At 34.2% G+C, this 243,831-nt stretch overlaps 7 protein-coding genes and 2 pseudogenes across 12 annotated transcripts; 3 read left to right on the forward strand and 6 right to left on the reverse strand.

The window, feature by feature from the left end:
• Positions 1 to 920: 920 nt before the first annotated feature.
• On the forward strand, positions 921 to 43,500 carry LOC306877060 (thioredoxin domain-containing protein 6-like). The gene is made up of 20 exons (XM_079428589.1): positions 921 to 1,096; positions 1,236 to 1,293; positions 1,946 to 2,049; positions 2,140 to 2,211; positions 3,820 to 3,936; positions 4,832 to 4,910; positions 4,996 to 5,078; positions 5,306 to 5,398; positions 5,516 to 5,670; positions 6,845 to 7,053; positions 8,403 to 8,547; positions 9,640 to 9,747; positions 9,879 to 10,024; positions 10,598 to 10,742; positions 10,831 to 11,087; positions 11,927 to 12,022; positions 12,307 to 12,408; positions 14,850 to 14,957; positions 15,579 to 15,632; positions 43,394 to 43,500. The coding sequence occupies exons 1-19, from the start codon at positions 1,064 to 1,066 to the stop codon at positions 15,596 to 15,598; spliced, it is 2,130 nt and encodes a 709-aa protein (XP_079284715.1). The 5' UTR covers positions 921 to 1,063; the 3' UTR covers positions 15,599 to 15,632; positions 43,394 to 43,500.
• A 157-nt stretch (positions 43,501 to 43,657) lies between these two features.
• On the reverse strand, positions 43,658 to 51,792 carry LOC306877454 (SWI/SNF-related matrix-associated actin-dependent regulator of chromatin subfamily A-like protein 1; annotated as a pseudogene). The gene is made up of 11 exons: positions 51,778 to 51,792; positions 51,564 to 51,722; positions 50,142 to 50,424; positions 49,574 to 49,624; positions 49,131 to 49,469; positions 48,037 to 48,205; positions 47,677 to 47,827; positions 46,310 to 46,473; positions 45,532 to 45,597; positions 44,995 to 45,122; positions 43,658 to 43,744 (listed from the first exon to the last, which is right to left on the reverse strand). The product of its transcript is annotated as an SWI/SNF-related matrix-associated actin-dependent regulator of chromatin subfamily A-like protein 1 (transcript).
• A 520-nt stretch (positions 51,793 to 52,312) lies between these two features.
• On the forward strand, positions 52,313 to 73,220 carry LOC306876929 (E3 ubiquitin-protein ligase MARCHF4-like; the record flags this gene model as incomplete). Its single annotated transcript, XM_079428383.1, has 4 exons — positions 52,313 to 52,633; positions 67,556 to 67,711; positions 68,402 to 68,594; positions 72,769 to 73,220. 4 exons carry the CDS (start codon positions 52,313 to 52,315, stop codon positions 73,218 to 73,220), a joined length of 1,122 nt encoding a protein of 373 aa, XP_079284509.1.
• Positions 73,221 to 78,383: 5,163 nt separating this feature from the next.
• LOC306877455 (X-ray repair cross-complementing protein 5-like) lies at positions 78,384 to 95,526 on the reverse strand (annotated as a pseudogene). The gene is made up of 19 exons: positions 95,509 to 95,526; positions 94,570 to 94,664; positions 93,845 to 94,018; positions 92,763 to 92,958; positions 91,972 to 92,086; positions 91,765 to 91,903; positions 90,003 to 90,086; positions 89,560 to 89,643; positions 88,845 to 88,977; positions 88,670 to 88,760; positions 87,956 to 88,086; positions 87,273 to 87,469; positions 86,087 to 86,164; positions 85,163 to 85,197; positions 84,762 to 84,871; positions 82,901 to 82,997; positions 82,802 to 82,830; positions 82,186 to 82,260; positions 78,384 to 78,521 (listed from the first exon to the last, which is right to left on the reverse strand). The product of its transcript is annotated as an X-ray repair cross-complementing protein 5-like (transcript).
• Positions 95,527 to 96,204: 678 nt separating this feature from the next.
• LOC306877018 (transmembrane protein 169-like) lies at positions 96,205 to 101,648 on the reverse strand. Its single transcript, XM_079428533.1, has 3 exons — positions 101,548 to 101,648; positions 99,984 to 100,328; positions 96,205 to 98,872 (listed from the first exon to the last, which is right to left on the reverse strand). Exons 2-3 carry the CDS (start codon positions 100,243 to 100,245, stop codon positions 98,265 to 98,267), a joined length of 870 nt encoding a protein of 289 aa, XP_079284659.1. The 5' UTR covers positions 100,246 to 100,328; positions 101,548 to 101,648; the 3' UTR covers positions 96,205 to 98,264.
• Positions 101,649 to 102,340: 692 nt separating this feature from the next.
• Positions 102,341 to 107,621, forward strand: LOC306876598 (uncharacterized protein). Of its 2 annotated transcripts, none has more exons than XM_079427896.1 (14): positions 102,341 to 102,563; positions 102,652 to 102,708; positions 102,816 to 102,942; positions 103,014 to 103,103; positions 103,564 to 103,751; positions 103,866 to 103,899; positions 103,970 to 104,054; positions 104,180 to 104,315; positions 104,407 to 104,453; positions 105,104 to 105,288; positions 105,820 to 105,952; positions 106,036 to 106,077; positions 106,162 to 106,192; positions 106,564 to 107,621. In XM_079427896.1, exons 1-14 carry the CDS (start codon positions 102,515 to 102,517, stop codon positions 106,707 to 106,709), a joined length of 1,350 nt encoding a protein of 449 aa, XP_079284022.1. In that variant the 5' UTR covers positions 102,341 to 102,514; the 3' UTR covers positions 106,710 to 107,621. The 2 variants fall into 2 exon arrangements, with proteins under 2 accessions (XP_079284022.1, XP_079284023.1); XM_079427897.1 differs by having other exon boundaries at positions 102,353 to 102,563; positions 104,009 to 104,054; positions 106,564 to 106,960.
• Positions 107,622 to 109,143: 1,522 nt separating this feature from the next.
• LOC306876570 (ATP-dependent 6-phosphofructokinase, liver type-like) lies at positions 109,144 to 133,010 on the reverse strand. The gene is made up of 22 exons (XM_079427860.1): positions 132,922 to 133,010; positions 131,083 to 131,156; positions 129,276 to 129,353; positions 126,879 to 127,068; positions 123,453 to 123,618; positions 121,002 to 121,046; positions 119,968 to 120,076; positions 119,185 to 119,280; positions 118,623 to 118,715; positions 118,397 to 118,522; positions 117,156 to 117,220; positions 116,973 to 117,036; positions 115,752 to 115,898; positions 114,719 to 114,789; positions 114,551 to 114,638; positions 114,220 to 114,372; positions 113,002 to 113,166; positions 112,845 to 112,906; positions 111,768 to 111,879; positions 111,290 to 111,389; positions 110,959 to 111,064; positions 109,144 to 109,337 (listed from the first exon to the last, which is right to left on the reverse strand). The coding sequence occupies exons 1-22, from the start codon at positions 133,001 to 133,003 to the stop codon at positions 109,190 to 109,192; spliced, it is 2,340 nt and encodes a 779-aa protein (XP_079283986.1). The 5' UTR covers positions 133,004 to 133,010; the 3' UTR covers positions 109,144 to 109,189.
• Positions 133,011 to 137,522: 4,512 nt separating this feature from the next.
• On the reverse strand, positions 137,523 to 200,520 carry LOC306877275 (mitogen-activated protein kinase kinase kinase 13-like). Of its 3 annotated transcripts, none has more exons than XM_079428936.1 (16): positions 200,438 to 200,520; positions 182,082 to 182,156; positions 154,273 to 154,966; positions 151,443 to 151,629; positions 151,170 to 151,361; positions 150,624 to 150,782; positions 150,129 to 150,287; positions 149,262 to 149,370; positions 147,955 to 148,064; positions 147,748 to 147,864; positions 145,907 to 146,050; positions 144,388 to 144,610; positions 141,832 to 142,308; positions 140,540 to 140,610; positions 140,092 to 140,383; positions 137,523 to 138,578 (listed from the first exon to the last, which is right to left on the reverse strand). In XM_079428936.1, the coding sequence occupies exons 3-16, from the start codon at positions 154,886 to 154,888 to the stop codon at positions 138,477 to 138,479; spliced, it is 2,958 nt and encodes a 985-aa protein (XP_079285062.1). In that variant the 5' UTR covers positions 154,889 to 154,966; positions 182,082 to 182,156; positions 200,438 to 200,520; the 3' UTR covers positions 137,523 to 138,476. The 3 variants fall into 3 exon arrangements, with proteins under 3 accessions (XP_079285062.1, XP_079285061.1, XP_079285060.1); XM_079428935.1 differs by having other exon boundaries at positions 138,348 to 138,578; positions 151,443 to 151,626; XM_079428934.1 differs by lacking the exons at positions 182,082 to 182,156; positions 200,438 to 200,520 and adding an exon at positions 175,275 to 175,350 and having other exon boundaries at positions 138,348 to 138,578; positions 154,273 to 154,945.
• A 3,346-nt stretch (positions 200,521 to 203,866) lies between these two features.
• Positions 203,867 to 239,344, reverse strand: LOC306877456 (transient receptor potential cation channel subfamily M member 2; the record flags this gene model as incomplete). Its single annotated transcript, XM_079429223.1, has 32 exons — positions 203,867 to 203,992; positions 205,182 to 205,298; positions 205,667 to 205,768; positions 206,241 to 206,319; positions 206,516 to 206,602; positions 206,706 to 206,735; positions 207,762 to 207,814; positions 207,896 to 208,044; positions 208,746 to 208,833; positions 208,968 to 209,055; positions 211,816 to 211,948; positions 212,697 to 212,878; positions 214,615 to 214,795; positions 216,109 to 216,280; positions 216,541 to 216,679; positions 217,686 to 217,804; positions 218,391 to 218,616; positions 219,575 to 219,682; positions 219,915 to 220,027; positions 222,551 to 222,696; positions 222,778 to 222,913; positions 223,434 to 223,574; positions 224,464 to 224,793; positions 225,572 to 225,693; positions 230,189 to 230,291; positions 233,193 to 233,393; positions 233,474 to 233,535; positions 234,854 to 235,034; positions 235,290 to 235,456; positions 236,410 to 236,590; positions 237,386 to 237,554; positions 239,178 to 239,344. 32 exons carry the CDS (start codon positions 239,342 to 239,344, stop codon positions 203,867 to 203,869), a joined length of 4,398 nt encoding a protein of 1,465 aa, XP_079285349.1.
• Between the last annotated feature and the right edge of the window lie 4,487 nt (positions 239,345 to 243,831).

Genomic DNA, 243,831 nt, shown 5'->3' on the forward strand with positions numbered 1-243,831 from the left:
ATATTTGCACACATAAATGAAAAAGGTCAGATTTCTGTAGAACTAATCAACTGAAAGTGTTTTAAATTACAGTTTTAAATATTTTAATCTCATACATTTGCTTGTTCCACAGCTAGTCATATTTTAACCATCTTCATACTTTAGAAATGAGTAATTATTTTCATAATGAACAGATTTATTTTTTTAATAAATGCATTTTGAAAATACGATAAAATTAAATAGATTTAATAATAATTAATAAACTTTTTTGAGGGAAGAAATCATTAAATATGCATCACATAGTAAGTTTATTACTTTATGTTTAAACTGTGTAGGCTGGGAAACAGTGAAAAGACAACAATATATCTAATTAAGGGTGAAATGTACTTAACTGTCATGAAAATAAATGTCTAAAAATATATAGGTTCTTAAACATGCTTTAAAATAAAAAGATTGCAAATAAATTTTCTTCATGCAAAATATAGCCTGATGTTTTTCTGTGATTTTGGGTGAAATGTGACCTGGACCTGATATTGTGTGTAATATGTATCTTATTTTCTTTATATATATTGTAACCAGATGAGCTATCTCCTGCCAGATATGATGGATATGAGACACACATCTTGAGTCTGTTGTTTAATATGTCTGGCATCTGCATCGTTTGCTGTTGTTGAAGCTGAATGTGTTCCTGGAGCAGCTTTATGATGGAGGAATGCACAACTCTTCATAACAACCACATCACAAACTAGCATGAAGTCATGAAGCACCAACATAAACTTTCAGTGCCATGGATTTAGCGTTCAGTATCATCATCACAGCACATATTTCTGTAAGTGAGTTATCTGACAGCTAGCACTGAGAATAAAACATCCAACCTGCAGTACACGTACCGTCCAGCAGATGGCGGCGGTGACACGCTGAATAAACGGTTGCTGGGCGACGAGGACGCGAAACAGTGCTGCTGCGCATGCGCTGATACTGTCCGGCGCTGAAACTTTGGAAATAAAAACAACGAATTAGCGATCTCATAATTACATTATTAGCTAAGCAAGGCGTTATTTGTTGTTCTTAAAAAGGCATTTCTATGGCTGGTAAAAAGAAGGAGATCAGTTTACAGGTGTGTAGCACGAAACCTGTAATCAGTGTGTGACTGTAATGAGGGGAAAGGCTCTGAGTCTGACTGTAGTTTTATGGTTTGTTTACTTTGTGTGACAAATATATAATCACTGAAAACTCTTCAAAACTTTTAAATGCAGGTAAATATCAATAATGATGATCAATGGAGTGAAGTTTTGGCAACGAAAGGGTTAATAGGTGAGTGAATCTATCTATCTATCTATCTATCTATCTATCTATCTATCTATCTATCTATCTATCTATCTATCTATCTATCTATCTATCATCTGTCAGTCAGTCATCTATCTATCTATCTATCTATCTATCTATCTATCTATCTATCTATCTATCTATCTATCTATCTATCTATCTATCTGTCTGTCTGTCTGTCTGTCTGTCTGTCTGTCTGTCTGTCTGTCTGTCTGTCTGTCTATCTATCTATCTATCTATCTATCGTCTGTCTGTCAGTCATCTATCTGTCTGTCTGTCGTCTGTCTGTCTGTCTGTCTGTCTGTCTGTCTGTCTGTCTGTCTATCTATCTATCTATCGTCTGTCTGTCGTCTGTCTGTCTGTCTGTCTGTCTGTCTGTCTGTCTGTCTGTCTATCTATCTATCTATCTATCATCTGTCTGTCTGTCTGTCTGTCTGTCTGTCTGTCTGTCTATCTATCTGTCTATCTATCTGTCTGTCTGCTTTGTACACAGAAAACTGTTTCAACATCTGTGCTGCACAGTTTTCTGTCTCATTACTCTCTGCTGGTCTGTCTGTCTGGTTTATTATTTGTCAAGCAGAGATGCAGAAGTCTGTAAGTACAGTCTGAGTTTAGCTGTGGTGATTGTTGTGTGTGTCAGTGGTGGATGTGTACCAGCAGTGGTGTGGACCCTGCCGCGCCGTCGTCAGTCTCTTTAGAAAAATCAAGAATGAGCTGGGAGACGAGCTGCTGCATTTTGCCACGGTAAGATAAGCCGCTCTGGAGATTAGATTGCACACAAACAATCATTCTAAATGTCGACATTTCTGTCACGCCGTCTTATCATCCCTGCAGGCTGAGGCTGATGGGATTGAAGCTCTGGAGAAGTACAGAGGGAAGTGTGAGCCCACCTTTCTCTTTTATGCGGTGGGTCTGAAACTGAATGCAAGTTAAAATAAGCAAATAATACATGGGTACGTGTCGCAAAACCTGTTAAGGAAACAAAGAAAAATGTCACTCCAAAATAAATTAACAAAAGAAGAAAACATATTTTGCATATAGACAAAGTTGACTACAATCAAATGTCATGCATTATTCAGCATAGTGCAAAATTATATACAATTCAGCACTTTTTACCCAAATCTCATTACTGTGATGTGATGAAACTATTAATATATATCATTTAAATATATATCATTTAAATTGTAAAGTATTTATGTATCATAGAGGTATCAGTTGCACTGCTATTAATTTATGCTGATATAAATAAAATACTGTTTTAAAGCAATAAGAATTTAATGAGAGTTAAAATAATTGTAATTATTTAAAAACAAATTCAATAGTAAAACATACCGTGCATTATAATAATTTACATTTGGGGAAAAATTGTGCTGGAAATAATGGGAAACAATACAAAAATAAATAAATAAAATAGTCCTAAAGCTATTGAAGCTTGAGCCACAGGAGGAAAACAAATTAAAAAAGGTAATTATGTTTTCTTATCTCATAATTCTGTCAGATATGAACTTAAACAGATATAAACTTGCAATTGCAAGGGAAAAAAATGGAATAGTAAGATAAAAAAAATCTGTGTATCATTCGTTCACTCGTTTTGGTATTTAATATTGAAAGTAGAAAAATTAGAAAACGGCTCCTTTTTTTCATTTCATTTTCATTTTTAATTAGTTTTCTGCTGATTGGTCAGCCGAAGATCAAACCGTGCCGTCATCAGTTCTTCTGCAGTTTTGCGCGGTAGAGCAATAGTCCTCCGCTGCTGCAGGTGTATGGATTGTACTACAGTCATATTTTCATGTATAATTTATAATTTCATGACGATAAAGTTCCCAGGACTATTTTTAAAAATATTTTTATTAAGTCTCTCCATTGTTCCAAAGACTCTAGTTCTCAACTGAATGTGCAGGAGAAGCATTACTAAATTTGGCCAAAGAAAACCTGTTGAAATCAACATTTGTCTATATTAATTTGTGCATTTTTCAAATGTTTATTAAAAGTACAAAAATAAATAAAAAAAAATCTGAAAAGAAGTCAATATTTTACCTTTTCGTGAAAAATTTTGTGTGTACGGTTCTAATTTCAATTTTGGTTTTCAGCATAGTAGTTAAAAATACTATAACCATTCTTTATTCATGTTTTTCGTCTGGGTTAAAAAACGAAAAATGAATGGACGCAAAAGTGCACGGACCTACACGGATTAAACAAGTCATCAAGTTTCATTTTTTATTCCATGGTGAAAAAAAAAACAGAATTGTGTGAGATAGAAACTCAGAATTCCGAGAAAAGTTAGAACTGTGAGATGTAAACTCGCAATTTAAAGAAAAAAAGTCAGAATTCTTAGATAAAAAGTTGCAATTACCTTATGTATAATTTGATTCGGTGGTTGTGGAAATAAGCTTCAATGGAAAACAGGCTTAATTTTGAAATATGTGTTGTTGTGAAAGGGACATGTTCCTGTGAGATGGTGTTCACACCTCATCTGTTTGCTGTACATGATGGGCTGGTTTTGTCATGTTGTAGGGTGGGCAGCTGGTGTCTGTTCTGCGGGGGCCAAACACTCCTCTCCTGCAGAGGGTGATACAGGAAGAGCTAAACAAAGAGAAGAACGTCCTAGAACACGGGGCGGCACGCAGGGCGGTGAGTTACTCCACACATCTGCCTTCATCATTACTGTGTGGACAACAGAGGATGCCTAAATCTGGACGAAAAAAGATTTGGGATGAAATCATGGAAATGTAGTCCACTATGATGCATATTATGTATTGCAAATGTCTTGACTCCACAGCCAACAGAGCAATATTGTCTTTACTGTTCCAATACTTATGGAGGGAACTGTATGTTACCCTGGACCACAAAACCAGTCATAAGCGTCAATTTTCTGAAATTGAGATTTATACATCATCTGAAAGATGAATAAATAATAGTTTGTTAGGATCGGACATTATTTGGCTGAGATACAACTATTTGAAATCCTGGAATCTGAGGGTGCAAAAAAATCAAAATACTCAGAAAATCACCTTTAAAGTTGTCAAATTAAGTTTTTAGTAATGCATATTACTAATCAAAAATTAAGTTTTGATACATTTAGGGTAGGAAATTTACAAAATATCTTCATGGAACATGATTTTTACTTAATATCCCAATGATTTTTGGCATTAAAGAAAAATCGATAATTTTGACCCATGCAATGTATTTTTGGCTATTGCTGCAAATATATCCCAGCGACTTATGACTGGTTTTGTGCTCCAGGGTCATATATATATATATATATATATATATATATATATATATATATATATATATCAGAAATAATTATCACTTATTGTTATGGATCTTTTAAACCATATAATAAATATAATTATTATTATTTAATTAAATATAATTTAATTTATTAATTTATTTTAATAATAGAATTTAATTATATATTGTAATATTATTATTAAAATATTACACATCAGTAATAATGATCACTTAAGGATTTTTTAAACAAGTAACATCATGAAAGAGATTTGATTTTTTCATGTCACTCCAGGTGACAGATGAAGATTTAACTGAGGAAGAAGAGGTGAATGATGATATTAAGGATCAACCACATGATGAAGATATGACTGGTAATGATTTTCCTTCATTAAACATCATGCTTCGTTGTATTTGTCCTGTTGGCTGAATTTACCTGCTCTGGTTTGTGTTGCTTAGTTCCTGTTAAAAAGTCTTGCACAGTGGCGATAATAAAGCCGGATGTGGTGGCACACGGCAAAGCAGATGAGATTATGATGAAGGTAAGAACTCAGTTTAAGGCATAAATGAGCCCAAAAATAAAAGTTCTGTCATTATTTTTTCACAATCAGTCTTATGAAACCTGAAAGTCTGGAACAATATGAAGGTGAAAAAAATGAACTTGCATTTTTTTATAAATTTAAGTTGCTTATATTCATTTGGTATTTTACCCTTTGCACAAGGATAAAGAGCTAAACTATTTATTTCCGAATGCATATTTTGATTCTAGATTCAGGATGCAGGTTTTGTGATTTTGGCCCATGAGGAGAGAACGCTGAGTGAAGCAGAAGCTCAAGACTTCTATCAACACAAAGCCACAGAGGTAAAATGAAAAATATGTCTAAAAATAGCACGTTTTTGAATGTTTTTGCTGATGGTGTGTAATGGCAGAATGCCAGTGTGTCATGTGAAGTGTGTGTGCTTGTGTGTGTTCTTCCAGCCTTACTTTCAGGAGCTCATCCAGTTTATGTCGAGCGGCCCGTCGCATGTCCTGGTCATTTCTAAGACGGAGGGCTGTGAGGACGTCATCCCAGCCTGGCGGGAATTCATCGGTCCACCGGATGCCGAAGAGGCCAGGAGGACGCAGCCGGAGAGGTACTTGATTCCCAGGAAAAGAAATATATAGACTTTATGTGGGATATGACACATGAACATAAGCAGTCCCTTTGACATTTCCATTATGGTAATTAATTTTAAAATTAATTAATTTAATTGTTTAAATCAAAATAGATAGATAAAATAAAATTAACTGAACCAGAATAAAATTTAAGCTGAAGTACAGTACTTAAAATATCTAATACTGAAATAAAAAAAGCTAAATAGAAATATAAAAAAAACTAATAAAACTGACAAAAGCACATAACAAAATTACTAATAAAAACTAAAACTAAAATATAAAAACAGATGCTAATATAAAATAAAATATTTATAAATAGGTATATTTAATAGTATACAAGTTTCATTTTATTAAGATGAACAATATATATATATATATATATATATATATAAAATAAAAAATGTACACATAGAAGCTAATTTAAAATAATCATAAATAATGTATACTATAGTATATAATTAGTACTAAAATAATAAAACATTTATAAACAGATTTATATATATATATATAAAATCTATTTATTATGTATTAATTAATCAATTATATAAAAATCAAGATGTAACAGGATTTGATAAATAATTTGGGGCAAATAATTTTGTTATATAATAATAAATTAATGATGCATATTATATAATAAATAATATATATATATATACATATATCATAATTTACTTAAATTACAATTAAATAAATTATAATACATGTGATTTATAAAAAACAACAACAACCAAGTCTTGTATTTTAAACAAGTTATTAATTACAAAAAAAAAGAAATTATTATAATAAAACTTCCTGTAAAACTCTCAAAATGTAGTTGTGTCAGTCATACATAATAGCATGGTCTCTCTGCGTAGGTCTAACATAGAGTCTCAGTGATTCCCTGATGTGTGTATAATGTAATTCTGTAATTAAATATAATCTAAAAGTGATATGAGGGCGTTGCGTTGTCGTTCCATATTGTGCTCACAGATTTGAGCTCTAACAGTTATAGCACAACACATCCTGTGTGGACTCTTGCCTCCCTCCCTCTGCCCTGGCCGAGAACCAGCAGTGAGACCATCTGCTCTTCTCTTTCTCTGCTTCTCCACCCTTCCATCCATCCATCCATCCTTCCTTCCCTGCTCTCCTCTCTGGCCTCTCTGTGTTCTTCAGCTTGCGGGCTCAGTACGGCACCGAGACTCTTTTGAACGCTCTACACGGCAGCAGCGACAGCGAGCAGGCCAGCAGGGAGCTGGCGTTCTTCTTCCCCCACTTCAGGATGGCGATGGCGGACTCGGGCTCGGAGCGGGCCGGGCCGGAACAGGAGCATGTGGAGAGGACGCTGGCGCTCATCCGCCCAGACGCTGCCAGGGAAAACAGAGGCATGTGCCAACATTACGTTTACACACGCAGACAGATACTCCTGCTTTCAATGAGTGCTTTAAACTAAACTAACTAACTCACAGACTGCCTCTTAAAAGTTTGGACACACTTGACTCAGTTAATTTCTAATGAACTTGATATGCAGCCACAATGAAACACTTTGACATTTATTGATTACTACATCATTCCCATACATCCATTTCAGTGTTATTTTATGAGTATTACTATATTATAGTATTATAATTTGCATTAATTCTTAAAATATTTATTTTTAAATATATTTTATATAATTATAATGTTTTAAGCTTTTTTTATTTTCAGTTTTCATTTTAATTTTAGTTTAGGTTTTATTAATTTTGTTGTGTGCTTTTTCCATTTTTTTATATTATATATATATATACATATATATATATATATATATATATATATATATATATTATATATTTATTATTTACATTTTAGCATTATTCTAGCATTAGTTGCAAGCTATCATTTGTATTAATAAAATATTTATAAATATTTTAATATTTTAAATATTATATTTTATATAAATATTAATGTTAAAGTGTTATAAGATTATTTTAGTATATTTTTAGTTTTCATTTTAATTATAAGTGCTTTTGCCATTTTTGTAAGTTTTTTTAATATATATATTTCTTTGGCTTTACTTTTATTTCAATGTTGTTTTAGTATTATTTACAGTATATGCTATTTTAAATTGTATTAATAAAATATTTATTAATACGTCATTCATATTTTAAATATAATATTTTATATAATATTAATGTTTTAAGCATTTATATTTAATTTTCGGTTTTAATTAAATTTTAGCAATATAATGTGCTTTTGCAAGTTTTAATAGATTTTCTAAATATTTCTATTCAGTATTATTTTTATTTCAGTGTTATTTTAGTATTATTTATATGCTATTATAATTTGTATTAATTTATAAAATATTTATTAATATTTAAAATATAATCTTTTATATAAATATTGTAAGCTTTTATTTGTTATTTTCAGTTTTCATTTTAATTTTAGCTTAGACGTTAGTAAATTTGTAATGTGCTTTTGCCAATTTTATTAGTTTTATTTCTATTTCTAGTTATTTCTATTAAGCTTAATTTTTATTTTAGTTTTAGCAACATTTGTAATTTTTCATTAACATTTTTAATATTAACATTTAGTTTTTGTTAACAATAACAACAATGTTCCATTTGTGTTATTTTGTAGTTTTGATGACTTTACTGTTATTCCACAATGTATCTAATCTTTTGACTGCTAGTGCAGGGAGATTAAGCTGGAGCTCTTACGGTCAGGGAGAGGGAGTAAAGTGTAGATGTGTTTGTAGAGGAGATTCAGGGCCGGATCCATGAAGCAGGATTCACAGTGGCCATGCAGAGAGAGGTCATGCTGTCTGAGGATCAGGTCAGGCAGTTCTACAGCGATCATCTGGAGCAGGAATACTTCCCCAGCCTGCTGGAGAGCATGACCAGGTGAGCGATCGCATTCATCACACATCTGATGCTGTGGAAAAACCACAAGGGGCTGTGCCGAGTCAAGCGGTTAATTACTTAAAACAGCAGCAACCGTGATATGATAAATCATGCCAGTTTTCAACATATACAGTACAAGCATGCATTATTAATAATCATTTGAATTATTGCCAAGCAATGTAGCTTGTGTAATTTTATAATGGTTTCAGAACCAGTCAGAACCTTTCAGACTCATCCAATCATGCTCTCTGCTTAAAGGGACAGTTCACCAAAAAAAAATTATTCTGTCATCATGTACAAACCCTCATGTTGTTTGAATTTCTTTAGTCTGCTGAATGGCTACCAGCAACTGTGGCTAACCAAACCAACCAAATGAAATGCATTTTATAATTATTAAGGCCAGTTTGGATGTCAAAACATGGATATTATCGTTACCTAAATTTTTTTTACAAAGAAAATCAAAATGAGTGTTAAATTATAGTATCATTACTTAAAATAAATGTTACCTGAAATGTTCTTAAATATATATATATATATATATATATATATACATACACACACACACACACACACACACAAATATATATATATATATATATATATATATATATATACTGTATCATTTTTGTTACTTAAAATATATGTAGTATTTCAGCAACATTCCTCACTTTTGTTTCAACTAAAACTAAATCAACTAAAGCTAATATATAAAAAGTAATAAATACTATATATATATATATATATATAAAAAAAAACTAAATTATTAAAAGTTTAAAATTACAGTTCAAACTAAATATAACAATATAATCTAATTCAAAATATTAACTACAACTACAATAGTATCAATGATACAGAAACAAATCTTGTGTCAAAATAAGAATTATTAATATAATTATTATATATATAATATAGCATTCATTCTGAATTATGAATGTTGTTTTATCAAATCTGAAGAGGATGGTAAAAGAACAAGTGATTTATATCTTCAATTTAAGCTTAATTGTAATCTTAGCTACACAATTTCTAATTGCATGAAAATACTGTGTAAATGACGTGAAGAGTGTCATGAAGAGTCTCTGCTGTCGTTCACAGCGGGCCTGTGTTAGCATTAGCTCTAGTGAAGGAGCGAGCCGTGGAACACTGGAGGAACATCCTGGGACCCAAAGACCCCATCCAGGCTAAGAACGAGCAACCTGACAGGTAAACTGAGGTTTATAATAGTTTGATTTCTTCAGGACATTTCCCTCATTTGCTCAAATCAGTGTGTTATTGTATGCCATATGTTTATTTATAGTAATGTGTTTAATGGTCAGTGTGTGGTTCTGATGTAGTCTGCGAGCCCAGTTTTCCTGCGGGAGCTCCAGCATTAATCAGCTTCACGGCAGCGGAAGCTCAGACGAGGCGGAGAGGGAGATCGGCTTCTTCTTCCCACCGGAGGACACGCTCGCTGTCATCAAACCAGACACTGAACACAAGGGTATCACATCAGCAGTCACCCCGAACACAGACCAAAGAGTGGAGAGGGATATTAGCTGTGTGTTTGAGCTGTGCAGTTCAAACTCATGCTTTTAAAACAACTGTATCACAGCAGCGCTGACACGACGGCAGAAGACCGAAAGTTTTAGCTTTTAGTTCTGTGTAAATTAAATAGTGTATCAACACACTGTGAGGAAAAAGGAGGTCGTGAGTGGTGAAACAGACAGCAAGACAAGACAAAATATAATTCATTATCAACATGTAAGAAACAAGGCAAATTTGGGATGCAAATATGATGCCAGCTACAATTTGAAAGTTGAATCGATGCCAATGGGAGATTTAATTTTGTTTTAAGTTTTAAAAAGAAGAATTTATAAATAGAAAATAGAAAGTCCAAAAGACTTTTGCAACATTATTAATGTCACTTTTGATCAATTTAATGCTGATAAATAAGTGTTAATCTCTTACTTTATTAAAATCTTACTGACCCCAGACTTACAAATGTAGTGTATATAAAATGAAAATGTAAGTATATTAATAACAAGAAACTCACAGTTTATTTGGCTCATATCAGAGGAAATCCTGGAGGAGATTCGGGCCAGAGGATTCACCATCTCCCGTCTGAAGGACACGGTTCTGGGCAGAGAGATGGCAGAAGAGTTTTATAAAGAGCACCGGGACAAACCCTTCTTCAGTCAGCTGGTGGATTATATGTGTCGGTGAGTTCACCATTAAACGTGACTTAACTGAGCTGGAAGGCTTCATGCAGAACACAGGTAAGATAAAACATGGTTTATTTCTCTGCAGCGGCCCGTGTACGATGATGGTTCTGACGAGGGAGAACGCGGTGGAGGAGTGGAGGGCGGCCATGGGCCCCACGGACCCCAGTGAGGCGAGACAAGCGGCCCCGGGGTCTCTGAGAGCACGCTTCGCTAAAGACATGCTGGAGAACGCCGTTCACGGATCCTCCAACACTCAACACGCGGACCAGAAGATACAGTTCCTCTTCGGCGACATCAGCTCTGAGAACGTGGTCATCGACGGCGCTGCTTCTCCTGCATTAGGTGCCTCCTCCATCTGTAAAGATAAATGTTCTAATACAAGTGTTTTCATCTGGGGATAAAATGCACTTTATATTTACATAATATAACAGGGTTTCTGCAAGTTTTATGAAGGTAAATTTAGGACTTTTAAGACCTTTTTAAGACCAATTAAAGACAATTTAAGGAATAAACTGAAGGGAACACAATTTTTTTCAATAAAGAACACAATAAGTTGCATTACCAGCACTTTAAAGTTTGAAACTTCAACTTCAAACTAATCTCCATTACTTTTTACAAAAAATAGCTGAAATAGAATATGGAACTTTACTTTTTGTGTGATCACAGGGTAATGTTCTTCCTCAGTAGCTTTGTCTTGTTTTCCTGTGCAGATGTCTAAAACTTCTTTGATCAAGGCAGATGCAAGAATGACATATGATAAGAAGTCTTGTTTTCTGAGAAATACATCAAAATGAACTGAGTTTATGTTGAAAAAAGGGACAAATATCTGCCATCTGCAACTTTTCATATCCCATTTGCAGATATTTGTTCTTGTTTTAAACGTAAACTCACTTAATTTTGTTCAGTTTCTCAAAATACAAGCCTTCATATAGTAATTTAGCATCTCAAGTAAATGGGTCTTGATTTAAGAATGTTTAGATATTTGAATTGAAAAATAAAGCAATAACACTGAGATAGTATTTTTTTTTGTTTTTGCTTTTTTGTAGTGCATGCAACATTGAATGCCATGACGTTATGAATTCCAATTTGTAAAAGGGCGAATTAAATTTTTAAATCTTTATGTGTGTATATAGATATATGTATTTAAGAATAACATTTAATGAATGTCCTGCTATCTACAGACACAGAAGAGAGCTTTGCAGAGCTAAAGAATCTACAAGCTTCAAGATCTCCATCATTTAATGACCTGAAGAACCAGACAGAGCCGAGCTCAACAGGTTTAAAACTGAACAAACTAGTCCAAACATATAAACTGTCAATATTCACCCTCATGTTTCTCCAAGCACATACTCTCATATTTGCCCATCACTATGAGCTGTCACTGCATATACAGAATGAACAGGTGAATAAATAATAACAGAAGATTTAAGGTCAACTGTTCCTTTAGTCCAGGGTTTCCTAAACAGAGATTCAAGAGTTGATGAAAAGCTAATGAAATGGATCATTTCAAAAGTCACATGTAAACACAAAAGTCAGCATTCCCCTTCCTCTCCATATCCAGAAGGAGCTGAAGAAATGAAGCCTGAGACGACAGAGAGTCACCCAGCATCCTCTGATGAGACCGAAGCACTAGAGACGTCCACATCCAGCCCGCAGGATGCAGGTCTTTATCTCAATGACTCGTCATGTACAAGTCAAGAACCCAATGGAATCGAATGGATAGTTAAAATAAGTAAATTAGGCTGCACAATTAATCGAAATCAAACTGAAATCACAATATAGCTGTAACGTAATATTAATATGGAATTTAAAGAAATAGTTTAATTTAGCTCAAAGGGAATCATTTATGATTTTATAGGGAATTTTGAACAGACTCACTGTTACGGCGATTCACTGAATGAGCCGTATAACAAACTCTGCACTGATATTAAAATATAGTGAAAACACTATTAAACAGCACAGTAGCAAGATCGGCGGATTAAGACATTAACTTGTGAGCACAAAACACAAGATACTTCTCTTTTCAATATAAATAAGATTTTATTTGGTAAACCTAAGACAAACTGATCTAACATGAACACAAGCATTCACACGGAAAGAGAGAAAGTAAGGAAAGGATGAGTTTAAGAGAATGGAAATGTGAAATCCCAAGTTTACAGCAATATGTTCAATTGCATAGACCTGAACAACCATCAATCACTTATTTAACCCTCGCTTTGAGTTTCTCAGTGAGGCTAAAATTGATATTATAGACACCAATTCAGTTAGAACCTGGAGGTGTTACTTGCTTGCTTTGCCTGTGTTAAGGGGTTTGCTTTGTGTCGTCGTCTTTGCAGACAGTGCCTGATTGGCTGGAAGTTCAGTAGTCTTTGAAGTGAGGTCTTGGGCGTTGGCTGAAAATGCAGAGTTGGTCTGGTTGAAGTTTGAAGCGAGGGCAGTCGGAGCTGAACTTTGCATCAAACTTACATTAGAACACGAAACTCCACGGAAAGAAAAGAAACTAAAGTAAAAGAATAAAAATAAAAGGAGGTAATGAGACTAGGTGGTTTTCTTCTCATTGTGGTAGCAGCTGGCACGTGGGCCAGAGCACGCTCAAAGAGCAGCGTCAAAACGCGGTGGCAAAAGAGAAGAAGAGGAGAGAGAGAGACTAAGAGGACCAAGAGAGCATTTTTAAGAAGAAGAGAGAGTTTGATGGTGTCCTGAGTTTTTAAACTCGGCTTTCAGACCGTCCCATCTGGACGTCTTGATCAATTAGATACTGTCCTTGCTCGGGGTATTGCTTTGTTTCTCCACCCCATCAATAAATCAACATGTTATCTGTTCAGTCAGAGGTCCGAACTTTACAGGTTCTTGCAAAGTATACTTTTGAACATGATTTCTATAACAAGACTATGATACATTTGACAAAGAATTGATTGGAAGAAACATTTAAAGCATGAACTCATACATACCAAACACGCATAGGAATCCTTCAGCTATTCAATAATGATTAAAAAGACATACATAATATTTGATTAAAACATGATAGTCTAATATGTTGGTTACAAACATAATATTGGGTTCTGCATAGAAATGTCATTTTAGGATGATTTTATGTGCATATGAAAAAGACAGTCTTTGTATAGTTCTATGGAGAACGAAGGCATGTTCTTTAGACAAATGAATTTTGGTTTGGTCTGTCTTCTGTGTCGGGGAGAAGTCAGTCTAAGGAAGCTCGTGACTTCCAGCCTGGAACACGTGATGGCCATCTCTTTGACCATCAGTCTTGATTATTTGCAACAAATTTGATGGTCTCCTTCCTGAATTGGAATTATCAATAAGTGTTCTTTTGTCTCAAGGTTGTAAGCTGTTCTGTGAATAAGTTGGTTAGTTTGCTTGCTTCAGACTAGTGGTGCCAGAATCTAATTTATGACATTGTCCTGTTTCCTTGGGGTCTCTCTGAATTCCAGCTCCTCAGGTTTCAATGTTCTGATGCATCTTAAATGAGTCTGATTCAGTCTCTGATATTCTACATAGCCCAGCGTGATTATCAAATCAAAGATCGTGATTTATTTAAATAAACATATAGCCTGGCCTGGTGCACTGCATTTCACTTCATTTACTTAAAATCTCAAGGTTTTGAATGTTTGAAAATGAAGAATTAATATTGTAACTTGCAGTGTAAAATAAATACTGTTAAAATGTTTTTATTTTTATTTTACATTACAATTATAGTTTACAACAGTAATACAAGTCTGTCTTAATTTTTAGAGGTCAAATTAATAATAATAGGCCTAATAATAATTATAATAGTACGAAAATAATAAAGATATACATTTTTGGCCGAGTCATGCAGCCCTATATATAAATAATATTAAAAAATAAAACTATTTAAGCTTTTTATGTTTACTTGTATGTCATGTAATCATTAACGAACCTCAGAGAATCATAAACCATGTGTCATTAAATTATTGAAGTATTAACTTCTGAAATAAAAATGTCAGACGGGACTTTTTTAACATCTAAGGGGCTCATCTGACAAAAAAGTTTGAGAGTCTCCGCTTTAGTCTATTAACTAGAAGTGAAAAAAGTCACACTAAAGTCAGCATTCCCCATCTTTTCCAGATCCAGAAGCTGCTGAAGAAATGAAGCCTGAGACGACAGAGAGTCACCCAGCATCCTCTGATGAGACCGAAGCACTAGAGACGCCCACATCCAGCCCACAGGACGCAGGTCTTTATCTCAATGACTCGTTTATACACTGATCCTTCAGACATGAGACTAAATCTGTTTCCACTTTGGACATTAATGGTTAAATATTAAGGGAACATTTATAAAATCAAAGTCCGCCTTCAAACATGAAGGTCCATATTTCAGAAATCACAGGCTCTGGTGAGGTTTATGATCCTAATTTTTTTTTAACTATAATACTCTACATCAGCCCCGTCACCCGTTGTAAAGAAATAGATTTTCAGGTCATTTCACTCATTTTAAATAGGTCCTCTATTAATAGCTATCAAAACCAGAAAACACAATGGCTTATGCACTTTAATACACAAATGAATGTGATCAGACTTCAGAGTATTTTTATCTGGTGGTGTTGATGCATTGAGGTACAGCAGGGAACACTGAAAGAAAATGGAAGCAGCAGCTTGTTGGATTCAAACATAAATAAGACGGATTAATCAGAAATAATTCCTTGGTGAATTAGCGTTTGTTTATTTCAGCTCTGAATTGTTTTTGGTCTCATGTCTTAAGATTCAGTGATCTGTTAGACAAAAATCAATGACGTTGTACTGGAATTACAAATAAACTTTATTACTTGTGATGTAAAGTTTGTATTCTGTATTTCAGGGGATCAGGAAAATGAGTGAAATCTGTACAATCATCTGTCAAAGACGAATACAGGTAAAAAAAACATTCATGAGAACCAGTATTACTGTAATTAAAAAAACAGTGTAATCTGATTCACAAGCAAATGACTCGGTGACAGATTCATTAAAAGAATCAGTTCATACAAGAATCAGTCTTAAACTGAGGCAATTCAGCTGTTTGTAAGTGTTGCTATACTAGTCGAGTTTTTGCATTTTTACATTTTTGTTTAAGGGTTAATCATTTTTTGTCTGTGTTGTTTGTTATTTTTATTAGTTTCGATTTTTTATGTCTATATAGTTTTATTAGGTTGTAGTATATTTAGGGCCCAAGCCAGTAAGGCGCAGGGCCCTATTGTTCTTCTAAGGATTATTAGGGCCCAAGCCAGTAAGGCGCAGGGCCCTATTGTTCTTCTAAGGATTATTATTTTTTTTTTTTTTTTTTTTTTTTTTTTTTTATTTCAATCATCCGGGCACTTTTGGGGGCCTTAACGTGCCCGAAAACTCTCGAAAATTGGCACGCACATTGGAACCTGCGGCCATTAGGACGCCGCTGAGGCTGGGACCCGGGCGTGGCACAGGGGCTCTACGGCGCCCCCTGGAAAATTGTCAGAAAACTTGATGTATAGCTCACACATACTTGCACGTATTCATATGAAACTCGGTACACATATAGAACTCATTGAGCTGAACAACTTCCGCGCAGCATGTCATAGGCTCCGCCCAACAGGAAGTCGGCTATTCAGGGCTGTTTAAAAAGCGCATGCTCTGGAATTTGATATACTCCTCTGAGGATTTCCATACGATTGCCACCAAACTCGGTGAACATGATCTCAAGACATTGGGGACGCTAAATTGCGAAGATATTTTTGATATGTCGAACGGTTTGCCCGTGGCGAGGCGATGAAGTTATGGCGAAAAATGAGACCCAGGAAATGCCTAATAACGTCCACATACATTGTATGATGTTGATCAAACTTCAGTGATTTGTTCGTTGTATGATGCCGATCGGATAGATGTGACTATAATGACTGAAAGTTATAGCGCCACCAACTGGCTGCAGGAAGTGTGTCGTTTTCAAAATGCTTTGAATTCAGCATCTTATTTTTACTCGATTTGCTTCAAACTTCACCAGAATAATGTCAAAACACGGCCGATGTAAAACTGTGAAGGCAATATTGATATCTAAACTTATGTTGCCATGGCAACGTGTCAAAGTTGAAAATTCGTTTCTGGTGATTTTGAGGCAGATAACATGTTTAGAATGTCATGAAACTCAACACACATATGAGTATTAATGATAGTTAGACACTGGAAAAAGCTCATAAACGGGCGTGGAAGAGGCACTCTTTAGCGCCACCTTTTGTCAAAAATGGGGGGGTTAGTTTTAGCTACAGACACCAAACTTGGTACATAAATTGTTCTTATTAATCCGGACAACTTTCTAATTTACAGTCATTAGCTACGACCAACAGGAAGTCGGCTATATTTATTTTAATGTGGGTTTTTTTTTAAAACGGGCTGTAAACAAATTAATACTCCTCCAAGCAGAAACACGGAAATCACACGAAACATTTTTTATCATGATGCCAAAATACTGAAGATGCTAAATTGCGGACGGATTTAGGATATCTTGAACGATGATTTAATGGCAATTTATTAAAGTTACAGTAAAAAAGATAATTTTTATTTTTTTTTATCTTTTAAGAGCAGCTTCCAAACACTTCATAAAAAATTACATACACAGAACAATACAGTCTGAGAATATGTGATTAATTTCATGAATTTACAATACACTATGCTTAGGAGAAAATTTAAAAACTATCAGAGAGTTGATATAATGCTTCTGAGTGAGAGGTCCTGTCAGCCTGCAGCTGAGTGAGGGGTGGGGGTGGGGTGGGCTGTGAGTGACTGTGTGAGTGACTGTGTGGATTGAGGCAGTGGGTGAGAGAGAGAAAGAGAGAGAGAGGGTCTGTTTTTTTAAAATCTTTAAAAAATGCTTATAAATCATTAAAGATTTTGATAACACTTTATAATAAGGTCTCAATTCTTAACATTAGGAAATGCATTAATTAACGTGAACTAACAATGAAAAATATATTTTTACAGCATGTTAATTCTTCCATGATAGTATGAACTAACAAAGAACTTTTTTTTTAAAGCATTTATTAATCTTTTTAATGTTAGAAAAATAATCATGTTCAAAAGATTAACTTTAAAATGTAATAATATATAAACACATTTTGGAATTAATATTCATCAACATTAAATGGTATATAATTATTAATGATTATATATATATAATGATAGCTACAGACACCAAACTCGGTACATAAATTGTTCTTATTAATCCGGACAACTTTCTAATTTACAGTCATTAGCTACGACCAACAGGAAATCGGCTATTTTTTTTTTTATGTGTTTTTTTTTTTTTTTAAACGGGCTGTAAACAAATTCATACTCCTCCCAAGCAGAAACCAACAATTCACACCAAACATTTTTTCACATGCTTCCAAGATACTGAAGATACTACATTGCGGACGGATTTAGGATATCTTGAACGGTGATTTAATGGCAATTTATTAAAGTCACAGTAAAAAATAACACTTTTCTTTTTTTTTATCTTTTAAGAGCAGCTTCAAAACACTTCATAAAAAATTACATACACAGAACAATACAGTCTGAGGATATGTTATTAATTCCATGAATTTACAATACACTATACAGAGGAGAACATTTTCAAACTTATCAGAGTTCTCCTGTCTCTGTGCTTCTAATGTGTGCGGTAGGTGACTGGGTGGGTGACTGACTGTGTGAGTTCAGTGAGTGTGGAGGGAGAGAGAGAGAGAGAGAGAGAAAGAGAGAGAGAGAGAGAGGGTCTGTTTAAACTTCTCAATAAAATCCTTAAAAAATGCTTATAAAGCATTAAAGGTTTTGATAACACTTTATAATTAAGTCTCATTTGTTAACAGTAGGGAATGCATTAATTAACATGAACTAACAATGAAAAATGTATTTTTTACAGCATGTTAATTCTTCATTGATAGTATGAACTTACAATGAACTAACAATGAACAAAATATTTTTAATATTAGAAAAATAGTCATGTTCAAAAAATAAAACTTTAAAATGTAATAATATATTAACACATTTTGGAATTGATTTTGATAAACATTAAATGGTATATATTTATTAATGATGTAAATTAACAACAGTTAAATAATGTTGTTTTTTAACATTGGTTAATTCACAAATAACATTAAATATTAACAATATATTTTTTACTTTATTAATTTGTGTTAGAAAAAATTATTCATGTTAGTTAATGGAAAAATAAATCATTAAAAAAAGCTTATAAATCATTAAAACCTTTGGTAACTATAATAATTTCTCATTTGTTAGCATTAGTAAATGCATTAACTAACATCAACTACCAATGAAAAATATATTTTCACAGAATTTAAAGTTTTATATGTTGTTCTGTGTGTGTGTGTTTCACTGAGTTGATGGTTTGGATTAACCCTTTAATTGCCGTATCCCTTAAAACCAAACTGCCAGAGGGTTACTGTGATGCTTGTGCTCGCTGGGCACCGTTTTATCGATGCCACCGGGGTGGCGTATGCTGACGGCTTGGGCCCGTCATCGCTGCTCGCAGCTATATTTAGGGCCCAAGCCAGTAAGGCGCAGGGCCCTATTGTTCTTCTAAGGATTATTATTAGGGCCCAAGCCAGTAAGGCGCAGGGCCCTATTGTTCTTCTAAGGATTATTATTTTTTTTTTTTTTATTTTTTTTTTTATTTTTTATTTCAATCATCCGGGCACTTTTGGGGGCCTTAACGTGCCCGAAAACTCTCGAAAATTGGCACGCACATTGGAACCTGCGGCCATTAGGACGCCGCTGAGGCTGGGACCCGGGCGTGGCACAGGGGCTCTACGGCGCCCCCTGGAAAATTGTCAGAAAGCTTGATGTATAGCTCACACATACTTGCACGTATTCATATGAAACTTGGTACACATATAGAACTCATTGAGCTGAACAACTTCCGCGCAGCATGTCATAGGCTCCGCCCAACAGGAAGTCGGCTATTCAGGGCTGTTTAAAAAGCGCATGCTCTGGAATTTGATATACTCCTCTGAGGATTTCCATACGATTGCCACCAAACTCGGTGAACATGATCTCAAGACATTGGGGACGCTAAATTGCGAAGATATTTTTGATATGTCGAACGGTTTGCCCGTGGCGAGGCGATGAAGTTATGGCGAAAAATGAGACCCAGGAAATGCCTAATAACGTCCACATACATTGTATGATGTAGATCAAACTCCAGTGGTTTGTTCGTTGTATGATGCCGATCGGATAGATGTGACTATTATGACTGAAAGTTATAGCGCCACCAACTGGCTGCAGGAAGTGTGTCGTTTTCAAAATGATTTGAATTCAGCATCTTATTTTTACTCGATTTGCTTCAAACTTCACCAGAATAATGTCAAAACACGGCCGATGTAAAACTGTGAAGGGAATATTGATATCTAAAATTATGTTGCCATGGCAACGTGTCAAAGTTGAAAATTCGTTTCTGGTGATTTTGAGGCAGATAACATGTTTAGAATGTCATGAAACTCAACACACATATCCATTTTAATGATAGTTAGACACTGGAAAAAGCTCATAAACGGGCGTGGAAGAGGCACTCTATAGCGCCACCTTTTGTCAAAAATGGGGGGGTTAGTTTTAGCTACAGACACCAAACTCGGTACATAAATTGTTCTTATTAATCCGGACAACTTTCTAATTTACAGTCATTAGCTACGACCAACAGGACGTCGGCTATATTTATTTTAATGTGGGTTTTTTTTTAAAACGGGCTGTAAACAAATTCATACTCCTCAAAGCAGAAACACGTAAATCACACCAAACATTTTTTCTCATGATGCCAAAATACTGAAGATGCTAAATTGCGGACGGATTTAGGATATCTTGAACGATGATTTAATGGCAATTTATTAAAGTTACAGTAAAAAATAGATTTTTTTTTTTTTTTTATCTTTTAAGAGCAGCTTCCAAACACTTCATAAAAAATTACATACACAGAACAATACAGTCTGACGATATGTGATTAATTTCATGAATTTACAATACACTATGCAGAGGAGAAAATTTAAAAACTATCAGGCAGTTGTTACAATGCTTCTATGAGTGAGAGTTCACTGTCAGCCTGCAGCTGAGTGAGGGGGTGGGGGTGGGGTGGGGTGGGGTGTGAGTGACTGTGTGGATTGAGGAGCTGGGTGAGAGAGAGAAAGAGAGAGAGGGTCTGTTTTTTTTAAATCTTTAAAAAATGCTTATAAAGCATTAAAGGTTTTCATAACACTTTATAATTAAGTCTCATTTGTTAACAGTAGGGAATGCATTAATTAACATGAACTAACAATGAAAAATATAATTTTTTACAGCATGTTAATTCTTCATTGATAGTATGAACTTACAATGAACTAACAATGAACAAAATATTTTTAATGTTAGAAAAATAGTCATGTTCAAAAGAGAAACTTTAAAATTTAATAATATATTAACACATTTTGGAATTAATATTGATCAACATTAAATGGAATATAATTATTAATGATTATATATATATAATGATAGCTACAGACACCAAACTTGGTACATAAATTGTTCAACAACTTTCGGACAACTTTCTAATTTACAGACATTAGCTACGACCAACAGGAAGCCGGCTTTTTTTTTTTATGTGTTTTTTTTTTTCAAAACGGGCTGTAAACAAATTCATACACCTCCAAGCAGAAACCACAAATTCACACAAAACACAGAACAAGACAGTCTGAGGATATGTGATTAATTCCATGAATTTACAGTACACTATGGCGAGAAGAAAATTTTAAAACTTATCAGAGATATCCTGTCACTGTGCTTCTAATGTGTGCGGTGGGTGACTGGGTGAGTGACTGACTGTGTGAGTTCAGTGAGTGTGGAGGGGGAGAGAGAGAGAGAGAGAGAGAGAGAGAGTCTGTTTAAACTTCTCAATAAAATCCTTAAAAAATGCTTATAAAGCATTAAAGGTTTTGATAACACTTTATAATTGAGTCTCATTTGTTAACAGTAGGGAATGCATTAATTAACATGAACTAACAATGAAAAATATATTTTTTAAAGCATGTTAATTCTTCATTGATAGTATGAACTTACAATGAACTAACAATGAACAAAATATTTTTAATATTAGAAAAATAGTCATGTTCAAAAGATAAAACTTTAAAATTTAATATATTAACACATTTTGGAATTGATTTTAAACATTAAAACATTGATTTCAACATTAAATGGTATATATTTATTAATGATGTAAATTAACAACAGTTAAATAATGTTGTTTTTTAACATTGGTTAATTCACAAATAACATTAAATATTAACAATATATTTTTTACTTTATTCATTTGTGTTAGAAAAAATTATTCATTTTAGTTAATGGAAAAATAAATCATTAAAAAATGCTTATAAATCATTAAAACCTTTGGTAACTATAATAATTTCTCATTTGTTAGCATTAGTAAATGCATTAACTAACATCAACTACCAATGAAAAATATATTTTCACAGAATTTAAAGTTTTATATGTTGTTCTGTGTGTGTGTGTTTCACAGAGTTGATGGTTTGGATTAACCCTTTAATTGCCGTATCCCTTAAAACCAAACTGCCAGAGGGTTACTGTGATGCTTGTGCTCGCTGGGCACCGTTTTATCGATGCCACCGGGGTGGCGTATGCTGACGGCTTGGGCCCGTCATCGCTGCTCGCAGCTATATTTATTATTTTTTTTTTTTTTTTTTTTTTTTTTTTTTTATTTTTTATTTCAATCATCCGGGCACTTTTGGGGGCCTTAACGTGCCCGAAAACTCTCGAAAATTGGCACGCACGTTGGAACCTGCGGCCATTAGGACGCCGCTGAGGCTGGGACCCGGGCGTGGCACAGGGGCTCTACGGCGCCCCCTGGAAAATTGTCAGAAAGCTTGATGTATAGCTCACACATACTTGCACGTATTCATATGAAACTCGGTACACATATAGAACTCATTGAGCCGAACAACTTCCGCGCAGCATGTCATAGGCTCCGCCCAACAGGAAGTCGGCTATTCAGGGCTGTTTAAAAAGCGCATGCTCTGGAATTTGATATACTCCTCTGAGGATTTCCATACGATTGCCACCAAACTCGGTGAACATGATCTCAAGACATTGGGGACGCTAAATTGCGAAGATATTTTTGATATGTCGAACGGTTTGCCCGTGGCGAGGCGATGAAGTTATGGCGAAAAATGAGACCCAGGAAATGCCTAATAACGTCCACATACATTGTATGATGTTGATCAAACTCCAGTGGTTTGTTCGTTGTATGATGCCGATCGGATAGATGTGACTATTATGACTGAAAGTTATAGCGCCACCAACTGGCTGCAGGAAGTGTGTCGTTTTCAAAATTATTTGAATTCAGCATCTTATTTTTACTCGATTTGCTTCAAACTTCACCAGAATAATGTCAAAACACGGCCGATGTAAAACTGTGAAGGGAATATTGATATCTAAAATTATGTTGCCATGGCAACGTGTCAAAGTTGAAAATTCGTTTCTGGTGATTTTGAGGCAGATAACATGTTTAGAATGTCATGAAACTCAACACACATATCCATTTTAATGATAGTTAGACACTGGAAAAACCTCATAAACGGGCGTGGAAGAGGCACTCTATAGCGCCACCTTTTGTCAAAAATGGGGGGGTTAGTTTTAGCTACAGACACCAAACTCGGTACATAAATTGTTCTTATTAATCCGGACAACTTTCTAATTTACAGTCATTAGCTACGACCAACAGGACGTCGGCTATATTTATTTTAATGTAGGTTTTTTTTTAAAACGGGCTGTAAACAAATTCATACTCCTCAAAGCAGAAACACGTAAATCACACCAAACATTTTTTCTCATGATGCCAAAATACTGAAGATGCTAAATTGCGGACGGATTTAGGATATCTTGAACGATGATTTAATGGCAATTTATTAAAGTTACAGTAAAAAAGAGATTTTTTTTTTTTTTTTATCTTTTAAGAGCAGCTTCCAAACACTTCATAAAAAATTACATACACAGAACAATACAGTCTGAGGATATGTGATTAATTTCATGAATTTACAATACACTATGCAGAGGAGAAAATTTAAAAACTATCAGACAGTTGTTACAATGCTTCTATGAGTGAGAGTTCCCTGTCAGCCTGCAGCTGAGTGAGGGGGTGGGGGTGGGGTGTGAGTGACTGTGTGAGTGACTGTGTGGATTGAGGAGCTGGGTGAGAGAGAGAAAGAGAGAGAGGGTCTGTTTTTTTTAAATCTTTAAAAAATGCTTATAAAGCATTAAAGGTTTTCATAACACTTTATAATTAAGTCTCAATTGTTAACAGTAGGGAATGCATTAATTAACATGAACTAACAATGAAAAATATAATTTTTTACAGCATGTTAATTCTTCATTGATAGTATGAACTTACAATGAACTAACAATGAACAAAATATTTTTAATGTTAGAAAAATAGTCATGTTCAAAAGAGAAACTTTAAAATTTAATAATATATTAACACATTTTGGAATTAATATTGATCAACATTAAATGGAATATAATTATTAATGATTATATATATATAATGATAGCTACAGACACCAAACTTGGTACATAAATTGTCCACATTAAGCCGGACAACTTTCTAATTTACAGACATTAGCTACGACCAACAGGAAGTCGGCTTTTTTTTTTTTATGTGTTTTTTTTTTTCAAAACGGGCTGTAAACAAATTCATACACCTCCAAGCAGAAACCACAAATTCACACCAAACACAGAACAAGACAGTCTGAGGATATGTGATTAATTCCATGAATTTACAGTACACTATGGCGAGAAGAAAATTTTAAAACTTATCAGAGATATCCTGTCACTGTGCTTCTAATGTGTGCGGTAGGTGACTGGGTGAGTGACTGACTGTGTGAGTTCAGTGAGTGTGGAGGGGGAGAGAGAGAGAGAGAGAGAGAGAGAGAGAGAGAGTCTGTTTAAACTTCTCAATAAAATCCTTAAAAAATGCTTAAAGCATTAAAGGTTTTGATAACACTTTATAATTGAGTCTCATTTGTTAACAGTAGGGAATGCATTAATTAACATGAACTAACAATGAAAAATATATTTTTTAAAGCATGTTAATTCTTCATTGATAGTATGAACTTACAATGAGCTAACAATGAACATAATATTTTTAATATTAGAAAAATAGTCATGTTCAAAAGATAAAACTTTAAAATTTAATATATTAACACATTTTGGAATTGATTTTAAACATTAAAACATTGATTTCAACATTAAATGGTATATATTTATTAATGATGTAAATTAACAACAGTTAAATAATGTTGTTTTTTAACATTGGTTAATTCACAAATAACATTAAATATTAACAATATATTTTTTACTTTATTCATTTGTGTTAGAAAAAATTATTCATTTTAGTTAATGGAAAAATAAATCATTAAAAAATGCTTATAAATCATTAAAACCTTTGGTAACTATAATAATTTCTCATTTGTTAGCATTAGTAAATGCATTAACTAACATCAACTACCAATGAAAAATATATTTTCATAGAATTTAAAGTTTTATATGTTGTTCTGTGTGTGTGTGTTTCACAGAGTTGATGGTTTGGATTAACCCTTTAATTGCCGTATCCCTTAAAACCAAACTGCCAGAGGGTTACTGTGATGCTTGTGCTCGCTGGGCACCGTTTTATCGATGCCACCGGGGTGGCGTATGCTGACGGCTTGGGCCCGTCATCGCTGCTCGCAGCTATATTGAATCATTGTTCCCCTATGAATTTTTTTTTAATTTCAACTATCCGGGGGGTTTTGGGGGCCTTAACGTGCCCGAAAACTCTTGAAAATTGGCACGCACATTGGAACCTGCGGCCATTAGGACGCCGCTGAGGCTGGGACCCGGGCGTGGCACAGGGGCTCTACGGCGCCCCCTGGAAAATTGTCAGAAAACTTGATGTATAGCTCACACATACTTGCACGTATTCATATGAAACTCGGTACACATATAGAACTCATTGAGCTGAACAACTTTCACGCTGCATGTCTTAGGCTCCGCCCAACAGGAAGTCGGCTATTCAGGGCTGTTTAAAAAGCGCATGCTCTGGAATTTGATATACTCCTCTGAGGATTTCCATACGATTGCCACCAAACTCGGTGAACATGATCTCAGGACATTGGGGACGCTAAATTGCGAAGATATTTTTGATATGTCGAACGGTTTGCCCGTGGCGAGGCGATGAAGTTATGGCGAAAAATGAGACCCAGGAAATGCCTAATAACGTCCACATACATTGTATGATGTAGATCAAACTTCAGTGATTTGTTCGTTGTATGATGCCGATCGGATAGATGTGACTATTATGACTGAAAGTTATAGCGCCACCAACTGGCTGCAGGAAGTGTGTCGTTTTCAAAATGCTTTGAATTCAGCATCTTCTTTTACCTCGATTTGCTTCAAACTTCACCAGAATAATGTCAAAACACGGCCGATGTAAAACTGTGAAGGGAATATTGATATCTAAAATTATGTTGCCATGGCAACGTGTCAAAGTTGAAAATTCGTTTCTGGTGATTTTGAGGCAGATAACATGTTTAGAATGTCATGAAACTCAACACACATATCAGTATTAATGATAGTTAGACACTGGAAAAAGCTCATAAACGGGCGTGGAAGAGACACTCTATAGCGCCACCTTTTGTCAAAAATGAGGGGGTTAGTTTTAGCTACAGACACCAAACTCGGTATATAAATTGTTCTAATTAATCCGGACAACTTTCTAATTTACAGTCATTAGCTACGACCAACAGGAAGTCGGCTATATTTATTTTAATGTGGGTTTTTTTAATCATGATGCCAAAATACTGAAGATGCTAAATTGCGGACGGATTTAGGATATCTTGAACGATGATTTAATGGCAATTTATTAAAGTTACAGTAAAAAAGATAATTTTTTTTTTTTTTTATCTTTTAAGAGCAGCTTCCAAACACTTCATAAAAAATTACATACACAGAACAATACAGTCTGAGGATATGTGATTAATTTCATGAATTTACAATACACTATGCTTAGGAGAAAATTTAAAAACTATCAGAGAGCTCTTAGACTGCTGAGTGAGAGCTCCCTGCCAGCCTGCAGCTGAGTGAGGGGTGGGGGTGGGGTGGGGTGTGAGTGACTGTGTGAGTGACTGTGTGGATTGAGGAGCTGGGTGAGAGAGAGAAAGAGAGAGAGGGTCTGTTTTTTAAAATCTTTAAAAAATGCTTATAAATCATTAAATAAGGTCTCAATTCTTAACATTAGGAAATGCATTAATTAACGTGAACTAACAATGAAAAATATATTTTTACAGCATGTTAATTCTTCCATGATAGTATGAACTAACAAAGAACAATTTTTTTAAAGCATTTATTAATCTTTTTAATGTTAGAAAAATAGTCATGTTCAAAAGATAAACTTTAAAATGTAATAATATATTAACACATTTTGGAATTAATATTGATCAACATTAAATGGTATATAATTATTAATGTTTATATATATATAATGATAGCTACAGACACCAAACTCGGTACATAAATTGTTCTTATTAATCCGGACAACTTTCTAATTTACAGTCATTAGCTACGACCAACAGGAAGTCGGCTATATTTATTTTAATGTGGGTTTTTTTTTAAAACGGGCTGTAAACAAATTCATACTCCTCCAAACAGAAACACGTAAATCACACCAAACATTTTTTCTTATGATGCCAAAATACTGAAGATGCTAAATTGCGGACGGATTTAGGATATCTTGAACGATGATTTAATGGCAATTTATTAAAGTTACAGTAAAAAAGAGAAAACTTTTCTTTTCTTTTTTTCTTTTAAGAGCAGCTTCCAAACACTTCATAAAAAATTACATACACAGAACAATACAGTCTGAGGATATGTGATTAATTTCATGAATTTACAATACACTATGCTTAGGAGAAAATTTAAAAACTATCAGAGTTCTCCTGTCTCTGTGCTTCTAATGTTTGCGGTAGGTGACTGGGTGAGTGACTGACTGTGTGAGTTCAGTGAGTGTGGAGGGGGAGAGAGAGAGAGACAGGGTCTGTTTAAACATCTCAATAAAATCCTTAAAAAATGCTTATAAAGCATTAAAGGTTTTGATAACACTTTATAATTAAGTCTCATTTGTTAACAGTAGGGAATGCATTAATTAACATGAACTAACAATGAAATATATATTTTACAGTATGTTAATTCTTCATTGATAGTATGAACTTACAATGAACTAACAATGAACAAAATATTTTTTATATTAGAAAAATAGTCATGTTCAAAAGATAAAACTTTAAAATTTAATAATATATTAACACATTTTGGAATTGATTTTGATCAACATTAAATGGTATATATTTATTAATGATGTAAATTAACAACAGTTAAATAATGTTGTTTTTTAACATTGGTTAATTCACAAATAACATTAAATATTAACAATATATTTTTTACTTTATTAATTTGTGTTAGAAAAAATTATTCATGTTAGTTAATGGAAAAATAAATAATTAAAAAATGCTTATAAATCATTAAAAGCTTTGGTAACTATAATAATTTCTCATTTGTTAGCATTAGTAAATGCATTAACTAACATCAACTACCAATGAAAAATAAATTTTCACAGAATTTAAAGTTTTATATGTTCTGTGTGTGTTTCACAGAGTTGATGGTTTGGATTAACCCTTTAATTGCCGTATCCCTTAAAACCAAACTGCCAGAGGGTTACTGTGATGCTTGTGCTCGCTGGGCACCGTTTTATCGATGCCACCGGGGTGGCGTATGCTGACGGCTTGGGCCCGTCATCGCTGCTCGCAGCTATATTTATTATTTTTTTTTTTTTTTTTTTTTTTATTATTTTTTATTTCGACTATCCGGGTACTTTTGGGGGCCTTAACGTGCCCGAAAACTCTTGAAAATTGGCACACACATTGGAACCTGCGGCCATTAGGACGCCGCTGAGGCTGGGACCCGGGCGTGGCACAGGGGCTCTACGGCGCCCCCTGCAAAATTGTCAGAAAGCTTGATGTATAGCTCACACATACTTGCACGTATTCATATGAAACTCGGTACACATATAGAACTCATTGAGCCGAACAACTTCCGTGCAGCATGTCTTAGGCTCCGCCCAACAGGAAGTCGGCTATTCAGGGCTGTTTAAAAAGCGCATGCTCTGGAATTTGATATACTCCTCTGAGGATTTCCATACGATTGCCACCAAACTCGGTGAACATGATCTCAAGACATTGGGGACGCTAAATTGCGAAGATATTTTTGATATGTCGAACGGTTTGCCCGTGGCGAGGCGATGAAGTTATGGCGAAAAATGAGACCCAGGAAATGCCTAATAACGTCCACATACATTGTATGATGTAGATCAAACTTCAGAGATTTGTTCGTTGTATGATGCCGATCGGATAGATGTGACTATTATGACTGAAAGTTATAGCGCCACCAACTGGCTGCAGGAAGTGTGTCGTTTTCAAAATGCTTTGAATTCAGCATCTTATTTTTACTCGATTTGCTTCAAACTTCACCAGAATAATGTCAAAACACGGCCGATGTAAAACTGTGAAGGGAATATTGATATCTAAAATTGTGTTGCCATGGCAACGTGTCAAAGTTGAAAATTCGTTTCTGGTGATTTTGAGGCAGATAACATGTTTAGAATGTCATGAAACTCAACACACATATCCATTTTAATGATAGTTAGAAACTGGAAAAAGCTCATAAACGGGCGTGGAAGAGGCACTCTATAGCGCCACCTTTTGTCAAAAATGGGGGGGTTAGTTTTAGCTACAGACACCAAACTCGGTACATAAATTGTTCTTATTAATCCGGACAACTTTCTAATTTACAGTCATTAGCTACGACCAACAGGAAGTCGGCTATATTTATTTTAATGTGGGTTTTTTTTTTAAACGGGCTGTAAACAAATTCATACTCCTCCAAACAGAAACACGGAAATCACACCAAACATTTTTTCTCATGATGCCAAAATACTGATGATGCTAAATTGCGGACGGATTTAGGATATCTTGAACGATGATTTAATGGAAATTTATTAAAGTTACAGTAAACAAGAAAAAACATTTTTTTTTTTATCTTTTAAGAGCAGCTTCCAAACACTTCATAAAAAATTACATACACAGAACAATACAGTCTGAGGTTATGGGATTAATTTCATGAATTTACAATACACTATGCGGAGGAGAAAATTTAAAAACTATCAGAGCTGCTTTTGAGTGAGAGCTCCCTGCCAGCCTGCCTCTGAGTGAGAGCTCCCTGTCACTGCTGCTGAGTGAGGGGTGGGGGTGGGCTGTGAGTGACTGTGTGAGTGACTGTGTGGATTGAGTGTGGATTGAGCCAGTGGGTGAGAGAGAGAAAGAGAGAGAGGGTCTGTTTTTTAAAATCTTAAAAAAATGCTTATAAATCATTAAAGATTTTGATAACACTTTATAATAAGGTCTCATTTCTTAACATTAGGAAATGCATTAATTAACGTGAACTAACAATGAAAAATATATTTTTACAGCATGTTAATTCTTCCATGATAGTATGAAATAACAAAGAGCAATTTTTTTTAAAGCATTTATTAATCTTTTTAATGTTAGAAAAATAGTCATGTTCAAAAGATAAACTTTAAAATTTAATAATATATTAACACATTTTGGAATTAATATTGATCAACATTAAATGGTATATAATTATTAATTTGTATATATATATATATATATATGATAGCTACAGACACCAAACTCGGTATATAAATTGTTCTTATTAATCCGGACAACTTTCTAATTTACAGTCATTAGCTACGACCAACAGGAAGTCGGCTATATTTATTTTAATGTGTGTGTTTTTTTTTTTAAACGGGCTGTAAACAAATTCATACTCCTCCAATCAGAAACACGGAAATCACACCAAACATTTTTTGTCATGATGCCAAAATACTGATGATGCTAAATTGCGGACGGATTTAGGATATCTTGAACGATGATTTAATGGAAATTTATTAAAGTTACAGTAAAAAAGAACACTTTTTTTTTTTTTATCTTTTAAGAGCAGCTTCCAAACACTTCATAAAAAATTACATACACAGAACAAGACAGTCTGAGGATATGTGATTATTTCATGAATTTACAATACACTATGGCGAAAAGAAAATTTTCAAACTTATCAGAGTTCTCCTGTCTCTGTGCTTCTAATGTGTGCGGTAGGTGACTGGGTGGGTGACTGACTGTGTGAGTTTAGTGAGTGTGGAGGGGGAGGGGGAGAGAAAGAGAGCGAGAGAGAGGGTCTGTTTAAACTTCTCAATAAAATCCTTAAAAAATGCTTATAAAGCATTAAAGGTTTTGATAACACTTTATAATAAGGTCTCATTTCTTAACATTAGGAAATGCATTAATTAACGTGAACTAACAATGAAAAATATATTTTTACAGCATGTTAATTCTTCCAGGATAGTATGAACTAACAAAGAACAATTTTTTTTTAAAGCATTTATTAATCTTTTTAATGTTAGAAAAATAGTCATGTTCAAAAGATAAACTTTAAAATTTAATAATATATTAACACATTTTGGAATTAATATTGAACAACATTAAATGGTATATAATTATTAATGTTTATATATATATATATATAATGATAGCTACAGACACCAAACTCGGTACATAAATTGTTCTTATTAATCCGGACAACTTTCTAATTTACAGTCATTAGCTACGACCAACAGGAAGTCGGCTATATTTATTTTAATGTGGGTTTTTTTTAAACAGGCTGTAAACAAATTCATACTCCTTCAAGCAGAAACACAGAAATCACACCAAACATTTTTTCTCATGATGCCAAAATACTGAAGATGCTAAATTGTGGACGGATTTAGGATATCTTGAACGATGATTTAATGGCAATTTATTAAAGTTACAGAAAAAAGAGAACTTTTTTTTTTTTATCTTTTAAGAGCAGCTTCCAAACACTTCATAAAAAATTACATACACAGAACAATACAGTCTGAGGATATGTGATTAATTTCATGAATTTACAATACACTATGGAGAGGAGAAAATTTAAAAACTATCAGAGAGTTGATATACTGCTTCTGAGTGAGAGCTCCCTGCCAGCCTGCATCTGAGTGAGGGGTGGGGTGGGGTGGGCTGTGAGTGACTGTGTGAGTGACTGTGTGGATTGAGGCAGTGGGTGAGAGAGAGAAAGAGAGAGAGAGGGTCTGTTTTTTAAAATCTTTAAAAAATGCTTATAAATCATTAAAGATTTTGATAACACTTTATAATAAGGTCTCAATTCTTAACAGTAGGAAATGCATTAATTAACGTGAACTAACAATGAAAAATATATTTTTACAGCATGTTAATTCTTCCATGATAGTATGAACTAACAAAGAACATTTTTTTTAAAAGCATTTATTAATCTTTAATGTTAGAAAAATAGTCATGTTTAAAAGATAAACTTTAAAATTTAATAACATATTAACACATTTTGGAATTAATATTGAACAACATTAAATGGTATATAATTATTAATGATTATATATATATATATATATATATATATATATATATATATATATATATATATATATATATATATATAATGATAGCTACAGACACCAAACTCGGTACATAAATTGTTCTTATTAATCCGGACAACTTTCTAATTTACAGTCATTAGCTACGACCAACAGGAAGTCTGCTATATTTATTTTAATGTGGGTTTTTTGTTTTTTTAAACGGGCTGTAAACAAATTCATACTCCTCCAAACAGAAACACGGAAATCACACCAAACATTTTTTGTCATGACGCCAAAATACTGAAGATGCTAAATTGCGGACGGATTTACGATATCTTGAACGGTGTTTTAATGGCAATTTATTAAAGTTACAGAAAAGAGAGAAAACTTTTTTTTTTTTTATCTTTTAAGAGCAGCTTCCAAACACTTCAAAAAAAAATTACATACACAGAACAATACAGTGTGAGGATATGTGCTTAATTTCATGAATTTACAATACACTATGCGGAGGAGAAAAATTAAAAACTTAGAGATCTCCTGTCACTGTGCTTCTAATGTGTGCGGTGGGTGACTGGGTGAGTGACTGACTGTGTGAGTTCAGTGAGTGTGGAGGGGGAGAGAGAGAGAGAAAGAGAGAGAGAGAAAGAGAGAGAGAGAGAGAGGGTCTGTTTAAACTTCTCAATAAAATCCTTAAAAAATGCTTATAAAGCATTAAAGGTTTTGATAACACTTTATAATTAAGTCTCATTTGTTAACAGTAGGGAATGCATTAATTAACATGTACTAACAATGAAAAATATATTTTTTACAGCATGTTAATTCTTCATTGATAGTATGAACTTACAATGAGCTAACAATGAACATAATATTTTTAATATTAGAAAAATAGTCATGCTCAAAAGATAAAACTTTAAAATTTAATAATATATTAACACATTTTGGAATTGATTTTGATAAACATTAAATGGTATATAATTATTAATGATGTAAATTAACAACAGTTAAATAATGTTGTTTTTAACATTGGTTAATTCACAAATAACATTAAATATTAACAATATATTTGTTACTTTATTCATTTGTGTTAGAAAAAATTATTCATGTTAGTTAATGGAAAAATAAATCATTAAAAAATGCTTATAAATCATTAAAACCTTTGGTAACTATAATAATTTCTCATTTGTTAACATTAGTAAATGCATTAACTAACATCAACTACCAATGAAAAATATATTTTCACAGAATTTAAAGATTTATATGTTGTTCTGTGTGTGTTTCACAGAGTTGATGGTTTGGATTAACCCTTTAATTGCCGTATCCCTTAAAACCAAACTGCCAGAGGGTTACTGTGATGCTTGTGCTCGCTGGGCACCGTTTTATCGATGCCACCGGGGTGGCGTATGCTGACGGCTTGGGCCCGTCATCGCTGCTCGCAGCTATATTTTTTTTTTTTTTTATTTTTTTTTTTATTTTTTATTTCAATCATCCGGGCACTTTTGGGGGCCTTAACGTGCCCGAAAACTCTCGAAAATTGGCACGCACATTGGAACCTGCGGCCATTAGGACGCCGCTGAGGCTGGGACCCGGGCGTGGCACAGGGGCTCTACGGCGCCCCCTGGAAAATTGTCAGAAAACACGATGTATAGCTCACACATACTTGCACGTATTCATATGAAACTCGGTACACATATAGAACTCATTGAGCCGAACAACTTCCGCACAGCATGTCTTAGGCTCCGCCCAACAGGAAGTCGGCTATTCAGGGCTGTTTAAAAAGCGCATGCTCTGGAATTTGATATACTCCTCTGAGGATTTCCATACGATTGCCACCAAACTCGGTGAACATGATCTCAAGACATTGGGGACGCTAAATTGCGAAGATATTTTTGATATGTCGAACGGTTTGCCCGTGGCGAGGCGATGAAGTTATGGCGAAAAATGAGACCCAGGAAATGCCTAATAACGTCCACATACATTGTATGATGTAGATCAAACTTCAGTGATTTGTTCGTTGTATGATGCCGATCGGATAGATGTGACTATTATGACTGAAAGTTATAGCGCCACCAACTGGCTGCAGGAAGTGTGTCGTTTTCAAAATGCTTTGAATTCAGCATCTTCTTTTTACTCGATTTGCTTCAAACTTCACCAGAATAATGTCAAAACACGGCCGATGTAAAACTGTGAAGGGAATATTGATATCTAAAATTATGTTGCCATGGCAACGTGTCAAAGTTGAAAATTCGTTTCTGGTGATTTTGAGGCAGATAACATGTTTAGAATGTCATGAAACTCAACACACATATCCATTTTAATGATAGTTAGACACTGGAAAAAGCTCATAAACGGGCGTGGAAGAGGCACTCTATAGCGCCACCTTTTGTCAAAAATTGGGGGGTTAGTTTTAGCTACAGACCCCAAACTCGGTACATAAATTGTTCTAATTAATCCGGACAACTTTCTAATTTACAGTCATTAGCTACGACCAACAGGAAGTCGGCTATATTTATTTTAATGTGGGTTTTTTTTAAAAACGGGCTGTAAACAAATTAATACTCCTCCAAGCAGAAACACGGAAATCACACCAAACATTTTTTATCATGATGCCAAAATACTGAAGATGCTAAATTGCGGACGTATTTAGGATATCTTGAACGATGATTTAATGGCAATTTATTAAAGTTACAGTAAAAAAGATATATATATTTTTTTTGTATCTTTTAAGAGAAGCTTCCAAACACTTCATAAAAAATTACATACACAGAACAATACAGTCTGAGAATATGTGATTAATTTCATGAATTTACAATACACTATGCTTAGGAGAAAATTTAAAAACTATCAGAGCTGCTTTTGAGTGAGAGCTCCCTGCCAGCCTGCCTCTGAGTGAGAGCTCCTGTCACTGCAGCTGAGTGAGGGGTGGGGGTGGGGTGGGGTGTGAGTGACTGTGTGGATTGAGGAGCTGGGTGAGAGAGAGAAAGAGAGAGAGAGGGTCTGTTTTTTAAAATCTTTAAAAAATGCTTATAAATCATTAAATAAGGTCTCAATTCTTAACATTAGGAAATGCATTAATTAACGTGAACTAACAATGACAAATATATTTTTACAGCATGTTAATTCTTCCATGATAGTATGAACTAACAAAGAACAATTTTTTTAAAGCATTTATTAATCTTTTTAATGTTAGAAAAATAGTCATGTTCAAAAGATAAACTTTAAAATGTAATAATATATTAACACATTTTGGAATTAATATTGATCAACATTAAATGGTATATAATTATTAATGTTTATATATATATATATATATATAATGATAGCTACAGACACCAAACTCGGTACATAAATTGTTCTTATTAATCCGGACAACTTTCTAATTTACAGTCATTAGCTACGACCAACAGGAAGTCGGCTATATTTATTTTAATGTGGGTTTTGTTTTTAAACGGGCTGTAAACAAATTCATGCTCCTCCAAACAGAAACACGTAAATCACACCAAACATTTTTTCTTATGATGCCAAAATACTGAAGATGCTAAATTGCGGACGGATTTAGGATATCTTGAACGATGATTTAATGGCAATTTATTAAAGTTACAGTAAAAAAGAGAAAACTTTTCTTTTTTTTTTTCTTTTAAGAGCAGCTTCCAAACACTTCATAAAAAATTACATACACAGAACAATACAGTCTGAGGATATGTGATTAATTTCATGAATTTACAATACACTATGCGGAGGAGAAAATTTAAAAACTATCAGAGATGTCCTGTCTCTGTGCTTCTAATGTTTGCGGTGGGTGACTGACTGTGTGAGTTCAGTGAGTGTGGAGGGGGAGAGAGAGAGGGAGAGAGAGAGAGGGTCTGTTTAAACATCTCAATAAAATCCTTAAAAAATGCTTATAAAGCATTAAAGGTTTTGATAACACTTTATAATTAAGTCTCATTTGTTAACAGTAGGGAATGCATTAATTAACATGAACTAACAATGAAAAATATATTTTTTACAGCATGTTAATTCTTCATTGATAGTATGAACTTACAATGAACTAACAATGAACAAAATATTTGTAATATTAGAAAAATAGTCATGTTCAAAAGATAAAACATTAAAATGTAATAATATATTAACACATTTTGGAATTGATTTTGATCAACATTAAATGGTATATATTTATTAATGATGTAAATTAACAACAGTTAAATAATGTTGTTTTTTAACATTGGTTAATTCACAAATAACATTAAATATTAACAATATATTTTTTACTTTATTCATTTGTGTTAGAAAAAATTATTCATGTTAGTTAATGGAAAAATAAATCATTAAAAAATGCTTATAAATCATTAAAACCTTTGGTAACTATAATAATTTCTCATTTGTTAGCATTAGTAAATGCATTAACTAACATCAACTACCAATGAAAAATATATTTTCACAGAATTTAAAGTTTTATATGTTGTTCTGTGTGTGTGTGTTTCACAGAGTTGATGGTTTGGAATAACCCTTTAATTGCCGTATCCCTTAAAATCAAACTGCCAGAGGGTTACTGTAATGCTTGTGCTCGCTGGGCACCGTTTTATCGATGCCACCGGGGTGGCGTATGCTGACGGCTTGGGCCCGTCATCGCTGCTCGCAGCTATATTTATTTTTTTTTTTTTTTTTATTTTTTTTTATTTTTTTTTTTTTTATTTCAATCATCCGGGCACTTTTGGGGGCCTTAACGTGCCCGAAAACTCTCGAAAATTGGCACGCACATTGGAACCTGCGGCCATTAGGACGCCGCTGAGGCTGGGACCCGGGCGTGGCACAGGGGCTCTACGGCGCCCCCTGGAAAATTGTCAGAAAACTTGATGTATAGCTCACACATACTTGCACGTATTCATATGAAACTCGGTACACATATAGAACTCATTGAGCTGAACAACTTCCGCACAGCATGTCTTAGGCTCCGCCCAACAGGAAGTCGGCTATTCAGGGCTGTTTAAAAAGCGCATGCTCTGGAATTTGATATACTCCTCTGAGGATTTCCATACGATTGCCACCAAACTAGGTGAACATGATCTCAAGACATTGGGGACACTAAATTGCGAAGATATTTTTGATATGTCGAACGGTTTGCCCGTGGCGAGGCGATGAAGTTATGGCGAAAAATGAGACCCAGGAAATGCCTAATAACGTCCACATACATTGTATGATGTAGATCAAACTTCAGTGATTTGTTCGTTGTATGATGCCGATCGGATAGATGTGACTATTATGACTGAAAGTTATAGCGCCACCAACTGGCTGCAGGAAGTGTGTCGTTTTCAAAATGCTTTGAATTCAGCATCTTCTTTTACCTCGATTTGCTTCAAACTTCACCAGAATAATGTCAAAACACGGCCGATGTAAAACTGTGAAGGGAATATTGATATCTAAAATTATGTTGCCATGGCAACGTGTCAAAGTTGAAAATTCGTTTCTGGTGATTTTGAGGCAGATAACATGTTTAGAATGTCATGAAACTCAACACACATATCAGTATTAATGATAGTTAGACACTGGAAAAAGCTCATAAACGGGCGTGGAAGAGACACTCTATAGCGCCACCTTTTGTCAAAAATGAGGGGGTTAGTTTTAGCTACAGACACCAAACTCGGTACATAAATTGTTCTAATTAATCCGGACAACTTTCTAATTTACAGTCATTAGCTACGACCAACAGGAAGTCGGCTATATTTATTTTAATGTGGGTTTTTTTTAAAAACGGGCTGTAAACAAATTAATACTCCTCCAAGCAGAAACACGGAAATCACACCAAACATTTTTTATCATGATGCCAAAATACTGAAGATGCTAAATTGCGGACGGATTTAGGATATCTTGAACGATGATTTAATGGCAATTTATTAAAGTTACAGTAAAAAATATATATATATTTTTTTTTTATCTTTTAAGAGCAGCTTCCAAACACTTCATAAAAAATTACATACACAGAACAATACAGTCTGAGGATATGTGATTAATTTCATGAATTTACAATACACTATGCTTAGGAGAAAATTTAAAAACTATCAGAGAGCTCTTAGACTGCTGAGTGAGAGCTCCCTGCCAGCCTGCATCTGAGTGAGGGGTGGGGGTGGGGTGGGGTGTGAGTGACTGTGTGAGTGACTGTGTGGATTGAGGAGCTGGGTGAGAGAGAGAAAGAGAGAGAGGGTCTGTTTTTTAAAATCTTTAAAAAATGCTTATAAATCATTAAATAAGGTCTCAATTCTTAACATTAGGAAATGCATTAATTAACGTGAACTAACAATGAAAAATATATTTTTACAGCATGTTAATTCTTCCATGATAGTATGAACTAACAAAGAACAATTTTTTTAAAGCATTTATTAATCTTTTTAATGTTAGAAAAATAGTCATGTTCAAAAGATAAACTTTAAAATGTAATAATATATTAACACATTTTGGAATTAATATTGATCAACATTAAATGGTATATAATTATTAATGTTTATATATATATAATGATAGCTACAGACACCAAACTCGGTACATAAATTGTTCTTATTAATTCGGACAACTTTCTAATTTACAGTCATTAGCTACGACCAACAGGAAGTCGGCTATATTTATTTTAATGTGGGTTTTGTTTTTAAACAGGCTGTAAACAAATTCATACTCCTCCAAACAGAAACACGTAAATCACACCAACCATTTTTTCTTATGATGCCAAAATACTGAAGATGCTAAATTGCGGACGGATTTAGGATATCTTGAACGATGATTTAATGGCAATTTATTAAAGTTACAGTAAAAAAGAGAAAACTTTTCTTTTCTTTTTTTCTTTTAAGAGCAGCTTCCAAACACTTCATAAAAAATTACATACACAGAACAATACAGTCTGAGGATATGTGATTAATTTCATGAATTTACAATACACTATGCGGAGGAGAAAATTTAAAAACTATCAGAGTTCTCCTGTCTCTGTGCTTCTAATGTTTGCGGTAGGTGACTGGGTGGGTGACTGACTGTGTGAGTTCAGTGAGTGTGGAGGGGGAGAGAGAGAGGGAGAGAGAGAGAGAGAGGGTCTGTTTAAACATCTCAATAAAATCCTTAAAAAATGCTTATAAAGCATTAAAGGTTTTGATAACACTTTATAATTAAGTCTCATTTGTTAACAGTAGGGAATGCATTAATTAACATGAACTAACAATGAAATATATTTTTTACAGCATGTTAATTCTTCATTGTAAGTATGAACTTACAATGAACTAACAATGAACAAAATATTTTTTATATTAGAAAAATAGTCATGTTCAAAAGATAAAACTTTAAAATTTAATAATATATTAACACATTTTGGAATTGATTTTGATCAACATTAAATGGTATATATTTATTAATGATGTAAATTAACAACAGTTAAATAATGTTGTTTTTTAACATTGGTTAATTCACAAATAACATTAAATATTAACAATATATTTTTTACTTTATTAATTTGTGTTAGAAAAAATTATTCATGTTAGTTAATGGAAAAATAAATCATTAAAAAATGCTTATAAATCATTAAAAGCTTTGGTAACTATAATAATTTCTCATTTGTTAGCATTAGTAAATGCATTAACTAACATCAACTACCAATGAAAAATAAATTTTCACAGAATTTAAAGTTTTATATGTTCTGTGTGTGTGTGTGTTTCACAGAGTTGATGGTTTGGATTAACCCTTTAATTGCCGTATCCCTTAAAACCAAACTGCCAGAAGGTTACTGTAATGTGTGTGCTCGCTGGGCACCGTTTTATCGATGCCACCGGGGTGGCGTATGCTGACGGCTTGGGCCCGTCATCGCTGCTCGCAGCTATATTTATTTATTTATTTTTTTTTTTTTTTTTTTTTTTTTTTTTTTTTTTTTTATTTCAATCATCCGGGCACTTTTGGGGGCCTTAACGTGCCCGAAAACTCTCGAAAATCGGCACGCACATTGGAACCTGCGGCCATTAGGACGCCGCTGAGGCTGGGACCCGGGCGTGGCACAGGGGCTCTACGGCGCCCCCTGGAAAATTGTCAGAAAGCTTGATGTATAGCTCACACATACTTGCACGTATTCATATGAAACTCGGTACACATATAGAACTCATTGAGCCGAACAACTTCCGCGCAGCATGTCATAGGCTCCGCCCAACAGGAAGTCGGCTATTCAGGGCTGTTTAAAAAGCGCATGCTCTGGAATTTGATATACTCCTCTGAGGATTTCCATACGATTGCCACCAAACTCGGTGAACATGATCTCAAGACATTGGGGACGCTAAATTGCGAAGATATTTTTGATATGTCGAACGGTTTGCCCGTGGCGAGGCGATGAAGTTATGGCGAAAAATGAGACCCAGGAAATGCCTAATAACGTCCACATACATTGTATGATGTTGATCAAACTCCAGTGGTTTGTTCGTTGTATGATGCCGATCGGATAGATGTGACTATTATGACTGAAAGTTATAGCGCCACCAACTGGCTGCAGGAAGTGTGTCGTTTTCAAAATTATTTGAATTCAGCATCTTATTTTTACTCGATTTGCTTCAAACTTCACCAGAATAATGTCAAAACACGGCCGATGTAAAACTGTGAAGGGAATATTGATATCTAAAATTATGTTGCCATGGCAACGTGTCAAAGTTGAAAATTCGTTTCTGGTGATTTTGAGGCAGATAACATGTTTAGAATGTCATGAAACTCAACACACATATCCATTTTAATGATAGTTAGACACTGGAAAAACCTCATAAACGGGCGTGGAAGAGGCACTCTATAGCGCCACCTTTTGTCAAAAATGGGGGGGTTAGTTTTAGCTACAGACACCAAACTCGGTACATAAATTGTTCTTATTAATCCGGACAACTTTCTAATTTACAGTCATTAGCTACGACCAACAGGACGTCGGCTATATTTATTTTAATGTGGGTTTTTTTTTAAAACGGGCTGTAAACAAATTCATACTCCTCAAAGCAGAAACACGTAAATCACACCAAACATTTTTTCTCATGATGCCAAAATACTGAAGATGCTAAATTGCGGACGGATTTAGGATATCTTGAACGATGATTTAATGGCAATTTATTAAAGTTACAGTAAAAAAGAGATTTTTTTTTTTTTTTTTTCTTTTAAGAGCAGCTTCCAAACACTTCATAAAAAATTACATACACAGAACAATACAGTCTGAGGATATGTGATTAATTTCATGAATTTACAATACACTATGCAGAGGAGAAAATTTAAAAACTATCAGACAGTTGTTACAATGCTTCTATGAGTGAGAGGTCCCTGTCAGCCTGCAGCTGAGTGAGGGGGTGGGGGTGGGGTGTGAGTGACTGTGTGGATTGAGGAGCTGGGTGAGAGAGAGAAAGAGAGAGAGGGTCTGTTTTTTTTAAATCTTTAAAAAATGCTTATAAAGCATTAAAGGTTTTCATAACACTTTATAATTAAGTCTCAATTGTTAACAGTAGGGAATGCATTAATTAACATGAACTAACAATGAAAAATATAATTTTTTACAGCATGTTAATTCTTCATTGATAGTATGAACTTACAATGAACTAACAATGAACAAAATATTTTTAATGTTAGAAAAATAGTCATGTTCAAAAGAGAAACTTTAAAATTTAATAATATATTAACACATTTTGGAATTAATATTGATCAACATTAAATGGAATATAATTATTAATGATTATATATATATAATGATAGCTACAGACACCAAACTTGGTACATAAATTGTTCACATTAAGCCGGACAACTTTCTAATTTACAGACATTAGCTACGACCAACAGGAAGTCGGCTTTTTTTTTTTTATGTGTTTTTTTTTTTCAAAACGGGCTGTAAACAAATTCATACACCTCCAAGCAGAAACCACAAATTCACACCAAACACAGAACAAGACAGTCTGAGGATATGTGATTAATTCCATGAATTTACAGTACACTATGGCGAGAAGAAAATTTTAAAACTTATCAGAGATATCCTGTCACTGTGCTTCTAATGTGTGCGGTAGGTGACTGGGTGAGTGACTGACTGTGTGAGTTCAGTGAGTGTGGAGGGGGAGAGAGAGAGAGAGAGAGAGAGAGAGAGAGAGAGAGAGAGAGAGAGAGAGAGAGAGAGAGAGTCTGTTTAAACTTCTCAATAAAATCCTTAAAAAATGCTTAAAGCATTAAAGGTTTTGATAACACTTTATAATTGAGTCTCATTTGTTAACAGTAGGGAATGCATTAATTAACATGAACTAACAATGAAAAATATATTTTTTAAAGCATGTTAATTCTTCATTGATAGTATGAACTTACAATGAGCTAACAATGAACATAATATTTTTAATATTAGAAAAATAGTCATGTTCAAAAGATAAAACTTTAAAATTTAATATATTAACACATTTTGGAATTGATTTTAAACATTAAAACATTGATTTCAACATTAAATGGTATATATTTATTAATGATGTAAATTAACAACAGTTAAATAATGTTGTTTTTTAACATTGGTTAATTCACAAATAACATTAAATATTAACAATATATTTTTTACTTTATTCATTTGTGTTAGAAAAAATTATTCATTTTAGTTAATGGAAAAATAAATCATTAAAAAATGCTTATAAATCATTAAAACCTTTGGTAACTATAATAATTTCTCATTTGTTAGCATTAGTAAATGCATTAACTAACATCAACTACCAATGAAAAATATATTTTCACAGAATTTAAAGTTTTATATGTTGTTCTGTGTGTGTGTGTTTCACAGAGTTGATGGTTTGGATTAACCCTTTAATTGCCGTATCCCTTAAAACCAAACTGCCAGAGGGTTACTGTGATGCTTGTGCTCGCTGGGCACCGTTTTATCGATGCCACCGGGGTGGCGTATGCTGACGGCTTGGGCCCGTCATCGCTGCTCGCAGCTATATTTAGTTTTAGTTATTTTAGCACTTCAACTTAAAGACTAAATGAAAATAATCAACTAGCTGAAATAAAAAGAGTTGAATTTTTTAAAATATTTTATTTCAATAAATGTTTATTTAAAGCCTGTGTTTTTTTGTTTGGTTTGTGTTCTCCATCAGTTTGGATCTGAAGGCGTCTGGATGTAAATCAGCCAGTGATTTCTTCAGTCAAACATCTTGTGTGAATCATTTACATCCTCTTGGGAATTAAAGGCTCTGAAAACATTCGTCGTTTTTTACTTTTTTAATACTTAGTGAAAGGCTGATCAGTTTGGTTGAAACTGACAAAGGTATCAGTCATTTTTAGGCTTTATTTAGTTATTTCTTTGTCACAAACAAACAAAAAAACAAGTCCAGTGATTGGTTTTCAAAGCAACTGAAATCTTACTGATCTTGATCAACTAAAGCAAGCATCTCCTCCTCATCAAAGGACCTCTGGAACATCTCAGTGATGGTCAGATGATGAGGGTCCTGACAAACATGGGGAAAAAACACTTTTTACACATTTCTCCAGCAATTACAGATGTGCAATCATAATAATAACTATTCAGTATTTATGTATTTATGCACAGTATTTATGCACAATTTGACCAAAATTGTTTGATTACTTATCAATATGGCTATGACTAATGATAATAATAATAAGAAGAGTATTCTAATTATTACCAAATAAAAAATAACTAAAAAATATGAAATATTACTGTTTTAATATTTCACAGTAAAAGTGAGTATTTAATGAAAAATAATATAATTTAAAAAAAATGCTTTTTCTGAATGTCAATTTACTAGTGCTGCAATATTTCGGGGAAAAAAATATAATTTAGATTTTTCTGATTAAAATTGCAACTGTCATTTAAAAAAAGGAAATTCTAGGTTTGCTGTGTTTGTTTGTAGTGTTGCATAGTTTCACCATAATGTTTTTACTGTATATCTATGTAGCTATAAAATAACAATAACATTTATAATAATAATAATATTATTTATTATCTTAATTATAATTAAAATAATTATATAACTATATAATAAATATTTAATTATATTTAGATATACAATGTTTTTATATAATAATATATAAATAATTAATAATAATAATTATATAGAATAATTATACAGAATAATAATATTTATATATAAAAATGTTTTTCTAAATAAAATATAAAAATTACTACATAAAATAAGAACTTAAATTACTGTTGTAATATTTCAAACAGTATTCAGAAAGTATATAAAATAAATTATATAATAATAATAATATGCATTTTGTTATGAAAATATTAATTGTATTATTTAATAATAATATTTTATTTTATATTACAGCTGTAATATTATAATAATGGCTTTCTTAATTGCTTAATTTCAAACGTTAAACCAACTTGTATTTAGATGGAAAAGCACAGGGAGTGCTTAAAGCTTCTTTTCTGTTGATAAGCACTTCTCAATACAATGGCTGGCCCATGTTAGGGTCCCAAACGCATGTTAAAGCGGCTCAAACTCACAGCTGATGCAGAGATGGAGTTTGTGTAGACTTTTACTGTGAACAGAGTCTCTCTGAGACACTGAAATCACCAGCAGATCTTCTCTGTGAAAAACACAGCTCATATATATATTTAATCAAATCACAGTCTTTACAATTTAATAATTGCAAGTCTTATCATAATCTCAGTTTTATTTCAGTTAAGCGTGCACCCCTACACGGTACACTTGTGTATAGGTGGACCAACCTGTTTGGCATCACTGTAGCGTGTGCCAAAGTCATGGAAGCGTGCCTCACAGCCAGGATCTGAGTGTAGAGCTCAGCAGGTCTGGACATGGCAGGCGTTCCCGACAGCAGGATCACTCTCTTAGCAGTCTATTAGCACCACACAGACATTTAATTAGCAGCATTAACAACACCGAAAACAATCAGTCTTCATATAAAATATATCAGTAAGTTGCAAAACCCAAATCATGTATGTGATCAGCTAAAGTCAAATATGAACAAAACCTAAAGCACCCACTATTGTTCTGCAAAACAAAAATTTGACTTTTATTTCATTTCATACAATTAAAATTACAATAATAATAATATCTTCGACTGTGTTATTTTCTTGGCCTTCAAAACTTAAACCTTTGGTTTTCTGGGATTTTTGAGACACAGCCATTGTCTGTGAATTCAAGACAGACTTCAAACTTTAATAACACAGGATAGGATAAACTAAACAGGGTTTTAAACTTCAACGCTATGAATGATGCCTAAAATATTGCCTCAATCAGCAAACCTTCAGCAGAGGAAGAGCCGCCCGACAGCGAGCCCTTTTCATGTTCTTTAGGAAGTGAGACTCGTCCTGTACAACAAACAAACAAACAAACAAACAAACAAGAAAAGGAGAATTCAATTCACATCCTGCGACTGGATCCTTGATATTTGAAGGTTATACACTGCTAGGTGGTAGCATTTTTTAAAGTTTTTGAGAGAAGTCTCTTTTGTTCATCAAAGCTGCATTTATTTAAAAATACAGTAAAAACACTAATATTATAAAATATTATTAGAATTTAAATTAACTGTTTTCTATGTGAATATATCTCAAAATGTAATTTACTGCTGTGATCAAAGCTGAATTTTCAGCATCATTACTCCAGTCTTCACACAATCCTTCAGAAATCATTGCTTCCTTAATGAATAAAAATATTAATTAAAAAACTATATATGCATCTTAATTATCCTAAACTAAAAAGACAGATAAACATCAGTACTTTTTCTTATCGGTGTGGCACAAAATGAGTGAATTTTATGATTACGTATAACTAAGGTCAGTAAATATTTTATTCCATAATAAGTGAATATGATGTGAGCATTCAAATATTTTCAAAAACTTTTTCAGACATTTACAAGTGAAGAAAATTAGTTTGCCATAAGAGTTTTGCTATATCTGGGACTGCATGGCATACACAACATCACACACTGCATTAGTTACACAAAAAGCTGGACTCTTGGACTCTTATCTTACTAACTTCAGTAAGTGAGAGTGGTTAGAGAACAAGTTTGCATGCTCTCACCATAATGATGACACTGAAAGGGCTGGACGGCTGCTGTTTGTCCATCTTGTTGAGCAGGTCGTAGCTGATGATGTTGATGAGGCCGGAGCGAAGGCTGTCCCTCTGCCTGTAACCACCACATTAATGCTGTCGGCTCTGACAGATGGCAGCCATCGGCGGAAAGCCTGAGGGAAAAGAGCGAGAATTCACTTTGTCTTGAGGGCCTTTTTCACATTTGTCTTTCAAGCTCTTTTGAGGAGGGTTGAGTCGTGTGACTAAAGCTTGCAGAGGAACGCTGGAAAATCTTCACTATTTCCCTTTAAACTTTAAAATGCACCCTCACGAATCCCTGCCGGGAAACAAGAGAATGTGTCCTTCCTCAAGGGTGCAGAGATGGAATTAATAAATCAGATTTCACATCATGTAGCCGTTAAAAAAGTACTTGCAAAAACTGGCGACTGGTGTTTTTCAAAAGAAAAAAAAACCCAGATGCCATTTATTTTCAATAGCAAAATATGTGCAAAAAATATTTTTTTGGTTGTTGCATATTTTAGTGTCCACAACCTTGACAAAAGCTGCTTTATAAACTACCACTGACATTACTAAATTAAAAAAAAAGAAAAAAAGATCAAGGTTACAATATTTACAAAAGTACAACGATTATGAACTATTGTTATGCAGAAAACAAGCAACAAGTTACTTAAACAGCATGAAAGTGTTTTCTAATTCACTTTTCTAATTATCTAACATACTGAAATGCAAGAAAAGTCATATTTAATATAATGTATAAAGTTTATTAGGCCTTAGTTAAACACGTGACTGTCAATTTCTTTATTAAAAAGTCACAAAAATATAGTTAATTCTGAATCTCAGCCGAAAATAGTTTTGGACCCAGTATTATCAAAAGTCTGGTGTCTTTTTGAAAGAAATTAATACTTTTATTCAGCAAGGTTGCATTAATTTGATCAAATGTGACAAAGACATTTATAATGTTCTATTTCAAATAAATGCTATTCTTTTGAACTTCTCATTCATCAATGAATCCTGAAACAAACGTATCATGGTTTTTGCAAAAATATAATTATTTTTTCATAACACTGATAATAATCAGAAATGTTTCTTGAGTATATTAGAATGATTTCTGAAGGATCATGTGACACTGAAGACTGGAGTATTGATGCTGAAAATTCAGCTTTAAATCATAGGAATAAATTGCACTTTACAATTCAATAAAATAGAAAACATTTCACTGTTTTTACCATATTTTAGATCAAATAAATGCAGTCTTGGTGAGCAAAAACATTAAAAAAAAAATGTACCGACCCCAAACTTTTGAATGATGGCATGCATCCTTATAAAAACATCCCTCTAAAAGAAAGTGTGTTTACCTCAGCCCATGTGAAGCGCACTGAGGACGGAGCGACCACCAGCAGAGGCCCCTCACTCCTGTAGCAGGCAGCGATGCAGATGGCCTGAACCGTCTTTCCCAGACCCATATCATCTGCCAGCAGCAAACGGCCCTCTCTGGACACTGCAAAACTGACACATCACATTATATGTGCATTCATGCATTTTATGCATTTGGCAGACACTTTTATCCAAAGTGACTTACATCGAATTCAAAGTTTACGTGTTTATCAGTTCACGCATTTCCTGGAAATCAAATCCATGACCTTGGCATTGCTACCAAACACCAACTAACTGTCTATCTAACCAAAACCATTAAAACGGCGGTAATGGAGACCTACTTGAAGGGCATGAGGCTGCGTGTGAGCTGTGGATCCAGGTGTGAGAGATCGGCCTCAGGAGGGACTGGAGCTCTGGACTCGCTCTTCTCAAACTGAGAGGAGAAGGACAGCAGCACAGCAGGAGGTAAAGGCTCGATCTCCACCATAGGCAGTTCATTCAGTTCCACCACTAGACACAAGACATCATGATCAACTGCATATTATGTACTGCATTTTTTGTGTGAGAATTGCAGGAAAAAAGAGTCACATTTTATTATGATGTTCAGAAATACAGAAAAATAACAGTAAATAAAACAAAATGTTGACGAACATTATAAACACTATCATATGGAAGCTGTTTTCCACCACGGAAAAACAAAAAATGAAGGTAATTGCCACTATTTATCTCACAATGTAGACTTGCAACGCTGCCACAGTTCTTCTGTCTCTAGTCTGTCTCAGTTTGTTCTGTTTCTTCATGTCATTCCAGACAGACTGGATGATGATCAGATCAGATCTCTGTGTGGAGCACTGACTGCTGTCAGAAAAAAATCTCACTGGATTATCACAATTAATGGGAATGTTTGGAAATGTAAACAGATATTTCCTACTGATACACTACAGCAAAAGAAAGAAATAACTGACTTAAAGGGTTACTCCACCCCAAAATTAAAATTTAGTCATTAATCACGTACCCCCATGTCGTTCCAAACCCGTAAAAAGCTTAGTTGGTCTTCGGAACACAATTTAAGACATTTTAGATGAAAACCAGGAGGTTTGTGACTGTCCCATTGACTGCATAGTAAATTGCACTGCCAAGGCCCAGAATAAGTATAAAAGTATAAAACACATCGTCAGAATAGTCCATCTGCCATCAGTGGTTCAACCGTAACGTTATGAAGCTACGAGAATACTTTTTGTGCGCAAAGAAAAAAATTTGTGAGGTGTGGCCGACACAGAACATCGTACGCAGTTGGAAGATATGACGATGTGTTTCATACTTTTCTGGACCTCGACAGTGGTAATTGTTTGGCAGTCAATGGGACAGTCACAAACCTCCCAGTTTTAATTCAAAATATTTTAAATTGTGTTCCAAAGACGAATTAAGCTTTTACGGGGTTTGGAAAAACCATTTTTAGATGCTGAAAATACTAATGTTCTAATAATTCTGGCCACCACTGTATTATACTCACCATAATTTTTGGATGGCATTTTCTTGAAGATATCAATAACATCGGCCTGGTATCCAATATCCACCTCCAACCGACAGCGAGACACTAAAACGCACTTCCCCTTTACTGTGGCACCTGGTTTCTGCCAACCCTGACAGAGCCTCATCAGAGCTGCCAGGGCTGCTACATCTTTGGGTCGACTGGTGGATGCTGAAATATTCAGCCCTTCCATCCCATCCAGAGGTTTGAGAGAGACGGAGGGGAGACTCGCTGCCTGCTCCACTGAAACACAAGCAAACTCCATTACATCCTGTGCAATAGGAAACAGTAGTATTTTTGCACACAATCACTGCTTGAGTATGTTAAGTAACGTTTTGACGACATACTCAGCATCTGGTAGTCCTCAAGGCTAAAGTTCCACATCTTTGTAGCGGGATCTGTGATAAACGACAAATGCATAAATATTATAGGCCAGCAGCTGTTTTCCTTTAAAGCAATAGTTCATCCAAAAATGAAAATTTGCTAAAAATGAACTCACCCTCAGGCCATCCAAGATGTAGAGGAGTTTGTTTCTTCATGTGAACAGATTTGGAGAAATGTAGCATTCCATCATTTGTTGGATCCTTTGCAGTGAATGGGTGTCATTAGAATTTGTTTCTTAGCTTTTCACTTCACAAGACATTAACTGATGGACTGGAGTGGTGTGGATTATTGTGATGTTTTATCAGCTGTTTGGACTCTCATTCTGATGGCACCCATTCACTGCAGAGCATCCATTGATGAAACACTGATGTAACGCTACATTTCTCCAAATCTGATGAAGAAACACACTCATCTACATCTTGGATGACCTGTACATTTTCATATAATTTTTATTTTTGGTATTCGTTTAGCACACATATGCACACTAAACTCTCTGTAAATAATGACAGCAGATACGGTGTCTGTACTCACCATAGTTCTTAGAGGGAATGCTTTTGAATGCAGTGATGAGGTCCGCATGGTAGCCGACCTCCACTCGGAAACGATTTTCCGAGTGTGACACGCATTTCCCTTTCACGGACACCGCTGGCTTCTTTGCAGGGACACTTCCTCCTGCTTCAGGGAGTTTAGCTGGGCGCTTTTCTCCTGTGGGCGGTTTGCTTGACTGTCCATAAAAGCTATGAGTTGCAGATGCAGTATTGGGCGTTGGAGGTTCTGTCTTTGTACAGGGTCCTTTGGTGTCTATGAGCTGAGTCTGCAAAGATAAGACAAAGACCCATTATATCACTCTTTGTACTATATATATATATATATATATATATATATATATATATATATATATATATATTACGCATTATATTACACACAATAGTACATGTATAATGCTTTTATGTATAATTCAGTTTAATAATAGCAATTCTGTGCAAAAATATGCTAAATTTAATATGCTGAAAACTTAAAACCACAGAATATTTCAAAACAGATAAAGTGAATTTTCCAATAACATGGCTGTATGTTATTAATATTAATAATGCATTTTTGGTTGTAGTCAACGGTCTAGTGATTGACAGATAAATCAGACATGCTCATATGTGATTATTTTAAAGTTATAGCAGGGCAGAAATAAAACAATAATTGAAATAAAATCTGTCATTTGTTTAATAATATGTAAAATGATATTTACATATTCTTTTTTAGAAATCTAAAAAAGCTTTTTATTTGCAAATTATCAGAGGACATAATGCATGTAGTATATAGTAGTATGTAGTACAGCAATGTTTGATCATGTTGATCATTTTGAGGTCTTAGAAATTTGTGTATCAAATATGATATGAAAAATGAAATATGAAAAATGCATTATTAGTATGAAAAATAAATGAAAATGCACTTTATTTTCAAATATTAAAATGTTATAGTTTTAAGTAAATATTTTATTTGAAAAAAGTTTTTAGAGGTTTTTAGAGACTCGCTCAAGGGTATCATTTGCTAGTAAAGTTTAGGTCTATAATATACCGCAAAACACGATGACACAAATATAATGAACGTGAAATAATTCCGTGCAACTTTGGCACCTTATTTCTATCCTGTTCATTTTCTTGTTGCTGCAAATTATTAAAGTTACACAGTTCACTCACCAGACTGATGGGCAACTTCAAGCCCAGAGTCATCTCTCTCTCTCTCTCTCTCTGCCTCTCTCTCTCTCTCTCTCTCTCTCACTCTCTCTCTCTGCCTCTCTCTCTCTCTCTCTCTCATTCTGCCTCTCTCTCTCTCGTTCTTTCTCTCTCTCTCACTCTCTCTCTCTGCCTCTCACTCTCTCTCTCTCTCTTTCTCTCTCTGTCTCTCTCGTTCGCTGTCCCGGGGAACACAGTGCTGAAACCGCCGCATCAGCCACACCGAGTCACCGTCCATCGGATTACACATCCCCGATGAACTGTCCCGAGGAATCACGCGAACACGACCCGAAAAACAGAACAGCATTAGCTCACGACGCGACCGAAGACATGCGGCGTCCGCACGAAGAAGCATCACCTGCAGAAACGCCTGGACGCGGACCTGTGTGATTTCACGCCACTGAGGGATGCTTTAACACATGTGGCATGCGACTTACTTTGCAGGAGGACATCTAGATCCCAAACCCAATGGAATTAATCGATCTTATGGCTTCTGACACCTGTTTAATGCCTTTTCGTTATTTTTTTTACCTAATTCAGAATGCAATATAGACGTGCACTTAAATATTTAACAAAAGCATCTGTTTCTCCATTTAACTTGCAATCGATTTTAAGTCAAGTCACCTTTATTTATAGGCTACAGCGCTTTATACAATACTGATTGAGTCAGAGAAGCAGCTCAGCTCTCTTCCAATAGTGTCTGAGCAATCATTCAAAGCAAGTCAAAGGCGACAGCGGCGAGGAACCAGCTCCATCGGTGACAGAATGGAGAAAAACCTTTAAGATACATTCCAAAAGTGCAATGAACTTAATGCAGGTTGCGACTTTAATGCATCACTTAAGTTTAACTTGTGTCGGAATACAATGTCTTTCACGCATTCGCTCTTCACAGCCTAAAAACTAACAGGGAGCCCGTAAACCTGCGCTAGTTGATCCAGGACAGTGCCGATTCTCCCCGTTCTTGGATGAAGCATGCTGAAGAGCCGCTGTTGCGTTCTCTTCAGTGACCTCAAGGTGTTTCTGCTCGGGCCACAGGCTCCTACAAACCCCATGAGCGGACAAACGGCCAGAATCAGCCCGTTTGCCTCGGATAACAACAATACGTTACGAGCCCACCGGCTCCGGCACTGGAGTACCCCGTCCACAGAGGACGCTGAGACGGCTGCAGACGGACCCTGGACCGGCGCCGCGGCGGAAGAGCTCCCCAAGGACCGGTGGGATGACAGATTCTCCTTCATCAGCTATGCAGAAGGAACCCCGGTGTGCAGGATATGCTTCCAGGGGCCGGAACAGGTAGAAACCAGCACTATAAAGTAAACCAATGCATATGATAAACGTGACCCTGGAGCACTAAAGCAGTCATAAGTAGCACAGGTATATTTGTAGCAACAGCCAACAATGGGTCAAAATTAATGATTTTTCTTTTATGCCAAAAACAATTAGGATATCAAGTAAAGATCATGTTCCATGAAGATATTTAGGACATTTCCTACCGTAAATATATCAAAACTTAATTTTTGATTACTAATGTGCATTGCTAAGAACTTCATTTGGACAACTTTAAAGGTGATTTTCTCAATATTTTGATTGTTTGCACCCTCAGATTCCAGATTTCTATCCTAACAAACCATACATAAATGGGAAGCTTGTTTATTCAACTCTCAGATGATGTATAAATCTCAATTTCAAAAAATTTACCCAGGGTCACAAATGAGGTCATAAACCATATAGCCTACTTAAACGTTTTAATTTGGTTCCATGAAACTTATTTATGTGTTAACTACACAATTATATTGAGTAAAGGAACAACTCATCAATTTGTAGTCCTATCCATCTTTTAAAGTAACAGTGGGCATGCCATTTGTAACCTGAATGTGCAAGATTTCCGGTGTCATTTAATCCGGTGTTATTTTACCTGTACAAAAACAGTCCTTTATGCTGCTTGATATAGCAAATTGTTATCTTGTCATATTATTTTAATTTATTACCGCATTCATAAACAAGTTTTACCCTTGACCAACGCTATTCTTCTAGCCATTAATACATTGGAAGTCTCGCATATTCACAGAAAAATTGCTTACTTCCACGTTGTAAAATAAAGTGGATATAACCATGAAAATAAAATAAAACAAATAAGCAGCCTTTTTTGTTGGTATTTTGGGTTTTTGTAGCAAGTTTCCATTTTTGCAGAAAATTATGAACTTCGGAAAAACAAATATTATTGGTGTTCCTTTTACAAAAATAGGCTCCTATTGAAGTCTTTCTACTTCAAAAACCTCCTTAAAATGTAAATTCTAATTAAATATTAATGAGCTAAAGCCAATTGGCCACTCCCCCAAGCACAATCAGATAAAATTTATGGTGTACTCTAGTAGTTTGACATAAAATAATCTATGTTAAAAGTACATTATTATTTAGTAAAATTGAAAAAAAAATTTTTTTTTTAATTAATCAGTGCAATTTGCACAAAAATCATTTTCAAGATTTAAAACATTCAAGATAACGAAGCTCTCAGTTGGCTGAATGATCAAACTTTAATGCCAGTGAAAGTTTTAAACAGGATTCTCATACCTTTGACCAATGAATTTCAATAACACGTTTTAATGATTTATTATATTTATTTTTAATTAAATCATTTATTTTTTCCAATTTAATTTCAATGACTTACCCGGTTGTAATTTTATAGATACATTTTTATCCGTGCATAACTAAAAGCTCTTATTCTCTACTCTCCAGAAATGTTTATGACTTTTAAAGATTTTATTCATTTCCATAAATCCTGTTTGAATTAACCTCATTATTTTAAGGTCACGGCCCTGCAAATGGCAACGGAGTATTTACTTTTCGTAATGCGCCTTGTTTTAGCAGGATAACTGAGCAGGCCTCATAAATTATTCATGATGATATGCAAATTGTTTCCACTTCAAAAACCTTGCACCGTCTTCACCCAAAGGGAAGGTGATTCACCAGAATTTACAACAGAACAACATTTATTTCACACTTGTTTCACGGATACATTTGAGCTTGGGCCAAGTCAGAGTAAATGAAAAACTCTGTGTGATATAGCAGTGAGTGAGTTGATAAACCGTGCTAAATAACTCCCATGTTACCTGAGATGATCCTCACCTGCACTGAAAGAAGGAAACCTGAGGCGAGTCGACAGAGAGGGATCGACTTTCCTCCTCAGGGGGTTATAAGCAAAGAGCAAATACCTTTAAACACTAGTTACAGAGTAGACCGGTGCTAGTTTTCACACAACTATAAGATACATTGTAAAAAAAAGATTTTTCAAAGTTGTAAACAAAGTACATTTTACAAGAAAATATAATTTCACATAACTTGGTGCTTAATTGTGAAATTTACTTGCAATTTCTGAGTGAAAATTGTTTCCAAGTAAATACACCAATTTTATTAATGTAGAGGATAGATTTCATAATTTATTTGACATAAAACAATTTTCACTCATAAATTGCTTTTAAATTGCACAAATAATTACAAAGAAACAGCAAGTAATGCAAAAACGTTTTTAAGTAGAAACACTGAAATAGTACTTTCTTGTTAAACATACACCAATTATTTCTTTTATTTACAATTTCGAAAAATAATTTCACTGAAAAAAAAAACGGTGTAGAAAGTTTTCACTCAGAAATTGCTAGTAAATGTCACAAGTATTAAAAAAAGAAATACAAGTAACACATTAAATTAAACATATATCAAGGAAAAAAACTTATATTTTACTGTAACTAATTCTATTTGTACTCCAATACATTTTATTTACAACTTTGAAAAATAATTTTTTACAGTGTATATTAAAATTTGCTTTTCTAAAGCTCAAAATACGCTTTCTAATGTCACATTTCCACTGTAATGGGGCACGTTGTCACAGTGGAAACATACCGTTAGAAAGCTTATTTTATGCATTTAACAAAAGGTCAAAGTGTGTTAAATGAACTGCATCTCTTTTTCCTTGACAATAACAGCAGAAATGTTCAGCATCTGTGTTTATGAATCAGAGAAAGCTCCTCCGAGGCACTTAGTGTTTTTAATAACCGCTCCATAATGACACAATTTGAATTCAGATTGAAACAAACCCATTGTGCTCACACAATTATAAGATTGCTGCCCCAAAGCGAGCAGCGTGATGTCTTGGAGAAGCTCTGCTGTAAGTGTAAAGAGCAGAAATGTGAGCGCAGGAGAACCCGAGGGGCTGATTTCAGATGATTGTTCCAGTTAGACAGTGATCAGATCTTCTCTCTTGTGCTTTTTGTGCGCCGAGATGAAGCAGAACTGATGTCTTACAGATACTACATGATGGAAAGACGTGTCTAGATGAAGGGCAGAGCTTTGATTTTCTGTCTTTTGTTGCTGTCTGATTGATTCATGCCTGTTTTCTGCTGATTCAGCAGGCTGTAGTTCAATGGCGCTGTGAAAACATCCTGTTTAAATGTGTAACACTGAGTAATAGCACTCGGTAATGTTCTGCTGCATCTCTCAGACGTCTTTGACTGGTGTTTTGTTTCAAAATGTAATTATTGTTCTTGAAGTATCAGGTCACATTGCATTAACTAGACATCTCTGTCTTCACAAATGCATCTCGACTAGATCTGGAAAGCACAAGAAATGACTTCTGGTTCAATGCAAGTTCAGCTCTAAAGCATTTACAGTTTGCTTCAAAAGATTTAAACATCATACTGTAGATGTTCAATTTGAAATAGTGTAGTTATTAGTACCTTGTCTGTGTAAACCTTTACCTCAAACCTCAATGTCACGATAACAAAACGCTAATACACTGTTTTGTACTGGAAAAGGACAAAAGAGATTCTTAAATGTAGATAGATTTACTTGAAGTCTTGTCTTTTGAAAAATGTACCAAATTTAAAGGAATCGTTCAACCAAAATGAAAATTTACTGAAAATGTACATGTCAAGGCATCCAAGATGTGGATGAATTTGTTTCTTCATCAGATTTGGAGAAATGTAGCATTGCATCAGCAAAGGATCCTCTGGGTGCCGTCAGAATGAGAGTCCAAACAGCTGATAAAAACATCACAATAATCCACACCACTCCAGTCCATCAGTTAACGTCTTGAGAAGCCAGAAGCTGCATGTTTATAAGATGCAAATAAATCATTAAGCAAAATCTGTACAGATCAAAAAACAAACATGTTGGTGGATTTTAATGTGAGAGCCAACAGGAGATGACTTTTTCACTGGAGGAAGCGTTAATACAGATTATGTATTTTAGCCAGAAGAAACGATTTACATTTAAATCGTCTTCATGATGGATTTGTTTCTTACAAATACACAGGTTTTCACCTCTTAAGACATTAATTGCTGGACTGGAGTGCTGTGGATTATTGTGATGTTTTTTGTTCAGTTGTTTGGACTCTAAAAACCTTTTGATACTTTTTTTCAGAAAACAAAATGTAAAATCTTAAGTCATTTTGCTTTTAGGTAAAAGTATCAGATGTTTGTGCTTGAAAACAAGACAAAAATACTGAAGAAAAAAGCATTTTTGAAGTGTAAAGCCAGTAATGTTTACAATATGCATGAGGATAGAGACTGCTTACATTCAGCAAACCAGTGAGGTCTATAATACCTGGAAAGTGCGATCCATTAGCTTTCTTATTTTGTAGTTTTTTGGTTGGCATATGATCCCTCAGAAGTGTGCAACCAGCTGCTGCTCTTTTTTTTAATGTAGTTTCAGCATCTTCCAGCACCTCATCAGACGTTCATGCATCTAGAAAGTAGCCTCACTTTGGAAAGAACAATGCAGACACTTTAAGTGTCAAAATAAATACAAGTTTTTACTAAATAATTAATGTACAAAACACAAGCTTTACATTTCTGCTTTTTGAAACCCTCTGGAAAACTGGCTTTGTGCATTACTGTAACGGTGAGTTTTGCTTCTTTTTTTTTTTTTAAATATGACTTGTGTTGAACCCAGAAAATTGCTTTCATCTAGTGAAGTGATCAAGTAGTGAAGCTTCTCTGCTGTTTCACCTCAGCTTTGTAGACCTGCAGAGACACAGATTCAGATGAGAGAGAATCAGTCTGCTGTTGAGATCCCTGTAGTATTACGTGCCTCACGCACGCTCGTACCCCAGAGAGCCTCAGCTTGAGCATCTGTACTGCCATTTTAGCAGACGAAGAGATTTATGAGGAAGCCAGGGAAGAGTTTAGCTGTGTTTGAGAAGCAGAGAAACATGTTGAGTGTTCTTCCTTCATTTACAACAACAACAAGTGTTCATGACAAATTGTAGAAACAGTTAGATAGATACAGTCACAGTCCAAAAATGAAAATGCTGAAAGTCTACTAATCCCTGGCCATCCAAGATGTAGATGAGTTTGTTCTTCATGGGAACAGATTTGGAGAAATGTAGCATTGCATCATCAATGGATGCTCTGCAGTGAATGGGTGCCGTCAGAACGAGAGTCCAAACAGCTGATACAAACATCACAATAATCCACACCACTCCAGTCCATCAGTTAATGTCTTCAGAAGACAAAAGAAACAAATCCATCATTAAAACATTTTTGACTTCAAACCAGTGTTTCCGACTAAATTATGAGTCCATTATCCATAACGCTTTCTCCAGTGAAAAGGTTGTCTGGTCTGAATCAGGAGAGAAATCTGCACACTGTTAACAAGCCAAAAACAGTCCAAAAGCTCTAATCAAATATGTGGGTGGATGTTGATGTGAGAGACAACAGGAGATGGACTTTATTACTGGAGGAAGCATTATTATAGCCTTAATGATGGATTTGTTTCTTACAAACATGCAGCTTTTCACAAGATGTTAATTGATGGACTGGAGTGGTGTGGATTATTGTGATGTTTTTATCAGCTGTTTGGACTCTCATTCTGACGGCACCCATTCACTGCAGAGCATCCACTGGTGAGCAATCCACATTTCTCATCTACATCTTGGATGGCCTGAGAGTGAGGACATTTTAAGCCAATTTTCAATTTTGGGTGAGCTATTCCTTTAAGGCACTACAACAAAAAATACAAGGACCAAAATCCCATTTTTGTAATTTTAGTCCACGCATACGGTTGATTGATGAAATAAAGAGCTTCAGAAGCAGCATGAAGACAAACGGCCAGCACAGTTCTTCTGGATGCCTTTATGGCTGCACCGGATAAGGACGCATTATTTTGCATGCCGTAATCCTGTGGAGGCACGGCTCTGTGCATTCACAATAACACAGGTCTACACTCCACTTCTCTGCCACGTTACATTCACATCACACTGAATGGAGGCCCAAATACTCAATGTCCCTCCAGCAAGCCAATGATGGAAAATGCTATTTCAGAACAGCTTACGGCTGCGCTTATGTGCCACCTTTTGTTGTTCGGTACATTCGTGCATCATTAAGAGTCAAAGGCAGCCCCTTTCCTGGCATATATTTTGTTATTTACGACAGATTCAATTCATTTTGCCTCTTTAGAGCAGCGGGAATGTTGCTGAAAAGTGGAAGTGGTTTGTAAACCTGAGTGCCGGGCTTTCAAAGGGCCTGTAATAAGTATAAATGTGAAGGACGCACATAGTTCAGGTTTCTTTGTTGCTGTTATGTAGAGTTTTCCTTTTATTTCACGAAAACCAGCATTTAATCTAGACAAGGTATGGCAAACTAGATATTTTTACAATTTGGTGTTTGCATGTGGAAAAGTTGTTTCTATAGCTTGCATCAACTCAGGACACGAAATCTGGTCTAATCCTGATGTTTTAATTCACATGGAACCTAATAAGGACTCAGTCTGACACATTTAGTAAAATGACCTACTTACCATCAATCGGGAAAGTAGGTCTGATATGGATATCTCCATATGGATTACTGCACTCGGCACTTTCTGTGAACAGAGTACTAATGATCAGTGCAAAAACCAGCTTAACCTTCAAATGTTCATCATCAGCCACAAGAGGTCAAACTACAGTAAATATTGTTTATTTTATATACTATATATATATATATATAGTGTAAAAATTTATATATACGTATATTTACAATATATAATTCAATATATAAATTAAATACATATAATAAAAACCATTAAAAAAAATATGTATCTACAATGTATATACTATTTTTTAATATTTATATACACACAATTTTATAAATACATAAGTAAAAGTATTAGTAGTAATCACAGGCTAATTTCATTTTAGTTGATTATAGATAATTAAACATCTAATAGTTCTCTTAAAAAAATGTAAATTATAAAATAACTTATAATTTTTGCTTCATGAAACGTAATGGGACACCAGACTTTGGAAAGTCTAGAGCAGTTCAAATGCAACTTTCAACCTGCCTCTAAATAGACATAAAAATGCAGCTTTTATCAAACAAGCTAAAGCGCGTCACATTTCTGACAGGAGTGGCTGTTTTTAATCTTGCCAGATAATTTAATTTAAAGAGTGTCAATCAGTGACACGGTTTCTCTCTTTCTTTGAAGTCTAGCTGAGAATCCCCCTCGAGTCTCCCTCCACCCGGCACCGTCTCAGATGTTTATTTATTTCTGAGTCATACTTATTCATAATTCAGAGCGGCACACGCCTGACACAGTTTTAGAGGGGAGTTACAATCTGACTAAGGTACTTTGGGTTCTGCAGACCCGTGCCGCACACTAACCATGACATGCTTTTTCAAGCTAAATGGCTGTTTCTCACAGGAATGCATTAGAGCCGCCAACCTTTCTGATATGAAGTGCCATTTTTTTTCTTATTTGATCACGCTTTCAGCTGCTCTCGGATCTGTTTAACACATCTGAATGTGTTTAAATACATTTTGTAGATTTATATCAAGTCTAAAGCTGCATAACTCAAATGAAACATTAAAAATGACCATTTTTAATGCTCTTCTGCAGCTCTCTTGTAAGTTCAATCCTTCTTTAATGAAAGAAATATTACTACTCTGAAGTTGGATATATATAGTACATTCATATAGTAATCACATACAGTACACTCATGTAAAGCCATCTAGTGTACAGTATCACTTTACAATAAGGTTCATTAGTTCACATTAGTAAACATGAACTAAGAATGAACAATACTTCTACAACATTTATTAATCTTAATGTTCATTTCAGTATTTACTAATGCATTATTAAAATCACGAGTTTTGTTTTTTTAACATTAGTTAATGCCCTATGAACTAACATGAACAATTCTATTTTTATTATCTAACATTAACAAATATTAATAAATAGTGTAATAAATGTATTGTTAATTGTTTGTTCATGTTACTTAATACATTAACTAATGTTAACAAATGTCACCTTATTGTAAAGTGTTACCTAGTATACTATACAATATATAACATTGTATACATTCAACTATGAGTACTATATGAATGTAATATATATCCAACTTTAATTAGTAATATTTATTTCATTAAAGATGGGTTGAACTTGTTAAAGTTGTACATATATGCACATTATACATTACATTACACATTATAAGGAACCATTTTTGAATGCTCTGCTCTACAACAACTCAAATAAGTTCAACCATTCTTTAATGAAATAAATATTACTAATTAAACTAATTACTACATTACTAATTATATATATATATATACACACACACACACACACACACACACACACGCACACTGTATATACACAGTGCTTTTGCCCCCTTCCTGGGTTTTTTTCCCCATTTTTTTGCATATTTGTCAAACTTGAATGATTCAGATCATCAAACTATTTTAACAAAGATAACCCGAGTAAATACAAAATGCAGTTTTGAAATAATGATTTCATTAATTAAGGTAAAAAAGCTGTCCAAACCTGCCTGGCACTACGTTAAAAAGTAATTGCCCCCTAAATCTAACAACTGGTTGTGCCACCCTTTGCAGAAACAACTGCAATCAAGTGTTTGCGATAACTGGCAATGAGTCTTTCACATCGCTGTGGAGGAATTTTGGCCCACTCTTCTTTGCAGAATTGTTTTAATTCAGCCTCATTGGAGGGTTTTCGAGCATGAATGGACTGTTTAAGTCATGCCACAGCATCTCAATCGGATTTACATCTCAAAAAATTAGAATATCATGAATTTTTTTTTTTTTGTCACTCATTTCAGAAAGTGAAACCCATATATTATATAGATTCTTTACACAAAGAGTGAAATATTTCAAGCCTTTATTTCTTGAAATTTTGATGATTATGGCTTACAGATAATGAAAACCCAAAATTCAGTGTCTCAGAAAATTAGAATATTACATAAGATCAATAAAAAAAAAGGATATTTTAAACAGAAATGTCAGGCTTCTGAAAGGTATGTTCATTTCTATGAACTCAATACTTGTTAGGGCCTCCTTTTGCATGAATTACTGCATCAATGCGGCGTGGCATGGAGGCAATCAGCCTGTGGCACTGCTCAGGTGTAATGGAAGCCCAGGTTGCTTTGATAGCGGCCTTCAGGTCATCTGCATTGTTGGGTCTGGTGTCTCTCATCTTCCTCTTGACAATACCCTATAGATTCTCTACAGGGTTCAGGTCAGGCGAGTTTGCTGGCCAATCAAGCGCAGTAACACCACGGCCATTGAACCAGCTTTTGGTACCTTTGGCAGTGTGGGCAGGTGCCAAGTCCTGCTGGAAAATGAAATCAGCATCTCCATAAAGCTTGTCAGCAGAAGGAAGCATAAAGTGCTTAAAATCTCCTGGTACGGCTGCGTTGACTGTGGACTTGATAAAACACAGTGGACCAACACCAGCAGATGACATGGCAGCCCAAATCATCTCTGACTGTGGAAACTTCAGACTGGACTTCAAGCAACATGGATTCTGTGCCTCTCCACTCTTCCTCCTGACTCTGGGACCTTGATTTCCAAATGAAATGCAAAATTTACTTTCATCTGAAAAGAAGACTTTGGACCACTGAGCAACAGTCCAGTTCTTTTTCTCCACAGCCCAGGTAAGATGCTTCTGATGTTGTCTCTGGTTCAGAAGTGGCTTGGTAGCCCTTTTCCTGAAGACGTCTGAGCGTGGAGACTCTTGATCCACTGACTCCAGCTTCAGTCCACTCCTTGTGAAGCTCTCCCAAGTGTTTGAATCAGCTTTGCTTGACAGTATTCTCAAGCTTGCGGTCTGTTGCTTGTGTACCTTTTCCTACCAAAATTCTTCCTTCCAGTCAACTTTGCATTTAATATGCTTTGATACAGCACTCTGTAAACAGCCACAGCTTTCAGTAATGACCCTCTGTGACTTACCCTCTTTGTGGAGGGCGTCAATGTTCGACTTCTGGATCGTTGCCAAGTCAGCAGTCTTCTCCATTATTGTGGTTTCAAAGAACAAGAGATACCCGGAATTAATATTGTAGAGATGGTCATTAATTGAAACTCAAACGTAAATATTCTAATATTTTGAGATACTGATTTTTGATTTTCATGAGCTGTAAGCTCTAATCATCAAAATTAAAACAAAAAACTTTTGAAATGTTTTACTTTACATGTAATGAATCTAAAATATATGAAAGTTTCACTTTTTGAAATAAGTTCCAAAAAAAATATTCATGATATTCAAATTTTTTGAGATGTACCTGTAAGTCCAGACTTTGACTTGGCCACTCCAAAACCTTAATTTTGTTTTTCTTCAGCCATTCAGAGGTGGACTTGCTGGTGTGTTTGGGATCATTGTCCTGCTGCATATCCCAATGCAAAGCAGCCCCAGACCATCACACTACCACCACCATGTTTGACTGTTGGTATGATGTTCTATTTATGAAATGCTGTGTTGGTTTTACGCCAGATGTAACGGGACACAAAAAGTTAAACTTTTGTCTCATCAGCCCACAGAATATTTGCCCAAACGTCTTGGAGATAATCAAGATATATTTTGGCAAATGTGAGACGAGCCTTATGGTAGGCTTGCCACTCCTGGGAAGGTTCACCACTGTTCCAAGTTTTCTCCATTTGAGGATAATGGCTCTGACCGTGGTTCGCTGGAGTCCCAAAGCCTTAGAAATGGCTTTATAACCCTTTCCAGACTGATACATGTCAACTATTTTGTTTCTCATCTGTTCTTAAATTTCTTTAGATTGCGGCATGATGTGTTGCTCTTTAAGCATGCTTCACTTTGTCAGACAGCTTCTATTTAAGTGATCTCTTGATTCAACAGGTCTGGCAATAATCAGGCTTGGGTTTGGCTAGTGAAATTTAACTCAGCTTTCTAAAATAATGTGGTTAATCACAGCTCTTTCATGATTTAACAGAAGGGGGAAATTAATTTTTCACGTAGCCCAGGTAGATTTGGGCAGCTTTTTTCCCTTAATAAAATAAAATATAATTTAAAAACTGCATTTTGTATTTACTTGCATTATCTTTGTGTAATATTAAAATGTGTTTGAAGATCTGAATCTTTTAAATATGACAAATATGCAAAAAAAATTAAAAAAACAAACAAAAAAAAAAAACAGGAAGGGGCAAAGACCTTTTCAAAGCAAATGTTGGCTGCATGATTGTTTATATTTTGAAAAAATGTAAACTATTGTATTGCGTTGCTCTATAAAGTTGGATATACATCACACTTTCTCTCATTATGCTGTTATCACCAAATCTTGGATTCAATCTTTTTTTCAACTTGTTTTCTTTCAATTTGCTGGAGTACAACATGAGGGACAGAATAGCTGACACTGTCCAAAAGAGAGTGACGCCACTTCATTAACAATGAATTCAGATCGCTTCGGTTCACATTACATGCATTTACTGAACGTTTGGTTGTCACTACTACGAAATGAACAGCATTAAACTCTTTATCTGCAGTGTGGCTCTCGGTGGAGAAAGTGAAACAGATTGTCACAGTTGTAATGGCCGTCTGATTTGTGCCCTGAGAAGACGGAGGTGGATTAGGCTGCAGGTTTGGACGTGCTCCCCGTCTCCTCCTGTGCCGTCCTCCTCCCATTGGCTGTTCCTGCTCTCCTCATACTGTCCGGCCAACTCGCTCCCACTAAGTCCATCTGCAGACAGGCCTGTGTCTGTACCAACACTCCCTTTCTATTTCCTCTCGACGCTGTGACGGAGGTAGCGCTCTTCTTGGCTGAAGGAGCAACGGGGTCGTGTTTATGTAATACTCACGTTAAGTTGAGCTCGAGGCGGCTTTTACTGAGAGCTCCACTCAAGAAGCACGGATGAGATTTCTTGACTATTTTGATTGTTTGTCCCAGACAGCAATGAGATTAATGGAGAATTTTAGGTCTTCTCAGATGTTTCTCCTGAGGAAAAACCAGAAATCTCATGCTATTCCTCCAGAGATCTTGAGACAATGTCTCAAACTGTGTTCAGATTTGGCAAGACACCAAAGTCTGCTTTAAAAAGTCAGAGATCTCAATTTAAACTCAAATATTTCTCATAAATGTATCCAAAGATCAAATAATCTGAGCTGCTATCCATTATATGCTATTTTTCCCAACTTTATGGGTAATAAAGTTAATACTTTAAAGAAACAGATGTCAGCTGTCTCAATATGAACTCAAACATTTCTCATCAAATGTTGCTATCCTCATTCGGTGAGAGCTACTGGCTCATTTGTCTATAAATTTCAGAGATGAAGTTAATACTTTACTGAAACTTGTCTGAGGACTCCATTAAGTCTCTTGAGCTCTAAAAGATCAACCAATGAGCAATAACATTTTCCTCTAGGAGACAGAGGAAAGAATGAGATCTCATTTGTTTCTCTTCGACAGCAAAGAGATTATTGGAGACCAAATTGAGTCTCCTGCTTATCAGATGTTTCTCCTGAGGAAAAAGACCCCAGTAATCTCAATATAGTCTCAAACGGTGCTCAGATTTACCATAATACCAAAGTCTGCAATCAAAAATCAGAAATCTCAATATGAGCACAAATATTTCTCATCAAATCTTCTAAGGCCATGCTATTGTCATCAGTTTTAAAGTTCATTGTATGCTCAGAGGTTGCTCATTCATTGCTCAGGAGACAAAATGGAGTGTCCAGACATGTTTTATTCAAGTATCAACTTTGTCTCAGATGCTTCTCTGAAGAGTCAATACAAATATTTGTCAATTTGTGTCGATTTGCATATCTCCTAATTACAGGGAGACACTGCAGGCAAAAACACTGTTTGTACATGCACCTGTCAAGCTTGAGATTTTGGGCTGTTTTTTCAGACTAGTGGAAAGAAAACATCCAGAAGACACTGTTAAGTGTTTCTTTTATAGCACTTTATTTATCTGTGTCAATAGATTTCAATTACAATACATATTTTTAAAGGCCCTTTTGTCAAAATGAGTTTTTTCTCCTACACTGAGCCATAAATCTCCACTTCAGTAGCACTTACACACACATTTTTTATTCCTGTCTATATCCTGAAGGTTTCAGAGGGATTTGTTCATATATAATTTGTTTGATTATATACATTTTATTCCCCCCCAAAATTGTGGAAAATATATTGTTTTCTGTCTGTTCTAAGTATTTTCTGAATTATGGAGTGACAAAAATGAGATACCCAAAATGAAACAAAATTACCCCCCCCCCCCCAAATTTTGAAACTGACTTCATCAGGTGTTCCAATTTTTGTTCTAGAAATGAATGCAAATTAGTGCATATTTAATTAAATAATGCCTCATTTGCATATTTAAACCTAACATTTTAGAAAACTTGTAATACAAAAAATGTTGGCAATTATCAGTGTAATCAATCAACTGGGTAAATAAGGCGATAACTATTAGTTTTTTTTTATCCTGTTCACCTGCAGTGTCTTTTAAGTTGATAAATGAAACATAACTGAGAGACTCCATTATGTATCCTGAGCTTTGAATGAGCAAACTCTGAGCAATAACACCCAGAGCATTAATGCATCAGTTTAACCTCAGCTGATCTGATCTGTGTTTTCGGGTTTGGACATGAGAAACGGTTTTGAAACGTTTAACTCGCACTCTGTGCTCGAAGGTGAGCGCTCACACTGCGCCGCACCTGTTCCTGTGTCTGCTCCTCAGTTACACCTCACAGACACGTCTACATCCATCCGCTTTCCATTAACGCTGTCATCTACACGCAGCACAGCAGAATATTACACACACAACACTCACAACAGCACAGTCCAGGAGCAAATATACTACACTACACACACTAGAGGCTCTGGTCCAAAACACAGAGAGCTGCCTACTGACAAAAACCAGATTCAACCAGCCTAAATTGGTTTGCCGGGATAGTGTTGCTTAACTTATGCCAGAATACTCCAATAAGCATACATACAGACATACATTAATATTGAGCAGAACAGTCCATTTATAATGAGACTGAATAGTATTATCGTAGTGAATTATTTATTTATTTTTATAAAAAATAAATCAAATAAACAAGCGGTGCATAGAAATTGTTCAGTGACAAAAGCACTTTTCCAAGCATTAAATCCCATCCCAACACAACAATCTCAAATGCAGACGAGAAATAAAATAAATAAATACAGCGATTTCATAAAAAAAAATGAAAAGTACATTAAAATATTTCAAAAAATTATATTATACTTATATGCTAATTTTGTGCTTCAAGATTTGGTTTCTTATTTTTTATTATTATCATCATTTTAGTTGTGCTTCTTCATATCTTTCAGGATCCTTTGAATAGAAATGGATTTCTTAAAAGAAAAAGAAAAGTTAGTTTACTGTGATTCTCAGAGCTTCTGATGATCCAGTAAGCAGCAGTTTACCGTATATAGTGCAATTAAAACGCCACTCTGAATGAATGTTGGACTTTAGTTCTTTTTTTCTATTTAATATTCATACAGTGTCCATGAGGAAGATAAATTATTTTTTCTGAAATTGTCAATTCACACACTTCATTTTTCATTATGCCCAAACTGTCTTCTAAAAACCAAGATAAAACATTGAATAAGTGCTTGTTTTTGGAAAAAGTGTAGAGAACAAAAGCTTTTTAAAAATACGTTTACAGCAAACAAAAGAAATAAGTAACACCACAATTAACCCTATAAAGTCTACTTTGTCATATTTGATGCATGAATTTCTAAGACATGTTATTGGAGATATAGAGTGACAACTGATGTTTATATGCATTTTGAGTAGTCTGTTATAAAGATCTTATTGATTTACATTACAAACATAAGAATTTCATCACTTTTTGGTCATATAAATATCAGCATCTGCACCAAATTGCATATTTTTGCTTAAATATGCCTCTGAAGAAATATGAGGTGATTTTCCCTCCTCAAATATGAGCTCCAACTTGTGTGTGTTTCAGGGTGAGCTGCTGAGCCCGTGTCGCTGCAGCGGCTCCGTTCGAAGCACTCATCAGCCGTGTCTCATCAAGTGGATCAGTGAGAGAGGCTCGTGGACCTGTGAACTCTGCTACTACAAGTATCAGGTGATCGCCATCAGCACCAAGAACCCGCTGCAGGTACAACTCCTCAAACCAAGCCGAGATGCAACATTAGGAATTTAAATATTCTATTAATAATTCTTTTACTTTTGAGGAAGATCCCTTTAATGTGTGCTAAGCACATACTACCATTCAAAAGTCACCAGGCCTACATTTATTTGATCAAAACTACAATAAAAACAGTAATAATGTGAAATATTATTACAATTCGGAAAAGTTATTTTATATTTGAATGTATTTTAAAAATCTAATTTATTTCTGTGATCAAAGCTGAATTTTCAGCATCATTACTGCAGTCTTCAGTGTCACATGATCTTCAGAAATCATTCTAATATACTGATTTACTGCTCAACAAACATTTCTGATTATTATCAATGTTGAAAACAGCTGTGCTGTGTAATATTTTTGCCGAAAATGGTAATATATTTCATTTCAGGATTCCTTGATGAGTAGAAACATTAAAAGAACAGCATTTATTTGAAATAGAAATATTTTGTTACATTATAAATGTCTTTACTGTCACTTTTGATCAATTTAATGCATCGTAGCTGAAAAAAGGTATTAAATAATTGACTGAACACAAACTTTTGAATGGTAGTGCACTAAACAAAATCAATAGTGCATGTAATAGTGGTCGTACTATATATTTTTTAACTGAAGTGCCCTGAAAAAACCTGCTCTCTCTGTCTCTTTTGTGTTTTAATGAAGTGGCAAGCGATTTCGCTCACCGTCATAGAGAAGGTCCAGATAGCGGCGGCGATCTTGGGTTCGCTCTTCCTCATCGCCAGTATCTCGTGGCTGGTGTGGTCGTCTCTCAGCCCTTCGGCCAAGTGGCAACGGCAAGACTTGCTCTTCCAGATCTGTTACGGGATGTACGGCTTCATGGATGTCGTCTGTATCGGTATGTACAGTTTGTTTGGGGTCAGAGGTTAAGTTAGGTTCATTGTATGTTCAGTCAGAATGAGTCTTTTATGTCATTTTCTTTACTGCTTGTTTTACTGGGAAAGAAAGTTTACATTCTGAAAGTTACAGTATGTTTTCTTAATACAATGAATACATTTAAGTTCACAGAAAAGTTCTTCAGAGAAATCCACAGAAAGTATGTGTGTTTAAAAGCAGAAATCCTTGACATACTGTGTCTGTAATGAATTGCATTTAATCACAAAAACCCAACATACCTCAAATGATCTTCTGTGCTTCACAATGCAGTGACCATGAGTCCAACGCAGCAGGATTCAAATCTAAGGGGAAAATATGCATAATATGAAAAAAATCATATTATGCATGAATATGTAATACCAACTAGTTAATGTTAACTACTTCCATTTCAATGACGGACTCACATCAGGTTTATTATTATTCACTAAAACCATAAAATATAATTTTGGTACTTAAAACCAAATAAAACTAAATAACAAAAGTACTAAAATAACTGAAACTAAACTAAGATTAATAATAATAAAAAAAAAACCTATATAGACATTATTTCATAAATATGATAAAAACACCAAAATTAAAAAAATTGTTAAAGAAAATATATAAAAATTTAATTCAAAATATTAACAAAAACTGTAATATTATATCAATGATACTAACATAACACGGACTCACATGAATGACTATAAAGCATCACCGAAAATTAGAAATAACTCTCCTCACAGATTTGATGAAATACTAACTCATTTAGTCACACAAACACATATATATGAGCGTAAACAGAAAAATCTAAAGAATCTTTTAATAAATGATTCGGTTTGTGTGTCTTTGTGCAAACGGCTATTAAAACATGTGACACAGAAGGAGAGATTGTTTGTGTCACATTCAGTCTCAGTCATTATAGCTGAATACTGGATCTAAAGCAGTAGTTCCCTAAGGAAGGGAAACAAATTCTGAAAGATTACTGGAATATTTTACAAGAAAATACTCCAGTCCAGCAATTAACATCTTGTGAAGCCAAAACTGTGTTTGTAAGAAACAATTTTTTTTTACTTTAAACCGTTAAACCATCTAGCTTGAATGTGAGTCCATAATAACGTTCCTCTGGTGAAAAAGTGTTCTGGTCTGAATCAGGAGAAAAATCTGCACAGATCAAGCACCGTTTACAAGCCAAAACAGTCAAAATAAAGTTAGTAAAGAGGTCAGGAGGAGTCATCAACCTTCTGCACAGGACATATGAGGACACAAACATCTCAGAGCACTGGACAAACACACAGAGAGAAAGAGCTTCAAGTAATGAGGAACCAGAACAGACACAGCCGTCTACCTCCATTAATATTACCTCCAGTCTAAACTTAGATGGAAACAGGCATAAATCAGAGAAAAACTCCAGGAGCTTGGATTAGTGTTTCTTCAAACAGAACCACGGATGAGATACCCAGAGCTCAACACTCATACGCCTGGATCCAGAGATTTATGAGTCATTAGTATGAAATAATACATGCGCTGGGTTCATTCTGCCATCATACTCTTACTAACGTTATACTGAGCACAGTATGCAAACAGTACTCACATCACATGCTACATTAGCTGTTATTTTAACACCTCTTTCTTGATATAAATATGTGTTTGTGGTCATGTAACAACAATGTAGCAAACTGCCACTTGAAATTTAATTGTGCATATTGCATACCGTTATATACACCTTGAAATATGCTAATATTTAATTCCAAACACAACCTTCAAGAATCATTCAGCTTTCACTGAGCAAAAACGAAAAGAATGCAATGGACTGTTGCAAAATTACTGTAGACTTAGTAGATACAGACATTTTAGAAACAGATCTTTGGCCTTATTCGTCACTAACAGAACTAGTATATAGTTATAGTATGTGGTTTTGATTTTACACCACTGCAATAATGTGCATTTTCAGTTGTCTATAGTCTTAAAGTAGTCACTTCATTGAATTTTTTTAATATCATCTTCCTGAGGTTCAATTATAATGTTAGTAAAGGTTTTTGCATTTAGATTTCACCACGAAGTATAAGACAAACAAAAAAACATTTATGACTTTTTATCTTTCAATTTTTTTCTTGCAGTTCTGAGAAGAAAGTGAAAATTGTGAAATATAAACTAATAGTATAAAGAAATAAAGAATTGCGAGATATAAACTCAGAATTGCGAAATAACTCAGTCTGAATTGCAACATATAAACTCAGAATTGCAAAATAACTCAGAATTGCAAAATAACTCAGAATTGTGATAAAACTAGAATTGTGAGATATAAACTCAGAATTGTGAGATAAAGCTCAGAATTGTGACAAACTCAGAATTTCGAGATATAAACTAGAATCGCGACATATAAACTCAGAATTGTGAGATAAAGCTCAGAATTGTGACAAACTCAGAATTTCGAGATATAAACTAGAATCGCGACATATAAACTCAGAATTGCAAAATAACTCAGAATTTCGAGATATAAACTAGAATCGCGACATATTAACTCAGAATTGAGAAATAACTCAGAATTTCGAGATATAAACTAGAATTGCGACATATTAACTCAGAATTGAGAAATAACTCAGAATTTCGAGATATAAACTAGAATTGCGACATATAAACTCAGAATTGCAAAATAACTCAGAATTTCGAGATATAAACTAGAATGGCGACATATAAACTCAGAATTGCAAAATAACTCAGAATTTCGAGATATAAACTAGAATTGCGACATATTAACTCAGAATTGAGAAATAACTCAGAATTTCGAGATATAAACTAGAATCGCGACATATAAACTCAGAATTGAGAAATAACTCAGAATTTCGAGATATAAACTAGAATCGCGACATATAAACTCAGAATTGCAAAATAACTCAGAATTTCGAGATATAAACTCAGAATTGCAAAATAACTCAGAATTTCGAGATATAAACTAGAATTGCGACATATTAACTCAGAATTGAGAAATAACTCAGAATTTCGAGATATAAACTAGAATTGCGACATATAAACTCAGAATTGCAAAATAACTCAGAATTTCGAGATATAAACTAGAATTGCGACATATAAACTCAGAATTGCAAAATAACTCAGAATTTCGAGATATAAACTAGAATTGCGACATATAAACTCAGAATTGCAAAATAACTCAGAATTTCGAGATATAAACTAGAATTGCGACATATAAACTCAGAATTGCAAAATAACTCAGAATTTCGAGATATAAACTAGAATCGCGACATATAAACTCAGAATTGCAAAATAACTCAGAATTTCGAGATATAAACTAGAATCGCGACATATTAACTCAGAATTGAGAAATAACTCAGAATTTCGAGATATAAACTAGAATTGCGACATATAAACTCAGAATTGCAAAATAACTCAGAATTTCGAGATATAAACTAGAATTGCGACATATAAACTCAGAATTGCAAAATAACTCAGAATTTCGAGATATAAACTAGAATTGCGACATATAAACTCAGAATTGCAAAATAACTCAGAATTTCGAGATATAAACTAGAATTGCGACATATAAACTCAGAATTGCAAAATAACTCAGAATTTCGAGATATAAACTAGAATCGCGACATATAAACTCAGAATTGCAAAATAACTCAGAATTTCGAGATATAAACTAGAATTGCGACATATTAACTCAGAATTGCAAAATAACTCAGAATTTCGAGATATAAACTAGAATTGTGCGATATAAACTCAGAATTGTGAGATAAAGCTCAGAATTGCAAGATATAAACCAGAATTGTGAGATATATACTCAGAATTGTGAGATAAAGCTCAGAATTGCAAAATAATTCAAAATTGCGATATAAACTAGAATTATGAGATATAAAATAGAATTGTGAGATATAAGCTCAGAATTGTGAGATATATACTTAGAATTGTGAGATAAAGCTCAGAATTGCAAAATAATTCAGAATTGCGATATAAACTAGAATTATGAGATATAAAATAGAATTGTGAGATATTAACTCAGAATTGCAAGATATAAGATAAGATTTAAAAAGACACTTTACCATTTAAGCAAGCTTCCATATAACTCAAGAAGTATTGGAATCATCAAAACGTTGCAGAAACTTACAGTAACCTGAATGAATCTCTCTTCTCCGCAGCTCTAATCGTCCACGAGGGCCCGTCCGTTTTCCGTATATTCCACCGCTGGCAGGCCGTCAATCAGCAGTGGAAAGTGTTAAACTACGACAAGAAGCGAGACAGCGAGGAGCTGAAGAATAATGAGGAGAGGGCACGTTCGCTGCTCCACCAGAGGGATCCGTCAGGAGCGGACGTCTCTCCTCCACCGTCTTCACTCATGGCTGCTGCTGGGACGCCGGCGCTCGACGGGACCGACGTCATGACAAACACAAACACCACAGCTGCAGCGCAAGACTCCTACCAGACTGACGCTCTCGCTGACGGGCCGCCTTTACCGGACCAGCACTGTCCCTATAATCTCCTGCATTTACTGAGTCATCTACGGCCGCACGAGCCACGCAGCCCAGCCAGCAACATCAGCACAAACACCACTAAACCTAGAGAAGTGGTTATGAGAGTCACCACCGTCTGACTGGAGGCCTTACGATGGGACCCTCGAACTCTTTTCAGCACAGAGACTAGAAGCACAGCCTTGGAACTGTTGGATTATTTATGACTTATAACAAACAATGTGGGTTTTTAATTGCATATTCTGAGATATAAAAAGCAGGTTGGACAGCTGATGAATTTAAAGGGACAGTTCACCCAAAAATGGACATTCTGTCATTCTTTGATGTTCCGAACATGTATGATGTCATTTTATTTCCTGAGGAACACAAAAGGAGAATTTATGAAGAATCTTAAAGCATACAACAACAACAACTGATAGTGATCAAGGTCAAGCTCCAAAAGCACCACAAAAGCATCATAAAAATGGCCTTTTATTCTGAATTTGTGTTCTACAGTAAAAATAAAATTTTTAGTATCATTGATATGCTATTATACTTTCTTTTCTGTTTGAATTTTAGTTCAAAGTTTTAAGAATTTTGTTGTGTGTTTTTGTCAACTTTATTAGTTTTTGTGTTTTTTAGTAGTTTTATTTAATTTTTAATTGTAGTTATTTTAGTACTTCAATATAAACTAAACATTCATATATTGAGTTATTTAAGAAATTCTGTATTTTTTCAATTTTGTTTTGTCATTTTTATTATTTTGAAAAATATATCTATAAATAAGTTTTAATTTAATTTCTATTTCAGTACTTAAAGTTTAACTAAATAAAAATTTAAAATGTTGCCTTGGCAACTAACTGAAATAAAATATATTTTAAAATTTTATTTTATTCCAGTTTATTCCATGTTTATTTTATTTCAGGTAACTAAATATTTTTAGTTTGTTTTAGTTTTAAATAAGGATAATAACCTTGCTTGAAACAAAAACAAAAATTTAAACTAAAATTAAAACATTTTCGTAACATAAAATAAATGTTAACTGAAATAAAATATAATATAATAAATATTAAAAAATGTTATTTCAGATAGTTGCCAAGTGAACATTTCTCACTTTAATTTAGTTTAGCTTGAAGAAGTACAATAATAACTATAACTGAAACTTAAATAATAATAAATGAAAACTATAAAGACAAAAAAAAAAACTACTAAAAATGACAAAAACACAACAAAATTACTCAAGGTTGAATTAAAATGAATAGAAATTAAAAACATTTTCAAAAAACTATAATATGATACTAAAATAACACCTTATTTTTGTTTTTGGGTGAACTATTCCTTTAAACAAACACTTGTTTTACACAATATTTACTCAAAACAAATTTTTTCATAAAAATATCTGAAAACAGAACTGCACAATCCATTGAAAAGGCTGATGGTATTTAAATGAAATGATGAATGTGTTTACAGTAACGTTACTGGCGCCGCCACAGAAACGTCAAACGGAGCCCATGACCCTTTCACTGTCCATAAATAATGAGTGACAGCTGTCAGTCATCACACAGACAGATGGACAGCAGCTCAATCAGTCGAAAAGCGCTTTTTCTCTGTTCCTCTCATGCCTGCTGGTAATGCACGTTTTCATATTCACAACCTTTGTGAGGATATCAATCATCTCAAATCAGATGACATGGACGTCCTGCAATCATTGCCCCCTTGAGCACTTAAAGTCAACATGAAATCAATTAATTCTATTTATTTTCATAATACAAATACGTCTACTGTGCACAAATAATTAGTGGACTTTATTCTAAATAAAACATGTTTGTCTCTTTAATGTTTCATCAAAATGTAATAACCTGCTCTGCCTCTGGAAAAAGTTTCCTTGACATCGTTTATTATTTTTCAGCCCCGCCAACAAGCTAATTCTTGAATATTTTCTCATAATAATGAGATGTTATGTTGTTAAAACTATATATTTTCTAGTAATAACAAGTTGCCATGTCATTAAATCAACATTTTTCTTTTTAAAAAACATTCTCGTAATAATGAGATTTTCTAGTAATATCGAGATGCTGCCATTAAAACATTTTCTCATAATAATGTTTTGTCACTAAGATATTTTTCTTGTTAAAGTAACAGATTTGATCAAAATAAGATGTTATTAAACCAATATGTTAACAACATTTCTCGTTAAAATGACATTTTCTCGTAATATGTTGTCATTTTTTTTGTAATAATGAGATGTTATGAAATTTAAACAATATATTTTTTTAATAATATCAAGTAACAAAATAACAACAAATAAAATGTTTTTTTATTTAATAAAATTGAATAAATATATAATTTGTTTATGACAGCATCTTGTTATTACAAGACATTATGTCATTTTAACAAGAGAAATGGTGTTTAAACAACATAATGAATAAATATATAGTTTTAATGGCATAAAATATCATTATTGCAACATAATTGATAAAAATTGGAAAGAATAGTATGTATGTGGTAGCAATGCACCACCGTAGCAAACAGTGTTTCATGTTGACTTTAACACCAGGAGGACTGTCCCTTCAATTAATGTAAGCAAATTACAAATACCTATAAAATTATCTGTTCAACCCACAGATAAACAGCTGATCTGAATTCAAAGGTCAGACATTGTGGGTTTGATTATTAAAGGACTAGTTCACTCAACATTTGTCATCATTTACTCTCCCTCATGTTATTTTCTTTCTTTTTCTGTGGGAAAAAAACAAAAACAGAATGTGGAAGCTGATTTTTAAGGTTCATAAAAAGGTGATTTATAGCACAAAAGACCAAAAAAGCCATAAAAGTATTAGGAAAGTCCACAGAAAATGTGCACAAATGAGTAAATGATGACAGAGTTGTCATTTTGGGGTGAATTGTTATTTTATGTCCCTGCTTACTTCTGCAGTTTACTTGTTTTGTCATTATATATTTCTATCAAATATATCGACTTCAACATGGTGTGCTGAGATCCATATTTTTGTCATGTTGCCATTTCATATCTACAGAAATAAAATGAATATATGAAATGACAAACATCAGCATGAAGCTTTTACTAAAAGATTACTCAGAAGTGTCTGAAGTCAGATATGATGGAGTCTAGAGGAAGGTTTGAGCCGTCTCAGTACCTGTAGGACGTCAGATAACGCTGAGCGCTGAATAATTCAGTCCATCAGAGGAGTTAAAATAACAGTCGAGCAGCGTTCATCAGACCTCCTTTCCAATAACCAGCATCTTTCAAAATAAAAGCAGACATGGGTCAGTGTCAAGGTTACTGAACTAAACTTAAACCAGTAAAAGAAACATTTTTGTTACTTGAAATAAAACAAACATTAACTGAAATGAAGTCAAACAAAAAACATAAACGTTTAGTTTAAGTCGAAATACTAAAATAACTAAAACTAAAACTGAAATAAAATTACTAAAAAAGCTAAACGTAATACAAATGAAAATAAAAATGAATCCAAAATACTTATAAAAACTATGAAATATATATATATTCATAAAATGACAAAAACAATAAAACTTTGTAAAATGAAAACAAAAATATTCTTCAAAATGAATTTTTATTTAGTTTAAGTAATAAAAGTCAAATAAATTAATAAAATAAAAACTAATAAAAAGCTACAAATATTACAAATGAACAAAACCTCATATAAAACGAAGGACAGCTTGTGAAATACTCTATGATGTAATAAGCTCCGCCTCTGCAGAAGAAGATCATGCCTGCTTTGATTCATGCAAGAGCAGCAAACTCGTTTAAGCAGAAACCAAACGATAAACTTTATTTAACTTTATTTTTAATGAAGATCCAGACCACGTCAGTAAGAACTTGGTCCTTTGTTCACTTCATTTTACCGTGGATTCGTTTACAAACTTACTTAACATTGTAAGAGGACCTCAGAGAACAGGGTCCACTTAAAATGAATTTTTTTTCTTTCTGGAAAACTAACCAATGATGATACGGACTGACGAACTCCGCCTGAAACACACAAATATTCATCCAATCAAATGCTCTCTAGAATGAGATCTGCATAAGTAGCAATCCATGCCACACGGAAGAGTTTTATTAACAAAAAACAAACAAAAAACACAGAAATCCACATTAAATTTTCATATTGCATCACATATTCTCTGTTTAAATTGCATCATTATTACTGTAGAATGATTTCATCAAAGCTGACCTGGTATTCTGGTAAAAACATCAGGTACTGTATCAAAAACTGCTTCATTTCAGACCTGAGGAGAAGTTTGAAAGACCCGACTGTAAGACTAGTGATGCATAACAGAGTCAGCACAGACCCGTTTCCTCCAGAAGTGTCTTTCCCATTCGTTTTCTCCAGGGATTTTTATTTATTTTTTAATAAAGAGTTCAAAGCCATGAACCAAACCAACCAGCTTCAGATGAATCACATTACAAACCTGATTTAAAGCAAAAAAGTGCATGAAAAAATTATAAAAGACTATTTTTTACAAATTCCGTGATGCGTTGCAAATGAAATTTCTATAGTGTTTTATACAATACAAATAGTTTTTAAGCAGCTTCACAGTAATAAACAGGAAAATAACAGTGTTCATGTTGTGAAATTAATCAGTTATGAAAAATTATATTTCAACTCTAAAGCAGCTCTACCAAAGACAATGTTATTATTCAACTCAATTCAGTTCAATGTTGATTCAATGCTGTTCAATATTCATGTTTTTACTTTATATATATATATATATATATATATATATAATAAATTACAAGCAGACATTGGTCAATGTCAAAGTTATTATACTAAAACTTAAAAAAAAACTTGTTTCTTGAAATAAAATAAACATTAACTGATTCGTTTCATTTAGTTTAACTTGATGTACTAAAATAACTAAAACTGATATATATATCAGATATACAGATATATATATAAAAACTTTAACAATGTATAATGGACACAGAAAATATATTTTGAAAGACTTTTGTTTCATTGGAGGCACATTATGATCATTTACTTCTAATTTAGGTTTGCACTTTTTGTATCTATTTCTATTTTCACATATTTTTATAAAAAAAAGTGTATATGTATGTGTAATAAGCTTAAAGTGAATGGGTAGACTTGTGGCTTCTACAGAAGCATATATCATCACTGAAGAAGTCTGTCTTGAAAGCTTTATATATTACTTTTAATAATCAAAGTCTCTCTGGAAAACAATGAATGGGGTTTTACCTGAGTAACAGAAGCATTGTGCTCTTCTGACACACACAGATCTGAAATACAGTGATCAGAAAAGCATGACATTCATTCCTCTTGTCTGGAGTCTCCTTTTATCTTCCCTCTCGCTATAGAGCTGGAAAGGGAAAAGCTAGTCGGATTGCTGCCCGGATCCTGTTTGAAGTCTGAAATGACAGTCATTACAGGTTGCTGCAGTTTTTCAATCTGGAAACATCAGAATGGAGCGTCAGACATGAGTGCTTTGAGCTCTGACACCCGTAACACACAGAAACCATTCCAGTCAGGTTCACCGTCTGAAAACATCACAGATCGGCAGGATTGCTGTATCATCATTACATATTATTTTACATTCTCACAAAATAATTCGCACTCAAATGTCACAAGTGGCATATTTGGTTGTTTATTTTGACACCAGTTTGAACATCATGTTAGGAAGTCTATTCAGGCAGGTTTTTATCACTTAAGAAATATTTCCATGGTGAGACACTTTTTATGTTTTAAGGACACAGAGAAGCTTATTCATGCTTTTATAATGTCTCGTCTTGATTGCAATACACACATATTAGGGCTGCACGATGACAACAAAAATAAATTGTCCATTTTTTAAATATGAACTTGTGATTATTATAGCTTTTTACCATCGACTGAAGCAACTGCATGCCATATTTTATATACAAATAAAAGCTTAATAAAAAATTGTATTACTTTTCTAAGGCATCAAAACCTCATGTCAAATATACATGGGTTTGGTTTCTTCTTTAAATTAAAAAAAAAAGTAAAAATATGCATGATATTATAACATTATACAAAAACTCAAATTAAACTAAGATAACTTGTACAAAGAAAAAAAACATCTTATAAGCATGCAGAATAATGTACAGGTACGCTGACTTGTTTTGTTTTGATATTGCACCTTTGAATGATTACATACTTGTGACATCTGTAACTATAACCACAATTAGAAATTTGATTAGTCGCGCAGCCCTAATATATATATATATATTACATTATATAAGAACTATACAATAACAATAAAAATACATAATATAAAGATATCTCAACATATAATAAAAATGTATTTTTACATTTTATATATTATTATACAGCGGTGGCCAGAATGATTACAACACTAGTATTTTCAGCAGCTAAAAATGGTTTTAAGTCAGTTATTTCTATCTTTTGCTGTAGTGTGTCAGGAGGAAATATCAGTTTATATCTCCAAACATTCATTCTGCCATTAATTATAATAATCCAGTGAGATTTTTGTCTGACAGCAGCCAGTGCTCCACACAGAGATCTGATCTGATCATCATCCAGTCTGTCTGGAATGACATGAAGAAACAGAACAAACTGAGACAGACTCAATCCAGATGAACTGTGGCAACATCTCCAAGATGCTTCGACAAACCTACCTGCTAAACTATACAGTACTGTTATAAGTTTTAGGCACTTGTGTAAAATTCTGTAAAATAAGCATGCTGTCATATGTAGATTTTCTGTATCAACTGACAATTACACTAAATTAAATCAACATTTGGCAGCTTATAGGTGCACTTGCATGTAGTTTCTCAGGGAGCTTTGCAGGTAGGTTTCTTGAAGCATCTTGGAGACGCTGCCACAGTTCTTCTAAAAGTAGGCTACATTCTCAACATTAGCAATAATTTTAACTTGAGGTATAGCTTACCCGTTGGGACGAAAGTTCGTCATATCGATCAAAAACCAAACATTTCATCGATAAACACTGCCAGTATGCTTACCCTGGTTTTACCCCGCTGTCTGTCTGTCTCTGTGTATTTTGGCAAGTCTTCAAATTTGGGCTGCAATTCTGTAACGGAATCTGAATTGGTTTTTCACAGCTAAAGAGCCACTGGCACAGCTACTACAGTAACCACACCTCCAAAAGAGATTTTGAAATAGTATAACAAAAATATTTCCGGAAAAAATTGCCTACCCGAGCTTTAACTTCCCATTTCCTGTGTGAGTGAAAAAAATCAATTCATTACGCTGTGATCAGTGCTGAGGATGTTTTACACGGTGATCTTTTGTTTAACAACCATCACGCTTTTCCTATCAGTCAATTACTTTTGCCTCACAAATTCATTAACATAATACAAAACTCATTGTCATTATTTTAAGAGGTCTCTATTGTAAGAGGATAAAAGCATTTGCTAAATGCATAAATGTAAATGTGTGTTTTTTTACATTTAAAATATAATTTTTTTGTAAATTTCTGTATTAACAAAATAAAAATAAATTAATTAATTCACTCTGGACATGATGGTAAAATAACAGTTTTTGCATTAAATATAAATTCTTAATGGTTTTAAAATTATTAGTGAATAATAAATATATATAAATGTAATGCAAATGTATTACACTAATGAAACATCACTATTAGGATTAATGGGAATAACACAAACACACACACACACACACACACTCTGGATGTGACAGCAATGAATATCATAGGTTTGCATTAAAAATAAATAAAAAAATCTTAACGATTCTATAGAAAATATCACAACATAATAAAGTAAAATATATGACTTATTATTAAAAATCTAAATGGTTCTAAAAAAAATTAAATAAAAATATGTATATGCAAATGCATTACAGTAATAAAAATTACCATTTAGAATAATTGTAATTACAAAAAAAATTAAAATATAATAATATTTAAATAAATTAATGAATCTAAAAAAACTATCCCTATATAATGAATAAAAATATATTACTTTTATATTTTTTCTTTTGATTTTGTTGTGAAATGTGACCTGGTGATTCGCCTCATCACTGTTCTCAATCATCAGTATTATCATTCCGTCTCATTTATTTGGACCCTACACGTCTCGTATCTTCGTAACAGTTGTGTGAAGCAGGTTTATGGGAGCCTGCAGCTCGAGCTCGACCCAGGAGACAGCGGCGTGAAACTGCAGCGTGTGCGTTTTCAGAAATCCGGGGGAGGATTGAGACGCAGCAAACTGAGATCATCAGCCCCCAAAGACACGCCACAATTTATCAAACCCTCAACGGCAGGCTGACATGAAAAACCAGGGTTTCTGAGCGTGGATTATGAACGTGAGCGTATCAAACGTCCTGACAGATCCCTCCCAGCTGATTAATGATGGCACGTCACATAATATATATATATATATATATATTTTTTTTTTTTTGCACAAAAAAAGAAAAGATTTTAAATAAAACGTGTGTAATAAACAAACATATAATATAATGTAATATAAATGCAATATAGTAATGAAAATCACCATTGGAAATAATAGTAAATACTAAAATAAATTATAAAAATAATAAGAAGACTAAATAAATCAATAAAAACTCTGGGATCCTGGATACCCAGGAGGATGGTAAATTAATTTAGTAGTACAGTAGGTTATTTTATCTCTAATGTGCTCAAAATGTGATCCCCTCACCCCAGGACTAAATGGAACTGTAATCAAGGATTTAGTTTTTTATTTTATTTTACTTTTATTTGATATTCTGTATAAAGTACATGGACATTTATTTTCCTTTAGAAAATCCAACAAATACAGACTGTGCAACATTCAAGTAATCAAACTGGAGCAACATAATCATGCCAAGTACAAAAGAATCTGATTTAGAGAAGCACTTGAACTTTTTTGGGGAGATTTGTGTTTCATTAATAAACGCAGCGTTGCATGCGCTGGATGGACGCAGGTGTTGAAGACAACCGCTTTACATCATGTCCAGCTGAATCAAAAAACAGTCGACAACTTAACATGTTGCCAAAAGTAAAGGTCTGAAATCTGTACTAAAGTATAAAGGATTCACAAACATAATAAATGATGTGCTTGTCATTGAAACAACCAATCAAGCATGAAACACTCACCAGATCATCCACATCTCCAGTGTCCTCCTGCGCTGGAGCCGCCTGCACTTCCTCTTTCTGCTCAAACGCCAGGAACTAAAACAGCAAACACAGGGTTAAACGACAATAACACACACACTTACCTCGACATGTAAAACAGATGTCAAATCAAACACAAAAAAAAAAAAGAGATTGGCAACGTATTGACTCTGTGGCCATCAAAGATGTAGATGAGTTTGTTCCTTCATGGGAACAGATTTGGAGAAATGTAGCATTACATCAGTGTCTCAGCAATGGATGCTCTGCAGTGAATGGGTGCCGTCAGAACTGTGATGTTTTTATCAGCTGTTTGGACTCTCATTCTGACGGCACCCATTCACTGCAGAGCATCCATTGCTGAGACACTGATGCAATGATACATTTCTCCAAATCTGATGAAGAAACAAACTCAAACTCAAAATATACATCTTGGATGACCTGAGGGTGAGGACATTCTCAGCAAATTTTCCGTTTTTGGTGAACTATTCTTTTAATTAGTTAAATTAAAATAAAAATATTTCAAATGAACTTCTTAAAACTTGTAAGCTGTAGACTATAGACGGCTGCAAGTACCTGGTTTGCATCTTGTTTCGTCCACTTCATCTTTGCTAATCAGCGTCAGAGCATCTGAAAACAAAAGCGCATGTTGAAAGCATGAAGTCTTCAGCTCAACATGAGCAGAAGTCCTGTTCTTTACCTTGAACGAGCAGATCCCAGAACTCCTGAAGATTCCTGTCAGGAACGCTCCTCTTCAGGGACTGCAAGTAGCTGTTGAACAGCTCTGCGTTTCCGCTCTGATGCAGTAAGGTGCAGGTGGCAGGTGCAGTAAGAAGTGTGTAAGCAAATGCATCAACTCTCTGAGCTCATACTCAGTCATTAAAAATCAGCATTAAAATATCTAATGCTGATATCACACCGTGTACATGCAACATCTGTTGCAAAAACAGTGTTTATTTACACCTGTCTCAGGTGATCATATTACAAGTTTTCATGATCAAATAGTAACCACTGCTGTTATTAATTAAAATTACGTTTCTATAATTTATATGTAAACATAAGACTTAATTTTTTTATGAAAATTAAAAATGTTAAACTAAAATAAGCTGAAATACTAAAATATATAATATAAAAAATATATATAATATAAGAAATATAATATAATATAAAAAATATATAATTTTTTTAAATAAATAAATAATGTATATATATATATATATATATATATATATATATATATTATATACATTCACATTTAAATCAATTTAATGTTTATATTTAATATATAATTAACATTTCTATCATTTATGTGTAAACTTAAAACTTAGTAAATTAAATGAAAATTAAATGTAAACTAAAATAAGCTGAAGGACTAAAATTAATATTAATATATAAAATGAAAATAAATAAATTAAAGCTACATAGAAATAATAAAAAATTACACCTGAAATTTAAACAGAAAAATTGTAATCTTTACTTAATGTCCTAATGATTTTTGGCTTAAAAGAAAAATGTATAATTTTGACCCATACATGTATTGTTGGCTATTGCTACAAATATACCCGTGCTACTTAAGACTGGTTTTGTGCTCAAGGGTCACATTTGTCTACCACAATCTCTACCAGTCGACACGTATATGCTGGAAGTCATGTACGTCTCATTGGTTTCATAGGTAGCTATCTTCTGAGGGAGCATCATCACCGAACCTCATATGTGACCCTGGAGCACAAAACCAGTCTTAAGTCGCTGGGGTTTATTTGTAGCAATAAATACATTGTATGGGTGAAAATTATAAATTTTTCTTTTAAGCCAAAAATCATTAGGATATTAAATAAAGATCATGTTCCATGAAGATTTTTTGTAAATGTCTTACCGTAAAATATATCACAACTTCATTTTTTATTAGTAATATGCATTGCTAAGGACTTAATCTGGACAACTTTAAAAGGCAATTTTCTCAATATTTGATTTTTTTGCACCCTCAGATTCCAGATTTTCAAATAGCTGTATCTCGGCCAAATATTGTCCTATCCTAACAAACCATACAACAATGGGAAGATTATTTATTCAGCTTTCAGATTATGTATAAATCTCAATTTCAAAAAAATTGACACTTAAGACTGGTTTTGTAGTCTAGGGTCACAAATGTCAGTAATTTGGACGCTCTATATATAGTTTACTTACACAAAGTGTAAACAACTGATTTGAAAAGAGTCTAATGTTGACATGTTGCTATGCTAATGACACTTTAATAAGAATTAAAAATACATATTCTCAGCATTTCTTTTGACTTGTTCACAAACTTATTAAATTATTATGAGTTTGCCTTTGCAAATGTGATTACTCCTCAAAAACTGGTCCAAAATCAGGAGAGCACTAAAATCCTGTCTAGGTAGGCAGCTCACTATGCTTTGGACCGGAGCCTCAGACTCCAGCTGAGCTCAGATCGTCTGAAATGAATCCTAACATCCTCCCGCAGCGTGTTTTTCCTAGCGACCTGCAAAAACTACTGATCCTTAAGTGATCCCTGATTGGATGCGGAGGTTTAATTGAGAGCTTACCGATACGGACTGATCCCTGAAGGCCTGGATACAGTCGAAGCTCTTCTTGTAGAACTCGGGGCTCCTGTTGCCCAGCAACTGCTCAATCCTGTGGGTCAGCTGCTGGCACGCTGTCAAGGTTACAAAACAATGATTATCAAAGCCACCGCGCTAATAACAAAACCTGCAGCTGACATTCAGAAACACCACGAGTCATTTAACGCAGAGCGACTATTCAATGTCTCAGAGACTGCTTTCAATCTTCATCAAGGCCTTGCAGACGTGCCAGGTGAGGTAATAGCTCATTTACATTGCAGCATGTTTAATACCTGACACTTTTGTGAAGGTTGAGGAATGAGAGTGTCAAACTGCACAATCAAATCTCACCCTGATCGAAAGAAACGGTCTTCTGTCGAATCAACGCGCAGAAATCTCAGACTGGATAGACGCTGCCAACCTGAAAGAGAGAGCGTCTGTTAAACTGCGATACTTCATACGGTACTGAAGTCAGCCTGAATGCATGTTCCTGGTCTTATTGTGCTCATCTTACTGTAAATAACTCTGAAACTACTTTTTCTGCTAATGCATGATGGAAAAAGTATATTTTTCCATTTTTAATATATCCTTTTCACTCTGAAATACATCATGTTGTGTACAAAATGGATTCTGAAAGGCATTTTGCATTGACTTTAAGACTTAATTGTTTTATACATTTTAAGGGAAAGCATTAAAAAATGATTTAAATACATAATTTTGTATAATAAAAGCATACAGTACACTACCATTCAAAAGTTGGGAATATTTTATGCTCAACAAGGCTGCATTTATTTGATTAAAAATACAGGAAAAATTATGAAATATTACAATTCAAAAAAACTGTTTTCTATGTGAATATGTGTTAAAATGTAATTTATTTCTGTGATCAAATCTGTATTTTCAGCATCATTACTCCAGTCTTCAGTGTCACATGATCTTCAGAAATCATTCTAATATACTGATTTGCTGCTCAAGAAACATTTCTGATTATTATCAATGTTAAAAACAGTTGTGCTGCTCAATATTTTTGTGGAAACCGTGATGCATTTAATTTTTCAGGATTCACAGATGAATAGAAAGTTCAAAAGAACAGCATTTATTTGAAATAGAAATCTTTTGTAATATTATCAATATCTTTACTGACAGTCTTGATCAATTTAATGTAGTCTTGATGAATAATTATATTAATTCATTCAAAATGAGCCCAAACCTTTGAAGAATAGTATATATAAATATAAACTTCTAATATTTAGTAATTTTAATCTGAGTGATGTAGATTATTGAACAGATTTTAGGCATGAGAGTTTTACCGATGTGATGTTTCCTTCAGCAGGTTAAACTCCGTCTCTTCATCCACTTTGACTTTCTTCGCATCTGGTTGATCAGCACTGAAGAACCACAGATCAACAACAACAATTAATACTAACTAATTTCAGATTAATGCCACCAATGCCGCTGAAAACACACGCAGTGGGCGGTGCTTACATCTTTTATTACACACCCCTCTGGAATACTTCATTTGTATTGGTTAATCACAAAATAAACCCCTCCCATATGGCTTTGCATTACTGTGTGTTTCTCCAGTTTTAAAACTTTTTAAGACCAAAAAGAAAATGGAAGAAATAAATGGAAGGGGACAAAGAAATCTAAAAATTAAGCGAGTTTATCCTTTAAAAAAAAGTATCTGCCAATAGGGTAAAAAAACAATTCAGAGGGAAAAAAGTTGATTTTTCTGACTCCACTGGCAGATTTTGATTAGTTTTAAGCAGAAATACACACATAAACACACAATTTGACTTAAGGATGTTTAGATATTTTTACTGGAAAACAACCAAAAAAATACAGAGCTAGATACAAATGTTTTTTGCAATTCATGCAACATTTAATGCCATGACTTTATCAATTTAAGACTTTCTGTTCTGATTTAAGACCTTTTTAAGGCCTTAATTAGTGGAAGAGCAAATTAGGACCCTTTTAAAACCTGCAGAAACCTTAATGAAAAACAGAAAAACAGCTGTACAAATATGTGACGCTGGACCACTGAAAGCTGATTAAATAAGTTTTCCATTGATGTATGGTTTGTTATGATTGGACAATATTTGGCTGAGATGCAACTATTTGAAAATCTGGAATCTGAAGGTGCAAAAAAATCTAAATATTGAGAAAATCACCTTTAAAGTTGTCCAAATGAAGTTTTTAGCAATGCATATTACTAATCAAAAATTAAGTTGATATATTTACGGTTGGAAATTTACAAAATATCTTCATGGAACATGATCTTTACTTAATATCCTAATGATTTTTGCCATAATTAGTTTTTCGATAATTTTGACCCATACAATATATCTTTGGCTATTGCTACAAATATACCTGTGCTACTTATGACTGCTTTAGTGCTCCACAATCTCTACCCGTTGGAACATATTTGCTGGAAGCCATGTAGCACGTCTCATCGATTTCAACCAAAGCTTCAGTGTTGATTTGCTCCATTCTCACCTGCTGCCGAACACGTCTGCACTCGTCTTCTGCTCTTTTTTTCTCACCACCACTTTCAGTGGGAACTTGGTCTTGATTTCCCGCAGAGGGGCCTGGCAGCGGGCGGACACGGCCTGGGGCCGCTCTAGAGCCCTCTTCAGCCGCGGCTCTACGGGTGGCAGGGGATCATCAGGATTCACACCGCGGTGATGCAAGCACTGAGGACGCGAGCCAAGAAAAGATCAATGAGACCCACTGCAGAGACAACACGGATTTCACAGCCAATGTCACACACCTGAATCACTGTGCTACTGAAGGACAATAAGCTTTGATCAAAGGAATAAATTACATTTCACAATATATATCACAATAGAAAACTGTTATTTGAAATAGTACTAATATTTCACAAATTTTACTGTATATTTGATCAAATAAATGCATTCTTGGTGAGCAGAAGACTTTTTACAAAAGCTTAAAAAAAATCTAAAATTATTTAAGTTTATTTAGAGCAAAAGCCTTGATTTTTTATTTATTTTCTAATTACATTAAACACTGAGTCTATGCAGTGCTCTCTTTTGCAAGTCGGTTTGGATACAAGCATCTGCTAAATGCATAAATGCAAATGCATTTGACTATTATGACAGTATCAAATATAGTCAGGCTGATAAAAACAGAGAAACGTCCACCACGCCGTCCCATCATGCCTGGAAAAGTCTCTGGAACTGTGGGTTTGGAATGTGGTTGACTTTGAAGACATCCAGGCTCTCTCCATCCTCATCCTTTTCCACCAGCATCATGGAGTCGATCAGCGCGTCCACGGCAGACAGCTGAGACTCTGAACAGAGACATTCACACAAACAACATCATATTCAAACAACAACATCAATATTCATCTCCTTTCGTCTGGATGTGCCTCAGAAGGGCAGCAGGGTTTCTGCAAGTTTTATGAAGGTAAATTCAAGACTTTTTAATGAAAATGCAAAGACAACACATGATGAGAAGTCTTATTTCTGAGAAATTTATCAAAAGGAAGTGAATAAATAAAAAAAGGAAAAATATCTGCCAATGGGCTCTTGTTTTAACTATAAACTTAAATTTGTTCAATTTCTCAAAAAACAAGACTTCGTATCTTCATTTTGCATCTCAAGTAAATTTAAGGATGTTGGATAACTAGACAAAAATACTGACAAAGATATTCAATTTGATGCAATGCATGCAACATTAAGACTCGTCTGCTACGAGCATATTAAGACTTTTTAAGACTTGCAGAAACCCTGAGAGGACCAAAGAAATTGCTGATACAGCATAATGCTGCAGAATTAATTGAAATAAAGTCAAAATTACAATACAGGCAAGCTGTATACACATCTGATAGAAACTGGCTGCTGTATTGTGGGTCTTTTTATCTGAGGGCCCACCTGCAGGTGTGAACTTCTTGTTGTTTTCCAACATTGGGAATGTGAACGGTCGGAGATCCTCCATAAACGGCAGCTTCACGTACAGCAAACACTGAGGATAAGAGACACGAGGAGTGCAACATACTGAAGATAAATCATTTATAGTGTGCTTTCTGTTTGATATGAATCCACATACTTCAAATTTGCAGGAAAGGAAAAGCGGCGCCCACTTGAGGGTTGCTGCGACGGTCATAAGCATATCTTACAATCGCTGCCATCTTTAGACTGTCGAGGGCACGAATCAGAGCGGATAGGGCCACTGCTGCATGCTGCATACACACAATAAACACAGTTATCTTAATACAAAATGTTTACACTAACATTTGAAAGTTTGAGGTCAGTTAATTAATACTTTAATACAATAAGGATGCTCAAAAATGACAGAAAAGACTTTTATAATATTACAAAACATTTCTAATTCAAATAAATGTTGTTTTCTATTAATCAAAGAATCCTGAAAAATAAAAGTTTCCACAAAAATATTGTGCAGCATTTTAAATATATTGACATATAAAAATATTATTACAATTTTATAAAGATCTTTATATCAAATAAATGTAGCCTTGATGACTTTTGTCAAAAACATTTGAACAATATTGTAAATAAAACGCTTAATATACTATCAACGTGATAATTTGTGTGACATATTAGAACGTCACATTTGATTAGTTACTGATAAATATTTTAATTTCACACGATTTTACTTTTTCAAAAGACTAAAAATTTGTTAATTTCCAGGTTTAAATGAAAATAATTTTAGATGTGTCCTCAGACGTATGTTTACAATTATTAAATTTACAGTAAATTCCAGAATAATATCACACTGAACACAAAAGCTTTGTAAAACTCACCTCATCATGTCTGGGTGCAAACACTTTGACAACTTGGTTTCCCATAAACTGATGACGACGAATCTGCGTCAAACAAACAAACAACTGTCACTGTACATTATTGAGGGAAAACAAACAAGGCAAGAGACTACAGTACAGTACAAAATGCTTAAATTAAGATTACATGCTTATTAAGATTATTTGATTTTGGAGTATGTGCTAAAATAATCGTCATACTGACAATTTGTTATCAGTAGCTTCCTATTTTCAGGGTTCTTGCACTCGTTTCAAGTTGTATAGAGATTTGTAAAAAGCCATTTTATAAAGATTGCACTCACAAAGCTGAATATAACAAGAACTGTAGTCACTATAGAAAGTACAGTTTGCCAAATTCCATGACCCTATGATAAAATGCACTCATTTGAAAAGAGCGCCGTCTACTGGAGAGCATCTTACCAAAGCACAGAAAAACACTTCCCATCACTTATATTTCATCTGGTCCTCGTCCACCTTAGAAAATGGCACAATGTCGCTCCCGTAACGGAAACCTGTAAGAAACAGAACAGCCTTGTTAGTCAATACAGATCGAGTCAAAACAGCTTCACAAAAACCCCAGAAAAATAGCAGTTAATGTTGCAGAATTCATCAAGCATAAACAAAATCAATTATCTCTAAAGCACCTCTACAGAAGACAACAGTGTCATTATTCAGCTCAGTTTAGCTTCAATCAGCATTTCTGCAAGTTTCATAGAGGTCAATTTAAGACCAACGAAAGACATTTTAAGGACTAGATGGAAGGGATCACAATACATCAATATGTTCTCTAAATATAAATGTCTAGGGAACACTTTAAAGTTTGAAAATACAACTTCCAACCTTGCTTTCTGTGAATCTGATCAAAATGAAGTTAGTTTATGATTAAAAAGAACAAGTATATGCCTATGGGCTCGGAAAAAATACAAATAAGTTTTCATTCCCTATTGAAAGATATTTGTTCTTGCTTTAAGCAAAAGTGACTTTATATCTTCATTTTGCAACATAATATTTCTTTATAAATTTATTGCCATAACTGTATCAATTTAAGACTTTCTTCTTCAATTTAAGACCTGTTTAGAGCCTTAATTCGTGAATTTGTAAAGACAAATTTTGTGTCAGTGCAGTTAAACTGATAATATTACTCGGTGCTTCCAACAGGTTTTTGTGAGACTTGTGGCGGCAGGTGACGTCACATAATAATTAGCATATTAATGATGTCATTGGGTTTGCATTCAGACACGTTTTGGCACTTCAGATCTGTTCTACTCTCTATAACTGTCACATACTTTAATACAAATGAATGCCCAATAATGCTGTTCTCATTTACATATTTTCTGTTGTCATAAATAAAACATAAATAGTGAAGTTAACCAGGAATCACTCACTCTCACTTTACTCCTTAAATCCTGTTTTATAATCGCAACATCGCCTGATAAAATCAACATACATCTACACTAAAGAGCGATGTATAAAGTTGCATAAAAGATGCATATATGCAGTGGTGTTGGCTATATTACTGTTTTGTCTTGTCTGAGTAACAAACTACAGTCAAACCAACATTTATTCACATTATCATAGTTTATTTGCTATAGTTTAGAAAACGGTAATAAAATATGACAAGAACTCAAGAGTTAAACTGTGTCAGAACAAATTAATCTTGATAATGTCAGATACCTTTTGAAGGAAAGGCATGTAATGAATTAGATTGAATAGCATTTAATACACAGTTAGATAATACCAATTTAGCTCAACCTATTACCAAGCAATGCTTCATTTTGTTCAGTCTGTGGTGGAAAAAGGTGCATTAGCAATTAAAGAAAAAACACTTAAGCAAAACATGCTCAGATCAAAGTCAGATCAGTTTTACTGGTAGTCCACTGTATGAAGACGTTTTGGGTATAATGTGTCACACTTACTTTATTCTGCTATCCTCATTTACATAAATATACTATAGTGTCCTGCACCCACCCACTAGTAAAAAAAAATATATATATAGCTAGGTTTGTCAGAATGTACCTTTTATGCAAAAAAAGGACCGCCACAAATAAATATATGGGAAACACTGTTACTGAATATTAATTGTCTTTTTAAACAGGTAAACAACCACAACTATGTGGCCAAAATCTGCTATTGCTACGAATGACTGCAAAAATCACAGTGACTGTGACAATTACAATCATCGTTCTGCACCTTGGATAGTGTCGTCCTTCTGTACTTCAGTTTCATTATCATCGTTCAGACAGTAAACCGTTTCTCTCTTGACGTCGTCTCTCTTGTGACTCTGAGCATCTACTATGGCCCAGGACTTCTTCACCTTCTCCTCCGTCACCTTACGAGAACCAACACAACATCAGACCAAATCACAGCCGTTTTGATCATAATCTATCAGGAACCCACAGCTTTGTATCCGACGATGCGGATGGTCAGGGAGCTGCCGATGGTCAGCTGACAGGGCCAAGCCATCGGCCTCCTGTCGATGTGCTTGAAGATGGACAGCTTCTCCAGAGCATCACTGCAACAAACATCAACAGTCACTTCATGACCAATGACCAGGATTTCATTTGTACTGTATATCAAGTAGCAAATATAAGCATTAATAGATCTAAGCAATTATCATCAGAGTACAAATTCAATTCAAATAAGACATGCAACACTGAAGACTGGAGTAATGATGCTGAAAATTCAGCTTTGCATCACAGGAATAAATTACATTTGACAATATATTCACATAGAAAACAGTTATTTTAAACAGTATATTATATATATATATTTTAAATAATAAAATATATTTTATAATGTAGATCAGGGCCTGTGGACAGTCATAACATTTGATTTGGACTGCCATTTCACAAGAGGAAGGGGAAAAAAAACATGCAACTGAAGAAAATCTTCATTTCTAATTTATATTATTAAATTTTTTTTGTATTATATTTGCACTGAAATGTAAAACACAATATAAGTGAAGTTATCAATAATTTAAATTTTTCAAAAAATTATTATTATTATTTTAATTATTTTAAAATGTTTAAATTGAATACATTTTATTATAATATAGTTGGATGTAATACAACATTTACTTTTGGCCCACGGCCCTCAGTCAAGTTTGATTCTTGGCTCTTCATGTTAAAAATTATGGGCAGCTCTGACATAGATAAAGAAATTGTGCACTAACTATATTTTCGTCATACCTAAACGTGTAGACCTCCTCCAGGCCGTCCTCCTCCTCTAGGCTGGTCATGATGTTTCTGACCATCTCCAGACCTTGTGTCTGCTGTTTGCTCAAGCCTTTTCCTGGACGAGCAGGAGCCGCTGACGGTCCCGGTCCATCCCCTCCACCATCCGCTCTGTCCTCACCATCCACAGGGAACGGCAAACTGAACAGATCTAACAAAACACAGATCAGTGCAAAGTTTGAGGTGGGAAAAACAACCAGAAATTTGACTATTAGAATAAAATCTTAAACAGGAAAAGATCATCTAACTGATGCACACTTCCTGTTTAATGCTTGTGACATATTTAAAAATACATCAAACCATTACAGAATGAGAGTCCAAACAGCTGATAAAAACATCACAATAATCCACACCACTCCAGTCCATCAGTTAACATCTGGAGAACATAAAAGATGCGTGTTTGTAAGAAACAAATCCATCATTAAGACATTTTAACTTTAAACAATCGCTTCTGGCTAAAATGCAAAAGTCCATAATCCATAATAATGCTTCCTCCAGTGAAAAAGTCCATCTCCTGTTGAAAAATCCAGCCACATATTTGTTTAGAACTGTTTTGTCTTGTAAACGGTGCTTGATCTGTGCAGATTTCTCTCCTGATTCAGACAATATGGACTTTCACTGGAGAAAACAACAATATGAATTATGGACTCGTATTTTACCTGAAAGCAAAGGTTTAAGTTAAAAATGTCTTAATTATGGATTTGTTTCTCACAAACACACAGCTTGTGTCTTCTCCAGACATTAACTGATGGACTGGAGTGGTGTGGATTATTGTGATGTTTTTATCAGCTGTTTGGACTCTCATTCTGACGGCACCCATTCACTGCAGAGCATCCATTGCTGAGACACTGATGCAAAGACACATTTCTACAAACCTGATGAAGAAACAAATCATCTACATTTTGGATGACCTGAGGGTGAGAAAACATTTAGCATAAAATCATTTTTGGGTAACTATTCCTTTAACAGATCACCTCATGAGATCTATAATGTGTGTTGTTGTCTGTTCAACATCTGTAGGGTAACAGGAAGGATACAGTCCGCTAGCTGACCACCAGGTTGCAGTTCGCTCTCAATCTCCTCGAGCAGCTCAAAATCAGGCATCATGAGGTGACGGTGAACCGTGATGTTCTCATACTGGCCAAGCCGTTCTTAGTGCCGTCGGTACCAAACAGCACCAGACCCACCTCATCTTTATTCTCAGCAAAAACCTGAAACATAGAAGACGTCAATCAAGCTCTTTCTGCAGTAGCAAACAGATATTATAAATTAAGGGTTAGTTCACCCGAAAAATTTAAATTCTGTCATTAATTACTCACCCTCATGTCGTTCCAAACCCGTAAGATTCATCTTCAGAACACAAATTAAGATATTTTTGATTAAATCCGAGAGCTCTCTGACCCTCCATAGACAGCAAAAACATCGGTAAAATAGTCCACGTGAGATCAGGGGTTCATCCCTAATTTATGAAGCTACCAGAATACTTTTGGTGTGCAAAGAAAACAAAAATAATGACTTTATTCAAAAATTATTTTTCTTTGTGCATAAAAAATATTCTCGTAGCTTCATAAAATTAGGGTTGAGCCCCTGATGTCACGTAGACTATTTTACCGATGTCCTTACTACGTTTCTGGACCTTAAAATATCTTATTTTGTGTTCTGAAGATGAACGAAGGTCTTACGCGTTTGGAACGACATGAGGGTGAGTAATTAATGACAGAATTTTCATTTTAACGGAGTTAAACGGAGAAAAAGTACAAACCTGCCACTGGCCAAACTTCTGGATGACTTTTTTGGCCAGTTCAAAGGAAACCCACTCATGGAGAAACCCACATCCATGCAAAGCACCAACGCTGACTGCAGAAATAGAACAAAGACAGATGAGAAAACATGCAGGAAAATAACTCACATTTCTCTGCGTTACAAAAAATAATATCATGGGGGTCTGGAACAATAGTAAATAATGACAGACTTCTCATTTTTGTAAGAACTATTTCTTTAAATGCTAGATTATGAATATGATTAACTGATTTATTAACAAAAAATGAGATCATCTTAGACGGCAATGAGGTCAAATGGAGACATATGGTTAACTCTTGTGTTTCTCCTGAGAAAAAGACTCAGAAAAAGTCTCAAAACGTGCTCAGATTTTATACAGAAGATAGTAAAGTTTGCCATTAAAACATTTTTCTTAAGCTCTTAGTATTAACTAGTATTAACATTTTCCAGGGAGCAACAAAACTGAGCCATTCACATTTATTTCCTGCTGAAAAACAAAAACAATAGACCCCTGCCTAAAACACAGTAGAAAATGTAATAGATTTAATGGTTATGATGGGAATTGTATTGGTTTTAATGAAAAAAGCTAATGTTTATAATGGTATTTTAATGTTGGTTTCTATTTTTGTTTTTTTTAGCAGGGTTATATCTCTATTCTCTTTCTGTATGACAGCAATTGTATTATTCAAATGTATAAAACCTGTTTATTTTTAATTCAACATTTGCGATAAAGCTGAATATTCAGTGATACTTAAAGATACTTTAATAACTCACTTTAATACTGTTTTCTAACAAGAGCGAGTGAAACTTTCTACACTGTGTAAATATGTGCATAAATACCAACCAAAAAGGTAATTATATCCAATGAAATCTAAGTTGCATAAAAGTAAATACGCATTATTTATGATGAATGAATAATAACCTTGGCTGCTCGCGCCATCTATCTGGTGTCCCTCTGTTATTGTTCCGGGTGAGTAAATGAGCGGAGGACACAAGGTTCCGCCTCAGACACAGAAACAAAACGACTAAAAAACCTAAAACTTTGTGTTCCCTTATGCCAGGACACTTGATAAATGATTTAATAAAAGTGAAGCTCTCAGAGATTATGCAAAATTACTAGTGAACAGTAAACATTGTGATATTCAGTGGTACTTATCAATTAACACTGCAGATATCTACAAAAAGTTTTCTTACTCAGGATGAAGTGTGTTTATAGAAATCCAGTCATAACATAATCTGTCAGATCATTTATGATAATTATGACAAATCACATGGACATGCATGTGTTCAAATGAGATGTGATTGTTGTGCATGACTTATAAATGAATATATCTGCTCTAGGAGAGATTATGATTCATCAAAGCATGTTATTTTAGGCTCATGAACTGCCTATAAATTACATACAGGTTAATGTCACATATTTTGAAAAACTAAAAGGTTAGTAAAGATGATGTCCTTGTTGTGAAGTAAAAACAAACATCAAAAATAGATTTTCTTGCATCAGAGGGTTAATAAACCCGGTGAGCAAGCGAAAGAAAAAACATTTTATGGCTTTCCTACAATACAATACTGCAAACGGGGTTTGTTTTGAACAGACACACAAACCAGACATGAAAATACAGGAATATGAATTTTATTATGGAGCATCACCGCACAATATAAACGCAAACTGTTAGTTCAAATGCTTCAAATCAACGAGAAACAAAGAAAAATGTAAACCACTGATGAAATGTTAACTAACCAATCAAACTATTTTCTCATAATGCATCTGATATGCAGTGATTTAAAATGTTCTTCTGATGCCCAAAACACAGTCTTTGCACTGTTATTATGAATATAATATTTGGGATAATTGTCAGCCCCCATATACACACAAACACACACAACATTCTGCACATCATTTGCCCCTTTTGTGTTTGTGCTCGTCATAAATAAAACTACTCCCAGAATACACAGGGCTTCTCACAAAGGATCTCAGTTCATTTGCATAGAATTATATATGGCTTCATTTTACAGGGGGTTATGAAAAGCCTCTTTCCTTAACCCATCTGCTTTACTGAAAAAAAAAACATTTTAATAAAAATAAAACATGCAGACTGTTAAAATAAATACAATAAAATAGCAAAGAATAAATAGTTTAAATACACGTCTTATGAAAGTAGAATGTCTGACATACAATATGAAAAAATGCTGTTAAAAACAACAACTTTGTTGGTGAGCAAGAGATTAAATAAGTAAAACAAATTAACCCCCGGTTTCACAGACGAGGTTTAAACCTAATCCCAGACTAAAATCTAAATCTGAGGTGTTTAAACTGAATGAAACTTGCTCTGATTGATCTTAAAATATATCAATGCCCTTATTTTGTCTCAAAAAGCACACCAGTAATGTTTTCTCTAAGGCACGTTTATAAAAATGACTTAAATGTCCTAATTGAACTATGGCCTAATCCTGGTTTAGTCTAAACCCTGTCTGTGAAACCAGGCCTAAGAGTTTGGACCAGGATTTAATTAATACCTGCCAAGAGCCAATAAACAATAGCAAAGATTAAATATTTTAAATGTACTGCTTATGAAAGAATGAATGCCTTACGATATGAAAACAGGAAACTGAGAAAAAAAAATCTTCTTTGTAAGCAAGAGACTAAATAAGTAGAACAAAATAACAGACCTATAACACCACCCTGCATTATATTTGCTGAACGAAATCCAACACTTGTTCGTTTTAGCGTGCCGGTTCCAAAAACAGCACCTGTTATCACACTTTCTCAAAATATGATGCATTTCAAAGCAAAAACTAAAACATGATTCCTGTCCTCCACTTGAACTATTTGTTCAATTCTCAGCCCTAATCCTGATTTCAAGGCAGACAGAATTTAGAGAGAAATGCAAACATGACCCATCTACACCCCAACAACCAGAGAAAATGCCAGATTTAGCTTATTTTGTAAAAAATTCTTTGACATTAAATTGACTATTTAAACATTTTTACAATCTTTTGCAGATTGTAAGTTAAACAATACATCCTGAATCATTCTTTTTGACATCGAAGGAGTAGTTCACCCAAAAATGAAAATTAGCTGATAATGTACTGACTCTCAGGCCATCCAAGATGTAGTTGAGATTGTTTCTTCATCAGATTTGGAGAAATTGAGCATTCCATCATTTGCTCACCAATGGATCTGCCAAAAGCTGCATGTTTATAAGAAATAAAGTCAATCGTTAAGACGTTTTTAACTGTTGCTTCTGGATAACATACGATAAAAGTCCATAATAACGCTTCCGCCAGTGAAAATGTCTGGTCTGAATCAGGAGAGAAATCTGCTCGGATCAAGCACTGTTTACAAGCCAAAACAGTCCAGAACTCTAAACAAATATGTGGCTGGATTTTGATGTGAGAGACAACAGGAGATGGACTGTTTTTATCGGCTGTTTGGACTCTCATTCTGACGGCACCCATTCACTGCAGAGGAGGGCAAGTAATGCAATGCTACATTTCTTCAAATCTGATGAAGAAACAAACTCATCTACATCTTGAATGACCTGATGGCGAGTACATTTTAAGAAAAATTTCATTTCTGGGAGATCTATTATTTAAAATGGAAACATCTGAAAAATTATCCATATAAAATGTTTTTGTTGATAATTTTGAACTCAGAAAATCTCAGATGATTTCCATTCACACCGAGGATGTTTGCAGCGACTTTCCCTGCAGACTCCCAGAAATGGTGTCCGAGTCCAGCAGCTCGACCACGCTGTACGGAGAACAGTCCTCTAATCCGAGCTTCCCACAAGCCCATCCGCAGAAACCCTTCTCCAGATCCCTGACCGAGATCCACCATTCGCTGAAGGCCCAGGACACCTGCACCACGGCCGAGTACAAGCCCAGCGACAGCGACAGCGCCACGATGAGCATGGGGTAGAAGATGATGAGGAACGGGCAGACCGTGATTTTATGACAGAACGTCCGCTCCTCGTTGTACACCAGGAATATATTGTACCAAGTGAGAGTACCGTAGTAAAACGAAGTGATGAAGGACAGGACGAAGACGACGGGAGCACAGGAGAGGCTCCACAGGACGACGTGGGGACCCTGAGAAAGGCACGAGCGACTCGATCCCTTGCGAGCGTCGCATTCGGCATCCAGACGCTCTTTTGACCTGGCCATCTCTTGCAGCTCTCTCTCTGTGAGCGTGACGTGAATGTCCACCATCTGACCTTTCTTCTTTCCGTGCGTGATGGTCCCGGTGAGCGTCACGTAGCGACTGTCTGGAGGCACGGCCCAACCTGATGAAGCCAAGACATTTCATTTAGGATGAGACAGAATCTGGAGTGCATTCTTCATATTAGGACAAAGACAGTTAATATTTAGTAGGGGATCATTCTTACAGTGATTAATATGCTTCTGGCATGCTGTATGTTTGGCAACAGCTCTTTTAACCCTAACTGATGCAGTGTGTAGCTTTTCATTTCTCAAACAACCATGTCAGAAGACGTACCCATGTACATATTCCAGGATGACAATGTCAATTGTTATTAAAACTCTTTGGGATGGGCCTGTCCAAAACAGGCTGCACACTCTAATATTTAGCTTTAGCTTTGATAATATTCGTCAATGTTATGCAACATCATAACATTTGTCCTGTGCAATACATATTACACATGGGATAGTGCAATATACTTTCTACTGCTTATTTATCGATCTATTTTTGCCGCTATGTCAAGTTACTTGTGTGTTACTTTTATTCTGTGTTTTGTATTCTGCTTGAGTTGCACTGAATTTCGTTGTAATAACAATAAAGGCATTCTGATTATGAACATTTATTTCCATCAAGAATTACATAAATTTTTGTCCGAGATCTTTATGGATAATGGAAGAGTCAAACCTCTCTGTAAAGTCGACTTCCTTCAGCAGATCCTGAAGATTCAGTAGGGTTAAGCTCAGGACTCTGTGGTGGCAAATTCATATGAAAATGATTCCTCATGCTCACTGAACCACTGTTTCACAAATTGAGGCTGATGAACCTTGACATTGTCATCCTGGAATATGCACATGGGTATGACTTCTGACACGGTTGTTTGAAAATTGAAAAGCTACGCATTGCATCAGTTAGGTTTAAATGACTTGTTGCAAAAACATATAACATGCCAGAAACATATTAATCAATGCAATAATGATTCAATCCTAGACTCTTCAGTATTTGCTTCTTTAAATCCAAATGGTGACTGTTTTTTGTTTTTTTTGGGCCAGGCAGTGTATATTGTTTATTGATATAAAATTTGGAACCAAACAGGCTTATTTTTTGTGAGCATAACTGATACTTTGTTTTGAAATGGAGAGACATTGCTAAGTGGCTTATGTGTCCAAATACTTTTCTTACTAGATTGCATGCTTCACCTTCACTGCTGGGGCTGTTCAGAAATGTAGCTCCCTCTTCAGAGTTCCTCTCTCCACCCTCACTATCTCCTCCGTGGTCTTCACCAGCGGCTCTCTCTGGATCAGATCGGTAGACGATGATGGACTCCGGCCGGTGTTCTCTCTTTCTCCTCTTCCTTCGAGTGCTAGTGCCGCTGCTTCCTTCATCCTGCCCTTCAGAGACCTCTGACCTTATATACTCCAGCTGAGGGCTCTCCGACCTGAGCTGCTCCACCTGCTCCATGTTAGTGTCTCACAAGCTTTGGGAGGAGCTACAACTTCAGAGAGACTGGAGAAGGCTATTTACTCCATCCAAACATGATAAGCCTGTGGGAATGAGAGAGAAACATGATGCACAATTGACATTTGGCATGCATTCGCTCAAACAGGAAAATAAGGAAAACATGACATTATTTTGCCTGACTTGAACTTAAAGATAAAGTATATATATATATATATATAGGGGTCAAAGTGCAATAAATGAAGTTTTATTGCTATTACTGAGCAATAAGAGCAGACATGTCTCAGTGTTATTACTGTTAATTAAAAATGTTTAAAAAAATTGTTAATTGAAATAAAGTTAAAGTAAAATTAAAATATTAGTTTGAATTAATTAGGACTCATTTGAAAATTAAGAATTAATCAGAAAAGTTAAGGTTGAAGTGCTAAACTTACCAAAACTAAAAGAAATTAAAGCTTAATATAAATATTAAAAACAAACAAAAACTATAAAAGCACATAAAAAAACTAAAATTAAAAATGTTTAGGAATTAATTAGAAAATTAAGAATTACATAGACAAGTTTAGGTTGAAGCACTGCAATTACTAAAACTTTAATAAAATAAATTAAAACAAATAAAAATGCAAAAAGCACATAAAATTAAAGATATGAAATTAAAGTAAGTTTAGGTAAGTTTTAAAATCATTCAAACGGAAATAAAGATAAATAAAACGAATAAATAAACTAATGAAAACGACAAAAGTACTAATTACAAATGTTATGTAGCTAACTGGTATAAAATGACTAAAACTGAAATAAATATAAATTAACGCTAAATAGATTATTTAAAAAAAACAAATAAAATGACAATAACATCACAAAATTGCTAATGCACATTATAAAAACTAATCAAAATGAGCACATAGACATAAAAAATTACTAAACTTAAATGAAAACTCAAAATATAAAAATAAAAGCTAATTTAAAATATTAATAAATACTAAAAAAGTATATAAAAAATATTAAAATAACACTGGCATGTACAAAAGCTTTTGTGTAGCCAACAACACCCTTCCGTTCATCCAGATCTATTGTCAGAGAAACAAAGATATACAGGAGACACATGAGTACAGCAAATCAGAAGACTGTGTTTTAATAAAACAACATATGAAACTAAACCCCTTCAGATGAGTGTTTATGCCTGAGAACCAGGCGATGATCCGCTCTGGCTTTAATAATCACACCCAAACCAGGATCTACTGTAACAAACGTCTTACTCCCAACCAACAGAAGATCCTGCTTAATTCATAAGAACTGTATTCTTACCTATCAGATGCAAATGCATGAAAGACCAGCTGTGAAAACTCTTGCGATGAAATGCTTAGCTGGGTTTGCTGTCCGCCATGCAGATGCTCCTGGGCCACAATGAACGCAAGACCCGCCCACTCAATCTGGAACGTCTCTCCCGTCCAATCAGACGACGATAAATCGAAGCCCCTCCTCTAGCTAAAGCCGCTGTATATAAAATCGTCCATCATCATCAATGTTTTATTCTAAATATTTATTTTTAAAAAGCTTTTTTTTGCGTATTTGTGTATATAATTTGAGTTATTTTAATACTTCAACAAACTAAATGGAAATGAAATGATATATATATTTAATTTATAAATGTGTATGTATGTGTGTGTGGTTGTATATATACATATATATAGTTGTTGTTTTTTGGTGTTTGGCTTAGTGTTATGTTAGAATCATTATTATACGCCTATACCTTTTGTTCTTTAATATTTTGAATTGTTTTTAGCTTTATTTTTTCATTTAAATGTTAAGTTTAGAAATTTTGTTGTATCATTTTTATTACATTTCTTTATTTAAATATATTATTTATTTTAATAACACAAATGCGTATTTAATAAAATAATTAATAAATAATGTGCTTGTGAATAAGTTTTTATATTAAATAAAAATGTAATTATTTATTCAGAAAACAAGTAAGGACTCATCTTAAGACACGCTGACCAAATACAGAATTTATTTACTTTTAATATTTTATTTAGCAAATACTATATTAAGTTATTATTTTTTATTCTGATAAAAGATGACGTAACCGCGTAACTTTACATCGTCAGTTAGTAACGAAGTAACGGACGCCGTAACGTAACTGACGCGCACGAGCTCTGTTTAAAACGCGTCGAAACCTCGCCTTTCAAATGCATATTTGAGTTATATAACATCGAAAATAGCTCTATTTAGTGATCTGTGTGGTATTTCTGAGTGTTTTATCAGGGTTTGAATGGAGGAGCAGACGGTTAATCAACTGGACAACCTGCTGCTTCAGTTAGGTGATTGAAAACGCTTCATTTCCTCGTTTGTTTACATATTCTGACTCGTTTAACTCGATATGTACTGTATACTGTGATATATAAACAGGTATAGAAACACGAGAACTTGCTCAGAAGAAGGATGACCTCAAACAACAAATACAAAGTACGTTTTTAAAACACTGAAAATATAAAAACATCTCCCAATTGAAGAATCTCTCACTTTTAAAGAACTAAACATGTGATAATTTGCTCTGTCTGTTGTGTTTTTAGTTTGTGAGTCCAGCATTCAAGAGAAGAAGGGTTATATTAGCACAACTCACAAGAGCCTGGGCAAACTCAGTGAGGAGATCCAGCAGAAACAAAACACTCTGAAGTTCATCAAAGAAAACACTAAGAAGTAGGCTGACAATATTTTCATTTTCAAGTCTCAAACTGAGTATAACATGAATATAAATGTTCTGATATCAGTCTCCAGAGAACAGGACATCTGCTGCTTCAGTATGAAAAGACACTGGAAGCTGAGCTGGAGAAGAGACAGGACAGATATAACCAAGACATGTAGGTCAAGCTTCACATATGAAATAATACTCATAAACATATTTGAGCAAAATAGGAAAAATCTGCATATGTGTTTTCATATTTGGTACATCAAGCTTTTATTGCTCATGTAGTCTAATATAGTGCTTCTATTGTCCTCATTTGTAAGTCGCTTTGGATAAAAACATCTACTTAGTGACAATGTAAATATAGTGAGAATATGGAGAAAGACACATCTGATGCTAATATTTATATGGCCAATAATTTGGAAATTCTGATGCTTGTAATGTATAACAATACAGCAGATACTTCGATAAACTCAGTATATTTCTCATTAATATATTTTAATAAGATGATATTCACAGTACGTGCAAGCATGTGATTTTCAGAAATCATGTGTATAATTTATAGGTCTTGTAAAATCACATATCAAATATGATACAGTAGGCTTTAAAGGGTTAAAGATGCTTGGTCTTTGAAGGAAAATCTTCCAGGAGAGAATGGAGAGCTACAGGAACGTGTTTCAGCAGTATAAGGATCGATACTGTCAGAACCCACTGGCTCAAAGACTGCTGAAGATTCAAGCCGAGAATGAGGAAATCGAGAGGAGAATCAGAGCAACGGAAGAACAAATATTGGAGAACGACAGAGAACTGATGGCAGCACTGGGTAATTCACCTGTTTCCTCCTAAAGGATATCCAAAAAATGAAAATTTTGTTCCAAAACACGTTTAAAAAAAAAAATGTATTAAGTGTTTTAATACAGATCTTGTGTCTTGATAGGTGAAGATGAGCCAGTCACTGATGCTGCTGACAGGTATTTTATTGTCACAGCACATCTGTTTTTGTCAGGTTAATGGCTAATATTCTTTCTGCTATGAAAATAGTAAGTGTGAAGACAATGACGCCCCACAAACTGAAAACAGGGAGTCATTTGATGAAATGGACCCTCAACAAGACCCCATAATGCAGGTACTGTACTTCTGCTGTTCACTGCAGCTAAATCTACTTGAATGACTGAGAAATATTCAAACTGACTGACTTCTATTGAAAAAGAATATGTTGAGAAAATCCATTGTGAATTCTGTAACTTCTAGAGGCCTAAGGAATATGCAGATGAGCACATGGTTGCTGAAGATCCTTCTGAGGAGAATAAGGATAAAACAGCAGAAAATGAATCTCAAACTGACACCGTTTGCCACGGCTTGTGGACAAAGACTGAAACTGGAGAAGGTAAACACCAGCAAATATTAATATACTGAGAGTAAACCCCAATGAGCACACAAGACTGACCAGTAACAAACAAGTAATCCTTTTATTTTAGATCAAATGCAAGGTGATCAGGAGCAGTCAGAGGAGCTGAATGAACTGGTACAGCTGAAACACAACAATCACCCACACAACTGATCTTAAATTATTCAAATATGTATTACTGGTCAAAAACATAATTGAGACCTATCAATGATTTTGCTGCTTAATATTGTTGTGGGATCCTTGATACTTTTTTTCAGGATCCTTTGATGAATAAAAAAGTTAAATAGAACGGCATTTATTGGAAACAATCAATTTTGGAACATTATAAATGTCTTTACTGCCACCTTTAATGCATCCTTGCTGAATATTTTCTTTATTTAAAAAAAAAATCTCACTTACCCTAAACTTTTGAATGGTTTTGTATCATGGTTTCCACAAAAAATATGAAGCAGCACAACTGTTTTCAACATTGATAATCAGAACTGTTTCTTGAGCAGTAAATCAGTATATGATGTCTGAACGATCATGTGACACTGAAGACTGGTGTAATGATGCTGAAAATTCAACTTTGCATCACAGGAATAAATTACATTTTAACATATATTCACACAGAAAACAGTTATTTAAAATTGAAATACTATTTCACAATTTTTACTGTATTTTTGATCAAATGAATGCAGCCTTGTTGACTCCCTCCCCCAAAACATTAGCAAATCTTACTTAGTCCAACCTGTTTATTCTTATATTATCTATTTGAATGAATGCAGGAGGGGAATATGAATGTTTCATGTGCTTCTGAGCTCATGGTGGAAATGTCAGAGGAGGAGGAAGATCATTTGGAGGTGACCACAGCAGATGCTCAGGAGGACACGGTGAATGAGGGTGGCATCTGTCCTCCTCCATCACCGGCTACAATAAAAGCAACACCGATCACCCCCACCTTCTCTCTAAAGTACGACCCATTCATCTGTGTTTGATGAAGCAACCTATACCTCTATATGCTGCAAACTGTCACTTACATTAGTCTAAAGTCAATGTTTGCAGCCCATTTTACTTTATGCATTTCTCAGGGATGCACCGACATTTACATTTATTCATTTAGCAGATGCTTTTACCCAAAGTGAAATGAGGAATACAATTCATTCATCTTTCATTCATTCAGCGATTCCTCTTAAGTAGGCAATAACTTGAGAAATGCTAGAAATATAAAGTTTCAAAAATTGCTAAAACATGGGGTATATAAGATATAGTGAAATAAGAAGTGTGGAAGGATTTTTTTTTAAATTGTATTAATTGCGATTTAATCTTTTTTTTAAAATTGCACATCAAAAACCTGCACAACTAGGGAAGTGGTTGAGTGAATGTCAACCAAATAGCATTTAGAGGTGGAACAAACTTGTATCTTGAATCTGTCAATACATGTAACATTCATTGATGAATCTAGTACTAGTTTGAGACTGATAACCATTCGATCTGTTAACAGCAGCAGTCCCAGTTCCTCACCTGGACGGCAGGAGATCTCAGACACCAAGTCGCCCGCTTTTGTCTTCTCCATGAATTCTGGTCCAAGCACACCTGCGTTCTCTAAGCTGGGCTGTGATTTCGCTGCAGAAGAGGTGAACTTCAGAAGCTGGAAGACTGGCACATGCATTATTTCATCAAAAAGAGTTACGTCATTTCATCTGTGTTTGTGTTGTAGGCATCTCCATTTACCTTCACAAGCTCCTATTTCAACGACAAGGTATTTCTGGAGGAACACTGATGTTTGTAATTAAGTTTAAACGTTTTAAATATCTGAAAGCTGATTTTGTGTTTCTGGTAACAGAAGTCACCAGGACTGGCACCCAAGTTCTCAGGTGAAGAATAAACATGAGTAATATCTAACATCCAAACCTGTTAAGAACCCAGTTACACGCTCACAAAAAAAGGTACAATAGTTGTCACTGGGGCTGGACCTTTTCAAATGGTACACCTTTCTACTTAAAGGGTCCATATTGGAACCTTAAAGGTACATATCTGTACCTAAATTGTACATATTAGTATCTAGAAGGTAAAAAGATTTACAGTTTGAAAAGGTAGCACCAGTGACAGCTTTTGTACCTTTTTTTCTGAGGACACATTGGACACCAAACACAGAAAAAATAATAAAAATATATTTTGCCTAAACAAGATTAAACTTATTTTTATGCACATTTACATCTATTAATATGGTTTGTTTCTCTGCAAGGTTTCCTGTTCGATGAAGCCGAGAGTCGTCAAGAGGAGTTTTCCTTCTCGTTTGGGACAGTGAGCCCTCGGCAGAACTCCTCCACACAGGACACAGCAGGTTCTGCGGATTCATTTCCATTTTCATTCAGCTTTGGAAAAATGTAGCTTCATTAACATTAATCTCATCTTTATAGCTGTACTTCAGAAATGTGTTCAAATGTCTGTTAGTCTGTTGAAGTTACATTCTATATTAATTCAGATGTGTTTGTGATCCTGGTCATTTTGTTCAATTTGTTTCAACATATGATTCCTTTGAATATATATTTATACTAAAATGCATGCATTATAATTAATAGAATATTAGAGGACTGTTAATTTTATGAATGTTCTTCTTATTAAATGTATTTGGTAACTGAAAACATAACGCTGACTTCAAAGTTCAAAAACTCTTTCTATTTGTTTCCCCGCTACTTACAACAAAGTAATATATATATTTTTTTTTTATATATTGTAATACATGTATTTTTCTTAAATGACAGGACAGTCCTTTATATATGACATTCAACTCATCATTACATTAATTTTACATGTAGTTTTTTATGGCGTACATTCAAAGACAGAAACACTACTGTAAGTGAATACCCTACTGGACACTTCGTTGTCAGCAAAACAACAATCTCAGAGCCGTTGACAGTAATACAATGTCAGAAGGCCCATATGCAACACTGCCAAAGTTTGAAATGCTCTGAGGTGAAAATCACAAAAGTTGCATAAGCACAGCCACTGTTTTAAGGCTGTATTTGAAGAACTAGTCTCAACAACTAGTAGTTAGCCAAGCTATAATATGTTTTACTTTTCAGATTCAAGTTAGACCAATCTATGTTTATGTAACTGCCTTAAATTTACAACCAGTCTCGAAGACAATAATCAGTCTAAGCAGTTTATGCAACCGGCCACACCAGGCCATATTTCACCCCAAAAGCAGAAGAAAAATTATGTTTTGCAAAAAGAAAATGAAGCTATAATTATTGCATTGTGACATTATTTTCCAGACAATTAAATATCTTTCAGGCTTCCATATAATCTGGAGTATTAAATACTGGAGATGTAAAACATGTAGTACTATAATGATCTATTGCTTCACACTAATCACACAATATAACAATCACGTTACTGAAGCTCACAGCCACAAAATACATGTTCAAATGTTTAACAATCCAAGCATTCATAATCTCCATCTGTATCTGCTCGTGATGTGCTTCATCACGATACATCAAACCATTTCCCTCATGGGAAGCTGCTGGAATAGAGATATGGAAGAGTATAACGGTAAATTCTGTCAATGTTTGAGTGGTTGAATTATCCACTAACAGCAGCTGTTTTCACTGGAAGTGACTGGTGTTGCAAATGTTTGCAAAATGTGCTTTGCATTAGTTGTTTTGGAACAGCAATATAACTTTGTGTGCTGACATTGCTACAGTTGTGTAAACATCGGCAGCTAAAAGTTTGGAATAATTAAGATTTTTTAATGTTTTTGAAAGAGGACTTTTCTGCTCATCTAGGCTTTATTTATTTGATCAGAAATACAGTAAAAGTGTGAAAAATTACTACAATTTAAAATAACTTTTCTATGTGAATATGTGTTAAACTGTAATTTATTTCTGTGATGCAAAGCTGTATTTTCAGCATCATTACTCCAGTCTTCAGTGTCACACGATCCTTCAGAAATCATTCTAATATACGGATTTGCTGCTCAACATTTCTCATTTTTATTAATGTCAAAAACAGTTGTACTGCTTCATATTTTTATGAAAACCGTGATACACTACCATTCAAAAGTTTGGGGTAAGTACATTTAAAAAAGAAAGAAAATGTATACTTTTATTTAGCAAGGATCAAAAGTAATAGGAAAGACATTTTTAATGTTACAAAAGATTTCAATTTCAAATAAAAGCTGTTCTTTTCATCAAATCTATTCATCAAAGAATCCTGAAAAAAGTTTCCTCAAACATTTTTGTCAGCATAACTGTTTTCAACATTGATAATAATCAGAAATGTTTCTGGAGTAATGATGCTGAAAATTTAGCTTTCAATTACATTTTAACATATGTTCATATAGAAAAGTTAATTTGAATTCTAATAATAAAATATTTTTCTGTATTTTTAATCAAATAAATGCTGCCTTGGTCAGCAGAAGAGACTTCTTTCAAAAGCATTTGAAAATCTTAATAATTCCAAACTTCTGGCTCCCAGTATATATATATATATATATATATATATATGGATAGAAACTATATGATTTTAAATTGAAGACGAGAAACATCACAAGCTGGATTTGATGAAATGGTCCAAATACATAACAAATAAAATGAATAGCGATCAATTCTCACACATGAGATTTGTAAACCAAATTATGTCAACTTATCAGGAAACAGTTGCATTGATTATAACAGGAGTGATCTAGTTTTGACACAGCATGAGTTCAGTGTAAACATGCTGCAAATACAGGCCTCTAATGCATCAGGTTTAGGCACGAATCTGGAGTCCTTGTCCGTTACTCACAAAGGATCAGGCATTTACCCGTTTTAACGGAGGAGTGGCAGTTTGGTGTGTTTGCTGATGGATGGCACTGGCGGAGTGTGGGTTTAAAACCCGGTGTCTATGCTGAGAGAGCGGCGGGTCACATGTTCGATCTCTCCCGTCACATACTCGTTGAAGGATGTCTGATACTTGGCCAACATCTTCAGCATCAGTCGGAGATTCAGCCACCACTGTGTCTTGGGCATCCGGTGTCTGCAGGGCGAGAGGAATGCTTTACTGATAATAGTTTGTCCTATCATTATGCATGAGTGAACTGTTATGATGGAGCCTGCTATTACAGTTAAAAAAAAAAAAAGCACTAGTAGTAGCAACTTGATTGAATTGCAAGACACTTATCCAAACAGAATAAAACAGCTTTTCCTTCATTTCATGAGAATGTGCATAATTTTTAAGCATTTTTCAAAATTAATATTAATTTCCAGGGTTATTATAGTAAACTAAAACTGATATATAAATATCATGTAATATGTCATGTGATATAATAATATATAATATCAATGATATTTTATATATAAAAATTATATATATATATATATACACACACTCACCAGCCACTTTATTAGGGACACCTGTTCAATTGCTTGGTAACACAAATTGCTAATCAGCCAATCACATGGCAGCAACTCAATGCATTTGAGCATCTAGATGTGGTGAAAATGACTTGCTGAAGTTCAAACCGAGCATCAGAATAAAGGGGGAAGAAAGGGGATTTAAGTGACTTTGAACGTGGAATGGTTGTTGGTGCCAGACGAGCTGGTCTGAGTATTTCAAAAAGTATTTTCAATCACAACCATCTCTAGGGTTTACAGAGAATGGTCCGAAAAAGAGAAAATATCCAGTGAGCGGCAGTTGTTTGGACGAAAATGCGTTGTTGATGTCAGAGGAGAATGGGCAGACTGGTTAGAGATGATAGAAAGGCAACAGTAACTAGTCACTATGCATGATGTATGCATCACTTCATCTGCCTCTCTTCTTACCCTGATGCACCCATCACTCTGGAACAGGGTAAATCTGGACTCATCAGACCACATGACCTTCTTCCATTGCTCCAAAGTCCAATATTTATGCTCCCTAGCAAATTGAAGCCTAATTACCCTCACTGATAAGTGGTTTTCTTAAGGCTACACAGCTGTTTAGTCCCAATCCCTTGAGTTCCCTCTTACTTTCATTATTAAACATAGCCTTGAGTTCTACTGTTGTTTTTTTTCGATTTGATTTCACCAAACGTTTAAGTGATCGCCGATCACGATCAATCAAGATTTTTTTCCCGACCACATTTCTTCCTCAAAGATGATGGTTCCCCACTATCCTTCCAGTTTTTAATAATGCGTTGGACAGTTCTTAACCCAATTTTAGTAGTTTCAGCAGTCTCCTTAGATGTTTTCTTTGCTTGATTCAGGCCAATAATTTGAAACAGATGAACATCTTTTCCATAACCACAGGATGTGTCTTCCGACATGGTTGTTTAAGAAATGAGAAGCTACTCACTGCATCAGTTAGGGTTAAATAACTTGTTAAAACATAATCATCCATGCAGTAGTTATCCAATGGGAGGCTCTTACCTATTTGCTTAGTTAAATCCAGGTGGTGGCTTTTTTTTTGGACGGGAAGTGTATATTACACAGTTTTGTATATTTTGCATAAAACCATTCTTTATTCTTTTTCTCTATTATATTTTATTTTCACATCATATTTCTTAATTTTTTAATAATCTATTTTTTATTAAGTGTGTGTTTGTCCTTAGTTGTATATAATATGTACAGTATGTGGGAAATAAAGAACTGTGCTGTATGTAATTGTCAGAGTCACTCACTTAAAGTCCGTCAGCTCCTTCAGCTCAGTGACAGGAGTGAAGGTCAGAACCTTCTTATACAGGCCGACCACACAGGCCGTGTCGGGGGTGTTCACAAACACACGACCTGCAGACACACAGACACACACACACACACACACACACACACACACACACTGCTTCAGGCTTCACAATACTGCTGCTGCTCAATTACAGGGAATTGAATCTGGATAACACAGGTGTTTTTACATTTTTGTTGTAAAACACTTTGTGACACTTGCTCTTGAAAGGTGCTATAGAAATAAATATTACTTACTTTCACTGAGTTTTAAGCATGCAAGCGTCCTCTCACCTTGTCTAAAACTGTTGGTCATCTTCTCTGTCAGCCACTGCACGGCTCGAACGCCCAATTTAGTGCCATAGTTTCTGTCAAAGGATGTTGGCACTCCACCCTATTGATATCAGAGAAACAACATCAGAAAACTTTCAAATTCTTCAAAAATTCAAATGCTGTTTCTCTATTTCTTTTAGAGTGAAATCACAATGTTGTTCTCTCCTAAATCCTTTAATAATGCACCATAACTGTACTTTAAATAATCCATCATTTTTTTCCCCATGAAAAACATTTGGATCAAATTTGACACTATTTGCAGAAATCGAAAAACTTTAATGCATTTGATGCACTAAAGTTTTTGAATATTTTATGAATAGTGGTTTAGTTGCAAGAAATAAAATATACTGAAACAAATCATAAACTGACTATTACCCGTAGTTTTGGATCAGAGTCGTTGTTGAAACAGTTATTTCAGTGATAAAGCATGAGTCTGTACCTGCTGCAGGTGTCCCAGGACGTTCACCCTACAGTCGAAGACATCTTTCCCCTCAGCAGAGTACAGCTTATGGATGAAATCAGTGGTGTAGTGCTCATGACACTTCTCATTCCTGAAAATAGAGCAGTGTCACATTTACAGTCTCATTAAGCTAAATCTCAAAGATAACGCCACAAAATAAAGGAAGTAGTTCACCCAAAAATGAACATTTGCTGAAAATGATGCCATCTGAGGTGTAGATGAGTGTGTTTCTTCATCAGATTTGGAGAAATGCAGCATTACATCACTTGCTCAGCAATGGATGCTCTGCAGTGAATGGGTGCCGTCAGAATGAGAGTCCAAACAGCTGATAAAAACATCATAATAATCACACCACTCCAGTCCATCAGTTAACATCTGGAGAAGACAAAAACAAATCCATCGAGGCGTTTTTTTTTTTACTTTCAACTGTTGTTTCTGGCTAAAAGACGAGACCGTAATCCATAATAACGCTTCCTCCAGTGAAAAAGTCCATATCTTGTTGTCTCTCACATCAAAATTGATCCAGACCAGACCACTTTTTCACTGGAGGAAGCGTTATTACAGATTATGGACTCGCATTTTAGCTGAAAGTGAAAGTTTAAGTTAAAAATGTCTTCATGATGGATTTGTTTTGTACAAACATGCCACTTTTTATTTGTCAAGATGTTAACTGATGGACTGGATTACTTGTGATGTTTTTATCAGCTGTTTGGACTCTCATTCTGACGGCACCCATTCACTGCAGAGCATCCATTGCTGAGATAGTGATGTAATGCTATATTTCTCCAAATCTGATGAACATTTTTTCACATTTTTGGGTGAACTATTTCTTTAAAAAATAATTAAAGAAATACAAATTGTTTCATTATTCATACATTCAATAAAATACTAATTTAGATACTAAATTTAATTACTGAAAGCCTTTTACATCAGTAAACTTGGCACTGTGTATAACAAAAACTGCTTTGTCTTTGACAAATTGCTTTTGTCACTTTAGATAAAAAATAATTTAGGAATCTAAAAATGTGTTGCAGACCAAAAGCTGTACAGATTTACCTCAGCACTAGACCTCTCTGAATGTCCTTCTTCATTTTCTCTGTCAAATGCTCCACATTGGTCTAAAAAAATTCACACCAACAGCGAAACATTCTTCGTTTACAAAAAAACAGCATTTATTCTTCTAGAATGAGCAGATGTGAAGAGTGTTACTCACCTTGAGGTCATGAATGTTGAATGGTTCTTCAAAAATATAAGCGGCGTCCGCACCGACAGCGATGCTTGTGGTGGTTGCCAGATAACCGCAGTATCCCCCCATAGTCTCCACCACAAAGACCCTCCTCTTGGTCCCTGTGGCCGACTGCTTGATCTTATCACAGCTCTTCAAAAAACAAAAACAGACTTCACATCAATAACCGGACACTGGATGCAGTGAATCAATAACACAAACTGCATCTTTATTTAAAGCTCATGCAATGAAGGGAGAAAGATTTGGCTGGTGACTTCAGATACAAGCAGTTTCAAAACCTAGTACTCTAGTAAGCAATGAAAATTTAAAATTTATCAGATGCTTTCAGACAAAGCGACTTTGATGCATTTTAAAAGTTCATGCATTTCCTGGAAATCATACCCATGACCTTGGCATTGCAAGCCAGGATAAAATACACGGGAAACATATTTATTTATCACTTTACACCATATCAGCATATATTCATGGCAAACTCGAGAATAATTCAATTCAAAACAGGCCTAAATAACAATGCTTAAATTAATTGAATACAATAATTTAGCAATACAAACAAAAACTAAAAGTGATATACAATTATTTGATAAAATGCACAGGGCACATAAATATTAGGTCAAGTTGTCTGTTTTGTATTGTTTTTGCATTTATAATGGCCATTTCTCTGACTTTGTCTGCTATTTTGGATGCATTTTTATGGGATTGCCTTGATGTCATAAGGTAAAAGATGGCATCTTAAAATCAATGTTATTATTATTTATTGTATATACACTTATTTGTGTTTGTGTTTCTAAAATGCTGCCTATGTAGCAGGATTATTAGAGTTAACTAAAACTAAAAAATGTTATTTGAAAGAAAATAAACGTTAACTAAAAATAAAACAAAATATTAAAAACCACTTATAATAGTTAGTTGCCAATGCAACTTTTCTCATTTTCATTTAGTTTAACTTGATATAATAAAATAACTAAAACTGAAAAAAAACTACAGACAAATGAAAAAAAACTAAAATAAGACTGTAGGCGCTCATTAGGTTTTCTGTTAGAAACAGAGTCTTTTCCAGCGACTTCTCCATTTCTTGCAAGCCACATTTAGATTTCGTCAAATGCAGTTTTCTAGTAAAACTTCAGTTATAGCAAATGAGTAGAAGAGAATATAAGAGTTGATGAGTGTCGTGTGTGCTGTACTCACGGCCATCGCTGCATTAACCGCGGTATCGCTGCCCAGACTGAAGTCCGTTCCCGGCACGTTGTTGCTGATGGTGGCAGGAATGATGCACATGGGAATACATAATTCATCATAGCGTCCTCTCGCTTCAACCAACTCCAGGATGCCCTCATACGCCTGGACGTGATGGAAAACACAGTCAGATATCATAAAGAGCGGCTCGGACATCGTCTGATATCTCATTTTGTGTTTCATGGAACATCATACAGGTTGGAAATGATGACAAAACCATCATTTGTGGGTGCATCAAACTGCATTGTATTGCATCAAAACACAGTCAAGTTTTACTCTATACCTCAAAACCACCAACGACGAGCAGTGACTGGATTCTGAACTTGTTGAGATTTTCCACTAGTTTCTCCATGCAGGTGCTTGGGAGGGTTCTGGACAATATTGAGGGAACAAGAGCTCAGTTTGAAAGATGAAAGTGTGTGAAAATGCATCGATTAGTAAAGGGACTAACCGTTTAGTTCCCAGCAGAGAGCCGCCCTGACCCGTCCAGCCGGCCACCTGATTCCACGACACTTCATTCACCTGTAACATCATGCTGTTATTTCATTCATATTAATTAAGCCTTGCAATGCAGAACCCTTCAAAATAAAAGTCTGGGTCAACTTGAAGTGAACGGTGACAGAAATATATTGCTATTGTGGAGTAGAATGTACTTCTCCAATTAGTAGTAGGCGTAATAATAATAATAATACATTTATTGTTTAATATCAGAATTTTTCTTTCATGTTTTAATTTTAAGAGTAAAGCTTTTAAAGCTTTGTTTGCCAAAAAATAAAAGGAAATGCTATTTTATTTAATTTACATTTTAATCAGTTTTATGCCTTGATTTACCATTTTTATCATAAATTTGTATTCAATTATAAATCTAGAAAAATTAAAACATACAAAACAAGAATATTTGAAAAAATGAAAAAGTTTTCGGGGCAAAATTATTTACTGAACATTTTTAATAAATTATGAATTCAATTGATTTGACATGTTTTTAAACTTTAAAATTAAATTGAACCATTACAACGGAATCCAGAAAAATTAAAACAGAAAACATAGAATTGATCAAATAAAAAAATATTCATAGGGCCCTGAAAAAAAAGTATGTATATATATAAATTGGAGGTTAAATTGTGTGTTTTTTTTTTTATGATTTCAATTAATTAGACATGCTTTTTGATTGCTAAAATTGAATTTAAAATATAATCCAGAAAAATTAAAACAGAATTTGGGAAAAAATAAAATAGATTTTATAAGCCCTATATATTTTGGGTAAATATATATATATTTTTTTTGTATAAATAGACTAAGGACATGCATTTCTACTAAAAATTACAAAAAAACAAAACAAAATTACAAAAAAATGAACTAAAATGAAAATGGGAAATATAAAAATAAAAACATAAATATTTCTAAAAACTATAATCAGTCATAGGTCAGTCTAATAAACTGATGCAAAAGAACTCAAGAAATCATTCAAATGCATTGCTCATTACCGCTCCGTTGGCCAGACCCTCGAAGCCATCGTTAACGATGTAAACCCGGTGTCCTGTGGCCAGACTGACCCTCACGGCTGACCGCACCGCAGCGTTCATGCCCGCGGCCGGAGCGCCAACATTCAGGATGGCAATGGAGTTCTGGCTCTGAGGACAGACACAAACCAGTCAGATATAACGGATTAACAGCTAACCAACCAGACCCTCACCAAACATTCACTCGTTTCTACTGACAGTCTGTGAGGATCTGTGCATTTGGACAAAATATAATAGTGCCACTCAGAGTGAATATATATTCAGTATTTAACCTTTATCTTGAAGAATTCATATATGCTATCATTCTGAAACCACTGTAGTTACAAAACTAACTAAAGCGTGTCAAACAACGACAGAGTTCACAGTACCATAGTCCGGGGGTTAAGATTAGCATTTTATGATCCATAAATCCTAAAATACTAATAAAAATGGTTTAATTCCAGTAGCAACAAATCCCTTGAATGTAAAGAATTACAGCCGTGTATACGGCATCATTTTCATTTGATTAACAATTTAATTCATATTTTCAAAATGTAATGACAGGATTCATTTGACTAACACTGTTTTTGATAATAAATATGAATTAAATAATAAATACAGTAAACAACAGAATTTCTGAAAAATATAATACATTTCATAGGGCCCTATTATTGTAAAAATTTTAATTTTAATAATAATAATTTTAATAAATTAGTACATTGTTATAGTTTTATGAATTCAACTGATTAGACATACTTTTTGATATTTTAAAAATATGTAACTGAAACAAAATATACATATAAAAAAAAACATTTCAGCTAGTTGCCATTCTCATTTTATTTAGTTTTACTTTATGTAATAAAATAGCTAGAAATAAAACTGAAATAAAATTATAAATATATATATATATATATATATATATATACTAAAACACATAACAAAATTACAAAAACTGAACTAAAATAATTTTCTGAAAAATATAATACATTTCATTGGTCCCTATTTAATTGTAATAAATTATTAAACTGTTATTAGACATGCTTTTTGATATTTAAACAGAATCCAGAAAATTAAAACAGTAAACAAAGAATTTGTGAAAACTAAAACACATTTCTTAGGGCCGTATATTAATTTTAATAAACTTGTGTGTATATGCAGCTGTAAAATGAGGGTTAAAGTCGTGACGCTGTAGTGTTGATGTATTACCGGGACCACAGCGGGTTTCTGATAGGCCAGCAACTTATAAATGTTCCAGTTGTTCTCAAAACTCCTGTAAACAACATCATTTGATTCATTATTACTCATTTATGTGGAAAACAATCAGCTGAAACGTTGAGCTCTGCAGGTTTATCTGCTAATGAAGTCAGATAATGATCAGGTGAATCTCACCTGCCCCGTAGCTGGATGGCCTCTTCAAAACGCTTTTCATTCATGGCCTTCTGAACCGCTTTAGTCTTTAAGAAACAGAGGAAAAGGATTCTCTTTATAATGAGAGAAATTATTTGAGACTGGTTGTCAAATTCATTCGTGTGTTCCACATGAAGTATCTAAACCTGAAAAAATTAATTAAAGCTAAACAGAAATATTTAATTATAAAAAATACAACAAAAAATTACAAAAGCACATAAAATTACTAATTCCAAATATGAATAAAAATAACAGTGTACAATGCAGTTTTATGTGTTCATGAATGTTAATAAAAAATAAAAAAGATACTTTTGAAGCATTTATGAATGCATTAATTTATTTTTAATTTATGTCAATTTTTTTAAACATTTACTAGCACATTATTAAAATCAAAAGTTGTATCTGTTAATATTAATATATAACAGTTGTATTTTTATTAACTAATGCAAACAAAGATGAATAAATACTGTACCAAATGTATAATTGTTGTTAGTTAATCCATTAACAAATGTTAACTAAAGGGACTTTAGAAATGATTTGAGACTGGTTGTCAAATGTGTCATGTTGAATGCAAACTGTTTGGCATGTGTGACCCTGGAGCACAAAAGCAGGGGTATATTTGTAGCAATAGCCAATAATACACTGTATGGGGAAAATTTTTTGATTTTTCTTTTATGCCAAAAATCATTAGGATATTAAGTAAAAATCATGTTCCATGAAGATATTTTGTACATTTCCTACTGTAAATATATTAAAACTTAATGTTTGATTAGTAATATGCATTGCTCAGAACTTCATTTGAACAACTTTAAAGGTGATTTTCTCAATATTTAGATTTTTTTGCTCCCTCAGATTCCAGATTTTCAAATAATTGTATCTCAGCCAAATATTGTCCGATCATAACAAACCATACATCAATGGAAAACTCAATTATTTTTGGCTTTCAGATGATGCATAAATCTCAATTTAAAAATAATTACCCTTATGACTGGTTTTGTGGTCCAGGGTCACATATCAAAAGACTTTGATTACATTTTTTGAAGATAATTTGACCCAACTATGATGAAGTTCTGTAATAACAATAGCAGTAAACTTGCAGCAAAATAACAATAATAGGCAGAAAACCAACAGACACATTCTTCAGTGTTTGGCTGGAGATACACTGTAAGAGTTCAAGTTCAAGTTTAAAAAAAAACAATCAAAAAATCAAATCTCAAACTCACCATCTCTACCGCCTCTATTAGTGGGAGACGCACGGCCTGGTTTCCTGATAGGCCGATCACACAGGCGGGAGTGTCTGGCCCCGCCTCCAGCAGGGCCACCACGGCCTCCACGCCCATCTTACTGCTCTACAGGACAAAACACAGAGGATCAAAACATCCTTCTTTACCATCATGAAAACTGGTAATCACATCGTGACTGAAAATTTAACTCAAATGCTTTATTTACCAGCACTCTGTCAAAAGCTGACGGCGTCCCGCCCCGTTGAACGTGACCCAGAACAGTGACCCGCGTGTCATATCCCAGCCGTGACACCACCAGCTGCACCAATTACAGATCACATGCTCATTCATACACATGAGCTACACTCGTCTAATGGGACTGATCAAGCTGCGTAATTAAAGAGCAAATGCTTTTTTCTGTTTTAGTTAGTTTAGTTTTTAATTGCATTTTTACTTCAGGGTTGAAAAAAGGTCGAAATGACCATGTAAACTCATGTAAATTTACCATGTAAATTGTAAGATTTAAACTCAGAATTCAGAGGAAAAAGTCAGAATTGCAAGATAAAAAGTGACAATTTTTATTCCAATAAGCTTTCATACATAGCAGCTTAAAAAAAAAACAGAAAAATGACTGTTGCAGAATTCATCAATTATAAAATGATTTAAATTTCAGCTGTAATGCAGCTCTACAGAAGGCAATTTAATATCACTTTGTATCAGGCAACTTAATATCACTTCTAGAACACAAATGCTTAATATTTAATAAGTGTGAACTGATGTAAACTCACATCTTTGACGTAGTTGGAGGTGATGGGTTGACCGCTTTTGTTGATGGCTCCTTCAGCGATGATGATGATGTTCAGTCTGGATCCTTTGCTGCGGCTCTGAAACACACCCGGCATTCAGTTACCACAATTATTTCTCAATTAACCTTATTTCTGCCTGATCTGACCTTTAAACATGACTTTTGCTTGTGCAACCTAATGAAGTCAGGTTAATTAAGGTTTTGCTTTAGAATTAAGTCATTTTCATGAATTAAAATAAAGCTGAAATAAAATAAAATATAAATATTTTATGTAAACGAACAGTTGGTTAAAAATTAACTTTAATAAAAAAATGTAAGATACAATTCTAAATTACTAAAAAGGAATTAAAACTAAATAGAAATATACATATATAAATGACAAAAGCACATAAAAACTATATAAATACATAAATATATATAAAATAAAAAGAAAGACAGAAAGAGTTTAAAAAAGCTAATAAAGACTCACCACCTCTAAAAATCATTTTCATTAATTGAGATAAAGCTGAAATAAAATAAAATAGAAATGTTTGATGAAAACTTAAAATGATTTAAAAAAAATTGACTGATTACAAAAAAATGTCAAATTTCAAATGACAACTTAAAATAAGAAAATAAAAGCTAATTCAAAATACTGATAAGTACTAAAATAGTATATAAAAAAGAAGCAAAATAATAGTGCTCTAATAACCAAGGACCATTTAATTGCATGCTAACTGTCTGATGACACTGATAAATCTGCTGATGTCCCATGTTTCTGTCTCACCTCTCCCAGCCGAGCGCACATGAGCTCTTCCCAGCCGTCCTCAGGAGGGGCTTCTGGGATGAAGAGCCAATCGGCTCCGGACGCCAGAGCTGACACCAGCGCCAGATACCTGCAGCAGAACACACTACAGTCAGAGCTGCTTTTTTAGGTGGTTGCCAAGCAGTGCTGTTATTGATAGCTAAAACTTAAACTCTTAAAAATCATTCATTAATTGAAATTAAGCTGAAATCAAATAAAATGTACATATTATATTAACTTTAAAAACAAACAAAATGTTGACTTGGCACCAAACTGAAACTGAAAAAAAAAATAATGCTATATAGAAATATTTTTTAAAAGACTACCAAAAAAATTATAAATAATATATAAAGCTTAACCTAAAATGCAAAAATTAATTTGCACATTTTAATATCAATATTAATTCATATTAATACATTTATTTGACATTAATATTAACAAATTAATACTTTAATAAAATAAATCAACTAACTAATTAAATAAGTAAATGTAAAGTAAATAAAACAAATACATAAATAAATATAAAATAAAAAATGTATAAATATTTATTACATATTAAAATTTGGGAATAAGCAAAAATATCCAAATGAATAAATACATATTATTATTAATTATATCAATCAACAAAATAATAATATTTAAGCAGCGTTGTTATTCTTAACTAAAACTGAAACTATAAAAAATAATTTTCCTTAATTTAAATAAAGCTGAAATCAATTATAAATATTAGATGAAAACCTTTTTAAAAATCATAAAATGTTGCACTACTAAAATGACTAAAAATGAAAGCTATACATAAATTGTTAAATTTAAACTAAAATCAAAACAAAAGCTGAAAATATAAAAATGAAAGCTAACTGAAAATTGTAAGATATATCCTACAATAGTATAAACAATACTAAAATATAACTGTTGCTAAGATGTGTCTGGTAGTTGCTAGGGCACTGTAAGAATGTTCTGAGCGGTCGTTAGGGAACTGTTTATCTGATTGTTATTTTCCCATGACAGAAACTCACCCGCAGTGTCGGCCCATGACCTCCAGCACGAATGTGCGCTGATGACTGAAAAACACAGGCAATAGTACACTGTGAGCAGAGGATATATGGGCCAAACATACTGTCGACTCAATCTGATTACATAATACTAAACACTAGGGATGCAACAATACAGTCAGTCCACGGTTTCAATACGTACCTCGGTTTGGTTTGGTTCTGAGTGTTTTTTTGCAACAAATTTACAAAAAAAATTTGTGTAAACCTCTGTACACTGGAAAAAGCATGGATTATTATGTCTGCTTAACGTGTCTTATGAGAGAGGTATTGTTTTTCAGATTTTTACCCAACAAAGGATGGATTGGCATTATTGAGCGGTATAAACACATGTAATGTGTACTGGACACCAGAGGGCGCCTCGCACAGAAACTCGACACAGAAGTAACACTGATGACGTGCCAGGAAATCCCTAATATGGATAAAGGCATCGCTATCATGCACACAGACATTATTTCATACACAACATAGTTGTGAGATGCAAGAAATCTTTAGATTGCAAGATTGTTTCTGTCCAGTCCGCTCGTTTTATCGCGTTTAACCACAGCTGTCGTCGGTTTTTTTGTCTAGCAGCGGCAGCAGGTATGCAATCAAATTTCTCATTTGAGGCTGTATTACATTGATTCTGGCACCCATTAAGCTCCTTATGTAGCCGAATCTGCGCTGGTTTGAATGGGCTGCCTCCAGTTTTCGCTTTGTGCGCGGTGACGTAATTGTGACGTCAGCCCTAACTAGTTACCCGTGGTTGGCCTGGCTGTGCGTCACTCAGAAAACAACAGGCCAATCAGAAGAGAGGCTCATGAATATTAATTAGACAGGCCAAAATCGACCTGTTCTTAGCAGAGCTCCTGAAAGAGGAGCTGTAAAAATATATTGAGATGGTTTCTGGTACTTATACCGCAAATATATATTCTCAAGGACATCAAAACCTAAAATAAAACTCCAGAAAGGTGTACAATATGGGACCTTTAAAAATTTTGAATGATGAAATGTAAGGACAAGAAACACCTGCGACAATATATGGGTTATGTGTTCTTCAAGCTGTCTCGGGTATTTTGACAGTGATTAAGTAGACTTGTAAGCCATTTCTAATCGACATAGCCTTTATTACAGTATAGAATATATTTTCTGCCTCAATCTGTGATAAAAAGTCACATCAGTTCACAAAAGGAAGTTATTTCAAACACTCGACTGATGTTGTGAAGTAAATGATATAAGTTATATATAAATATATATATATATAAATAAAGTAATATATATATATATATAAAGTTCTCTTGAAGGACAACAGGTTTAGAAAGGTTTATCATTGCATGTCATTACAAGGGAAGATGCTCGGTGTGTGTTGCTTTTTCAAATATAAGTTTGGAGGTGTTTCTTCATCTCAGCACACACACACACAGCCAATTCTGAGAGAAATAAAACACTCGGAAATGATTTAAAAGCAAAAGCGTAATTCACAAGCGTCCCTGTGAGTGAAGAGACGAGCTGAGACAAGAGTGCAGCACATTCCCTGCATTCCTGAACAAACCAGGACAAATCCCCTGGAAATCACACTCATCCCGGCCTGAAGTCTACAGCCGTCTTAATAACAATCAGATAATATTAGAGTTTTATCAAAATTTGGAATGACTTTTTATGTTTATATTTTCCATTTTAATTTATGATTAAGTTTTAGTAATTTTGTTTAAGTATATAAAGGTAAACTAAATTAAAATAATAAAATATAAAAAGGTTTTTATATTTATTTTATTTCAGTTAACATTTATTTTTATATTATCCATTTCAAGGGCATTATTCCAATTCTGTTGTTTTTGTCATATTTAGTAGTTCATTTTTAAATATGCCTATATAGTTTTAAATAATAATAATTTTAGCACTTTTTTGTAAATTTATCTATATAGTTTTTGTTAATTTGATTTCAGTTTAAGAGTTAATTGAGTACATCAAGTTAAACCAAATTAACTTACTAAATAAAGATTTTTTTATTTCAATTTACTTCCGTTAACATGTAGCTAAGCTTTAGTTGAAGTTTGAACAATTTTGTTCTGTTTTTGTTATTTTTAATAGTTTTTATAAATTTTTATTTCAATTAACATTTCTTTTTATATTTTCCATTTTAATTTCTAAGTGTTCGGTCATATTTAGTAGTTTTGTTTTTAAATGTCTATAAAGTTTTTATTAATATTTATTTAATTTTTAGATTAGTTTAAGTTAAATGAAATAAAAAAAAATACGAAAAGGTATTTTATTATATTTTATTTCAGTCAGCATATTTTATTTCAAGTAATAAAGTTAAAGTCTAGTTAAAGTTTTAGTCATTTTTAGTAGTTTTTGTAAATTTGTCTATATTACTGTATTAATTTTATTTCAGTGTGAGATTAATGTATTTTCTAAATAAACTGGAGTGTCTCAGACCTGGTGGCCGTGGTGGTGATGGCGTCGATGATCTCAGTGATGCGGTTGAGGGCCGAATCAGCGCCGATGGTCATGTCCGTTCCACAGAAATCATTATCGATGGAGCCCACCAGACCCACGATGTTCAGGTGCCCGTGCTTCTTGGCCGTTTCTGCCGTGATTCGACCTGCCAAGAAGAAGAAGATGTGTTAGTGTACATAACCAGCTCATGCTGATCAAAAACAATCCACTGACTTCCTTTTTGTGGTGCAGTATTTAGTTAAAGGCTGCTTTTATTGGTTTATAAATTAAGGTGTTTTACATTTGTAGCATTTAGTGTTATTGTATCCATTTGTATTAATTTAATTTTGTATTGTATTCATTTTAAAGCGGTCAAATTCAGACAAAAAAACAAACAAACAAAAATAATAATATTAAATAAAAATCAATGATATTAACTAACTAGTTTATTTAAAGTTAAATATTTTTTTTTGTGGTGAAATATTTAGTTAAATGCTGCTTTTCATCCATATCTTCAACATTTTGTTATTTAAATTAAGGTGTTTTACATTTATAGCATTTAGTGTTATTGTATCCATTTGTATTAATTTTGTATTGTAATAATTTTAAAGCTTTCAAATTCAGACCTAAAAACAAACAAATTAATAATATTAAATAAAAACAAATGATATAAAAATATAAAAATAAATGATATTAACTTACTAACTGAATAAATACGTTTATTTAAAATTAAATAAAATCAAATAAATACTTAAATGTAAAATAAAAAATAGAAATATTTATTACAAATCAAAATGATTTGGGGAATGGGAAGAATATAAATAATAATAATAATGAATAAATAAAAAAATAAATTAAAACAAATACATCAATAAATGTAAAATAAACAACAGATATATGTATTACATATTTAAAATAATGTGGCCCCTTCAGTGGAATAAAAGTGAAATACTTTTTGCTGTTAACCTGTGGAATAGCTGACTAGATGCCTGTAGTTGAACTTCTTTAAATTCTGAGGGAAACTACAGTTTCCTGAACACTGCTGCTGAGTAACAGACGTGCCCTGAATGGACTTTAATATGGCCTTCATAAAGACTGATGAGATTCTTATCCTGAAGAGGCTTTCTTGCCGGAGTCATCATTCCTGAGCCTGAGTCAGACATTCAAAGACAGTAAACGTTTCTAAACTTTCAATTCAGTCATTAATCTGATGACAAACTATGAAGTAATAAGTAAAGCTCATTGTTTTTCCCACATAACACATTAGAGCAGGTTTTTGTATTGCGATGCAGAACATTTCACAGAATTTGCTCATTTTTTGGCACAATGTTTCTATCCATGTTTTAATTTAAAGAGTAAACCTCTATTATCCAGCACTTTACATTTTAAAAGATTAATTACAGTTTCATGCATTCATTTGATTGCCACCATTTTTCATAATAAATCTGTATTATCACCAAATTTTGTAAAAAATAAAACACTTCTTATAAAGCACTATTCTAGTTAAACTTTAAATATATTATTAAACTTCCTTGTTTATTAATTCAATTGCTTAGACCTCATTTTTGATTATTACAATCTAATTAAAATAGAAAACATAGAATTTGGGAAAAAATCAAACGGCTCCTCATAGTGTGTGACAATATCTGGATATAGTTTTCATTCATTTTAATTAAATTTAGTTATATCAAGTTAAACTAAATGCAAATGAGAAATGTTGCCTTGGAAACTAGCTGAAGTAAAATTAAAAGTTTTTTAAATATACTGTTTTTCAGTTAATGTTTTATGTCAAGTGATGAAGGAAGTATTTCTTTATGGCTTTAGTTAAAAATAACCCTGTCTGGCATTTATATCACCCTATAATTATAATGAGCAGAAGAGGGTAAAATGTGTTTAAAGGGATAGTTCACCCAAAGATTTCAAACCCATAAAAGCTTTGTTCGTCCTCGGAGCACAATTTAAGATATTTTGGATGAAACCCGGGAGGCTTGTGACTGTCCCATTGACTGCATAGTAAATAACACTGTCACGGTCCAGAAAATTATAAAAACAACGTCAGAATAGTCCATCTGCAACTATTGAACTATTCAAGAAAATAAAAATAATATAAATAATAAAAATCCTCTCTGTCTCTCTGTCAGCGTAGCACCATTTTGGAGAGCATCCGATGGACACAAAGTGCGTACTCTATTCTCTGTCATCAGTAACGCATGGATACGTATTGTGCGTTTATTTGAGCGGAAACCGCGCATCCATGCGTTACTGATGACAGAGAATAGAGTACGCACTTTGTGTCCATCGGATGCTCTCCAAAATGGTGCTACGCTGACACAAAGAGACAGAGAGGAGACGAATTGTTGAAAAAATTTCGTTATTTTTATTTTCTTTGCGTACAAAAAGTATTCTCGCCGCTTCAGAAAATTCAGAGTGATCCACTGCTGTCAGATGGACTATTCTGACGATGCTTTTCATTGCTTTCTGGACCGTGACAGTGTTATTTACTATGCAGTCAATGGGACAGTCACAAGCCTCCCGGGTTTCATCCAAAATATCAATATACCAAATACGACATGGGGGTAAGTGATTAATGACAAAATGTTCATTTTGGGGTGGAGTAACCCTATAATAAAGGCCTTCTGAAGCGAAACGATGCGTTAGTTTAAGAAAAATAAACTAAACTATAATGTGCAGCTTCCGGTCTCTCAAGCAAGTAAATTGTATCTGTTTTGATTAAAATGATGCGTTCGTGTCGATACCCCGAGATGTTTAAATGAGTCCGAATGTGTTCGTCTGAAAGAGGAATGCCAGACATGCCTAGGATGCCCTGAGGGTGAGTAAATCTTTGGGTAGTTTTCATTTTTGGGTGAACTATCCCTTTAATTTTCATGGAAATTATGTCAATAGTTGGGGAAAAAAGAAAGAAAATAGAATAACACTTTTTTCAATTATTATTGTTAAAATGTTAGTCACTTATTAAACTGTTAATGTTCAATTCAGTTGCTTAGACATTATTTTTAATTATTAAAATGTAATTAAAATGGAACAAATTAAAATGTAAAACAAAACCGAGGCGGACAGAAGTGAAGTGAAGTATTGTTTTTCTTTGGAAAACTTTTACTTCACTACATTTCATAAATAAAAGTTGTTGTTTTTTTTACCTTTAAAGCTTAAGAACATTTAAAATGTGGTACTTTCTTGTACTCAAGTAAATCTTTGAATTACTTTTACTTGAGTAAAAGTAAGAAAGTACTAGATTTCTAAATGTAATTAAGTATTAAATGACATTTAATATAGTAAAAGTTACAATTTTATGCTTTTTTATGCTTTTATGCACAGATAAAGTACAGACACTTGAAAAGTACTTTTACAGCAGAGTAAAAATACTTGACTACTGTCCGCCTCTGGAGAAAAGGTGTGATTCAGTACCTTTCTCCAGCAGCTCTTGGAGGAGTGCGCTCCACTCAGAGCGGAAGATGTTGGCCCCGGTGAGGCTGCCGTCTCCTCCACACACACACAGGTTAGAGATGCCTCGTTTGACCAGGTTAAAGGCAGCAGCTAAACGGCCCTCTCGTGTGGTGAAGGCCTTACAGCGAGCGCTGCCGATCACGGTTCCCCCCTGAGTAAACAACACATGCACTGCTGCAGATCATGCATTAGTGATCAGTGTTTTTAATCATGGAGAGGAGTTTATTGCAATGCTTCAGCAAGAGGAAAAGGTTCAAATGCATGTCAGCGCTGCGGCCGAACGGTCACACACATGCATCAGAGACAAGCATTCAAAAGAAAAATAAGCACAGACATACAAACACAAACTCTCCAAATCACCATAAAGGCATCAGTAGACAGAGTGACCCGTGCACTATATTTATTTGACCCTCTAACTCTAGCACTCTCTATTCTAATTCTATTCTTCAAAAAAAGACTTGCACTCTATTCATTTCCTAACTACCTGTTTTGTTTTCTTTTTTATTTATTATATAATCAAAAAAACCTTGCTACATGTACTGCGTTAAGCTAACTGAGACTTGTTATAGCGCTTGTGTATCATTGCTCTTTTGTTGGTTTTGATTGCTTCTATTGTCCTCGTTTGTGAGTCGCTTTGGATAAAAGCATCTGCTGAATGTAAATAAGTATTGCACTATAACTAAATACATGATTTTTACACGGTCCAGATTATCCTTAAATGATTGAAGAGGGTTGCATCTTATAAATATCTTGGTATCTAAATATAAATATCTTGGATGATATGTTGACTTACAGCTCTCATATCGATACTCTTTTTAAAAGACCAACGTTAGGTTTTTATTTTCGTTTAAAAAATGTTTCTCCTTTATTGCTGTTTGACATCAAACTTGACGCAATACAATGATTGCAAATTAGGACCTCTTTTCAGGAAATTACATGACGGTGAATAAATAATGACATATCTGTCCCTTTAAAAGTCAAACAGGATTATATGTTAAAAACTGCAGAACAATAATGGACACATTTCATCACAGAATCATAGAAATCTTAATATTAAGATCTCCGTCTGCTGGACAAGTTGGTAATAATTTGATACTCAATTCAGACCGAACTCGCTGCTTACAGGACAAGTGCATACAGTATATCATAAGACCAAAATAATGCATGGAAAAAAGCATTTAATGTACTAAATGCAGCATATCTATAGATGTTAATGTAGCATATCTGTTATTCTAAAGTCTTTGTTTAAGAGCACATGCAGCAGGACAGCTTACCAGTTTACCTGAAGAACACAGACAGACAGAAGAGAAAGAGCTGCAGGTCAACCTCAGAAACCCTCGACTCAATGAAAACCAATGCATTAACACAACTAACACCATTCATTGAAAAAGAGCTGAAATTGGAAACGTTGCTTCGGTTTAGGTTACTAAAATGTCTAAAACGGAAATAAAAATAAAACAAAAAACTAATAAAAATCACAAAACAGAAAAAATTATAAACATTAAACTAAGCTTAATATGAACATTGAAAATATAAAAATACTATTGAAATAATATTAAACTAACACTACAGCAATAATAATAATCAATTAATTCCATTTAATTTGTTGTTTTTTTAAGTTTTAGTAATTTGGTTGTGCTTTATAATTGAGATGAAGAACACTTGAACTAAAACTAAAATAAAAATGAATAAAAACGGTAACACTTTACAATAAGGTTCATTAGTTAACATGAACTAAGAATGAACAATACTTCTACAACATTTATTAATCTTAATGTTCATTTCAGTATTTACTAATGCATTATTAAAATCACGAGTTTTGTTTTTTAACATTAGCTAATGCCCTATGAACTAACATGAACAATTCTATTTTTATTATCTAACATTAACAAATATTAATAAATAGTGTAATAAATGTATTGTTCATTGTTTGTTAATATTAGTTAATACATTAATGTTAACAAATGTCACCTTATTGTAAAGTGTTACCATAAAAACTATATATATATATTTCAGTTTTAGTTATTTTAGTACATAAAGTACAAAACTAAATGAAAAGGAGAAACTAAATTAAGAAATTAAGAAATTAATTGTTTGTTTTTATATACATTTACTTTATTTCAGTTAATGTTTATTTTATTTTAAGTAACATTTTTTTACAGTTTTAATGAATTATAATAACCCTGTACAGAAGGTTGTTTAACCAATGTTTCCATGAAGGAAGAGCTTCTGACGGATGTTGAAATGTCTTTTTGCAGCTGTAGTGCTCTCAGATACAAACACATTTAAGAGTTGTTAACTAGCACTGCTGACTAGATCTAAACTGCAGCTCTGTTGAGATCTGATTGAATCTCTTACCAGCTGAATTATATTGCTGACGCTTTGCCAGTTGGCCAGTTTAATGTTGTCTCCTCCGTCTACCAGCCCCTGATAACCCTGAAATCAGTTCAAATACACTTATTAATGCTTATATACACACAAGTGGTCAGAATTGTTGGTACCCTTGGTAAATATGATCAAAGAAGGCTCTGAAAATAAACCTGCATTTTTACAAATTTTTTTTTTTTTTATCACAAAAACCTAACCTTTCATTGAACTAAAACAATTGAAAATGGGGGGAAATATCATTATGAAATAAATGTTTTTCTCAAATACACGTTGGACAAAATTATTGGCACCCCTAGAAATTCTTATCAGTAAAATATCTCTGAAGTATATTTCCATTCATATTCACAATTTTGAGCACTCCAGAGTGATTATGAACATGAAATTATCCAGCCGTGGCTTCCTGTTTCACATAAATATAAATAGGAGGGAAAACAAAGCCCAAATTCCCTTAATCATCCATCACAATGAGAAAAACCAAAGAATATATTTCTGATGTGCAGCAAAAGATAATTGAGCTTCACAAATTAGTGAAGTGACTTTAAGAAAAGAGCTAGAGCAGTGAAAATTCCCATTTCCACCATCAGGGCAATAATTAAGATTTTCACAATCAACAGAAAATGTTACGAAACTGCCTGGAAGAGGACGTGTGTCTATATCGTCCTAATGCACGGTGAGAAGGAGAGTTTGAGTGGCTAAAGACTCTCCAAGGACCACAGCTGGAGAATTGCAGGTAATTGAGTTGAGTCTCGGGGTCAGAAAACCTTAAAAAATTTGTCAAACAGCCCCTACATCACCACATGCTGTTTGGGAGAGCTTCAAGAAAAATACTCCTAGCTCATCCAAAGACAATCTCCAGCATATTCAGTTATCAGACACGACTGGAACTTCAAATGGGACTGGCTTCTATGGTCAGATGAAGCTAAACAATGAGCTTTTTAGCAGCAAACACTCAAGATGGGTTTGGTGAACACAGGGATAAAAAGTACCCCATGTGTACAATGAAATATACTGCTGTATTTGTGATGTTGTGGGCCTATATTTCTGCTGGAGGTCCTGGACATCTTGTTTAGACACATGGCATCATGGATTCTATCAAATACCAACAGATAAAAAATCAATAAGTGACTGACTCTGTTAGAAATCTGATAATGGGCCATGTTTGGATCTTCCAACCGTACAATAATCCAAACACAAACCTCAAAAACAACACAAAAATGGGTCACTGAGCACAAAACCAAGCTTCTGCTGGCCATTCCAGTCCTCTGACCTGAACCCTGTAGAAAATGAGTGAGGTGAACTGAAGAGAAGAAGCACCGTCATGGAGCTGTGAATCTGAAGGATCTGGAGTGATTCTGGATGAAGGAATGGTCTCTGATCTCTTGTCAGGTGTTCTCTAACCTCATCAGGCATTATAGGAGAAAATATAGAGCTGTTAAACTGACAAATGGAGGTTTGAAAAAGTATTGAATAAAAGGGTGGCGTTAATTGTGGCCAATGTGTATTAGAGAAAAACATTTATTTCATAATGATATTTTCTCCCATTTTAAATTCTTATTATCCAATGAAAGGTTAGATTTTTGTGAATTTTTGAAATAATAGATCAAAATTAACAATGCAGATTAATTTTCACAGTCTTCTATGTTCATATTTATCATAGGTACTAACAATTCTGACCACGTGTATATCATATAAACACGTTTAATGTTCTGCCACATCATTATCATCCGTACATTAGCAAAGATCAGTGGAAACCATGAATGATGGGAGATAGGAGTGCCTCATAAACCAGATACACCTTGGCGCCCACATAGATGCCCATTCGGGTCACGGCGCGGATCGCTGCATTCATTCCTACAGAGAGATAACACTGAATTTGAAGTAATCGACACTATTCAGAGGTTTAAATAAATGATCACTTCCCAGCATGCTCACAAATTAATGAATGCTGCATATTCGGTTTATGACTTTTAATATAGTGCAAATTCATAATCTGATGGAATGAAACGAAAATGTCCAGGTCATATATTATTGAGATAATAAAGTTTTTGCTAATATTTTGAATTAGTTTTTATTTTATATATTTAAATAATGAGTTTAATGTTTTTTAAAATATTTTATTTCAAGTAACGATTTTTTATTACTATTTATTTATTTTTGTATGGTTTTCGTTAACTGTAATAACCCTGTTTGGCATATATCGTAAATGACCATATCACTAATGATAATAAGCAAATGAGGGTAAAATAAAATGTATGGTAAAATAATGTCTATAGCTAAATAAATAATGTAAGAATAATATAATATAATACACTACAATACAATATAATTTCTTATTTTCTTCTGATTTTGAAATATACTTTACCATTTTTCACCTACTAACATAAGCCATATACTTGTATATATTTACATAGATTTACTTTTCTAGTAAATTGCCATATTTCACACAAATTATTGACCGTGGAGGCTCAAACTGAAACGATCAATACATGTTAAAATTATCTGAGAGAAAGTCTACAGCAATCATATGCATTTCTGTTTACTGCTCATCATATAAACCTCCTTCTGCATTTTTCTGTCAGCACATGAACAAACACGCTGGTTTATATAATGACCAGTCAGATCAGATGACCCTTGACTGGTTTTGTGGTCCAGGGTCACATTTTTGTTAGCTGGGCTGCGGCTGTCGCTCTAAACGAAGGAATTAAGGTCATTTCAGTGCAGTTAACCCTCTATGGTATGCATTTTGTTCTAACCATGAAATATGTTTTTACTTAATCATATAGCTTAAATTATACAACTCAAAACAGAGGGGGGTTAGGAAACCACAATGGAAAATGGCCAAAAAGTCATTTTTCTATTACAGTATGATATTACATGTACTTCCTATTATAATAACAATTACGGTAATTATGCATAATTAAATGCAAGTAGCCCTAAGCCAAACCCTACCCATATAGTAAGTACATGTAGTTAATAAATATTACTCAGTACTTAAATATAGCCTATAATTACACTGTAACAAGGACACCTTAAAATAAAGTGCAACTAAAAATCCCAATGGGGAAATACATTACAATTACACTGTGGTAACATTGATGATTTCTCAATTTAGATGTTAGACAATATTGCTTTGTGAATAAAAATACTACTAATTTACTAACCAAAGATGATGCAAAAAAATTAAAATCCCCTTTATGAAGAGATTTCTGGAGCACTTCAGGTGTCCTCCATGTGAGGGTGACAGTGGGGAGAAAGTGGCTCCCTTAAGGCCGGCCCTTTTATTGCAATATTTAATTGCAAAATTATTAAAGCATATTGCAAGATTTAGTTTTTTGCCAGAATAACAAGGAAATATAGATATTAACCATAGAGGGTTAAGGAGCGCGCATGCACGCGCTTTACAGTAAACAGGAATGCATATGATATGATTGACACAGAAATGAACTGCAAACTGACCCTTCACTGTCTCGCGCTGGAACAGGACTTGTTACATGTAACAGTAATCGATCGTTTCAGTTTGAGCCTCCACGGTCAGTAATTTGTCTGAAATATAGCAATTTACTAATGTTTCTAAAGTGTCTAATGTTTTATTTGAGTGCATCAGCTGCAGCTTGACCTTGCGCGTCTCCTCCGCTCGTGAGCGCGGCGATGGCTGTGCCCGCGCCCGTCATCCGCAGCTTCTCCAGCCCAGAACTCATTCTGCCGAACCGGTTACCGTGTCGCTCCGAGAGGATCTGACTGACCTTCCGCGCTCACGGAAGGACGCCGAGGACCCGCGCTGACGTCCACGCCCACTGTGTACACTGCGTGCGCGCTCCTTCACTGCATTTCCTTAATTCCTCAGCAGCCACAGCCCAGCTAACACAAATATATCTCCTACAACCCCAGGCAAAAATGATGGAATCACCCAAAGTTTTGACTTTATAACAAATAAACAAATCACAGATATGACAAAACTATTTTTGCTTGATAATTCAACACTTTGTAACATACCTCAAACAAACAAGCAAAAAAAATCCATATCAAGTAGAGGAAAAATGTATGGAATCATTCAATGTTGAGGAACAAAATATGGAATCGGCTCGTAATTTGCATTTCCGAAATAAATACTGGCAGATCTCTAAAAGGCTAAGTAGTCAGCAGTTAAAAGAGACTGCTATGGAGCGAATTTTGTGCCAATATTCATCAAACAAATCCAGTGTTTTGCGATAAACACAATCTGCTTTGCAAAGAAAAACTCGACTTTCAAACAAACACAAAGTGATTTGCAAATACAAAACTCTATTTGAGAGAAAATGCAGAGGTATGTATTGTGTGTTACAACTGAGACTCATTTGTCTTTTTATGAGGAAACATGGCTTGATTTGCAGGCTGATTTTCTCACACGTGCGACTTTGAGCAACTTTCTTTAGTCTCCCGAGACTCGAAACACCTCTTTACCTTTTCAGACCAATATGAGAGGGGAACAGGTGAGTTATGAGTTACATTAAATTTGTACTTTCATGCCACTGGTCTGCCAAAACACAAGGTTTTGTAAAAAGTGGGCGGGGTCTTTAGTGCATTTTTAGTGCATATTTTCACCAAATATAACAGTGCTATATTTTTGCTGTAATTTTTTTAATCTAAATACATAAACTGCTGTCATAACCCTAACCAAAATGCAACGCAATTTTCTGGGATTGAGAAGTGTTTGTTTTATACCTGATAAAGACACATTAAAATCAATTACATTATAAAAAAAGCTAACTTGCATTGTTAATATTTCAAGTAAATTAGAAAAATACAACAGATTTGTTCTCATTGGTTGCAGTACTCTGATTATCTCATCCTCTATAAATTGCAAACACAATAAAATTTGTGAACTTTGAACATGCAACTCTAATTTAGATATGTTATCTAACACTTAAACTCTGTTGTGCTTCATACTTCATACCAGGTAGTGAATAGACATGCAATACTGTATTTCTGGCTATAATGGATATACAGCACATTTGAAAAGCACAACAAAGTTCTTGAGTTAAACTAATCATCAGATCAGAAGAAATGAGCAGAGGCGGCAGAGTTTGGTACAGTACATCAGTGTTTATTCCATGCAGTTGCTCTGCCTTGATTTTACAAGTCACTTCTGTCGTACTGCACACAGGCTATTACAGGAAATCATTAGGATTGGTTGATCATAACACCATTCAAGATAAGGAAGGAAAAGGGCCCAGACATGAGCAAGAAACAAACTGATGAGCCCAGAGCTGAAGATATTCTGCACAAAAATAGTTCATTTTTAAATACATGTATATGTAGTAGTTGACAAAGCAATTAAAAATGGTTAACGTGAATAAGGACAGATGATGGCAGGAGAAACGGTACGGTTCATACGTTCAATTCTCTGTGATACAGCCAAAGAACTGGAATATTTTATTACAATGATTAAATGTGAGCCAATTATCTCTTGCTAGAAACAAGGGTCTATGAGAATGACATTTCTGCCACATGAAAAATACCTCACAATATTGACTTTATCTAAAGTTTTATCCAACAATTTGGACTTTTTTTTCCTCAAAATTCTGAGAAAAATTGCAATATATAAATTCAATTCTGTGAAAAAAGTTAGAATAGCAAGAGACACTCAGAATTCACAGTTTATATCTTGCTATCTTCTTTTTTTACATCTTGGAATTATTTTTTTTTCAAACCATAAAATATAGATTTATTTTTAAAAAAAATCTGAATTACAAGTTTATATCTTGGAATTCTTAGTTATAGCTCACATTTCTGGCTTTTTAATTTATTTATTTTTTTTACCAATTCTTTGTATCTCATAATTATGTTTTTTCTGCTGTAAAATAAGTAAAATAAAAAAGGTATTTATGTTTATATTTCATGGCAGAAATGGGCTTCCATAAGAAAATGACCAAATGTCCATTTCTGAGATCATTATTCCTTTAAGATGTCATCTCACCTCATCAGTAATACTTCTGAAGACATACATGAGACAATTATGAGATGAAGAAACACAGAAATTAACAACTAGTGCTTCAAAATAAATTAATGATCGTGTAGACCAGCTACAAAAAAAATTAATTAAATTAAATTAAAATAATTTACAGGATTTGTGGTGGCACTGTGGCCGGAAAGACTTCATACATCATACTTCATACATCACTCACTAAAAACCCAGGCCTGATCTTTAGCAGAACACGTAAACGGAGAGAATGAGGTTGGTGCGTGTTTTCGGTTCGCCTTCGTTACAATTAGTTCACTTCATCTTGCGTTTTTAGCACGTTACCATCACACTGAACAGAAATGACAAAAATTGTACAGTAATAATGGCTTATTTTGCCCCTCGTAGACATGAAGTCAACATGAAAAGCTGTTCACAACCCATTTTGCTTCAGTAATCTTTCATATTTCTTGGTGAAACTGGATTTTTATCCATCAGAAATGGATTGAATAGTTAAAAATGGGCGTTATGTACCAGAATGGAGTTAAACAAGAGGGGTTAAAAATGAAAACCCAAAAAAGTTTTGATTTCATGTCGACTTAGTTTGTTTCCAGTGGCCTTCGCTTTGTTCATTTGCTGCAAACTCACAGCTTTTCACATAAACTCAGTGATACTGTTGTTTTAATGTGGAATTGCATCTCGCAAGGCTTCTTTCAGTAAGATGTCGGAAAATAATAACAATAATACCATTCACAGTTTATTTCACATGCCGTATCCTGTTCAGAAACACATCCGGCTGCATTTACTGATGATGAACGAGGCTTTTAACTAGTACTCTAACATCTATATCTAAACACAGGGTAAATATGAATGCAACAATTAAATATAGACATACCGGACGATGCAGTGTCCCTTTCATAAGGATACGACAAATAAAAACTCATTAGCGAGGGAGAATTTACACACAGACTACAGTGTTCACCCTGCAATTGAATCCAGTTTTGTTCACAAAAATGACGATTTAAGTGCAGTGCAAAATTTTCCAAATGACCGAAACAAGACAAACAAACCGCTTTTCCCTAGTGGAGACTCGTTTGCACTATAAAGCATTGAACCTGAGCATAAACCAGCAAAAAGCACGGGAGTTCTTCCATTTCTTTTTTACTCAAAAAAACTCGACGTGTAAAAATAAATGAACTCAAGTCTGCAAAAATAGAGGTCTTTATTTCCGACTTGCCTTACACCTCGCGTCTGTCCAGCCTGCTAGACAGTCATCCTGAGCGAATGCTTCTCAATAGCCTGAGCGCAAAACCGACGTTATTGCTGATTCACCCGCGGCCTGTGCTTCTGCGGTCTCCTTGAACGGCACACTATAAACACACACACCGGCAGAACCACACCATACACGATACAGACGCTTCAGAGGGATACTTTAACCAAAAATCACAATTCTGTCATCATTTGTGTTGTTCCAAACCCATGTGACTTTCTTGCATGGAACACAGACGTAATATTATGATACTTTTATGGTCCTTTTTTTTGGTAATTTTGAAGCTTGACAGGCTGCATGGAGGAACGAAAGTCAAACCAGTTTGGAACAACATGAATTTTACACTAGTTTTTTGGGTAAAGATCCCTTTAATTCTACAGGGACACTGCATCTCCAGAACATCATCACTGCCGCTCGAAAAACTGGAATAATTTATTTTTTAAGTTTTTGAAAGAAGTCTTTTCTGCTCATCAAGGCTTCATTTATTTGATCAAAAATACAGTACAAATAGTGAAATATTATTACAATTTAAAATAACTGTTTGCTATGTGAATATCTGTTAGAATGTAATTTATGTCTGTGATCTGCAGCTGTATTTTCAGCTTCATTACTGCAGTCTTCAGTGTCACATGATCTTTAGAAATCATTCTAATATACTGATTTACTGCTCAGGAAACATTGTGCTGCTTCATATTTTTGTGGAAACCATAAGATAAAAAGAAGAAATTAATGCAGCAAGGATGCATTAAATTGATCAAAAGTGACAGTAAATACATTTATAATGATTTATGTTTCAGATAAATGCTGTTCTTTAGAATTTTCTATTCATCAAAGAATTCTGAAAAAAGCTGTTTTTTGCAAAAATACCAGACAACATTTTTTTCAACATTGATAATAACAAAAACCATTATTAATAACTGAGTACCAATAATAACGAAGCAGTATATTATAATGATTTCTGAAGGATCATGTGACACTGAAGACTGGAGCAATGATGCTGAAAATTCACCTTTGATCACAGAAATAAATTAGATTTTAACATACATTCACATAGAAAACAGTTATTTGAAATTGTAAAAATATTTCACAATTTTTCAGCATTTTTGAGCAAAATAGCCTTTTTTTTTCAAAAACATTAAAAATCTTCATCCTTTTAATCTTTTGACCAGCAGTGCGCAGCGTAATTTTTCACATCAACAAAGACGACGGAAGAAAAGAAACTCTTTGTGGTTGATGTCATACTTTCACACGCTCTCCGTCCGCAGTGTCTCTTCAAACACAGTCCTGAGATGAGGAAAGAATCTGCTTGGGTTCGCATCAAACACTGATTTGATCGTTAAAGATGTTGTTCCGCTAGAGAAGTTGTTCTTTGACTTCCTGTTCGTCCGTAGAGGCGAGCAGCAGCAGCAGTCTGACTGGCTGATCAAATGCCGACCAAGCAGGCATGCTGGGATATTTCCACACGTCTTGGAAGTCAAACAGGGCAAAAGAAACAAGGAAGGACATCGTTCCTGCTGGTGCTCAAACTAAAGTTACCCTAAAGGGCGTGGTTTCTGTAAACTCAGGAAGTAGCAGGTGGCCAGAGACAGGTCTGGCGGGTCCCATCATGGAATGGATCCTCAAGTTACACACTTAACACTTTCGCTCACGTTCCTACAGACATATACACACACATTCTTGCAGACTTCTAACTAATTAACTGGTTAAAATCGAGTTGCCTTGAACACTTGATCGCTAACACTCTGAATTTATGTTCTGTTGTTGTTGTTATTGGAGTTCCTGATTTCGTTTTGCGTTTCCTCTGGCTCGTAATAAAATAAATTATGCGTGTTACTCTAGCTACATTATCACTTCAGAGGAATCTGCCTGAGATGCTCAGAGAGAGAGAGGGGTGGATTATGGGAAGGGCTGATCAGACGGGTCAGGCGTGGATTATTGCCGTGTTTCCTCCGAAGGCTGGTGCTCACCAGGATGAAGGTGCGCAGGGCTGTTTGTTCCTGATGGTGGCGTCAGAACATTCTGCATCTGACGTGTCGCAGTCGGAGTCTCTGAAATGCAGCGGATTCTGAGAGAGAGAGATGAACAAACAGGAAGTTCCATTTAAATTAATTATATTAAGGCAGGGGTGGGACCAGTGGGACAAGGTGGGTCGCACAAAGTCACTTGGCTGCAGCAACACACACTCACACAGTTATAGGGCTGCATGCAATACCAACATTAAAGTGCCCCTGTTATGGATTTTTGAAAATTATCTTTCATGCAGTGTGTAACACAGCTCTAAGTGAATGAAAACATCCTGCAACGTTTTAAATCTGAAAGTGCACCGTGTATAGAGTTATTGTCTCTCAAAAGAGTTGACTCTGAATCATTGAAACGAGTCGTTTTTAAAACGAACCCTAAGCCGTTTCATGTTGACATCAATATGAAACATTAGCATATTGCCCGTAACACCGTAACGGCCGGATTCCTGTGGATACCGTCATGTTGAGAAGAGGGTGAGGGTGAATCCCTTCTTTTTTTACTGCCAAAGGACAAGGCTGTGAAGAATCAATGACTAAAGTTAATTTTTACAGCAGTATAGCCTCAACCTTGTGTTGTGTCCCCGTCATTTTACTGAAGACTGCTGCAGTGTTTCCCACAGACTTACACTCTCTGTGTGGCGAGGCGTGGGATATATATACCGGTTCACATTTACAGCTCTGCATGTTTGATGCGTAAAACTATCAATCGATTTTTACATTGGTCTGAATGAAAATGCAAATTCATTCTTTGCCACTAGGTGCCGCTTTTAGTTTAATTCATTTAATATAAAATATTATTTTAAGATAAAAATGATTTATTTTACTTTATTTCAAATATTTAATAGTTTTAGTAATTGTTTTATTCAGTTATTTTGTAGTTACTTTAATGTATTGTATAAAAAAGAAAGACAATGCATTATATTTTGTTTTCCATTTTATAATTATTAATTTAATTTTAATTTATTTTAAATGTTTTGGTAATACATTTATTTTGATTGTTTTCATTTTAATATTATGTATTCATTTTTATTTCAGATAAAATATATAATCTTTTTGTTTTATTTTGATTGATTTTATTTTAAAATGATTTATTTTTAATTTGTCTAATATTTAATATTTTCAGTTGTATTATTTTGATCGTTTTTATTCAAAAACAAATTATGTATTTATTAAAATTTTAATTTACTTCAAAATACATAATACATAAATATTTAAATTTTTAATTGTAGCCTAGTTTTTAAATTATTCTTATTTCACAAATATATAAAATACACAATGTTTTAGTAAGTGTTTTATTTTGTTCTGATTTTAAAACAATTTATTTTATTTAAAAATTATTCCAAATATTTCATATACTTTTATTTTGAGTGAAATTATGTATTTATATATCATTGAGTGTTTCATTTTGATTGTTTTAAAATTATTATTATTATTATTGAACTATTTCAAATGATTAGCATATCCTCATGAACCCCCTGCTGTTCCTGATTTAAATGAAGCGTTTGAAAGAACCGATTCCCGTGAATGAGTTTGGATGAAATAAGAGACAGCGTTCACCTCATAGCTGTGCTCATCAGCACACAGCTTGCCCAGAGAGATCTGGGTCTTGACCCGGCGGACGGCGCACTCTTTATCGGACAGGCCATCGGACTGCGTGGAGATGTCGATGGGGATCTCCGGCGTGTGGGACAGGAGCTCGTCCAGATGCTCCTCCTGACTGGCGCTGAGCTGCTCCAGCGGGCCGCTGTGCGAGTGATCGCTGGTGTTTCCCTCCTCGCCGTCAGACACCGACAGGTTCTCCGAGCTGAAGGTGGAGTATGACTTGAAGCTGCTCATGCAGCGATGAGGCCTGGAAACAGAGCAGGAGGAAAACAAGATTTAAAAACAACTTATTCTGTGGCTGATGGTACAGAAACACACAGGTTTAAAGATTATGTGATTAATTTGAGGATTTTGGGGAATCGTGACAGAAATGATTAATTATCAATCATCAAAGCAGACTCACCGCTGCCTGCGTGGAAACTCCACCTCACTGTCAACCTCTCCTTCCTCTTCCTCAGACGACTCATCTCCCGCCTGACGGACACATTCAACAGATCATATGTTAAAATCTAAAACATGGATCATATGCAGAACAGTTTCATATCCCCATCATATGCGTCTGATTATTTTGAATAAATTACTAAACTATTTTTTTATATAGAAATTATCAGCAAGAATGCATTAAATTGGTCAAAAGTGACAGTAAAGACATTTATAATGGTACAAAAGAATTCCATTTAAAAAAAATGCTGTTCTTTTGAACTATTCATCAAATAATCCTGAAAAATAAAATGTATCAGTTTCCACATATTGGGTAACACAACTGTTTTCAATATTGATGATAATCAGAAATGTTTCTTGACCAGCAAATCAGTATATTAGAATTATTTGATCACTGAATTACAAATATCCTGTTTATATAAATAATCAAGTTCTAATTAGTAAAGCTGAAGCGTCTATAAGCTTGACCGTAAATCATGATAAGTCTTGATCCATAAGTCTGATATTAATGACAGAAAAAAATTAAAAGTTCAAAGCTCATACACTTACAAATAAAAAGTTTGGAGTTTTTAATGTTCACATGACATGCAGGCAAACAATTAAAATAAGTAATTTAGTATTTTATAATAATTTTATTATTATTATAAATTTTATAATTGATGTTTTTTCTTTTAAATTTTTTATTCATTTATATTTTCATTTTCAAATTGTGTTTTATTTTTTCAATAATTATATTTTTACAATTTATATATATTTTTTTATTTACTTTGTTAATTATCCGCTTTTCATAATTTTTTTTAACTTTAAACAATTCTTTATTTTTAAAAATATTATTAATTTATTTATATTAATAACCTTAATTCATGTTTAATTTTTTATAGTGTTTTTCCCCTCACAACGGTGCCACAATTTTTAAAGTAAAAATAGTGAAATATTATTACAATTTAAAAAATAACCATTTTCTATGTGTATATTTTGTAAAACGTAATTTATTTCTGATCAAAGCTGAATTTTCAGCATCATTACTCCAGTCTTCAGTGTCACATGATCTTCAGAAATCATAATAATATGCTGATTTACTGCTCAAGAAACATTTCTGATTATTATCAATGTTGAAAACTTCATATTTTTGTGGAAACATTTTATTTTTCAAGATTCTTTGATGAAAAAAGTTAAAAAGAACAATTTATTTGAAAAATAAATCTTTTGTATGTCTTTACTGTCACTTTTAATGCAAGTGTGATTCAGACTCACGTTTCTCAGGGGTCTGAGCGAGTGCAGCAGCCCACTGGATCTCTGCTGCGGCTGCTCTCCCGCTGCTTCTCCCTCGGCCGTGGGCTCCATGGCTCTCTTGACGGCGGGCGGCGTCTCTTCACGCGTGCTCAGCAGTGAGTAATGCGGGAGCTCAGGGTGGCTGGGAGCGGCTGGCGTCTCCTGACAGTGCATGCAGCCGGGGAACGGATGAGTCTGGCAGCAGGCCCCAGAGCCCGCGGACGGAGGAACAGAAGACCTGCAGTGGCGTGACTCGGCGTCCACAGCGGTGGAAATGAGGTCGGGACTGGAGCCGGACAGCCTCCGCTGCAGGTGGTCGGTCTGTGGGCTGCGGAGAGCGGCGGCCGGGCCGAAGTAGCGCAGGTTGTTAGCGCAGGTGGCTACGGCGTTTTCGCGGTTCTTCACAGGTAACAGCGGACCCTCGGGCGGAGGGGGATGATGGTGATGGTAGCTTTGCTCCTGCAGGGTTCGTACAAATTTTTCCCAATAAATTTATATTATATTGACTTTTGAGTAGTGCTTTCAAATGATTAATCACGATTAATCGCATCCAAAATAATAATATGTGTGTATATATGTGTATACATAATGTGTCTGTGTACTGTGTATATTTATTATGTATATATAAATACTATAAGTAGCCTATGTGTTTGCTTTCTATGTGTGTTAATAAGTACAAGCTGCACCTGCGCCAGACGTTACTGCATGCATCGAACCTGGACCACAAAACCAGTCATAAGGGTCATTTTTAAAAAATTGAGATTCATGCATCATCTGAAAGCTAAAGCTAATTGAGCTTTCCATTGTTGTATGGTTTGTTATGATAGGACAATATTTGGCTGAGATACAACTATTTGAAAATCTGGAATCTGAAGGAGCAGAAAAATCTAAATATTGAGAAAATCTCCTTTAAAGTTGTCCAAATTAAGTTCTTAGCAATGCATATTACTAATCAGAAATTACGTTTTAATATATTTACGGTAGGAAATTCACAAAATATCCATAGAACATGATCTTCACTTAATATCCTAATGATTTTTGGCATAAAATAAAAATCTATAATTTTGACCCATACATGTATTGTTGGCTGTTGCTACAAATATACCTGTGTTACTCATGACTGCTTTTGTGCTCCAGGGTCACATATCATCAAATCACTGAATATTGTAATTTGTTTAACCAATATTATCAGTTAAACTCAGGACCTGAATTTGGTTTTGGAAACTGTTTCTGTCAATAGTATTCAGGTACAAAAATATTAGAAAATGGAATAAACTGTAAATTAAAAACAGATTAAACAACAGACTGCGCAGCTTTAGGCTGCTGTCACAAGACAATGTATGGATCCAATACTGATGCGTTTCCTTCCTCAACTGTTTACATTCACTTAACACAAAACCGACAGTGTTCATGAGGATACTCGCCATTTTGATGTCATTTTGTGTGTATTTGGCTGCTTAAGTGCAACAAACAGCGAAAAATAACCCAATATATGATACTCATGAAGACATGGTAGTAGGGCTGTCAAAATGGCTGAAAAACTCAATTCGATTTTTGTACTTAAATATTATCAACCTTCGAAATATATGGGAAATTAAATGGCATAATTTCAGTTAGGGGGGAAAAAAGCTTTTGGCTTCTCTCCTGAGGCCACAAGAGGGTGCATCAAGCGAAATATTAATAATGCACGTTTCTTCAAAGCAATAAAATAACACGACTATCTTTGAAAAAAGTGTATAATGTTAATAAACCATATGTAATTAAAACAGCATCATGTATGTATGTTTCGAAAATGTTCAGTTTTGCCGTAAACAAGTTCTTCTCTGCATTGATGTTCTCTTTTCCCGCAGGATTTTGCATAAACAACGTAGCAGCATCGCATCTAGTGGGTTCAACTGGATAGGCTAAAAAAAAAAGCATTAAAATGCAACGTCATCGCATCTTGTGTGCCACTGATAAGGCAGCCTGACGCAACGTTTTTGCATTCGAATGTGGATTTTTATTTAAAATTCGACGAATATTTGAAATTAATTTTTTTTCTACAGCCCTACATGGTACAGCTGCATCATTTACGCAGTTTTCAAATGATTGATTTAGTCTGACAGTCTGTGGATTCATTCTCATCTAACCTACACGCTACCTAACCTAACCATCTAACCTAAAGTCTTCTGAAACGCACTACTTTTCAGTGACATCTTTGATCTGTACACACCCAGTAACAATTCTCACTTAAATGTTACGGTATCATCCCTCTTTAACATCAAGCACATAACATATACTTGAATAAATGTGTGCAGGAATTTCCCTGATTTTAAACTCAAAAGCTTTGGGAATGAGTAAAACTATGCGATATATGCGCAATCCCGCACTGAAATTCAGGACCCGATTAAACATATTCTGTTATACAGAGATTTGTGAAATAAATTTCCATGACTTTTCCAAAACCTTCTGGGTTTATTTTTCTACAATATTTCGAGGCCTGGAAATCACTGTTTTAAAATTCAATGACTTTTCCAGCTGTTTCATGACCGTACGAACCCTGTCCTGTAGGGGCTGCTGTTCCTCCGACAGGACCGAGCTGGGTTTGAGGGCTCCTGGGAACTCGTTGTGACTGCCTTTGCTGTTGGCCCTCCGGTGGCGGGGTTTACTGCGGTACCGGGTTTTCCCAGGCGGGGTGGACACTTTTGGGCTTCCTGACAACGGGGACGGAGCGGGAAGAGGCTCGATGCTGGGAATGCCATCGGAGCGCAGCAGATCCGGCCTGCAGGAGATCACAAGCACCGGGTTAATGACCTCATGAAGAATTCATCACATGGCTTTCCTGTAGCTCAAATAGTAGAGCATGGCGCTAGCAACGCCAAGGTCATGGGTTCGATTCCCAGGGAAAGCAAGAGCTGATAAAATGTAAAAACTGTAACTTGAATGCAATGTAAGTCGCTTTCTGCTAAATGCATAAAATGTAAATGTAAATCACAGATACTATTTCATTCGGCAGAGTATCACTGACTTTAACTACAAATTATCCATCCGTGTTTCCATATTCATGGAAAAATAATCACACATTGACAAAAAATTACATATCAAGATCCTGTATACTACTAAAAACAATAAAAATATAATAATAGAAAGTAAATGATGTTTGTAGAACATTACGTTCATCACGTTGTTCAGTAAAACCCTTTTTCTGGACTAATGATAAACATTCCCAGACTTTTTCTGTCAGCCAAACCCCTTTGACCTATAATATTTACAATAAGTCCCCCTTAGATTTTAAGATACTATGTCAGTAATTTAACAACACATTCGCATGTTTTTGATTGTTTTTATTTTTTTAAATATTTGTATTTTTTTATTATTCTAAATAATTATTTTTATTATGTATTTTTTTACTTAATTTTTTTATTAATTACTTTTTTATATGTTATTTATTTTTTCAACAAATAATTTTATTTATTATTTTTTTGTTTTAATGAATTCATACTTTATACTTGAATTATTTACTTTTCATTTTAAAATGATTTTAATATTATATTTTAATAGCTGTTTATTCTTGATATTTGTTATTTTTAATAAATTATTAGTTTACTTATTTTAATTCTTTCATTCTAAAACTTATTTTTTCCTTTTAATTAACTTTAATATTAATGAATATTAATATTACTAATAATTAATTAATTTGAAATAACTTTCATTTTTATTATTTGCCTTTTATTTTAACATTAGTTTATGTATTTTAATAACTGTTTATTACAGAAATGTTTTTAATACATTATTAAATAATTAATTGTAATCATTTTAATAACTTAACTTCTTTTAATAATTTTTTTTTTTTTAAATAATTGTTATTATTTATATGATTTATTATTTCAATTAATTATAAATTTTTTTTTAAATGAATTGCTAGCCTTTCATCAACTCACAAACCCACTGCAGTTCCCTCATGAACCCCTCGGGGGGCGCAAACCTCATTTTGTGAATTCCTTGGTTAAACTATTAATTCTATTATGATATAGACACCACAAACAGCACGTAGGCCGTGTCTTCACGGATCGCTCACCTCTTTGGCTGCTGTGTCCCAGGCTTATGGTTCATGCTGCTCTTTTTCTTAATGAGCTTCTCAACAGCGTTGGGCCGCACAATGGGCCGAACCAGGTGGCGTTTGTACGTGCCGGGATACTTCTTCTCCACAGCCTGCTCCCTCCTGCAATAAAACATGGCAAACGTTCAGATTCAGTAAAAGCAGAAGTGAGATTTGACTGAATGATCGTTGTGAGCTCATTCAGTGAGAATGTGGGTCATGCAAACGGCACGAGCCGGGTTGAGCTTTAAGCAGATTACATTTAATTAGAGTTTCAGAGAGACGTCTGCATTCAGGCACAGACAGGGTCAGAGTTCAGACTCATTACATCCTTTCATGAATAATTTCATGCCAATAAACAGACAAGCTCAAGAGAGAGAGAGAGACGCACACAGCATAATCGGCATCAGAAAAGCAATTTCTGCAGTATAAAGGATGATTACTTTGCACAGTATGCATGAAATACCCAGCTAACCTCCTGCATTTCCAGTGTAATGAATGAACTGAAAGTACTCTAATTTAAAATCTCTTACTTGACTCATTATTTGATTAGACTACCAGAAGTAATTCACGCAAAATTAGATGCAATGCAAACTGAATGACCAAACTTATTTATGAGATTACAGAAACTAGTTTCTTGATCCTTGTTTCCTGACTTGCATGAACGTGTTAAACTTTAAAAATAATAAAAATGCATTAGTTTGATTCATTTTTGTGAATCAGTTCAGTTTGTTTTGAATCAGTTTGAAATTATTTAATTAATTCAAATCATCACTCAAATCTGGCACTTTTCAACATTAATAAAAATATATAGAGGTAAATATTTATGATCATGACTTATATTGGTGTGTATGAATGAAAATGATTCACTATGATTGTTCCTTAGAGAAAAGCATGTACTATTGTATTGTACTGTATTTTATTTCTAACATTTTGAACAAACTTGACTACAATGATCAGTTGGTTTGATATGGAAGCTTGTTTCTGCCACAGAATGAAAACAAATTGAAGTAATTGTGACATTATCATCTCACAATCCTGAGTTTAAATCTCTCAATTCTGTTCTGTAAGTAAATATTTCAATCATTTAAAAATACACTTGCATGTTCATGGTTCTCTGATGTTGGCTAATGTCCACATAACAAGGCAGGGAAACAAATATAATATTTAAGATTTTTATTTTTTTTGGTGTGTTTTATTTTATTTAGTGTTTATATTTTAGAATTACTATTATTATCATTTAAAAATATTTTTTATTATGAATATTTATTCATTAATTACTTAATTATCTGATTTTCATTTTAAAATTGTTACTTTATTACTATTGAATTTTTGTAATTATTATTTTATTATTTCTCTTAATTTTTAATTATTTGCTTTTCAATTTACCATTATTTTAGTATTTTTTATATATATATTTAATAAATAATTTTTAATAATTTCACAATAATTCATTATTAGTTTTCATTTTAAAATGAATAATGTTAAAAAAATGATAGTTTTTTTTTTACAAATCATTTTTTTGTTCTGTTACTGAATAAAAAGAGAAGAAGGTAATTTTAATTTTAATAATATTTATTTGTTTAAAATCAATAGTTTTTTTGCTCTGCTACTGAATAAAAAAAAAGAAGGTAATTTGGATTCTTTATCTCACAATTCAGACTTTCCTTCTTGGAGTTGCGATGAAACCTTAGAGATTGTAGGATATACGTTTACAATTACCTTTTTGGTTTTTTTACTCAGTTGCAGAAACAAGTTTTCATAGCTGAAATTATGCTTTTTTTGACAGAAAAAATAAAAGCAAAGCATGAAGGACTTACTTGAGCAGCTCTTTTTCTCGAACCTCCAGCTGCAGCATGATAGCGCTGAGCTCCATGTACAGGTTATTGGCTCGCTCCAGTTTCCTCTCGTAATGCTCTCGGATATCCAGAGCGTGTCTGAAACGCACGAGACAGTGAGACAGCACATAACAGACAGTCACCTCCAGCTAAAGCTTCTGCTGTTGTGTGCGATTCGTCTGCTCTCACCTGAGCTCGTCTCTTCTGCGGCGAATCAGCTCCTCGTCCAGTCGGTGGATGCAGGTGCCTTCGCTCTTGATCTTCTCGAAATGCTTCTTCACTTCCTCTCTCCACTCCGTCTGCCACAGACAAGATTGTTAGGGTTAATTAAAATGGTAACACTTTAGTTTGTATATATTAAATAACATATTAATGCCTTATTCTTAGCTACCTTACTAACTATTAATAAGCAGCAAATTAGGAGTTTATTGAGGCAAAAGTTGTAGTTAATTGTTAATAGTGAGAATTGGTCCCCGAACTAAACTGTGATCATTAAAAGTATTAAAAATGTTTTTTTGGTAATCGAAAAAATAAAATAAAATATAAATATTAAATAAAAAACTTAAAATTAGAAATGTCGACTTAGCAACTAGCTGATATACAATTCAAAATAAAACTAAAATAAAAATAAATTCAAGCTAAATAGAAATATTAAAAAGCAAAAAATTATTAAAAAATATTTTATTTTAATTAAATTAAAATAAAAAATGACAACATTTAAGATAAAGCCAATTGCCACATACAATACTGTTATTGAAAAATTATATATTAAAAATTGTTTTCGGTAATTGAAATAAAGCTGAAATAATATACAATATAAACATTAGATGAAAAACTTAAGAAGATTTAAATACAAATTAGAAATGTTGACTTAAAAATGAACTGAAATTAATTTCTGACAACATTTTTTACTACAAGTAAAACTGAAAGTTGAATAGAAATATTTTTAAAAAGCAAAAACTACTAAAAATTATATATATCAAAAAAAGAAAAAATCTTTCTAAAATAATTATTAAAATAATTATAAATATTTCAAAATATCTATAAATAGTATTTAAATAATCCTAAAATAACACTGGTCACACACAAACATACACATGAAATCAATGGATGGAAATCATTAAAATCTGGTTATACTTTCAACAATTAATATCCTATAATGGTTTAATTAACAACTCTTTTAGATGAATCAAACAAGTAACTGTGTTTTCAGATTCTTTTTGACAGATTCATTACAGAACTGAGTCAAAAGAGTCATTTGTTCATGAATCACACTACAGTTCCCATGCTGCATGTTTGTTGAATGCAATTTGCAATTTAATTTTAGCGATGTAGTTCCTATTTATAGAACTATTAGAGAGCTGAGAAACAATTGGATAAGTGGTTCATGTTGCTTTTGCATTTCTTTCTTTCTGTGGTGATGCCGCTGGACGACACAGTGACTCTTTCTGGATGAAACTCAGCAGAAGTCAGTGTAGAAGTCAACATTTGCTCACTTGAGATTTGAAGTAGGTCTCCTGTGGTGTCCCGAGCACATCAGCCGAGGCAATATCCAGATGGAGAAGGATCTGCCTGAAGGACGGACGGTTTCTGGGTTTACCTTGCCTGCAGGTACAAGAACACAGTCTCAATCGACCAATAAAACCCTGTTTTAGAGAACTCTTGGAAATCCTGGATTCTGATTGGCCAATCACAGCATTCTGCGGTCAAAAATCTCTCTACAACTACCTGGAAACTACCAAAAACATCCTAGCAATGACACTGAATGGCCTTAAAACCTTAGAGATTGTAGAATTATTCTCAATTTTACACATTTCAAGTGTTTTCAACTACTTTAAACTTTTGGCCAAACAGTACTTTTTCAAGCCAAACCTTTTTAATCTAGTTTTAAAACAGACTTGTACATAGTTTCATTTGTATCACTTCATGCTCTTTTTGTGTTTTCCCTCTCATAGTATAAAAATAAATTCAAATCAATATTTCTTGTACATTCTTCCTTTCATATGTGTAGTTTTATTCTATAAACAATAACAATGTTCTGAAATACAGCACAAAAGTATGTGTGGATGTAATTGTTGTAGACAGCGCTGGGTAGATTACTAACAAATTGTAGTCCACTACTGATTACAGATTACATGATGAAAACTGTAGTTCGTAATGTAATATAGGTACTGTATTCTGACTACTTTAGAATACTTGTGTGAATACTATGTTATCATGTAATCCCCACCAAAAAAGTAACTGTAATCTTATTTTAAAATGTAATATACTCTGATTAGAAGTACATCATTTTTTGGAATCTGATTACATAATAATAATCCAGATTACATGTAACACTGGTTGTAGATGACGTTGAGTCTCACCAGGTTTGTTTCATGAGAATCTTGAAGCCGTCGGGACAGGTGGACGGCACAGGCAGATGGAGGCTGTTACTGCCCACACCCCAAATAATAGCAGACGAGTCCACGTCCTTATAGGGGATCTCACCGGTCAGCAGCTCCCACAACACCACCCCGAACGACCTACAAACACACAACAATTAGCATTCACTGCTTCTACCACTGCTCAAACGCTTGAGGTCGGTCAGAGTTTTTAATGCTTTTGAAAGTAGTCTCTTCTGCTCATCAAGGCTGCATAAAATATTGTAAAAACAGTGCAATATTATTACAATTTAAAATAACTATTTTCTATGTGAATACATTTTAAAATGTAATTTATTTCTGTGATCAAAATTTTCAGCATCATTACTCCAGTCTTCAGTGTCACATGATCCTTCAGAAATCATTCTAATATACTGATTTGTTGCTCAAGAAACAACTGTGATTTTTATCAATGTCATTGCATTAGTTCACACTCACCAGATGTCTACTTTCTCTGACACCGGCTCATTCCGGATCACTTCGGGAGCCATCCAGGCCACCGTACCCGCAAATGACATCTTTGTACTCTTGTCACTGAGCTCTTTAGATGTTCCAAAGTCTGAGATCTTAACGTTGTCACTTTGAGTGACTAGCACACTGCAAAAGAAAGCACACACATTCAGAGAAGCAGAACGCATTAGTACTGTCCATTTACAGTATTTCCATATATACCATATGTGATTTGAGTGCTGAATGTTGTGAGACAAATTGACCCCATTATTTTTTTTGTATATTAAATATTAGTATTGTAAGAAAATTACTACAAATAATACTGAAATAAAAAATTAATTAAAAGGTAAATATTAAATAATATGAAATCTTAAATAATAAAATTAATATTAAAATTTAAATAATATTAACTATTAAAAATGATAAAAGCACACAAATAAATTACTAAAAATATAAAGATAAAAGCCAATTCAAAATATTATATATAAATACTATAATAGTAAATAAATAATCCTAAAATCCCACAGGTCTTACTTTGGTGACTTGAGGTCTCTGTGGATGATCTTGTGGAGGTGCAGGTAGCTCATGCCGCTGGCGATCCCTGAGGCCCAGTCCACCAGCAGCCGCGGCGTGATCTTACGACCGGCCCTGAGAACCTCATACAGCTGCCCTTGAGCACAGTACTCCATGATGATGCAGTAACACGGGGCCTGCGTGCAAACACCCCTGAAACACAAACAGCACGCTTTAGTTTCAACTCAAAACTGTGTATTGACTGCCACTAGCTGGTCATTCATTGCGACCTACTTGAAGCTGATGATGTTGGGGTGCTTCAGCTTGCGCAGGTGTTTGATATCCGTCTCCTTCTGCTCTCTGACTTTCTTGATGGCGACCTCTTCGGAGAGGAACTTCCCGAGGAACACGGCGCCCTGAGCTCCGCTGCCCAGCCACTGCAGCTCAGAGATCTCCTCAAACGGCACCTCCCACATGTCTACTGACCAATCAGAACACACCCTCAACATACTGTACAATCAAAACCACAGCAAAGATCAACTTAAAGGGAGAGTTCACCCAAAGTGTTTTATTTTGATTGTCTTAATTTTAAAAGCATTTTGTTTCTTTATTTTGTCATTTTTATGATTTAATTAAGTATTAGCTCTTCATAAACTCACAAACTCCAGTTTGGGAAACCCTGACTTAAAGGGGACATAACACACAAGTTTCACCCAATCTCATGTTAATCTTGAGTACCTATAGAGTAGTATTGCATGCTTCATATCTCCAAAAAGTCTTTAGTTTTATCACATTTATAAAAGAAAGATAAAGCTTTACGATTCTCTCCGTAAAAAGCCGAGCTCCAGGACGCGCGCCATGGGTGGAGCTAAAGAGTGACGAGCACTTGAGCGCCGATCGCCAACAAAACACAGACATTTGATGCCATTTCACTTACCATCTGCAGTTCTGAATCATGACCGGAATCTTTTATAGCTGGGACTGCTCCATCTTTCAGTATCAAACGATGTGCACATCCAGCGTTGAACTGGGTCTTGTTTATAAAACGTTCGTCAACAAACACAATTGAGAAACTGCGTTGTTGCCCCGAAAAACAAACTGCATCCACTGTTTACATAACGCTGGGTTCTTCGGGAGGCTGAACAAGGTTATCTTTACCTTACAACCACAAACACACTTCTTTAGAGAGATTCTTCCCGAGCGAGTCGCGTGCAGTGCAGCCGAATGAAGTGTGTTGATGAGCGCGCTCTTGCTCTCGCTCTGATCGATGCATGCACAGGTGTGTTCTTCCGGGAGAAATGCCCATATAAGGAGTTCCACCCTTGTTTATGTCATGAAGAGCCACGATCGAAAAAAAACTCTCTGAAACTTGTACGAACCCGGAAGTAAGATTTTTGGCACAGAAATACTCTGTTATACGTCCAAATTGTTTTTTGAAACTTTGTCCATGCTTAGCATGAGAATCCAACTCTTTAACAGTGTAAACAATTCTCAATGCATGAAACAGCATTGTACCCCCCCTTTAAAGAAATGTTTAATGCACTTCATGTTGTTTATAACAAACAATAAAATGTGTTTTCTGTCTCTTCATATTTGTATCATTATGGTACAAAATAGTCCTATTCAAATCCATGTGATAAAGTTAGGTCAAATGTACTCGAAATGTAATCAAAAAGAAAATCAGAATACATTACCTAAAATGTGTAATTTTACAGATTACATTAACTACAATTTACAAAAAAAATGTAAATTATGCATAATTACCATTACTTGTATTACTTAAATAAATGTATAATTGCTACAGATAATAATTTTTTTTAACCGATGCGATACAGATTATTTGCATGTTTATGTGCACAATAACCGATATGCACTGACACAATTATAACATATCGGTAGATTTGATTACAAAATGGTCAAATGCTTAAAAGAAAAAACAAAAATTTTTGATAACACTTTATTTTACAATATTTTACTAAAGTAAAAACAGTAAATTATGCATAATTACTATTACTTAAATTACTTAAATGTATAATTACTAGAGATAAAAAAAATGAATTATAACACGATACCGATATAGACTATTTGCATGTTTATGTGCCCGATAACACAATATGTATCAATATCATTTATTGTTTTACTTCTGTTTTTGAGACAATGATAACCACATATCGGTAGATTTTATATTTATAAAACTGATATCAGATTACCGAAAAATGCTTAAATATTGAGGAAAAACAAAAATGTTCGGTAACACTATTTTACAGTGCCCTTGTTACAAATTTTTTACCAAAGTGAACACAGTAAATTATGCATAATTACTATTACTTAAATGTTACTATTACTTAAATGTATAATTACTAGAGATCACGTTTTTATAACTAGATTACATTGCTAACTACAATTTCTGGTTACACTTTATTATAGAGTGCCCTTAAGTAAAAACAGTAAATTATGCATAATTACATGCATATTTACTATTATTATTTAAATGCTACTATTACGTAAATTATTTAAATGTATAATTACTACAGAACAATTTCTCTTTCTTATAACCAATACAGATTTTCATGTTTATGTGCCTGAGAAACCGATATTTATTTACTTACTTCGGTTTTTAACACAATAATAACAACATATCGGTAGATTTGAAATGACAAAACTTGTATCCAATTAGGGAAAAATGCTTAAATATTGAGGAAAAACTACAAATTTCGGTAACACTTTATTTTACAGTCCCTTTGTTACACGTTTTTAGTATAGTAAAAACTGTAAATTATGCATAATTACTATTACTTAAATGCTACTATTACTTAAACTACTTAAATGTCTAATTACTAGAGAGAGAGATCAATGTCTTTATAACAGATATTGATTATTGCTTAATGCTGATGACCGATATGCAGAACCAATATTTGTTTTAGTTCTGTTTTTAACACAATGATAACAACATATATTACAAAACCAATATCCAATTACGGAAAAATATAAAAACAATCAGGAAAAATATCGGTAAAAATCTAATAATTACACTGTAACAAGGACACCTTAAAATAAAGTAACCCAATTTTTGTTTTGTAATGTGTAATCAGTAATGGACTAAACTTGAATACTCGTCACTAACCTTGCTGCTGAAGTTTGTACTCGGTCGAGTATGTTTTCCCAATAATATTCCACACAGGTCTCAAACATCCGAACAGCCCCTCCAGAAATCCGCCGCTGCCCGTCCCAGCTCTATGAAAGTGCAGTTTGATGTCGTCATGTGGATGGTGGTGTGCGTCATCTCCACTGTGGTCCATCGGACACCCGCCCTCTTCATTTTTCTCCTCCCCGCCGCTCCCGCAGCCTCCCTGACCGCAGGATCCCGGCGTCTCGGCCTCCTCGTGTTCCTGCAGCTGCAGAACACTGTTTTCGAAGTGTCCCTGCTCCCGCGTCGAGTCCTCGCTGAGGGCGGTGCATGGCGGGCTGGTGCCACCTGGCTCGTCGTCCCTGCAGGGAAGCCGAAGCTGCTGCAGCGGCATGGGAAGGGTGGTGGGCGGAGCCAGGTCTGCGATGATCTGCGGCGGAGGAGGCGCTGGAGGAAGCAGCGCTTGAGGAGAAATGTTACTGTTAGTTTTCTTCATGGAGTCGCCGCCGACCGTGAGCTTCAGCTCCTCCTTCAGCTTCCCTACCAGCAGGCTGGGACAGGACGTCCAGGACAGCACCTCCGGGGAGCTTCCCATGGAGCCGTGAGTGTGCATGGGCAGACGCCCTCCTCACCCGACAGGAAATGAGCGGCCAGGCTTTACAGATGAATTCTGTCGGGGTTTATGACACACCTGCAGGAGAAAGACAGATATGCATTTATAAACAGCCTGATGGGTGCAGCTTAGTGGAACAAAACTTTTTTTTTGGAAAAAAAATAAGTTTTTAAGATTCAAACATGAAGCAAGATGCTGAAGACAAAACAAGGCATGACAAAGATTGTTGATTTAAAAAATTTGGTGTTTGCATGTTGCAAAGTTATTCTAATAAATGTAAAACAATTATCTAATAAAAATAACTACACAAAACTTAATTAATTTTATTATAAATATAAATTCTAAATATATTTACAATAAATATAAAAAGGCACTTTAATTCAATAGAAATATTTGATGTATATTTTAGAAATTAAAATATTTTTTTTTTATATTTATAATAATTGGAATTTCTATATTTAATTTATTATAAAAGTAAATTATAAATACATTTATATGAATAAATATGAAAGTGTCCATTTAATTTGAACTTTTTGAATTGATGTAAATTTTTGGGTATTTTTTTAGTATTAATGAATAATGCAATTTTTATATTTTAATAATTATATATTTATTTTTTATGTAATTGTATAATAAAAATAAATTATAAATACATTTATATTAATATGATATTTATATGCATATGAAATATGTATTTAAAAATATGAAATATTGTAAAACATTACAATTGATTACAATATTACAAGCTAAAAGACCTGTTTTTATACATTTAAACAGCATGTATTTTTTTAAATATACATTTTCTGTAACATTAGAAATGTCTTTACTGTGACTTTTGATGCATTTATTGCATCCTTGCTAAATATAAGTATTAATTTATTTAATGAAATATATATATATATAAATGAAAAACATTCTGGATTTTTTTTGTTTGTCGCACCTTTAAGCATGCATGTGATGCTGCCTGACAATTTTGGAACAGGCTTTGCATCGGGAGCTTAACTGCTGTATGATGCCTTAAAATGCCGCCTACATAGGCAGCTCACTAGGTTTCAGAACAGAGTGCGAAAATTATCCCTGTGTAATGAATTTGAGAAATACAAACACTCGTTTTAAACAGCAAATACAGCTCTGACTGCTAAATAAAGACTGAAACGGTTGATCATTTTAATTTCCAATCTCATTCCGCACACAGCAGGAGAGGGATTGGAGGCATTTGCATTAATGATGATTATCTCTTTAGAGAGAGAGAGAGAGATTCTGGGAAGCCGTTGTTGTGATCCGGTCTCTGTTGATCGACTGTGTTAGTGCTGCTTTGAGATTAAAGCAGAACGAGTATTAGAAGCTCTGAGAGCCAAACATCTGGCACACATCGCACACGCTCACTCACTCACTCACACAGAGTCACTGAGGAAGAACATCCTATAATCTGCTGCTGTAGTTACGCAAGACAGACTCTCCCAAAACAGCAATAATTTTGCCTGCATAAGTGTCTGAACCAAAGGTCGGTAACCTTTATGTGACTTAATCACAAAATATATACAGACCAGCAGTCTGAAGTTTATATTTTTCTCATGTCAGAATAAAGCCCCGTTCACACCAAGGAAGATAACGATATTAGCGTCCACACCAGCGAACGATATCGTCTGTTTATTCTAAGCGCATGCTCGTCTGGTGCTTTAAGTTCTCAAGCTTGTTATAGCAGTATGGATTCTGATTGGGTGTCAATTATTGTATCATTCATCAGCTGGAAGTGATTCCATAAGTATTGGAACAGTAAAGTCAAAATTGCTCTGTTGGCTGTGGAGTCAAGACATTTACAAATATGATTAAAAGATGAATATGAGACAAAACTACAGAATGTCACATTTTATTATTAGCCGTTTCAACACATAGATGTTTTACCAAATAAAAAGAGCAGCAGTTTTAGAGTTCATCCCACTCATTGATGTGAGCATAAGTATTGGGACAGTTGAACATAAGGCAGATATAAAAGATTAAAAGCTATTATTTAGTAGCAGATCCCTTGCACACAATCACAGCAGTGAGTCTGTGACCCATAGACATCACCAGACTCTTGCTCTCATCCTTTGAAATACTTTTCCCAGCCTTTAATGCAGCCAATTCCAATTGTTGCTTGTTTTGGGGAGTTTCTGCCTTTACTCTCCTCTTCAGCTGCTGAAATTCATGTTCAATCAGATCTAAATCTGGAGATTGACTTGGGCAATCTAAGACTTTCCATTTCTTTGCTCTTATAAACTCCATGACTGAACTGGCAGGGTGTTTTGGGTCATTGTCCTGATGCAATATGAAGCACTTCTCAATGAATCTGGTGGCATTTTCATGAATATTGGTAGGCAAGATGGTTTTGTACCCTTCTAAATTCATTCTGCTACTGTCATCATACATTAAGTCATCAGTAAAGTTGAGAGGGCCTGTTCCAGAGGCAGCTTTCTGGAAGTTGTTGCTGATTTTACAGACACGTCTTTTAGGGATCATTTTCACAGCTTTTATGATTTGTCTGTCATCAGCTACTGTTGTTTTCTCAGCTGATCAGGTCGTTGTTGGTTGCTGGTGGTTTCCAAACTCTTGATTTCTCCATGCCCTTTGTTTTTGCTAGAGCTCTAATTGACTTCCTCTTTTCTTTTAGCATCCAAATTGATTGCTTTTCTCTCAAAGTCAGCTCCCTCATCTTCATCCTGGTTTGTGTGTGTCATCATCGAATGCAAGATTCAGAATACAGAAGTAATGGATATAACTGATACAACACATTCCCTGCTTTTAATATCTGAAGAATTAATGCAACAGGACACAGCTGATCACTTAGAAAGACCTGTGAGGAAACTGCTCCAATACTTATGCTCTCATCAGATAGAGGGATGAACTCTAAAAGTGCTGATCTTCTTAGCTGGTAAAACATCTATGTGTTCAATCACCCAATAATAAAATGTGACATTCTGTAGTTTTGTCTCATATTCATCTTTTAATCATATTTGTAAATGTCTTGACTCCACAGCCAACAGAGCAATTTTGTCTTTATTGTTCCAATATTTTTGGAGGGCACAGTATATACATATACAGACATACAAACAGACAGACATTTAATATTTTATATATATATATATAATATTATATATAATGAATGATGCATTTATTGTACAATTATTTATTATATATACATATAATAAATGTATGTATTATTTATATTTATTATTAATATCTTATATTAATATTATATTATTATTTATATTAATATTATCACTTCTATTATATATATATATATATATATATATATATATAAATATATCTCAGTGGCGGGCGGTAGTGTATTAAAATGAGGAGGCAGTTATAAGTCTATATAGGCCATACACATATATATATATATATATATATATATATATATATATATATATATACATACATATACATACATATACATACATATATATATATATATATATATTCATGTCCCTGTTACACTTAATGGGTCTCATTTATCAATCTAACGTAGAAACGAGCGCAGATCCGAGTGCACAAATCAATTTACGACCGAGCTCACGTGTGATTTATGAAACATTTGTATGCCGCCAATCCCATCGTACGAAAGATTGTACGTTGATAAATGTGGCGGCAGAAAACAATCGTCATTTGAATATCACGCCCCTAAAAACACCCCGGTTTAGAAGCCTCGCCCCTAGAGTTTACGACACAGAGAAACATAACCCGGCCAAAAAGAGGAAGTAATCTAATGAAAGAGAAATTGATAAATACCAGTAAATATAATGAAAAATTTATAAACATTATAAACACTATATAGCTTATTTAGTTCTCCTTAATCCACAACAAACCCTTTAAATTTAACGGTATTACAAAACAAGAACGAAAAAGCGAGTAGCTATAAAATTTTATATTAAACTATGAAGTAAAACACAAATTAGGCTATAGTGGCATTCATTATATACAGAATACCTCTCATATCCAATTACAGCGCGATGGAGGCATTGCCTCCTCTCACGTGACTTTCCCCCATTCATTTCAATGAGCCTCCAGAAAAGTCACCGCACGCTTTAGGGTCTCTGTTTTAAGTCAATGGACTGAAGGGAGGCAAGCCTCCGCTATAACTTTACCTGCGGGTGTTGCTGTTGGACAGTGTTACTTAATAAAAACGAGTGACTTAGACTTTTAATGTCATATTTAGTCATATTTGCGCTGTTTTATTTTTGTAAAATCGATTATTTTCTCATCCAATTTTGAGGAGAGGAGACACTGCCTCCCTTGGAAACGCCCCTGATATATATATCTATATATATATATATATATCTATATATATCTATATATATATATATATATATATATATATATATATATATATATATATCTATCTATCTATCTATCTATATATATATATATATCTATATATATATCTATATATATATATATATCTATATCTATATATCTATATATCTCTATATATATATATATATATCTATATATCTCTATCTCTATATATATATATATATATATATATATATATATATATATATATATATATATACACACAATATATAATATTATAATATGTGATGTATTTATTGCGTAATTATTTTTTATGTATTCACAGTTTCTATTTATCATCATGACATTAATATAAATTTTATTGATATATTGTTATTTCTATTCTAGTTATATGTATTTTATATTTTTTATATAATAATTACCTAAAATTAGAATTATTTATTGCACAATTTATTGCACACACAATTATATATATAATATAAATAAAAAAATATAATTAATAATATATAATAAAATTAAAATACATTTTATATTAGTCTGCATAATTACTTTCAAGCATTTAAACAGAAGTTTTTAAAACAAAACCTTTTTTTAAACATGATGAGCAAGATATTCAGTCAAATGTATCCAAACTTTGACTGGTAGTATATGTACTGTTTCCCATCATGCATTGTAGCATGACTAAACCATGCAGATTGTGCTCATTGTTTACTGCATTAGTTGCACTGGTGTTTGTTGAAACTGAAAGCAAAAATGCTACTCGACAAGATCACAGCCAATCAGAGGATCCGCCATGTTTAACGTCGTTATGAGGAGGCACATTTTCCCAGCGTGACACGGGTGAGATAGAAACCATGCTAAACAAAGAGCACAATAAAATGTCCTATACTGTGACTCCTGGTCAAAACAAACAGACTGACAAAAGGTTGGACAGAACAAGAGGTTTTGGCTGAGGATTGTGGATAACACGTATACTGATACACCTCTAACAGCTGCTGTATTCTCAGTCACTATTGATCATCATGACCAAACAAACCAACCGGTTACCAAAGCAAAACTCAGATAAAACAGACCGACACTCACATGACTCTGTTTATCCAGTCATTTCCTTCAAAGCACAATTACAGTATATACAGGATATTAGATATACAGTAGGAATCATTTTCAGAACAAACCTAAAAAACTGGAACTGAATTAATATCTAAATTTAAATAACTCAAATGAAATCATGCTATGCAAAGCAATGCTCTCACTTGTTGCCTGCGAAAAAAATATATATATCATGGTGCAAAAATATTAATAATCCTACAAATAGACAAAAAAAGTCCATCATTTATAAAAAGACTAAAAACTTATAATTTATACGTTTTTTTAAGTGTTTTTATTTTAAATCTTAATAATCCTACAAACAGCCTAATAAAATATAGGCAAAATGTTACTCTATTTATTTATTTATATACACACATATACAGTGTATACACACACACACACACACAGGAAAGAGGAGAGATTTGGCTGACCGGATCAGGACCCGAGCTGCACTTTTCCACTTCTGATTAGAATTAATGAGAAACAGGAGAAACAGCAGTTCACACACAAACCTGAACACATCTGACCAGCTGCTCTTCTAACATTCAGCTAATTACAAGTCATTACTACATCCCAACCCTGCAGCACCCCACAGCAGCTTCAGATTAACATCATAAACAACTACCTCACTAACTATTAATAAGCAGCAAATTAAGAGTTTATTGAAGCTGTAAATAGTTAGTTAATAGCGAGAATTGGACCTTAAATTAAAGTGTCACCAAAAAGTATAGAGTACTTTATTTGCATAATATATCACAATGCCTCAGTGCTACAGTATATGATTGTAAAAGTAATGGAAATCTTTAATAAACAATACCTATAAAACACCAATGAAGACTGATACCAATGAAAAATAAACAAAACAAACAGATAAATAAATAATAACTAAACTAAAATCAAATGCATAAATAAATAATAAATAAAAAAAGACAAATAAATAACAAATAGATAAATAATATTATAATACAGGAACAAAAACAAATAGATATACAAACTGATAAATAAATAAATAAACACCTGCGCAAGCTGAAGCACCCCAACATCATCAGCTTCAAGTAGGTCGCAATGAATGACCAGCTAGTGGCAGTCAATAGTTTTGAGTTGAAACTAAAGCGTGCTGTTTGTGTTTCAGGGGTGTTTGCACGCAGGCCCCGTGTTACTGCATCATCATGGAGAGGGCAGCTGTACGAGGGCCGGTCATGAGCTACCTGCACCTCCACAATATCATCCACAGAGACCTCAAGTCACCCAAGTAAGACCTGTGGGATTTTAGGATTATTTATTTACTATTATAGTATTTATATATAATATTTTGAATTGGCTTTTATCTTTATATTTTTAGTAATTTATTTGTGTGCTTTTGTCATTTTTAATAGTTAATAATATTTAAATTTTTATATTATTTTAAAATATTAATTTATTATTAATTAAATATTTTTATTTCAGTATTAGTTGTAGTAATTTTCTTACAATACTAATATTTAATATACAAAAAAAATAATTGGGTTAATTTGTCTCACAACATAATTATACTCAGATTGTTTATAGGTTTTTCATCTAATATTTGTTTCATTTTATTTGAGCTTCATTTCAAATCAACAAAAATGCATACTTTATCAGATGCATAAAATGCTCAAATTCACTTAAAAGCACTCATATATGGTATATATGGAAATACTGTAAATGGACAGTACTAATGTGTTCTGCTTCTCTGAATGTGTGTGCTTTCTTTTGCAGTGTGCTAGTCACTCAAAGTGACAACGTTAAGATCTCAAACTTTGGAACATCTAAAGAGCTCAGTGACAAATAAATAGATAAATAATAATATTATAATACAGATAAATAAAACTACTACTAATAATACACTGAAAAATAAATAAGTTATGAATTATAAAAAAATAAAATAAAATAATAATAATAATAATAATAACCAAAAATAGAAAATAAATAAATTACAAAAACAAAAAATAAAAAATAGATAAAAATAAACGCATAAATACTAGGGGTGGCACGGTACATGTATTCGTACCGAAACGTCATGGTATGAACATCTCTGTTCGGTGCATGAGGCCTTACGACGAATACAGGCAATTCACCCCCAATCCAGAAGGGGGGCCCACAGTAATGCAACGCTGTTTGATAACTCATTTTTGATAAATGAGTTTCGCACTTGAAAAAGCCCACTAGACAGTGACCATGTGCTGATTCTGAATGTGTCTCTCACATAGACTAACAAAAGGAGTACACTTTAAAGGCTTGCACACTCAACCTGTTGCAAACTGGAGCTTTATGCTCGTGGATCCTACCTCTCTCCATCATCACAAATCCAAATATTCCATAATATTTCCATATTTGCAATGTAACGTATCTGAATGCTAAACTATTATTTATTATGTAAATTATAGGCTTTGTACTTCAGTTGCGTTCCAGCGGTGACACAGAGGCGGGTGCGCTGATGTTTGGTTCACTGTATTTTATTTTGATAAAGTACTAACTGCGCTGTCAAGTTAGCAATGCTGGAACTGATGTGTGTTTTTTGTGTGCGTCTGTGTGTGTGTGCGCACTCCGGCGCGATCACTTAAACTGTTTCCTTATTGGTTATTAATAATCACTGTATAAAGGTCTGCTTTTATTTGTGTACACTCACAATGAAAACAAAACAGATTTTATATATATATAACGTAATAATATTTAGTATTTTCACATCTAGGTGGAAAAAAGTTTGCACTACTGTCTGTTCAAAATAAATGAAAAGAAACTGAGCATAGTAGATTTCTTTTTTTTTCCCTGTTGTACTGAAATCGTATCGAACCGTGACCCCCGAACCGACATCTGTGTACCGTGCCACCCCTAATAAACACATAAATAAATAATATAATTACAATAAAAACAAAAATAAACAAACAACAAAGAAACAAACCAACAACTAAATAAAATAGTTGATAATGGGCAACACGGTGCCAAGATATACAGTGGGGTATTAATGTGGAGTATTTCTGTGTGGTAAAGTGATCTGGTGAGTGGGTGTGATAGAGCAGCAGCAGCAGCAGCGCATCAATAATGCATCCCATGTGTCTCACAGAACTCTGCTGAGAGTGCAGCAAGAAACCAGAGAGCGTCGCTCAGGTGACCGGCAAACACACGTGTGTGTGTGTGTGTGTGTGTGTGTGTGTGTGTGTGTGTGTGTGTAATTCCATGCCGGCTCCGAGTACAGTCTAGAGGGGAAAAAAACACCAGTCCTGCCAAAATCCATGGACACACACACACCATCATGACAACAGTTCAGCTCTGGTTGTACATCTGTAGTCCTGTGTGTTGTCCAGTTCAGTCCAGATCAGTCTAGATCAGTCTGGCTGGGTTCTGTCGTGTCACTCATGAGTCGACGTCAATCTGAAGGCAGTGAATTATTCATTGGTTTGGGTGGCATAATATCTGGGCTTTATCAATGCACTTCCTGTCCAACTGGAAAACGAGCCACCTACTGTCACTAACGAGCACAGTGTTAATAGAAACAATGTTATGAAGTATGTTTCTGGACCTACAAGTGTTAGCTGATAATGCTGAGAGCAGCTGATTCAGATTCAGAATACTAAAGAGAAAGAAAGATAGAGACAAAGAGATTTATCAAGACATTTAATCCACTAATCCGCACTTCAACTTCCTGTTTCAATAGGAAATAAATCAACACAGGACAGAAAACTGTGATTGTCTTTAAATGTCCATATGCTGATTAATGCCTCTAATTAGTGGTAGAGTACTTTAACTACAAAAACAGATCGTAAAGTAACACTGACAGGCAATGTTGACTTTTCTAATGCAGGTTACAGAATTTTGCCAAAAGTATATATATATATATATATATATATATATATATATATATATATATATATATATATATATATATATATATATATATATATATATAAGTAATTTTTTTTCTTTGAAATTGTATGCATTAAAAATGAAATAGTTAATTAAATAAACATCAATATTCATTTTGATTTCACACAGACATCAAGAAAAAGATTCAAATATGTTACCAATAATAATAATAATAATAATAATAATACTGATGATAATAATCTTGTCTAGTATTGTATAATTTTATCAGTGTAAAAGTATTATTTAATATTAAATAAAATAACAAAAACAAATGTTATATTTCACATATTTTAAAAAAGACAAATATTATTGCTTAGTGTTAAGTATAAAAATACGATTTAATAATATATTCAATAATAATAATACTTTTGTTTAGTATTGTACAGCATTAAGTACAAAAATAGTATTTAGAAATATTTAATAAAATACCGGTATAATAATAATAGTAATAAAAAACTATGAAATTCCATATTACCAAAAATACAAATATTTGTGTTTAGTATTGTATAGTTTTAAGAATAAAAACTACAATTTAATAAATATTCAATAATAATAATAATAAATAATTATAAACTGTAAATAACAATATACTGTTAAGATCAAATAATAATAATAATAATAATAATATGCTTTAGTATTGTATAAGTTAAATTAAGCATAAAATAATATTTAATAATATAAAATAAAGCAACAACAACCATTTAAATTCCGTATGTTATCAAAAATTGTCCTCACAACCCCCATCCCTACTGCAGGAAAAGAAAATGTCCTCAGTAGGATGAAAAGTTAAAATGAATGGGACACACAACACACACACACACACACACAAACACACAAAACACAACACACACAGAGGACAGGACAGCTGGTGGGGTTGATGGGAGGATCAGGTTTCTGTCGATGGTGGACAGAGACACACCCAAACCCCCACATCTGACATGAACAAATAATCCCACTCATTCAAGAGGATGAACAATCTGCTCTGACTGACACGCACACACAAACAGAGGCTTAAAGCACAAGCACGCTGATGTTCCCTTGCACCGCACCATTGTGAACTCTTTTGTAAATAACATCCATCAACAGGCCTAAAACAAACAGGTATCCATACTAGACAAAGAACATGTGTAGAGTGCAGAGATTCACACACAGACACACACACACACACACACACACACACACAGACACACACACACACACACCCTTTACAATGCCCCTCAGGACAAGAATTATGGGTTCACAGATGTTGTGTGTGAGGCTAAATCTCACAAACCTGTCAAGTAATGTGTCTAAATCTTTTAAAATAATTTAAATGAAATAACATTGTATTTAACATTGTAGTTAAAAAATTTATTTGTTCTCACAAAAAAAAAAGCAGAATTTTTTTATTTCAATTATAGTATGGACATTTTAGTCAATGCTCAAAATGGGAACTAAAAGCACTTCAAAGCAGGAGTTTCCAAGTATAAAGGCTCATTTACACACTCTAAAAAAATTTAAATATGATAAATATGAGTAAACTATTGTATGGAAAATGAAGCGCCGAGTTAGCTTGGGCAGGAGGAGGTCTGGAATGATAGTGTTAAAGGCCGAGCTGAAGTCCACAAACAGGATCCTCACACAAGTCCCTGATCTGTCCAGGTGTTGCAGTGTGTAATGCAGTCCCATGTTGACTGTATCATCCACAGACCTGTTTGCTCTGTAGGCAAACTGCAGGGGGTCTAGTAAGGGTCCAGTGATGTCCTTCAGATAAGTCAAAACCAGTTTTTCAAATGACTTAATGACCACAGATGTTAGAGCCTCAGGTCTGTAGTCGTTAAGTCCTGTAGTCTTGGGTTTCTTTGGGACGGGGATGATGGTGGAGCGTTTGAAGCATGAGGGGACTTCACATAGCTTCAATGATCTGTTGAAGATCTGTGTGAAGATGGGAGCCAGCTGGTCAACACAGGATTTCAGACAGGCTGGTGTCACACCGTCTGGGCCTGGTGCCTTCCTTTTCTTGTTCTTTTTGAAGACCTGGCACACGTCATCTTCTCTTATCTGCAGTTCAGGTGTGGGGGAGAGGGGGGTTGCAGGAGGTGTGAATGGTGTTTTTTCAAACCTGCAATAGAACTCAGTAAGATCGTCTGCCAGTTGTTGATTCTCCACAGATTTTGTGGAGTGTTCTGCCAAATGTTCAGCAGTTCTTCCTTGGTGAAACTGATCGTGTTAGACAAACAAAAAACAGGAAAAACTAACAAAAACACTAAAACAACTGGAGAGCCATGCGCGGCGCCAGCTTGTTTCGAACAGTCGGCAGTCGTGGCCCCTCAGGACAAGAATTATAATTATTATAACAACAACAACATGTTTTATACAATGCCTTTCAAATGATTTAATCTGAAAAATATTGCCAAAAAATAAATGATACATTTATTGCATTGAAATACTAATTTGTGGAAAATCTGGAAAATAATTTCAATAGAAGAAATTAATAATAATAATTTTTATTTATCATTTAATTTTTTTATTTATAATAACACTTTTTAATTTAATTTTTGATAAATCTCATGACTTCCAGCCAGCGTTTAGAATGCAATATAAAATGGCCATTTCTGTGTATTTTAACCTTTTTGGAAACTCTTGCTCTAAACATAATATACCAATGTGCTGTACAAGTAATCATGATTTTTCAAGGTCCCTGCCAAAGCAAAGCCCAAACACACACAGTGTTTTATCACGCATGTCGGGGGTGAGGGTGAATCCACAGCTGCCGCTACAACAAAGAGGCAATTAGTCTGAGCTGAAAACCGCCCACACCCTCCTCCAATCCAAAGCCACCAAAGACAGATTCACAAATAACCTACCTGATTTCTCTCAACTGCTCGGTGTACCCATAAATACACATGAACTAGACGAAATGACCAGCAACATGGGCACTATCTTCTCTAATACATTAGAAGCTGTTGCCCCCCTCAAATTGAAAAAGGTTAGAGAAAACCGTACTGCGCCATGGTACAACAGTTATACCCATTCTCTCAAGAAAGAAACTCGTAATCTTGAGCGCAAATGGAGAAAAACTAACTTAGAAGTTTTTAGAATTGCGTGGAAAAACAGTATGTCCAGCTATAGACAGGTTCTAAAAGCTGCCAGAGTAGAGCATATCCACAAGCTCATAGATAATAACCAAAACAATCCAAGGTTCTTATTTAGCACAGTGGCTAGATTAACAAATAAACACACGCCACCCGATCTAAATATTCCCTCACAGTTTAATAGTAATGATTTTATGAATTTCTTTACTGATAAAATAGATAACATCAGAAATACAATATCAAATGTAGATTCTACTGCGTCTAGTATTTCAGCTTCATTCATCGCACCCAAAGAAAAACTGCAGTGCTTTACAACTATAGGACAGGAAGAGCTAAATAAACTTATCAGTGCATCTAAACCAACAACGTGTTTATTAGATCCTGTATCCACTAAACTACTGAAAGAGTTGTTACCCGTAGCAGAAGAACCGCTTCTCAATATTATTAACTCATCGTTATCTTTAGGTCACGTCCCAAAACCATTCAAGCTGGCGGTTATTAAGCCTCTTATTAAGAAACCACAACTAGATTCTAATGAACTGGCAAATTACAGACCCATTTCAAATCTTCCGTTTATGTCTAAAATTTTAGAAAAAGTTGTGTCTGCTCAATTGTGTTCCTTCTTGCAAAACAATTATCTCTATGAAGAATTTCAGTCAGGTTTCAGGCCCCACCATAGTACAGAAACTGCACTTGTTAAAATTACAAATGACTTGCTTCTTGCTTCAGACCAAGGCTGCATCTCATTGCTAGTATTACTTGATCTTAGTGCTTCGTTCGACACTATAGACCATGACATACTCACAGATCGATTACAAAACTATACTGGTATTCAAGGGCAGGCTTTAAGATGGTTTAGATACCTGTCCGATCGCTACCACTTTGTTCATTTAAATGGGGAGTCATCTCATTTATCACCAGTAAAGTATGGAGTACCACAAGGATCTGTCTTAGGTCCTCTGCTATTTTCAATATACATGTTGCCCCTAGGTAATATTAAAAAATATGGGATTAGTTTTCATTGTTATGCTGATGATACTCTGTAAAAGACTGGATGACCAATAATTTCCTCCTACTAAATTCAGATAAGACAGAGATATTACTTATTGGACCAAAAAACAGTACACAGAATCTCTTGGATTACAATTTGCAACTAGACGGATGTACTGTCACGTCCTCTAAAGTCAAAAATCTGGGTGTTATATTAGACAGCAACTTGTCCTTTGAAAATCATATTTCCCATGTTACAAAAACAGCATTCTTCCATCTTAGAAACATTGCTTCGAAACAAAGCTTCGAAACATGCTACCTGTTTCTGATGCAGAAAAGCTAGTTCATGCATTCATGACCTCTAGACTGGACTATTGTAATGCACTGCTAGGTGGTTGTCCTGCATCTTCATATTCATATTGAATGATCATATTACCCCAATTTTACAGTCTCTGCACTGGCTACCTATTCAGTTCCGTATCAGTTACAAAATATTATTACTTGCCTATAAGGCCCTAAATGGTTTAGCTCCTGCGTACCTAACTTGTCTTCTACCACGCTACAATCCAACCCGCTCCCTAAGGTCGCAAAACTCTGGACTTTTGGTAGTACCTAGGATAGCAAAGTCCACTAAAGGAGGTAGATCTTTTTCACATTTGGCTCCCAAACTCTGGAATAGCCTTCCTGATAACGTTCGGGGTTCAGACACACTCTATCTGTTTAAATCTAGATTAAAGACACATCTCTTTAGCCAAGCATTCACATAATGCATCTTATAATCTTGTACTGCAGTTATATCTGATCAAATGTACATTATTATTATTCTTTAGCTTGAGTTGAACAAATAATTTTTGCTTAGATGGAACAGCAGCTACGCTAATTCTCTATCTCTGATTAACATCCCGTGGTAACTAGGAATTATACAAGCTTCAGTCTGGATCCAACCCTTAAATGATCTGAGACGACCGAACACCTGAGAAAAGATAATGCCAACCCCTCAGAGGACCTCAGAGGATGCCAACGCTCAGACAACATACAGAATTACCAAATTTTGCCATAAGTTAAATATATTAAGGTTCTGCAATATATAAATATATTGTGGAATCTTAATTTCCTGTAGAGCCGCTTTGCAACGATGTGTATCGTAAAAAGCGGTATACAAATAAACTTGAACTGAATCACACGCTGAGAGCTCGTGACTGACAGCTGCGAGAGACCAATCAATCACAGGAACAATGAGAGCGGCACCTGAGCATCAGGATCCCACGGGACAGAGATCATCGCTTCAGCATTGATCTCTCTAATTGAGTTGTTGAAGCTTTCAGCCAATTATCAAGCAATTCCAATTCCAAACGCTACAATTTAATTAAATAATTATATGTGAGTTCTAATACAGTATATGAGCTTTAATTATTTCCATGCGTGTAGGTTAAGTACGTGCATCTCACAGCAGCTCTGTTTACAGTAGTTCCACAGAAACTGTTATCATTTACATGTGTAGAGTGTCTCAAACTCTGCATGTTGTTGTGAGTTTGGGTTTATTATAACGTTCATCTGGGAATGCAACGTGCATCATTTCATCAGATTTGTAAGGTAAATAATTTATAAATCTACGCAAACACAGGGAGAATACATGGCGGTTTCAAAATAAAAGCTCAAACCCTCACTCTGAGTTTACACGTTTTGATGTCCACATATTCATTTAATTACAGCGGCTATAGCATTTCTGTCCTAAAGAAATGGCCAAATATTAAAGATTAAGTGGATATTTGAATTAAATGGTGCTTGGTCAATATTAAACAAGGACTAGATCGCGCAGTAATGTGTAAAAACAATCAGGTCGTTGGCGCCCCTGCAGGCTTTTGTTGTAATGCGTAATGCACATTAGCTCTATTGTTTATAATACATTATGTTTTGTTCAATAAAACCATATGATTTCTTGCTTTTGATACTTTATTTGAACTAATTACCATTGCCTCATTGCTATTATTTTAAGTCATTTTAAAGGCTATGCTTCACTTAAAAAAAAAAAAAAAAAGATAGGGCCCTATGAAATCCGTTTTATTTCCAAATTCAGTTTTTTTCTTTTTCATTTTTCTATGGTTTTAATGGTTAAATTAAATTAATTTGTTTGAGTTTATGAATGAATTAATTTGAGTTTTACAGTTTTTCTGGATTCCATTTTAATGGTTCCATTAAATGTTAATATTCAAAAACATCTCCAATTATTTTTTTAAATACTGCACATTTACATTTTTCTCCTAAATAAATTTTGGTATATAATATTTCTGGTAAATACTCCTATAAACAGTGTTTTTTGATTATAATTTAATTATTAGTAGACTAGAACACGTGGATATGTCTTCATTCTAACACTATAATACTGAACTTTGATTTCAGTGATTTGGACTATGAGATGGACACTTGCTTCTTGCACTCTGGTGCACTTTACTTTTGCTTTAAAAAAGGATTTCATTTGGTTTAATAAAATATTCTTAAGTAAAATTGATTTTTTTTGTGGGAAATTAATAGTTTAGATTAATCGATAAATTAGTCGACAGATTAATCGAAATAAAAATAGTCATTAGTGGCAGCCCTAAATATAATACAAAGCTACAATCAAATTTTAATGCATATTCTATGAAAATGAGTTTTGCTTTAAGTAAATGTGTCTTGTTTTAAGAAATAAAAAATATTTGTTATAATTAATCTCAAGATTTAGAAACAGCGTTAAGAAAGTAATATGAAGCTGCAATAATGTCAATTTCTGTGCATTTTAACTTATTTAACCAGGAAAATGTTCACAAAAACAACATGAACATTATATATTTATATTCACGAGCAAAAAACAGGATACCAAAACTAGTACAATGACATGTCCTTCAGGAAACCTAATAAACAGTGCTTTTAAATCACTACAGTGTTGTTTTGTTATATCAAATATTGTTAATACTGTTATATATTAGTAATGTCAGTCAATGCAAATTTCACTGTTCATCAAAATATGATGATTTTGGGCTCAAATTGAGGTCACTGACATGCAAACATGTGTAACACACATGCACACGATAACTAGTGCTGATCCTGCTTTGGGTTTATTCTGGGTTCGGATCAGAGGCTGCAGTTATTCCTGATTTGGGATCCTAATGCTGCTGTTTATTAAAGCTGAAGCTGAGTGCAGGGACACGAATGGCCTAAATACATCTGCTTTAGTGCAGTCACTGCAGTCTGACGTCAAATGAAACGCAGCCGCGGGAGCAGGGCTGGATGAGATGAACACAAGCTTTCATCGGGGTATGAATCATTTTATGTCACAATAACACTGCACATCATAATATAGTTTTCTTTTAGTTGGAAATTCAATGAAAACTTTTGCTCTCTACACACCCATCATTCCATATATACACGCTTTCTTATAATTATTTTATATTAATATATAAATATTTTATTTAGTATTATTTGGTATTTATTATTATTTTTAGTTTAACATTAGTTAACAAATAAATAATACATTAATAAAAAATACACATCTTAATTTTAGTAATATTAATTACTAAAAAAATTAAATAATGTATTATACACAATGATTTATACATGTTTAACTACATATTGTTCATTTTAATGTTTTACAAAAATAAAAATATATAAATAAGTGCAAAATAAATAAATATAGTATGTTTTGCCAATGTTTATCTTTAACTACGCTTTGTGATATGAACAGTTAGTAACAACAGTTTTTTTTTTAGATTCACAAAATGCATATACATAAAGCTTTATTTCAAGACAGACATCACTTCTAGTAACTTCACTCAGTTCAGAAAGTGATTCAGTAACAGCTATAACAGATTCAGAATGATTCATTAAAAGAACCGGCTCATAAGAATCAGACTGCACTGCTCACGCTGTATGTTTTTAATTCACTCATTATTAATCGTACTACACTGGTCTCACAGTATATTTGTTTTCAAACATAAAAAACAATGCAAATGCCGTAGTACAAACTATACCATCCACATCATCTATAAGTCTGATCAGTGTGATGGTCACAGTTAATGCGGTTCGGTTCTTATCAGAAACCCGTAGGCAAACAGCAGCTCTTTGCTCCTACACACACTCATCTGTAAATCACAGCAAATACAGCTGGAGGATTGTGGGAGTGTGAGGTGAGTCATATTAACACTGATGCAGCAGCCGGCTAAAAACAGACTGCAGAGACGGAGGACAACACACTGTGACACTGTGCATCAGTGCGACGTCACTCAGCCGCTCACACGCCGCAGGGCCGGGCCCCATCCTGCCAGCTCTCGGGAGACACGGAGCCCCAGGGACCCAGCATCACGCGGCCTCGTTCCATACAGTTTTGATAGACAGGCACTGAGCCTGACATCAGCCAATCATGAGTCAGAATGATCGGACAGTCCCTGCCCACTTTTTCAGCGGCAAGTATATTTCCCGCTAATTTTCCCACAGGGATTTCAAAATGTATTTGTAAAAGAGTTATAAGCCGGGAACCAAAGATTACAAAATTTGATTTGATGCCAAAAAAAAAAAGAAAAAAAAAGGAAATTGAAAATCAGACAAAAAGTCAAAAGGCACAAGACCTTTTTGATAACTATACACTACACATACAGTACACTTCAGACATTAAACATACATGCACATCTGAAAATTATTCTGCATTATTACATAAATATATAAATAAATATTTGATAAATTAATCAAATTATATATGTAAATATTTATGTATATAGTTTTGCAAAAGTTTTATATAATGTATATATAATGTGAGTGTGTGTATATATATATATATATATATATATATATATATATATATAGCAAATGTTTATCTTTAACTACACATTATTGTAATATATTATTTAAAAAATATATAAAACAAAAGTATGTTTTACAAATGTTTTATATTTACATTTTTATATTATTTACAAATATTAATGAATTAATTTATAAATAAATGTTTATATTTAAATAATTTATTAAAAACAAATAAATTGAGTTTGAGTTTAATATTGAGTAATTTAGTTTTGAAAATCTCTACCTTTACTTACACATTGTTATATTTAATATTATTTTACATATAAATAAACAGTGAAATAAATGAACACAAGTATAATATACCATATACATAATATTTCACAAATACTTATCTTTGCCTACACATTATCATCAGTTGGTATCAACAGTTGTTAACTTTTTTCCCATTTATGCGGAACACATAGGGGCAAACTTTTTAAAAAATCTATTTTTTTAATATTAAAAATATTACATTTTTAATATTACAGCAATTAACACCCTTGTAGCTCACAGTATGTCTTTGGTTTAATGTTCGAAACCAGTTTCCCTATATGGTGAAAAATGAATGGGATTTTTACTTCTGGAGTGAATGCTGCACTCTAACACTTTACAAATGCACAGAAGGAAGATAAAAAGAATTAGGAGGGAAAAAGAGGAGCAAGAAAATGCTTCAGCTCACTTCTGACAAGAAAAGATCCCAGAGCGACAAAGGACATGAGAGGAACGACTCCATCTGACCAGCTGCTGCCCCTCTTCAGCACACCAAACACACACACACAGGATGATGATGATGCTGCACGTTACAGCACACACACACACACACACACACACACACAATCACACGACTCAAGATTACAAGCTCTTCCAGCTCTTTTCTCTCATCTTCCCCCAAGCTTTTACAGTTCTGACACATAATCAATACTTTACATTGGCACTTCCATTAGCTGCTGCGGACTCAACACACACACACACACACACACACACACACACACACATATATATTGCTTCTTTACAACCGGCTGAAGAAGCTCTTGTATTGCTCTACATGAGCAGCTCCCAAGAGCCTCTCTTTCCCTTTCTTTCTGTCTCTGTTGTTTTAAAGCTCTGGTGGCCAGCGTGAGCTTATATAAACATGCTTCGAAACAAACAGAGCTGCTCTCCTCTATTCCAGCTAGAAAACAGATGGACGACATTTGAGTCAAGTCACCTTTATTTATATAGCGCTTTTAACAATGTAAATTGTGTCAAAGCAACTGCACAATATCAAAAAAAAAATATATATATAACTTATTATATAATATAATATAATGCAATATAACAAAATACTATATAATATTTATTTATAACTATTATTAACATTAATAAATAACTTATTTAACAATTGTTTGCTTCACATAGATAAATAATAATAATAATAATAATAATAATATAACATAATATTATGTAACATTACGCAATAATACAATATTATATAAATATAATAATATTACTAACATTAATAATTAACTTAATTATTATTTTTTATTTTCACAAAGTGAAAATATTGTTAAACAGTTCCAACAGTTTTCTCTATGCCACCCAAACCATGAACTATGAAATTTTACTGGTATTGAAACCTATTACTAAATTATTGCTATTGTGAAAGTCAAAATGAGGAAGACCTTATTACATTATTTACAATTTAAAGCACTAATAGAGAAGGTGTGTGTGTGTATATATATATATGAGGCTCATCCAATCAGAATTAAGAGTCAGATCGATGCGTTTTATAATTTAGTTTTTGGCTCGCATACATCAATACCAGCATTTAAACAGGCACTATCATATGGTTATATGATTTTTAGCTGAATTTAAGCAACAATGACTATATTGTGATATAAACACAGACAACTTGACAAATTAGACAACACAAAAGAAATGGAAAGAGATGCATTGTTAAAATGCATGACATGCGATTCCCCCGAGACAAGTCATTAAGTTCTGTATGTGTGTGTGTGTGTGTGTGTGTGTAGCGGTGTATCCCTGTTGGCAGCTGTTGGCAGCTCACTGTCCTTCAGCAGAGGGCAGTGAGAGGAGAAGCACTGCATCGAACACAAGACAAATATAGCTCATACGCACCGAACACACATTCACGCAAGTTAGACATCTTCAACCCAAAACGCATCAAAAAGCACGCATAAAAGAACAAATACATACACACAGGAAAGACGAAAGAAAGAGAGGAATGTTGAAGCGCGACACACTACACTGCAGTGGATTACTCACAGCTGATGTCGCTGCCATGCATGATCCTCCTTCAGCCGAGAAACAGCTGAAAGCAGTCGGGCTGAGGGACAGAGAGAGAGAGAGAGAGAGAGAGAGAGCTGCAGATCGTCTGAGTGGGCGGCAGTAGAGCGGAGACTGCTCACGTCACACTTTTCATGAATGAAAGCCTGGATGACGCAGACACAATGCAGGAAGCCTGATCTCTCTCACACACACACAGACAGAATGCGGAAGCGGAACAGACGAGGGAATGATTTCAAAACACTAATGCATGTGGTGCTTGGGCCGTTGCCCTAAATCAAAGAGGTCACATCATGCAATTGGTACATCATGCAAAGCCAACATTTTAGTGGTTTTATTCCAGTATCTTTGAGCTCATCATCTCTATGCTAGTATATTTCTAAAAGTCAGCTGACTTACACTCTCTCTTCCAGGTAAACAGAGAAAGAATACTGATGACATCACGCACTCAGGGGCGTATTCAAATTTTTTTGTCCAATCAAATGCTCTCTAGAATGAGAATGACCCTCCCAAAGGTCAACTTGTGAATTTTTTAAATAAAATACAAAAAAGCAATAAGTCCAGTCTCAACTTCATATGTTCAATTAATAGAATAATACTTAATTTTAAAATACATTTATAAATGTAAAAATATAAATAATATTTAAAGCACAAATTATTAATAGCATATAATAACAGTATTAACAGCAACCACACAAAAAAAAAAACAGCACAAAAATTATTTTATTTGTTTTATAATTTTTTTCACATAAATACAATTGTTAAAAAAGTTAAATGTTTTTTAAATTAGCATTTTTTAATGCTAATAATAGTTAACTAACATTATACTACACTATATTACAATCAGGGCTGTCAGCTTAACGCATTAACTTTATTAGTTATGAAAAAAATTAAGTGATTAAAATATTTTAACGGTTAACCCACTGGCCCCACCCCCAGACCTGTACATCATCTTACATATTATACAGTCGACTGTTGACAAATATGATGATATGATAACTCCATAAATGCAGCTATGGCCTAAAATTCAAGATATTGGGCAAAAATGTCCCTGTATGACTTTTTGTCTCATATTTATCAGATAATTCATACATTGCATTGTGATTTTATACAACAGTTCAGTAAATAAGAAGTTAATATTATGTTATATTTGTGTTATATATAACACAATATTGCCTGTTTTTTGCCCAAATTTGCCAACGAAAATATTATCTATAAAGCCACAGCAGAACTGTTGTGTGTCTCCGAGCAACACAGCTGTGATTAGTTTCTGAATTAATCCGTGTTTTGAACGAATCGATGAACCAATGAATCAAAGAGAGCCGTGTAATTCATTCTATTATGTTGAATCAAAAAACAAAATGTATTTCTAAAGCTACTATTTGTAATGCCTACTTGATACTTTTTCATTTAACACAATAATAACTTTAAATGATCTTTTGTGAGTAAATTTTACAGCTAAATCAGATAAATTAATCGACATGTAATTAATTGATTATTTTTTTTTTAAATAGACTGACAGCCCTAATTATAATATATTATTACATTATATTATAAACTATTATTATCATTAAAACTAACTCTTTCATTTTATTTATTTATAATAGTTTAATAATTCCAACAGTTTTTCAGTGGTATTGAACAGTGGCCGAGAACCATGAAATTTTACTGTAATTGGTACCAACTACTGAAATTCTGGTATTGTGACAAAATGAGGTCAAAATGACGAACTATTAAGCTGTTAAGCAAACTTTAGTTGTTTCATGCATCACCATTGCAACTTAAAGCATTCACATGATAGTAACTATTGGCTATACAACACAAAAAAGTATATCAATACAGAAAACAATTTAGTGCCATTGCTAGCAACCCAGAAATCATGGGCTCGATTCTCAGGGAATGCATGAACTGAGTAAAAAAAATTGCATAACTTGAATGCAATGCAAGTCCCTTTGGATAAAAGCATGTGTCAAATTCAAAAGCGTGAATGTAAATACATATTTTCACTGAGGTAAAAGAGTCTTCACGCAGTCATTCTTATAAATCAAATGGCAAAAACAGAAAAAGAATGTCCAGACAGCTGGTGAATAACTGGCATTTTATTTTCCCACCGAAGCCCATTTCTACTCACATTTGGCACTTGGCGAGTGTGTATGTGTGAACATATGTTTGTGCTGGAGTATGTGTGTGTGCACGCATTCAGCATGGGACTAAATGAATCCTGTTGTGTATTTGTGCACTGGCTGATATTTTTAATCAAATCCAGAGCATATAACACATTAAGACTCTTTCAAACATAACTCTCCATCCTGACGTCAGCGTCAGCCCTAATTCTGCATGAGCGGAGCTGTAAAGTGCATATTTGGCCTAACTAGCAGGGGTTCGGTCAGAAGGAGCTGGGAATGCCAAACGCCATGAATAACACAGATGGCAGATTGATGTCAGGCTCAGTGAATGAACACAGGTCACGCTGACGGTGCGAGTTCAGCACTTTCCCAACACGTCTTCCAGAACACCGCTGATAGGAGACAAACGACAGCGTCTCACTTTCACTTTAATAAAACCATTTTTACAACTCAGAAGAGTCACAAACTGAAGTGCAATATTCAGACTGTCACTGCAAACAAACTACATGATCAATTGATGTACAAAAACAGATGTACAGAAATCCAGATCCACGTTGAAATTGATGCGACCATGACATTTTACATTTACATTCAGCAGATGGTTTTATCCAAAGGGACTCACAAATGAGGACAATAGAAGCAATCAAAATCAACAAAAGAGTAATGATACTCAAGTGCTATAACAAGTCCAAGTTATCTTAACGAAGTACACGTAGCAAGGTTGTTTTTTTTTAAAGCTGCAGTCCGTAACTTTTTCTTGGTTAAAAATTATCCAAATTCAATATTTGAGCAAGCACATAACCAGCCAGTGTTCAAAACTATAGCCTTACTTTAGCCCGATTCACAACGGTAAGCTTATAATAATGTTGTTTTCTAATTTGAGTGGTACGGGTAGGTTTTCGCAGGAAATTCGACCTCACGTCTATGAACATAAAGAAGTTGTCCCCGTTAGTAGGCTATCGCATGTGAGGATCCTGCAGGTGACGGCTCATTTATAGCCTTTTCTCACAGCAGCTAGAAAAATTAAATGTCAAAAAATCATTTTGATGGCGGATTATAATCCAGAAAGGATTATATGAAACACATGTGAGTGAAATTACATTATATTATATTCTAGTTTTAAATGTGCTTCTGATTACAGATATGAAATTGATAAACAGATGTGACGTGCATTCTTTTTGGCTCATTAAAAATGTATTTTGCTGCCGTGTTCTGGATTAATTGTAAAGGTTTGATAGAACTGGCTGGAAGACCTGTTGAGAGAGCATTGCAATAGTCCAGCCTGCACAGAACAAGAGTTGTGAAGCAATTTATTGCATTCATTTTATTAATGCAACATCATCCATTTATGACATTTAATTTAGTAATGTACTAAATTTAAACTAATCAATTTAAAGTTTTTTGTCATTGTTTTTATTAAAATATTTAAAATCTTTAACTTTTTTTTACAGCCAAGATATGGTAAAAAGCCAAATATTGTCTATAATAAAATATTGTTTTAAAGCATAAAGCATTTTGCTACCATTTATTGTAATTATTCTTATTTATTATTAAAATATAATTTTTTTTAATTACTTTAAAACAATTACTAATTTAAAACTTTGGTGCCACATTAGGCTTGTCACTGCAAAAGTCATCCATTTGTCATTTGTCATACTATACTAATTTTTAAATAATAAATAAAATAAAATAAATAAAAGAATAACTACTGTATTTATTTATTTTAACAAAAAAAAGAAGAAAAAAAAAAGAAGAAAATTGAACATGGTAAAATGTTGCTTTCATTATAATAAAATTCTATACTAAATTAAAACAAATTAATGAAATGAAAAAAAGTTATTTGTTAGTATTATTATTTATTAAAATAAGCACTTAAAAAAGCTAACATCTGGTAAAAAAGTTAAGTGAAGTGACATACGGACAAGTATGGTGACCCATACTCGGAATTTGTGCTCTGCATTTAACCCATCCAACGTGCACACACACAGCAGTGAACACACACACACACACAGCAGTGAACACACACACACAGCAGTGAACACACACACACAGCAGTGAACACACACCCACCGTGAACACACACACACACAGTAGTGAACACACACACACCGTGAACACACACACACACACACACACACACAGCAGTGAACACACACACACAGCAGTGAACACACGCACACACACAGCAGTGAACACATACACACAGCAGTGAACACACACACACACACACAGTAGTGAACACACACACACCGTGAACACACACACACACACACACACAGCAGTGAACACACGCACACACACAGCAGTGAACACACGCACACACACAGCAGTGAACACACGCACACACACAGCAGTGAACACACGCACACACACAGCAGTGAACACACGCACACACACAGCAGTGAACACACGCACACACACAGCAGTGAACACACGCACACACACAGCAGTGAACACACGCACACACACAGCAGTCAACACACGCACACACACAGCAGTGAACACACACACACACAGCAGTGAACACACACACACCGTGAACACACACACACACACACAGCAGTGAACACACACACACAGCAGTGAACACACGCACACACACAGCAGTGAACACACGCACACACACAGCAGTGAACACACGCACACACACAGCAGTGAACACATACACACAGCAGTGAACACACACACACACACAGCAGTGAACACACGCACACACACAGCAGTGAACACACGCACACACACAGCAGTGAACACACGCACACACACAGCAGTGAACACACGCACACACACAGCAGTGAACACACGCACACACACAGCAGTGAACACATACACACCGTGAACACACACCTGGAGCAGTGGGCAGCCATTCATGCTGCGGCGCCCGGGGAGCAGTTGGGGGTTCGGTGTCTTGCTCAAGGGCACCTCAGTCGTGGTATTGAGGGTGGAGAGAGCGCTGGACATTCACTCCCCCCACCTACAATCCCTGCTGGCCCGAGACTCAAACCCGCAACCTTTGGATTACGAGTCCGACTCTCTAACCATTAGGCCACGACTTCCCAAAAAACCAAAACCTCTTACTTTAACTATAATAAAACGCTGTTTACAACTCAGAAGAGTCACAAATTACAGTGCAATGTTTGGCTTTTTGATAAACGATAAGCTTTTGCATTTGTTTTCAGTTCAAAACACAAACTAGCACTAAGTTTTTGACATGAGTATAGGACATTGAACACCACAGACATACAAAAAGATTCAAATTTCATCTGTTCTTGTTATGTAGTGTATAAGAGAGTAAAACTCAACTACCCACCGGTTAACCAGCATGCATGTGCTCTAAACTGAAGCACTCTTTCCCGTTTGTGCTTAACCACAACACAGAAGTAGCAGAACAACAGAACTTCCACTTTCTGAAGCCTTTCCCTTCATTGACCTCAGTCTGTGCTACAGCAAAGCATGCTGGGTACACAAAAACTCCCAGCATGCCCGGAAAACATAAACGCAGCACAACCACAAACCAGCTTGTACATTTCTGGAAACTGGACTAGGTGGCCTATATATAAAAACTCAAAAAGATTATTTCTGCTGCTTGTTCAATTTACTTAATTAAATTAGCTATCACAACGCAATTCTTGAACATTGTGAGAACTTCATTTCATTGCATGCAATTAAATTTATTAAACTGAAGTTTACTTAATTCTTGTATTCATTCTTCTATGTGATCAGTTGTTGTTGGACGCAACTGGACATACAGAAAACAGAAATTGCTGCAAGAGCAATGCTTCATTAATCTAATGTAATGTTTGTGTAAACAAAACAATCAAATATTGACAATACAATATACTAAAATTATTAAATAAAATATTAATAACACCAATGTCGTTTACATTAGAATTGTACTATAATTAAAAAAAATTAAAGTATTAGTATCGCTTATTTTATTTTCTATGATTTTATTTTATATTATATTCTTATGTTATGTTAGCATTTATTAATGCAAACTTATGGTAAAAGGCATAAAACAATTAAAAGTGTAAATGCAAAATTGTAAGAATGCATTAAAAACATGTAAACATTTCATTATTTTTAAATTATATATTTTTTTACATTTCTCTCTCATTTTAAAGTAGAAAAACAGTCCAATGTTTAACTTTGAAAAATATTTTTTTTACAGTATCACATCACATAAAAGGAACAGAAAAGTCATGCATGTGAACATGTGTATAACATGTCCTGCACATTAATAATAATTATTATTTTATTTTCATATTATTTATTAGCCAACATATGGTTAAAAAGTTGTAAAAACGTAAAATGTAAACGCAAAATTGCATAAATACATAATATGTGTGATGTATTAAGAAGTTATAAGTAGATAACTGATTTTAATATCCATTTTTTACAGTATCATATCACATAAAATTAATATAAAAGTTCAGTTTAGTACCAAACTAAGACAAATCCATTCAAATTAATTATTATTCATTGAAAGGGCCTTTTCTGTGCATAGAAACTGTTTCCTCATTTTCAGTTTACTCGGCATATTTATTTCATTTCATTTCATTTTAGCCAATGTATGGTAGAATTCATTTCAAGTATGCCATATACTGCACTTTAATAATATAAGCTCATGATTTGTACCTTCAGTGAAGTTGACGCTCATTTCCCGAGATGCTTCTACCGCCGACCGCAAAGTATCTCCTCTTCTCTTCGCACCTGTAAATAATAAATACAGAGAGGTCAGAGTTCAGAGGTCACAAGGTCAGTAATCAGACTCTGATCGCACTTTCCAAAGGAAAAAGCAAAAGCTGAGCCAGAGTGAGCGTGTGAGGATTTCTGAACGTGTTAACATGCCAATCTGAGCGTCTGCTGGGGAATCCCAGAATGAAATATGGGTTAATGTTAAGCAGAGACTGAAATACCATGAATGCCATCCAAACTAGAATGAAAAACACTGGAGATCCCCAAACACACAAGCATTCACACACACACACACAGTGCACAGTCACTTATTTATTTAGAGGGGAACATGTGAAAATCTCATCCGTCATCGCTAACCCAAACTCTATCAGACATTATATGCAAGATGAAATGAAAATCACATCCACAATTTTCTGAAGACAGTCAGTTTCTTCAGAAATACAGTGATATAAAAACACCCGCACCGGGTGACAACACTGTAGTCCAAACGAGCCGTTCGTTGCAGTTCTTGAAAAGGGATTTTTTTTTTTTTTTACGAAATATCTCCCTTTGGAGTGGACTTTGAGATTTGCAACTTTGTAGATCTTTTTATGCCCAAACATACACACCAACTAAAATTCATAAAGTGAAAAAGCATAAAAGGACCCCTTTAAGCAACACTGAGATTTGATATGATTGTGATTATTAGGGGAGGATTGAGATTTGCTCTTGACATTATGAACTGTTTTCTCTCTTCACATTAACCGGCCTGTTTGATGGAGGTTCAGGTGGTGAACGCATGGAAATAAAGGGGGAATATTTGCTGGGTGTCGGGACACTAAAGAGACAAACTAATGAACAGCTGCTCATGCCTGGATCATTAACCACCAGACCTCTGCTAAGTGTGTGTGTGTGATCATGAAAGAGGGGGAAGCTGCATGTCAAATGAGTCCCACCTCCTCACACACACCCGTCTCGTCTTGTCCCGTCTCATACGCCCCACATGGGGACAAAGACCCATCTCATTTACACCCCAGTCTGCCCAATTAAAGTGTGACAGCTCAGAAAAAGACACACTTCACACACGACTGAGGCCAGACTCACATATTATCAGTAGAATTGTAAATGAAGATTACAAACATTTTGTTAAATAAAAAAACAGAAAGGATCAGCTGGTGTGATACAGACTCTCACTCACATCTGCTCTGAAATGTGACTCTAATGAAGAAATGTCTCGTGTTTCACCCCGAAATTGAAAGAAAGAAATCAAAAAATTGTTATATTTAGGTTAAAGAAAATAGACCCTTGTTTTAGGACAATTAGGATTTTTGCAATGTGACATTTTTAAGCACATTATTATGATGTTTTAAGCTAAATTTTCTGATGACTTTGATACCAAAAAATAAAATAATACAATAAAGTAAAATAAAATATTAAAGTACAATAAAAAAAAATATATAAATATTACTTAACCAATAATAAATGTTAAATATTAAATAAATATTTAATATACACACATTAAGTATATATATAAACTAATATTACTAAACAAAATTAATAAAATCACGAATACTAAATTCTACTAAAGTAAAATAAAAAATAAAATAAAATAATACAATTATTAAACAAAGTACAATATTAATAATTTTTTTGACATTTGTATTTGATGATAGATGACTTTTGGGAAGTCGTGGAAGTTGTGGTAACGGTTAGAGAGTCGAACTCATAATCCAAAGGTTGCGAATTCGAGTCTCTGGTCCAGCAGGGATTGCAGTTGGGGGTGTACAGCGCTCTCTCCACCCTCAATACCACGACTGAGGTGCCCTTGAGCAAGGCACCGAACCCCCAACTGCTCCCCAGGCGCCGCAGCATAAATGGCTGCCCACTGCTCCGGGTGTATGTTCACTGCTGTGTGTGTGTTCACTGCTGTGTGTGTGCACTTTGGATGGGTTAAATGCAGAGCACAAATTCCGAGTATGGGTAGCCATACATGTCACCTCACTTTTGTATTTGATGATATATGGCTAATTCAAGTCACCAGTTTCACCATAGTAAAACGTTTCAACAATGGTATTTTAGCATAAACTATGGTGGCATGTGTTTGTAAAGGTTACTTTATGAAGGTCACTAACTGTGTATTTAAAACAATGCTATGGATTAATAATTATTTACCAAAAAAAGGCAACAGTTTATGTGAACAGAGAGTATTAATGTCAAAGCGGGTCAGGTGTGTTGTTGAACATTGACTAAACAGACTGCATTGACATACAGGAGTGTCAGGTATGTTTGCTTAGCAAGCTAGTCCTGTTTGACACATCCGAGCGCATTCCAAAGTTCATGCCATCCGATCGCATATTCAGCACAATCAATAACACAGACCGAACAACTGAAGATATTCACCGTCACACAGCAACACAAACAGGCTTTTAGCGACTTTTTTTCATCCAAACTAAGCTGCAATTAAACCCAGACGTTTCTCTACCACTAAACCAAGGTTAGTTATGGTCTAGACCTAAAAGAAACCCAAACGGTCTCTGATTTAAAGTTGAGTAGATAAATTAGTCATAATTCACATGCATGCTAACTCCGAGGCTCTTTGTTGAGGACAAACATACAATCTGAAATCCATCTGAAGCCTCTGCGGGCTGTAAAGGATCCAGCGCTGCTTCGTCTCTGTTACAATCTCTCATTAATTATTGAGACGTGTGGAAACACACACACTGACAGCTCTTGTGTCCTTAACATGAATAAGAGAACCACAGACTCTGAAGACGGGAATGAATTCAGCCATTCCAGTAAACCAACGGCTCACATTCACACCAATCACTGCGCAAACATATTACACAGACATATGAAGCATCACAACCGTTTTCAACATTGATAATAATCAGAAATGTTTCTCGAGCAGCAAATCAGTATATTAGAATGATTTCTGAAGATCATGTGACACTGAAGACTGGAGTAATGATGCTGAAAATTCAGCTGCAGATCACAAAAATCAGTTACATTTTTACAAAATATTGACATAGAAAACAGTCATTTTAAATTGTAATAATATTTGACAATATTACTGATTTTACTGTATTTTTGATCAAATAAATGCAGACTTGGTGAGCAAAAGAGACGTCTTTCAAAAACATAAATTTAATTTATCGATTTTGGTCAAATTTTAGGTTTTCACTAAAATGAGTTCATTAAGCCCTTGTCAAGCAATCCCAATGCTCCAAATAGTAATTAAACATCTAAAATGATCTTTATTTGTACGTTTTCTGAGAGGAGTACCCTTTTCTCTTCTTGCGCTGCCGCAGACCGATAGACTATATGAATTAGGGAGGGGCAGTTTGGCAATTTCTCATTTCGATCATCGATAAGTTTCAAAAACGAGTACTCAAGGGGCGGGGGCGGAGCTAATGGAAATATCTGAAGACTGTTGTGAAAATGAAAAATGACATGAAAAACTGTCATGAAAACATGATTAGAACACTGTTAGATTACGATTATGATGTAGCCAGAAGCATCTAAAAAGGAAGAGCTGCCTGGGCTGAATCTGAAGAGTGACTTTATGCCAATAAACTGAAGCCTGTTCTATGACACATCCTATGATATTGATCAAATAACTTAGATACATAACATAAATGTAACATTACAATTTGTATTTGCACAAAAGGATGTAAATGCCAGTGAACTAAGTTTCGTGCTATAGCAAGTGAGAGAGAGAGAGCTCCCGCCGTGAATGCGCTTTCATGACAGCGCTCGGAAACATGGTCAAGAAGACCGAATTTACTATAGATTTCTATAAAGTTCTCATTCTAATGCTATGTTTACGGCAGATTTGTGCTTTCTACATTATCAAGTGATTCCTAAAATCGCCTGCGCGTTTTCGAAGCCATATGAAGTACGAAAACAATTTTAATTGAAGTATGCCTACTGTAGGGCTGTCAAATTGGCTGAAAAACTAAATTCAAATTCTGTACTAAAATATTATCAATATTCAAATTATATTTGAATTTAAAAGGCATAATTTCTGCTAGGGGGAAAAAAGCTTTTGGCTTCTCTACTGAGGCCACAAGAGGGCACACCGAGCAAAATATTACTAATACACAGTTATTCAGAGCAGTAAAAATAACACGACTATATTTGAAAAAAAGTGCATAATGTTTATAAAACACATATAATTATGCAGCTTAAACAATTAAAAGCAAAAAGTATCATGTATGTGTGTATAGTTTAATACTAAGGACCGAAAACCAAATCACAAAGAGCACTTTTTTCATTTAAAAACATGAGATGCAGTGGGATGCAGAAAAACCGCCATAAAGTCTCGAGTCATGTTTTTAAAAAGTTGAACTTACATTAATTTTGCATTTCTTTCTAAACATGCGGCTCTCTTGTGCAAGACATGAGTGAAACAGTGATAGATGTCCCTGTAGAAAATACGATAAATATGCGTTCTGTGTGAACGGCTTGGTTTCAGTTTTGACGTAAACAACATCTCTGCATTGATGATCTCTTTTTACGCAATATTTTGAATGAGCAGCGCCGCATCTAGTGGGTTCAACTGGATAGGCTCAAAAAAAAGCATTAAAATGCAATGACACCTACATCGTTATCGCATCTTGTGCGCCACTGATAAGGCAGCCTGACGGACACCAACGTTTTTGCAGTCGAATGTGGATTTTTATTTTAAATTCGACGAATATTCGAAATTCAGTCAATATCGTGCATTGCATTTAAGCATGAAACTAAACACTGGTAATATGCAGCGCAATCAGCATGTTAAAAAATGTTCATATCCCAACGCATCCTATATTAGATGAATCAGATTAACCCAGACATCACTATGTGACTTCGAAGCCATGCTTCGCTCTCTTCTCATGTCTACACTTTGAACCGCATTCTGTGGCCAGCTAAACAATCAGAGCTCAGGGTGCCACCCAAAGTACTGCTATAACCAATCAGAAAAAAAAACAATATTTTTTTTTTTATGATTTCGTTTTCATGATTGATCGTCACTGTCACAGCCGAGTACTCGATCGCTGTTGCACATCCCTAATATGAATCACACACAAAGGCGCTTCCCCCAGCACACGATCCCGATACATACACATACTGTATACACAGACTTACAGTATTTAAGTAGGCTATTCACGCAAACATAATATGTTACGTCTTAAGTGAACGTTTGGGGAACTGGTGGAGAAAACATCTGATGTGTAACATTATATTAGGTCGGTGCAGTACAGTAGGTCTTAATATACAAGTCGCCTATGTTCATCTAACAATAAAAGAAAAGATTGCTGCTCTTGATTAAACTGCTTTTGTAGTTTTAATAATTCATTTATTTGTAATGATTTTCTTACTTGAATGCTTTTGTTTAAAAGTTAAGCACTATTTGGTACTTTCTAATATTTGTTCTACTGTTGTTGCATCGGTTCTTTTTAACATAAATTGTCTATATTGTGATTATTAATATAGTAATTAATATTATATATAGTAACAATAATAAGCATGTGGAGGAAACAATGCAACGTTGCTATGTGATTTTGCTTTCGAACCTTCAGAAACTTTAACTTGATTTTTCTCAGAACTGACTTTATCGAGTTCAAACGGGTGTAGCTCAGTAATTTTTCGTCTGATTCCAACAAATCATACATCATAAACAATAACTCGTTTATGAACATTTGCTCACTGTGATTCATTTTGCAAGCACAGGTCACAAATATTAAAATAAATGAATAAATCATACACTAAAAAACTGCTGGGTTAAAAACAACCCAACTTGGGTTATTTGGCAACCCAGTGCTGGGTAAATATTGGACAGAACACATGCTGGGTTATTTTGACCCAGCTGGTTGGGTTAAACGTTTTTACCTACCATGCTGGGTTGTTTTATTGTTTAAAAATTATTATATTGCTGGCTTAAAATGGGCTGGAAATTAAAAATCACACACAGAATTACTATAGGCAACAGCAATAATCAAAAGATGAACATTTATTATTAAAGCAAGAACATCCATGGACAAAATACAAGACAAACAGAATTTATTTGGGTGAATACAGCATAGTTTACAATATTACATACATTTAAATTCGTTTAACAAGCATAAAAAATGCACATTTAAAAGTAGCATTTTAATTTAAGTGTATTCAACCATTCTCTGTAATCACTTTTTACCCAAACAGTGCTAATTCTCGTGCCGGTGTGTTGCCGAAATCTGAGCCGGTGAAGGGCTGCTGTTCACCAGGGAAGCTGCGAACTTTAGACCACGGCCTCACATTTCACTCGTAGCTGAGAGATGGCGCCAAAACCTGCCCAAAGACAAACAGTACTGAGATCAGAGAACATATTTTAACATCAAATTAAATTGCACTCAGTATTATAACAAATAAAATCCATTTATGTTATGCAAGGCAAAGGCGTTTCCAGCGCGATACGACTGCTGCCGACGCAGCTGACCAACATCGCATCCTTATGTTGCATTGCATAAAATAATATCATTTACACCACATTAAAGACTTTATAAATGGAATAAAATGTATACAAACCTTTATTTCCCATGAAAGAGTGGCAGCGGCACAGAGAACTGCTCTCTTCTGTGGACTTAAAAAGCCCGTTCTCTCGGCAGCCAGCGGTTAGGTAGAAAAAAATAACCCAGCATTAAAATAACCCAATAAAATGACCCAACAAGCTGAACCCAGTGTTTGGGTTAAAAAAAAATAACAGCATTTTTTTTTAGAGTATACACACACACACACACACACACATTGTGCTAAAATTATCTATCCATCCATCCATCCTACATCATACATATAGGACCAGCCACAAATAACAAACACAAAAGGACACATGAAGTTATGGTTTAGCCCTGATCCTGTACGAGAGGTTAATGCCTTGTTCAAAGTCAATAGCGGAAGCGCCAACACACACACACACGGTGTATTACAGATCAGATGATAGCGGGTTCAGGGTGTGTATCACGTCCTCCTCATACATGCATCCACTCGCCGATGGCCTCGACTGCTCTGGCTTCATGCAGGTCAGTTATGTAACAGTGACACGGTTTATGTCCGTATTTTCCAAAAATTTATCAAAAATGGCAAGCAGGGACTTCTGTGAATCTGAGTGATAATAACACACTTGATTAATCTGAATTATAAATCTACTCACTCAACTTGAATCAAATAAAAAAAAAAAGTGTTTTATTATTAATATTAGGGCTGCAACTAACGATTATTTTGATAATCGATTAGTTGGCCGATAATTTTTCCGATTAATCAGATTAATAACCAATTTTCTTTTTATTGACAAAAAAACACTTCCACATTATCGATTAGTTGTTGCAGCCCTAATAAATATTATGCATAATTATTTAATTTGTTGATTTATTTATGTGTACATCAATTCTTTTGTACTGTACTTGTAATGATTGCGATTGAAAAGCAAATAATTGACTCAGATTTATGAATCGACTCACTAAAACATAACTTGAATCAAGTCATGAAAATTAATTAAACTTACCAACTAAATACTAAACTAAAAAAACAAAAATTAATATGCTCTTAACGACAAATCTTCATGGATAAAAGTGCATTACAGTCATTGCAACCGCCAAGATGTCGCTTAATTTTATATCACCAGTTACTCAATATATCAGCCAGTCACACTGAATCTATTCAGTTTATTTGTATAGCACTTTTCACGATACAAATCTACTGAATCATAACACTCTAAAAAAGATGCTGGCGAGGAACCACACGCAGAAAAACCTTCAGAAAACTAACTACATTTTTCTCAGAACTGACTTTGCTGACTTCATTGACTTCAAACAAATCAGTAATTTTTAGTCTGATTCCAACAAATTATACATAATTTTGAAGGTCTTTGAAAATACAAAAAATAACTAATTTTGCCAGCACACACGCAGAAAAACAAAGGCCTGGACATCATCCAATCACCTCAGTACAAGCAAAAAGATTTCAACAGCAGGGAAAACAAGGGGAAGACCAGAGAGGATGATGGGATGAATACTAAAGAGAGAACAGAACAAAAAAATATTTCTGTTTCAAATAAATCCTGAAAAATAAAATGTATCACGGTTTCCAGAAAAATATTGGGCAGCACAACTGTTTTCAACATTGATAATAATCTAAATGTTTCTTGAGCAGCAAATCTGCTGAAGACTGGAGTAATGATGCTGAAAATTCAGCTTTGATCACAGAAATAAATTCAATTTTACTGTATATTAACACAGAAAGCAGTTATATATATTTAAATTCTAATAATATTTCACAATTGTACTGTATTTTTAATCAAATAAATGCAGCCTTGGTGAGCAGAAGAGACTTTTAAAGTTATATTCATAAAAATATTCATCTTATTTGGCATAGATATCAACAGCCAAGACTGATTGTTGACTGATGTTACTTACATGTGAGATTAATGAAGAACAATAGAACAAATTGCAAAAAGTTCTAGTCGAGAAAGGACCTGATATTAGGTTTCTTTCTGTTAGCAAATCATATCCATTTTATAATATTTAACCAAGATTAATGTTTTATATATATTATACACACAGACAAGATTCAAAATTACTTAACTGTGGAAAAAACATTATAGAATTTTTGCTGTGAGGTCAATTTTTTAAATCTATTTAGCCATTATTTTTTTGCTATATAATTTTTTTATATTTATTTATTTTAGAATTTTTAAATGACGTTCATTCAGTCTAAACATTTTATCGCCTACCCTACATCATTGTACTTATCAATGTAAGTAGCGATTGCCATTACTGTACGTCGGCCAGGATGGCGAGAAGTGGAGAGCAGTGATGGGACAAACAAGGAGAAAAGAGGAGTGAGTGTGTGCGCAGTGATTTTTATTCCTCCACTCGTGTGTGTTAATGCGCTCCCCATGAGACGCTGCAGGCGCTCGTAATTATAGTAGCACACAAATCTGGGAGGACACACTCACACACTAAAGCAGAATCAGTCTGCCCCTTGAGGAGAAGTGCTCAGTCAGAACGGCTGTTTGCTTAGTGCTTCTCTCTACTTTAAACACAAACAATCACAACAAGAAGAAATGCATTCAAGTACAAGGTTGGATTGTGGGTTTTACAGACGCACTGGACTCCACCCACACAAACCCAACCCTAAATTTAAAGATGGGTGACATTTTTTCTTTCTCTTCTCTTAAAGAAACAGTTCATCTCTATATACAAAATTCTTAAAAAACAAAGTAATAATAATTTTATATATATATATATTATAAGTATAACTTATTATCATTAATAATAATGTTTTAATATTAACATTAAAGTATTAAGATATTAATAATATTAATATTTGCATTTATTAATTATTTCAACAATATTAAAAATGTATATTAATATTTTGGTACTACATTAATATATTTGTGCAATATTAATATTTGAAAAATATATAAATGGAATAGGAAAAATATTTTAAATATTATTCTTATTAATTTTTTTATACATTAATAAAATGTTGGTGTAATATTAATATTTAAAAAATACAAATAATATAAATGTAATAATAATATAATCTATTATTAACCGTAATTGAATCATTCATGGATCTTCAAATCAAGCAGTGGTGGAAGGGCAGGCAGTGAAGTGTGTGCTGTTAGATGTCAGTGTTTGAGTTTCTGAGGGACCCTTGACTGAGAGATCACTTCATTACTGAAATGTCACTCCACAGGAGAAAACACACGCTGAGCTGAGAGGAGGAGGAGGAGGAGGAGGAGGTGCATGAGGCGAGACGACGAGAAACAGAGCGGGAAGAGGGAGCGATTGATAGGCTGACCTTCCGGGAGCCCAGCATGAACTAAAACTGATTTAGTTTGATGACTGAATGAGGCACAAAGACCCTTTAAATACCCCATACACTGTTTCTTTCTTATGCTGATATAGGCTATTTCCTATTAAAAACATATCCAAAGGCTCGTCCAATAACCTTTAGTTTGCATCATAAACCGGAAACAACATTCAGATTCAGAAATTTGCATACGCCCCTAAGTGCAGTAAGATGTCATAAATAACTTTGGATCGTTTTCCTGGAGAAGAAAAGCACTATTTAGGATACACGGCCAGTTTTTGTCCATTTTTAGCAGTACTTTAGCATATACATGCCCTCAAAAAAAAAAGAAAAAAAAGGTGTTCAATTTCTGTATCACTAGTGCAAGGTTTCCCAAGGTTGCAATGCTTTTGAGTTGATGAAAAGCTAAAAATTTATTAAATCTTAAAAATATAAAATTAAAATAAGCAAATAATTGTTAAAAAAAAAAAAAAAAAAAAAAAAAAACATTTAATTTTATTTTTACATTTTTAATATTTTTTAAATATATTTAATTTACATAAAAATATTTAGAGAATCATAAATATATGAATGCAATATAAAATTATTAAAAAATAAACTAAAATTCCTTCCTCAACCCATGCATTGTGATGTTTGCATGCATTCAAATGCAAAAAAAAAAAAAAAACCTAAAGTTACTACAAGACTAGGGATGCACCGGTACCGATACTGGTATCGGGCCTGATACTGAGCTCCTGTACTCGTACTCGTTAAAATGCCCCGATACCAAACGCCATGATAAGTGCCATATTCAGACAAAGAAATACAGACAACAGAACAACAGACAGCAGAATGGAGTTATTAGAGATTAAGCATGTCTACGAAGTATATGCATGCAATGAAATTAATGTTAAACATTAAGTATTGATGCCTGTATAGCTGATGTGCGCGAGCTGATGGGCTAAGCAAAGCACGCTGAGTGGATTGAGCGTGCGGCGGCGCAGATGCGCGAGCTCGTCGAGTGAATATCCCTTTCTCACAGACATCACTGGATAGTTTGTAGTTCGGTCGGATATGTCAAAAACAAGCAAGTAAAACAATACACGAGTTTCTTAACGGTAGAGAGGGAGGGAGGTGCGCGCACTTCTGTTGTGTGATCTTTATTGATGTTCGCTCACTTGGCACACGCATCATTTGGCTTAAAACTAAATCGAAAATATAAGACAATTTATAGGGGTATTCACTATAAACCATCATTTATTTTCAACCTTAAGCATACACGACATTCTGGCGAAAGTTAAACTAACAGCCTATGCGCTATGTTCTGTACTTGTCCCTCTCATTCTGCACCAGTACAAATACGTGCGCACGTTGCGCGCGTTTTGCTTGCTTCATGATTGATTATGCATTATATGAGTGGCTTTGGAATATAAATTGCAGCACGTTTCAGATTAAAAAAAGCAACTTTTATTTCTGAAAATATCAGAGTTAGGAGATTTATAAGTTCAAGTCAAGTTGACCTTTGTCGTTCCGCTACATGTGGGGACAAACAGTGGAATGAAATGTCGTGCCTCCCAGGATCACAGAGCTACATAAATACAGACATACAACAATGAAGTAGAAAACACTATAAACCTATACACAACTAACCTAACCTATCACATAAATACTGTACATGTGCAAAGAGAAACATTTTGAGTCAAGCAGCTGGTTGGGGAACAGTGCAGGATGATTTGTAGTGCATGAGCATGTAAACATACATATACTGCTGAGTCTTTTGTGGGATTGTGTACACGCAGCAGTGTGTGTAAAGTGTCTAGTGCACATAGAGGAGAGTGTGTTACTACAGGTGGTTTGTACAGGCCCACTCACCTGTGTGTAGCACATTATAACCAGTGGTTCCCTGCATTATTACAGCAAAACGTGTAATTACAGTACTGAGCCGCTGCAATGGAGCAGCTCTAATGCCATTAAATTAAAGATGATGTACCATAGAGCAAAAAAAATGAACAGTGAAGGTAACAAAAACTTGTAAAATACATTTTAATGGGCATAATTAAGTGTGAAAATAACCGAAGATATTATACAGTCAAATCAAAATAAAGTAAACTGTGACATATTATAACCAAAAATTCTTCATACAGTGGACTACCAGCAAAACTGATACAAAAAATTATTCAGACAGAGTCTGGGAAAAAAACTGAAGTTCAGGTTTGCATGAAGCTGGTTTACAGCATGCCCAGGAGACTACAGGCTGTCATTAAGGCTAAGGGTGGCCTGACAGAGTATTGATAGTTGTGTAAATATTGTCATACTAACAGCTGTCTGAATAATTTTTGGTTGATTGTAATCCATTATGTACCTTTCTATCAACGTTATCTGACATTATCAAGCTGAATTTGTTCAGACACAGTTTTACTCTGAGTTATTGTCCTATTTTATTACTATTTTCTAAACTATAGCAAATAAACCGTGATAATGTGAGAAATTTTAAAGTTGTTTGAATAAACATTGGTTTGACTATTTATTTGATAAATGAAGTTAACCAATTAACATTATACATTTTTGGTTTCTGTACCCAATATTTAAAAAAAAATGTACAAATGCAATGAAATTATCAGTATCGGTACTCGGTATCGGCAAGTACAAAAAAAATAAAATTGGGCGAGTACTGGAAAAAGTGGTATCGGTGCATCCCTATACAAATCAAAAGTTATTCAAGTACGTTTTACAAGAAAGCACTATTTCAGTCTTCAAAATGAAAAAATTTAATGTTTTACTTGCCATTTTTTGTAATTATTATTTGTTTTTTGTTTAGAAAAATTAAACAAGCAGATGATCAAACGGATAATCTGAGCAAGTGTTGAAAGAGAAAGAGATGAAAAAGTTTGTCTCAGTCCGGGATTCACCTGTTGTTTAGTATCTTCTGCTTAAACGCAAATGACAAAATCAAAAATTCAAACCCCAAAATTTCAGCATATGCTATTAAAACTTCATCAATCAAGCACTAATAAAATAAAACGGCAGAAGCTATTATTTCAACAAGAGAAAACACACACATCAAGGTCTCTCTCTTATGAAACAAACATGCTCCTGCCGAGGCTGTGAGTTTATGAAAATGAAGCAGCAGAAGGAGAGCTTTCTGTCCAGGATTACAGGGACGCGTCCCAAATGTCAATTACATAAATACTGTGTCCCGTTCTGGTCCCGCCCCTCACTCTGTGACGTCACTTCTGGGAAACCACACATCATGAACACACAATGACAAGTTGCTTTTTGCATGGTAATGTTTATGTATTTATAATGTTTTAATAAACACATATGTAGGTAAATATAGCTGTTTATGGCTACATACTGTTTTACTGGTGCATAAAAATGTGAAAACATGCCTTGATTATCAGAACTAGATTCTTATTTCGTACATTAAACATTTTGAATCTACTCTGGAATTAATGAATGAATGAAACAATCAATAAATGTTTTTATATTATGTGTGATACTATACACACACACATATACATATACAGTGCCCTCCAAAAGTATTTGAACAGTAAGGCCAATTCCTTTATTTTTGCTGTAGACTGTAAACATTTGGGTTTGACACCAAAAGGTGAATATGAGATGAGAGATTAACATTTCAGCTTTTATTTACAGGTATTTTCACACAACTTAGAAGATAGATCTGACACACAACTTAGAAGATAGCACCTTTTGTTTGAACCCACCCATTTTTCATGTTACCAAAAGTATTGGAACAGATAGAATTAACATAGATTAAAGTGAAAAAGGCTTAATATTTAGTTGCAAATCCTTTGCTTTCAATAACTGCATCAAGCCTGTGACCCACTGACATCACCAAACTTTTGCATTCTTCTGTTGTGATGCTTTTCCAGGCTTTCACCGCAGCCTCTTTCAGTTTTGGGGGGTTTCTCCCTTCAGTCTCTTCTTTAGCAGGTAAAATGCATACTCTACAGGGTTTAAGTGTGGAGACTGACTTGGCCAGTCTATAACCTTCCACTTCTTGCCCCTGATGAACTCCTTTGTTGTTTTGGCACTATGTTTTGGGTCATTATCTTGCTGCATGATGAAGGATCTCCCAATCAGTTTGGTTGCATCTTTCTGTAAATTGTCAGACAAAATATCTCTGTAGACTTCTGAGTTAATTTTGCTGCTGCCATCATGTGCTACATCATTAATGAAGATTAATGAGCCTGTCCCAGAAGAAGCGATGAAAGCCCAAGCCATTACATAACTTGTGTAATGTGTACTATAATGTACACCTGTGTACGCTGTGTTTCAGATGAGCTTGTATGTTTGGGATCATGAGCAGATCCTTTCTTTCTCCAAACTTTAGCCTTTCCATCACTTTGGTCCATAAAATCAGTCCATAAAACCTTGTCCCAGAATTTTTGAGTCTCGTCTCCTATTCTTCTTGCTAATGAGTGGTTTGCATCTTCTGGTGTGGCCTCTGTACTTTTGTTCATGAAGTCTTCTGCGAACAGTAGATTGGGATACCTTCACTCCTGCCCTCTGGAGGTTGTTGCTGATGTCACTAACAGTTGTTTTAGGGTCTTTCTTTACAGCTGTCACAATGTTTCTGTCATCAACTGCAGATGTTTTCCTTGATCTACCCGTTTGAGGTGTGTTAGTACACCAGTGGTTTCTTTCTTTCTCAGGAGAGTTGTACAAATGGTTGTACTTGCTATTGCCAGTGTTTGTGCAATGGTTTGATTGATTTTTCATCTTCTCTCAGCTTCACAATTGTTCGTTTTTCGCCCATAGACACCTCTCTGGTTTTCATGTTGGTTACACGTCTAACTAACTATAAATGCAGTCTGCACGGATCTGAAACTGAGCGCAGACATTCAGTGCTATTTATTGTTTGAATAATCAGTTAATAGGATACACCAGGGCAACAAAACACACCTGTCAGTCACATGTTCCAATACTTTTGATGAAAAATGGGTGGGTTCAAACAAAAGGTGCTATCTTCTAAGTTGTGTATCAGATCCAGATGAAAATACCTGTAAATAAAAGCTGAAATGTTAATCTCTCATCTCATATTCATCTTTTGATGTCAAACTCAAATGTTTACAGTCTACAGAAAAAATAAAGGAATTGGCCTTACTGTTCAAATACTTTTGGAGGGCACTGTGTGTGTGTGTGTATATATATATATATATTTATTATTATTACAGTGATTACTATGGGTGATCATAATGCCTAAAATAAAATAATAAACAAAATTTGTATTTATTTGTATGTGTCTGTGTGTATAGAAAAAAGCTAAATATTATTTAGCTATGTTTTGTTCATATTGCGAAGCTCTAGTGCAGTGTGCAGGAGACCCTCAGTGTCCTATTTGCACATGATTCAGTGGTGAGATTATATAAGAAATCAGATGCTGATTCATATGAGCACATATGAGCATCTCGCTCTCAGCCTGCTTCCAATAAAGTCTTTTTGCATTCACATTTTACTATGAATCTGACAGATAATATTCTCGATTATTACAAGGAAATACATTTGATATTCTATAGAGCCTATAACGAATTGCCATTTAGCTGCTGGAACATGCAGCTTATTCAGCCATTACAAGAAGAGTTCAGCCAAAAAGCTCTCAAATCTAATTCTTCAGGACATCTGAACTCCATCATACGCCTTCAGAATAAAGCGCACAAGTCATACGGACTACTTCATGGTCTTTTTTGGGTGAGGTTTCCCTTTAAATGCAGACTATATGTAAATTTGTCCTTGCAAAATCCCTCACGTTTGCTCACGAGTGCCAACGATCCACTTTCCTCCCATCTCAATTAAAAAACAAAGATAACAGGTTGAGCTTGAGCCGAGAGACGTCTCGAGTGCGAGAGGCTGCATTTGCTTAATTAGAGGTGCAGAGGAGAACGAGGAAACACCCACATTTGCTAAATTGGACAGAGTGACCTGTAACTGCACCCGTCTCAGTCTCAGATTGATGGCAGCGTCTCATTACTGACACACGTGGACATTCACTGATATACTGGAAACAAATGCAATCGCACGAGCCCCGTTCTACACACTTAACACTCGCATTGCTTTACCAAACATACTTTTAGTGTAATTGTACAAACATCCAGCTTCAGCTCGTGCTTCACGTGTCTATTTGCTGTCAAACCTTTGCTGATTTATATCAAGTAAACATCAGAATAACTACAGTAATATTTCAGTAATACTGTTTATATATTTATTATTATAATTGCTTTACTAAATATTAATATTAATGATTAAATTACAATGATTACAATGGCTGATTGCAATGAACTGAAAAGTATATTTATAGCTAAATATTACTTATATATATATATATATATATATATATATATATATATATATATATATATATATATATATATTAGGGCTGGGCGATATGGCTGAAAACTGTATCACGATATCAGTGTTTCATATCGGTCGATATCGATAATTATTGATATTTTTTTAAGGTGGTACATCAAGTTCGTGGTATTACCAGTCTTGGCGGGGACGACGGTCTTGCATAATTTGCAGACGACATTTGGTCTGACTACGGTCAGACTTATAATATCCAAAAACTGCCATACTGGGAGCTGACTTTCTCTTTTATTTACAATTTCCTCGCTCGCTGCGGCACTCATTTTCTGCTTATGTAGAGGAATCCAGCAGACCAGCCAATAGGGTCTGGCTGCAGACGTGCACTCTCAGCCGCGCGTGCGCACTTTCTTTTTTTTTTTTGCACGTGCGCACTTAGACACGAGACAACGATATGGCACAACCAAACATGATACTGTTACATGATTGGCTGTTAGCGTGTCACTCCCTACGTTGCTAGGTTACCAGAGAGCGAGTGCCTTTGTTAATGCAACCAAACTTGCTTCGCAGCCTTTGTTTTCTTCCGACGAAGAATAAAAAAATATCGAACGTTTTATCGAACACATTTTTTATTGATATCGTTCACGTGTCTATCGCGATACATATCGTTATCGTTTTATCGCCCAGCCCTATATATATATATATATATATATATATATATGCATATACACATTTAAGAATTATGTATATTTACCATTTTTTAAGTTATTTTATATGTATTAAAATAATTCTGACCTAATTTTAGTTTCATTTGAAAATTTAATTAAATTAAGTGATATTCAGATGAACTCTTACTGGACTGAAGCAGCTCTGCTTTCCTTGATTCTCCATCAATCATTTGAGAAAAATCAGTGCGTCTCAAATCTGATCATCAGGATCTTTTGAGGAACGTTTGTTTCCAGAAGCTTTACTTTCACTGTTCCTCAGCAGAGAAATTAAAATGCTAAATTTTAATTTAATAAAAATTCTAAAATGCCTTAGAAAAAAGCATTACTGGTGTTCATCTTAAGACAAAACAAAAGCACTGACATGGTTTATGATCAGTCAGCGCAAGTTTTTTTCAGTTGAAACAGCTCAGATTTACATTTTAGTCTAGGACTAGACTTAAGCCTTGTCTGTGAAACCGGAGGTAAGAGTCATAAAAGCCTGACATATCAAATATGATACTCTACAAAAACACATGCATGTTTTATATTTTGTCTAAAGGTTCAATAAACTGGTCAGTTAAAAACAAAAAGATATTTCATATGTCAGGCTTTACAGGGTTAAATAATATTAAACTAAAGCAAACTTCAAAGCTTTGAGCAACACATTAGCTTTATTGACATAACAGGCTGTGCACAAAACCTACACAAACCTGTACATTTGTTTCAGTTATGGAGGACTATGACCTGATCAGCATGTGTTATTATTATTAGTCTAACAACATCAGAGTGGGGCAAGTTGCACAATAAGAACCTGTCATTAACCTATAATAAGGCAAAAAAAATTTTTATACACTTTTGACATCACAGATACTAAAGTATAACCCTTGTGACAACTCTCTCAATGCATTTATGCTAAAACATATATATCTGCATCACAGTTTGGTGTTTAAGCAGACAGGAATGGAAAGATTTGTTCGTATCCTATAAGAACAGTGAGGCTGGTGTGTTTGTGATGTGCTCCGCTTTGTTGGGACAAGTCACATTCTTGGCAGAGAAACAAATACTCTGCATCTAACTAGGAGCCTCTGTGTTCAATGGCCTATTGAGACCCAGAGCTGCAGATTATACAGAAATACGCGATTGACAGCTATGAATTTGACTAATAGCGCTTCAATCCGCGACATTAAATCAGTGTATAACGTCAAACACGGGTATAAAATGCAGAAATGTGCATTAAAGCCGTTTAAAGTCTTGTACCAGCGATTTAAAACACGAACTGGTGTTTGTAAAACAACTGTGGAGATATTTCTCCCTCAGATCAGCACGATCTCTGTCTCTCACACACACAAAACGTAAACAAACCTATAAAACGCGCGACACGTGCCAGCGTTTATTCTATAATAATTGACGACGATCGGAAATCATAAAATGTGAGTAACATTGATGTAATGAAGTAAATGAGTGAAATCCTACCGTTTAACGCCGCTTGACCGTCCTCCGATCTAATCCCGACGGTTTAATGCGAGTCTCGTGAGCACACACGTCACTTCCGTCTGTCCACCTGCACCAGCGCGCGGGATAAAAATAGATCACAGCGCGTTCCCATTCATTCAGAGTCGCGTCCTCGAGGATGCTCAATATCTATTTACGCGTATTATCGCGCTCACGCGCTCTGCTAGACTGTCTACTTTAATTACTGTGCCCACTACAGTTACATTGTCCACCTTAACCGTAGCACACACCTCACTCGTTCTGTACTTTACGCGTTGTATTGTGTTTAGGGATGGGAAGTCCGATTCATTTGAACGAACCGACTCGTTCGAACAGTTCATTCCCAATAACCGAATCAGTGATTCTTTTACGTCTTCACGTTCCCCCTGCGTTCCAAATGTAGACATAAGGTTTATCAGTTTTCCACTTCATTAGAGCCATGATTCATCACATAAGAACGAAGATAATTAGAACCTAATTATATATTGCAATTTTAAGTTACTGCTATTATTTGATAATAAAATCCTGTTTAGTAAAACCAATCCAGCAAACCATTTGTTTGTGTGTTTATTTATTTTTTCTAGTTAAGATCCGACTCAAAAGAACGATTCGTTGGCGAATCTTAAATGGTTAGTATAGTGCATTGCATTCATGTTGATTTATTGGCTTAATGTGTGTTTTCTGTTTATAATTTCAGAGGATTTCTGCATTTTGTGTTTAGAGAAATAAATATTAATAAAATAAATTTATAAAATAATAATAAAGAACATACAGCACGTGTATTGTGGAAAAATGTCTGCTATCAATGTAGGAGATTCTCAACTTTTTTGTCATATAAACTTAAAACAACAATTTGAGAAAACTCTAAAATCTGCTGAAGCTGGTTGCCTTAAAATTTTAAGTTGGCTCAACTTTTTTTTTGCGTTTTTCACTGCATGATTCAGTCTAATAAAATACATTTAGAATGATCACAAAATTCAAGATATGGGGAAATACATTTATATAATTTCATATAGTTAATATCACACAAAGTGTGACAGTTCAATAAACAAGAAGTTAATTAAGAGACACCATATTGCCTGTTTTTGTGCTTTTTCGATATTTTCGACAACAAAATTAATAATAAAAGCTGTTTTGTGTCTCTGAGCGACGTGTTTTGTTCCTGATTTGATTCAATCGAAATGACTCACTTATTAACAGTGACTCGCTGCCACCTACTGCCGGGTTTAATCTCACATTTAAAGAATATTTTATTATTTAAACAATTTCAAATAACAGTATTCAGCGTTTTATGTTTAAAATATCCAAACAGTATGTATGCATTTGTAACTGCAGGTTAAATGCGTTCATGTTCTAGTGTGTAAATGCATCTAAATGCCACTTCAGATGCAGCTTTTGTGTTTCCTCTGCATTGCAAAGATGAATATTATTGATACTGATTTCATTTGCTTGGTAACAACCCAAATATCTTTTTCTAATTCATTGATTAAATGTAAGAATTTGACTCAAAAGATAATGGACACTTTTAGAAAAATGGCTTTATAAAGGTAAAAATCAATTTAAATTTATAGGAACAGATTAATTTCTATCAGTGTGAACTGACCATCACAGAATATCAAAAACGTTAGGAGTCAGCTTAAGATACTAGCACAGTAACACACAAATATTGTCTAATTATCGTTATCGTTAAAAATATCGCACACCCCTACAGGTTAGACAACATCTTTAATTGTTCATGAATGACAAATAAGTTCCTATATCATTTTTTTTTTGAAGATGTAATTAAATGTTTTGTTACAGCAAACCATTAAGCTAGAAATTGGATAAAACTTTATTTTACAGTTACATCTATTAGTTGCTTATTAGCATGCATATTACTAGAATATTAGTCATTTATTAGTAGTAATTAAGCACATATTAATGCCTTATTCTACATGACCTTATTCTACGTCCCTAATCCTACCCAACACCTAAACTTAACAACTACCTTACAATTAATAAGCAGCAAATTAAGAATTTATTGAGGGAAAAGACGTATAGTTAACAAGTGTTACCTATTCTAAAGTGTGACCAAACATTGCAATGTAAATTCACATGATTTTTACACTCCATACACCATAATGCACATTATGTTATTCATCATTGATCAAATAGGCTAGTTTGCTTTCATTACTGTTTATTCAGTTCTCATATGTCTTAATACTTTTTAACAAAGCAGATATTCATTTTAAACCTGACTCAACTTAAAACTTATACTGAGGATACTTCATTGTTCACATTTCTGCATTCACTTTGATTTTAAAGGCATTGCATGACTGCTTGCAAAATGCAGGTTAATGTTCAATTTGAAATAATATCGTCAAATGTATCTGCCTGCTGACATCCCATAATGCAATGCTGCCTATTCTGCCATCTGGCCATTAATCCCTGTCAGCACTGTACATGAATCAAAGGCATTTGCATTATTGCTACATGAGTTGAAATATGTACAGAATATGCATTTATGCACCTTTGGTTCATTTCTCTTGTATAACTTGCTCTTTTCACAAATTAATAAATAAGGCTCAACTTAAGTTTATTGTTTAAAGTTTAAATATTTAATGTGCATATAATCATTATTTATTTGGTAAATAGCCTTGTAATATGTGGGATAATGTACAACTACCTCTACATTTATTTCTTGCATAAAGTACAGTATATATGTCTGTGCACATGTATGCAAACTAAAAACTTGATTTTTGGTACCTGCATTTGTATTTTAAAATGTTCAACAACCACATTCAAATTCATATTGACCCAGATACCGAAAAGTCTGTGCAAAATAACTAATAAATACAATAATCATTATAAAACATATTCAAAGCACCATATGTGTGAAGCGAACTGTATGGCTTATGGATTGTACAGAAATCTGTATGTAATTTAATCATTGCAACATTTTGCTGCTGTTTGTTATGAAAGCCCATTTCTGCCACAGGATAACAAATGCTAAAGAGGTACTTATCTCACAATTCTGACTTTTATTATGATTATTTTTGGAATTGTGTGAAAAAAACTCAGAATGGCAAAATCAATAAACATGTGATATATACGTAAACTCACTTCAGATTTACTCAGAATTGTTATATCAAGAAAAAAAAAGTCAGAATTCCAAGATATAATCAGAGAATTGCGAGATAGAAACTGACCCGTCGCAAGGAGTTTGATTGACAGGCGATCTGACCAATCATAACGCTGAATATATCTTGCAATTCTGCCATTAGAGAAAACATTAGGCCAACTTGTGAGATAAAAAAGTACCTTTTTTAGTTTTTTATCCTGTTGCAGAAACAATCTTCCACAGTTTGTGGCACAGAAATGCCACTTTAAAGACACATAGGAGTGCAGAGTGTGTTTGTGTTTTCCTGAGGGTCAAAAGTGTGTGTTATGACACTGTGCTATCTGACGCAGAGCCTCTTGTTGGTACGGACACACACACGCAGCGCTGCTCACTTCCTGCCACTGGAGCGTCTGATGAGACGACAGCGAGCTCTCGACCTGCAGCAAAAACAAAGACAGCTTGAATTACTCTGTAAACCCAGTAAGAGCTGAAATACTGCCGCTTAATTCACTAAATAAAAGCCACTTATGGAGCGCTGAGAATATGACTGCACAGAGCCATAAAACTGAATGTGCTTATGATGTTTTATGTTTATCGAGACGTCATCCAACTGGGACCCGCATCTTGTAGACAGTTTTCAGAATCAGCTCCTCAGAGAGTTTTATGAGCTCCCAGCACAACATAAGTGGAGCGGTACAATTTTTACATCAGGAAATCTCATAACACAAAGCATCTGTTACGATCAACTTATTTTGTACATATGTTAAATAATAAATGAAAAAATATTGCACATACATGTGTGCAAAATGGACACTAATATTTCTTACCAGAAATACAATTGCATTTTACATTAGTTTTTATAAAATTACAAATATAAAACATTATATATAAAATGATATTCAATCCCACAACTCATACAAAGCATAGCTATTATATAAATATTATATATGCAGATGCACTGTAAGTGGAGCACTGCAACTTTGCAATCCCAATTCATAGCATCTGTTACTTCCCCCTTATGTACTGTATAAACATTTAGAGCATATACAGTGTGCAAAATACACTTTATTCCACCAACTAATGGATATAAATATTTCTTACCAGCCATGCAATTACACTTCACATCATTTTTATACAAGTAAATATTTAAAATATTTTTATACAATTAAAAATGATACTGTAAGTGGCGCACTGCAATTTTTAAACTTTTAAATCTCACATTTCAAAGATCAACATCTCTTACAGGACATGCAATTGGATTCTGCATTATTTTTTTTATAAAATTATATATATATAAAATTATAAACTGTTTTCCTTGCATATTTGTGGGAAACAGCACAGGTCAACATGAAAAGCGAGATGAGTCGGTCTCCGTTGAGAAGGAAACACATGTTGTTAGCAGAAGCATGAGTCAAAATAGCAGATGGTTTGTATCAGGGTCTGAATTATACCATATCATGGATTTTACACGCCATTGACAGTTTTTACATGCATTTGGCACTTTAGCAGCATTTTTAGTTTATTTGTAAACTGAAAAACACTTTGTATTCATTTTGTCCAGTAATCCTACATTTCAATTATACATAAATCACTGCAATATGAGAGGAAGTGATATTTTCTACTCACAATGTGGTTCAGATCTGCCATGAGCGGAGTGTGTTTGTCACAGTGAAGTGTGATGATGGTGGTCTCCATCCAGGCATTATCAGTGTTCCTGCTGTCATCTACATAACCCTTATACACCTGCATCACAGAGAAAACACACATCCTGTGTAGCCGCATGCGTTACTAATTGGATTTTTTTGCAATTTCTGATACAGGAGTTGCACCAGGTGATTATGTTTGAACAAAAAATATAGAAAAATATACCGGTAAGCAATAAAATGTAATCATACAGTGCATGCAAGGTATAATTCATAAAAAAAATAAAAAAAATTGTGTAATTATTTATTTATTGCATGCTGTATTTTTTCCATGCAACAGGAAATGTGAAATGAAAGGTAAACTAACTAGCTAAGTAGCCCATAGTTAATATATGAAAAGTAATGCAGTTCAAATCTATGATCTTAATGTCTTTAATCAGTGACGTCTTGGGGATTTATCATTCTCACCTCTTCTCCAGCCTCTAGTTTAGACTTGGTCTTGTCATGTAACTTTTTACCCAGAATCCTCTCCAGTGCCTGGGCTAGAGGCTCATCAGGTTTAGCTGAGCACTGCAAGAAAAAATGTTTAGGAACAAAAATTTAGGATGCTTATCATATCTCTAAAGCCAGTTTGTGTTGTGTTTGAGTATAACTAGTTAATCTTTGTTCCCAAAAAAAATGTAATTATGATGATTTCCATGACTAACAGTCAAAAGTTTGAAATAACTAAGATTTTCATGTTTTTGAAAGAAGTCTCTTCTGCTCACCAAGACTAAGAAAGATTTCTGAAGGATCATGTGACACTGAAGACTGGAGTAATGATGCTGAAAATACAGCTTTGATCAAAGGAATAAATTACATTTGACAATATATTTACATTAGAAATTGCAATAATATTTCACAATATTACTGTTTTTACCGTATACATCAAATAAATGCAGCCTTGGTGAGAAGAAGAGACTTCTAAAACATTAAATAAAGTCTTAATTATTCCAAATTTCTGTCCTGTAGTGTATATGTATGAGATTTTCTGCGTTTTCACCCCAGGAAGAGCCCAGTGTTTCTCTGCTTCCTCCCAAACGGCGAGAAACTCCAGCACCTTGTGTTCAGCATCACGCCACCTTTAAAAACAGACAGAAAGCTCTCTGATTCCTCTCACACTTACAGCGGGATAAACGCCATCTCTAGTCTGCTATAATCTCATAAATGCTGTGGGACTGTGTTGTTTTTTGTGTGCTCGGTTGTAAACTTCAATCTGATATGAGATTAGAGTTTAATTCCAGTGGAGATCAGGACATGAAGGGGGTTTTATTTCACCTGGTGAGGACTGGGTGGAGAATGTGATTCGGACCGAGGGATTTCAGAGCCCCTTTTCCCCGGATCCCAGTCCTTCCTCCGGGATTCCTGTCAAATCCATTCATTAGAATAAAACTCAGCACTCAAACAAATTAAATGCTAAATCTTGCAGGAGAATAAAGACACAGATGCATATATATGTTTTGCATACCTGTGCTTGTCCAAGACTGAAGTGTCAGAGCTGTACAGAGAAAAAGGTGTTTTTATTTACAAAACAAATGCATTTTAATATTTATAATATGCAATTCAGTTTCTGTCATTTCTATTAAACTTGACGATGTACATTCTCTACATAAAGTGTAGAAACTAGATTTTTAAAAACTCTGCATACAAAATGATGAATACAATTTTTAAAAATAAAGTTTTTAATAAATTTATGAATAACTGAATCATAATATATTCTAGATCTAAATTCTATTTATTCTATCTACACTACTGTGCAAAAGTCTTTGGCAACTACAATTTTCATTTTTCACTTTCATTTTTTCATTTTTATGTTTCCCATTTTCATTTTAGTTTACGTTTTAGTATTTTGTTGTGTTTTGTAATTTTTATTAGTTTTTTTATGTGTAGTTGTAGTTTTCAGTTTCAAGTTAAATTAATAACAATAGAAATGTTGCCTTGGCAAATAGCTGAAATAACATAGTTTTCATTTTAACTTTAGCTAATTTGAGTATTTATTTTATAGAAATGTTACCTTGGCATCTAGCTGGAAAACCAAATTTTCATTGTAATTTTAATTAAAGTTTTAGTCATTTTGTTGTTTGTTTTTAAATATGCCTATATAGGTTTCCTTAATTTTTATTTTAGTTTTAGGTATTTTAATCCGTCAAGTTAAACTAAACAAAAGCAGAAACTTTGCTTTGGAATCTAGCTGATATATATAATTACATAATATATAATTTATTTATTCAGTTTTTAAAAATTATATTTTATTTCCATTAACATTTATTCTATTTCAAACAACTATCATAACCCTGTTTTAAACAAATTTGCCATTAATATAGACACTGCATTTATTGCATTCAACATGTTTTCATTCATATGTTCAACTTTCCGACATGACTTGAATGCATTAGAACAGAGACTTCACTTTGAAGTATGGAGACAGTATATTTAATAGTGCAGAACAACTGCACAAAACTATATCCCTGTATATATCCCTATTTCCTAATTGCGCCGCTCTATTTGTCAGAACGAAACTCACTCGCTGTTGTCCTGTTGATTGTAAACTGGAGGAAGATATGGAGTGAAGTTTACCTAAAAAGCAAAACATGAGTCACATAAGATAAACAATCCACATAATGTTGTTTAATATGGTAAAATATTAATATCAGGCACCTCCCAGGGCACCTTCTCCTCAGGCACGGGGAAGCGTTTGACGGTGCTGCTGGGATACTGAAGCTGACGTGCAAACGTGTGAGGAGCCGTTTCTTCATCTGTCTCCTGTCCACTGGATTCACCGTCATCCCTGTCAGAGCTTTTACCTGCTGGACAGACACAAGAGTTCATTCACAACAGCAGCAGACAGCTATTGTCTTGAATTTAGGCACAAAACAGGATGCAAAGATAAGTGATGATAAATAATAGGTCATCTAAAATACTCTACAGTTTGGTTTTGAGGTCAACATTTTTTTTTTCATTCAGAAAGGATTCATTAAAATGATCAACAAAGACATTTATAATATTACAAAAGATTTCCATTTCAAATAAATGCTGTTCTTTTGAAATTTCTATTAATCAAAGAATCCTGAAAAATAAAATGTATCACTGTTTCCACAAAAATATGAAGCAGCACAACTGTTTTCAACATTGATAATAATCAGAAATTAGCAAATATTAGAATGATTTCTGAGGATCATGTGACACTGAAGACTGGAGTAATGATGCTGAAAATTCAGCTTTGATCACAGCAATAAATTGCATTTAAACATATATTCACATAGAAAACAGTTATTTTAAATTGTAATAATATTGAACTATTTTTGCAGTATTTTTGATCAAATAAATGCAGCCTTGATGAGCAGAAAATACTTTTTTACAAACTCTTTCTGACCCCAAACTTTTGAACAGTAAATTATCATTTAAAAAAACATTATTTGTCCCTCAAATACTTAAAAAATATGATCATGATCCAGAAGGATGCATACGGTACATCTTATAAGAGCTGATATAAAAACACTCTGCTCACTCATTAGTGGAGGCTGCATTTTGGATTTGCATCCCTGAGATTTCAGTGCATCTATAATCCATCGTAAAGCTTTGGTGGACTCCGAGACCTGCCAGAAGACAAGACATTCACCTTCTGACACTCACATTTGCAATGACACGCTGCCTGAAAACATGAACAGACCAAGCCGACTGTAAAACACAGATTCTGTGGTATTTGTGAGTGTTTGTGGAAGAACGACACCTGCTCTTCAAGCTTGGACAGTCGTTTTGACATGGTGGCAGAAACCATCTCCTGCTCGCGCTCCAGAAGTTCTGACATCACACCAACCCTGAGAGGAAAAAGACACCATTAACCTTCATAAGAGCTTGAGATTCTGCAATGCCATCTGCAATTTGCTTTATGATTGTGCATTAATGACATACTACTTGTACACACACACACATATATCTATATATATTTGTGCTGTCAAACGATTAATTGCAATTAATTGCATACAAAATAAAAGTTTTTGTTTGCATAATATATGTGTGCGTTCTGTGTGTATTTATTATGTACAGGTACATCTCAAGAAATTAGAATATCGTGAAAAAGTAAATTTTTTTCTTGTAACTTATTTCAAAAAGTGAAACTTTAATATATTCATTGCAGTATACAAAGTAAAACATTTAAAAAAATTTTTTTTTAAATTTTGATGATTAGAGCTTACAGCTCATGAAAGTCAAAAATCAGTATCTCAAAATATCAGAATATTTACATTTGAGTTTCAATTAATGACCATCCATACAGTATAAATTACGGGTATCTCTTGTTCTTTGAAACCACAATAATGGAGAAGACTGCTGACTTGGCAATGATCCAGAAGACGAACACTGATGCCCTCCACAAAGAGGGTAAGTCACAGAGGGTCATTACTGAAAGCTGTGGCTGTTTACAGAGTGCTGTATCAAAGCATATTAAATGCAAAGTTGACTGGAAGGAAGAAATTTGGTAGGAAAATGTGCACAAGCAACAGGGATGACCGCAAGCTTGAGAATACTGTCAAGCAAAGCTGATTCAAACACTTGGAAGAGCTTCACAAGGAGTGGACTGAAGCTGGAGTCAGTGCATCAAGAGTCTCCACGCTCAGACGTCTTCAGGAAAAGAGCTACCAAGCCACTTCTGAACCAGAGACAACATCAGAAGCATCTTGCTGTGGAGAAAAAGAACTGGACTGTCGCTCAGTGGTCCAAAGTCCTCTTTTCAGGTGAAAGTAAATTTAGCATTTCATTTGGAAATCAAGCTCCCAGAGTCTGGAGGAAGAGTGGAGAGGCACAGAATCCAAGCTGCTTGAAGTCCAGTGTGACGTTTCCACAGTCAGAGATGATTTGGGCTGCCATGTCATCTGCTGGTGTTGGTCCACTGTGTTTTCTGAAGTCCACAGTCAACGCAGCCATCTACCAGGAGATTTTAGAGCACTTCATGCTTCCTTCTGCTGACAAGCTTTATGGAGATGCTGATTTCATTTTCCAGCAGGACTTGGCACCTGTCCACACTGCCAAAGGTACCAAAAGCTGGTTCAATGACCATGGTGTTACTGTGCTTGATTGGCCAGCAAACTCGCCTGACCTGAACCCCATAGAGAATCTATGGTGTATTGTCAAGAGGAAGATGAGAGACACCAGACCCAACAATGCAGATGACCTGAAGGCTGCTATCAAAGCAACCTGGGCTTCCATTACACCTGAGCAGTGCCACAGGCTGATCACCTCCATGCCACGCCGCATTGATGCAGTAATTCATGCAAAAGCAGGCACTAACAAGTATTGAGTGCATAGAAATGAACAAACTTTCCAGAAGGCTGACATTTCTGTTTAAAATATCCTTTTTTTTTTATTGATCTTATGTAATATTCTAATTTTCTGAGACACTGAATTTTGGGTTTTCATTATCTGTAAGCCATAATCATCAAAATTTCAAGAAATAAAGGCTTGAAATATTTCACTCTTTGTGTAATGAATCTATATAATATATGGGTTTCACTTTCTGAAATGAGTGACAAAAAATATTGACCTTTTTCATGATATTCTAATTTTTTTAGATGTACCTGTATATATATATATAAATATATATAAAATATATATAAATACACAAACATACAGTATATATTTTGGAAATATTTACATGTCTATATTGAAATTCATATAATTTATATTATAATAAATGTATTCAATATATATTCTTATAAAATTTTTCAGAAATATATTCATGCATGTGTGTATATTTACAGTATATATACATAATAAATATACGCAGCACACATACATATTTTATATAAACTAAAACTTTTATTTTGGACGTGATTAATCGTTTGACAGCACGAATACATTGCGTGTACATTTAGTGTATATATGTATAATTATATACAATTAAATGTAAACAATAATAGCATTTATGTACTATATATCATAGTAATATATTTATATTATTATAGAATGTATTAATATTCTAAATTATCTTTTTAGATTTTCAGTTTTCAAGTTTTTGTAATTTTGTTATTTTTATTTATTTTTTGTAAATATTTCCATTTAGCTTTAATTCATATTGTTCTGTATTACATTTGGAAAATAAATCTATTTTAAAAATCTGAAGGCATAATCTGACATTCGTAGTAAAAAGGTTAGGCACAGATTTGGAGCTTTTTGCACTTTTTTTTAAGATTAACATTCATTTTAATAGTTTAACTTTTTATATTTTAAGAGAAATTTAACCAATTTTAACTTAATTTATTTTTAAGTCATACAAGATTAAACAAAAATTTTTTAAAGTCAGTTTAAAATGAAGCGGATGGATTTATTTATTTTTTTTTACAGTGAGAACAAGTCAAAATGTGCAACCAGTAATATTACTCAGAATTGAGAATTTTAAGCTCATGAATAATATTTTAAGCTCCTCCCCTACATATTCAGACCATTGCTATGCTCCTCCCCCTATTCTAGAGTAGATTTAAGCTTGTCCTCCTCTGAATTCAGATCATAGCCAGACTCGGTACTCAAACACATGAGCTGCTCCGTTTGATGTTATATTTCGGTGTTGTTCATCTCTTGGTTACTTCTCTGCGGTGTCCTGGATACGATGCTCCACGCTCTGGCTCTCGTCCTGTCGAGTTGATGCCAGATAGTTGTCCTTCATGTAGGCCTCCCATGACAACAGCTCCTCTTCCTCAGTCTGCTCCAGTTCCTGTCCTGGGAAGGATCATGCACTTAAACCAGGGATTGAGACACTCAACAGTTGTTTTGAACTAATGAAAACATAAAAATTGAAAGTGCACTTTTAGCACCACCAAATTCTTTGGGTTTGATTCCCAGGAAATGCATGAATTGATAGAACGTAAACACTGAATGCAATGCAAGTCACTTTGGATAAAAGCATCTGCCCTAAAGCATTCATGTAAATATCAAATTCATACAAAAACAGGCAGTTCTAAAAAATAATATTAAATTAATTAAAAAATATATATAATTTAAAATGGGCAGTTCTGACTGTAGATTCTGTTGAATTATTATTATTTTTAATTATATTATATATATTTTTTAATTATATTCTTATTTTTACATTTTAAATAATTTTTCCCTTTTAATTAATTAATATCCATTTGGATCATTTTTATTATTATTTCTTTTGTACATATTTCATGTAGCTTAAATTTATATATTTTTTTCAAATATATATAATATACTTTAGAACTTGAATTTTAGAATATTTATTTCAGTTTGTTGGGCTATCCAATATTTATATTTTAGCATTAGTGTAATATCAGCTATTTCAGATACTGTAAATAAACAAAATGAATCATTTTAGTTGCTTTTTATGTTGATCAGACAGACTGGTCCTGTCTAAGTTGGTGCTTATAGGCCAGTATAAACGGGACTAGACTTCATGCTGTTGACTAATGGAGATCAGTAATCTATCACGATGTGTGTTTAGGCTCACTGAAGTGTTTGTGTCTCTCTGGAGTGTAGCACAGCAGCACTCCTCTGATGAAGAGGATGAGGTGACTGAGGAGGATGAAGGGTGGAGGAAGAGCAGGTCGACTGTGGTACTCCTTAATCAGCTCGTAGCGCTGGAACTTCCAGATGGTGTCCGTGTTGTCTTGAACCTCCTGGAAGGTGTAGCTGTGATGCACAATGAGAAAGAGTTTAAAGCCCTGAAATTCACTGCAATATATTATAATGCAACGTCTACAGTTTTGTACAGGATACGCTTCACGAATGACAAGATACAACCAGAGACTTAATAAGAAAGATATATGGGCTCTGTTTCAAAACCAAGTAATCTGCCCACATAGTCTGCAATTTAAGGCATAATACATTTACATTTAGTAGCCGCTTTTATCCAATGCAACTTACAAATGATGACAAAAAAAAAAAAAAAAAATCAAAACAGCAATAATATGCAAGCTTTTTTTAATGCTATGACAAGTCTAGGTTAGCCTAACGCAATACATGTAGCGAGGTTTAATATATATATATATATATATATATATATATATATACCTGCAAAGCTACCTGAAAAACTATGCACAAGTGCACCGAGGGCAAAAGCTGCTTTAAATGCAAAGGATGGTCACACCAAATGTTGATTTGTTAATTTAGTTAATAGAAGTTAATTGATAAAGAAAATCTATTCATCACATTATTTTTTGACAGCATCCTCATTATACAGCATTTTTTACACAAGTATATATATATATATATATATACAGTAAAAATCAGCATAATAATGGGTGGATAAATGAATCAATCAATAAATAATTATTTCTCAAAAAAGAAAATGTAAAAAGAAATTGCATTTGTTTTAGAAAATAAAAATATATCCAGATATATTCTACATATATATCCAGACATGCTTGTATCAAAGAACCGGATATTTGCCTGCATAAATAAACAAATATTAATTAATAAATAAATATTCAAACTGCCTTTTTAGCAGTCTAATAAAAAATAGAGAGAAAACACACTTTTTAAAATACATTTAATATATTTATACATATGTTTAAATCCAAATACATAAAACTGATCAAACAGCTGAAAGGTGTGAATTTTTTTGAACAGCCCTAAAGTATTTCTTTGTGTTGTGTGTTAGTTATAGTTCCACGTTGTTTGCTTTACAACATTTAATTGGCAAAATCTATTGAAATCAGACGTCAATGTCAAGTCTAGTCTTTCATTAAGAGCACTATATGTATGATGCACAGAGCTGCTGCAGACATTGTGCAGGTACAGGAGACATCAAGTCAAGTCAATGCTTTTAACAATGCAAATTGTGTCAAAGCAGCTTTACATCGGCTTGATATAAAGCTGGGTGGCTTTATATCAGCTTTACAGTATTTAGACGGGGAAATAGCTTGTCGAAATAGTGTCATTCTCCTCTGGCCAGACAAAATCAGCAGTTTAAATCTAGGCTAAAGCAGAGTCAGATTGTGCAAAGGACTCATTTGGTTCCTGTGGTCTTGTCCCGATGGCCGTCTTGGAGACAGGGTCTTCACTGGGGATCAGTCTCTGGGGTCATCTAGGTGTCCTGGCTGTAGAGGTCATCTCTAGGTGCTGATCCACCATCTGATCTGGATACGGTCTGGATCTGGGTGGCTACGGTGACCTCTGAATAAGTGTTTTGGGAAGTGTTCCCGGTTCCGGTTGACCTAATTAATGCAGCCTAACAATCCTTTAACGGATCTGAATTATAGAAATGCGATAGTGTATTATGTGTAAGCCAGGTTAAAGAGATGGGTCTTTAATCTAAATTTCAACTGACAGAGTGTGTCTCAGCTCACTTGGTTTTGGAAACAGAGCCGCTGTGCAAATCGAGCAGGTAAGTTTTCGTGGTCACCAGTCTCTGTCGGTTTACTCACTTGAAGATGGCGATGAGAAGGTTGAGCAGAAGGATGTTGGCGAACAGCAGATAGACACACAGCATGATGATAGTCAGCCATTCTGGGAAGGCCGGCATGTTCTCATCGTTCAGCACGGGACATTTGGGCTTCAGAGGATCGGAGCCGTTCACACTACAGCTGCCCATATCAAACTGAGTGTCTGGATCACAGAATACAGAAACATTAGCATTCGGACAGGTCTTTATTTTGACTAAATCTTAGTATTTCCGAATGTTCCTAAACTGTCATTGATTTTAAGTATACAAAACTATACAAAACTTTTTTTTGCATATTAACATATCATATTTAATACATGCAATATTTCATAGTAATATAACAGTTTTATTGCATATTTAAATGGCATTTTTCATTAAATGTTACTGCATATTTAAATAAAAAATGTTCTACCACTGAATTATAACTTCAACTGCTGATTTAGTCTTAGTTATTGAGTAGTAGTATACAAAACTTTTGTTACATTTAATATTTACATACAAACGTATTTACATATAATAGATAATATTTGCATATGCAATCACTTATAATATAATAAACATTAATATGCATGTAATATTTGATAATATAACATTAAAACAATCATATTTTATACTATATTTAAATTGCATTTTCTGCTAAAGTTTATTGCATTTTTTTAAATGTTCTATAACTGATTTAAACTGACTTCATCTACTGACAACAGTTTTGCATATTTATATTATATATTTTCATATGCAATAGTTTACAATAAAATAGCAAACAATAATAATTTGCATATCGAGGGGTGAGAACCAGAAGGGCGTAAGTGAATTTTTGGTGAAATGGAGATATATACATCAAATGAAAGCTCTTAATGAGCTCTTTCTACTGGCAAAAGTATGAGTGTACAAATTTGTATTCTAAACAACTGAAATCAGTACACAAAGTCAGATCAAACTATGGTCAAATGTTTGTTTTGGCTCTCCTGTAAAGTTGATGAAATGTCACTTATGCCCTTCTGGTTCTCACCCCTCGATATGCAATATTTTAGTCGTTGACCAAGTATACAAAACATTTTTTTTTTGCATATGCAATCACTAATATTATAACAAGAAATATGAACAGTTTAATATAATATAATGTTATAACAAATATAATTTTATTGCATATCTATATAGCATTTTGCATTAAATTTGATTGCATATTTAAATAAAAAATTACATATTATATTTCATATTTGCAAATGCAATATTTTATAGTAAAACAAACTTGAATTTTTGCAGTAAATTTATAGCGCATTTAAATATTCTTTTGAAATATAACTTTTGGAGCTCATAGCATAGCAGGTGGGTCTTCACATGTTCACACATTATTGCTAAAAATCTATTTCTCTAGAGAGAAAATGAATGAGATTTATTTATCAGAACCCTACTGCTGTGATCTCTTCCTTAAGTAGCCATCGAGCAATTTCACTTGTAAAGTTAGTAAGCTTCTCACTGTCTATATTAGTGGGGACGTTGCCGAATATGATGAGGTAGGGCTCATAGACGGCTCCGCGGATGATCCAGTTCAGTCTGTCTTCATTGTGAATCAAAATGCCCTGCTTGGCCACGCCGTACGCAACCACCCAGATACTGAGCAGAAACATGAAGAAGAACAAATCCATCATCTGCAAAGAGAAGAGACAACATTCATAGCTCGGTCTGTCTGCATTTGCTGTTATACAAAAATATGTTGCATTATGAGAGGCTCATACGAATCTTTTTTGCCCCTGAGGTCCAGAATGTTTCATATTACAATGAACTCTTTTATTTCATAAGCTCCAGAATTATTTGATTCCTTGTGAGTCTCTCACCACTAAGGCTTTGTAGAATTATCACATAACACATTTGCACTGAATAAATGAGCATTATGAACACACAAACCCACCATTTTCCTGACGATGATTATCTTCGGGCCCAGGGTTCGGCTGATGGTGAAGATGGCCATTAATCGGAGACAGAATATGATGAAGTCGATGCAGAGAACTACTTTACCCACGTAGAACACAGTACCGGAGGCCTGAAGTCTGTGCGACAAACACAAAAACTGATTTCCTTTTCTTTTAATTCATCTCGGAGTCATTGTGCAACTCAACTGAATTTAAATGAACACACGAGGAACAAAAACTTTAAATACGATTCCTTTATAAGGCCTACAAGAGAGTCTATTAATGTTAAAAGATTTATTTATTTCAGTGAAATGAAAGTGCATATTTAAATTGCATTGTGATAAACTTTATTGCATATTTAAGTCTACAACTGACTTCAACTACTGACAAACAGTCACTGATAAGTATACAAAGCAACACATTTTTGCACATATACATATTTAAAAAATTCCATATGCAATTTTTTAATAACAAACATTAATTGTTTGCCTATGCAATATAATATAATAAAATAAATAACTATTTAACGGCATATTTAATTTGCATTTTGCATTAAATTTTCAGTGAAAACATTTTTATCGTTTCAACGAACAGATTCATAACTTGGAATTTCACATGAAATTTTTAATGCATTTTAGTAAACATCTGTATATATTACTATTTATTGCTTTTTATTTCCCAAACAATATGCAAATCTGTAACAACTTCAACAATTTCATCGAATTTACAGCTTACAACTATTTCCAAATGTATGAATTATACAAGTTCTGATTAACTTGTGTAATTCATTAATCTGTTCTAGAGAAAAAAAGTTTTCAATAAATGAATAATTCCTTATCGGAATAATAAAGTTTCAGTTTAAGGTACCTTAAATAAAAATGATTATTGTAACTACATTTTTCCTGTATTATGAGTCTAATATTAAACATTTTGAATCAACTTGACTACACTGACTGTTTGTGATTTCAGAGGAAATACATAAAGATATATATATATAAATAATTGTTTTTCAATTTTCTTATGCAGCTCTGAGTATGAGGATAATTTCGGTCTAATCTCAATTTACTGAAAGCAAATATGAACTGTACTGAATTAATATTAATCATGTCTGAACTGTATTGCGTGAAACAGAAATTGCATTTACCTGCAGACCAGACCAACAATGAACAGCATGATTGACAGCACATCCAGAATGTTCCACAGATCACTGATGTACACCTTCGCTTTCCTCCGGAAACCAGAGCCGTCGAAGTCATGATACAACTGTGGAGTATTTCAACGAACAAAATAACAAATAATTACAACATTTCACACCAAAGGAATATATTTCCACAAAATGAACTAGAAAAAGAAAGTTCATTAAGAGGAACTGTGTTAGCTTGATAAATATAGAGGATTTGGAATATTATTAAGGACTAGGAGTGACACTTAAAAAAATAAAATTTTTCAAAATTAAAATAGTAATAAAAATTAATATGTAAATTTTGTTTTTATAAATAATTATAATTAATGAAATTTAAATTATTGTACATAATAATTAACAAAAATATTTGAATAAAAATAAATATATACTTGCATATAAACAACATATTAATAAAAGTTATTTTAATAATAAAAAAATATTTTAATTAAAAATAAAAACTATTTATGTTTGAAAAACGATACATTAATAAATAATTTTTAAATGGAAAAATAAATAGACATTTATTACATAGGCATATAGACATATATAAAGCCTTCCTGAAAGACAGGCAGATATAATAGCAGTATACCAGCTTTATCAAGCAATACAATTAATACAGACTATATTGTGTGTGTGTGTGTGTGTGTGTGTGTGTGTGTGTCTCACCTGTCTAACCTCCTCACACACCAGCGAGGTGAGCCACACGTACAGCAGCAGTTCCCTCCACGACGGATAGGCCTGGAAATCGATCATGAGCACCACAGCAAACAGCCACAGGAAGCCAAAATACGAGGCGATGTTCCAGTAAAACTTGACTTGAGGCGACGTGAACAGACTCATCAGACGAGACGAACAGTTCAGAGGCTTCAGCTCAGACTTCTGCAACGAGCCGCTGAGACACAACAACAATCACTCATTATTCAGACACATAATATACATATACAGAAATATTTCTAGTTTCTAGACCGTAACATAAATTTCCTACATCACTGTAGATACATTCATTTATAATAACAACAACAATAATAATATCTTTATGTAATATTCATAATGAATAATTGTTCTTTAATAGCCCAAAGACTATTATTAATGGTTGTGCATATTGGTTATGTAATAATAATATTACTAATAATAAGTCATTATGAATAGTGCATAAAGACAACAACAACAATATTAATCTTTTAATGAATAATTGAAATTTGTTGTGCATATTGGTTATGTAATAATGATAATAATAATAACAACTCATTATGAATATTACATGAAAATAATAACAATAATATATAATAATCATGTAAATTTATGCAATATTCATAACAAATAATTATTTTAACACTCTAAAGATGAATTACTATTGTGTCAAAAACTAATAAAAAATTACATTCTGAATAATTGGTTTTGCGTATTGTTTATGTAACAATAATAATAATAACTCCTTATGAACATTACACAAGGACAATGACAATAACAAAAATATTATATAATAAAAATCACTTTATACATTATTCATAATGAATAACTGTTCTTTAACACTGAAAACAAACAAAAATTTTAATTAATAAGATAATTACAATTTGCTTTGCATATTGGTTATGTAATAATAATAATAATAATTCTGTGTGTAATATTCATAATAAATAATTGTTCTTTATTAGTCTAAAGATGATGTATTATTGTCTTAAATAAACACAACAAATGATTTTTAAAAGGATTCGGCATATTCATCAGTGGTTACTGATCACTTCAAACATAAAAATAACAGGTATGATGTTAACATTAGTTTGATTCAATAACATAAGAGATGTGTTATAGATGTGCTGTTTAGAGTTTGCGGCTGTAACTCAACTCACCGGTAATGCCGTTTGATTTTGACATCAGAGCTTCCAGAAAACACTGAATCCATGGCCAGTTTCTGCTGCTCCGTCCTCTCGGCCTGTCTCTGGATGTCTTCATCTCGTCTGCGAGAGTTCAATTTAACATCAAGGGTCAAAACACCACTTATAAGAACCATTGTGAACCATTGAAAGACATGGTTTGTGGTAAAATTACCATCTGCAGCTAAATTATTCAGTGCAGTGCTACCATCTGATGGTGTGAGCATGCAATGACTCATAGATATGATTTCAGCTTTGTTTTCCCCTTTCATAAAGTACTTTTAATAATGTATATCATGAAAACAAGTATTTTTACCTGAAGGTCAGGAAGCCGGTGTATATGAGAGGAAAGAAGATCATGCAGAGCAGCACTTTCCAGTGTGGATTATCCACGGACAGCTCTCCACACCAGATCTGAGTCAGCAGAGCCTGAGCCGTAATAACAGCGTTCACAGGAAACACTGGATTATTTTGAGTGTATGGTTTGCATGAAGTACTTACCCACCCTTTCACAGACTCCAAAACAAAAAAAGGATATATATGCAATCTTTTAGACCATAAAACAACTTTGAAATAATACATAAATAAAATTCCATCAATAACAAAAGCAATCATTTGTATAAAAAGTAAATCATAATAATAAAATTAATAATAATAATACATGTGCACGTATTAAGACCATAAAACAATAAATATGCAATAAATTTAACAAAACAATAACGTGTATAATAATAATAGCTAGTGAATTTTATTGTACAAATTTCTGTTTTATCTGTGCATTATGATAATAATAATAATAATATGATTACATCTTTATGTAATATTTATAATAAATATTTGTTCTCAAATATTCTTTTATATTTATTATTGTGTCAAAAACAGAAATAAAAAATACAAATAGTTCATATTGGTTATAATCATCATAAATAAATAATAATAATTAATACTACTACTAATAATATCTTTATATTACTTTAAAAATTAATATTTGCTTTTTAAGATTTGTGTAACGATGCATTGCTGTTTAGAAAAAAAAAAAAGAGTAAAATAATTCAAATTCAATAGTGCATATTGGTTACTGAACATAAAATAATTTGCACGATTTTGGTAATAATAATGTATATGATTTATCTTTAAGGTGATATGTTTTCAGTCTTAATTCAGGCGAAATACTGCATATTATATATATATATATATATACAGGGCTCGAATTGAGGGGGGATGTGGGGGGATGGCATCCCTCTGGTCGAAAAAAATGACAAAATGCATCCCCTCTGTAAAACCACCATCCCCTTTGGATTATCAATTTAGTGTATTAAGTAAAACTTATCATGCACATGAAATGTTAAAATTCTCTACTTATGATCATTTACGAACTAAATAACGGCGATTGGCCAATCAGAACTCGGTACTGTAACAAGCTGCACACAAGCGGAAGCAATTTCGTCATTTTTCCTGCAAAATGGTTCAAGCACAACTTTTGGAGTTCTTTAAAAAGAAGATTGTGGAAAAAAAGAAGAAGGTGTGATTTTTCCTTGATTAGAATTTAAAGAATTTCCTCTGAAATAATGTGTGTGTGACCGCGAGGGACTGAGAGACGATAGGAGAGCTGACATCCGACTTTGAAAAAAAGAGTCCAAAAGCATTCACTGCTCGATGAAGGCCATTGGAATACAGTTAGAATGCCCTTATAGTTCCAGCAATGAAACAAAAAATACCAATGTATGAGTTTTTACGTTTTTATATTCATTGCACAAGCAATGTACAAGCAAGGCCACAAGCACAAATGTGCTATTAGTTTTATACAACAGTGCGTAGCAACACTGTGTTTCATTCCACGGATGAATCAGTTTTTGAACGAATCGAGAGAATGGAGAAGATGAGGACCATCATAAAATTGATGCGAACACAAGATGAATAAGAAAATAATGAAACTGTTAAGTGAAATGGTTGAATACAAACCTTAGCTAGTGATATAGAATCATTGAAACTCAAAGCTCCATCTCTAAAATTATAGAAGGTTTCAGGTGTATTGTCTGGTTATACAAAGTGTTGAAGGCTGGTGGTTTGGTTGCTATATGCTTTGTTTGCTTTTTAAGACGATGTAAAGAAAGGGACTGCACCTTACATTAAAGATGTGACATGGAATCTCTTTCTAACCGTACAATTTTTATATCTGTACATGAGTGTTACTTTTGTGGCTAAGACATGTATACTTAGACCATGCTTTTCGAGGTGTTACACATATTTTTGTAGGCTTAAACAGAGATGAAGATATTCATGTTGTATTTAGAACCCCTGCAATTCTTCCATTTGAACTTTTGACACTCTGTACTAAGTAGGATAAAGATGTGTCCTGTGTGTGTGTGTGTGTAAAAAGGATTACTATATAAGGAAGAATGCAGGGAGGATTTTATGAAATTAATGCAAATAGTATGCAAGGCTATAAAAGCTAAAGGAGAGCTCTAGACAGGGCCGCACTCCGATGGTGAAGACTTACTCGCTGTTACTTTCATTTTATTGCTTATGAGTTATTGTTTACTAATAAAACGAAACATTACAAATGGTGATGCGTTAAACTTTTATTAAAACAAGTCTCTGAGTAATTTATTTTGGTAACCTATTATTCTGAAGCCCGAGCTCAGCTGAGCAGACTCGAACGCCGGTGAAGGATTTCATATCTTCTGATCACATTTCCTGATCTCAGAGGTGAGGGCAAATATATTGCAGCTTCAAAATATTGTTTAATTATCAATATTGAACAAAATTCCTCTATTTCAGGCCCCAGAAGCAAAAAAAACCGTATAAATAATAGTATATTTAATAAGGGTAAATTGTCATAAGGGCACATCACATGGCTCCATTCTGTGATACTTTTGCATGTTTTTTGAAATTAAATATTTTTTTAAATAAATATGTCTCAGTAAGTAAACAAAGGACTGGTTTGTTCACCTGGACTCCTGAGTGAGCGATGAAGCTCTTAGCGTTGGCCTTGAGCGCGAGCCACAGACAGGTGCTTCTGCCCCACGACGGAGAGACGCGGATCAGCAGCTTCTGTGCCCGCTGCGCATCCCAGCTGTGACACTCGCTGAACACACCTGGGACAGGAAGACATCAGCACAGGGTTAAAGGTCACAGCTCTGCTCAGAGGACATGAGGTGATGTGTGTCGGCTCGTACCGATGGCTTGTTTCTCGTAGTGGATGGCCACTTCTCTCATTTCCTTTGCCTCTTCACTGTCGTCCTCTCCGCTCTCCTGCGCCAGTTTCCTCAAGATCTTACTGGCTGCCAGAGCAGCTGCGATACAGTCTCTGCACTGCAAACACACACACACACACACACACACACACGCACACACACACACACGTTGGTTTTTATGGTTTATGGGGACTCTCCATAGGCGTAATGGTTTTTATACTGAACAAACTGTGTGTGCTATTGCCCTACACCAACCCTACACCTAAACTTGTACAATGTATCCATCTAACATGTATTTTGAGCTGCAGCTCGTCATATTAATGGAGTGTTTTCACACTCCATTAATATACTGTAGTTAGCCGTAAAGTGGTTACCTCACCTGAATATGTTCGAAGATTTGTGTTGCATGTTATCTTTGGAATGGAAATATGGATATTTAATTTGTAAACATTATACTTTTTTCTCTCATTTCAGTTAATGTCATAAAACTAGCGAGCTAAGCCAGTAGTGGTGCTGACAGAATCGTGTAAACATGACTGAAGACACAAAAGGAGGAAAAGACAAACTGAGTCATTTACGCTGGAACTGTTTCAACTGTTATTAATGATAAACCAAAGCGTTCATGACTGATGCTGTACCTGCTCCCAGCCGATTTCTGCCAGTTCTCTGTTATTCTGTACGACGGCCCAGAGGAACAGATCCCGACCTGGGTCCCAAACCGTGTCTGTGGTCCACTCTTCACCCGAACACGGCAGATCCACCTGACCTTTGGACGGCACCTGAGAGACGACCAGAAACAATGAAGAGATCACACCGACTCTTCTGATAACAGTCAAACTAGAACAAGAGGTGAATGATTCTCACAAAGCCTGTCAAAAACATGTCCAGGTCAAAAATACAGTCATGGACAAAAATATTGGCACCCTTGGTGAAAATATAAATATTAGATAAAAAAACTTGAAACACTGTTCAAATCTGAAATGTTGATTTGAACAAACTGAAGTTGAAGTATTAAAATTGCTAAAAGTAAAACTGAAATAAAAATAAAGCTAAATAGAAATATATATTTTTAAATATGCATAAAACAAACTAAAAAATGAACAAAATTTAAAATGAAAACTAAAATAGAAAAATAGAAAATAAATAGTATAATAGTACATATATGCATAAATGTAAATGAATAACCCACTTTCTTATTATCAGTTCGATTTAGTTATTTTTGTCTTGTTTTACAGTAAAAATAAAACTCAGGAAAATCAGGAAAAAATGTTAAGACATTCTCACCCTCAGCAGTGTTTTAATGTTAACCTCAACTATTACAAATTGTTTTTGTTAATTGAGATGAAGTTGAAATAATAGAAAATATAAATATTAGCTGACAAACTTGAAATGTTGCCTTGGCAACTAAATTAACTCAAGTTGAAGTACTAAAATTACGAAAACTAAAAAAATAAAAATAAATAAAGCTAAATAAAAAAAACTAATTTACTAACACTTGGATTAATAAAATTTAACTAAAACTACAATGAAAAAAAATTATAAAATAAAATAATTAACATTATATTAATAATGTTAATAACAATTAACAATAAATACTTTATTATTTAAATATGTTATCATTGATGAGGTGTTTCTGATGTGTGTTCTTAAACTTGCCACTAAACAGACATCATCTTTGGTCATCCTGTAGCGGGACGGGACGTATAATGGTTGTGTGAAACTCCCCAGCAGGTGACGGACTTCTTCAGCCACGTGACTCAAGGAGATCTTTGTGCTTCCAGGCGGCGGCTCTTGACCCCTGCGGATTTTTCCATCCTGGACTCGTTTGGCGAGTTTACGCAGGAAGAAGCAGGCGGGAAGGTGGGTGTAAAGCTCACTGAGCGTGTCTTCATGTTCCAGAAACTTCCTCACACACACTCCATTCTCCAGCAAGAGCCGCACAAACTCAGGTTTGTCGCCCACCAGCGCAGAAAACATGGCTGGATGCAGATCACACGACTGAGACGGGAAACATATGGAAAAAAACATCACCACAAACTCAGCTAGATAGTGTATTAAATGACTTCTAAGCAGGGTTATTATTGTTAACGCAAACTAAAACTTAAAAAAAAAAAAAAAAAAAAACGCTTAATACTCTAAATAAACACTAACTGAACTGAAATAAAATCAAATATTTTTTAAAAGTATATTTTATATCTATTTTCCAAAGCAACATTTCTCATTTAATTTAAATACTAAAACACTAAACTAAAACAAAAAAAATAAAAATTAATAAAATGTTAATAATAATAATGAAAACAAACAATGAAATTATTAAATTGGTAACTAAAATCATAAAAACACCTTCTCCAATGAAATAAAATAAACATTACCTGAAATAAAATAAAATACTTTATAGTTGCCAAGACAACATTTCTAATTTTCATTTAGTTGAAGTAATAAATAAAACTAAATAAACTAAAAAATATTTTTTTTAATAAAAACTATATAGACTATATTAATTGTAAAAAACTAATAAAATAACAAAAACTTTTATTATTATTAAGAAAAATAATTACTTGAAATAAAATGAACATTAAATAAAATAGAATTTTATATTATTATTGCCACGGCAAAATTTCTAATTTTTGTTAAAATATGATTTCAATGATACTAAAATAGCAGTGCGTATAAGCTTTGATTACAGTTTGAAAAGAAGTTAAACCAACATTTGCAGTGCACAAACTTGTGTCTTTCAGCAAATGTTAATAAACATTATTTTGTTATTTTAACCCACCATCCAATGGCTCTCCTCGGTGAAGATCTCGCTCTCGGCGATGTCCACTCGGTTCCAGGCCACGGCGAGCTCCAGCTGTCTCTCCCATGACTGTCGGCCCGCATGCTCATCGCTTCTGGAGGCTGAAGAGCAACAATAAGCGTCTTTAGTTGAGGTTTAACCATTCTTACCCGTTTGTAATGGAAACAAATCCTCAAGTGTTTCAAGTTTAGGTCTGAAGTCAAGACACCAGTTGTTTTTGGTAAAGGTATTCTATATGAAGGTTTAGAGTTTTATAAACTGTGCAACAGGACAGTGTTGCTATTGTTAACAAAGTATTAAAAATAGTTTTTGGTATAATTGAAATAAAGCTGAAATAAAATATAAATATTAGATGAAAATATAAGCTTAAAAAAATTTGAAATGGTCCCTTGACAACTAAATGAAATAAATATATTTATTGATGACAAAGCCGGTCAAAAACATGTCCAGGTTATATATAAAAATAAATAAATTACCAAAAATAAGTAAATAAAATTATATTTTGTACAAAGAAAAGACCTATATACCATCTTTGATTTTTTTTTTTTTTTTGCATTGTGATATATTTTCATGCCAATTAATAAACTATTTTCTTATCATTAATTCAATACCATTGTTTTTGTCTTGTTCTCCAGGGAAAAAAAATCTTAAAGCTAAATTTAGATGAGAAACCAGGAAAAAAAGACGTCTTTGTTTGCATTGATGCATGAAACTTTCTAATTCTCAGCAGTGTCGTCATTGTTAACGGAAACTATTAAAATGTAGAAAATGGCTTAATTTCTTTTCCAGTGAATAATTGGTTTATAATTCTAGGACCTTTATCAGCCCATATTTTAAATCCACTGCCCCACACAGATCTATATTACCTACTATAGGCATGGCCCTGCAAATAGATTCTGGACCTCCAAACATTTGTCCAAATTTCTAAAGTATGTTTAATCCATTCATTATCAATTTTGATTTTAGGAACCAATTTTATGTTTCTAAAAGGTAGAATGGACAAGGGTGTCCCTTTGAGTGTGCTCTGTTCTGTTTCGACCCATCCTGATTCTTTGTCATTTGTGATCCAGGCCACTACTGCGGTTAACTGAGCTGCCCAGTAGTAATATTTTAGATTCGGTAAATCTAGGCCTCCTTTCTCTTTTGATAAAAGCAAGGTTCTAAATTTTATCCTAGGTTTCTTTTTCTGCCAAATGAATTTACTAATTAATTTATCTAACATATTGAATTCCTGCTTTGACCAATGAAACGAGACCTGTTCATTCAACTGGGATGGCCAAACACCAGAAATCATCATTGCTTCAGATGAATTAATTAATTTTATTTCCAGAGACTAGTCCATATTCATGCAAACACTGAATAAGAAAGGCTTTCTATGAAGAGCAATACGTCATCCGTGAACAATGCTATTTTGTGAACTGATTTCCCTTCATCTATTCCTTGAATTCCTGTATTCTTGCATATAGCTTCTGCTAATGGTTCGATGCTCAACGCAAAAAGGATGGGAGACAGTGAATCACCTTGTCTCACTCCTCTTTCTACCCTAAAGAATTTTGAACGCTGGCCATTCACCCTTATTCTCGATTTTGATCCCTTGTATAGCAGGCTAACCCAGGTTTACCAAAACCCATTTCTTTCAGTGTTTGTTCTAAAAAATAGCCAATCAACTCTATCGAATGCTTTCTCAGCATCAAGGCTGAGAAGCATTGCATTCCTTTTAATATTTTTTCGCTATTGATTGTAAATTTAGGGCCATCCTTACATTGTTAGTTCCATGACGGCCTTGAATAAATCCAGTTTGGTCTGGTTTTATTACTTTTTTAATATTGGATTCTTTTAGCCAATATAGATGTTAATATTTTATAGTCTAGACATAGAAGACTAATAGGGCGATAGCTGTTACATTACCTTCCTTATGTAAAACTGAAATGATGGCTTCTGACCGCGATTTTGGTGGGTCCTGATTGTAATGCATATATACTTTACATAATATTGTAGACAGATCATTCACAAAAACCTTATAATACTCTCCATAAAACCCATATATTGGGTTTTGAACATAAACTTCCATCTGTCCCGTCAGACACAGCTTTCAAACATTTTCTGTGTCTAATCTGCATTGGTATCGTAGCAGAGAGGTGCCGTCCGTCCTCTCCGGGGAAAGCATTGCACTGAGTGCTATTAAAACCCTTATTACACTAATGTACGTGTACATAAGAGGTCTAATTGAGTTTGTTTCACTCGTTTCCCGTTCAAATTTGGCATCCATCAGAACTTTAACACAAAATTAGTAGAGAAGACACTCAACTAATTTTCTTTATTTTAAACGCTAGAAATGATCATTGCCACTGTAAAGTTTTAGACGGAGCTCTGATTAATGCTGCTTACTCAGTCATCAGAAGACTCATCTTAAAGAAAATATACAGTTATGAGGCTTTACTTGAATCAAAAGGTCATTTATCTGTGGATTTCATACAAAAATTATTAGTTTAATCTTTTAAAGTAACATCTTTTTTGTGTTGCATTGAAGAACTTTATTGGTCACAAGCATCTAATGCAAAGACAGTCAACTGTGTTTATAAGCAACCGTGTGTGATAGTATTCAGCGTTATATAAAGCCACACAAATCTCCTTAGCATTTCAGAGATGTGTCATCCATCAAAATAGCTCAAGCACTAATAGCTTCCTCTATCAGAGACACTTCCAGACTCTCCAGAGAGGATTAATGTGCTCAAGCCAGACTGAGCTGCACAATACAAACCCCTTGTGTTGTTTCTGCAAGAATGTGATATACTCTTTCTAGAAACCATCAGGCATTTAGCTTAAACCATCAGGCATTTAGCTTTACCACACAGCATTTAGCTTAAGTCATTTTAAATAACATGAAGAATAATGTTGAAGGGGTTTTGGATCACTGTGAAGATAAAAGCTGAAGATTCAACCCGTTCACTGCTGCCATCAGTTACCCATCCATTACCAGCATAATCCAGTTACGTGCTGCCCGGAAAAATGAGTTTAAGATAGGGATGCATGATATTTATCGGACCGAAATTATCGACCGATATGAGAGAAAATGACGTGATTTTTATTGCTCCTAGATACGATAAAGTATGCTTGCTGGTAAATCAATCAATCAGTCTGATTTATCTGAGATTCATCTTCTTTGAGTGCAAGTGATTGCAGCTTTAAACTGCAGTGACTCTCAGCATGTGTTCTGCTCATTGCGTCATCATTAGCGAACATCATTAGATGTCTTCTCCGGTCTGGAAGTTTTTCTCAGACAATGCCATTGCTATTTCCAACGCATGTTCAGCAAGGATTCCGAAAGGAGGAAAAAAGGCATCAAGTAGGGTTGTGACAGTGAGGAAATTTTCCCACTGGTTAATCGAGGTGTGTCAACACCTTACCAGTATCACCTCGGTGGATGGGGGGGTGGACGTCGTTTGAGTCTTCTCTCTTTTCCTCGCTTTCCTTCGGTTTTAAATAGCTTGTAAGCTCTGTGAGCATTTTATTTTCACTTTTAAATTAGTGGCAATTCGGCGTCAAGCATTTGTTTGTTTTTAGTTCGCATGAGTTTTCTCACTTTCCTTTGCTTAAATAGCTTGTAAAAGCACCGTGCGTATTTTATTTTCACTTTTAAATTAACGGCAATTCGGCATCAATTACAACATACAACATATATCTAACTTTTATTAACAAACGAATAAAAATGCACCATGCTATATGCCTAATATAAAATAACAGATAACTTACAAATTTTAAATATGCATGGTAGGCCTATACAAAACTGAAAATCAGTAAAAACTGAGGAACAAAAAATTATTAATTTTAATTTTATTAATAAATTAATATTCGTGAATATTGGCCCGAAGCCTGGCCCTAGGGACATAAAAAAGTAGGAGCCCGACTTTAAATTAAATGTAAAATAATAATAATAATAATTGGGGGCTAAAAGTGTGTTGTAATGCAAGCGTTACTGAACATGTAGCGAGAAAAATATTACTGAAAATTGATTATTAATGCCTTACACTACTGCATTACAGCAAAATGTAATACGTTACTGTAATGCATTACTTTTGTAACGCCTTACTCCCAACACTGCTTAAAGACTATATAACTTTCTCATCCTCGTGCACTAAAAACGTTGAATAGATGCATTTCTTTATGCATGAAACATTTGAATATAAATTTGTTGTTAATGAGTTGTTAATTGCAGATATACCATAGTTCTGTCATAATTCTGTTAAACCATTTCTGTTACAAAGTATTGTGGTGCCTTACACAAAAAATAAAAAACATTTGAAGAGTCAGGACTGATGTTTGCTATAGTTAGGCCAGAGCTACTAAAATATCAGTTTAATCAGTGAATCTTAGATTTTGTATTCTCCTGGGTGCACAAACTGCAGATTATATGAAAATTATAATATAAAAATATGAATTTATCGGTATCGGTCATGAGAAGGACTTAATTATCGGTTAATTATCGGTATCGGTTAAAATTGTTCATATCGTGCATCCCTAGTTTAAGACATCAATTTCCAGATTAAGAAATGCAGACTCGAGCATGTGCCTTTGAAATGTGATATGGACTCGTACCTTTTAGCAGAGCCTGTAGAATGGCAACGTCAACATCGTAGTTTTTATCCTCGTCAATACGAAACACAGTGAGCAAATGAGGTATTCGGATGATGTCCTGAATCTAAAGAAAGACAAAAATAAATACAAATATTCATTGCTTAAGATACATGTTTAATATGACACTTCTGAGAGCACTCATATTTCATATAATACAGGTGCATCTCAATAAATTAGAATGTCATGGAAAAGATCATTTATTTCAGTAATTCAACTCAAATAGTGAAACTTGTGTATTAAATAAATTCAATGCACACAGACTGAAATAGTTTAAGTCTTTGGTTATTTTAATTGTGATGATTTAGGCTCACATTTAACAAAAACCTCAACAAATTAGAATACTTCATAAGACCAATAAAAAAAAAAAATTTTAGTGAAATGTTGGCCTTCTGGAAAGTATGTTCATTTCTATGCTCTCAATACTTGGTTGGGCCTCCTTTTGCATGAATTACTGCATCAATGCGGCGTGGCATGGAGGCAATCAGCCTGTGGCACTGCTCAGCTGTAATGGAAGCCCAGGTTGCTTTGATAGCGTCCTTCAGGTCATCTGCATTGTTGGGTCTGGTGTCTCTCATCTTCCTCTTGACAATACCCTATAGATTCTCTATGGGGTTCAGGTCAGGCGAGTTTGCTGGCCAATCAAGCGCAGTAACACCATGGTCATTGAACCAGCTTTTGGCACCTTTGGCAGTGTGGGCAGGTGCCGAGTCCTGCTGGAAAATGAAATCAGCATCTCCATAAAGCTTGTCAGCAGAAGGAAGCATGAAGTGCTCTAAAATCTCCTGGTAGATGGCTGTGTTGACTGTGGACTTCAGAAAACACAGTGGACCAACACCAGCAGATGACATGGCAGCCCAAATCATCACTGACTGTGGAAACTTCACACTGGACTTCAAGCAACATGGATTCTGTGCCTCTCCACTCTTCCTCCAGACTCTGGGACCTTGATTTCCAAATGAAATGCAAAATTTACTTTCATCTGAAAAGAGGACTTCGGACCACTGAGCAACAGTCCAGTTCTTTTTCTCCACAGCCCAGGTAAGAAGACGTCTGAGCGTGGAGACTCTTGATGCTCTGACTCCAGGTTCAGTCCACTCCTTGAGAAGCTCTCCCAAGTGTTTGAATCAGCTTTGCTTGACAGTATTCTCAAGCTTACAGTCATCCCTGTTGCTTGTGCACCTTTTCCTACCCAAATTCTTCCTTCCAGTCAACTTTGCATTTAATATGCTTTGATACAGCACTCTGTGAACAGCCACAGCTTTCAGTAATGACCCTCTGTGACTTACCCTCTTTGTGGAGGGCATCAGTGTTCGTCTTCTGGATCATTGCCAAGTCAGCAGTCTTCTCTATTATTGTGGTTTCAAAGAACAAGACATACCCGGAATTTATACTGTATGGATGGTCATTAATTGAAACTCAAATGTAAATATTCTGTTTTGAGATACTGGATTTTTGACTTTCATCAGCTGTAAGCTCTAATCATCAAAATTAAAACAAATTTCTAAAATCTAAAATATATGAATCTAAAATATATGAAAATTTCACTTTTTGAAATAACTTACAAGAAAAAATCAACTTTTTCACGACATTCTAATTTATTGAGACGCACCTGTATATAGTTATTCTACGGTAGCCTGTATCATTCATATTAAAGCGTGAATGAAACTACAAGCATGCGTGTCAGATCTGCGTCACATTCAGTAGCGGCAGCTCTTAAAGTAATAGCAGCCAAAACAACGTAATAACCCAGCTGCTGAGATGTCTGTTCAGCAAAGAACAAAAGAAAAAAAGAGCTTTTGTAGCTTTAAGGATTCATCTTTATTTAATTTAGAATTTAGTGTTTGATGACTTTATTAAATATCTGTATATTTGTATATTTCCTACTTGCTGAAGGGCACAGGTAAGTGAAGATTGTTTTAAGTTCACTTAAACTAGTAGTTATTTTTTTAAATCTAATATATGTTAAAATTGATAGCTCTCAATTATACTGCAATTTTGAACGGCTATATAGTCCATGGTTAAATATTGGGGGAAAAAATAACAATTTCCCAGAGACATCAGTAGTATATCAGTGATACTTGCCTTCAGTGATAAAAAAGATGCCATTAAACACATATTAAAAATATGCTATCTTTATGTTGCTTCTACATTAATTTGAAGATTGAATGTGAAATTATTGCAATATAAAAGAATATTTAAAAACCGTTGTTAGGTGGGATTAACCGTGATTATTAAAGATTTTTTTTAAAGATTAATTAGTTCATTTTTGTAATCGATTGACAGCACTGCTAAATAAATATCTTAAGTAAATAAACCTTAAGTTTACATGAACACCACTTATTTTACACAATATTTACAAAAAAATTACTCATTGGTCAATGGTCTCATTGGTTTATGAAGCAGACTACAATATTATTCAAAAGTTTGGGGTCGGTAATTAAATTAATACTTCTATTCAATAAGGACACATTATATTGATCAAAGGTGACAGTAAAAACATTTATAATGTTACAAAAAAATTATATTTCAAATACATGTTGTTCATTTGAACTTTCTATTCATCAAAGAATCCTGAAAAATAAAATGTATCAGTTTCCACAAAAATTTGGGGCAGCACAACTGTTTTCAACATTGATAATAATCAGAAATGTTTCTTGAGTATATTATCATGATTTCTGAAGATCATGTGACACTGAAGACTGGAGTATTGATGCTGAAAATTCAGCTTTGCATCAAAGGAATAAATTACATTTTAATGTATATTCACACAGAAAACGGTTATTTTAAATTGTAATAATATTTCACAATATTACAGTTTTTACTGTATTTTTAATAAAATAAATTTATTTAAAAAAAGCCTTGGTGAGCAGAAGAGACTTTTCATAATTAAAAAAAAAACATTTCTCATATTTTGTCCACCAAATGAGTCTGAAACTGTTATGAAATGTATGTTTTTGTACGTTACCTTCTTGGTCCACTCAATGACCTGCAACTCAGTGAAGCTTTTGTACTCTTGTCCAAAAAACTTCTTCATGAGCTGGTTGATAAGCACTAGAGTGACCTTTGACACGGGCAGAGCCGCCACCTGAGCGATGACGTCCGCCAGGCGTCCAGAACCCTCCAGCACCACACACGGCGTGTGTTTCAGCATCGCATTGTAGATGGTCTGTGAATAAACATGTCAATTAAGCCTAATGGAAGAACATTTCACTGCGATCTATGAAGCTGATGACTTTAAAATCTCACGTTTAGTGTTCCTGGACCGCCGTCCAACACCACACAGACCACTGGTACTGTCACTCCACTCTCTGATGGAAAGACAAAACACACCACAAATAATCAAAAGTGACTAGTGAACAGCATTAAAGAGCCATGCAATCTAAATTCTGTGGCTTTTATTCATCATTTTGAGGTCATGTGTATGCTAGTGTACCGTAAATACTACTTTTGTGGCACTATGCAGATTTTTGTCCAAATCAAAGGCTATTTTTTAAAACTTTTTATGTATGATCTGTTTGATATGCCCTGCCTAAACGTCCTGTTTCAACAGGAAAACAGGATCAGGAACGACCTCTGACCTTTGTCTGTCTGTTTACTATTTATTATTATTATTATTTAGTCATTTAGCAGATGCTTTTATCCAAAGTGACTTACACACGAGGACAACAGAAGCAATCGATTGTAGTATTAAAACAACTAAAAACAGATCCAAAACTAAAAGCTGAAACTTTATAAATACTACCTATACACATTTTAAAACTAAATAAATTCAACAAAAATGACAAATGCATACAACAAAATTTCAAAACTAAAAAAACAACAACTATATATATGTATATGTACAAACACACACACATACATACATACATAAATACATTTACATACACATTTATAAATTCTATATATATATATAATTTCATTGTTGAAGTATTAAAATAACTCAAATTAAATAAAACTAAAACTTAATGAAAGACCTATACAGACATAACAAATTCAGACATTATTTAACTAAAATTAAAATAGATAACAAATACAAATCATGACAGTATAGATTATCAGTAATCCTAAGAAATAACACTACCAAGCACACACGCTAAAAATAACTTACTTACACGGTTATAAAAACTGAAACAAGTAGTAGAAAAGAGGAGAAATAATTGCAGGCTGAGACACCTTTGCTGTAACTAATTAAAGTTGTGTGACAGCACTATAGTACAGCTAGAAAGTCAGATTCATTTTAGTGAATCATTCATTCCAATAAAGTGTTAAAAAAAAGATTGAGTGTTAATCCCTCAGAGGAGGCAAGAGAGGACTATAAATAAACATAACAATTAAACGTGACATAATTACCTCATGCATTCAGCTTTGATCACAGGAATAAACTACATTTTAAAAAATTATTACAATAGAAAACGATTTTTTAAATTGCAATGATATTTCACAATATTTCTGTACTTACTGTATTTTTTTCAAATATATATAGACTTGGCTTCTTTCATAAACATTAAAAAAATCTTACCGAACCCTAACTTTTAAACTGATATTGATATAATTGATCAAATATGAAAACAAGCTATTTTAAATGATGAGTAATTTGTATCTTGTAAAGCTTCCTCAACACCACACCTCTGTTTCCCAGCGACTGCTGAGAGATGAGTTTCTCCAGACGCGCCCGCAGCTCAATCTCAACTCCATAATGTCCGTCAGTGCCGTCATCCACCAGCATGAAGTGAGTGTGATTGATATCGAGGCAGGAGAGATGGCCCTGACCCTGCTCGTCCAGAGCGTAGTACGCAGGGAAGCAACCCTAGAAAAGACAGAAGGTGAGATCCCAGAACACTCTGTTGTTATAAAATCACTAACAGCATAACAGAGAGTGAGTTGATGAAAAGCTAATAATTAAATGATACAAATATCAAATTAAAATACATAATTTTGTCAAAATAAAACAGCTTCTAAAAAATGATATAATTTATATTATATAAAAAATATGTTGTTAAATTATTGAAATATGAACTTCAAGTAGGTTTTGGCTGACCGAATCATTAGGATATCTTCTGACCTCAGGATGGACGAGTGTGTGTCGGTTGTGAATGACTCCCCAGGGTGCCACACCAATGACGACGATCTGTCCCTCCATCAAACCGCTGCTGAGTGTGTAATCTCGCACGGCCATGCCCACGTGCTTCATCACACCGGCGTGTGTGCCTCCTGTCAGGATCCACGCACCTGCCACACGGAAAGCACTGTAGATTAGTCTAACCTGCTTAATGCACCTTAAAAAGCATGTCAACACAAACCATCACAACCTTGATTCTGCAGCTTGTACTAGACCGGTTTGTGGCGGTTGCAAACACATGCTCTAATTCTCTTAATTTTCTGTCAGGGTCATTGAAAGCCATAAAGAAAACCTGGCAAGTTACCTACATTTAAGGCATCATAGACAAGCTTTTGCTATCACATGTTGTTTAATGGATGCATGTGTTTTTTTTGTTTAATGCATATATGTGTTTTATTAGTAAAAAATAAATGACTTCCATCTGGAAAAATAAATTGAACTAAATATAATATATGAAATAATGAGTCGCCAAGACAACATTTATCACTTTCATTTAGTTTAAGTTGAAGTACTAAAATGACCAAAACTAAATAAGCTAAAACTAAAGACTAAAACATATATTTTTAAAACTGTATAAACATTAAAAACTAATAAAATGATACAAACAAGAAAAACTACTAAAACTTGAATTAAAATAAAGAATATAAATATATAATTTTTTAAAAATAATTCAGATTTTTTAAGTTTTTGAAAGAAGTCTCTTCTGTTCACCAAGGATGCATTTATTTGATCAAAACTACATGTTTTCTATGTGAATATATTTTAAAATCCCATTTATTTCTGTGATCAAAGCTGTAATTTCAGCATCATTACTCCAGTCTTTAGTGTCACATTATCCTTCAGAAATCATAATAATATACTGATTTGCTGCTTCATAGTTTTGTGGAAACCTTGATACGTTCCTGATACAAACAATCAGGCAGTTGAGATGCGCTATATAGTACATATTGCCCTTTGTGAGCATGCTGAATATATGAGACTAAATTTGAACATACTTCTGTAACTTTATACAGAGAGCTTTGTGATAACATGACATTCCCGGCCCTTACACAGGCTGCTGTACCTGTGGTCTGGGCGACTTTGATGAGGCCCCGGCGGAACTTGTCCTTCAGGTGAGTCTTTATGTAAAAGTTTTTGGCTCCGCCGGTCACTGATATCAGCAGATTCGGCGAACGCAGTTTCCAGTGTTCGGTCATCAGCTGGTACAGACTCTCACAGGACGTGTCCGACGACACTCGAACATACTAAACACACCACAGAAGCCCCTCTGTGAGTTTACATACATAACTCCCCCCCCCCCCCCCCTGCAATAGCACTTGCATGTTGTTGCTCTTTTGTTGGTTTTGATTGCTTCTAATGTCCTCATTTGTAAGTCGCTTTGGATAAAAGCATCTGCTAAATGACTAAATGTAAATAATCCACACCACTCCAGTCCATCAGTTAACATCTTGAGAAGACAAAAGCTGTGTGTTTGCAGGAAACAAATTCATTTTTAGGGCATGTTATAAACCAAAATATGAGTCTATAATCCATAACAATGCTTCTTTCAGAAAGAGAATCATCCGGTCTGAATCAGGAGAGAAATCTGCACAGATCAAGAAGTGTTTACAAGAAAAAACAGCTCTAAACAAATGTGGGTGGATTAAATGTGAGAGACCACAGGAGGAGCATTATTATGGATTATGCACTCACAGTTTAGTCAGAAGTGACAGACTGAAGTTAAAAACGTCTTAATGATGGATTTGTTTCAGCTTTTGTCTTCTCAAGATGTTAACTGATGGACTGGAGTGGTGTGGATTACTTATGGATTATTGTGATGTTTTTATCAGCTGTTTAGACTCTTATTCTGATGGCACCCATTCACTGCAGAGGATGTTATTGTGAGCAAGTGCTGCAATGCTATATTTCTACAGACTTGATGAAGAAACAAACTCATCTACACCTCTGATGCCCTGAGGGTGAGCACATTTTCAGCTAATTTTCATTTTGGGGTAAACTATTCTTTAAACATCTATAATACACTGGAGACATCATTTTACCTTCCCAGTTTTCTGTCCAAGTCCTCCAAAGCTGATATCTCCAAAGGCATCGGTGGGCACCTCTCTGACGTGTCTGTGTTTGTCCCACTGCTCCCCCATATAGTCCTCCGGTTTGATGGCCTCATCGCAGTGCTGGATCTTTGGGTAACCACACTTACAAATCCCCTCCCTGTCAACAGTAATCCATGTTATCCACACATGAGTTACAGCCCAACAAACATGCACAGCGCACATATTGTCCGAATGTTGCTGAACTACACACAGAATCCAACAAGAGTGTATACACGTGATCTTTAGTTGACTGCTTGTCAACAGGACAAGTTATATTGATGTAAAGTGAAGTTGCATAAACATTTGATGTTGGATTAAGTTTGAAACGATTTTTACTGAGAAATTGCTAGTAAATTTCACAAATAATTACAAAGGAATGAGAAGTAACACATTGAATTAAACATTACATTTTTAAGTAGAAAGACTGAAACAGTATTTTCTTGTTAACTGTACTTCAATAATCTTTTCTTTACGGTATTTACAGTGTATGATTGACATTCCTTATACTTCACATTTGAAATACACAGAATAACTTTTAAAAGAATTTTAATTGCTTTGATATAAAAATGTTTGCTCTTGCACTACTTGCTTTGTTAGGATGAATAAGCGACAGTTGTGTTTTTTGTTGTTTTGTAATAAACCACAAAGGTTAATAAGAGGGTACGCAGGGGTGAAGAGAGTGTGTTGTAACATCAAGCGGAGATGTGACAGAAGAAGACTTTTTATTTTTTTGAATGTGGTATTATATTTGATACACCAGGTTTTTATGGCTCATATAATGAGATATACTGTGAATATGGAGCTCAAGCTCAAGGATGACATTTTTTTTATTATTATTCCAAACTGAGCAAAAATATGCAATTTGGTGCAGATGCTGATATTTCTATGGCCCAAAAGGGATGAAATTCTGAGGCTTGTAATGTTAATTAATGAGATCTTTATAACAGTACAGCAGATACTTGCATAAAATCAGTCATCACAATATATCTCCAATAATATGTTTTAGTAAGATGATATTTAAATGATGCAATCCAATGATGATTGAGAGATGAACAAGTACATTTACATTTACATTTATTCATTTAGCTGACGCTTTTATCCAAAGCGACTTACAATTGCTATATATGTCAGAGGTCGCACGCCTCTGGAGCAACTAGGGGTTAAGTGTCTTGCTCAGGGACCCATTGGTGTCTCACAGTGGATTCGAACCCGGGTCTCTCACACCAAAGGCATGTGTCTTATCCACTGCGCCATCACCACCCCCAGTAGGGGGGCTAAGTAGCTAAACGCTCCTCAGAAGATGTGAGATGTTTTGGAGGCTTGTGAAGATCATTCCTCCGCTGAGGAACAGTGAAAGTAAAGCTTCTGGAAACAAACGCTCCTCAAAAGATCCTGATGATCAGATTTGAGAACCAAAAAATGGTTGAATCAAGTAAAGCTGAGCTGCTTCAGTCCAGTAAGTGTTCATCTGGAAATATTACTTGTTATGCTTACGTTTACTAAAATCAATAAATATTTGACACATGAAGCACGAGCTGAAGGTGGACGTTTGTACAATTACACTAAAAGGCTAAACTATCTATCAGACGACAGAAGGCATGTAGTAGATTGTGACGTTTTTCAGCAAAGTTTGATCATGTTGATCATATCAAATATGATACAGTTGGCTTAAGGGTTAATTCCCCAGTATGATAGAGTAAACATTATAAGACAAGCTCATCCAAAATCATGCACCTCATACCTGCCATCCTCCACATAGAAGCAGCACTCTTTCTTCTTGATGTTTTCTTTAATCCAGGAGGCGAGCGAGCAGCGCTGGAAGGAGGGAGACAGAGACAGATATCGGCCTTTAACAGCACTCACAGCGAGCGTTTGCACCAGGGATGGCTCCAGCGCTGCCTCATCCATGCTCGTGTCAGAGACAGTGAGCGAGAATGAGAAGGGCAGATGCACGGGACGGGGAGGGAGGGCACGGACAGGACGGCCTACAATGCATTTGCTGCTGCGCTGAAAAACTGCACTGCTGCAGCGGTGATGTCAGACACAGAGACGGAAGCATTACGGGAATATGGAGCAGAGACTGAGCCTCATTTAAAGAGCTCAAATCATGAGTTGTGCTATGAAAACATACTGCATAACTTCACTGCGAACCTGTGTTTTTTTTTTACTATCACTGATACTACTATAGTTTTTATTCATATTTATATTTATTTATTTCATTCTTATTCTTATGTTTATATTCATATTTTCTGTTTTAATACATTTAGCAGTTTTGATGCGCTTTTGTCATTTTTATTAGTTTATGTGATCGGCAAAGCATAAGATCATAAAATAAGATTAATGCTTTTATTTCAGTTTCAAAGTTTATTATAGTTTAGGTTTATTAATATTTCAAGTAGCGTTATTATTGTTAACTAAAACTAAAATTAAACCCATTAAACATTTTTACTAAATAAATGTTAACTGAAATAAAATATAAAAAGCTTATTTAATTTCAGATAGTTGCAAAGTTATCATTTTAAAATTATATAAAAATAAATAAGCATAATAAAAAAAATACATTTGAAATTAAAATGGTAAATATAAAAATAAAACCCAATTTAAAAACTACGATATTATGTTACTGATACTAAAATAACACTGATTTCAGGTAAAAATGGTTTCAATTTTTTTTAATACAGTATAAAATAGAATAAATTTTGTGAATTCTGTCCTCCAAACTAAAATGATAAAATCATAATATTTCTGCTTGCTCTATAAACAACACAAAACCACACTGACATAAGCTCATGCAATATTTAACCATGTTCTCATACGAGTATTTGACATAAATGTCAGGTTGGGGCAGGTTGTCACACATTTTTTATGTTGTAATTTTATACATGTGATTAATGATCATTTCTGTTGGCCAAAATGGCTTGTTATTTTTGTATTGCATGTTAACACTTACAATGTTTTGCTGTTTTATGTCTTACCTTTTCGATGTTTAAGAATACAGTTTTCAGATTTCCTAACTGGATGTTGCTGATATCCTTTGGGTGGACTTTCTCTTCTAGTGCACACAGCATTTCTGCAAACAAAACTCATTACTTTTTTGCATAAAAAGCACATTTGCAAATAAAACATCTTATTCTACAAAGTTCAGTTATGGATGTGTTCTTCCATTTAAGCACAGTGAAACTGAATGCAATGGGTCAAAGACATCTTCCTAGCCTGTTTACTCGGACTAACAATGGAAAAAAGAAACATAGTCTCTTCCTGTATAAAATACACAATAATTGATAGAAAAACTGTTACTTTAACACATTCTAAAAAAGAAACTCTTTTAGAGATTTTTAAAATAATATATAAAAAAATATTACAGAACATTAAAATTGACTTCAGCTGCTTGCATTTTTCAGATACTTTTACCTTAAAGGATTTTTTCACTTCTCTCCTTGGCCTGTGATTGGTAAAGTTCTCTTATTTCTCAGCTTCATATAATCAACATTACGCTCTGACTGGGTTTTACATTAAAGGAAACAGAAGAAAATAAAACTCTGAAAGCTTGACGGTTTTTGCTGTTTACTTTTGTTTTTCCCCCACAGATGTATACTAGTCACCAAAACAGGTTGCCACAGTAATGGTCACCAAGTGCAATTCAAAGTGGGAGAAATGCAATTCTTTACATGGATGATCAGATTACATTATCATTGAGAAAAGCATGACTGCTTGAATGGGCCGACACTGTTCTCTCTGTGTGGTGTTCTTTACAGTTGAATTATACCATATAGGTTGAATTTTTATGGTGCTTTTTTCCTTTTCAAAGCTTCAAAACTTTAAATGCAATTGCACGGGGGGGGGGGGGGGGGGGCTTTATACTTTCAAAAACTCTAATTATATTCATCATACACTGTAAAAAGTAAATCCGTAAAGCAGTAAAAACCAGTCATAAGGGTCAATTTTTCTGAATAAGCTTTCTATTGATGCATGGTTTGTTATGATAGGACAATATTTGGCTGAGATACAACTATTTGAAAATCTGAGGGTGCAAAAAAATCTAAATATTGAGAAAATCACCTTTAAAGTTGTTCAAATTAAGTTCTTAGCGATGCATATTACTAATCAGAAATGAAGTTTTAATATATTTACGGTAGGAAATTTACTAAATATCTTCATGGAACATGATCTTTATTTAATATCCTAATGATTTTTGGCATAAAAGAAAAATGTATAATTTTGACCCATACAATGTATTTTTGGCTATTGCTACAAATATACCCCAGCGACTTAAGACTGCTTTTGTGCTCCAATATCACATCCCATTATATCAAATACCGTATATGATGACATAGCTCCTTATTTTTCCTCACCTCTTAAGTCTTTTCGCTAATTTCGTCCTGATTCACTGTCGTAAACTCTGTCACATTCTGTTGGTAGTTTAGAAACGCACATGAAAATGAATAATGAATCTGAAGTACAGTACAAATGAAGTAAAAACATGTTTATAAATTATACAAAGACAACAACTTACATTGCTCCTTGTAAGAGTGGCTGATGACGAATTTAGTCGTCATGGAAACGACGCTACAATTGTATTATTTACTCACCGTCATGCCATTAAATTATACAGGTCTGGAACAACTTGAGTAAATGTGTGAACTTATTATTAATGTGTGAATTTATTATTATTATTGTTAAAAAGTAGTGTAGCCTAATTAATCCAGAAAAAAGTATTTATTAAATTATAGTAGCATTAAAAACAACATTCATACAAAAATCCTAATAAGAGTTTTTTGTTAAGTGTTATTGATCTCATGAGTGTTCACTGGGCAGGAAAGTCATCTGTGTATTTGAATTGTGTGTAAACATTTAAGAATATAAAGTTTGAAAGACAAATTTATGCTGGCTTGTCTTAAAGTCTTGTTTAAGAAACATAAATAGTTTGGTCAGTTAGATGTTCTAGATGTTTGCTAAAGTGTTGCTAGGATATTCTGGGTGGTTGCTAGGCTGTTGCTATGCAGTTTCTGGGGTGTTGCTAGACTACTGATAGTGTGTTGTGGGTGATTACAGACATTCCCACTTCTGGTAATAACAGAAAATTAGAAAATCAAACATTTTTGTTTTCAAAACTGATCCAGTTTCAATGCTTTGATGTTATTGTATTTCTTTCTAATGTTAGGTCATTCAAAACTTGCTCGTAAACTTCCACTAAAACGTGATTTATATCATCTAAGTAGCCTATGTAATATTAATAGAACCGCATGTCTTCTTTAATGATACAAGCTCAGAAACATTTATAACCTGTTGAAGTTTTTTTATATAGTGTCTTGACTTGGTGCCATGATGGATATTGAAATGTTGTTATTTCTCATTTTAAACAGTATAGATGATTACTTAACGGTAATTCAATATTTGTAAACACAACTGTGCATGCCAGACAATAAATCTCCAAAAACTATGCATGGGGGTTTGATTTGGTGTTGCCACCCCTCAAAGACCCCATGCCACCCCTTTGCCAGCCTAAAAAATATTTTCTAGATCCACCCCTGCCCCAAAGGTAAGACGATTTATGAATTATGAATTAAGCATGACATCATAACACTGTGCACAAATTCTCTGAAGTGGCAATCATCAATAATATAAACTGATGTTGTGTGACATGCAGCTTTGCGGAATTTGAAATTCAGTAATAATTCTACAAAAACAAGTCTGCCAAAACCTGTAATTTTCTAAATGAATATTGAATATATTTATCTTTAAAGAAGATTTTCGTGAATTTAAAAACAGTAAACATATATGTATATATAAAGTATTACAAGAGCTGCTAAAAATAGTTTATATATTTATTTTTATTTTATTAATCATAAATGTTTTAAACAAAATAAATGGTTTAAAATATTTATAAATTATCATTATTTTCCGTATTTCCTGTTGAGTTCTTAAGGAAATAAAATAAGATGATCTTAAGAAAATATTTGAAAACCTCTTAAAGGGGTCATAAACTGCCTTTGTTTTTTTTTATGTTGTGCTGTTCTTTGAGGTCCACTTATAATGTTATCAAGATGCTATCAAGATAAAAACATCATTTAGAAGTTATAGGCTATTTTCTGTCCTGTTTTTAACCCCTTCATCAGAAAGCTCTGTTTTCATATGCGATTGTAGACTCTGAAGTAAACGCCCACTGCTATGATTGGCTAACAGGTGTGTATGTTTGACAGCCTACGTCCTTCACAGATGGAAGCTGCTGTAATTTAGGCTAAAAACGCATAAATACTCATATCAAATGATTTGTTTAACAGACAAAGCAATGGTGATCACGTAATGAAAACAATTACTCACACTTGTGTGGTGTGACATCGGATCCAATATAGTTGGCACAGCATCATCTTTTAGTTTCAATCTTTCTGAAAATC

Source organism: Barbus barbus (assembly GCF_936440315.1).
Source record: "Barbus barbus genome assembly, chromosome: 11".
Taxonomy (NCBI): domain Eukaryota; kingdom Metazoa; phylum Chordata; class Actinopteri; order Cypriniformes; family Cyprinidae; genus Barbus; species Barbus barbus.

Excerpts from the sequence above, each read along its gene's own strand:
- LOC306876570 (XM_079427860.1), bottom strand. The coding sequence starts at position 133,003 with ATGAGTTCTGGGCTGGAGAAGCTGCGGATGACGGGCGCGGGCACAGCC. Across the intron at positions 117,221-118,396 it reads TAATAGAGGCGGTAGAGATG|ACTAAAGCGGTTCAGAAGGC; the intron begins GTGAGTTTGAGA and ends TGTTTCTTAAAG. Across the intron at positions 115,899-116,972 it reads AGAAACCCGCTGTGGTCCCG|AGCCAGAACTCCATTGCCAT; the intron begins GTAATACATCAA and ends GTCTGTCCTCAG.
- LOC306877060 (XM_079428589.1), top strand. The coding sequence starts at position 1,064 with ATGGCTGGTAAAAAGAAGGAGATCAGTTTACAG. Across the intron at positions 1,097-1,235 it reads AGAAGGAGATCAGTTTACAG|GTAAATATCAATAATGATGA; the intron begins GTGTGTAGCACG and ends TTTTAAATGCAG. Across the intron at positions 5,079-5,305 it reads CAGATGAGATTATGATGAAG|ATTCAGGATGCAGGTTTTGT; the intron begins GTAAGAACTCAG and ends TTTTGATTCTAG.
- LOC306877275 (XM_079428936.1), bottom strand. The coding sequence starts at position 154,888 with ATGCACACTCACGGCTCCATGGGAAGCTCCCCGGAGGTGCTGTCCTGG. Across the intron at positions 151,630-154,272 it reads GTACAAACTTCAGCAGCAAG|TAGACATGTGGGAGGTGCCG; the intron begins GTTAGTGACGAG and ends CTGATTGGTCAG. Across the intron at positions 140,611-141,831 it reads CGCTCAGACCCCTGAGAAAC|GCGGGAGATGAGTCGTCTGA; the intron begins GTGAGTCTGAAT and ends TGTGTCCGTCAG.
- LOC306876598 (XM_079427896.1), top strand. The coding sequence starts at position 102,515 with ATGGAGGAGCAGACGGTTAATCAACTGGACAACCTGCTGCTTCAGTTA. Across the intron at positions 102,564-102,651 it reads CAACCTGCTGCTTCAGTTAG|GTATAGAAACACGAGAACTT; the intron begins GTGATTGAAAAC and ends ATATATAAACAG. Across the intron at positions 104,055-104,179 it reads AACAAGACCCCATAATGCAG|AGGCCTAAGGAATATGCAGA; the intron begins GTACTGTACTTC and ends TGTAACTTCTAG.
- LOC306877018 (XM_079428533.1), bottom strand. The coding sequence starts at position 100,245 with ATGGAGCAGGTGGAGCAGCTCAGGTCGGAGAGCCCTCAGCTGGAGTAT. Across the intron at positions 98,873-99,983 it reads GAACAGCCCCAGCAGTGAAG|GTTGGGCCGTGCCTCCAGAC; the intron begins GTGAAGCATGCA and ends TGGCTTCATCAG.